This window comes from Pongo abelii, chromosome 21, assembly GCF_028885655.2.
Source record: "Pongo abelii isolate AG06213 chromosome 21, NHGRI_mPonAbe1-v2.0_pri, whole genome shotgun sequence".
In the NCBI taxonomy this organism is placed as follows: domain Eukaryota; kingdom Metazoa; phylum Chordata; class Mammalia; order Primates; family Hominidae; genus Pongo; species Pongo abelii.
In genome coordinates this window covers 42,978,519-43,266,876 of record NC_072006.2, presented here as the reverse complement: position 1 = coordinate 43,266,876, position 288,358 = coordinate 42,978,519, and the positions used below count along the sequence as shown (strand labels likewise).

Below are 288,358 nucleotides of genomic sequence, written 5' to 3'. Positions count from 1 at the left end.
CAGTTTGGTGGCTCCAAGACTCTCCTGCATTTTAAAGAGGCACACTCTTAGGGATAAGTCAATTCAAAGTAGATAAATGGCTGGGTGGACATTAACCTTTAACCACCCTGGGCTACCTTAACTCTCAAGTTGGTTGCAGGAAGGATTCTGGGAAATGGGCAAGTTAGGCCCCCAAGCTGTCCCCAGAAGAAGCCATCCAGGAGAGCGGACAGAGAAGCTACTCACAGTACTGGACTGGAGGCAGGACCCTGAAAGCTGGCATCCCTGCAGGGAGGGTGAGCTCCAGCTCCAAGTTCCAGGGTTGGGTGTGCAGGGACCTCAGCCTCATGTATGGGGAGCAGAGGGTGAGACCACCAGGTGTTTTTGAATAGGCGTCATGGTAAAGAGACCCAGAAAAGCTGGCTAGGAGAGACAGGGCCCATACCTCCCATCTCATTCTTCCCAGTAGACTCAATGGCCTGCTGTGGGCTGCCCCTTTCTGATCTTTCTCCCCAGCAGGAGCCCAGGGACCCTGTTCTAAGGTGAGAAAGGTTCTCCCTGTCCCCACGGCATTCTAGCCAATACTGCTTAGAAGTCCTCTTATGACATAGGATGCAAAATGCATGTCCCTACAGGGCACCTAAACAGTCTATTCTCATAGACTACAGTGTGAATGGTGTCATCTAGAGCTGTGCAGTCCACAACCTGGGCAACTGTTCACAGTGGACTTGTCAGATACTGTCTTGGAACTGAAACATTCAAGGGGTCTCCCAGAAGTTCTCTTCTCCGTCCCCTCCTGTCTTCCCCTAAAGGTAAGAGGAACTTCTCAAAAGAGGCTGAGGACAGCGACACCAGGGTCTTGTCTCTGGACTCTTACCGTCTCTAGCCAGCCTCTGGACTTCTCTCCTTTGTCCTCACCCCATGCCCCATCTTCCCAACTCTGATTCAGGCATGTTATTACAGAACACCCTCAGAATGGCAACAGGTATCCAGGTTTGAATTCAAACACAGCCACCAACTGTGTGGCTGTGGCACTTCAATCAACCTCTTTGTTTCTACATTTTCTTCTCTGTAAAATGAGAATTATAATATTGTCAGGGCTGCTGTGAGATTCAAAGAGTTATGAGAGTAAAGTGCCCTGGTATAGCATCATGCTTAATGGATGGTTATTACTACTCTGAATGATAGTAAATGAGGGGTCCCTGGGAGCCTTCCCCATGCTCTGGTTTAGCAAGGAAGATTTAATCAAAAAAAAAAAAATCCTACAAAGAATTGAAGGAATTCCCCACCAAGATACAGGACAGGCCAGGTGCAGTGGCTCATGCCTGTAATCCCAACACTTTCAGAGGTTGAGGGGGGTGGATCATTTGAGCTCAGGAGTTTGAGACCAGCCTGGGCAACATGGCAAAACCATGTCTCTATAAAAAAATACCATGATTAGCCGAGCATGATGGCACACACCTGTAGTACCAGCTACTGGGGAGCTGAGGTGGGAGGATCACTTGAGCCCAGGAGACAGAGATTGCAGTGAGCTGAAATGGCACCACTGCACTCCAGCCTGAGCAACAGAGTGGGACCTAGTCTTAAGAAAAAGAAGGAAGGAAAAAGGAGGGGGGAAAAGGAGGGGGGAAGAGGAGGGGGGGAGGAGGGGGAGGGGGGAGTGAGGGGGAGGGGGGAGTGAGGGGGAGGGGGGAGTAACGGGGAGGGGCGAGTAAGGGGGAGGGGAGAGTAAGGGGGAGGGGAGGGGAGGAGAGGGAGGGGAGGGGAGGAGAGGGAGGGGGAGGAGAGAGGGAGGAGGAGAGGGGGAGGGGAGGCGAAGGGAGGGGGGAGGGGGAGGAGACAGGAGGGGGAGGGAGGAGAGGAGACAGGGGGAGGGAGGGGGAGGAGAGGGGAGGGGGAGGAGAGGGGAGGGGGAGGAGAGGGGAGGGGGAGGAGAGGGGAGGGGGAGGAGAGGGGAGGGGGAGGAGAGGGGAGGGGAGGGGGAGGAGAGGGGAGGGGAGGGGGAGGAGAGGGGAGGGGAGGGGGAGGAGAGGAGAGGGGAGGGGGAGGAGAGGGGAGGGGAGGGGGAGGAGAGGGGAGGGGAGGGGGAGGAGAGGGGAGGGGAGGGGGAAGAGAGGGGAGGGGAGGGGGAGGAGAGGGGAGGGGAGGGGGAGGAGACGGGAGGGGAGGGGGAGGAGAGGGGGAGGAGAGAGGAGGAGAGGGGGAGGAGAGAGGAGGGGAGGGGGAGGAGAGAGGAGGGGAGGGGGAGGAGGGGGAGGGAGGAGGGGGAGAGAGGAGGGGAGGGGGGAGGGAGGAGGGAGGGGGGGAGGGAGGGGGGAGGGAGGAGGGGAGGGAGGAGGGGGAAGGGGGAGGGGAGGAGGGGGAAGGGGAGGGGGGAAGGGGGAGGGGGAAGGGGGAGGGGGAGGGAGGGGGAGGGAGGGGGGAGGGAGAGGGAGGGAGAGGGAGGGAGGGGGAGGGAGGGAGGGGAGGGAGAGGGAGGGAGAGGGAGGGAGGGGGAGGGAGGGGGAGGGAGGGGGAGGAGGGGGAAGGGGGGAAGAGGGGGAGGAGGGGGAAGGGGGGAAGAGGGGGAAGAGGGGGAAGAGGGGGAGGAGGGGGGAGGAAGGAGGGGGAGGAGGGGGGAGGAAGGAGGGGGAGGAGGGGGAGGAGGGGGAGGAGGGGGAGGAGGGGGAGGAGGGGGAGGGAGGAGGAGGAGGGAGGAGGGGGGAAGGAGGAGGGGGAGGGAGGAGGGGGGAAGGGGGAGAGAGGAGGAGGGAAGGGGGAGGGGGAGAGAGGAGGGGGAGGGGGGAGGGGGAGAGAGGAGGGGGAGGGGGGAGGGGGAGAGGGGAGGGGAGGGGGGAGGGGGAAGGGGGAGGGGGAGAGGGGAGGGGGAGAGGGGAGGGGGAGAGGGGAGGGGGAGAGGGGAGGGGGAGAGGGGAGGGGGAAGGGGAAGGGGGAGAGAAGGGGGAGAGAAGGGGGAGGGGAGAGAGGGGGAGGGGGGAGGGGAGGGGAGAGAGGGGAGGGGGGGAGGGGAGAGGGGGAGGGGAGAGGGGGGAGGGGGAAAGAGGGGGGAAGGGGAAGGGGAGGGGGAGGGGGAGATGGGAAGGGGAGGGGGAGGGGGAGGGGAGCGAAGAGGGGAGGGGGAGGGGAGAGGAAAACAGGACAGCCCAAGGCAAAGGATAATGAAAGTTTGAGATGAAGCTTCGGCATCTTGGCTGCTCAGATAGCAGCAGTGCTCTGGCCTTTGGGACAGTCTACGTCTTCTGAGAAATCACACAGGACAATATAGAAGATGCCAGAGCATTGCTGAGCTGAGCCCCACAGGCAGGGTGGTGGAAGTGAGCTCTCTACTGGGGCTCCAGTAGTGGTTTCATGCAGCCTAGTTGTGGCTGGGACTGCAGTAGGTGATGGGTGGCTGCCTTCCTGAAGCACCTACTGGGTGCAAGATATTTTATTGCTTCAACTCCAAGCTCATGACAATTATCGATACAGTCATTTGTTTTATTTCTCTTTCTCACTAGGTAATCATCAACATCAAATCACAGACTTCATCAGTCTCATCTGTCACTATATCCCTAATGCTTAGCACGATGCCCAGCCCATATTAGGTCCTTGATAAATATTTGCTCAATGAATGAATGAACATTGTGCGGGAGATGTCATTATCAACATTTGACAGGTATGGCTCAGAAAGGTTAAGTGACTTGCCCAAAGCCACACAGCTATGAAGGGATTTACAGCCACACTGAAATTAGGGGCAGAAAGGGAAAATCCTTTTGCAAGCACCCGCAGCGCGCCTGTCATTGCATGGGGCACTTTACCTGCATTATCACATTTGCTCCCTAGGAGCAAGACACTCCTGTCCCCATTTCATAAAAAGCAAGATTTTCTGGCGAGTATTAAGTGGCTGGCCTGAGGTTGCACAACTAGCTGTAGGGCCATAAAAAGGGCCAATCCTATTATTCTGTTCCCCTCTGCATTGCACTGGCTCCTCACAAGAACGGCTCAGGACAAGACAATGTGACATTTTAGTGACACAATGGCAAGAAGCTCCTAAGGAATGCAGGCCTAGGCTGCTGCTGAAGTCCTGCCAATGACGGAGAGCAGGGACGCACACGTGCCACAGCTTGGGAGCACCTGTGCCTTCTGGATCAACAAGAATGATCTTCCAGCTGCAGAGGGAGAAGGGACAGTAAGGAGAGGGAACTGGCAGCCATGGTGGCAGGAAGGACCAATGACAGCACCCAGGGCCATAAAGGAATCACTCTAGACTCAAGGGAAGCACCCTCAGAGGAGAAGCAGCTGTGGTTTCCACTAACCAAGGGCCAGGGAGAATAATGTCAACCCCAGGCCAGATTCTGGAAGCGGTTATTGAGTAGAACTTATTATTTTATTCTAATGATCTTACACACACACAAGTGTATGTGTGCACACACAAACACAAAAACACACACACTCACTATGTACAGGAAAATACAGGCAGCCTTCCATATCTTTGGGCTCCACACCCATGGATTCGACCAGCCACTGACTGAATAAATTCAGAAAAAATACAAAATAACAATGCAAAAATAAAATATAAATAGTATAAATATAAATAATAAAAATTATAAATAATGTAAATAGTATAACAATTATTTATATAGCATTTACATTGTATTAGGTATTATAAGTAACCTAGAAATTATTACAAGTATACAAAAGGGCTGGGCACGGTAGCTCATGCCTGTAATCCCAGCACCTTGGGAGGCCAAGGCAGGCAGATCACCTGAGGTCAGGAGTCCAAGACCAGCCTGGGCAACATGGTGAAACCCTGGTCTCTAGTAAAAATACAAAAATTAGCCAGGCATGACGGCGCACATCTGTAATCCCAGCTACTCAGGAGGCTGAGGCAGGAGAATCACTTGAATCCGGGAGGCAGAAGATGCAGTGAGCCAAGATGGCACCACTGCACTCCAGCCTGGGCAACAGAGCAAGACTCTGTCTCAAAAAAAAAAAGTATACAAAAGGCTGTTCATATGTTGTATGCAAATACTATGCCATTTTGTATCAGAGACTTTTGATTTTAGAATCCAAGGGGTATCCTGGAGCCAATCCCCTGTGGATACCAAGGGACAACTATATATGGTATCTTTTCATGAACTTATATTTTAACATAAATGGTATCTTACTTCAAGTTATCATTCAGCAACTTGTTTTCATAACTTGACCATATGTCTTGGAGATACTACCATCTTGACAGAAATAGATCCACTTCATTGTTTTTAATGCTCTGAGGCACTGTTATAGTGCTGAGGCATTCCAGATATAGATGCACCATTGTTTATTTAGCCAGCCCCCTGATGATGGCCATTTGGGTTGTTTTTAACATTTTGCCACACTCTAGAGCTTACTGATATCATTTCCACCACATTCTGCATGTCAATGCAGATCATGAGGCAGCTTAGGAAAGTAGACTATTTTTTAATGGAAGGGACTAAAAAATATTGCAGCCATGATTTTAAGCTTATTTTCGTCCACTCCCTGCTACAATTACTTTCATTTCTTCCACATTCAAAATATGCTCATTCTCTCCTCCCACAAAATGTCTCATGCCATTATAGCTTCATGTTCAGAACCTTGAGTTCTTGTCTTAGCTCAGGCTGCCATAACAAAATACCATAGACTAGGGGGCTTAAACAACAGAAATTTATTTTCTCACAGTTCTGGAGCTTGCAGTCCAAGATCCAGGTGCCAGCATGGTCAGGTTCTGGTGAGGGCTCACTTCCTGGCTTGCAGACAGCCACCTTCTTACTGTGTCCTCACAGGGCCCTCCTTGGTTCATGTGCATGAAGCAAGGGAGAGATTTCTCTCTTCCTCTTCTTATAAGGCCACCAATACTATTAGATTAAGACCCCACTATTATGACCTTATTAACCTCAACTACCTCCTAAAAAGCCTAACTCCAAATACGGTCACATTGAGGGTTACAGCTTCAACCTATGACTTTGGAAGGAGACACAATTCAGTTGATAGCACTTCTGAATCAGGGACAGAGGCAGATGGGCTTCATAAGGTGCAGCTCCTACTACTCACCCCCATACTCAACATATAAAGATGAAAAAGAGGGCCGGATGCAGTGTGGCTCATGCCTGTAATCCCAGCACTTTGGAAGGCCAAGGGAGGTGGATTGCTTGAGGCCAGGAGTTCAAGACCAGTCTGGCCAACATGGAGAAAACTCTACTGAAAACACAAAAATTAGCTGGACATGGTGGTGCCTGCCTGTAATCCCAGCTACTGAGGAGGCTGAGGCACAAGAACCACTGTAACCCAGGAGGCAGAGGTTAGAGTGAACTGAGATTGCACTACTGCACTCCAGCCTTGGCAACAGAGCGAAACTCTGTCTCAAACATAAATAAAGATGAAAAAGGGACAGGATATTCGCAATAGGCATTCCCAGACAAAAAGGAGAGGAACCAGAGGTACTTAGTGGTCCCTGGTTCATAGAAATATCAAAATCCAGCGAAGCACAGGTTGTCAATTCCCTCTGCTTCCAGGGGCAGGGAACAGCCCTAGATTCGGGTCCAATTCTGCTTCCTTGGAGTGACTCCCTACTCCATTGTTCTCTATGGCTCTTAACTTTACTCTCTGGACTCTTGGTTCTCCTCTCCTAATCATCCTTCTGTTTGTGTAAGAAATGGCTGATATTTATAGCTAAATAGTTTTTTCAGCCTGCTTCCTGCTCTTAGAAAATTGGAGACTCAGAGGCCTGTTTTTATTTTGAAAAGCTGCAGTCTTTTTGTACACACTTACAGTGTTTTCACTGATACAGATATCTCGAAAATGTTATGGGTTTTCTTTTTTTTTTTTTTTTTTTTTTTGCTGGTTCTTTTTTTTTTTCTTCTTCTTTTTTTTTTTTATTATGCTTTAAGTTCTATGCATCTGATTGAGGTTCATTTCAATTGAAACAGGCTTCTCTTTCTCTTCTTCCCTCCTGTTGGACCCTTAAGATTTTTAGAAACCATGTCTAGCTAAAGGGTCTGCTAGTACCACCTTAAGTCTTTCAGAGGGTTTAACAAGGGGTCTTACAGCAACATCCTTAATTTTATCCTTAGATCCAGGTCTCTTATCTTACTTTGAGAATTTGTTACTGGCTGGGTGACTGGAGATATGAGGCAGTTTTCTTTTCCAACCTCAACAAGTCCCAGGCCTTCTAGACTTCTCTAAAATATGGGCATTGGCTGATGCACATTGTCTTGCATAATCCTCACAGGGGCTCTGGGAAGAAGGACAGTCCCCCTCCTTTTGCAAATGAGGCTTAAGAGATGGTTCAAACTCACAAAGCCAGGAAGCATCAAAACTGGAGTTACAACCCTTACATTCATGCATGCAACAAGTATTTGTTGAGCCCATCTGGGTGCTATTCTAAGCTCCAGAAATAGAGCAGCAAAGAGAAGAGACAACGCCCTGTCCTCATGGAATCTACAATCTAGTGGAAGAGACAGACCTTAGACAGTAAACAAATAAACGACAATTCAGATACTGGCTGGTACAAAATAAATTTTAAAATAACAAGGCAGAGGTGGAGTGATAGTGTATACCAGATGGAGACACGGTCATGGGGCAGGGAGACATTGCTGTTTATAAGGAGTGCCCAAGGAAGGAGGCTGCCCTGACACCTGACCTTCAAGACATAAGAATACAGTGCAGATATCCTCCCAAGCGTGGTGGCTCACAACTGTAATCCCAGCACTTTGGGAGGCCGAGGTGGGTGGATCACTTGAGGCCAGGAGTTCAAGACCAGCCTGGCCAGCATGGTGAAACCCCATCTCTACTAAAAATACAAAAATTAGCCAGGTGTGATGGCCCATGCCTGTAATCCCAGCTACTCAGGAGGCTGAGGCATGAGAATCGCTTGAACCCCGGAGGTAGATGTTGCAGTGAGCCAAGATTGCTCCACTGCACTCCAGCCTGGGTGACACAGTGAGATTCTGTCTCAAAAAATACTGTGCAGATATCCGGGGAAAGAGCATTCCAGGTAGAGGGGACCGCTGGGGCAAAGGCCTAGAGACCTTTAAGAACAAGAAAGTAAATTGTCTTGAGAGGCATGAGCAAGGAGGGTAATGGGAGGTGAGGTCAGGGAGGAAAAGGAGAAGGTGAGGAAGACTGTGGAGGGTCTTAAAGCAGAATCATGCAAGGATAGGACTTCGCCCTGAATGAGACCCAGGTGAGAGCATGATCTGGTTTCCATTTTTACAGGATGCCCCTGGATCTTCCACTCAACATGTCAGGACCCTCTTGGCTAGGACTGAAGAGCTCTAGTTAAAGGTAGGTAGGAAAAACCTTTCTCCCAATCCCATCCCATCCCATCCCATCCAGGGCACCCTCAGGCCCCATCTCCCCAGCCCTGCTGGGCTCTGGCTCCGGTTGCTTTCTCTCCACCCTGGAGCCCGACAGCCACCCTCCCTTCTCCTCCTCCCTGGAGTCACTCACTTCCAAGACAAATGGCAGCTTCTTCCTGCCCATCCGTCACTGCTCTCAGGCCCATCCATTAGTGGCCGCTCCCCATCCTGCCCCCAGCCCCACTGTCCTTGCTTGGGGACGGGGTCCATTGATCAGAGGCCCATCTGCCGCTTGTCACATTCTGGTGGCCCTGACAGCAGGAGACAGAGCTGTTGCTGGCCAGGCCAGCCAGGGGCCAAGGGAAAGACAAAACTACCCACCCCTGGGGTTGGGGCTGGGGCAAAAGCCCTGACTGGGAGAAGGGGGCAGCTGGTGGTTGGGGTCAGGGTAAGCCTTTTCCAGCCAGAGGCTGCTCCTCCAGGGCAAAATGGAAAGTGAGTTTCACAGAACAGACTTGCAAAGGCTCCCAAGCCCCCCTCCACATCTGGGTCTGCTCCAATCTGGGTGTGCAAGGCTGGTGGGGACCCGACCAAAATGCTGAAGGCCCTCCCATCCTGACTCCAGCTCTTCCCAGACTTCTCCATGCACCTCAAATCACCAGGCCAGGCCTAAACTGGGCACATCCCCCCAACCTAACTCTCTTCTGAATTTTCCACCCCCACCAGTAGCCCCCTGGCCCCTCCATGTCCACTCAAGAGCCTCCTCCCACTGCTAGGTGGCCGGAGAGGATGACCTATGGACCGCCTGCCCTCTGGCTCCTGGTTGAACTAAACAGCACTGGCAGGAGACCCGAAGGAGGGAGGATGAGGCTGAGGACTCATCCTCTGGCTCCTGCTCTGCAGGGTCCCTGTGGGTGACCATGGGTTGGCTGTGTCCCTCTACCCAAGGAGCTCTCTCCATACAACTCCCGCTCTGAGTGCTGGTAACCACCAGCCCCTTGCCTCTTTGCCTGGAGATGGTAAAGGCTCCCTACAGCTGCTAGCTCGGGACACCGCCTCATCCCTTGTGACTCCCTCCCTCTGCCTACATGAGTATAAATGGCCCCTTCATTAAACTGCTCTCAATTACCCAGTTTTAAAGTGTGCATCATTCAGTCAATAGAAAAAAAAGTATGCATCAGAACAGGACCAAGTGGCAGAGGGTGAGGGTGTGGGTGCCTGCCCTGGGGAGGCAATGAGAGGCAGAGGTACACACCCTCCACTGTAACACAAATTCAAGTATTAAATCACGAAGAATTTCAAGACAGCAAGCATGAAGCACAGGGCCCTTCCAAGCCTGTGGGACTGCCCTGGCAGCACGCCCATGCAGCTGGCCCCATCTACCACCCTTCTCTCCTTGTCTCTCCCAGCCTCTGACCTCCTGGCCACATCCCCACACACACTGAAGACTTTGGCCACTGCTCAGGCTCCTGTTCACCCAAGGGCCAGCATCATCCTAAGGGAGTCGCCTTGCACCTAGACAACCCATCCATCAACCTGGCTGTCAGGCATCCCCTACCTCCCCATCTCCAGGGACCTCCATCTTCATCCATCTCAGCTACTCCCTCCCATGGTCAAATCCCTACACAACCCAGCCTAGCCCTGGGCAAGGATGCTTTTTAGAAATCTCTTCTCAGTATCAGCTAATATCTGCCTCCTGTAAGATCCTCGAATTCTTCTCAGCAAGGCTCTCCAGGGCTCCAAGAAGGGGCTGCCTCCCTCAGACACGCAGCCCACATAGGTCTGAAGACATGACTGCAGAAGCAGAGGTTGGAATGATGTGCTTTGAAGATGGATGGAGGGGCATGGGTAAAGGAAGGCTCTAGACACTAAAATAGAGAAGGAAACAGATTCTTCTCTAGAGACTCCAGAAGGAACATAGCCCTATGATACCGTGATTTTAGCCCATAAGACCCACTTTGGAATTCTGACCTCCAGAACTGTAAGATAAAACATTGGTGTTGTTCTAAGCTACTAAGTTTACTGTGATTTTTTTACAACGTTAGGAAACTAATATAGATTTTGGTCTCCAGACACCCTCTACTCCAGACTAAGCTCAATCAATTTCTCTAAGCATGAGAATGTGATCCCAGGAAAGTGTGACCTCTCCAGACTTCAGTTTTTTGTTTGTTTTTTGAGACAGAATGTCACTCTGCCACCAAGGCTGGAGTGCAATGGCACAATCTGGTCTCACTGCAACCTCCACCTCATGGGCTCAAGCGATTCTCCTGCCTCAGCCTCCCGAGTAGCTGGGATTCCAGACATGCACCACCACACCCAGCTAATTTTTGTATTTTTAGTGGAGACGAGGTTTCACCATGTTGGCCAGGCTCTCAAACTCCTGACCTCAGGTGATCCACCCACCTCGGCCTCCCAGAGTGCTGGGATTACAGGCATGAGCCACCATGCCCGGCCAGCTTTCTCAAATTGGGGACGGGGAGATGTTGTGAGGATCAAAGAAATCAATAGATGTAAAGTGGTTAGCATGTTAGGCAAAGCACTAGAAATATTAAGCACTCAAAAACTGCTAGAAGATATTATTATTGTTGTTATTGTTGTTGTTTGATGTTTTCTATAGCACCCTGGTTTTCAACCAGGAGGAATTCTGCCCCTGGGAAGGGATATTTGGCAACATCTGGGAACATTTTTGGTTGTCACAGCTGCAGGGGAGGGGTGCGGCTAGTGGGAAAAAGCTATGGATGCGGCTAAATATCCTACCATGCACAAAACACCCCCCAACAAAGAATTATTTTGCCCAAAATGTCAATAGTGCAGACGGTGAGAAACCCTGCTAGGCTTGGTACGATTTAAGTCTACTCATTTTAAGCCTCTGGCTCCCAGTCCTGCAACTCAAGTTTCCACCACAAGGTGGCGATTCAGCCAGTGCCTCTCTTTACTGTACTGGTGGATACTTCCCACCCTAGATTCACAAATTATTCTCCATTATCTCTTTCTATCAAAAGCTGTGCCCTGTAAAGTAGCAAACCACGTTCAAAGAGCTATATGGAGCTGCCTCTCCATACAGCACATAACAAAGCAAATCTATCCACATCTTCTCTGTTCCTCAAAACATTTTAGTCACAGGTGTTATTATTCCCATTTAACAGAGAAGGAAACAGGCTTAATGAAGCCGTTCTCTCAAACCAAGTGCCTCTTTAGCAGTTGTTGGCTGGGACACTCCTGGCTTGGAGTTCTGGCTCCACTTGAATTCGAATCCTGATTTCATAAGCTCAGAGTCCAGAACATTCTCTGCATTTGGGGAATTCCTGCAATGCCTCACACTGGCTTCTCTCTGCCTTTGCACCCTGCATTCATCTGCCTGGGCTGCAGGAGGCTCATCATCTGAACCCAGGGGTTCCAAAACATGCCTGAATGTTGGAATCTGCAGGTGAGCTTCAGAAAGTTCTGGGGCCTGTGTCCTACCCTGAGATTTTGAGCCAATTTGGAATTTTTGTAAGAACTTAAAAGCAATTAGAATCTGCAAGTATGCCTGGGAACCACTACTGCTTTCACTGGCATCCTTTAAAATAAATTCCATTATTTTCAAGCATTTCACTATTTAACTTTCTGAAGATTTAAGGGGAAGGAGCAGGAGGCCTTCCTCCATTTCTGTTACCCACCAGCTTGTGGCTGTTTCCACCTTCCCTCTTCTCCCTAAGGCAGGCAGAGCCCTATCACTGCCTTGTCTTTGCAGAAGAGTTCTTCCCACTTTCAGGCCCTGCTGTGACTCAGGCAAGCTTGTCAAGGAAATTTCCTTTGGCATAAAAATGCAATGCTCTTCATGAAAAGAATTCTGGCAAGTCAAATGTCTTTATTTGATCACAATTATGTATATAGTAAAACACTGTCCAGAGCAGGGGTCCTCAAACTTGGCTGCACTTATGTGCACTTTAAAAAAAAAAATGACCAGCCCATACCCTAGACCAATTACATCAGAATTTCGAGGTAAAGGTCCCAGGTAATTCCAACATGCAGCCAAATTTGCGAACCAGGCCCTTGCTTCCTTACATGTGACCCCCTAAAGCAGCCAACACTATCAGCACTACCTGAGTGCTGGTTAGAAATGCCAAATCTAAGCCATACTCCAGACCTACCGCATCAGAATCTGCATTTTAACAAGATCCCAAGTGATTGCCTGTGCATGTTAGAGTTCGCAAAGCATCAATCTAGAACCAAAAATAAGCCAATGTTAGCCAGGTGCAGTGGTTCACACCTGTAATCTCAGCACTTTGGGAGGCCGAGGCAGTTGGATCACCTGAGGTCAGGAGTTTGAGACCAGCCTGTCTCAGTGAAACACAGTGAAACCCGATCTCTACTAAAAGTACAAAACTTAGCCGGGCGTGGTGGCTCACACCTGTAGTCCCGGCTACTCGGGAGGCTGAGGCACTAGAATCGCTTGAGCTGGGAGGCAGAGGTTGCAGTGAGCCAAGATCATGCCACTACACTCAAGCCTGGGCAACAGAGTGAGACTCAGTCTCAATAAATAAATAAATAAGCGAATGTAAACAAGCTGCCCCCTTCTTCACAAATCTACAGCTGCTACCAGTCTCAGCCAGATAAGTTCCCACTTGTTATCCTTCCACCTCTCTGGGAAACAGTGCTGTTTGTTCAGTGGGACAGAGGGGAGAATTTGGTGGATAGTTCTCCATTCTAAGTGTCTTCTATGTCTCAAGCGTTGTGCTTGCGGCTGGGCACCCCACAACACTCAGGGCAGGGAGCTCCTGTCCTCATGGAGCTTAGCTTCTAATGGACAAGAGCCAAAGCAAGCAGACAAATCAACTTTTAAACATTGCAAGTTGGTCAGGCATGGTGACTCACGCCTGTAATTCCAGCACTTTGGGAGGCCAAGGTGGGTGCATCATTTGAGGCCAGGAGTTCAAGACCAGCCTGGCTAACATAGTGAAACCAGATCTCTACTACAAATACAAAAATGAGCCAAAGTGATGGCTCATGCCTGTAACCCCAGCTACTTGGGAATCTGAGGCAGAATTGCTTGAACCTGGGAGATGGAGTTTACAATGAGCTGAAGTCATGCCACTGCACTCCAGCCTGGGTGACAGAGGGAGACTCTGTCTCAGAATAAAATAAAATAAATAAAATAAGAAAACTGCAAGCTATGAAAAGCGCTGAAAAGGAAACCAACAAAAGACTGGTGTATTAGTCCGTTCGCACACTGCTATGAAGAAACACCCGAGACTGGGTAATTTATAAAGGAAAGAGGTCTAATTGACTCACAGTTCTGCACTGCTGAGGAGGCCTCAGGAAACTTACAATAATGGCGGAAGGCAAAGAAGAAGCAGGCACCTTCCTCAAAAGGCGGCAGAATGAAGCGCGTACAACAGGGGAAAGGTCGGACATTTATAAAACCAACAGATCTCGTGAGACTCACTCACTATCGCGAGAACAGCATGGGGGAAACTGCCCCCGTGATTCAATTACCTCCACCTGGTTCCGCCCTTGACACGTGAGGATTGTGGGGATTATAATTCAAGATGAGATTTTGGATAGGGACACAGCCAGACCATATCAACTGGGATAATAAAAGGGGCTCTCACTGGCTCCTTAAACTGTGGCCAGGGGTGGCCTCTCTGATGAGGTGGGGGTTAATCTGAAGCCTAACCAGGAGAAGAAACAGCAGGAACCAGCCACAGGAAACCCAGCAGGGAGGAGCTGACAGGGCAGAAGGCACGACTCAGTCGAAGGTCCTGACATGAGCAAGTGCTGAGTGTTCTAGAAACATAAATGAGGCCGGGCGCGGTGGCTCACGCCTGTAATCCCAGCACTTTGGGAGGCCCAGGCAGGCGGATCACAAGGTCAGGCGATCGAGACCATCCTGGCTAACACGGTGAAAGCCCATCTCTACTAAAAATACAAAAAAAAAAAAATTAGCCAGGCGTGGTAGCCGGCGCCTGTGGTCCCAGCTACTCAGGAGGCTGAGGCAGGAGAATGGCGTGAACCCAGGAGGCCGTGCTTGGAGTGAGCCGAGATCGCGCCACTGCACTCCAGCCTGGACGACAGAGCGAGACTCCGTCTCAAAAAAAGAAACATAAATGAGGTCACTGTGGTTAAACCAAAGTGATCCAAGGAACAGGTGGGAAAGAAAGGCTAGAGAGACAGGCGGGGGCCAGGAAAGACTTTTATTGTATATGCAAATAGAAGCCTTTGAAGACTTCTATTATACTAGGAGAGTAATGGAATTTTAGTCTTAGAATGTTCTCTTTGGCTGCTGGGGGGAGAACAGGCTAGAGGCAACCAGCATCCAGGACATAAATGACAAATTGTGAAGCCAGGACACCTGGGTTCAAATGACAGGTCCTATACCTTTTCCTATGTGCCAGATGCTATGATTTGCACATTAACAATATGGCGAATTCACTTTAGGAGACCGAGGCAAGAGGATCGTTTGAAGCTAGGCATTCAAGACCAGCCTGAGCAAACATAGTGAGACCCCATCTCTACAAAAAATAAGAAAAATTAGCCGGGCATGAAGGCACATGTCTGTAGTCCTAGCTACTCAGGAGGCTGAGGCAGGAGGACGATTTGAGCCCAGGAGTTTGAAGCTGCAGTGAGCTGTGATAGCATCACTGCACTCCATCCTGGGCAACAGAGCGAGACCCCATCACAAAAAAAAATAATAATAAGACAAGCTAAGGTGGGTGGGTAGAAAGAACTAGTAAGACTTGTTCAGATTTTCAGGGTTAATGGAGTATCTGTTACATTTTTAAACACAAAGTTAAATAAAAGTGAAAAGGATGACTCTCCGGAGCTTGTTTTTCCTACCTGAGATAGCAAGGAAATAGCATGTACTCATTTACTTCCAAAGAGTGGGGCAGAAATGCGGGTTAAAAACTCCGTGGAAGGCTCTCTTCTCTTCTCCTCCCATAAACCTCACCTCTACCAGCCTCAGGTCAAATGTACCTGAAAGTTCTGATAAGGAAAGGGCTGCAAGCTCCCAGGGATCTGCAGCAGGGCAGCTATACTGCACAGCAGGGCATCACCCCCATCAAAATCCTGCAAATGGCGCCCCTGGAGTGGTGGACAGGCAGACCCTGATGAGGACCCAGACATGAAGTTCCGCGGGAGAGACAGTTGGGAAGCCACGTTGAAGGGTTTGACAACTGGATGGCAAGAGAGGAAGAGGCAGGTCTTGAGAGCAGTTTAAAGAAAGTGGGCTGTGAGAGGGACAAGAGGAGCTAATGATTCGACACAGCTGTGGGAATAAAGAGAGATCATTTTTTAAGTTGGGAGACACCTAAGAATGTCCAGATCAGGGATAGCCAATCTTTTGGCTTTCCTGGGCCACATTGGCACATTGGAAGAGTAAGAACCGTCTTGAGGCTGAGCAGTGACTCACGGCTGTAATCCCAGCACTTTGGGAGACTGAGGCGGGCAGATCACCCGAGGTCAGGAGTTCAAGACCAGCCTGGCCAACATGGTGAAACCCTGTCTCTACTAAAAAAAGAAAAAACTACAAAAATTAGCCAGGCATGATGGTGCGCGCCTGTAATCCCAGCTACTCGGGAGGCTGAGGCAAGAGAATCGCTTGAACCTGGGAGGCGGAGGTTGCAGTAAACTGAGATTGAGCCATTGCATTCTGGCCTGGGTGACAGAGTGAGACTCCATCTCAAAAAAAAAAGAACTGTCTTGAGCCACACATAAATACACTAATACTAACAATAGCTGATGAACTAATATATATATATAGCAAAAAAATCTCATGTTTTAAGAAAGTTTATGAATTTTCATTGAGCCGCATTTAAAGCTGTCTTGGGCTGCACATTGGATAAGCTTTGTCTAGATTCTGATCAGAAGAATCCCAGAGAATTCTCAAAAAATCAAGAGGCATGAGAAAAACTAGCATATCAGTGGGATTTTAATTTGTATATCCTTGATGCCCAGCGCATTAGTCACAGTTCTCCAAAGAAACAGAACCAAGAGGAGAGATGGATAAATAGAGATGATATTGATATGCAAAGAGATTCAGTAGAGGGAACTGGCACGTGCGATTGTAGAAGCTAAGTTCCAAAATCTGCAGTTGGGCAAGCTAGATACTCGGGAGAGCCAATGGTGTTGTTCTAGTCCAAATGCCAGCAGGCTTGAGACCCAGGAAAAGCCAATGTTTCCATTTGAGTCCAAACCCAGGGGAAAAAAAAACCTGATGTCCCAGCTTGAAGATAGTCAGGCAGGAGGAGCTCCTCTACTCGCAGGAGGGCCAGCCTTTTTGTTCTATTCAAGCCTTCAACTGATTGGATGAGACCCACTCTCATGAGGAAGGGGAATCTGCTTTACTTGGTCTACCAAAATTCAAATGTCAATCTCATCCAGAAGTAGACACACCCAGAATAATGTTTGGCCACATGTCTGGGCACCAGTTGACATATAAAATGAACCATCACAGTTAGTATGGTGGGAAATGTTTTCCTACGCTTAGGAGATATTTGTTTTTTCTTCAATGAATTGTAAGGTTGTATCCTCTGCCCATTCCATTAAGTCCTAGTGATTTTCTTTATCAAGAGATTTACCTTTTGCTGTCATGTATGTCAAAAAGATTTGGTCAGCTTATCTTTCAGCATTTTTTTTTTTTTTTTTTTTGGTGACAGAGTCTCGCTCTGTTACCCAGGATGGAGTGCAGTGGTGCAAACATGGCCCACTGCAGCCTCAACCTCCTAGGTTCAAGCGATCCTCCTACCTTACCCTCCCAGCTAGAACCACAAGCTTATGCCACCATGTCCAGTTAATTTTTTCTTATTATTTTTTGTAGAGACAGAGTCTTGCCACGTTGCCCAGGCTGATATTAGACTCCTGGACTCAAGCAATCCCCCTGCCTTGGCCTCCCAAAATGCCGAGATTACAGGCATGAGCCACCATGCCCAGCCTCTTTTGGCCTCTAGGTGGGGGATATGTCTTGAAATGCAGGCGTGTAAACATATTGTAAGCTAAATCTGTTGGTCTTTTTTCTTAGCGGTTCTACCCAAAGTCATGGATAAAGGCCTCCTCATCTGGAAATCAAATACTTTTTTAATACTTTCTTTCAGCATTTTATTGTTTAATTTTTTAGTTTCAAATGTTTCACCCGTCTAGTTTTTATTTTTTGGACTCTTGAATGAGATAAATATCTAAATTGACCGTTTTCCAAATAACCAGATTTACAGATAGCATTTACTGAATAATCCATCCCTCTTCTATTGATATGTGATCTTTCATTTCTCATGGACTGAGTTTTATTTAGGACTATCTATTTCATTCCATTGATTTGTCTATCCAGTCGTATGCCAGTAACATGCTGCTTTTATTATTGTAGCTTTATAATGCATTTTAATACCTGGTAAGGCAAACCTTCTTTCACATCAATTTAGCTCTTCTCCTCTTGTTGGACTGGATTGTTGTTTTTTCTTTTCCCATGTGCTTTAGAGTCAGTTTTATCCCTTTTTCCACTGACATCAGAGATGTGACCTTGACATTCATAGAGGGTTGTGTTTTGTGCCAACATCACAGGGATTCTCGGCTTCCCTGAGATGGTCCCTAACCTGGTTACCCTCCTGGCTGTGAGCTGCTGGAGTTAGGCTCATGCTGACCCACAGGGAAATACAGGCTCTTGTGGCTAAGAAAGAGGAGACAGGACCATGTGTTCCTTCCCCCCAACTACTTTAGTGTTTCTGCTAAATAAAAGTCCATTTTTATTCTTATAGGAGCTGAGCGGGGAGATGTTTTACACCCCAGTTTTCACCCACCATGATCTATGTCCCTTTTACAAACTTATCTCTGGGTTTTTGCTCAGTTTATAAGCTAGGGGCGATCTTTCTTCCCTAAAGCCTCCTTCCACCACAGTCTGGAGGAACCTTGAGATTTCCTGCCGATGATTTAAAGGGCTATAACACTCGCAGGCTAGATTTGTTTTAGTGTCCATAAAACTCAAAAATTTCATAAAACAATTGGTGAAAATAAAATTACCAAAAAATGGTATAGTGCCAGCAGACTGTATAATAGTTACGGGAGAAATGGAGACTATGATTCACTGGGGGATAAAAATGACAATGTATTTATTGCAGTGCACTGACAAGAAACTAATTTGTCCCTTTTACTTTTGAGACAGGGAAAAAATTCCAATTTTTCTCCTCTTGCGCTGACTCTGACAGGAGAGCAGGAGGTGATGGCAAATGATTCTCAGCTTTGGGGCTTGTGTGCATGTGTGTTCATGTGTGCACTATCATGAGGGGTTTCAGTAAAAACACAACTGTGTTCTGTCTCACCATGGCCTAGATCTTTTTGAGCCTTGAAAAAGTTTCCTTAACCTATAATATATTCGTATGCATATATGTAAGTTTGTGTAATGCACGTACGTGTGTAAGTGTGAATGTGCATATGTGAGAGGGTTGTGTGTGTACATAGGTACACATATGTGCACGCATCTGTGTTTGTGTTCATGTATTTTATCTGGCCATTATTGGCAATGGTTGAAGAAGACAGGTTATAGGAAAATGAATATTGTTTTACCAAGGAGACGTGTGCTCTCCTTGTGTAAAATACGGCTGGGTGTGGTGGCTCACACCTATAATCCCAGCACTTTGGGAGACTGAGGTGGGAGGCTCACTTGAGCCCAGGCCTGGGCAACATAGCAAGACCCCATCTTTACAAAAAATTTAGAAATTAGCCAGTAGCGGTGCACACCCGTAGTCCCTGTTACTCTGGAGGCTGACGTGGGAGGATTGCTTGAGTCTGGGAGGTCAAGGCTGCAGTGAGCTGTGATCACACCACGGCACTCCAGCCTGGGCAACAGAGCAATACCCCATGTCAAAAAAAGAAAAAAAGAAAGGAAAGGGAAAGGGCACAACAGGCAAAATGAAAGCAAATGAAAATTTCAACTGAGAGATAGTGATGGAAACTGGATCAGAGGTGGCTTGATGGTGACGGGGGTGGGTGGGAGGTGACTGCAACAAAACTCCAGGGAACTTTCCAGACTCATGGAAATGGTCTATGTCTTGGTTGGGGTGCAGATTACACAGGTGTATACATTTGTCAAAGGTGGTTGATCTATAAACCTGAAATATACAAATTTTATGTAAGTTATACCTCAATAAAGTCAATTTTTTTAAAAAGACCTTTATGAAGGAGGAAGGGAGAGAAGGGAGAGAAGTTGCTTCTGACCTGAAGGGTAAGGGTCAAACCCAGCCTCTAGCATGCTGTGAAGTCCAGGGGGCAGTCCCTGAATGTATGACCAAATGAATGAATGAAATTGGGGCCAAACTTAATTCTCCCCACAGACAAAGTCCACTGTGCAGGATGAAATAAGCCATGGAGAGTGGCCTTGGGGGAGGTCTTAGTATACCCATTTTACAGATGAGGCAATTGAGGCTTAGAAAGCTCACCTGACTTGACTTTCTATGGGTCACACAACGAATGAGAGGCGATGAAAGAAAGTGACCCAGGCTCAGTTAACTGCCCAAATTAATCATACCAATGATGGAGGGTAGGATTCGCTTAGGATAACCCTGTTGGCTGCTCTGAGCCTTCTCTGGACACAAAGCCTTAGATAGACTTGGTAGTGTCCACAGGGGAGGACGGTCCCCCAACACAGCCTCTCAGGGCCGGGCTGGCCCCCGCTCTCCCTGGGTGGCTCCCACAGGAGCACTGCTCTCAACACAGCCTGCTGGGATTCTGCAGAGATAAAATGAGGGGACTGTCAGAGGTGTGGGCAGGGTCAAGGGCCCCAACAGGGGAGGGGAGCCCCCTGGAACCAGGACCAGCAGGCACAGCCACGTCCCTGTACCTGAGGGTGAGAGGAGGAAGGGCAGTGTCATTGAGCCTGTGCCAGGGGAGCCACAGGGAGGGCCGCCTCCAGTAAAGAGGGACACAGCTGTGGCAGGGCAGGGGAACCGACCCCTGGCAGCTCTCCCCCATTTCTCCGATCCCAAGGGGCTCCTAGGACCCACCCCGCCTGGAGCCCAGAAGCCCCGGCCCCCAGAAGTCAGCCTTCCCGGGGCACAGGACAGAGTGGAGATAATAGAGTGGACCCCGCCCTGACCGAGTTGGAGCCTATGGAGGGAACTTGGCAACAGACCTCGCCTGGGTCCCCCGCCCTGATGGTAACCAAGAAAGATAGTATTTTGGAATGAGGTACAGGCAGATGAAATACACAACCTGCTCCAAGGTAGGCAAAAAGGTCATTCGGGGCACAGAGAGGATGCCCTGTCAGAGTTCCAACTCAGCCCAGTCCTCTGATCAGCTCTCTGACCCGGCCTTAGACAGGGTCAGAGATGATCTGCTTGGCACCTGTGATGGTTAATTTTATGTGCCAATTTGAGTGGGCCATGGAGTGCCCAGATATTTGTTCAAACATTATTCTGGGTGTGTCTGTGAGGGTGTTTGGGGATGAGATTAACATTTAAATGGACAGAGTAAAGTAGACTGTCCCCCATCACATATAATATGGGTGGGCCTCACTAATCAGTAGAAGGGCTGAATAGAAGAAAAAAGGCTGACCTTCCCTGCTGTAAAATTGAATCTTTCCTCCTACCTAACCTCTTTCCAACTGAGACATTGACTTATTTTCCTGCCCTCTTCCTAGAATGGAAACATCAGCTCTTCCTGGGTCTCTCCCAGCACTCAGGCAGGAGCTCCAGCACCAGCTCTCTGGGATCTCCACTTGCCAACTCACCCTGCAGACCTTGAGACTTGTCAGCCTCCATCATCGCAGGAGTCACGCCCCTAGAATCAATCTGTTTCCACGTGTGTACATCCTATTGGTCCTGCTTCTTTGGAGGACCCTTATACACTGCTTCTTCTTCAGTGGTTAGGAAAAGAACAAGGTTTGGTGAGGCCAGAGCAAACTTTCCTACCCCAGGTGACCAAAGCAAAGTGTCAGAGCCAAACCTGGGGCTGGATAAGTGAGTGAGTTCCCAATACTGGAAGTCAAAGATGCCAGGAAGGAGACAGAGACAAGGTAGGGTCTAAGGTCAGTCTCCATGGGTCCTCTCTGCCTGGCCTCCATTCCTCTTTGCTTTGCTTTTAGTACCCCAATTTCATTCTGAGGACCACCCCTCTCCCACGTTTAGGCTGTGTGGTTTGAGCTGGGCTGGGCCAACCCTCAGGGTGAGCACACATACATGCCCAGCCAGGCAAATTGCCACAAGCTGCTGGGCCAGTGACTGGTTCATACCAGCGAGTCAGTCCTGAGGCTTTTGCTGGAACTGTCCTGAAAATAAAGGTCTTATTTGCTCTGAGGTTGTTCAGCATGAAAGTGAAAGTCTAGGGTTGCAGCAGCTGTGTAGACTGAGACTCAAGAACACAGAGCCAGGAGCAGTGGCTCAGTCTGTAATCCCAGAGACTTGGTAGGCTGAGGTGGAGAGGATCCCTTAAACTCAGGAGTTGGAGGCCTCAGTGAGCTATGATCGCATGACTGCACTCCAGCATGGGTGACAGAGTGAGACCTCATGTCAAAAAAAAAAAAAATTCACAAAAAACTTTTCAAAGAACTCGAAAAGGAAAGGAGCATTGAAAGATAAAGCACAGCCGACTCCTGACACCACTGGCCAATCTCCTGGATCCAGTGCTTCCTGAAGGCAGATGTATCTCTAAGTGTCTCATTACACAGTCAATAAAGTCCTGACAAATACAGAGTCCAGAGCTCAGAGAACAAAAACAGAAACAGGGCTGGATTGAAGCAAAGGGTAGGGGTAAGGAGAAAAGGCAGGGAGGAACCAGTCCTGAGGAATGACCTTGAGTGGGTAGGGGCTTGGAGGGGAGGGGTGGGACATGGACTGTCCTCGCAGAGTCTCAGGATGCCCAACATCCAACTTCCTAAGGAAACACAGCCTTCAGAGAACACACTCTGCCTCTTTTCCCAGAAAGCAACCTCTCGTAGCTGAGTTTCTACCTGCCCTTTTGGAAGTTCTGCATGCAGGTATCATTAGGTATCATTAGTGCCTCAGGGCCAACCCCGGACAGGAGACTAAAGCTGCTGTATTTGTTACTCAAATGCCAGAGGCACTCATTATCCCCAGTGAACTTTACAGAAAACATGCTGTGTGTCATTCTTCCTCGTCCCCCTCCCTCCTGCACCATCTCCTCACCCAGCCGCCATATCTACATCCTCTGAGCTTCGTCAGCCCAACTGCTTAAATGTCTCTTAAATCCACCCACACTTCTCTCCATCCCCACCACCTCCCCCCATTCCAAACTCCATCATCCCTCTGTGGACCATGTCAAGACCCTCACGTACAAGTTTATTCAAAGCAGAGGGACTGGGACCCTACACAAGGGGCTCAAAAACTCTCCAGTTCAAGAGCTCTGAGCTGGGAAATGTGACTTCACCCTTAGCCCAAGTTTGTCCTGGGGGTGGACAGTCTGGCCCCCTGGGCAGTGCAGTGAGCAGCTCTAAGCAGGGAGAAGGGTGAATACCTGCAGGGCAGTGGCTCCCAGCAGGAGGAGGGAGTCATACTGCTTTTGGCTGGAGCCCCACACAGACTCTGGGAGGACACATTGCCCTCCACTCTCCTAACAGAAGGTTTCAACATGAGGCTGGTTCACAGGGCAGGACATCTGCCCTTTTTTTTTTTTTTTTTTTAACAAAAATGGGATCTTGCTGTGTTGCACAGGCAGGTCTCGAACTACTGGGCTCAAGTGATCTTCCTGCCTGTGCCTCCCTAAATGCTGGGATTACAGGCGTGAGCCACTCCTGACTTCATCTGCCTATTTTGATCTGCAGCAGGCTTCATATGGGGACTGAAACCCATTCCCCCCACCTCAGTCCCACCACCCTCACACACACACACACGTGCACACATGCACACAGCTGCACATTGCCCAGTGCTGCTGCAGTGTACAGGGTCCCAGGTCATCAACGTCTAGCTCTGGGTGTGGGGAGGGGAAAAAAGGACCTGAAATTGCAGGTTGGGAAGGGAGTGGAAAGGGCAGGTGAGCTCTAAGGAGTAAGAGGTTGGGCTTGCCCATCTCAGGGATGTGTAGGCTGGGTCTGCGATGTTCATAGACAGCCCAGCCCTGAGACCACAGAGGAGAAAGGGCTTGGAAGGAAAATCAGATCCCATAGGGAGACCACATTACTCCAGGTCAGATGCCCGAAAAGGAGAAAGCTCTCAGCATCTGCACCTCTAGAGGGTCTCAGGCATCTCCACCTCCAGCCACACCCTAAGTAAAGGCTCCTCCTCTCTGAGAACCTGAGGATTCCTGTCCCTCCTCAAGCTTCAGGATGTGAATGTCTGGAATCCTGGTTGGAAGGTCTGGAGTGAACTGTTCCTCCCCCATCCCACAGCAGAGAGAGCTTCCTTTCTAGACAAAATAGCCTTAGCTCCAATGACAGGACCAAGAGAATAGAACACCTGGGTCTTTAGAACCTGCAAAACCCACTTTCTCTGACACTCAATTTCTTTGGTTGAGCAAAAGCCATGAAGAAAAGGCCGATCTTGTACAGCTAGTCCAGCTGAATGTGAGCCTATTTATGTGTACACCCTTGTGTAGTAGGCAACCTCTGAGATGGTCCCCAGTGATCCCCCCACTCCTTTCACACTTCATGTAATCCCCTCTCCTTTCTCTTTGAGTGTGGGCTGGATCTCGTGACTTTTTCTAACAAATATGGCAAAAATAATGGGATGTCACTTCTGCAATAAGGTTACAAAAAGACCATTGCTTCTCTCTCTCTCTCTCTCTCTCTCTCTCTCTCACTCTGTCTCACTCTGCAATGTTGTAAGCTTGCCATGTGGAAAACCCCACATGGCAAGGAATTGAGGGAGACCCCCCCCCAACCAATCACCATCAAGGAACAGAATCCTGACAACAACCTGTGAGTGAAAATGGAAGTGGATACTCCCTCAGTTGAGTCTTCAGATGAGACTGCAGCCCCAATAATATGACAGTAACCTCATGAAAGACCTTGAGCCAAAGACATTCAGCTAAGCCATGCCCTGATTCCCGAGCCACAGAAACTATGAGATAATAAATGTTTGTGTGTTAAGCTTCTAAATTTTGGAGTAATTTGTAACAGCAACAGATAACTAACTAATACTTTTAGTACACAGAGCCACCAATCCTATGTGTATGTCTGTGGTATATGCTTTTGCTGTGTCTGTACATCATCTGTGTGTATGCTGAGTATTTAGTTAGTAATGAGTTATGCACTGCAACAATAATGCTGCATAACAAATCACCCCAATACTCACGAGACTTAAAAACAACTGTAATTGCTCACAGGTCTGTGAGTCAGCAGGGCTCACACATGTGTCTGTGGTCAGCTAAAGGTTAGGAAGGGCAGCTCTGCTGGTCTTGGCCGGACTCTCTCATGTATTTGCAAGTCAGTTGGCTGTAAGATGGTGTAGGATGGCTGCAGCCAGGATAACTGTGCTGTTCTCCCCCTAGTCTCTAATGGTCCCTCATCCTCCAGCAGCCTAGCTGAGCCTTGTTCATGTGCAGCTGGGCACAGTTCTAAGAGAGCTAGTGGAAGCTGCCAGCTGTCTTGAGGCCTAGGCTCAGAACTGACTCATTGTCCCTTCCACTTCATTCTATTCCCCAAAGCAAGTTTCAAGTCCAGTCCAGGTCAAGACGGTAGGCGAATAGACTTTATCTTCTATTAGGAGGAACTGCAAAGTCACATTGAAAGGGCAAGGATTCAGGCAGGGACAAATGAGTGGGGATGTTTTTGCAATCTACCCCAGCTACTAAAATGTGCAGTGTGCATATCTTCCATACTATCCAAACCCTATGCCTTCATCTCAGGTGTCTCTGGCTTAGGTCAGCACCCTGATTTTACGGTCTATTTTTTGGTTCTCATAACAATGTGTACAATGTTCACATGCAGGCATGCTCAGAAGTTGGCTACACATGTGCTCAGGCCCTACACACAGAGCCCCATGAAGACTAACACATTTGATAGCTACATATTCAATGTGTACCCACCCAGCTTTTCCTTGCTTTGTCTACAATGTGCACACACAGCCACATGTTATCACATGAGTGCATGCAAGCAGGCACACCTAGGTTGCCTAGTCTAGTCAAAGTGTGCACACACATTCAGACACATGCAGACGTGTGCACATACCATTTTAGGAGCTGTACACAGTGAGCACACAATAACCACAGACACACTCACAGGATTGTGGCTCTGAACAGAGCCACTCTGAGAGGTCTGCTTGCTACGCGCACACATTCCCACACCCCAAACCCACATGCACATGCAATTCCAGGTCGGTAACTCTGGATCAGTGTGTGAATCCACAAACAGAACCACTCAGGAACTGCTGAATTCGTCTCCATTGGGCGGTTTTCTGCTTCCAGAAAGATAAATGTCCTCCTCTCAAAGATAAGCTGCCAGCCCCACAAATCACTGCTCCTCTGCTCCTGCACCCTCCCACCCCCCGACCCTCCCCCATCACTCATCCAAAAGGAAAATGCAAAGAGTAATAATAATTAGACAAGGACAAATCACTGGGCTGAGTTGGGGATGGCTCTACTCAATAAAGGGCCGTTTCCCTGGCAACCAGGGCAGGTGCTGGGAGGCGGGTGGTCCTGGGAGGCCCACTAGAGGTGGGTGCAGAGAATGCAGCCCAAGGCTCAGCCCCTCCTCCGTGTCCAGCAGGAGAAGTTTAACGAACCCCCAATCTAGGGAATTAGGCAAGTCCAACCCCAATCCCAGGAACACCCACAAATTTTGCTCTGGAAGCTCACATGCAGTGAAAGGGAGACTGATGACGATCTGTCATGTCTTATATTCCACACTAAATGGTGCAAAGCTTATCATATTTTTGCAAAAACTTGTATTTTACTTTAAAAAGTTAAAATTTCTGAGGCTGGGCGCAGTGGCCCACACCTGTAATCCCAGCACTTTGGGAGGCCGAGATGGGCAGATCACCTGAGGTCAGGAGTTCAAGACCAGCCTGACCAACATAGTGAAACCCCGTCACTACCAAAAATACAAAAATCAGCCAGCTGTGGTGGCAGGTGCCTGTAATCCCAGCTACTTGGGAGGCTGAGGCAGGAGAATCGCTTGAACCCAGGAGGCGGAGGCTGCAGTAAGCGGAAATCTCGCCACTGCACTCCAGCCTGAGAAACAGAGTGAGACTCCATCTCAAAAAAAAAAAAAAAAAAAAAAGTTAAAATTTCTAGAGCAAATACGTTATTCCTAAATACTATTACAAGTGGTTGTTTTAAAAATTTTAAATAAGGCCAGACACTGTGGCTCATGACTGTAATCCCAGAGCTTTGGGAGGCCAAGGTGGGAGGATCACTTGAGACCAAGAGTTCAAGACCAGCCTGGGAAACATAGCAAGACCCTGTCTCTACCAAAAATAAATCAATAAAAATTAGCTTGGTGTGGTGGGGTGGCTCATGTCTATAGGTGGCTCATATCTATAGTCCCAGCTATGTGGGAGGCTGAGGCAGGAGGACTGCTTGAGCCTAGGCGTTTGAAGTTGCAGTGAGCTATGATTCCCCCACTACACTCCAGTCTGAGACTGCACTCCAACAGAGCAAGGCCCTGTCTCAAAAAAATTTTTTTTCCATAATATAAAGTAAGATTTTTAAAAAGTGAAAGTTTTTCTCCTGTAGGCCCAGCTCTACTCCCATGAGGTGGCACCATTAGCCATCTCTAGAACTTTCTTTTTTTTTTTTTTTTCCCTGATACGGAGTTCCGCTCTTGGCACTCCAGGCTGGAGTGCAATGGCGTGATCTTGGCTCACTGCAACCTCCACCTCCCAAGTCCAGGTGATTCTCCTGCCTCAGCCTCCCGAGTGGCTGGAACTATAGGCACACACGACCACGCCCGGCTAATTTTTTCTATTTTTAGTAGAGATAGTGTTTTACCATGTTGGCCAGGCTGGTCTCGAACTCCTGACTTCAGGTGATCCACCTGCCTCGGCCTCCCAAAGTGCTGGGATTACAGGCATCAGCCACCATGCCTGGCCAGCCAACTCTAGAACTTTCTATGGCACATTCAAAATAGAGACACACCTAGCAAAGTAATAATAGATCTAACTCTTACATAGCACTTACTATATGCCAGGCACTGTTCTAAGCACTTTCTATCCATTAGCTCATTTAATGCTCAGAATAACTCTGTAAGATAGATATTGTCATATCCCCACTTTTCAGATAGAGAGCTGAGGAACAGAGAGGTTAGGTAACTTACACAGGGTTCCATAGCCAGTGAGTAGCAAATCCAGGATCCAAACCCAGGCAACCTGGCCCAGAACCCAAACTCATCTCCCACACTCTGCTGTCTGTGATCATCCCTAAAATGCTGATGTTCATCTTGTTTTATGCTTTTCTTTATAGAAACGTGAATTCCCTGAGGCAATAGACCTGAAGAGTCTGGGAGGGGAAGGGTTCCAAGGCTTGTTAAAGAGGAGGGGGTGGGGGGGCCAGGTGGGGAGGTGGGGGAGCTGCAAGCCAGGGATGCTGAACTGCACTCCTCCATGAAACCCGGGAGGGCCGTGGGGTGCTGGGGGAGGCCTGTATTGACTGCCACAACATCAGAGCCTCGTGAAGAGCCCCTCATCCTGGCTGGGCACAGAGGAAGTGCAGCTGCCCAGCTTCAGATAGGTCATGTGGTTCAGGATCACCCAGAGAGGCCATCTGGCTAGAAAATCAGCCTCTCCTCCCATTTTGCTGGGCCATGTTGGCCTTGGGGAGGTCTCCTAATTTTCTAGCAGAGGACGGACAGCCCCCAGAAGGACTGGCAGATGCTGGGAGCAGCTGGGGCTGTGTACTGAGTTGTTCTTCATGGGCGCCCCAACCTGCACCCATTCTCTGCCCCTCTTAGGGATGATCTCAGAAGGCAGCACCCCTGAACCCCCTTAGCCTTGGCTCCTGGCTGAGTCCAGCCAGCGGGAGGCCACCCAGGGGTGGGTGGAAAGACAGGGAAGGGGGTCTGTTCTCTGGTCCCTTCTCTGCCTCCCCTCAGTTTGGCTCTTCCCTCTGGCTCCTGCAGCCTCAACTAGAGCAATCACACCCCCAAGAGGGTGACCACTGGTTCCTGGGGAGTCATAACCTTACATATTGCAATAATTTGTGACCCTCCAAAGAGCCACAGCACAGGGCCAGGCGTGGTGGCTCATGCCTGTAATCCTAGCACTTTGGGAAGCCGAGGCGAGAGGATCACTTGAGGTCAGGAGTTCGAGACCAGTCTATGATACTTTGCTCTAGCAGCCTGAGCTAAGACAGATCTCATCTTAACTTGATTACATCTGCAAAGACCCTATTTCCAAATAAGGTCCCATTCACAGATATTGGACTTGAACATATGTTGGATGGTGACACAATTCAACCCGCAACAGGGTGTCATGATGAAAAACAGGTTGAAGCCGGGCATGGTGGCTCACACCTGTAATCCCAGCACTTTGGGAGGCTGAGGTGAGTGGATCACTAGAGGTTAGGAGTTCAAGACCAGCCTAGCCAACATGGTGAAACCCCATCTGTACTAAAAATACAAAAATTAGCCAGATGTGGTGGCAGGTGCCTGTAATCCCAGCTACTCTGGAGCTGAGGTACAAGAATCGCTTGAACCTGGGTGGCAGAGGCTGCAGTGAGCCAAGATCACGCCACTTCACTGCAGAGTGAGACTCCGTGTCAAAAAAGAAAGAAGAAAGAAAGAAAGAAAGAAAGAAAGAAAGAAAGAGAGAGAGAGAGAGAGAGAGAGAGAGAGAGAGAGAGAAAGAAAGAAAGAAAGAAAGAAAGAAAGAAAGAAAGAAAGAAAGAAAGAAAGAAAGAAAGAAAGAAAGAAAGAAGAAAGAGAGAAAGAAAGAAAGAAAAAAGAAAGAGAGAAAGAAAGAAAGAAAGAGAAAGACAGACAGGTTGAGAAACACTGATGTGTGCTTACAGCCCAGGCAGGGACCTCTGCTTTCCCCTCTTCTCCCTCCTGTCCCTTCAGCCCCAGAGGTAGCAACAGCTTCCTGCTGCCCTAGGGCCGTGTCTCAGCCTTTCTTATTGGTTCCTTTCATCCTGGCCACCCTTGTAGAAATAATCTCTTCATTAAATTCTCTTAAATAGAACCCTAGCATTGTTATAAGCATTTTGTGTACATCTCTTTCCTGCCAGAATCTTGACTGATTCATTTTGATTTCAAAAAATAATGATGTCTGTTACTGAGGACTAGGGAAAAAAATAATGATAGGGCACACTAAGAACCTGACGCTGCAGGTGGGGCTGTAAATTGGTAAAACCACTTTGGAAGAAAGTCTGGCAGTATCTAGTCCAGCTGAAGACATGGAAATTCTTCAGCCAAAGTTTCCTCTCCTGGATATTTATCTCCTGGTTTCCTCTCCCGGAGAAATGTGGGCCCAAGTATTTCAGGAGATATGTAGTAAGAATGCTTCAGCCATCGGCCGGGCGCAGTGGTGCATGCCTATAATCTCAGCACTTTGGGAGGCCAAGGCAGGCGGATCACTTGAGGTCAGGAGTTTGAGACCAGCCTGGCCAACATGGTGAAACCCCATCTCTACTAAAAACAAAACAAAACAAAACAAAAAAATTAGCCAGGCATGTTGACACCCACCTGTAGTCTCAGCTACTCATGAGGCTGAACTAGGAGAATCACTTGAACCCGGGAGGCAGGGATTACAGTGAGCCAAGATGGGGCCACTGCACTCCAGCCTGGGTGACAAGAGTGAGACCCTGTCTCAAAAAAAAAGAATGCTTAGGACAAATACCTAATGCATGCGGGGCTTAAAACCTAGATGTCAGTTTGATGGGTGCAGCAAACCACCATGGCACATGTATACCTATGTAACAAACCTGCACGTTCAGCACATGTATCCTAGAACTTAAAGTAAAATAAAAAGAAAGAATGCTTCAGCCAGCATTGTTTGCAATAGCCAAAACCTAGAAACAATCCAGAATTATAGCCATTGCATTATTATTATTATAGCCATACAACGGAATAATATTCAGCAAGAATAATGAACTTCAGCTGTACACAAAAACATGAATGGCTCCCCCAAAAACATAATGTTAAATGAAAAAGGTAAGACACAAAAGAATATGCGTGTATTAGTTCACTTAGATAAAATTCAAAACAGGCCAAACCTAACTGTGTTGTTCAGTTAGGAGAGGAAAATTACAAAGAAAAACAAGGATTCTACCTGGCTTTTCTTACTTTTCTACTTAAATTTCTGACAAGCACTCTTTATAAGTGCCAAAGTCATGAAAACACAAGAAGAGACTAAGAAACAGTCGTGGATGGAAGAAACTAAGGAGAAATGATAACTAAATCCAATATGGGATCCTGGAGTGGATCCTGGAACAGGAAGAGAACACTCATGGGAAACTGGCGACATCCATGAAGTCCGTAGTTCGGTAAATAGTGTCGGACCAGTGTCAATCTCTGAGTTTTGATAAACATGCTGTGGTTATGTAAGATGTTTCCATTAGGGGAAGGCGAGTGAAGGGTATGTGAGTATACAAAGGGCATACAGGAATTCTCTGGTTTATTTTTGCAACTCTTCTATGAATCTAAAATTATGCAAAATGAAATGTTTTTTTTTTTTTTTTTTTTTTTGAGACAGAGTCTCGTTCTGTCACCCAGGCTGAAATGCAGTGGCGCGATCTCAGCTCACTGCAAGCTCCGCCTCCCGGGTTCACGCCATTCTCTCACCTCAGCCTCTGGAGTAGCTGGGACTACAGGCGCCTGCCACCACGCCTGGCTAATTTTTGTATTTTTTAGTGGAGATGGGGTTTCACCGTGTTAGTAAGGATGGTCTTGATCTCCTGACCTCATGATCCGCCCACCTCGGCCTCCCAAAGTGCTGGAATTACAGGCGTAATAAAATGAGTTTTTAAAAGCAATGATGGTTACTATAAATGAAGAACAGTTACCTCTTGAGGGAGTTAATTGGGGAGGGCACATGGAGGGGCTTAGCAATGTCTAGGCCTGGGTGGTAGATACGTGGGTGTTTACTTTATAAGTTTAAACTAGACATCTGTTTTATGCACTTTTCTGTATATTAGTTATCTCTCAAAATTTTTTACATGTTAAAAATAGATGAAGGCTGGGTGCAGTGGCTCATGCCTGTAATCCCAGGGCTTTGGGAGGCCGAGTTTTCTCCTAGAACTCACTCCAATTTAGGCACCCGCCTGGCAGAAGGAACGATGTGGAGCAGCATAGAGGAGGACAGTGGGGATGTTCCTGGCTTTGAGGTTCAAGAGGTAAGATGCAGAAGAGTGCTTGTTGAGTGAGCTTTTCTTCCCGCAAAAAGGGAATCAAAACAAGGGAAACATTCTAAGCTGGAGGGAGGAGGTCGAGAACAGAGTGGGGAGAAGGAGCTGATGAAGGTCTCCAGAGAAAGGCTGTGTGGGTTGCTTTGCTGCTCAGGTAGGTGCTGAGTATGGGATGGGGGAGATGGTGCCTTGAATGAGTTTGGAGATCTGAAAGTAGAGGTGACCTGGGCCCCAGCTCCCATCTGCAATCTTCAGCCATGCTAGCAGAGATGGTGGGGGAGATACGCAGCTGCAGGCCACTCCCCTATATGTTCACAGCTCCAAAGTAGCACAGAGGAAGAGCTGAATGAGTGTGTGCACCTGAGAAGATCAGAAAAGTGAGCTGGGACCCACACCGGAAAGGCTCTCAGTGCTGCACAGTAAGGAGCAAATGGCGCAGATAACTCAGCGCTGGTCCACAGACACCTTCACCAGCACCACTGTTGCAGTGAGGGGTCACAGCCTAGCAAGGACTCACTACATAAGCACCCCCAAATACAGTGCCCCACACCCCAGGAAGGAAGGAAAGGTTCTTTACTAAGGTAAAGCAAAGATCCCCCAGGAAGGAACGTAAGAGAAGAGGTCTTAATTGGCTGAAGACCCCCTCAAATGGCGAGTTTATCTTGAATTAACTAGAATTAATTTTCTACCTTCTGATGGAAAGGTATGTATATTAGGGAGGGAGAGGGAGGTATTGAGACAAAAACCAAATTCAATCACAGAGTAACTAAAACTGACATATCTTGCCCACCTGAATTTCACTTTTTTTTTTTTGAGACAGAGTCTTGCTCTGTCACCCAGCCTGTAGTGCAGTGGCGTCATCTTGGCTCACTGCAACCTCCGACTCTCAAGTTCAAGCGATTCTCCTGCCTCAGCCTCCTGAGCAGCTGGAACTACAACCTGTGTCACCATATCCAGCTAATTTTTTTTTTTTTTTTTTTTAGTAGAGACAGGGTTTCACCATATTGGCCAGGCTGGTCTCGAACTCCTGACCTCAGGTGATCCACCCACCTCGGCCTCCCAAAGTGCTGGGATTACAGGCGTGAGCCATCGTGCCCGGCCGCCCACCTGAATTTTAGAGACTAAAAAACTCAAAACCACCATGCACATTTTGCATCTTACGTCATTTCCAAGTTGATATCCATTGAGGTTGGACCAATTTGTGCTCCCTTAATAAGCACATCAGTGTGCCATTTCCCCACGCCCACACCTGCATTTGTTGCCAACCTGAAAGGTATGCTTTTATTAAAAATAAAATGAAATAAGTTCACTTCTTTGTGACTGCACCATCAGTTGCATCCGCCACTCCATGGTATTATGAATTCTGTCCATAAGTTCACTTCTTTGTGACTGCACCATCAGTTACATCCGCCACTCCATGGTATTATGAATTCTGTCCATAAGTTCACTTCTTTGTGACTGCACCATCAGTTGCATCCGCCACTCCGTGGTATTATGAATTCTGTCCATAAGTTCACTTCTTTGTGACTGCACCATCAGTTGCATCCGCCACTCCGTGGTATTATGAATTCTGTCCATAAGTTCACTTCTTTGTGACTGCACCATCAGTTGCATCCGCCACTCCGTGGTATTATGAATTCTGTCCATAAGTTCACTTCTTTGTGACTGCACCATCAGTTGCATCCGCCACTCCATGGTATTATGAATTCTGTCCACAACGGCTCTCGGCACAGAAATGGGAAGAGAATATCACAGCAATTTTAATGAATTTGGAACAGCAAGTTCTTGGCCGGGAAAATCGTGTGGCTTATTGAGGGATGTTCTTCCCTTTGGGGATTGTGAACATCATGTTCAAGGCAATATCCAAATGGAAACGACTCTATCAGAAGAAAGCAGGGAGGGGGTGTGGTAGGGTGGCCTGCAAAGCTCACTGAGGGCAGAATCCAGAGGCTGGGGCCCCCAGAGCCCCAAAGATACCCCTGCCTGCCTGGCAGTCAGGCTCTCTTCTTCTTCCTCCTCCTCTCCAACAGACCATATCCCCACCAACCACTGTCACCAACTCTCAGGCCCCTGGACAGCATCCTGGACATTAGCTCTAGGTCCTCTGTCACCTCTCTAAACATTTACCTCTTTCTTTGCACCAGTGCATAGATTCTCAGGGCTGGAGGGGGCCTCACAAATGGTCAAGTTCTACTACATAACAGATGCCAGTTGAAACTCGCTGGTGGCATATCAGTAATGGGATGCTCACACCTCCCCAGCGCAGCCCACTCCATCCCTGAACCCCCTGACTGTACGGAGCCCTTTTCCTAAGGACCTAGAAGCTCAGAGGAAAGCTCACATTCCTCCAGGGACACAGAGTGAGTAGGGTCCCTCTTCCACATGACAACCCTCGTTTCTTCGAGGACAGCATCCTAACCCCCAGTATGAGTTCCCCAGGGCTGCTGTACCAGATGGCCACAAGCTTGGTGGTGTCAAACAACAGATATTTCTCCTTCTCACACAGTTCTGAGAAGGAGAGCAGTCCAAAATAGAGGTGTTGGCAGGGTTGGTTCCTCCTGGAGAGTCCGAGAGAGAACCTGTCCCATGCCTGTCTCTGAGCTCCTGCAGCCGCCCACAGTCTTTGGCATTCCCAGCTTGCAGCTGCACCTCTCCAGTTTCTGCCTCTGTCTCCACAGCAGCTACTCCTCTATGTCTTTTCCTCTTCTGCATTTAGGGCTCACCCAGAAAATCCCAAATTATCTCTCATCTTAAGATCCTTAGTTTAATTGCATCTGCAAGAACTCTTTTTATCTTTTTTTCTTTTTGTTTTTTTTTTTTTTTTTTTTTTTTTTGAGACGGAGTTTCACCCTGCCGCCCAGGCTGGAGTGCAGTGGCACAATCTCAGCTCACTGCAACCTCCACCTCCCAGGTTCAAGCAATTCTCCTGCCTCAGCCTCCCAAGTAGCTGGGATTACAAGCGTGTACCACTAAGCCTGGCTAATTTTTGTATTTTTAGTAGAGACGGAGTTTCACCATGTTGGCCAGGTTGGTCTCAAACTCCTGACCTCAGGATATCCGCCTGCCTTGGCCTCCCAAAGTGCTGGGATTACAGGTTTGAGCCACTGTGCTTGGCCAATCCTTTTTCAAAAAAAAAAAGGCTACATTCACAAGTTCTCAGTGGACATATATTTTGGGGCAAATCATTCAACTCAAAGCACCCCCTAAGTTTTTTATTCTTCCAACAGAATGGTCTCGGTCCTCCTGCCATTCCTCAGATGGTAAAATGTCAAGGCTGCTCTATTCCCATTAGTACTGATGTGATGTACCTAATTGTCCCAAACACCAGCAGACATATCTCCATCTCTCCCACCAAAATGTCACACAAACACTTGTCAAGAGCCAGCTGAAGTTTCAAAACACTCTTCATCAAATTTCCTTGAGCTACAAGGGGCAGCATTAAGAAAAGAAAGCACTCAGGCCCACTTAGTTCTGCCGTTGACTGTGGTGAGGTTTTCCGCTACTCTGAGCCTTGGTTTCCTTGTCTGAAACATGGGGACAATCATACCCAACTCATGTATCAATGCTCCAAGCTCTCAAATAATCTCTTGTCTCACCCTAGGCTTCAGATTCTTCTTAGCAAGGCCCTTCCCAGTTCAGACACCCTGTATCGTCCCCACCCCACTACCTCTGCCCTTTCAAGACCCTTGGCCCCTTCCTGGGCTATATCTGCTGTAGTGTCCTGGTTACGGTGCTACTGATTGAAGAAACAGAGGCCCAGACAAGCTCGTACTCACAGAGGCTAGTCCAAGACCAGCAAACAAAGCACAGATGGCCTCTTGGCCCAACATAACTGCCTTCACCCCTGCACCTACACCAATGCTTCCCAATCTTCTTCACATTATGGCACACAGAGAATGTGATAAAATCCTTAAGGTTCACTGGGTATGCAAATGAAGCTGTTCCGGTCCAAAGGTCCCAGCCTGGGGGCTCCACCAGGGCCAGACCTCTCCAGCCTCTTACCAAGGGCAGAGGGGATCTGTACCCCAGCATCTTTGGAGCCGATCTGCTGTCCACCTTCAGGGCAAACACAGTGACCTGAGTGTCTGTGTCACCCAGTCCTCCAGAAGAGGAACTCAATTGGTCCTTTGCCAGCCTTGGACCTGAGAGTTCCCCTCCCAGGGAGATTTCCCCAAAATTGACTGAGAACCAGTGCAACAGAAAGAGTTAAGGAGTCGACTTATGATGTGAAATTAGCATGTCTACTAGTACCTATAGTTTCTGAGTTTTTTTTGTTTTTTGTTGAGACAGGGTCTCGCTCTGTCATCCAGGCTGGAGCAAAGCAACGCTATCATAGCTCACTGCAGCTTCAAACTTCTGAGCTCAAGTGATCCTCCCGCCTCAGATTCCCAAAGTGCGGGGATGACAGGCATGAGCCACTGTGCCTGGCCAGTCGCTCGGATTATCATTGCTGATATTCCTTAAGGAAGAAGGCAAGGGAAGTAAATGGGGGAGACGCTGAAGATAATGTGCTGGATGCAGAATTCAGACATTGAAGAGGACAAGAGAAGACGTTTCTTCTTGGTCACTCTCATAACAGTTTCATTGCTCCTTAGGGTGGAGGGGTAGGGAATTACTACCAGAACAGGGAAGCTTACAGCTTTTTGTTTTCATAGTATACACCATGCTTAGGATACAGTCATTATGTTGAGCACCCACTAAGCCTTGGGCACTTTGCATGCATTATCCCCTCCCCCATATCAACCTCTCCTAGACCCAATACAGTTCACTGAGGGTGCAACCCTGAGCAAGGCAGGCCAGCCCTGCCCTCCGAGAGCTTCGCCTCTCAGGGAGCAGACCAAAAGGTGCAAATAAGCACATTGATAAGGCTGATATGGATTAAATGGCTTTATCACGTATTGTTATCTATATTGTACACTATATATTATTTATTTATATATAGTTAGCATCCATGCAGCTAAAAATAATAACATAATAAAGCAGAGCAAGAGTATTGAGAATGCAAGGGGTATTATTTTAGGTAAGATAGCAGGAAAGACCCCTCTGAGGAAAGGATATTTGAACAGAGATCTAAAGGAGTGAAAGTGGGAGCCAAAGAGAGATCTATAGGGAGAGCATGCCAGGTGGAGGGAACAGCAAATACAAAGGATCAGATTAGAATGTGCAGAAGAATTACTCAAGACATTTTTTTAAATGCAGATCCCTTGGCCCCTAGACTCAGAGATTCTGGTTCAGTAGATCTGGGAGGGACCCAGGAATCTCCATTTTTATATATCTCCAGTGATTCCAATGCAGGTGGTTCAATGACCACATTTTAAGAAAATATAGTTTTATATTTCTCCCATGGTTTCGATCCTTGATCATTCTCAATGACTCTGTTCTGTGCTTTTATAAAACCAAAAAGGCTTTGGGGGTCTAAGGTCTACACATTGTAAAGTCAGAGCCCGGTATATCCTCCCAGCCCCTTCCAATGCATCCATGCACCCTTCAGCAATCAAGAGAGAAGATGATCCCCAGCCCGGGGATCTTGGGGGAGGGACCTTGGGGCTAGATGGGCTGTAACTGCTGGTGGGTGAAGGGTGTGAATGGTGTGCAAGCCAAATGCTCTGCCCCTCTCCTCAGGGCTCTACTCACCTATCTTGGGGCAAGATACAGGGATGGCAAATGTTCCTCCATTGGTCTACCTGTCTGACCCCCCAGCTTCCCCACTGTACTCTGGAATAATGGCCAAGGCAGCCCGGGCTCTGGAGTCAGAGGGCTGGGTTCAAATTCCAGTTCCACCTCCTATAAGCCACCTGACTTAAGCAAGTGATTAAGCCTCTGAGCTCCAATGAATTCATCCAAAAAACGGAAATAAAAGTAGTATCCATACCTTCGAGTTAGTATATGACACATGGAAAAGCTCTTAATAAAACCTCTCATCTGCAAAAGCATTCCAATAAAATTTCATTCTCAATGTGAGTGATGTAATTATTAAATCAAAATAAATTCAGTGTATGCACAAGCCCAGTCTAATGTGGTAGCACATTTAACAAAACACAGTCCAACAATCAGGAAGTGACCAGGAGAGATTCTGCTCTTTACTGGGATTCCTGAAAGAATGTCAAAGGATGTCATTACCCAACACAGTTCTTAAAATTCTATTTGCAGCCGGGCATGATGGCTCATGCCTGTAATTCCAGCACTTTGGGAGGCCGAGGTGGGGGATCATCTGAGCTCAGGAGTTCGAGACCAGCCTGAGCAATATGGTGAAACCCTGTCTCTACTAAAAATATAAAAATTAGCTGGGCGTGGCGGCATGAGACTGTAGTCCCAGCTACCCTGGAGGCTGAGACAGGAGAACTGCTTGAACTCAGGAGATGGAGGTTGCAGTGAGCTGAGATCACACCACTGCACTCCAGCCTGGGGAACAGAATGAGACTCCGTCTTAAAAAAATATATATCAATAAAAATAAAAATTATATTTGCATATCCTTTATTCTTTAATTTTCTCCCCCAACAGCTACCCAGCCACCCCCGAATCCTGCCATTTTCTCTCCCTCAACTCCCAGTCCAAATGCTCTTTAGCCCTTACCATGCTGGCCCTTCACTTTTCCTCCCCGTCCTTCTTCCTGTTCACACCTGCCTCTCTCTGTTGTACAGCTTAGCCTTTTAGATACAGTTTTCCAGTCCCTACTTTTCTGTCCATCTCCCCACCCCATAATAATCATGACTGTCATTACAAATGTGGCACCTTTGGGACTATAGGCAGAGAAAGTGGTCATATCAGTGCAACAATGGAGAGTTTAACCCCCAAGCACACACGCTCACCCCTCAAAGGCCGATTCTGTGTGCTACGGCACATGCACGTATATGCACACATGCAAGGCACATTTGTGCCCACATATGTGCCGTAGCATATGCATGTGTAAATGCCATGTGATGCGGTGCACGCATGTATATGCACACATGCAAGGCATATTTGTACACATGTGTGCTGTAGCACATGCATATGTGTGCACACATGCCATAAGCAAATGTAGGTTGTAGCATGTGCACAGGCATGCAAAGACATGTGCAGGCACATTTGAATGTGTGCGACAGTGTGCACATATGTGTGTGCACGTGCCCTGTGTAAATGGCATGTGCTGTAGTGCAAGCACACATGCCATACAAGCACCAGGGTTCTGTGGTCCAGACCTGGGGCAAACCATGAGTCCCAGACCAAACAGCAGCCGAGCCAGGCCTCCCCAGAGTCTGTCCTCCCTCCCACTTGCCTCAAGAAACAAAGACAGTTTATCAAGAACTCCCCAGTAAGCGGTTTTTTTAAGACCTTCAGCAGCAGCCGCCGGGCTGAGCTGAACGTCTCACTTTATTAGTGAGTTTGGCCTTGGGTGTCTGGCTGTTTGATCAATCCTGCTGGGGGTCAGTGATATTTCCTCCTGGCCCCCCCGCCCCTGCCCCTGCCCCTCTGCCGCACCTGATGAACAGCTTGCCCCTGGACTGCTGATCACCTATTGATTTTCCAGCCCGAGGCTACATCCACCGCCAGCTGCCATCTCCAGCCCTGTCACCGGGACCACTTGGTGACTAACTGATCCCCCGGGCCCCTCCCACCCCTGCCCCTCACTGCACACCCGGCTCCCCCACTCGTGGCCCAACCTGCCCTTCCGGCTTTGTCTGTGCCCAGTTCCCACCCTCTCTTTCAGGGCTCAGTGCTGGGACCCAGGACACCAAAATCAAGGTCTTTTCCCAGTGACTCCCCAGCTGGCTTTGATGCCCGGCTGCATGACCTTGGACAAGTCACTTTATCTCCTTGTGCCTCAGTTTCCTCATATGTAAAACTGGGGCAATATTGGAAGCTACCCATCATGTATATCAGGCAGCAGTTTCCACAGTGTATTATGGGCACCTCTGGGGTCTCTGAGACCCTTTCAGATGGTCCATAAAAATCAGAATAATGTTGACAATAATACTAAGATGTTATTTGTGGGGGTTTTTTGCTCTCAGTGAAAGCTTTTTAAAACTCCCAGTGGAATATCACAGGGGATACATGACATGTGGCATCTCAAAAACTTGCAGAAGCAGATATAAAAATCGAACTGTCTTCTATTAAGGCTGACATTATAGAGATCTGCAAAAATATAAAACAAAGCCACACTTCCTTCTCCTTAAATTTTGTGTGTTGTGAAATAGTTATTTTTCATAGGAATATATTATTTATGCTCACATGTAGTGTGTTTATTATTGCTATTTTAAATAAATTATAAAGAAATATTATTAAAATTTGTTTTGACTCCTAAAATGATAATTCGTGATAGATACAACCCACATGAACAAGAGCTTTGAGAGCCTTGATCATTCTTAGGGTGTAAAGGGTTCCTGAAGCCAAAAAGTTTGAGAACTGCTGGTACAAGATGCTGGCACCATGCCTGGCTCACTGTAAGCACTCAGTAAATTATTATTGCTATGATTTGGAGCTACTATCATTGGGAGTTGAGTGATTTCTCCAGTCAAGCTGGGGAGGGGATTTGGGGGTGCAGATTTGGGGAGGCTGCCCCTGATTAGGGACATAGGTGGCACAAAGGTGAGATCCCCCCTGCCGGCTCCTAGCAGCCCCCTCACCTGGCACTCACTGTCAGCTTGGAGGGTTCAAAGCCATGGCCAAGGGAAAGGAGCACCTGGCTGATCTTGGCCCTAGCAGCTGGGATTGGCTGCACCTCGAGAAACACCTCCCTCAAAATTGCTCAGAGGGAGGCAGTTGGTGCAAAGTAGGAAGAGGCTGGAGAAGGAGATGTAATAGCTACTCCTCGATTAGCCTTACCATGTGTCAGGCATCATTGTAAGCACTCAAAGTTAAGTCATTTGAGCCCTGCAACAATCTTAGACAGTTGTTTAAAAATGTACACGGGATGATTTTGTTGTAATCAGGTATGGGAGGACGACAGACACAGAGTCAACTGCCTGAAAGGAAGATTGTATTACTTACAGTTCCCAAGAGGAGGGGACAACCTTCAGGGCCACCTGAACAAAATGAACAAAAATGCAGAAATGGGGTGACCTGGGACAGTCTGGGCATCCCAATGGCCCCTCAGATTCACCATGGCCCATCCGCTCCTCCTGGCAGGCCCTCGGGTCTGCAAGAGCCCTGATGGTGGAGAGGGGGCTGCGCGGGTGGCCCCCTCCTGCGGGCTGGCTTTTGACCCCTCTCCCGCACCCACCCCAACTCCACTCTGAAGGACCCTGGCAGGTCAGGTCAATAATTAGAACTCCATAAAGGTTTGCTGGTGTTATTTGATTTTTGTCGTTGCTTTTTGAACTGGGCCTGTAAAATGGAGAGGTTCCTGCCTTCCTTGGTGAAGTGGTCAAGATTTAAAGACTTGGTGAGTATAGTACAGCTTCTTGCAACGTGGACAGAGAAGGGGACACCGTCACGAGAGGTGCGGGGGCTCTTTTCACTCCGAGGCGCTCAGACCGGGAATGAGCTGCTGTGGGCGTGCCCGGTGGGCAGGCGGTGAGCTCGCACCGGGCAAGACACGGGTCTGACCCCTCCCCGCACTCACCTACTCCCTGGGCGTTCGCAGGACCCGGAGCAGCGCAAGGGCGTCCTGGCTGCGCAAACTCGGGGCTCCAGCGCCGCCTGCCGGCCGCCGTGTGCAACGCCGACCCGGAGGTCTCGCCGCCTCGGCCTGCGCTGGGGACGCGCGGGACACCCGGTTCCGGGAATCCTGGTGGGGGTCCGACCTTGCTGGGCGTAGGGAACGCGGCTCTGCAGGACGGGCCGCCGCCGAGGGCATCGGCAAGCTTCGGGGTGTGGACCCTGCCTGCGACCGCTGCATCCGTTTTGGGCAAGGCTGTGGCTTTTTGAGCCTCAGTCACTCTTTGCGGAGGACGAACAGGGTGGGAATTCGACTTCTCCCACCGCAGCGTCCCTGCAATCTCGTTCTCGAAGACGTCCCAACCTCCCTTCTAGTCCAGTCCCACCCCCAACATTCCTCCTACCCTACTCGCTGGACACTTCCTGCAATTGCAAATCCCGGTGTGTGGCTCATCCACGTGAAAACCCTTCAGAGCTCCTGGTTGTCGCATAAAACGTTGCTTTCATATTAAAACGAACATGGATTCTGGGAGGCAGAGGCTGGACGATCCCTTGGGCCCAGGAGTTGAAGGTTACAGTGAGCCATGATCCCCACTGCACCCCAGCCTGGGCAACAGATCGAGATTCTATGTCAGAAAAATAAAAAATACATAAAAAGTAAATAAAACGAACACGGATCAGACAGAATGAAATTGAGAGAATGTGGAGCTGCCCAGCTCAGAGCCACCAAGCCCCTAGCAGTCACAGGGGAAGGAGGCTCCCAGAGCTCCTGCAAGCCAGCCAAGAGGGGGCCCATTCTCCCAGGGAAACAGCATTGTCAAGCTGGGCTCCGTCTCCAAACCAAGCTCCAGAAGCCAGGTCAGGAATTGGGACAGGGCACAGGAGGGACAGCTTGTCTATGCTCCTGCACGTCTGGGCCTCAGCCGACAGTGATCCAGAAGGCTGGGCCCTGGAAGAGCTGGGCCAGAGGACCCACTTCTGAGATGGCATCGTGAACCAGAGCCCATGAGTGGCCTCTCCAGCATCCTGGTATCAGGTAGCTGGCTTGCTCAGGTGGCAGTGTCCCAGCAAGCCAGGCAGGAGCTGCATGGCCTTTTGTGACTCAGCCTCAGAAGTCACACCACATCACTTCACACAACCCTGGGTCAAAACCACCACCAACCTGGCCAGATTCATGAGAGGGACATAGACCCCACCTCTGCATGGCAGGCATGTCAAAGAATCTGTGGCGGGGGGTGGGGAAGGCACAGCACCAGTCCTTCTATTTTTTTTTTTTTTTTAAAGACAAGGTCTCGCTGTGTTGACCAGGCTGACATGCAGTGGTACAACTGATCACAGCTCACTGCAGCCTCAAACTCCTGGGCTCAAGTGACCTTCCCACCTCAACCTCATGAGTAGCTAGGGCTGGAGGCACACATACCACACTCAGCTAATTTTTTACATTATTATTTTTTTGTATAGACAGGAACTATGTTGCCCAGGCTGGTCTCAAACTCCTGGCCTCAAGCCATCCTCTAGCCTCAGCCTTTCAAAATGCTAGGATTATAGGCATGAGCCACCATGCCCAGCTCCATCTAGAAACTATGGTTTTGTGGCCCAGGGAAGGTGTCACCTGGATAGGGTATCGCCTATGTTTCACCTCCAAACTCGGTGCTCCCTCCAGAAATGGCACTAGTCTCTCCATCCCTACTGGATGAAAGATGGCCAAGAGAGACCTCCCTGAACCAGTTGCAATAGCTCGGAGCCATGACAGGATGAGGCCATGGAAAGGGGACACCGCAGGAGATGGTCGAAAAAGCAACATGATTTGCCTCAACCGTCATTTCTTAAATCCAGACACTTACAGGGAAGGGAGGGGAAGTGGGGGACACACAAGGAATAATGGGGAGATCAAGGCACTGGGAGAAGAGTTCTTATAGTGCCTCTGCCCTTCCATATCTGCTCTGGTCAGGTTGTCAGAAACAAGGTACCAGAAACACGGTCCACTTCCCCTGAGCCCATTGCCAGGAGTGGACAGCAGTGTGGGGACTCACTGCCTCCATGTGGCCAGCACAGGGCAGCATAGCGCTGCTCTGCTGCATCAGATGCCTGGCAACTTGGCAGTGCCAGTCTGGAGGACTCAGGACTCAACAGGACCAGACTCAGGACCGTCCACATCCCTGGCTAAGGACGGGCTGCAGCCTGGATGTGGGTCATGTTTTAGCACGTGAGCTCCAGGGAAGCAGGGACTGTGCTGTGTGTGCAGTGGTCTCTGATCTGCAAGTGCTTCTGGGTGTCCAGTGTCAGTGAGTTGTGTTGTGAAGGGCACAAAGGTGTCCATCAGATTCCTGGGTGGTTCTGAGCAGTGTGTGTGTCCTGATGCCAACACTCACCTGGTGTCCAGCAGCTCCACGGGCCTTCCACTCACTGCTCCCCCTGAAAACTCCAGTGTCCCGAGCCCCAGGGCCAGGCGGGCCCCTCTCCGGGCCTCTGTGCACCCCGACCCCCTGACATGGTCCTCCCCTCTGCTTAGGTCCTGGTCACCTCTGGCCTCTGCCCATCTTGAGGGCAGGGCCCTCATCACCGCATCTGGTTCTTTCCAGGGGTGACTTCCTATCTCCCTTATTTAAATAAAAGGAGTCCACCTTGAAGGAGATGCGGGGACCCGCACACCACGGCACCAGGGAGGCTGGGATGGACATGGAGGGAGGGGCAGCGGGTGCCCTCTGTGACACACGTGGAGGGAGCAGAGGCTCCTGTTTCCTAAGCAACCCCTGACCCAGCTCCTTTCTGGAATTTTACAATGGAGCTCACTGTGGCACCTATGCACATGGAAGGACAGGAGGGAGGGAGGGAGGGAGAGGGAAGGAAGGAAGGAAGGCTTGCTGGTTTTAAGTTATTATTACCCCATTGCATTGGTAAGGAAACTGAGTTGAAGACAAAATTATGTCTTGCCAAGGGTCACAAAGTTATCTAATTTTGGGTGTGGGGCTTAAACCAGGTCTCCTCCAGACCCAAAAGAGTATATCCTAAATGATCCCATGTGTATGAAATTCTAGAAAAGGCAAAGTTAGCCCATAGTGACAGAAAGCAGAATAGTGATGCCTGAGGCTGGGGGCAAAGTCGGGGTGGTCATTGACTACAAAAGATCATGAGAAACTTTTTGGGTGAAAATGTTCTATATTTGATTTTCGTGGTCACGGTGGTGTATTAATTTGTCAAAACATATTGACTATCCAATTAAATGAGTGCATTTATTACATGTGAATTATACCTCATTAAAGGTGGTCGTTTTTTAATTAGGGTCTTCTGACTTGGAGCTCAGTGCTCCTGTCCTCCCTACTCAGATGATGCCCAGTTGTGGTGTCACTAATCTGGGTCCTGTGCCCTGTAAGAGTTATTCGCATACCCAAAGGGTGTCCGAATTCCATCTGTGCACGAACAAGGAGATCAATCAAGAGAGGCTGTGGGGATGCAAAGCCCTTTTGTCCTAATCCTGGCTGGGGCAACAGACTAATCAATTGGCAAAAATCCCATGTGAAAATTTAACTCTCACGCCTATAATCCCAGCACTTTGGGAGGCTGAGACGGGAAGATCGCTTGAGTCCAGGAGTTCGAGATCAGCCTGGGTAACATAGTGAGACCCCGCCTCTTAAAAAAAAAAAAAAATTTAACTCCATCTATGCCCACTAAGAACAGGGCCAGACATCATCACAGTTCAGGAGAAGTGACCTTGGTTTATTAATCTGGGGACAGGAAACCTACCCTGTCTCCCTAGAAGCTGAGTTCCCACGAACCCATCACCACTGGGTCAGGAAATTGCCCCAGAATCTGCCCTCCTTCTGAGTCTGCAACTGAAGTCGGGAAGACCGAGGGTGATTTAGAACACCCTTCTCCAAGCAATGGAAAGCTTGGAGTAAGGCTTACATTGAACAAGTTCCCTGGTGGTTTCTTTCAGTTTGCATGCTGCCTCACTAACCTGGCCCAGATTTCTGCCTCCTACCAAGCAATCTTTGGAAAACCAGACACCAGTGCTAATTAAACTGGTTCTAAATGATCAGTAAGCCCAAGAGAGAGGAGGGAGCCACATCTGGGTGTAGCAAACACAGCTAAAGTCTACATGCTCCTCGGATGGCAAAAACTCATCAGGATCTTCAAAGTCTTGGCGTATCCAGTTCTCTTTCACCTCCTGAAGGCCAAAGGCTTAGAAGCACAGTGCCAAGTGCCGAAGTGGAGGGAACAAGAGTCCCTATGGGCTGAGAGCATAAATTCCAACCTAAGGATACTGATCAGCAGGAAGGACTTAAATGACACTGTCTGTCCTACTGGTTCCTGCCTTGGAAGTATGAAGGCACTCTGCCCAGATAAATTCCATAAGCTACCCTCCATTTTAGTAGTGTATTTAATCATAAACTGGGGAGGGCTTTTCCAGTGAGTTCCTTTGCCTCTACTGAAAGGGGCCAAGGGGCTGTATGCCTTTGACTCCTCGGTGATTAGACAAGCTCTGCAGCTGTTGCTGGCTTTCAGATTGCCGACGAAGATTAACTGTACCATGGGGCATGTAGAATAAACATGAGTTAAAAGGGTGTCCCAAGGAGATCATGTATCTGAGTAAAAATGCGCTGTGATAGGGAAAAAAAAGCATCAAAATGTCTCATGTTGTTGGCCGACTCACTCCATCCAGGGTAGAAGTGGTTCCTGCCAGGATACGAGCTTAGAGGTGGGAGGCAGGCTCCTGAAGCCAACTCCACAACCTCCTGCCTCCCCGGGCCACTGGTGAGCAGGTCTAAAACCTTAGACAAGAAGGGCTACATGTCCTAAAATCCACATCTCTTCCAGATGAACACTTGAGGCTCCTTCTCCCCATCTTATTTCATTTTACATTTTCTTTTATTGCCAATCCTTGTGTCCTACCCCCACCCCCACAGGCAACACTTCCACACTTCCAATGTACATCTTGTTTGTACATATTTTTGCAATCGTATTGGTTTTGTGTGCATGTAGTTTTAGTCTCCGTGAACAGGACTATCACAACAGTTTCTTTTTTTTTTTTTTTTGAGACGGACTCTCGCTCTGTTGCCAGGCTGGAGTGCAGTGGCACAATCTCAGCTCACTGCAACCACAGCCTCCCAGGTTCAAGTGATTCTCCTGCCTCAGCCTCCCAAGAGCTGTGACTACAGGTGCGCACCACCACGGCCAGCTAATTTTTGTATTTTTAGTAGAGATGGGGTTTCACCATGTTGGCCAGGATGGTCTCAATCTCTTGACCTTGTGATCTGCCCGCCTCGGCCTCCCAAAGTGCTGGGATTACAGCAGTTTCTTAATTCTTCCACTCAGCTATTTCTCAGGTCTGTGTTCTATGAACCTGCTCTGTACTGATCCACAGTGTCATCCAATACACTGTCCCTGCACACCTCCCAGGGATGGACATTAGTCCCCACCCCATCCATCACACCAGTAAGCATCCTTACATGTGTCTCCTAAGGACCTGGGTGAGAATTTTGCTGGGAACACACCCCCAGAAGCAGAGTTTCTGGGCTGTAGGGCAGGAACACACTTTATTGGATGAGTAGTCCTAGGTGGCTCTCCAGGACTGCTGTACCAGCTGTGCAGAGGCTGCCGCATCTCCATCCGCCACCTTTCCAGTGTGTTGCTAATCTCATGGGTGCAGAGTGATGTCTAATTGTTGCTTTAGCTTGTTTTTCTGATGACTAACTTTGAATATCTCTTCGGTGGTTTGGTGGAGTTTTGGGTCTGCCCTATACACTGTCTTCCATTCCCTTTGCCCATTTTTTTCTGCTGGGGTTGTCTTTTCACTGGTGATTTATAGGAGCTCCTTGTACATTCTTGATATTTAATCCTTTGTTTGAAATAGCTTCCCCCAGCTCCCACACCTACAGGTAGGCCTTTTGCCAACCACTAAAGCAAATTAAGCGTAGTAAGAAATGAAGAGGCTGGGCTCAGTGGCTCACGCCTGTAATCCTAGCACTTTGGGAGGCCAAGGCAGGCGGATCACGAGGTCAAGAGATAGTGACCACAGTGAAACCCCATCTCTATTAAAAAATACAAAAAATTAGCCAGGCACGGTGGCGGGTGCCTGTAGTCCCAGCTACTCAGGAGGCTGAGGCAGGAGAATGGCGTGAACTCAGGAGGCAGAGCTTGCAGTGAGCCGAGATCGTGCCACTGCACTCCAGCCTGGGCAACAGAGCGAGACTCTGTCTCAAAAAAAAAAAAAAAAGAAATGAAGAGAAGGGGGGCAAAGGAAGTAAAATAAAATGGGAAGTCAACTGTTGAGTTTTAAACTAATACACTAAAGTAGAATATGAAAATCACAGAAAAGACCAGACATAGTGGCTCATACCTGTAATCCCAGCACTTTGGGAGGCCGAGGTGGGTGGATCACTAGGGCTCAGTAGTTTGAGACCAGCCTGTGCAACATCAAGAAACCCCGTCTTTACAAAAATACAAAAATTAGCCAGGCGTGGTGGCGCACGCCTGTGGTCCCAGCTACCACGGAGGCTGAGATGGGAGGATCACTTGAGCCCAGGAGGCCGAGGCGGCAGTGAGCCCATATCGCACCACTACACTCCAGCCTGGGTGACAAAGTGAGACTTTGTATCAAAACAAAACAAAAAGAAACAAAAGAAGATCACAGAAGAAAATATTTATCGAACCACAACAACAAAACTAAGTGAGACTTTTTGTACCTAAATGTCCAAAATAAAAGTTAAACAAACAAACAGAGTACAAAAAAGACCAAGACGTTAACATAAATGTCGAGGAAAAAATACTTTTGAAGAGCATTAACAACTGCTTTCTTTTTAAAACTTCACGGTAAAAAGGAAAATCATGCAGAGGTCAAAGAGGTGGAGATTAAAGGGGCGAGGCATACCCATGAGGAAAAACAAAAAAACAAAAAACAGCAAAGGGAAAACACAGGGACAGCAGACACCAATCAAACTGAAGACTGCACTTGAAAACAGAACAAGCCTAAAATGCGGGGAAGAAAAGCAACCAAGAGAACGGGGCTAAAATAAACAGCCTGACGGTGAGCTGGTAAGGCCTTATCAGCCAGCTCTGCTCTCCTGGGGTCCGAGGCGATGTAGAGGCTGATGGCAGTGGTGGGGACGCAGGAAGGAACTCAGGCGACCTTTGGGTCCTATATGGGTCCGCCCATCAGGCTGAGGCCAGCAAAGAGCCTGGCTAGGACGTTCATACTTGGAGCCACTGATGAGGCCATGGTCAAGAAGCCATGGGCAGTAGCCTGTGCTGGTCGTTCACCTGGCTACGGAGATCCTGGGGTATTAAATCCTGTACCTGTGCCACCCTTCCCTTGTGAACCTCCCAGCCTCCCTAGCCTGCTCATTGCCTTCAGGAGAACCCACAAGTGGGAGCCATGTGTGCCAGAGGGCCTGGGGGAATGCTGCGCTGGGAATCTCTTTGGCCGCGCTTAAGCAGGCAAGGAGACGCCCTGTTCCAGCAAGTCCAATGCCACCCAAGAGTGCAAAAGGGAACACCACCAGGATTCACCAGAGACGTCAGCGTGTCATCCTTGCTTGCTGGAGGGAGCAATGACTGTGAGGACCCAGGGACAAGCCCTCTCCAGACCGCCTGCCATGCAAATTCCACCTGGTCATCCACAGTAGCCAGCTGTTGGTGCAATTATTTGATTGGCTATTTCCAGTTCCAATGACTCAGAAAAAAAGAAAAAAAAAAACAGATTAAACTGACAAGAAATCCAGAGTTCCATCATCCTGTTTCATCACAAATTAGAAGGCTGAGGAGAAAATTCAGATGAATCATTGGAGAGCGGAAAATATCTGATCTTATCTTGAGGTGAAGAAGGGATATGGGGCTGAGACTTGCCAACTCGAATTCTTCCAGGGGATAGAAATGTCCCCCAATGGCGCCAAAGTTCACTTGAAACCCAGGTGGGTGCTTGGCAGTTCAGATCCACTTCCCAGACGATGATCTTGGTGCTGATGCTGCCAGATGCCCTGCCTGGCCCACTCAGCCACAACCCAGTAGTTCCCAGACTTGAGGATTACATCAGTTTTTGTTTCATCATTTTGAATTGGTTTTTAATTGGGTGACAGATGAACGACTGTTGACATTTTATTTTTCCAAAGAAAACATTAAAAAATAAAACCACCATCTACTATCACCATTGTTTCCTAAAAGCATCTTAGCACCAAGAAAAGACTAAAGGATGGCTGGGCAAGGTGGCTCATGCCTATAATCCCAGCACTTTGGGAGGCCAAGGCGAGCAGATCACTTGAGGTCAGGAGTTTGAAACCAGCCTGGCCAACACAATGAAACCCCGTCTCCACTAAAAATACAAAAATTAGCTGGGTGTGGTGGCAGGTGCCTGTAATCCCAGATACTAAGGAGACTGAGGCAGGAGAATCACTTGAACCCAGGAGGTGGAGGTTGCAGTGAGCCGAGATCATGCTATTGCACTCTAGCCTGGGTGACAGAGCAAGACTCTGACTCAAAAAATAAAAATAAAAAATAAAAAACACTAAAGGATGGTCTTTTATAGAGAATAAACTTAAGCTTTATAAAATGCTCATTACTACACATTCCTCATTTTTGCAGGACTCAGGAAAATTTATAGTGGGCTGACATTGATGCCTGCTGCCACAATCCACCTAGGGTCGAATCCCAACCCCGCAGATCTGTGTTCTGGGGAAACACGTAAGGGGGATTGGGCTGGGGTCTAAGCACACTTGTGAAGAAACAATTTATCAGCTTTCACTCAGACCTGACGCTCTGATCTTCCCGCTGGGGGCTATCTGTCCACTGGGCTGCATGTCTTCACATCTTCAACTCCTGTCCCCAGGATTCCCAAGCCCACCACTTCATCAGAATCACCCGAGATGGGGCTTTTACAGCTTACAGCTTCCCAGGCCTCACTGCCAGACATCCAGTCTTGTGGCTCCAGGACGGAGTCTCATGGTTTTCCAGATTTAGGCCCCTTGGCCTGCGCCTCCCTCCCCCAGCCACCCAACCCTCCATCTGGTCAGGAGCAGACGTCCTTGCTCAGGCTAGGAGACGTGTCAGCCACACTGTCAGCACCAGGCCCTGGAAAACAGAGCTGAGGGCAGGGCTGGGGTGCTGGGGACAACCCAGGACTGAATGGCAGGGCCCGGCCCATGAAGCTAGAGCAGCACTGATAGCAGGCTGTGCTGACACCAGGACAAAACAGTGGAGATGGGAGCATGGAGCTGGGGCACTAGGCAGCTCTCCAAGTTCATGGCCCATGTGAAATGCTCAGCAGTGCGGGGATGGCCAGGGAAGAACATGAGAGTGGTCAGTCCTTTCACCAGGAAAGCATCTTGTCGTGGAGATGTCTCTGTGGATACAGCCCTGGCCTTAACAACCCCTACTGGACCTCTGCCATCTCCTGCCACCCTGTCCTTCTTGCGCGCCCAGCTCCATCCTGGTCCACTCATCTGGTTACTTGTTGTCAAGTGTCTCCACCTCATCCCTGTGCCATGCACATGGCCTGAGGGCTCAACATTTGCTGGCTGGACTGAGCGGTGCACTGGCTGAACCAAGGGCTCCCTGTGATGACAATGTCCAAGCCCCGGGGAAACCAGCTATGGCAGAGAACTGGCAGGGTCTCTGCAAGCCACCAACACAGAAAGCTGCCATCTCTGGGCCTACAGGGCACCACCGCCTTCATGCTTTCCAGTGCTAGCTTCTCTCTGCCCTCTCACTTGCTCCAAAGGGAAGACACAGCAATGCTGTGGGGAATTTCACTAGCAGTATCTGAAGACCTGTGTGGAGCCCAAGGGGACTAATTCTGTGGAAGTACTAGGGGACAGTCTGTGAGGTACTAGGCCCTGCTGTCACATCTGTGAGCTGATAATGGGAACGGTGACACAGACCTGCAACAGACAAAGTCAAAAGCTCTCATCTCTCTCACCCAGGCCAGGCCCTACTCCCTGGTGAGTTGTGTGGTCCCAGCCTTAACCATTCCTACTGTAAAGGGGCCTCCCCACGGGCCCAGGATTTTGCAGTTGCTTCGGACAGCAAGGACCTGTCCCACCCATCACAGACTGTGACATAACACAGGACACAACACTGGGAGGTGTCTCCTGGGGAAGGCTGCCTTCTGAAAGGTGGAGAGACAGAGGGGAGGCATGTGCTCAGGATCAGGCGCCCAGGGGTACAGGCAGCAGCGTGCAGGGACAGGCTTGCCTCTGGGTGCTCCCTCCAGATTGTCCAGGCTTCCAGTGGACTCTGGTCTCCAATCTGAGGATGTGAAACCTGTACCCTTCCCCTTCCACAGCCACATAAGCTTTTTAGGATCAGCCCCATTCCTAAAGCCAAACTTGAAAAATAATGTTTCTGACCTCTCTACAGGAAGATCCCAATTGGAAACTGGCAAGAATTAGCACCTCTTTGGGACTTCTTTTAAACGTCCCACAGTTTAATCAGGTCTTGAGGTCATTCAGTCACATCATCTTGCTTTAGGGGGCTTCCTGTGTCCCTGAGGTCCCAAAGCTGCTGTATGCCACAGCATTAAGTTTCTTAGCTAATGTCAGGCCCTCACTCCGAACAATTCATTAGAACATCTCAACATACAGACCATGAGAACCAGGTGTGGGAGGGAAGACATTTACTTTAGGTAGAAAGGTTTACTATTATTAACAAGTTATCACTATTATTTACATGTTTATAAAATGGAAATAAAAATGACATACATGTTTGGTGCCAAAAGTGGCACATCCAAACTAATATCAGTATAAAAATAAATGTTCAAGCTATGTGTTTTTAAAATAAAGGTCATTGAAACAGTAAGGGAAAAAATCTGCATCTGGCATGTGTTGAAATGTAATCATCATCACAGCAAAGCAGCCCCGGGGCAACAAAACCAGTGCCTGCTGGAAGAACCGCCCCCGCGCGCTCTTGCAAGAACCCAAACAAACAAAAAAACAAATACACCAGTGATGTTCCTGAGCTACAGAAGTTTAGGGCATCCAAACTGTTGTGAATTCCTGCTAAAGAGGAGGCCCTGTGGGATCTGAGCTGATGAACTCTCCTGAGTGCTCAGCTAGCGTGGCACCAGGACCTGGCACTGCACTCTGAGAGGACGCTAAGCCCACTTGTGAAACACAAATCCTCGGCTAACACAAAACAGCGCATGAGTCCTCTCTGTCAATCACCAATCCCTTGCAAGTCTCCTGGCTGCAGAAAAACAGGGACATGGGCTGAGGACAGACAGAAGCCAGTGGGTTTGGGAGCCCCTGTGCCCATCAGACATGCCCCTTGGTGGTTTCGGCAGAGATCCCCAATGTTTTGTTCCTTCATAGCGACACGCTTGTTCACACCTGGCAGCGGACCTCATTGGTTAACACAGCCGTGGCCCCAGGAGGGAAAGCAAAGCCAGCCCAGCAAACGCTCTGTCCACCCCACATGGTGTTTCGACCTTCAGTGGCTAACTTTCCTGCTTGTTACCCATAGAGCTGGGCCAGGGCTGCGTGCCTGCTGGAAGTGGCATGCTGGGTTAGTGAGAGTGCTGAGTGAGCCAACTCCCACTCTGCCCGCTGCAGCACAGAAGGATGCCTGCCCATGCACAAAGTCCTCCAGGATCCCAGCAAGGACGCAAATGCTGTGGGCAGCGGGAAGAAAGGACTAATGAACAGGCCGCAGCCCCCTTCAGAGCAACCAAACATTCCACAGGAGCTTGTGCCAGCTCACCCCACCTGGGGCCAGGGGCAGCAGCATGGAGGAGAGGACACCAGCAGTCCCTGCAGCCACGGCTGTGGGCTCCTCTCACTGGTCCTGGACCTTGGCCCTTTTGGCTTTCAGAGACAGGTGCTGCAACAGAAGAGAAGACACTACAGTTGGGGTTTATTAGACAAAGAAACCAGACTGCAACATAATCCCCATACGAATGACCACATCAAATCTTCCATCTGGTCCACATCTTCCCAGTAAATGCTGAGCTGTTCATGAAATAGCCTGGAAGGAAAAAGCCCAAGTGGCCAATGAAGAAGCTGACCTTAATTCAGCCACCAGCAACCCGAGGCCCAAGCCACAGCGGCTGAAGCTGGTTATACAGGGCTCTGCGAAAGCTGTCAAGGAAAGGTTTTCTTTTTGAGACACGGCTCTCCCTCTGCCCCAGCCTAGAGGACAGCACCGCAGCCAGACAACTGTGCTCAGGAGACTGGGCTCAGTCTGGAAATGACCTCAAATCTCCAGGAAGTTCCTGACAATAGTCAAGAAAAATTATTCTCTCTTTAGGAACAAGGAAGTCAATTTACCAAGCATCTCGACACGCCAGGTACCCATGCTCAAGGATGGAGATAAAGACACGGCCTCTGCCCACATGGAGGGTACAAGCTTGCTGGGAAGACAGAAAGGACACCTCCTAGTGACACTTTTTTTCCCCCAGAAATGTCACTTTCTACCATTATGAATAACATGAAGCACAATATTATAATCATAGGCATCAGATAATAGGATTGGAAAATGAAGTATTTTTTACATTCTAAAGCAAAGCCAAAAGTGGCAGAAATCCTTAAATACGCCTTTGAGGCAGAGTGTGTAAATATAAGCTTTTAATGAAAGACCTCCCTCCACTCATCAACTGGGATACACCCGACAGCCCATTACTACTCATCAATAACCAAGAGATCCCTGAGCCGTGCCAACTAACACACAGTGAGAGCCTCACATGAGAATGCCAACCCCAACTGCTCCGGAGCTGGTGTGCCCACTTCTTAGCACGGCCACATGGCCTCATAACATCAGGCCGCATTGCCCCCAGAGAGAACTGCAGGCCCTGAAAAAATGGAGGGCGTGCACAAAGACACAGCGCACCACCAGGTATGACGTGAGAGACAACAGAGTGAACAGGACCCGGATCTAAATGAGCTACAAGAACTCAGACTTTCCATCTGCTTACATCTGAGGGAGGACCACTACAGGCTCTTGCAAAGGCCACGTTAAAAGGGTTTTCCCTAATAATGAAGATATCTTTGAGAATAAGGAAAAATAATTTAAAAGCCAGAAGGCAAATCTCTGAATAGGTCACCCCGTTCTTCCCCTGTCTAGCTGTAGGTCTTGCTGAATTTCTCTGAATTCTCTCCTCTCTACACATCACCTGATATAACCCCTACAGCTAATGTTAGATATCCATGGCCTTAGCTTGGGGATGGGAGATGACGCCATTGTGCCTGTGGGGCCATTTTTGGTGCTTTTTTCTGGGAAGAATGTTGAATATAAACAAAGCTGACTCTGAACCATTTCAGGCCTCCACACAGGGTGAGAGCAACATTCTGAAAAACAGCGGTGATGGAAAGTCTCCAAAGGTGCCAGGAACAGAGCCGTGAATGATCTGTGGGCTGTGGACGGTTGCGAGGTGCTGCACTGTGTTCAATAAAGGAACATCTACCATACATGGGCAACCCCTGCAGATCTGGAGGTTCTTTGAGAAATCAATCTGCTTTGGACAAGTTAATAGTAGAAGTGCCCTTGGACTATACAGTTAAGAAACAACACAAGTTTCTCTGTGGTTTGGGGACCATCGTTATACAATGAGGTTGTTGTATTAGGTGATTTCTTTTTTTTTTTTTTTTTTTGGGACAGTCTTGCTCTGTCGCCTAGGCTGGAGTGCAGTGGCGTGATCTCGGCTCACTGCAGCCTCCACCTCCTGGGTTCAAGTGATTCTCCTGCCTCAGCCTCCCAAGTAGCTGGGATTACAGGCACATGCCACCATGCCCAGCTAATTTTTGTATTTTTAGTAGAGACGGGGTTTCACCACGTTGGCCAGGCTGGTCTCGAACTCCTGTCCTCATGTGATCCAACCACCTCAGCCTCCCAAAGTGCTGGGATTACAGGCGTGAGCCACTGTGCTCGGCCGCACTAGGTGATTTCTAAAGGTCTGTCCCAGCCTCTCTAAAAATACTCCAATGACAGTGGAGGTGATGGGCTTAAAAATAAAAAAGCCATTTGGAGAGAAGAGACAAATGAAGAAATTTGGGCTTGTCATTTTCTTCAAACTTCTGAAGCTATTTGCTCTTTAACTTTGTGGGTTTGACCTAAAGAAACTGGAATTTTGAGCTGAGAAGGGAAAATGACTCAGCTTCTGGGCTAATTCTGTTTCCAAGAGTCTAAATGAATCCAAGACAATTTCAGGCTTATCCTTCTCTGGCTGTCTGCATCTTCTTGCTTTAACAGGCATTTTGACCACTGCAACATTCCTCTTTCAACCTCTAGTTTACCTTTCTGATCCCTTCTCTTGACTCCTGAAGTCTGCTGCTTTCCACCTGAGAGGTTTTGAAGGAAAAGCCTTTCTTTCACCAGGTTTATTCTTATCAACCTAATTCAGCAAAGACAACACACTCTGCATTTTTATCAGTCCTGCAGGCTGATCTGCTGTCTAGCTGAAATATCTGAATTGGGATGTGTGAAGAACTATAAAGGTGTGAAATGGTTTTTGTTTGATTAGATAAAAATTAAATATTATAAAATTTTGAGAGAGCAATTTCCCTTGACTTTGCTGGAGCGGGAGAGATGAGGAGATTCTTCCATTTACAGGGTCACAAATTCAAATGTCTCCTAGAGTGGAGCAGGCAAGTAAGCAAGTGACATGGGACTACGGCACCTGGCGATGTCACTGACAGCAGGCAGCCACCGCTAAGCCCCTGTGATGCCACCACGTAGGAACTCAAGCCTAGTGTTGCCAGACTAAACATGTCTTTCAAGAGAAACCAGAAATTCATGTTTAATATGAAATCTCCCAATTTTTAAATGTGGCAATCATTCAAATATCGCTTTGGAAACACTGTGTAGTCCAATTCTGGCCCTAATGGAGAAAAAGGTTTCGGACTTTCCCTTCTGCTGTAAACAACAGTAAACTTGGGCAAAATATGTAAAGCAAGTATTTTCAGGCAACAAACAGCACAGGGCTGTAACCCTTTTAAAAAAGGAGCTGGGCGTGGTGGCTCACACCTGTAATCCCAACACTTTGGGAGACCAAGGCGGGCGGATCACCAGAGGTCAGGAGTTCAAGACCAGCCTGGCCAATATGGCAAAACTCTGTCTCTACTAAAAATACAAAAATTAGCCGGGCATGGTGGCGCACACCTGTAATCCCAGCTATTAGAGAGGCTGAGGCAGGAGAATCACTTGAACCTGGGAAGCAGAGGTTGCAGTGAGCTGAGATTGTGCCACTGCATTCCAGCCAGGATGAGAGAGCAAGACTCTGTCTCAAAAATAAATAAATAAAAATAAAAAACGAACTGGTGGGCATGGTGGCTCACACCTGTAATCCCAGCAATTTGGGAGACCAAGGCAGGAGGACCATTTGAGCCCAGGTATTTGAGACTAGCCTGGGCAAAATAGTGAAACCCCATCCCTAAAAAAATTTTTTTTAATTAGCTCAGGCCAGGCCTGCTGGCTCATACCTGTAATCCCAGCACTTTGGGAGGCTGAGGTGGGGGGATCACTTGAGGCCAGGAGTTTGAAACCAGCCTGGCCAACACAGTGAAACCGTTGTGTCTATTAAAAATACAAAAAAAAAAAGAAAAAGAAAAAAATGAGCCAGACATGGTGGCACACACCTGTAATCCCAGCTACATGGGGGCTAAGGCAGGAGAATTGCTTGAACCCGGGAAACGGAGCTTGCAGTGAGCCATGATCGCGCCATTGCACTCCAGCCAGGGCAACAAAGCGAGACTCTGTCTCAAAAAAAAAAAAAAAAATAGTTTGGAAGAGCAAAAGGAGAAACAAAGCAATACCTTTTTTCTTTTTTTTTCTTATGAGGTTAGGGGGATTTATTTTTAACTGCACTTCACTATGAATTAAACGCTAGAGTGCTTTCCCAGAATGTTTTGGGGATATGGTAATGGCCTTTCCACCCTATGCACCACTAGCGGGAACACACATAGGGCATTAAATTGGAAAAAAAAAGTACATTTAAAAACATGGAGATGCTGCGAACAGGTGGCTGGGGCACAGACTCAGTTCATTCCTACCGTTCCTTGTTGATAAAAGTGTGGAGCCAGCTCCAACAGCCAGGCCGATTCAATGGCAGTCACATCTCTCATGTAATACTTGGAGGTTTGTATAACTTCGTTATAGATAACCCTGAAATGAGAAAGAAACATGAGCTAATTTCCCCCTCTTGTGATGACAGTCAGGAACCACAGTTAGACATGCTGTTTCCTTTAACCTTTAACAGGTTCTACTCTATGTGCCAGACACTGTGCTAAACACATGCATTTATGTTGCTCACCACAGCCTCAAGACCTAAGTGCTGGGTAATGGTGTGTCCATTTTTCAGATGATACTCTAAATCCTAAATGACTTCTGGGGCATCTCAGTTATCCGCGAAGGACCTTTCTGGATCCTTCATCTGCATTTACAGAACTCTGAACTGAGCCTAATGACTTTATTAGAAAATGCAGAAATAGAGGCAAAGACTTGCCTGATTCTGAAAGAGGCTGGGAACTGACTATAAAGAGACACAAAGGAATTTTCTAAAATGATAACAATATTGTATAACTTATGTGGGTCCAGGTTACATGGGTATACACATTTGTCAAAACTCATCTTGCACTGTAAATAAATTATACCTTTATTTAAGGGAAAAAATGTTTCTGAGGCTCAGGTAATAGACAACCAAAGAGCCAAGAGCATAACATCCAGTCCCCTGATTTTAGGTGTGCATATGAGTAGATATTAATTTCTGAAACATCCGAAGTGCTGATTCAGGGCTTCCCGCGTAACTATAAACATACCAGCCACACTACAGTTCCCCACCCCTCAAAAACCAGTAAGTGAATCTCAGCTGATGAAAGGAAAAAGGAGGGTCCCCCTGCAAAGAGGCCGTGATGGGGGGGCACTTTCTTTGCCACCTGAATGGTATGGCACGGCTTCAGGCTGGCTCTATTTCCCCAACCTTTCTTTGCCCTTCAGAGCTCCTTAGGAATGAAGCAAGAAAAAGAAAAGCCTTTCTCTTTTAAGCAACTCCCAAATTTAGCCACCCAAAAGTCAGCAAAAAAAGGATCTAAAACTGAGGTTTTGCATCTCTCTTGATTTAAAAAACATTTTTTTTTTAAAGGCAGGGTCTCCCTCTGTCACCCAGGCTGGAGTGCAGTGGTGCAATCATGGCTCACTGAAGCCTCAATCTCCTGGGCTCAAGCGATCCTCCTGTCTCAGTCTCCTGAGTAGCTAGTACTACAGCCATGTGCCACCATGCCTGGCTAATTTTTTTTTTTGAGAGTTGAGGTCTGGCTATGGTACCCAGGCTGGTATTGAACTCCTGACCTCAAGCAATCCTCTGGCCTCAGCCTCTCAAAAGTGCTGAGATGACAGGCGTGGGCACTCTTCAAATTATCCTGCACACATGAGTGTGCATATCCTGACCACATTAGTGTGGTCACTGGGTAACATTTCTAAACCCAGAACTGACCAAGGTGCTTTCAACCTAAGAAACTTCTAGGTCTGCACTGGCTACAGGATAAATCTGATTCCTTGGTCTAGGGAAACAGAACTCTAATTTTACTGCCCAACAGAAACATCTGGAGGGCTTGTTAAAATGGAGTCCTAGGCCCTAGTCCAGTTTCTGATTGAATGGGACTTGGCACAGCCTGAGAAGCTGCATTTTGTACAAGTTTCCAGGTGATACTGATGCTGGGCTGGAGACCACGCTTTGAAAGCCGCAATTCTAGGGTACAAAGTGTTTGACCAGAGACCTTCTTGCCTTCAAATCTACCACTATCTTCTCTCCCTCTCTCCACACACACCCCACCCTTTTTCCCAGGGCTTCTCCATCTTCCAACTAGAGAAGGACAAGTTGTTGTTGTCTTTAAAATTTCCAATCTGGGCCAGGCACGGTGGCTCACGCCTGTAATCCCAGCACTTTGGGAGGCTGAGGTGGGCGGATCACCTGAGGTCAGGAGTTTGAGACCAGCCTGGCCAACATGGCGAAACCCCGTCTCTACTAAAAATACAAAAATTAGCTGGGCGTGGTGGCATGCACCTGCAATCCCAGCTACTTGGGAGGCTGAGGCAGGAGAATCACTTGAACCTCGGAGGCGGAGGTTGAAGTGAGCCAAGATCACACCACTGGGCAACAGATTGAGACACTGTCTCAAAAAAACAGAGTGAGACACTGTCTCAAAAAAACAAAATCCAATGGTTGATCAGTACTTTTAATCAGTACTTTTTATTGGTAAAATACAATATAAATGAATTCTAGAAAAATGAAATTGTAAACAAGAAAAAAATAAGCCCCCAATTTTTATTATTAAATTGGACAAACATAAACTTAACCATTGAAATGCTACAAAGATGTCTAAAGGCCTACTCTAGACTTCTGTGCTTACCTCTTTCTTCCCAGGCAGTGTTACAGAGCAGCACCATTGCATTGGCCACCCATACCAATGATTCCCCATTTCCCAAATGCATGAGGTTCCTTTATGTTCCATGGCTCTACCCCTGCTACTTCTCTACCTGGAATGCCCTCCGGGTCCTTTCTGCCTGAACACTCTCGTTTCCAGGTTCAGAATGAATGTTATCTCCTCCATGAAGCCTGCCCTGACTCTCACTGGCACATGATGTGCTGAGCCCAGCACTTCATCCATGCCGCTAGTAAAGCCCTTCCCCTAAGGTAGTTGACTCTGTGTCTGTCTCTATGTCAAAACTGTGGGCTGGGGCCGGGCACGGTGGCTCATGCCTGTAATCCCAGAGCTTTGGGAGGCCGAGGTGGGTGGATCACCTGAGGTCAGGAGTTGGAGACCAGCCTGGCCAACACAGTGAAACCCCATCTCTACTAAAAATACAAAAATTAGCCAGGCGTGATTGCACACGTCTATAGTCTCAGCTACTCAGGTGGCTGAGGCAGGAGAATCACTTGGACCTGGGAGGCAGAGGTTGCAGTGAGCCAAGATAGCGCCGCCACTGTACTCCAGAGTACAGAGCGACAGAGCGAAACTCTGTCTCAAAAAAAAAAAGAATGGTGAGCTGGGATCCCAATTCATTTCTGCATAGCTGTGCCTCATGCAGGGCTAAGCATCCAGTCAGTGGGTGAAAATGAACGTTTGCTGAGTGGATGAATGAGTAGACAAAAATCACTGTTTGCTTAAGAAGCTCTTTGCCAGAGCAGAAATTCTCTCTTTTTTTTTTTTTGACACGGAATCTCACTCTGTCACCCAGGCTAGAGTGCAGTGGTGTGATCTCAGCTCACTGCAACCTCTGCCTCCCAGGTTCAAGCGATTCTCCTGCCTCAGCCTCCCGAGTAGCTCAGATTACAGACGCGCCCATCACGCCTGGCTAATTTTTGTATTTTTAGTAGAGATGAGGTTTCACCATGTTGGCCAGGCTGGTCTTGAACTCCTGACCTCAGGTGACCTGCCTACATTGGCCTCCCAAAGTGCTGGGATTACAGGCGTGAGCCACCACGCCCAGCCCAGAGCAGCAATTCTAGAGGCAATGTCAAGAAACACGTACAGGAGAAAAACAAGAACATGGCCCTGTTCAAAGCAGGCACAGGCTAAGCAGCAGGATGTGCTTACCAGCGAGGCGGCTTCTCTGCATAGAGGACTGACGCAGGGTGTATGTGCAGCTCATGGTCATCACGGATGGTCCTTGGAACATAGAAGAATTCTGTCTGAAGCACATTTTAAATACTTATAGCAAGACTTTCCCACAGATATTTTTAATATTACCAAAAAAGCATGCAGACTGAACTTCTCACAAGCAAAATAATTATCTCCATCTTCTCTTGCAACCTTTCTTGATCCCTCTCCTGGCTGCCACCCCAGAAGTCAAGAATAAATCATGTGGAAAAAGCAAAGAGGAGAAAAGCAACATGTGGGCACTTAGCAAAAACATTTAGGAATAAAATGCTCTGCCTATGTTTATGTGTATCTTCTGCAGGTGCTCTTTCAAAACAATTTCCTTTGGAATGGAAATAATACATGTGATTTCTTCTATAATCTAAAAAGCAAAGTTAAATACTAAAGATAATGACTATAGGGGGACGCAATGATAATGAAAAAGGAAAGCTCACGGCCAGGCGTGGTGGCTCATGCCTATAATCCCAGCACTTTGGGAGGCCAAGCGGGCAGATCACTTGAGGTCAGGAGTTCAAGACCAGCCTGGCCAACATGGAGAAACCCTGTGTCTACTAAAAATACAAAATTAGTTGGGTGTGGTGTCACATGCCTGTAATCCCAGCTACTCCGGAGGCTGAGGCAGGAGAATCACTTGAAACTGGGAGGCAAAGGTTGCGATGAGCCAAGATCACCCCATCGCACTCTAGCATGGGCAACAAGAGCGAAACTCCATCTCAAAAAAAAAAAAAAAAAAAAAGCTCAATACTGGACTATTAATTTCTCTGAAATAGTACTTCCAATTCCAACTCAGTAGAATGATGTTTCTTGGGGGAAGTGCTTCAAGTGCTGTGACGGAGTGCCTCATTGGCACTGTAATAAAGCCAGTGTCCTGGGGTCCTGGGCAGTCCTACCAGGTGGTAGTGAGCAGATCAACACTAAATGTTGTCTCAAAGGAATGACTAGCCTGGAACCTCTTAGGTAGCCCACATTGTTGCTGAGGACACTGATAAAAGAATTTTCCAAACACTAGTCAAAATTGCTGACTCTCCAGGAGAGTGGGAGCAATCAAGATGACAAGCTGGCAGCACTCCTTAGGGAAGATCTTGGGCCACTGCGGGGGTCGCCTCCACATGGACGAGTTGCCTCAAATACAGACAACTCAGGGTGGGGAGATGAGCTCATACAATGGGCAAATGAATCACAATACTGACAGGCTACAACATGCCTCGAGTAACAAACAGAACATACTAGAGATCAATGTAAAGTGCCATCCTGCAGTTCCAACAGTCGGCTACTAGGATACTAGATGGAGCAGATCTGGCTGTCAAAATTAAAAAAGGCTCAGTGCAACTCTGGACTCATTAACAGGAGCCCAGGACAAGGGATATCTTGGCTGACCTCAAGATAACAGGGCAGTAATATTTTCTCAGGGAAAAAAAATTAATGACAAAATAATACATAGAAGAGCTGGGGAGAAATTCTTCGGAGTGTTCTCTTATTAAAGAACAGAAAATGATGATAGCTACACTTTTAAGAGGCTACAGTGAGGTTATGAAACTAAAATGAGCCAAAGACAGAAAAGACAGAATAAAAGTAACAATTCAAAGCACTGGAGTGATCAGTTTGGAGAATCATGATACTGACAGGCTACAATATGCCTAAGCTACGCTTAGTTTTCACTGCATTTGAATATACTAAAGACCATTAGGAAGGCATCAATGAATGATTTCCTATGTCTAGAAAATGGAACTGGAAGAATCAGGTTATGTAGCAGGAGGCACATCCAGCACATGAGAAACACCTGGCTACCTCCAAAGACACCAGGTGTGGCCGGCCACACTATACCAGGGTGGGAGGTGACTTCAGTCGTGCAGATCTCTAAAGACATAATAAACTAGTCAATTGTAAAATAACTTCTCTGAGAAACATTATTTTTAATGGTTTCTTCAGATCATATTATTCTATCATTACAATTGAAATATTACCAGTCTCAAGATGTATAATTGTCATCCTTCTAAAACATACAACATATAGATGAGCTGAATATGTGAGAATCATTTTTAGAAAGTCAAGATATTTTGCTTAAAGCTATGTCGCTAACCTCAACTCAGTTTTGGAAGGAGACATGGTAGAAATTACAAATAATTATGCAATTACTATCTCTGCACAGCTTTCTGTGGGGTTTGGGTCATTTATAAGATTGTTCCTTTAACAAATGACTTCACCAAGTATCATGTTACCTATAAGCTCCAGTAGAATGAAACCTCGCTGCATTGGCGAAGAAGCCAGAGACAATGCACCTCAGAACCGGATCCGGGTCACCTACATAGGCAGCCAACAGAGAGGCGGGTGAAACCCTTGCCTGCCCTATGCTCCGTGTGCGCTAACGCACAGGATCCGCTCCCAGCACCACCCCAGGCTGCTTCAAGACATCTGGAAACCCTCTCCTGAAGTGGCTCCAGCCCTACCCTTCCCAATGCTGGATGCCTGCCCCAGCACCATCTAAGGAGGTCCCACTCCCCACAACTGCTGCTGAGAACAATGCTAGTCTGCTCCTTGAACCTAGGACCTCTCCAACCTCCCCTAAGCCACAGATGACTGGACCATGGCTGGGCACCAGAACCTAAAAGTGCTGCTCTGCAGGCTAGTCAGTGACCTCAGAACTCCTTTGTAAAAGAGTGCCATATGGCAACTGGATGCTCTTTCTATAAAACACAAACTGGAAATACTATACAACGTTACTTCTGTGGTTATGAGCTAGTGTTTAAAAATTGAAGTAATTCTTCAAATTTTTCAAATGTTCCATTTTAACTGGTGTTTCTATTGCTACAGCTAACATCTTCCATGAATAAAGCTTCCCCACTATTAGATAATGTCCATAGGATACATTCCAAATTGTTGTGCAAAAAGCTAATGTTATTTTTATGGTTAATGACATATCACATCTCATCAATTTTAAGACTCGCCCTTTTTCTAACTTTAATTCACTGAAATTAGGATACCATTTTACAATGATAACTGGCAGCATTTTTTTTTCCTTGGTGATACATAAAATAACAATGTTTCTTACACATGATGATATCTTTGATCCAATGGAATATAGCATGTTGGTAAGTAAGTTCCCTAAAGGTGGTACTATTTCCAAAGCCATCAACAATATATAAAAATGGCAGTTTCACTGCATTCTTACTAGCAATGTTTTGGCAAAAAGGGTTACCTTCTTTTACATTACATTTATTTGATTACTATCGGCATATTTCTTCTTTTGTGAATTTTTTGTTCTAATCCCTTAGCCCATTTATCAACCTGAAAACTGTTTTTTCCTAACTATATTAAATAAAATCATTCTATAATAAAGTTTTTAATCTTTTTTATCTCATGACTGCTGAACGCATCTTTCACTAATTGCTTTCTATTTTTTAACACTTAAGATGTTTTAAATTTGCATGTAATTTATTTAGTCTCCATGATTTTCTGTATTTTCCTAAGCACTGAGCTGATAAATCTCAAATCTACATGTCTAAATATGATCTAATCCGATATCCAGTCTCTTCTCTCCTATTGTCCATAAGAAATTTCCATGTAAAATATGCACTCTAAACAGGGGTGATATAAATTCCAAAGGGGTGGAAACTGGTTCTTGGAGGCAGGGATGGGGAGTATCTTAAGACACTACAATGGCCTGTGGCCCTCCAAAGCTCAATCCTACCCTACAAAATCTTATTCCTTAGTATTTAATTTCTTAGGCTGGGTAGAATTTAAATTTAACTTTTCTCCTGGGCAGGGGTCTGATAATAAAACACAGGTGAAGAACACCAATTGCTGAAGTAAGGCTGTCATCTACCTGTTGGGTGACAGGTGCTTAACCAGCTGCTCTCCAACTGGGTGCCCCTTGTAAGCATCCTGTTTCTATCAATGACTCCAACATGGCTCAATGGCCCAGGTTTCAACTCTTCCCTCTCTCGTGGATATATTCACCCATCAAATATTCTCTGAGCATCTCATATACTCCTCACTCCAAGCACTTGTCTCCAGTCCTCCTTCCCTAGAGTGCTCTTTGCCACCTTTTTCTAATTCAACCAGACCCCGAAGCTTGACCGGACTCCCACCACACCTCAAGGAAGCTGCAGGACTTCCCAAGCCAGCCCTCTCCGGATTCCTTCTTCCCGGCATTCCTTCCACATTTGCCAGCACGTCTTCTATGATTACTAAAGTATCTACTACTTTAACTAAGAGGACTGACAATCTTAGTACTTTGTGTATCCATATGAATATCTCCCTTCATTACACTGTTCCCTTAGAGTAAAAGCCAAGACTCCGTCATTGTTTAATCACTTGCTCTTAGTATAAAGACAAAAGAAGACTGAAATGGAACCGCCTGGGCTCAAGTTCTGACTCCATCACACCCTCACTGTGTAACTTCAGCAAGTTACATTTTACCTTTTAGCCACGCTTTTCTCACCTATAAGATGTGGAAAAGAGCACACATTTCACAGCGTTGTTGTGAGCATTAAATTAATAAACACATGGAACACTCAGAGCACTGTCTAGCCACTTATAAGCACTCAGGAAATGTTACCAAGTACTAATGGTGCTGAGGATGTGGCTGAGTACCTGGCACACAGTAGGCTTTCAGGCTGACTGCTGAGGCGGGTGTGTCACTTCCTTAAAAGCGTAGACTTCTGAGCCACATACAGATCTGGCTCTCCTCCTTACCAGTTGTGTTGTCCTGAATTTAATCTAACTTCTCCCTAGGATCTTATGACTAATTGTAAAATGAGGATAATATTACCAACACCTCATAGAGTGCGAGATTGAGCAAGAGAATATTTGGAGAACCCCTGCCACAGCGTAACCTACTTACTGTGTCCCTCATTAATAGTAGTCACTGTCACTGCTAGAGGCCAGAGACTATGTCTTACATAGTACTTTTCTGTCTTATCCTTAGTAGCTGCCTAGGCTAAATACCCAGCACTTGCTTTAATAATACTTGTCTTTGAAAATAAAATTTAATTTTTATGTAATAGCTACTAATATCACTGACCAAAAAGTAATTTTTCTTGCAAAGCCTACATGGGAAAATCAATAACATGATGTGCACTGATGTGACTGTTAGTGATTCTTAAGTATTGTCATGGGCTATGAAATTCCTTTAGTAAGAATGCCCATCAGAAAGAAAAATGGACCTCCTTGGAAAAAATACGCAACCTGACCTTCAGCTTTTCACAGATGCAGGCAACTCAAAATATAAAACCCAGTGTTGGTACAGAGCACCCCACGCTGCCTCGCACCAGCCCAGCATGAGAACTTTAGGAAAACAACTCAACAGAATGAAGCAAGAGAAGTCACAAGCTGGGACAGTTTCTTCTCACCTTCACTAGACTTCTTGGGCACTTGAAACTTGACAAGAAGCTTTTTCAATTGTTCTCTTACAGTCGCAGCTCTGACAAGACCCTTGTAATTCAGAAAATGTTCCTGACACCATTGAGAGTTCTTATTGTGCTACAGAACAACCCAGAGAGAGGGAGTTAGAAAACAGACACGTTCTCGACTAAGGCTATGTTGTAAAGATCATTCTTCTCTCTTCCCCCATGCGCTGTTGCTATTCAGTGACATAAGATCTAAACATAGGAACTGGCCCTTTTTTGCCCCATCTCTCAAAACAGATGTTAACAACCTTGCATACATCTGACTGTTCTGCAACCTCACTCTTTACACTAAAGGGCAAGTGAGAACTTAATGACACGCAGAGACGGTTTCAATCTTAAATATCTTCATGAGATGTGAACTATCAGAAAGAACCACTTCTCCATGTGGTTCTTTGTAAATCAACTTTTCTTCTTTGGCTTGCTTGAATGTATCACTTTATTATACTAGAAGCCAACAATATGACACTTGCCAATGTAGAAATAATTTACAAATTACTATTATTTGTCCCCAAAGCATGATTTTTCTATCAACAGCATTTAATTTTTTCTGCATTCATAAGTATGATCATTATGTCTTAGAGTAAATTATTGCTGTGGAAAATGTACCTCTGAAATTCTATTGTAAGTAAAAGTGCTTTAAAAAAGAAAATGTAATTAATAGAAGATATTCCAAGAAGGCAACCATAGAATAATACAACGTAGACCTATACCCACTTTCTACTGGCAGAGAAAGCTTCAGACTGCAAATGATACATTGTGCCTGTACAAATGAATTTTAACTGATTTAAGCCATAAGTCTCAAAAAGAGATGAATTTCTTTTTTCTGAAAACTTTTCACCAACTGAATAATCTTCCTCAAATCACTGGTAAACAAAAATTTGGTATTTCTTCATTTCTAAAAGAGTATTTAAGAAATGAATATTAAAAATCTGAAATATTATACCCTTTCTTTTATGTAAGGTTTCTTTTTTCATCATTTTCATCACCTTTATTAACAATTTTTCATGAGAACTTTAAGCTGCATTATTTGCTTAGTTTTAAAGAATATTAACAATAAAAAATTAACATCACTTATAGCTAAATATGGGTGGGATATGTGAATATGCACAGATCTCAACTAAATGTCTTTTCATGGCAGCTGGGACAGCTTTGAAGATTCAACCCAGGACTACGAGTTGCTCTCAGCCTCATTCACCTGGCAGAAAATGTAACAGAACTTTCTATTCAAATGTTGCCTTTCTGTCTACTACACAGTGGATGTGAGATGACGTGAGGCTGGGCCACTGGCCTGCCACTAGTGTACCATATCTCCAAGCAAGGGAAAGCAATGAATGATTCCCGTATTCTTCTCAGCAATACCTCACCACAAACTCAGGCAGAAAGCCCGACCCACCAGTTAGAAGTACTGGCAATAAATCTAATAGGAAAATCAAGGGCTCTCTTGGCCATTCCTTTACGAACTGAACTTCTGGGATCCTCCCTCCTAGATCACCTCCAGAGGGTGGTGTGTTGAGGCGGCACTTCGAGCAGTAGTTGTGCTTACTTTGATAAATGCTTCATATACGTTGAGCATAGTGAGGTGGTCGCCCTCCTCCACAGCAAATTTACGGTGCACTCGAATCTGGAAAGAATAAAGCAACATTCAGAATCTGACTCTTGGCTGGGTGTGGTGGCTCACCCCTGTAATCCCAGCATTTGGGGAGGTTAAAGTGGGAGGATTGCTTGAGCCCAGAAGTTTGAGACCAGCCTGGGCAACATAGGTAAACCCCATGTCTACAAAAACTAAAAAAAAAAATCAGCAGGGCATGGTGGTGTGTGCCTCCAAGTTCCAGCTACTAGGCTGAAGTGGGAGGATCGCTTGAGCCCAGGAGCCATGTTTGCACCACTGCACTCCAACCAAGGCAACAGGGGGAGACCCTGTTTCAAAAAAAAAAAAAGAAAAGAAAAAAAGAAATTGACTCCTGTGAGCCTTTTGAACTGGGAAGTAATATTGCATGGCGAATAGCGTGTGGGTTATGGATTCAGAAAGACCTGGTTTGCAGCATTCTAGCTCTGCCATATCTTGAAAGAACTCAGCTTGGTTACTTAACGTCTCTCAGCCTTGATTTCCTCATCTGTAAAATCAGGAAACTAAACCTATCAAGATTGCTGTGGATTAAGATAATTTACTATAAGGTATCTGGCAAAGAAATGTGACAAAATGTTAGTGTTCTTGTCTCTCTCCTCCTTCAGGTTAATTAAAAACAAAACTAAACAAAAACAGATATAAGCATCCGGGCACAGAGGCAGAAAAACTTTGTAATCTATAGTTATACAGCTGACAAGGAGGATCCCAACAATCTAAGAAAGTCTCTCTCCTCCTCATTACACATACAAATTCAGCCCCTCCATGCATAAGGCTGCTAATTCTCTGACTTTCAAACAGGAACTGACTTCGAACTCATCTCTGACCTACCTCTATCAGCACACCTTACTTCTGAGTATCTATCTCTTCAGTATCAAAACTTTTCCTTCTATCTTTCCAGTGTTCACTCAATTAGTCATTGCTGATGCCTGCACCTTAGGTGGGGATTGGATCTCTCTAGCTTATAATGCCCCACCTGCAACACCACCATGATGCCGTGTGGTGCCCAGAATCAGCCTGCTATACCCTGGCACCTGACTTCTTATGTCACTAATGTGCCCACCAAGGTTTCTAGCAGAGCAGTCTGAACGACAATTTCCCTGACAGAAACTAGAAGTTGGTAGTTCAGTGGTTAAGGTGTGGGGCTCTGGACTGTGAATCCAGAGCCAACAATTCTGGCTGTGCAACTGTGAGTGAGTTATCTAACCTCTCTGTGCCTCCATCTTTAAAACATGATAATAGGCCGGGCACGGTGGCTCACGCTTGTAATACCAGCACTTTGGGAGGTCAAGGCGGGCGGATCACCTGAGGTCAGGAGTTCGAGACCGGCCTGGCCAATATGGTGAAACCCCATCTCTACCAAAAATACAAAAATTAGCCGGGCGTGGTGGAGCACACCTGTAATCCTAGCTACCTGGGAGGCAGGAGGATTGCTTGAACCCGGGAGGCAGAGTGCAGTTGCAGTGAGCTGCGATCACACCACTGCACCCCAGCCTGAGCAATAGAGTGAGACTCCCTCTCAATAAATAAATAAGTAAATAAAATATGATAATAATATCTACTTCCCAGGCTTATGATGAAGATAAAGTGGAATGATGTCTGCAAAACACCTGACACAACATCAAGGACACAATAAACACTCAAAACATGAGCAGATCACATTTGTACAGCTCTGTCTTCAGCAGTTCCTGAGTACAGTTTTGACAAGGAAAGCTCAAAGCAAAAGAGACTGCTACAGACAGCCTGGGGACAGAGCTGACTTACTGCCTGAGACTTCTGGTTTGGGGGGACCACAAAGATATTCTGGATCTGCATCATGGCAGCGATGCTTAGAATTTCCTGAGAACAGCCGAAGTTTCCTGTAAAACAAAAAGCATGTTTGGTTTCAACCATATAATGTGTCAACAAGAAGTGAAAGACATTTTCTGATACTTTCCTTGCACCACATTGAAGACTAAGATCTTATTTTTTCTATAGCTTAATTTTTAAAGTTTATAGTATATAAGCCTGGGCAACATGGCAAACCCCATCTCTACAAAAAATTAAACAATTAGCCAGGCATGGTGGTATGTGCTGTGGCCCACCTACTCAGTAGGATTGCTTAAAGCTGGGAGGTCAAGGCTGCCGTGAGCCAAGTTCACGCCACTGCACTCCAGCCAGGGTGACAGAGCAAGACCCTCTCTCAGAAAAATTACAAAATAAAGTTTATAATATATAAATATTTCACTCAGCCAAATGTGAAGTCCCATATGTAACCCAGATGAATAGTAGCCTTGAAAGACTCCAAAAAAGGAGGTGTTACTGCCCTCTGCAGCTGAAATACGAGGGACTCTGACTATAAGCCAAGGTCAAGACTGGCCCCAACACTAAGGGCAGGTCAGCTCCACACGTGCTCCCTACCCTCCTGTGGGACATCTGGAATCCTGGCAGGAAGTCAGAGAAGGGAAGGGGACAGGGAATGAGCGGCTTGTGCCCCTTCTGCTGTTTCTCTGTTCCTGACCCCTTCTATGAAGTGGCTTCCTTTCTCAAAACAGTTCATCTCAGCTGGGAAGCTCAAGGCACAACTAGACCAGCAAAGCACACTGGGGGCTGCTGGAGCACCTGGAAACAGAGTCGCCAGCAATCACCACTCCAGGGCACAAGGCAGAGCACACTGCACTGCTCGTCCCATCTCCCCACTGCCTCCCACCTCATGAATGATGCACTTCCCCAGTCCACACTTAGAATCCTGTTTCTCGGCTGGGTGCAATAGCTCACACACATATATGGTAATCCCAGCACTTTGGGAGGCCGAGGCGGGCAGATGACCTGAGGTCAGCAGTTCAAAACCAGCCTGGCCAACATGGTGAAACCCCATCTCTACTAAAAATACAAAATTAGCTGGGCATGGTGGCACATGCCTGTAATCCCAGATACTCAGGAGGCTGAGGCACGAGAATCGCTTGAACTGACCCACGAGTCAGAGGTTGTAGTGAGCTGAGATTGCACCACTGCACTCCAGCCTGGGCGACAGCGACACTCCGTCTCAAAAAAAAAAAAAAAAAAAGAATCCTGTTTCTAAATGGAAGGCTGAGAACAAGTGGTTGTTTCAAAACATAATTAGTTAGCTTTCCCCATACTGGGTCTAAAGTACATCTTCATAAATTGCCAGTTGACATAAAAGTTAGACAAAAGCAAGAAAAAATTAAACTATCTTTCCCAGAGGTAAAAAAACAAATTATACTTTCTAGATGACTTTGCTTTCTAATTATGAGAAGACTTCCAGATCTTTTAACCTAGAACCCATGTCCTCACAAAAATCTGAAGAAGTCAAAGAAATTGGAACCCTCATGTACTGCTGGCAGAAATGCAAAATGGTACACCCATTAATCGAAAATGGTAGGGCACTACCTCAAAAAACTAAAAATGAACTTATATGCTCTAACAATCACACTTCTAGGTATATATCCAAAGGAACTGAAACTGATATTTCAAGGAGATATCTGCATTCCCATATTCATTTCAGCATTATTTACAACAGCCAAAATTTGGAAGCAATCCAAGTGTCCATTCATTGGATGAACGAATAAAGAAAACGTGGTATATATAAATATGTACACACACAATGAAATAACATGCAGCCTTAAAAAAGAAGAGAACACTGTCATTCACGACAGCATAAATGGAACTGGAGGACATTATGTCAAGTGAAATAAGGCAGGCACAGAAAGACAAACACTGTATGATCTCACTCATATATGGAATCTAAAAAAGTCAATCTCATAGAAACAGAGAGTAGAAAGGTGATTACCAGAGGTTGAGAGATCCCCTGGGTCAGGGGGTGAATGGAGAAAGGGGAGGTGTTGATCAAAGGGCACAAAGTTTCAGTTAGACTGGAGGAATAGGTTTTAGTGATCTATTGCACTGCATGGTGACCACAGTTAATAATAATGTATTGTATATTTCAAAATTGCTAAAAGAATAGAATTTTAACATTCTTAGCACAAATTCTTAGCACAAAAAAATGATAAGTTGGTAAGTTGGTGAGTATATTAATTTGCCTGACTGAATCTACAATGTGTACATAGATTAAAACATCACACTGTATCTCAAAAATATATACAATTATTATTTGTCAATTAAAAATAAAATTTTAAAAATTAAAGAATTATCATGATTTAGTAATTCCACTTCTGGCTATAAACCCAAAAAACATAAAAGCAGGGACTCAAAATGATATCTGTGTATCCATGTTCATAGCAGCATTATTCACAATAGCCAAAAGTTAGAAGCAACTAAAGTGTCTGTCAACAGAAAAATAAACAAAACATGGTATAGATATACAATAAAGTACTATTCTGCCTTAAAAATGAAGAAAATTTTAACACATACTACAACATGGATGAACCTGGAAGACATTATGCTAACAGAAACAAGAGAGTCACGAAGGACAAATACTGTGTGATTGCACTTCTGAGGGTTCTTAGAGCAGTCAAATTCATAGAGACAGAAAGTAGTGGTGGTTGCCAGGGGCTGGGCAGAGGAGAGAATAGGGAATTTGTGTTTACCAAGTATGGAGTTTCAATGGAGAAGATGGAAAAAGTTCTAGAAATGGATGGTGCTGATGGTTGCACAACAATGTGAACGTACTCTGTATCACAGAACTACACACTTAAAATGGTTAAAACAATAAACGTTATGTTATAGATATATATATACTTTTTTACCATATTGTACCCTCTTCCCCAGGGTGCTCAGAATTCAGGCAAACAACACCTCTGACAGTCAAAATAAAATCAATTCAAGCTATCAGGCTCTACCCACCTGATTCAAGCAGCATTTTGGCAAACATGGGATTCAAAGGAAACTCTGCAATTCTCATGCCAAGCGGTTCAGTCAGGCGACAGTCTTTGTCCAGACCTGCCGTAAGAATAACAAAAGAAATCAGAAGGCAGGTACCATTGTGTTGGAAGGCATACAGTTGTTGAGAGAATAAAAGATAATGTATGCTAAAAAGAAGAAAGTATCCAAAAGATGATTCACGCACTACCAAACTCCATTTGACACTACAGTGTCATTACATTAAAAGAAGAAAAGATCTCCACTGGGCTCTTGAATACCCAATGTTTAAAAACTGATACTGCTAAAGACTTCTATTCAAGGACTTAATTATAAGGAAATCCCCCTGCAGCCTTCTGCTGCTTGTACCCTCTCCTCAATCCACAAGAGCCTCACCTGTTCCCAACTACTCCGAAGAGACCACTCTTCCCAAGAACCTAACAATCGGGTAGCACCAAACACAAGGCATCCTCCTGATGGCCTCAGCAGCACTCGGCTCTGCTGGCCGCTGCTTCTTGGAACTACTCTTCACCAGCTCCTGGCCCCCAACTCTCCTGGTTCTCTGCCATCTCCATTGCCCCCTCACTGTCTGGACTTTCTTCCACCTCCAGGACCGGACAGGCCACAGATGTGCCAGGATGGTATTGATGGCATCCCGCGTCCTGTGCCCTTCTCATACTAAATGAGTGATATGGTTTGGCTGTGTCCCCACCCAAATCTCACCTGGAACTGTAAACATGTCAAGGGCGGGGCCAGGTGGAGATAACTGAATCACAGGGGCAGTCTCCCCCATACTGTTCTCGTGATAATAAGTTTCACAAGATCTGATGGCTTTATAAATGGGAGTTCCCCTGCACAAGTTCTCTTGCCTGCTGCCATGTAAGATATGCCTTTGCTCTTCCACAACTGTGAGGCCTCCCCAGCCATGTGGAACTGTGAGTCCATTAAACCTTTCCTTTATAAATTACCCAGTCTTGAGTATCTCTTTATTAGCAGCAATGAGAACAACAATGAGGAACTACAAGGCCAGCAACTTGGAATCTAAACACTAACCCAGATCCCTCTGGTGCCAACACCAGCCCTGTTCATGCAACTGCCTCCTGAGCATTTTGCTGAACTGAGCTGACTCTTTCAACTCCCCACCTCCCCTTCTTGCCCTCTACCACTTGCCAATATCCAGGTATTGGATTCCCAAGATACAGACTACTGTTTTACTACTTAAATGCTGCAAGATCTCAGAGTAAGGCAGAGCTCAGTAAGACATCTCTTTAAAGGTGGTAATTCAGCTTGAAATCAAATGAAGCTGCGGGGCGGGGGGGGGGGGCTGGGGGGGTGGGGGGGGTGGGGAGGGTCCCTCTATCTTTTCCAGCTTATTTAGGGTATTGAAGAAATAGGAAATATTTTAAATTTCTGTTTGACTGGAGAAAAACCAGCCCAAATAAAAACTCCTATGCTGTCAACATTCTCTCATCCTCACTACAGATCAGTCCAGGAAACGTGCTTTCAAGTTCCTATTACATGCTTGAGAAGAGGGGGTGGAAACCTTCTCCAACACACATTCACTCCAGGCTGATCTTATGTAAATCCAGCTGAAGGTCTTTTAAATCACTGGAGAGCTTTTAAATCAGTAACTGGCTATTCACAGAGAAGTAAAATCAACATAATGAATGAAGATGGACCCCTACCTCACTCCACACCAAAAAAGTAACTTAAAATGAATCAGACCTAATGTAAGGGCCAAAACTATAAAACCTAGGAGAATATCTTAATGACTACAGGTTAGGCAAGTTTCTTAGACATGACACCAAGGGCACACGTAACAAAAGAAAAATATAGATAAATGGAACCACAAAAAAACTTAAAATTTTTGTACTGCAAACAATACTAATAAGTAAAAAGTAAGTACATGTAAGTAAAAAGCCAAAACACAAAAATGGGAGAAATATTTACAAACCACATATCTGGTAAGAATATGTGCCCAGAATGTATGAAGAACTTCAACTCAATTTAAAAAAAAAAAAAAGACAACAGCACAAATAAAAATGGGCAAAGGATTTGAACAGACTTTTCTCCAAAGATTTACAAATGGGCAGCAAGCACACGAAAAGGTGCAACATCATGACTCATCAGGGAAACGCAAATCAAAACCAAGAGATACCATTTCACACCCACTAGGATGGCTGTAACACAAAAGACAGACAATTACAAGCATTGGCAACAATGTGGAAAAACTGGAACTCTCATACATTGCTGGTGGGAATGTCCACCAAAACCATATTTATATGCTAATATTTATAGCAGCATTATTTATATCAGCCAAAAAGTGGAAACAACCCAAATGTCCATCAACTAATGAATGGATAAAAAATATGTGGTATATTCATACAACAGAATATTATTCAGCGATAAAAAGGGATAAGGTATGAATATATGTTACAACATGAAGGAAACTGTGAAACATCATACTAAATGAAAGAAGCTGCTATGGTTTGGATGTAGTTTGTCCCCACCAAAGCTCATGTTGCAATTTGATCCCCAACGTGACAGTGTTGGGAGATGGGGCCTAGTGGGAGGTGTATGGGTCATGAGGGTGATCCCTCATGAACAGATTAATGCCCTTACCCATGGTGAGTAATGGATTAGTTCCCATGACAGCAGGTTCTTAAAAGAGCCTGGCTTCCTCTGTTTCTCTTTCTGGCTTCCTCTCTTGCCATGTGATCTCTGCACCCGCCCACTCTCCTTTTGCTTTCCACCTTGAGTGGAAGCAGGCTGAGGCCCTCCTCAAATACAGCTGCCTAACCTTGGAGCTTTCAGCCACCTGAATCGTGAGCCAAATAAACCTCTTTAGAAATTACCCAGCCTCCGGCATTCTGTTATAGCAACAGCAGACAGACTGAGACAGAAGCCAGTCACAAAAGACCACATATTATATAATTCTATTTACATGAAATGTCCAGAAAAGGCACACCTATAGAGATAAGTCTCTATAGAGATTGAACCAGAGAGTGGTTGCCTTGGGCTGGGGGACTAGGGGGCAAGAGAATGAGAAGTTCGGTGCTAATGGGTAAAGATTTCTTTTTTGGGTGATGAATATGCTCTACAATTAGACTGTGGTGATGGTTGCACAACCCTGAAAATATGCTAAGAGCCTCTGAATTTGTACACTGTAAATGATTGAATTGTATAGTACATAAACTATACTTCAATACAGCTATTTTAAAAAAAAAAGTAACACTCAAAATAAATCTCAAAAAGCAAAATCTCCATTAAAACTTAATTCAAAATTGGAAATTATATTCATTTGTGGTACCAGTCACAGAAGAGACAGTACTCCCCGAAGAGGTGAATTCAGACTACGATTTTCTCTATGTCAAGATAAATGCTATTAAGCTTGGGACAAAAGCAATTGCGGGTTTTGCCATTACTTTCAATGGCAAAACCACAATTATTTTTGCACCAACCTAATAACATCTTCAATCGACAACTAAATAGAAGTTCCCCCATAACATGGTGTTAGAAGCTGATAATGTCCCCAATTCTCCACAAGCAACTCCAGGAATGAAATGAAGAGGATTTAGGGAGAGAATACTGAGCCACAATTTTTAAGGATGTGGTTGTTGGGTGGAGAAAAAAGGTCTGGGGAGGTAAGATCTGACATCCTGGTAGGGAACTGCTGATCTCTAGACGTCTCTTAGGAGTGTAGCCCTGGTGAGTCTTACTAATAGCTTCTGATGAACTGGCATGTTTTATATACTGGCTGTCATAATTAGCTTTCATGTGTCTAATTATGGTCCCAACTTCCTATTTCAATAAAGTATCATTAAGGGGATTATACATATGGGGAGAACCAATCCCATTCCCGAAGATACTAAGAGCCCTAAAGTGAATACGACCTCACTAATATCGCAAAAGAGAACACATAATAATAAGAGAGAATGATGAGAGAAACTGGCATACCTCCCAGAGCATACAGTAACTCCAAGGCTTGAACCATCGACTGTGCTGGAGGGGGCTGGAAAAAAACATAAAAATCTTCCTAAATCGATTTATTTGGGCAACAAACATTAAAATGTGGCTGTTTCCTTTTCAAATCCATTCTCCCCTCTAACATGCCCCATTCTTCCCAGCCTCCATGTTCTGTTCTTGCTGTTGGCACCTCTTGAAATGTCCTTCCTGTCCTTCTAGGCACCCTTGTACTGCTTGGCCTTTAAGGCTCAGCTTGATGAAACATTTCCCTTTGAAGCGCTCCCTCATCCTCCCCTCCATCAGACATGATACGTCCCTATCTTAAACTACCTCTTCATTTTCCTTAAACCCTCCTGAGACATTTCTAATTTTTACTTCACAGACTCAACCTTCTACCACACTGGGGCCCCAGGACACTGCAGCACTCAGGGCTCAGGGATGATTTATCTTTGCATCCCCCATAGACCCACTCCAGGCCCCGTGGTGGGTAAATAACATATGCTGAATTTGTTTTTTCTTAATCCCTGTCTGGAAACTGCAACATATGTTGAATCTGAATTTCAAAAAATAATAGTTTCTAGAGAACCTAAAGTTCATAAGCAGAGCTGATGTACTGAGCCAGCCTCAGTCTGATTTTCCAGATCTTTACCTCCTTTCCTTCTACAAATCTTGACTGAGCACCTAAGTGCCAGGCATCATATTTTTTTCTCTCTAAACTATGTGGTTTCTAATAACTCAGGTAATAAAATTATAGTACATCTTTAAACTGCATAGCATGCTTTCTAAATGTATTTTTTCTAAATTCACATAGCATTTTTTTCTAAATGCATTCACATAACAAATGTATTTTAATCATCACATTGTTTTAGCTCAGTTTTACAGATGAGGAAACTGAACTGCAATAAGGAAAAGACAGCTGAAAAAGGTCATATAGGCAGTTGGTGGCAAAGCTGAACTCAGGCCTCGTTTTTCCCAGTCTACCTTCCCTACTTGGTTCACCAAAGACCAAAGTTAAACTTTTTTAAACGCTGTAGTGACTGTACACACAGGTGAACACACTTACGAGGGCAGGAACTAAACCTATTGGATTCATTACACAGACAGGATTCAACAAATCACCATTGAGCAAATCATGTAAATGATCCACTAGCCCTTCCTTGGTGCTTACATCTTTCTCTACAAAGAGGCAAAATGGGCAACACCTAAATGAAGGAGCTTAAACTCTCTGAGATCTTTTATACTGAGAGTGGATGAGGTAACAGGAATAGCAATCTCTGAACTAGGCTTTTAACAATTACAGAAAAAACTAACAAGGTCATCTCTGACTCAATTCCTGGCCCGATTTCCAGTGAATTAACAAAAAAAACTTATCCCCCTCCACAAAAATCTTATCCATAGTATTTTCATCTAATCACACTCACTAGTATTTCTCTATGACCCCAACTGATTTGGGATAATACAGAAACACTGTTTTAACATATCTGGAATTACTGTTTATGTATAGTTTTAGTGTGGTCTTCTCACTACATGTTTTTCTGTTTTCATTGTTTCTTGTACCCATACAAACTTCACAGTAACTACTTGGGATGACTGCATAATACTCTATGACAATCATACTCCATAAAAAAGTCAATTTTCTTATTGCTGGGCAATTAAATTGTTTCCAGTTTTTCACCATTGTAAATAACATTGCTAAATATACAAAATTATATGTATTCTGTAATTTCAATCATAAAAACCACAACTTCAGGGGACAATAACCAGAAGGAAATATGTGAAGATAAATTTGTATGTATTTTTTTTTATTTTTCAACTGTCCAAAAGTTTTACGATAATTTTCATTATTTATATTTTTAAATGTAATATAAATGCTATAAGCATTATCACATATGTAAGCTTTTTTTCTTCTTCTGAATTATTTTTTCAGGAGAAATTTTTATGAGAAGAAATAGCAGGCATTTCTACGGCTCATTAAATGTTGTCAGAAAGTCCTCCATGGGGACAGAAACGGTATAACATGGGAGGAATTTACTTTCCCAAATTGTGGCAGTTTTGGATTTCACCATTTTTCTTTATACTTGATCATTTAATTAGTGTAAAGTCAACTGCACACAGTGGTTCACACCTGTAATCCCAGCACTTTGGGAGGCCAAGGTGGGCAGATCACCTGAAGTCAGGCGTTCAAGACCATCCTGGCCAACACGGCAAAACCCCGTCTCTACTAAAAATACAAAAAATTAACCAAGCATGATGGCTCTTTCCTGTAGTCCCAGCTACTTGGGAGGCTGAGACACGAGAATCGCTTGAACCCAAGAGGCGGAGGTTGCAGTGAGCTGAGATTGCACAACTGCACTCCAGCCTGGGTGAGAGTGAGACTGTCTCAGAAAATAAAGAAAGAAAAAAAGAATAGCCAAAGAAATCATAAAGGCAAAAATAGATTACTGTGAATATGTTTAGAATGTCCACACATTAAAAAAAAAAAGTAAAATATAAATAGAAAATATTTGTAAGAAATATTATAAAAATTAATGTCTTTAATATTCAAAGGACTCTTGAAAATCACTAACAGACACAATTCTAACAGATAAATAGCTTAACAATTCAGAAGAAATACAAACTGACTAATAAATGTTTTTATAAAAATCTACCTTATGAGAAATTTAAAAATAATTATAATAAAGGTGATTTCCTCTCTCTCTCTCTCTCTCTCTCTCTCTGGCCAATCAAATCAGCAAAACTAAAGAAGATAACATGGCACAATGGAAGTACCACAAGGTGGGCATTCATGCACTGCTAGAGTTGACATTGGTAAAGCAATCTGGCCATGTAACAGGACCCTAAACAGGACTATGGCCCTTTAACCCAGTCATTCCACTCCTAGAAATCATCTCAGGAAGCAATCAGGCACAAGGGTCTTCCTGCAGCTCTATCTAAACCCTCCAGGATCCCCCAATCATGGTACTCCTGCATCTAGGCCTGTACAAAGACTAGCTGTCCTGGAACTCTCCACCCCTCCTAACCTGGTGAGATCCTATTTGGGTTTCAGGTTTCACCTGGGAGGCCCTTCCTTTGTCTCTCAGAGCCCTGGACACACGGCTCTGTAATTACCCACTTACTTGTCTCTATTCCCCAGCAGACAAGAACAGGAACTATGTAAGAATAGGAATTGAGGCTACCTTGTCTGGCTGTTTTCCCCTACATCCTGCACACGGCCTGGTTGCAAAGCAGACACACAACACATGACCTGAGTAGGGAAAAAAAAGAAACATGGCATGCCCTACGACAATGTCCTGACATCCCCCTGTGAGCTCCCTAGCCTCCCTATGGCCCCAGACAGCAGGCAGGACTTACCGACATGAAGTGGAACCTGAGGACATTGTCAATTCCAAGTGCTTTCAGCTGCAGGATGACAGGTGCCAAATTACTACGCTGCATCTCAGGAACCGTAGACTGAGGCAACTTGTCAAAGGCTTCCTCTGAGGATAGGAAATCAGAACTGTTTGGGACCAAATGTCACGATCAAACGCAATCACTATGCCAAGGGACAAATTTTCTTCTCTACCTTGAACAAGGGGCTCTAGGATTCTAGAAGCAGATGCACATGATACCATGATATAAAGTTATTTTTATACTTAGGAAAGACCATTCTATTTTTAAAATGCCTTAAATATATTTGAAAACACCTTTATAAAACTTTATCTAAAATTCTGTTTTTTAATGTTTTTTGTCAGCAAAACATTAAATCAAACCAACAAGTACTTGCTGAATCACTATCAGTTCCCAGTTGCCACCATCTCTGTTTGGAATAAGTCAAGGAAGCAAGAGCTTCACATACAAGCAAAGAACAATTTCAAGATAAATCACCAAAATACAACAAATGACCAAATCTTATAAAGAGCAAAAATTGTCCAAATCAAAGTTTTTAAATCAACAAGCCAGGTACACAATATCATTCCCAGAATCCAGTGCTGCCCCAAACCAAGAAATGAATGTTTCATGCCCTACCAGGAAGAACAGGTGACCTTACACAGGAAAAAGCATCCTAAGACACAGAGATTCCAAGACAGGAAGGGCAGAAAGGGAGGGGGAAGGAGAAAAGACTTTGGAAGAAGGCCTTTTTATAAAAGCTAGGCAGAAAGGGTGGGGAAAAAAGAGGAAGAGATTAACTCATTTTCATGTATATTCAGAAAGCTTAAGGATTATATAGAGAATGCTCCACCCACCAAAACCTCCCACATCAGTCAACATTTTAACTGATGTACACCCTTCTTAAACAATACAAGGGTGACCCAACTTCCATTTAGATCATAAAGCTTTAGTTAACTAGAGGAAAAAAAAAAAAAAAAAGTGCCAAGAAGAAATACCACTATCCCCGAAGAACTTCAAAAAGGTTTTCTTTGAGAAAATAGAAAACCAATATTCCGTGGACTAACTGATAAAAATTGGGTCTAACTGGAAGGTTCTGGATGACGGCCAACAGCAGGAAGTTCCAAATGAGATACTTCCTTTAGTTTCAAGAGCATTTGGGGTACAGCTTCTTGATAGGATAACCCCATTTTCCAAGCACACTACTAACCAAAGGAGAAACAAAGTTACCACATAAGAGGACCACCCTGCTGAAAAGCTCACAAGAAGTGGGTGTTTCCTAAAAGTTCAATGACACGCAAGCTCTCCTGAGGACTCAAGTGTGTGAGGCATGGGGCCAGAGGCTGTAGGAGTCACAGGCAATCCCCTTGAAAAGCTTCAGTGATATGCAGGGGCCTGGGACCTGGACCAGAAACAGTTGACCCTCAAGGAGAAATAGGAAAAGTCTCAAGGAGTGGTCCTCCCAAAGAGAAATGGAGGCTCAGGGAAGGAGGAAGCAGGGTGGCTGGAAGAAGGCCTCTAGGGAAGCTGAATGTTGCCATTTGAGGGAGGATTTGAAGGACAAGGAGGATCTGTTGGGCAAAGAGGAAACAGCTCAAGGAAAAGGTATCTAAGCGTTTCTCATGCAGAGAGCATGTCGTGTAGTAGTTCAGCTGAGAAGCAATGTGTAGTGGTTAGTAGGAGAAGATAAGCTGAGGAAAAATCCTGGATGGTCTGAGAAACTGTGGAGGGTCTGAGCAGGTGGCACCCTGTTCAAAGCAACACTTTCTGGAGGCTCCTGTGGAAGCCTAGAGGCTGGACACCAATGCACTCATTACAGTCAGGGGCCCTCCCCAACCCCACTTCCACTAAACTGCTCATGCAAAGGCATTCAGTGACTTTTCACCCAAATCCACCTGCCTATCTTTAGTCCATGATTTCTTGGTGCATGAGATAATGCTGGCCTCTTTTAAAAGTAACTTGAGCTCCTTAAAAGTTAAACAAAATTACATATAACCCTGTAATAGCCAAACGAATTAAAAACACCTACTCAAGTACATGTACATGCAGGTTCATACCAGCACTATTCACAATAGCCAAAAGACAAAAACAGCCCAAATGTCCACAACTAATAAATGAATAAACAAAGTGTGGTTTATCTATACAACAGAATATTAGTCAGTAATAAAAAGGAATGAAGTACATGCTACAATGTAGATAAACCTCAAAACCATTATGCTAAAAGAAGCCAGACACAAAAGGTCACATATTGTGTAACTCTTTATATGAAATATCCAAAAGAGAGAAATCCATTGAGAAGAACACAGGTTGGTGATTTCCAGGGACTGGCAGCCAGAAAGAATGGGGAGAAGCTGCTTAATGCATAGGGGATTTTATTCTGGAGTAGCTGAAATGTTCTGAAACTAGATGGAGGCGGTGGTCACATAACATTGTGAATATAATAAATTGTTCACTTTAATGTGGTTAATGTTGTGTTATGTAAATTTCACCTTGATAAATAATTTTTGAAGAGAAAAATGTCTTGAAACCTTCTCTGCATGTCAGAATCCCTTTCAGTCCTGGCTCTCCCTTTTCCACTCTAGTCATTCCTTCTTAGCATCTTCAGTGGTTGCCCTTGGTCCTCGGGCCCTGGGTTCTGCCTATTCCCTCCCTTCTGTGAATGTTCCAAACCCACTTCCTTCCCTGCAAGTACTTGTACATTCCATTCCCTCTGCCTGGTGCACTGAAATTGAATCTCCCCAATCACCTCTTCGCCTAGATAAGGACTGTACTGCCAATAAGATCAGGCTCAAACAACACCCTGGTTGTGAAGCGCTCCCCAAATCCCCAGAAGGATAACACCAGCTTCTAGGAGAAGGCATCTAAGGTAGCTTCATGAAGGAAATGCCATCTGAGAGAGGATTTGAAAGATAAGGAAGATCTGCTGGGCAGGGAAAACAGCCCAAGGAAAAGCCTCTGCTCTCTGCTTCCAAGGCTCCCGATTCTTTATGGCTCCCTATCATACCATAATATGCTGATGTGTTTTGAGGTCTACCTCCACCACCAGACTGTCAGCCACTGTGGCCACAGACCATGGTTACTAGCCCCAGATCTCAAAGCTCTAGCACCATGGCCAGCATACAGCAGGTGCTCTGCAAACATCTGCTAAAAGAAAGATCAACATCAAAGACTGAACAAGGACAATAATAACCAGAAAGGAAAAGAAGAGACAAATGGCAGAGCTAAAACCCCTGGACCTTCTTCAGGGGTAGCCACACCAGAAGAAACAAAACAAAACAAAAACCCTGGGCCTGGTTAAGTGAATGCAGATGGATACTGGATAGAGAAGAGAATTAACAATGACTTGGAAATTGAGTCTGGACAACTGGGGAAAATCTCAGCAGCATTCCCCACAAAAGAGAAGTGCAGAGAGAGAAAGAGCAGCTCTGGATCCATCACTCTCTGTAGGTAAGGCTGTCTTCAAGCTGGACAGAAAGCTCCAGAAAGGCTGAGACAGTATTAAAATTGCCTTCTGTTCCCTCAGAGCCTAGCATGATGCACAGCACAGAGCAGTAGTTCACCAACTATTTGTTTTCTATGAATGAGTCTCAGGATAGACCTTCCATTTTCACTTGGCAAAGATGCTCTGAACCAGAAGTAAAAGGGGAACCCAATGTGAGGCTCCGCAAGACTCAGGGATCTTGGAATACAAAAACAGCACATTAAGTCAAGAAAGAAAGGCAAGAAAGACACGCTCCAGGACACACAGCCCATGCCCTAGGGGCAAATGGCTACACAGGCCTGTGCCCAGATGTTAGGTTAGAACAGGATAGCAAATAAGCAGTCACTCACAGGCCAGCTTTGGCCAATGGGGACTAGTAACAAAGAAACACCCTATTTAGAGTGAGCAAGGCAGCGGGGATCAGATTACACAGGGCCTTGTGAGGAAGGCCTGTATTTTATGTTAAGTTCTACCATTAGGAGTAAACATTTGCTATACTCTGATGCCGAGGCTGACTATAAGAAAGTCGAAAACCCTTAGGGAAAGCCACACTAACCTGTATAAAGGCGATAACATTTTCCCGAGCGACTACGACCACCACGTCCTGCTCGCTGGTTAGCTGATGCCTGGGAGACTGGCACCACCACCAAGCATTCAATAGCTGTCCTGGGATTGTAGGCTCGGAGTTTCACAAAGCCACAGTCGATCACATACACAATGCCACTGATTGTGATAGAGGTTTCTGCCACATTGGTGGCCACTATCACCTAAGTTCCCCACAGAAAGAAGAATAAAAGTCATTTTATTCTTTTTGCTTTTAATAAACTTGTAAAAATCCTAAAAGATTTAACATTTAAAACATTGCAGAATCCGTGAGAGGCAGTTTAATATACTAGAAAGAGTGTGAGTTTCCAAGTCAGGGGGTGCCCTGGGTTTGAATTCTCCCTAATCATGTGACCCTGGATAAGTTACTCAACCTCCTGAAACTGTTTCCTCATCTACATAATAAGATTTACCACCTCCCCTAGGGTTACTGAAGGGACTATATACAATTCATATATAAAGTGATCAGAGCCTAGTATTTGTTAGTTTTTCCTTTTGGCATAACTAAAGTAAATCACCACCATCTTGCGCAGGTATAGTCATTTATTCATTCATATCATGATTACTTTCTGAGGGTGTGCACTTTGCCAAGCACTGTTCAAGGTGCTGGGATGTAGGATAAACAAGACAGACAAGGCCCCTGCTCTGCCAGAGTTTACATTCTAGTTTGAGTGTTCAGGGTGAAGACATGCTGAACATAAACAAGAAGATAATTTCAGAGTACAACAAATACTATAAAGAAAATATTAATACAATGAGGCAATATGATATGATGTAGTATATAACACGTATATTATATATTATTATAATAATAGGGCATGCTACTTTACATTTGTTGGCCAGGAAGAGCCTCTGTGAAAGATTTTGAGCAGAGACCTGAGTAACAAGCAGCAGCCAATCCTATAGAGATCCAAGAAGAAACAGTTCAAAGGAAGGAGAAATAGCCAGTGCAGCCAAAATACAAAGTACAAGATGAGGTTGCAGAACGAGGCAGAGATGCAATCATATGTGGTCTCTGGGCCACTATGAGGTATTTGAATTTTATTCCCAGTACATCGGGAGCTGCCCCTGGAGGGTTTAAGCAGCAGGCGACACATACATATAGCAGTTAGAACTTTTTTCAGGCACTTTACATTTTATAAATCATTTTATAAAAATTATTTTATAAATGATCATTTTATAAAATAATCTTCCTAATATTTTTATGTAGTTGGGATTAAGATATTGTGCTATAAAACCACCTATCTGAAAGTTATTATTATTTATGTTTTACAGCTGTAAAAACTCAGATTCGAGGTTAAGTCAGTTGTCTCAAGGCACATAGTAGCTCAGGGGCAGAATACAGGTCTCCTGATTGGCTGGCTGCAATTAATGTTTGATGGGGCAGACTCAAGTTGCTCCATCCCAATGGTCAAGAGGCTGAGCACCCTCTTACAGGTGGTCTGAAATTGGGAGTGGATCCTCAGACCATCCCTCACCTGCTCTATTCTCTGCCATCTGTTGATAAATAGCTACCACAGTAAAAGCTGTCCTCGGGCTGGTTCTGTGCAGTCCTCATCTAATGAAAGGAAAAGGCAGAGTCAGGCCCAGGGGGACCGTGAACAGCAGGCGGACTGGCTGCCTGCCAGCTCCTTCAAACCAATGCTTTCTACCACACCCTTCCCCACTCTCACTTCAAGGCTAAACATTTTTAAGCCACACCTTGAATTAATTGATTTAAACTTGGCCCTTTAAAATAGGCAAGCTGATACTTAAAACAAATTATTCAGAAACCATGTGTACTGACTTTTCTATTGTTCCTGACTAACCTCAATCCCCCCAATCCCTTAAGCCAAAGTAAGCATGTGTCGTGGGAAATATTAGGAAGGCAGAAGAGAAGAAAAGAGAAGTCATCTGATCTGATAACTACTGTCAGAGTGACCCCTTCAGTGGGACAGGTTTAGAATCTTCACAATGGGCCAGGAGCGGTGGCTCATGCCTGTAATCCCAGCACTTTGGGAGGCCAAGGTGGGCGGATCACAAGGTCAGGAGATCGAGACCATCCTGACTAACATAGTGAAACCCCATCTCTATTAAAAATACAAAAAAAATAAGCTGGGCGTGGTGGTGGGCGCCTTGTAGTCCCAGCTACTCAGCAGGCTGAGGCAGGAGAACGGCGTGAACCCAGGAGGCGGAGCTTGCAGTCAGCTGAGATCACGCCACTGCACCCAGCCTGGGTGGCAGAGCGAGACTCCGTCTCCAAAAAATAATAATAATAAATCTTCACAATGTATTATTTATTGTGTGCTTTTAGATCTACTACACAGAAATATGGACCGAGAAGTCTGCCTTGTGTTTAGCAAGTTTCAAAACAAATAAAGGAGCATCATTATGATTACAGACGGCTGCCAACACCCTTGGTCATAAGGATAGTCTCACCTTTCTGACACTGCGCGACACCCTTTCAAACACTTTCATTTGCTCAAAGGAAGGCAGTCCTGCATACATGGGGAGAACTCGGAGGTGTCTCTTCATCCCAGTGCGAGCTAGTGCTCGAGCCTGCTCAATGAGCATTGACACAACAGTTTCTACCTCTTCCTAAAGACATTGAACCAGGAACCAAAGAAACCGAGATCAATTTAAAGCATGCTATTTTATCATACTGAAAGAAAATAAAAGTTGGGATCTGGACTTTAATTTTGGTCAGATTCAAGAATTTCAGTGCCATCATGTTCCACTCTGGGATGGAATTTAATTAAATGCTAATAAACAATGATGACAATGGGTGAAATTTTGCAACTACACTATTAGTTACTAAAAAATCGATATGATCTGCAATGAATGGAAGAGTTCCCAGTAAGTAAAAACAATGACTATTTTACCCAGCACACATATACGGTGTCAAACAAGCATCTCGTGCATATGGACAAGTTGTAGCATATAAAATCACTATAAGCTTTCTCCAAAAAAGATTACTGAACCATGGAAAGTGTTTGGCAGTGGAAAAGATTACAGTTGGAGGGCAGGTCTGAATAGTGCTGCCACTGTCAGCGAGCACTTGGGCCTGTTCAGTTGTTTTACCAGTAATATGGCCACTTATCACCTCCAGGATGAGCTGTAAAGGTGTCACTGGAAAAAGAGGTACACAGCAGCAACATGTGTGCAGGACCATGGACCTAATGTAGTATCCAATTCTGGCAAACAAAATAGCCCTCACTCAGCTACCTAGTTTATTTTGGAATCAGCTAATACATTTAAAAAACACTTAACCCTCTGCAGACAGAACAGGCAGGGGCTAACGACTCCCCAACAATCTAGATGGTAGATGAATTACATCAAATCAATTTTTTACACAATTATGGAACCACAAAATACAACAAAACATGAAATAAATGGCTGAGTAAAGTAACAAGGCTCTGTATTAATTTTGGTGCTGTCTTAACATGTCTGTTCATCAGAGAAGTACAATGGCATTACCTGGCCAGTAAGAAATGCTAAAATGTCTCCGTCTCCCTCTGTCTGGTGAATTTTCACCACAGTTTCCACAGTTGATTTGATATAATCTGGAACAGGACTGAAAAGACAAATGGGATGAATTCATCACTAGAATATGCTCGTTAATTACAGATCAATTACCCTAATAATCTGGCAGCAAAGCTCATCAAAGTGAGTTTGGGCCTGCCCAGTAAGTAATTAGTGCATGGATAAATAAAATAAATATTCATTTTTTTCAAATCTAATATTCAAGAATAATCCATAATTATATGTCAACTATGATTTTTAGCTTTATTTGCAAAGAAATAAAATACCATACAAATAGACGTGCTATCTTTAGTATGCAAAGACATCAGACCAATGAAAATCAGGAGCTGTGGTCCCAGTGCTGAAGCCCACACTCTTCCCAGCCCATTTTCCCTCCTAACCAATAGCAGCATCTATGAGACGGCTGGATGGCCCTGATGGATGAGCTCTCCAACAAAACGATTCAGAAATCAAGTCCACGACTCTGGATTTATCAGCCACTGGAACAGGCTCCTGGTCTTTGTCCAGTGACTAGTACAGGAATTAGGATGGCCCATTCCTTGTCCAAGTAGGCTACTCCTAAAAGTGCCAACTGGGCCTTCTCGCTAGAGATGTAGAGAACTGACAGCCAAATGATTCAAATCACCAATACTGCCCCTGCTGACAGGCAGCCTCGTAAACCCCAGTTCTGAAAACTATCAAGCTTCCCTCCCCAAAACCTTTCACCACTTTTGCTTTCTCTGGCTGAGCTACTGGCCACAGATTTACGGAAACTTGCATGTCAGTATGAAGTGTTTAAACTAAATTCAGCAGTGATCCGGAGCAGGGTAAGAACATTCTAGACCAATGACAAGGGACACAAAACATGCTCCTCCCCATCCTTTAGAGTTGTGAGCAAATGCAGTTCTGACATTCTACATCAGAGGCCAAGTTTTCTAAACACCATCATCAAGAATTCAAGCATCATCAAACCTTTGTAGATAAAAGATATCCACCGGAAATGTTCGCCCTCCCACTGTAAGGATCACACATGTATCCCTTGCTGGATCACTGGTTTCATTTTGATTAAAGAAATCCCGGAATTTCTAAAAAGAAAAAAATTAATTCTTCATTTCTCAAAAAAAAAAGGTTCATAGTGATTCATGGAAAGAAAAAATAATATAAAACTTGCCAAAGACAGGTGAGTAGCAAGATTATATATGTGCAATACAGATTATGGGTTGCAAAATACATTTTTTAAATTCACATTTTTCTAACTGTAATTGTGGGGAATCACATTTCAATGACAGAGTCTTTACTAAAGTTTTAATAAAAATAATAAAGATTAGATTTCAAAACTGCATTCAGTATAGCATCTGAGTTAACATGTAGCTGTAGTATTATTTATATTATTCCTATCCTCTGTATTTCATTTAAGCAAAAATTAGGTCAAAGGTGTCATTCAAGTTCAGTATAGGTTAGATCAGGTTGGTGGGTAACTCTATCTGGAAAACACAGATAAGATCATTTGATAGGAAACTTTTCCTTCTGTGAACAGTAGGTGTGTTTCCGGCCCCTTTGTTACTGATTTTAGGCCACTTGATGGCAGGGATAGTGTCTTCTCCATCTTTACACACCCTACAGTAGTGACTGCGAGGCTTTGTATGGGGTAGGCCATCAATCATGTACTTCCCCGACACTCGTGCAGTACCCTGTTGGGAGAAATGTCTCTTGGCAGTTTCTCCCAAACAGGTGGCCACATCCTATTTAATGATACTTGACCACCACTTGCAGCCCACAAAGAAACCTGTCTTGAGGGCTCTGGCCAATGATGGGGGAAGGAAACGCCACCAAAGATCCTCTCTTGGGGAATGTGACCCTAAGGTACAAAGAGAAGCTGAGACTGAGAAGAGCTAGGTGACCATGCAGGCAGGCAAGTGAGCACCAGATGGGAAGCAGCTGGTGCCCACTGCAGAGGGGGCATGGATATCCCGTCGGGTGGAGTGCTCCATTATTTGAATCTGGGTGTCCTTTCCATTCCCCACCTCTACTCATTTGCCCGAGGCCTGGCTACATAACTACAAAGCTTGTCTTTATTTCCCTATGTACCTTTACAAAACATGCCCATCCTGCTCCAGGAAACCCAGGAGCCCAGGAGCTGTGCTAATGAACGGCATCAAACAAACGCTAAGTGAAGGGGCTCCGAGGGGTACTTTTAAAAGAGTAAACTGGATTTAACTACAAAATACAGGGATGTTATACATTAACCTCAATATTGAGAAGAATAAGCACAGATATAAAAGTGCCTCATGCCAACAAAACTAGGTTTTGCTATGCAGAATTCCACACAGTACCCCTGTTCACTTTCTTTTGGGTAAATACCCTTCAAGTCGCTTCAGCCTTCCTGCATCCCTATGATATGCACAGCACAGGTACACTAGAAGTAACACACAAACAAGTGGGAACAGACACCCCATGCCCCAAAAGAGTAAACAGTCCAAAGAAGGCAGACGTGCAAAGAGCTGATCATAAAATAAACCCTGAGGCAGACTGACCCTGTGACCAGGAAAGAGCTGCAGATTACAATCTGATAGAATGAAAAGTTAAGAACTACCAGTTTTCAGGGAGAGCTTCATGGAGGCGGCAGTATCCCTTGCCTGCACTGTAAAGGCTAAGGAGGATTATTACTGGCTGGGAAGGACAATAGCACAGTGTGGACTAAAATGTAAAGGGGTCCCTAAGGGAGGACAGAGGCAAGGTCTAGGGCAGGCCTCCCTCGTCTCTGAGTCAGCCCTCTCATCTGCAAAATGGACAAACTGCTATCCACCCTGCAAGGTTGCTGTGAGGTTCAAATAAAGTATGTGGGATAGCCGTGGCACACGTCTAGCCTAGAATGGCACTCAATAAGTGATGTCAGCCATAACTCTGAAGCGACCCAAGTGCTCAGCTGCACTGGCACTTTATTCGATGGGCAAGACAAGGGCAGTGAGGATGGGTGTGATATTATCAGACCTGTGAGCTGGATCCCAGACTCCCGTGGCCATTTTGGAGGAGGGCAGAGGAAATAAGAGATTCGAGGCAAACAAACTAATTAATGAAGCTATCATAATAGTGCAGGGGAGACAAAGTGTGAACCTGGGCAAAGCATTCCAGAGATACAGCTGGTGGGAACTGGCAATCAGTGAGTGAACGTGCACACACGTGCACACTGGAAAGAAGGCTGGAGTGACTCTTACTCGACCGGGGATAAAAACTTCTTAAAGCAATGGAGGTCTTGGCCTAAACGACTATGATCACGATAAAGAGACTGAGATGGAGAATCCGAGAGTCACAAGTTTATGAGTTTAGGATATCTGTGGCTAGCCAGCTGCCAGACAGCTAAGGCTGGTGTGCAGGCACACAGTCAAGACTGCTACAAGCACGAAGGCTCAGCTGAACCAGGGACCACAGGGGTGTGCAGCCTTGAGGAGGAAGAGCAGACAGAGAAGGAGCCCAAGAGGAAGCCAACAAGGAGATAGGAGAGGGGAGTCGGCAGGGCTCCAGGAGCTATGGAAGGAGGAGGAGGAAGATTTTACCAAAGGGCTTGGACAGGGGTGAATGTTACCAAAAAAGCAAGCAGAACAAGGAAGAAGATGATGCCTTGACAATTTTATTAGAGTAGATCCCTAAACCTTACCGTTAAGGAATATGTGGTACTGAAAAGTAAAGATAGGGAGTTACTCTTTCAAGAATTAAGACTCGGCTGGATGCGGTGGCTCAGCGGTGGCACTTTGGGAGGCCAAGGTGGGTGGATTGCCTGAGGTCAGGAGTTCAAAACCAGCCTGGCCAACATAGTGAAACCCCATCTCTACTAAAAATAAAAAAAAATTGGCTGAGCATGGTGGTGGGCACCTGTAATCCCAGCTACTAGGAAGGCTGAGGCAGGAGAATTGTTTGAACCTGGGAGGCGGAGGTTGCAGTGAGCCGAGATCACACCATTGCACACCAGCCTGGGCAACGAGAGTGAAACTCCATCTCAAAACAAAAAGAATTAAGACTCAGCATTTACTGAGAAGGCACAAGACCTTTAAGATCTTTATCTTGTATCTTTATTTGGAAATACAAAATATATTAAAAAGTAAATAAATATAGTACCAACAATGCAAGAATCTTTAGGCAGAATCAAGGAACAAGAAGAGTAAAATGAGTTCAACACACCCAGAAAAGAAGAGTTTGAGTCAGGTTTGAAAGAGGTGGGGTCACATTGACATACAGACACGGTAAGAAGCATACATCATATAAAGGCAGGGGACAGTCTATGAAATGGAATGTAAATGACGTGGCCATCTGCAGGGTTGTCTTCTAGCTCACCATAGGCTCCTTCCCTGGTAGCTGCTCCTTCCTAACCCACTGGAGTGGCCGCCAAGCAGCCATGTCTACCCAACACGCCCATGATTGGCCAACAGCCCTTGGCCCATGTAGACTGGTCCAGGGTGGGGACCTGACCCCAGCTGATCCTAAGTTCCTTCTCTAAGAACCTGGAAAGATAAATTAGTCTCTCTTCAAGTAGCTGGACTTATGACAAAAAAACTATGGGAGCTACCAGCAACCATATTCTGCCATGTAGTTGGACGCAAATAAAAGAAAAGCAATATCATCATGCTATACAGGATCAATAAATACTTCATAATTATATCCAGTCATGTTATATAATTGTTCGTTTAATTGGGCTTACATTAAGAAAGCAGCTAAAGCAACCAAAGCAGCTATTTGATCAGCCCCATCATGCTCTGCAGGTCTCTGCCTCCTGGCTGCAGCCACTGCTGTCTTTGTCTGCAGGCTGGGCCACCCCAGTCCCTGAGAGAAACCACAGCAGGTGGCCTATCAGCAGCCCTAGCTCTAGGAGGTTTGAAATTAGTCTGTCACCCACAGACCCAGCCACTGGGGGGCAGGGGATGAGTTCTGGACTTCCCTGCGCCTCTAGATCAAAATGTTTCCTAAGCCACACCCAACCCCACTGCCACTCCCACATAGTCCTCCTCATTCTTGCCCTCTTTTGCCCACTTATATCCTCTTTCTTTCTTTCACTCACATACGAACTCACATCCCATACCTCACGTAGGCCTCTCACACACGGACCCACAACCCACACAGAGATGACTCACACACACAGATCCCCCATTCACAGACACTTAGAAACCACCGTTCCCCTTACACAGGAGGCACCAGCTGAGCAGCAAGGACAGGATAAGAAGGAATGGCCCAGTTCACCAAAGGTCCAGCATGTCCCGAATCACAGCAGAGCAAGGCATGACAAAGTTCCTACATGCTGCCTTCCCGCTTACAAAATTGCTCCAGAAAGTCATCTATATCAACTACCACAGACAGAACTGAAAGAAGCGATTTTTTTCATCTCTGTATTCCACCAAGACAATAAAAGGCAATTGTGAACAATTAGTAAGTATTAATTAACAATGAATCTGGCCAGGCGTGGCGGTTCATGCCTGCAAATCCAGCACTTTGGAAGTCCAAGGCGGGAGGATCACCTGAGGTCCGGAGTTTGAGACCAGCCTGGCCAACATGATGAAACCCCACCTCTACGAAAAACACAAAAATTAACCAGGCATGGTGGCTCATGCCTGTAGTCCCAGCTACTTGGGAGGCTGAGGCACGAGAATCACTTGAACCTGGGAGGCAGAGGTTGCAGTGAGCTGAGATCACACCACTGTACTCTAGCCAGGGCAAGAGAGCGAGACTTGGTCTCAAAAAATAAATAAATAAATAAATAAAATGAATCTAAGAAAAGACTTGGACATTATAGTTTTCAACATAATAAAAACTGGAATAATTTTTAATTTAATAATTTTTAAGGGGGGGGTGAAAAAGAGATAGAGATGTTCTGTGTAATGTGGCCACAGAGGAGCTAACTGGAGGTGAAGTCAGCCATAGTCCACAAAATAGCATGCCAGCAGATACCATGGGTGAGGGAGATGACAATTAAACAGGGCAACAGAGGAGCTTTAACCCAAAAGTTACCATGGGCAGACCTAAACAGCAGACTCCTACAGCCTGTGGAAAGGTCTGAGAAACCAGTCTCGGGACACACTGGACATTTACCTTCGCCATGGTGAGCTTTCTCTCTCTCCAAGTTGTTGTGTATCCCAGAAGCCACAGGGAGACTAGGAGCCAAGAGTCAGGGACCACATCTCACCTGGATTTCAGAACTGGCCTCCTTACTAGAGACTCCATATCTACTCTCGTCTCCTATACACAGCACTCAGAATGATCTTTATAGAGCCCAAACATGATGAAGTCACTGCCCTCTCTCACATGTTCCCATGGCTCCCAACCAGATACAGGATAGAGTTCATCCTCTCTGGCTGAGCCTATAAGGCTTTCCGTCATCTGACCCCAACCTCCCCATTTTAATCTTCCATTGCTTGCCATTCAGTCAAAATTCATTCAACCCAAGTGCCTACTCTGTGCTAGACATTGTTTTAGGTGGAAGAGATAAAATAAGACAAAGTCCTAATCTTCATGGAGCTTATATTTTAGTGACAGGAGACACACAATAAACAATGCATATAATGTTAAGTAGTGATAGACAAGTGAGAAACATAAAAAAAAAAAAATCAGAATAAGGGAATAAAGAGCAATTGGGGTGCTGTTTTAGAGAGTGTCTCTCTGAGGAGATAATAAATGCTCAAAACTGGAATGAAATTAGGAGAGAACCTTAGGCTGTCTGGGGAAGGAATGGTCTAAAAAGAGGGTTCCTCCAGAGCAGAAGCATGCCTGGGTTGTTTTGAGGAACAGCAAGACCAGTGAGGCTGAAATGTAGGGCACACTGGAGAAAGTGGAAGAAGATAAAGTCAGAGAGGGAGTTCGAGGGTAATTCACCCATGAGGGCCTGGCAGGTAAGATAAGACTCGAAGCTCCATAAACTCACGGTCACGTCCCTGTGATTTCACTTATATTTAGGGTGCCCTTCCCCACCTTCATCCATCTGGAAAACGGCTGTCCATCTTTCAAGCACAGCTGGTAGGTCACCACCTCTATGAAAGTTTCTGGGCACCCCCCAGCTGGCTGGAGTTAAGGGCTCCCTCCTTAGCTGCCTCAGTACTTTGAACACACTGAACTGCAAACATCTATTTCTGCATGTAAATATAGTAAGTGGTCAAAAGTATTGGTTGAGTTGAGCTGCTGTTTAAACTATCAGTCAACAAGAGAGAAAAATAATGTAAACCTAGCCATAGAAAACTTTAACATGGAAATTATTATATATACAGGAGAAACTTTTTTTTTTTTTTTTTGAGATGAAGTTTCGCTCTTGTTGCCCAAGCTGGAGTGCAATGGAGCGATCTCGGCTCACTGCAACCTCTGCCTCCCAGGTTCAAGCGATTCTCCTGCCTCAGCCTCCCAAGTAGCTGGGATTATAGGCATGAGCCACTACGCCCAGCTAATTTTGTATTTTTAGTAGAGACGGGGTTTCACCATGTTGGCCAGGCTGGCCTCAAACTCCTGACCTCAAGTGATCCACCCACCTCAGCCTCCCAAAGTGCTGGGATTACAGGTGTGAGCCACCGTGCCCAGCCTAGGAGAAACTTCAATTGCACAGAAAAATCTAAATATATACAATATAGTCATAAATAAACACATTCAAGAAATACAGGCTCATACTGAAAAAACAACAAAAAGAAGCTGCCTAAGTGGGGAGAAAGACAGTATGTAGATAAACAAGACAGGTAGGTAATTATGAGCTCAATTAATTACAGTCTAATTTCACAAGCTGAAAAGGAGCATCCTCTGATTATATGAAATCTAGGACATCAGATGGTCCCATAAAGAAGATAGGGCATTCTGCCAAAGATAAGCTCTTGCTAGAGGTAACTTCCCAAGGATATATAGGACAAAAGTGTTTGTGAAGAGAGGAGGAAAGGGGAGGCAAGGCTCTTACATCCGCATCCAGAGTGGCTGAAGCCACAATCAATCGAAGATCCCCTCGCTTTTTCTGAATCTAAAAAAGAAGACATTAGGAAATAATGATAATAATACAATACTTATGGATGAGATCATTTGATATCTGAAATGTATTTCAAAAATTCAGTGTCTTTTTTTTTCTTTTTTGCCTGAGAAGGAGGTAAGGGAGCTTACAGATGAAAGGACTGACTACAAATTAATAATTGTCAATAAGCGGGGGGGGGGGGAGTCATTACATTATTACTTCCAATTTTGTAAATGTATGCAATTTTCCGAAGTAAATTTTTTTAAATTATAAAAACTATAAAGAAACTTTAAGACCCAAATTTGAATTTACTGAGAATAAAACCATTTTTTCCTGACACCTGGGTCTCAAGATAGTTTGAATCTATGTATGAAAAAGTATATTAAAAGCAAACAAACAATAAATGATAACACCAAGACAGAAATATGGCCAAAAAAAAGAGATAAAAGATATTAACAGTTACTCAAAGAAACACATAATCAACAGGCATTGGAAAAGTGACCAAATGAGCTACAGCTAAGATATATAATAACAATGAGATTTTTTTCCCCATCTACCCCATTGGCAAGGATTTATTTTTTTAAGGTTAATACTCAGTGTTGGCAAAGATTCAGTGAAATCGGCTCTCTTATTATACTGTTCCTGAAAAAGGTAATAACAAGGTACAATAATTCCCTCAAAGTATCAAAAAGTCTAAATCTTTGGCAATGGAATAAAATAACAATGAAAAATAATAATAATAACAACTAATACAGACTAACTTATGTGCTAGCCCAGAGGCCCTGCATACAGGTACACAGTGTACCCACTGTGCAAAGATGCCTGGCTGAGGGGGCTAGGGGCTTCAGCAGTCCAGCCCACCTGCCTCCTACCTAGCTCTAGACATCCTCCCAGAGGGGACATCTTTTTCTAATTTGCACAAAAGAACCTCACAGTCTAGCTGTGACCCTATGCCAGGCACCAACCTAAAAGTTTTTTGCTATCTTACTTAAGCTTCATAACAAATCACAATATACAGCACCTATGTCTAACAGAACTCTCTGCAATGATGAAAACTTTCCTTATTTGTACTGTCCGATGCATAAGCCACTAGCCACCTGTGGCTATAGAGCCCTTGAAAAACAGCCAATGTGGAAAAAAAAAAAGAAAGAAAAGAAAAATAGCCAATGTGGCTGGGCACAGTGGCTCACGCCTGTAATCCCAAGAGTTTGGGAGGCCGAGGCAGGCGGATCACCTGAGGTTGGGAGTTCAAGACCAGCCTGACCAACATGGAGGAACCAAACCCCATCTCTACTAAAAATACAAAATTAGCCAGGCATGGTGGCAAATGCCTGTAATCCCAGCTACTCAGGAAGGCTGAGGCAGAAGAATCGCTTGAACCTGGGAGGCAGAGGTTGCGGTGAGCCAAGATCGCGCCATTGTACTCCCGCCTGGGCAACAAGGGCAAAACTCCGTCTCAAAAAAAGAAAAAAAAAAAAAGAGAGAAGGAAAGAAAAATAGCCAACGTGACTGAGAACCTGAATTTTTTTACTTTCTTCTATTTTAATTAACTTTTATCTCAATAGCTACAGGTGGCTAGTGGCTACCATAAGGGAAAGTATACCAGCACAGATATAGAGACTACTATTTTCCCCATTTTAGAGATGAGTAAACTCAGCAAAGCCAGAATTTGAACCCAGGTAGTCTGACTCAATGCCTATGCTCTTAATCACCCTGTTCTACCACTTCTTTCTAGACTCTAATTGGCAATCTGTCCAAAGAAAACAATCAGAAAATATGGGAAGGGAGGAGAGAGCGGAGGTTAAGATTGAAACAAGATTGGTTGTGAGTTGTAATTGTTGAAGCCAGATGAAAGGTACATGGGGGTCATTATACACCTTCTTTGGGATATGTTTGAAACCTTAATAATAAAAAGTTAAAGACAATAAACAGAAATGCAGCAGATTCAATTACAAGGGTGCTTGCTGCAACAGTATTTATAATATTTAAAATCTGCAAGCCATATAAATTGCTAACAGTAGGGGAAGTTAAATACTTTATGATAGAGATGTGATTAAATAGCCATTAAAAATAACATCTTCAGAGAATATTTAAATGACACAGAAAAATGATCCTAATGTAATGTTAAGGGAAATATGCAAGATACAAATTAGTATATATAATTCAATCAATCCCTAGTATGCCAAAACAGATCCAAGTACACACACACACACACACACACACACACACACACACACACACACAGAAAACAGAAGAAAATATGCCAACATTCTACCACTGATATTCTCTGAATGGGTAGGATTATGGATGATTTTAATTTTCTTCCTTGGTATTTTGTTGTATTTTCCAAGTTGCTACAATTGCTTTTGTAATCAGGCAATAAAATAAACACACACAATAAAAAGCTGGCAGTGAAGTCATACCTTTTTTAGCAAGCCAATGGCAATGTCAGTGTACAAGGTCCTCTCGTGGGCTTCATCCAGCATGATGACACTAAGAATCAAAGACAAGCTCTCAGTGAGCCTCTAAAAAAGCCACACATCATCTCATCTAGACCATCAAAGAGCTTCTGGGTATTCAGTCCTCATACAATCACTTTGCATCAAAAGTAAACCTAAGTCACTCTTCTTTGACAATGAGGCAATTCTTAGGTTAATAAAAACGGTGACATTAACATATCTGAATTTTAAAAAGTGTACTATTGTTATCTTTAAGCGTTTTGCCATCCACACTGAATTCCAATAGAATTTAATATCTGATTTTAAATGAAAACATAACCTATAACCCCACAGAACACATAAAAATCAGAACAAAGCCCAACCATCCGAAGACTGTTAAGCTATAACAACAGTCAAAGAGGTAGCTGACTACAGTTGTGACACACGTGGGCCAGGGAGTCAAATGTGACATCCTCCTGGAGAATACCAGAGCCTGGGTAGGACAGCTTTAATGCTGTGAGTGACAGACAGATATACAAGGAGGGGGAAAGTGATAAAAAATTATTTGGACTCTGTATATTACATTTAACACAGGCCAGTTAGTTCTCTGCAGTCACCATCAATACTGGAGTGTGACAAGGCAAAATAAAAAGGACAAGTCACTAGACTAAGTAATGACAGGAATTTTAATGTGCCCATTTCTGAGTGTCTGTAAAAGGCCATACTATTTAAATTCTAAGAAAAACACCAAGGGTCCCAACAGCCAAGGTAAAGAGAAAAGCTTTGGGGCAGCTGAACACAGACGTGAATCCCAGCTACTAACACACCTGCTTCTCCGTCTACCTGGGGACTTTGGAAACTAGGAAAGCTATCATAAGAAAAACACATTTACCTATATTTTGTTAACAACGGATCAACCATCATTTCCCTGACCAGCATTCCATCAGTAAGAAACTAAAAAATAAAAACACAAAGCTTTAGAAATAATTCACTTACACTATATATTAACGGTATTTTTTAAGTTCAAGTGCAACCTCTTTGCCAGCATGTGTACAAGTAAATTCCCACAAAGGACTGTGAGAAAATTCCCCCATATTTTCATTATCAAGCAATGTAATTGTTCACAAAAGGTTTAAACACAGGGTCCTCAGCTGGAGTTGCAAATATTTGAGCAGAATTTCACTTGCATTTATTATGGGAACATCAGCTAAGCCCCATTTCCTCTGGGCTTGCACCACCAGTACTATCGATAAAGAGGCAGTGAAGACCAACAGGTATCTGTCCAAAGAAACACCCTAAGTCTAAGATAACTGCTCTTCAAATGTCCCAAAGACTATAGATTGCAGTTCTTGAGGTTATTAACTTAAACTTCAATTAATATTATTTTACAGAATCTAGACAGGATCATGGTTAAGCACATGGGCTATGGTGTCAGACTGCTGGGAGTTCAGATCCTGGCTCTACCTCTTACCAAGCTGTGTTAACCTTGGACAAGTTACTTATCTTCTCTGTCCCTGATTGCTCATTTGTAAAACGAGGTAATCAAAGTATTTACCTCACCAAGTTAATGTGAAAAATAAATAAGATAGTATAGTAGTTCCTTGGTATCCTTGTGGGGTTGGTTCTAGAAACCCCCCAACCCACATCAAAATCTGCAGATGCTCAAGTCCATTATATAAAATGGCATAGTATTTGCATGTAACCTATGCATACCCTCCCATATACTTTAAATCATCTCTAGATTATTTAGAATGCCTAAAACAATGTAAATGTTATGTAAATAGTTGTTATACTGTATTTTTTTAATTTACATTATTTTTCATTTTTATTTTGTAATATTAGCAATTCAAGGTTGGTTGAATCCACGGATGCAGAACCCGCAGGATGCGGAGGACTGACTGTACATGTAAAGCATTTAGCATAGGACCTAGGACAGAGTAGTGTTTAAGAAAAGTCAGCTAATATTATTTCAGATTAATGAATCTTTATAAAATGCTTCAGACACATTCAGTAATAGCCTTCTTAACGTACTGAATTTGTTTTCAGGTTAAACCATCTCCCTTGCATGCTATATCTTAGTGTTTTTCACTTTTTTTGTTTTAAGAGCAGGATGCATTGCCATCATATTTTTCTTGGACCTGGTACTAGCTGCCACATACATACGTAAGAGTGAAAGTGAGAACCTGCCACCAATGACAAATCACCAGTTGAGAACTGAGCACCATGAAATTGTGACCAAATGGAATACAAAAGGTTTTTATGGACGGCTCAAAGGTTTTTATGGTTATGCAAACCACTGAAAATTAGCTAGTTCAAATATATTTGATGGTACAGAAAAATATTCCCTTCACCTAGCAAAATGAATATAACAAAATATGGCAATCTGGAAAATAAGGTCCATATTTTTACAAATCACTACATTGGTCATTCAGCTCACCTGATTTTCAATTTTCCTCTGTTGCAAATTAAGAGGTAACTGAGATTCTAATAATCAATTTTCATTTCATCAGATTATTTTCATTCACTGTTTTATTGCACTGTCTGATTAGACTTTGATTCTAGCACGGTGGTAGGTAGTACACACCCTGTTGAGTTGATTATACACTGATTACTATTGATACTAATTATTTTAATATTAGCAACAAGGCCAAAGAAACACATGTAAAATCCATTTTCATATGAAAATGGAAAAGTACTAATTAGTGAAACAACATTCATGAATTCTACACTTTATCAACTTCTACTACTCTATTTTTAAGTCTTTTACAGGCTTGTTTCTATATTTCGATAGCTATTTGAGTCAGTGAAAATACAATAAAATACACATAAGAAAAGACAGCTTTGAGTCTTGGTCCTATCACTGATTGGCATATAATATCAGGCAAGTCATTCAACCTTCTAAGCCCTTAACCTCTTCATCTTTGGAACCAGGGACTAAACCTTACTTCCAAGCTCCTTTCTGGGCTAAGATTGCAGGACTCTTTGAAAGAGCTCTGTGTCGGCCAGGCACAGTGGCTCACGCCTGTAATCCCAGCACTTTGGGAGGCCGAGGCAGGTGGATCACGAGGTCAGAAGATTGAGACCATCCTGGCTAACACAGTGAAACCCCGTCTCTACTAAAAATACAAAAAAAAAAAAAAAATTAGCCAGGTGTGGTGGCGGTCGCCTGTAGTCCCAGCTACGCGGGAGGCTGAAGAAGGAGAATGGCGTGAACCCAGGAGGCGGAGCTTGCAGTGAGCAGAGATCGTGCCACCGCATTCCAGCCTGGGTGACAGAGCGAGACTCCGTCTAAAAAATAAAAAAAATAAAAAAAAGAGCTCTGTGTCTCCCAGCTGACTAAAGTCTCTGAATGTTAGGATACTTTTCTTCACTTTCTGCCATGGTATCAATGTCCTATACAGCAGCAAGGACTACATGTTTTTAATTCTCCCAAAATAATCTTCTTCCTTATTTCCACCAGGAAAAGCAGCTTGAGCACTTTACCTTAATTCTCGTGGCCAGCTGGTCTGTGCAGTCATCAAAGCGGATGCAGTAGCCCACCTCGTGGCCCAGCACTGCACCCCTTTCTTCAGCTACTCTCCCTGCAACCTTTGGGAAGAAAGATCATGCTGAAAACAGAGACATAGAAATTACTGCACAGCGCACATACTATGGAAAATCTAAAGGTCATTTATATTTTAAATAGTATGTGAACAATGAAAAAAGACAAGTTATTAGAGAACAAGCATAATAATTTTTGCAATTTTTATTATTATTATTATTGAGACAGAGTCTCACTCTGTCACCCAGGCTGGAGGGCAGTGGCACAATCTCGGCTCACTGCAACCTCCACCTCCCAGGTTCAAGCAATCCTCCTGCCTCAACCTCCTAAGTAGCTGGGATTACAGGCAAGCGCCACCAGGCCCAGCTAATTTTTGTATTTTTAGTGGAGATGGGGTTTCGCCATTTTGGCCAGGCTGGTCTCGAACTCCTGACCTCAAGCAATTTGCCCGCCTCAGCCTCTCAAAGTACAGGGATTACAGGCGTGAGCCACCGCACCCAGCCAATTATTAACTTATATATCTCACTTCATTCTATAATGGTCTTGGGGCAACTTATAAGAACATACACAATGAAAAACAAAATCACATAAAAATGTCACGGATCAAGATCCAAAAAATTACAGAAAAAATTTCAAAAGATCAAAGCCAATGAGAAAATGTTAAACATAGATATGCCAAAATTATTCAAGTTGAGCCACAAATTCAGCTCTAAATTTGGTGGCCAAAGCAAAAAGGAAAGTAAAAGAAATGACAAGATTCACCCTGTTCCTAAACAAAGGGCACACCAACCAGGGACAACTTTTCATCTCCACGCTCGAAAAGAAAACCCATCCCCCTGGACCGTGAAGGCAGAACAGGAATTATCATATTCAATGCTGGGCCACTTTCATTTTCTCATTGAAGGCAAAAAGGTAAGTTTCAAGAATGAGATACCTGAAACAGTTCACAACTGTGTCCCAGCTGCCAAAGCCACTGAGAGGGGAAATAAAGACAAGAACTCAGGTTTAAAATAAAGCAGGCAGATGAGTGGATGAGAAGATTAATAAAAAATCCAAGGTAGCATAATAAAGTGAAAGACAAAATATGTAATACATTATGAAGATCATAAACTATAGACAAAATTTCACCCATCAAAACATAACAAATAAAAAGCGAATGCAGGAAAGAGAAAAATGAATCCAACAGCAAGATCTCTGCATTCCCCCAAGAAGGCTATTCAAAAGTTAACTTATTAATAGAAAATATTTAAAAGAATGAACAAGCATAAAAGTGGAAGAGCAATAATGAATATCATTTAGTTTAATTTAAAAGAAAATAGGACCGGACGTGGTGGTTCACACCTATAATCCCAGCACTTTGGGAGGCAAATCACCTGAGGTCAGGAGTTCAAGACCAGCCTGGCCAACATGGTGAAACCCCATCTCTACTAAAAATACAAAAAGTTAGCTGGGCATGGTGGCATGCGCCTGTAATCCCAGCTACTCGCATGAGGCTGAGGCAGGAGAATCGCTTGAACCTGGGGAGGTGGAGGTTGCAATGAGCCGAGGTCACGCCACTACACTCCAGCCTGGGTGACAAAGAGGCTGTGTCAAAAAAAAAAAAAAAGAAAGAAAGAAAAGAAAGTTTAGTATTCACCACCACATAAACTACCTAAATGAAAAGAACCAAAGGGAAGCAATATTAATAGAGATTTCCCAGGGCCCAGCACACCAATCCCCACAGAAGGAAGGAGTTCGGTCTCCCTCTTTCACAGGTGAGACAACCTTCCCAGCACCCACGCAGTTCCCAAGTGCTGACTTCAGAACATGGCTGGCACAGGAGGTGTCCTGAGACAGAGCTTACTGCTCCAGCCTTTCCACCCCAGCAGCCCCAGGCTCAGGAGGGCAGAGGCTCCCTGCACTCAGCTTCTGAGCTAGGCACACCCAGGCGTTTCCTGCCCATCAGTGTTTAAGACACTGAAGAGCAGATGAGGATCAGAAGCAGCTCTGTCTGGTGACTTGAAATTACAGAATGGGGAGGCCAAAACCAAATCAATCATCCGGCAGCTGGTCTATATCATGTAGGCTTTCAAAATGTCTTATGAAACCAGAAAGTTATCCTACACTGCTCTACCTCTGGTGGTTGTATTTCCCAATGACCAGCATTTCACCAGGACAGATTTGTTATTGTTACTGTTCCAATTTCAACCCTACATGTCGTTATATTATAAATCTCAGAATATGGTACAGGTAGAGAATGTGTGCATAGAGATACCAGGAACTTACGGAGAAAACAGGCTTATAAGAATGAGCGTACATAAATATACATACACCTACGATGTACCCACAAAAATTTTAAATTTAAAAAAATGAGCATAAATTAACAAATCTCTGTAAAAATATAATCATTTCTGCCTGGCCGCCACCCCGTCTGGGAGGAAGTGAGGAGCACCTCTGCCCAGCTGCCCCATCTGGGAAGTGAGGAGCGCCTCTGCCCGGCTGCCACCCCCTATGGGAAGTGAGGAGCGCCTCTGCCCGGCCGCCCACTCTGGGAAGTGAGGAGCGCCTCTGCCCGGCCGCCCACTCTGGGAAGTGAGGAGCGCCTCTGCCCGGCCGCCCACTCTGGGAGGTGAGGAGTGCCTCTGCCCGGCCGCCCCGTCTGGGAGGTGAGGAGCGCCTCTGCCTGGCCGCCACCCCGTCTGGGAGGAAGTGAGGAGCACCTCTGCCCGGCCGCCCACTCTGGGAGGTGAGGAGCGCCTCTGCCTGGCCACTCCGTCTGGGAAGGGAGGAGCGCCTCTGCCCGGCCACCCCGTCTGGGAGGTGAGGAGCGCCTCTGCCCGGCTGCCACCCCGTCTGGGAGGAAGTGAGGAGCACCTCTGCCCGGCTGCCCCATCTGGGAAGTGAGGAGCGCCTCTGCCCGGCCGCCACCCCATATGGGAAGCGAGGAGGGCCTCTGCCTGACCACTCCGTCTGGGAGGTGAGGAGCACCTCTGCCCGGCCGTCACCCCGTCTGGGAGGAAGTGAGGAGCACCTCTGCCCGGCTGCCCCGTCTGGGAGATGAGGAGCACCTCTGCCCGGCCGCCCCGTCTGGGAGATGAGGAGCACCTCTGCCCGGCCGCCCCGTCTGGGAGGTGAGGAGTGCCTCTGCCCGGCTGCCACCCCGTCTGGGAGGAAGTGAGGAGCACCTCTGCCCGGCCGCCCCCTCTGGGAAGTGAGGAGCGCCTCTGCCTGGCCGCCACCCCGTCTGGGAGGAAGTGAGGAGCGCCTCTGCCTGGCTGCCCCATCTGGGAAGGGAGGAGCACCTCTGCCCGGCCGCCACACCATCTGGGAAGTGAGGAGCGCCTCTGCCTGGCTGCCCCATCTGGGAAGGGAGGAGCACCTCTGCCCGGCCGCCACACCGTCTGGGAAGTGAGGAGCGCCTCTGCCTGGTCGCCCCGTCTAGGAGGTGAGGAGCGCCTCTGCCCGGCCGCCCAGTCTGGGAAGTGAGGAGCGCCTCTGCCCGGCCGCCCTGTCTGGGAGGTGAGGAGCGCCTCTGCCTGGCCGCCACCCCATCTGGGAGGAAGTGAGGAGCGCCTCTGCCCGGCCGCCCCGTCTGGGAACTGAGGAGCGCCTCTGCCCGGCCGCCCCCTCTGGGAAGTGAGGAGCGCCTCTGCTCGGCCGCCCCCTCTGGGAAGTGAGGAGCGCCTCTGCTCGGCCGCCCCGTCGGGGAAGCGAGGAGCGCCTCTGCCCGGCCGCCCCGTCTGGGAGGTGAGGAGCGCCTCTGCCCGGCTGCCACCCGGTCTGGGAGGAACTGAGGAGCGCCTCTGCCCGGGCGGCCCCGTCTGGGAAGCGAGGAGCGCCTCTGCCCGGGCGGCCCCGTCGGGGAAGTGAGGAGCGCCTCTGCCCGGCCGCCCCGTCTGGGAGGAGAGGAGCGCCTCTGCCCGGGCGGCCCCGTCTGGGAAGCGAGGGGCGCCTCTGCCCAGCCGCCCTGCGCCTCTGCCCGGCTGCCCTGTCTGGGAGGTGTACCCAACAGCTCCGAAGAGACAGCGACCATCGGGAGCGGGCCATGAGGACGATGGCGGTTTTGTTGAAGAGAAGGGGAGGAAGTGTGGGGAAAGGAAGGAGAGATCAGATTGTTGCTGTGTCTGTGTAGAAAGGGGTGGGCATAGGAGACTCCATTTTGTTCTGACTAGGAGAAATTCTTCTGCCTTGGGATGCTGTTGATCTATGGCCTTTCCCCCAGCCCCCTGCTCTCTGAAACATGTGCTGTGTCAACTCAGGGTTAAATGGATTAAGGGTGGTGCAAGATGTGCTTTGTTAAACAGATGCTTGAAGGCAGCATGCTCTTTAAGAGTCATCACCACTCCCTAATCTCAAGTACTCAGGGGCACAAACACTGCAGAAGGCCGCAGGGTCCTCTGCCTAGGAAAACCAGAGACCTTTGTTCATGTGTTTATCTCCTGACCTTCTCTCCACTATTATCCTATGACCCTGCCATATCCCCCTCTCCGAGAAACACCCAAGAATGATCAATAAATACTTCAGAAATTAAAAAAAAAAAAAAAAAAATGAAATTCACTGATTTTAACTGTACAATTCAATGAGTATTGACAAATGTATAGAGTCCTGTCACTGCCACCACATCATGACATAGCACACGTCCATCACTCCTGAAGTTCCCTTGTGCCCCTTTATGGCCAGGCCCTTCCCGCTACCTTCTGACCCCAGGCATCCGCTGATCTGCTTCCTGTTTTGCTTTTTCTAAAATTTCCTATAAATTAAATCATATGTAGTCTTCTGTCATGTAACATGGTGCTTCTGAGATTTCTTCTTGTGATGCATGTCAGAAGTCTGTGTCTTTCTCTTGGTAAGTAGTATTCTACTGATTCGATATACCACGATTTGTTTTATTAATTCACCAATTAATGGACATTTGAGTTCATTCTGGTTTTTAGCTATTGTGAATAAAGTTGATATAAATATTCAAAAAAAAAAAAAAAAAAATATAATCATTTTACGGGTCTATAAGGTAAAAGCCAAACCTGTTTATTCTTACTCCTTCACTATTTGAATACATCTGCTATAAAAAGTATTTATTTTTATTTTCAAACTCTTTTTAAATTTTTATTATTTATAATCACACAAGGTTATATTCTATTGGCTTTTTAATAGATTTTTATCTCTATCACTTTAGTTCTGCTCCCAATAACCTCATCAACTAGACTGGACAAATACTATCTTTTTGACAGACCAAAAGGAAAGTGAGGTAAAAGACCAAAAAAAAAAAAAAAATCACTGAGCACCTACTACTGGCCAGTGCTGTGCTCTAAGCTTTCACAATTTGTATCTCATTAAATAGACACACATCCCATGAGGTAGACAAGACACTGTTGTTTTCACAAATGAGGAAACTGAAATAAGACAGGTGTTAGAGCTGAATCTGAATCACAGGTCAGGGAGGACCTACCTGGTCTTGAAGTCAAACCCAGACCACATGAGTTCAACAAGCATACTCACTACTAATTGCCTCTCACAGAGATCAAGCAACAGCTTATGCAATCTGTTTTTAGGCTCTGAGATTGTTTGCAGATTTTAGTCTGCACATAAAGTACTTTCTGAGATGTAGCATTTCAAACTTGACAGCTCTATTAATATATTACATGCTCTTTGCTCTTTCAAGAGAAAGCTGTGGTTTCATGGAAGTTATCCATGGCTACAAATTTGGAACTAAAATGCAAACTGATTAAGAGCTGGGATTCCAAACCACAAACAGGAAAAATTGCTTTAATTTTAGGTAACTGAGTCATCTTTTAGTGACAAAAAAGATTAACTCCAGCAGCATTTGCAACTTGGTTTCCAAACTGTTAGCCCCATTTTCATACAAAAACACAACACACACACACAACTTGTAAAACTATATAACTTCTTAATTGAACACTATTAGAAAATGAACTTTGGGCAAAACGACAACACAATAATTAAAACTCAGTACACAACAAAAATAACTTGGGGAAATAGAATTAATTTTTTGTCCAGGTAAAGGCCGCAAACTAAAGGCCCTACTTCCTTTTCTTTAAGCTTTTTTTTTTTTTTTTTTTTTTGGAGATAGGGTAAAGGTTGGAGTACAATGACACAATCATAACTCACCACAACCTTAAAACTCCTGGGCTCAAGAGATCCTTCTGGCTCAGCCTCCCAAGTAGCTGGGACCACAGGCAGGTGCCAGCATGCCCAGCTAATTTTTTAAAAAATTGTTTTGTAGAGACAGGGTCTTGCTATGTTGCCCAGGCTGTTCTCAAACTCCTAGGCTCAAGCAATCCTCTTGCCTCGGCCTCCCAATGTGCTGGGAATACAGGCATTAGCCACCACACCCAATCTCTCAGAGCTAATTTAAAAACAACAAAAGAATTTAAACATGCTATCAACAAAAAACTTATGGTGGCTCAGACTTCTACACCGTGATCCTCAATGCCAAAAGGCAGTGAGCAAAGTCTGCAGTTCGCAGGGACAGTGTGAATCAAGAATTTTATATCAACAAAAACCACAACTGAATATTCTCAAGCATATTAAAAAAAAAAAAAGCTGAATGATAAAATTCAGCCAATACAAGAAATAAAAGCAAAACAAGCAATTCAAGGTTGGCAAAACCATAGAAAATAACTAATGATGAGAACTGAATCCATTCAAGCTAGAATTAAGGTTAAACACCTGTGAGAATTATGATTAAGAACATGTACATTATAAATCTTGAAATGAAAATGACAGGACTGTATCTACAACAAATGGAGAAAGGGAAGGTGGAAAGAAGAATACATGTGCTAATTTCCTCTTCTTTCATAACAGGAAACTATAAGGTGTAATTTGAAATATAGCTAACACCCTGAAGTTTTTTATACTCTTTTTTCTTACTTTTCAAGCTTTAATAAATTATCTTGTGGTGAACATTTATCCAAAGTACAGTCGCTACTCCTATTTCACTAAAGTTTCCTATTTTGTTAAATTCAATAAAAAATATAAATATTAAATATGATCTCATTTTTATAAAATAATTTCTATCCAGGCAGTCAACCATTCATCTTCATCTTTAGGAGAAGCTTGGAATGATGTTCACAAATGTTCACATTGTTTATGTTGGATGGTGAAATTTGGGGTTTAAAAAATATATTGTTTTTTTATTTCCTCAGCACTTTATTGTTTAAAATGCTCATAATGTGCAGGATCAATTTAACAAAAATATTCAAATCATAATTCTCTTAAAACAGAAGACCTGGCCAGGCACAGTGGCTCATGCCTGTAATCCCAGCATTTTGGGAGGCTGAGGCAGGCAGATCACAAGGTCAGGAGTTTGAGAACAGCCTGGCCAACATTGTGAAACCCCGTCTCTACTAAAAATATTAAAAAATTAGCCAGGTGTGGTGGCACATGCCTGTAATCCCAGCTACTCAGGAGGCTGAGGCAGGAGAATTGCTTGAACCCGGGAGGCAGAGGTTGCAGTGAGTTGAGATAGCTCCATTGCACTCCAGCCTGGGCAACAGAGTGAGACTCTGTCTCAGGAAAAAAATAAAAATAAAAAAAACATAAAAACTGAAGACCTAAACTCTTAAGGAGCAACTTCTATTCATTTAAAGCCTTTAGGAAATGTAAACAAATCACAAATGTAGACAACGCAGATAGAATCTTTCCAATACAAAAAGAAACTCACTGTAACAGCAGCCACTCTTCGAGGCTGGGTCACTCCTACCACTCTTCCTTCAGCTGTCCAGCCGGCTTCTGCAAGGTACTACAAACAAAATCACATCTAAGTATACATATGACACCACTTTTCCAGAACAATCTCCCCCAAGATGCTCCCGTATTGTCTTAAAATCACTAAGAAAGGAAAAAGTACAGTTCTTGTCCCAGCAGAACTTTGGGAATTATTTTACAGATGGAAGATCTGAGGCTTGGTAATGTTAGGTAATTTACTTAAGTTCACATCAAAGCTGATCAACAGAAGAACTAAGGCACAATTCCAGCATTCTGACACCCCAGTCCTGGAAAATCACCATGTACTACAGATGCCTCAGGGAACAAAAAATTATCCACAGGTCACTCAAAACAGTGCTAAATCTGTAGAACAAAGAATTTTTAAGCACACATAGAGATGGCTCAATATAAATATCAACCACACAACACATTTCAGCCATATTAAATAAAACAAGTGGATTTTATATATATGACTATACACCATTAGATTAGTACACATATATAAAATTTGATTGAACAGGTGTGGCGGCTCATGCCTGTAATCCCAGCACTTTGGGAGGCTGAGGCAGGCAGATCACTTGACGTCAAGACCAGCCTGGCCAACATGGTGAAACCCTGTCTCTACCAAAAATATAAAAACGTAGGTGGGTGTGGTGGCACATGCCTGTAATCGTGACTACTCGGGAGGCTGAAGCAGGATAATCGCTTGAACCTGGGAGGTGGAGGTTGCAGTGAGCCAAGATCGTGCCACTGCACTCCAGCCTGGGTGAGAGAGAGAGACTCTTTCTCAAAAAAAAAAAAAAATTTGATTTAAGTGTATTTATCTGAGTTATGTACTTATTTAATATCTATGTATTTATTTGATTATATGCCCTTAAAATTCAATATGGATAACAGTGGTTATCAGTTACATGTTTTTCTAACATCTAATAGTTTTACAATGAACATGTATTACTTCTACAATAGAAAAAAGATTTTAAAAGTTATTGCGTGTACCTGCTCATGTGTTCAAAAGAAATAAAGGAAGGATAATATAGATACTAAGAAATAGTTGTCTACAGGGAATGGGTGGGAAAGGTGTAGAAAGAAGGGGAAATGGAGGCAGGGGAACAGGGATAAAGAGGGGGTGTCAATGCTCTCAATAGATCTTTTTGTGTAGCTCTGACTCTAAGAATCATAGCCATGCATGTTTCACATACTTTTTAAATATCCAAAAGACAAATAAAACCAACCAGGATGTGGAGGGGAACCTAAAGGAAATATAAACACTAACAGATGACCCTTTCTATACTACAAATGAATAACATAACCACACTGCAGGGGGTGGAGAAGAAAAGAACTTACCTAAGTAATGATGGAAAAATATATCTTGACTGGATGTTGTAAGGCTAAAGACAGAAAGAACTGAACATAAATGCTGTAATCTAGTTAGTAAATATCCAAACAAGGTTACGAGTTAGCAATTCTGAAACTATTTTAATGAATACACAAATATACTGTAGATAATGAGGACTAACCTTCTCATTGTTGCAGAGAAGTTATAAATAAAGAAAGGCTCAGAAGAGCCCTATGGTATTAGATTGGAATCAGAAGCATTTGCATAAACTCATGGCGTTTAAGATATAGATGGATAGACAGATACAGATAGCTAGATGTTTTTATAATGTATGGCTTAATATTCATACATATATTTCCTAAGTCTGCTCACTGAGACTCAGCAACGACATCTCAGTAGCAATGAGCACTCTAGCATCCAGATCATGATTTCTCTTTTTTTTTGTTGAGACAGAGTCTCGCTCTGTTGCCTAGGCTGGAGTGCAATGCGCAATCTCGGCTCACTGCAACCTCCGCCTCCTGGGTTTAAGCAATTCTCCTGCCTCAGCCGCCCTAGTAGCTGGGATTACAGGTATGCAACACCATGCCCGGCTAATTTTTTGTATTTTTAGTAGAGACCAGGTTTTGCCATCTTGGCCAGGCTGGTCTCAAACTCCTGACCTCAGGTGATCCACCCACCTTGGCCTCCCGAAGTGCTGGGATTACGGGTGTAAGCCACCACGCCTGGCCCCAGATCATGATTTCTAAACATCGTTCTCCAATAAAAGGAACTAGGGCTTGTGTAGGAAAAATACAAGACAAGCCTGAAACATCTTGTAGTACTAGAAAGTAAGGAAGTGGTCAAAAAAATGAAAGCTTTTAGAAAGAAAACAGGAGCCAAAATGAAGGAGCTCCTAACGTTCAAAGATGAAACAATTTGAGCAACACAATAAATAATGACAGTATTGGGCTTTAACACATAGAAAAAAATAAGTATCTATGAATCCATATTGATATACGCAAATAATCTAAGAAATAAGTGAGGAAGAAAGCACAGTTCTTCCTTACAGAAAATTACATTTAATAAAGATAGAGGAAAAGAGGAGAAAAGAAAATCATCACTGCTACAGACAAGATCCACTGAGGGGGATGCTAAACTTAGTAGGTGAGGGTTGGAAGAAAAGCAGACTATTTGCAGTGTGAAAATATGTCCCCCAAGATACATTATCAACTAAAAAGGGAAAGACAGTAGCTTCACAGGCAAAAGCTGGAATCTTAACCAAGTGACCAAAGTTGCTATTACCAGTGGTAACACATATCAACATTATGAACCCATGATGCACTAAGGATACAGTAACATTTCTGTAGTATTCTTGCCAAAAATACATAAGCTCCTTCTAATCATGAGAAAACATGACATAAACCCAAACTGAGGAACATTCTGCAAAGTAAATCCTATTATTCTTTTAAAGTGTCAAGTTCATGAAAGATGAAGACATACTGAGGAATTCGCACAACCTAGAAAAGATTAGGGACCTACTGCAATGTAGGATCCTAGAACTAAAAAAGAATCTTAGTAAGAAAACTGATGAGATTTAAATAAGACCTATAGTCTAATTACTATTATTGTACCAATGTTAATGTCCTGCTTTTGATCTCTGCACTAGTAGTGAAGAGTATAAGGGAATTCTGTATTGTTTTTTGCAATTTTTCTATTAGTCTAAAAGTAGTTAAAAATAAAGTTTAGAAAATCACTGTAAGAAACAAAGGGTTGAAGATAATGTAGGGTTTTTGCTATAAAAACTATAAAGTTTATCTTGTATTAAATACATACACAAAATACTACCAACCACCCCAATCAACACAAATACAAAAAAAAAAAAAAAAAAAAAAAAAACAGAACTATAAGAATAATAGCTAAGAGTCAATGAGCACCTTACTAAGTGCCAGGAACTGTGCTGAGTGCCTTATATGCATTAACCCATTTAATCCTTAAAATAAATTCTATAAGGAAGGTAACATCATCATCAACAATACACAGATGAAGAAACAAAGAGGCCACATAATTTGTCCAAGGAAACAAATAAAAATCTGTGTCCTGGACTTCAAGCTCAGCAAACCAAAGTCATGACACATAAACAGAACACAACATATTACCCAACTTCAAACACACATAACCAATCTAATCTCTTAGTAGTAGTGTTAAGTGAAAGAAAAATAATTTCCATAAAAATAAGCCTGTCCATAAAGCTAGTCACCTCAATACCCTGTGTGATTCAGACTTCTACGGCATGCTTATGATTGCTGAGAGGTAGAAATGTAAAGCTACTGAAAAAGCAGGTGTAGTGCTGACGTCAAGAGGCAGTGGAGAGTCACGGAGGGAGATCACTAAAACGTAGCTGAAGTCCATCTGAGTTCTCCATTCTTTTTAAGGATCACCAAATCTGGGCTTCTGGCTAAAGGACAGAATTAGGAAGAACTCCACCAATAACAGTACTAATAAAAACTGTACTTAAGAAGAGCTTGTGTTCATAGCCCCCTTTTTTTTTTTTTACAGAACTCTAGTAAAAAAAATATCATCTAGGTTCTACATATAGTTTGTAGAATTTCAAAATTATTAAGTATCTAGTGTTTTGCATGTTGTTTTTTCCCAAGGAAAGGTACTATATAAATCTAACAAGAGAGAAAAACCTGCTCTGTACCTTGCTGTAACCTTTAGTTCCTCAGCCATTCCAATTTTCCTAGGTCATAGCCCAAATTTAACTTCACAATAAGTTGGAAACAGTGACTGTCTCAGGGACGGGGAACTGAGTGGCTAGGAGAAAAGGGAATACTCCATAGGAGGGGTAGCAGATATTTGGACCAATAATACAATCTATTACAATGATCTAGTCATTTTCAATAGCAAAGCTTAGGAGATTAACTTTTCACCATTTATTCCTTTGTTCTTTTTGAATTTTGTACCATGTAAATGTATTTCCTATTTTTAAAAAGTTTATAATAAAATGCAATTCCTTAAAATAATTCAATTCAAATGCACGTGTGTTTTGAGCCAGCAACCCCATAAGTATTTTATTTATTCTATAAAAATATCTATATGTGTGCAAAATGATTTATGTGCAAACTGACTCCACTGCATCACTGTGATAATACAAAACTGTAAACAACCTAAATGTCTATCAGTTGGGGATTGGTAAATTATGTTCACATACTAGCATCTATGGAACTGGAAAAAAAACCAATAATACATTATGTGAAAAAAAGACCAAGTGTGAAGGCATTACCTGACTTCAAAAAACGCTACAAGGCTATAAACAAAACAGCATGGTCCTCACATAAAAACAGACACACAGACCAATGGAACAGAACAGAAAATCCAGAAATAAATCCACACATTTAAAGTCAAGTGATTTTCAACAAAAGCACCAAGAACACATCTTAGGGAAAGGACAATCTATTTAATAAATGGTGCTGGGAAAACTGGATAATCACATGCAGAAAAATGAAACCAGTTCCCTAACTCTCACCACATATAAAAATCAAATCAAAATGGATAAAAGACTTAAATGAAAGGACCAAAGTTATGAAACTACCAGAACAAAAGAGAAGGGAAACACTTCATGACACTGGTCTGGGCAAGGATTTTTTGGATATGACCTCAAAAACACAGGCAACAAAAAGCAAAAATAGACAAACGGGATTGCATCAAACTAAAAAGCTTCTGTACAGCAAAGAAAACAATCAACAGAGTGAAGAGAAAACCTACAGAATGGGAGAAAATAAATGCAAACTGTTATCTGATAAAGAGTTAATATCTAGAATATATAAGGTGCTCAAACAATTCAATAGCAAAAAACTAAAAATCTAATTTAAAATGAGCAAAAGGATGTGATTCCGCCCTGCACGGCTGTTCTCTGGAGCAGGGGTCATTTATCTCCATCCGCCTTCTCTCCCACCTAAGTAAGTGCCACCACCCCATGGAAGATTCGATGGACATGGACATGAGCCCTCTGAGGCCCCAGAACTATCTTTTTGGTTGTGAACTAAAGGCCATCAAAGATCATCACTTTAAGGTGGATAATGATGAAAATGAGCACTAGTTATCTTTAAGAACGGTCAGGTCAGGGGCTGGTGCAAAGGATGAATTGCACATTGTTGAAGCAGAGGCAATGAATTACGAAGGCAGTCCAATTAAAGTAACACTGGCAACTTTGAAAATGTCTGTACAGCCAATGATTTCCATTAGGGGCTTTGAAATAATACCACCGGTGGTCTTACAGTTGAAGTGTGGCTCAGGGCCAGTGCATATTAGTGGACAGCACTTAGTAGCTGTAGAGGAAGATGCAGAGTCTGAAGATGAAGAGGAAGAAGATATGAAACTCTTAAGTATATCTGGAAGGCGATCTGCCCCTGGAGGTGGTAGCAACGTTCCAGAGAAAAAAGTAAAACTTGCTGCTGCTGCTGCTGATGATGATTTTGATGATGAGGAAACTGAAGAAAAAGCCCCAGTAAAGAAAGCTATACAAGACACTCCAGCCAAAAAACACACAAAAGTCAAATCAGAATGGAAAAGACTCAATACCACCAAGACCAAGATCAAAAGGACAAGAATCCTTCAAAACAAAGGAAAAAAATTCCTAAAATATCAAAAGTTCTGTAGAAAACACTAAAGCAAAAATGCAAGCAAGTATAGAAAAAGGTGGTTCTCTTCCCAAAGTGGAAGCCGAGTTCATCAATTATGTGGAGTTCATCAATTATGTGAAGAATTGCTTCCGGATGACTGACCAGGAGGCTATTCAAGATCTCTGGTAGTGGAGGAAGTCTCTTTAAGAAAATAGTTTAAACAATATGTTTAAAATTTTCCATCTTATTTCTTTTCTGCAACAGTTGATATCTGGCTGTTCTTTTTATAATGCAGAGTGAGAACTTTCCCTACCGTGTTTGATAAATGTTGTCCAGGTTCCATTGCCAAGACTGCGTTGTCCAAAATGCCTGTTTCATTTTTAAAGATGGAACTCCACCCTTTGCTTGGTTTTAGGTATGTATGGAATGTTATGATAGGACATAATAGTAGTGGTGGTCAGACATGGAAATGGTGGGGAGACAAAAATATGTGAAATAAATGTGAAATAAAACTCGGTATTTTAATAAAGTTAAAAAAAAAAAAAGATGGGCAAAAGACCTGAATAGACATTTCTCAAAAGAAGATGCACAAACAGTGTATTATTTCATATATACGAAATAATGCTCAACATCACTAATCATCAGGAAAATGCAAATCAAAACCACAATGAGATACCACCTCACCCCAGTTAGAATGGCTACTATCAAAAAGATGAATGACAGCAAACGTTGACAAGAATGTGGAGAAAAGGGAACTCTTGCACACTGCTGGTGACAATGTAAACTAGTACAGCCACTAGGGACAACAATATGGAGGTTTCTCGAAAAATTAAAAACAGAACTACCATATGATGCAGCAATCCCACTACTGGGTATTTATTCCCAGGAAAGGAAACCAGAACATCAAAGAGACATGTGCACTCCCATCACTATTCACAACAGCCGAGACATGGAATCAGCCTAGCTGTCCAACAACAGATGAACTGGTTTTTAAAATGTGATATATATACACAATAGAATACTATTCAGTCATAAAAAAGAATGAAATCCTGTCATTTGCGCCAACACAGATGAACCTAGAGGATATGATGTTAAGTGAAATAAGCTTAACATCTTATTTGAAGTTAAGTATTTGAAGGACAAATACTGCATGAGCTCACTCACGTGGAATCTAAAAAAGTTGATCTTACAAAAGTAGAGAATAGAACAGTGGATACTAGAGACTGCAGAGAGAAGAGGGTAACAGGGAGTAGGGAGAATAAAAGGTTGGTCAACAAGCACAGAGTTATAGTTATATAGGAGGAATAAGTTCTGGTGTTCTACTGCACAGCAGAGTGACTACAGTTAATAATAATGTGCCACAGACTTCAAAATAGCTAAGGGAGATTTTGAAGGTTCTCACCACAAAGAAATGATAAATGTTCGAGGTGATGGATATGCTAATGACCCTGATTTGATCATTATACAACATATACATATATCAAAACATTACACTAAATCCCATAAATATGCACAGTTATTGTGTCAATTCAAAACGGCTTTTTTTAAAAATGAAAGAATAAGTAAAAAAAAAAGTCAAAGCATACTAAAACATGTATAGATGTTTCATGTTTAAAATAGGGCATATATGTGCGTGCGCACACACACACACTTCTCTGTAAGTGCATGAAAAAATTTCTACAAGAAACTCATAATATTGATTATAACTGCACAAAGGAAATGAGTACCAGGAAGACAGGGCAGAAGGAAATCTTTTTATGTCCCTTTGTGCCTTTTGAATTTTAAATCATGTGAACCTATTAATGTTCAAAAATATTAAAAATATTCAAATCTTAAAATTAAAAGAAAAAAAAACTACCTTTGTTTATCCACATTACCCAGCCTAGATCCTCAGCCTCTGCTCTTTCTCCTTCCCACCAGCTTTCCCTGGACTTAGTAACACAGCAGGCCCTCTCTGTTCCCTGGCAGCTAAGCCTTGCAGGAGTAAATGGCCAAATCACTGTGATATATTTATCATTGTTCCAAATACCTGCCACCCATCCCTATAGGAGGATTATATACACTGTCACCCCGTTGCTATCAGGCCTGGCCATATAACTTGCTTTGACCAATGAAATGTGAGCAGAAGGCCACTTTTGGTCAGAAGTTTTAAGAGCTATCTCATGATTCTGCCATCTACCACAAGATCAACAAGTGCCTCATAAGAGCAGTACCATCAGCCTAAGGCCCAATGATGATGTGATAGAATCTCAAAGCCAACCCAAGATAAGCACATAGTATGAGCAAGAAATAAACCTTTGTGTTTTTAAGCCACTGAGATTTTCAGGTTCTTTGTTACCAGAACATAGTTTATCCTAAGCTGACTACATAATGTCACAGACTAATTCCCAAACAATTCTGGAACATCATGTGGCCTTTTACCTCTGTTCTATATTCCATAACCTCACTACTCTCTACAGTGTCCTCACCTATAAAATGAAGATAATAATGGTGTTTGCTTCATAGGGTCATTGAGGATTAAACAGATCAACATGTGTAAAATCACTTTATGTAGCACTTATTACTGTTATTACTTGTTATATTATTGTTATATTACTCTCTAAATGACAATCACACAGTAATTTAACCTTTCTCCTGTTTCTTCCTGTAAGAAATGAGTAACTTACTAGGCTCTCAATTCCATCTGCATATACGGTTATCTTTTTCCTCCAGGCCACCATTTCCTCTGCTGTATGCATTTCAAATTGTTCTTTACTAGGTCATCTACCTTTACTAGGTCTGTCTACCTTTCCCTAGCTGTCTATTGGGAAACTTTAAAAAAATACCTACATCTGGGTCCCAACCTATTAATAACCCCATTATTCAGAATGGAGTTGGGGAGCAGACAAAAAAAAAAAGACCTACACAGATCCTGGCATGACCACAAGTCTGGACCAAACAGTCAACAATACATCGTTAACATATTCAAAAATACAAAGGGATTTTTATCATCTTCCCCTTAGACACCCTTAACCCTAAAACCCTGCCACTGGACATGCTATCTCCAAGATGAACAACCCAGGACCGAACCAGTTCTCCTGCTCCCTGGCCGCTCTGTTGGCTGACACTGCCACCTACCCACCTCTCCAGAAACCTCACTCTGTCTTTGCTTTCTCTAACCATGAAGAGTCTCCTGGTTCCTCTGTCATTTCCCTGGCTGCCATTCTATCTCCTTTCTGCTCCTGACTCCTAAATGTTGATGCTCCATGGACTTTGTCCTTAATCCTCTTCTCAGTTATTTCTGTTCCATCTCCTTCCTGCATGTATCAGGATGTTCAATCCCTATGTCCACACCTTCTACGTCTGACCTCTGCCAAGCTTCAGATTCCCATTCCAAACTTCCTGCTAATAATGTCATCAAAGGCCATCAATAATATAGGAAAAAATCAATCTGTTTAAAAACAAACACATTAATTTCCCCTCAAAAAAACAATCTTTACTTTTCTATCACATTTAATACTAGCACTGTTCGCCAAGGCAGCAAGTCGTGATCAGTCAGTGTGCACCTTTGTCCCTTCCCCTTTGTCATCGCAAAAGCACCAATCTAAGTTTCTAATGTCTACAGACCCTAACGCTAAAATTGTAAATTGTTCTCCTTCCTATCCTCACCAGATTATCCCACTATCACCTCTTGGTCGAGGACCCCGTTACACCATCCTTCTCCAGACCACTGCAACAGCTTTCTATGGCCTGCCTCCTCCAGTTTCTAAGTCACCTTATATCTCAATATAATCATTTATCTAAAGCTCAGCTTGTCATGTTGTTCACTTGCTTGCAAACCCTACAAGGACACAACCACTTTGAATATCTTAGACATTATTTACTAAAGTTGAACACAGGATCCAGCAATGCTACTCTCAGGTAGAGCCCAGCAGGAGAATGTGCACATATGTTCACCAAAAACAAGCACATGAATGTTCACAGCAGCACTATCCATAACTAAAAACTGGGAATGACTCAAACGTCAGTAACAATAGGAAAAATAAACAAACCACAGAATACTCATAGAGTGGAATACTAACTAGCAGGGGTTAGCATTACATTTTACATTTCTGTAAAGGGCCAGATGGTACATTTTTAGGTTTTGAGGATCGTAGGGTCTCTGTCAAAACTGTTCAACCATATGTGGTAGCCTGAAAGGAGCCACCGGCAATATATCAACAAGTAGGAGTGGCTGTGTGCCAGCAAAGATTTCTCTACAAAACAGGCAGTGGGCTGCATCTGGCCCACTGGCCATGACTTGCTGAACCCTGCTATGCAGTAATGAAAATGAACAAACTGCAAATAATTCGACACCAAGGAAGACTCACACATAATGTTGGACAAAAGCAGCTATATTACTCCTTTATAAAATTCCAAATATACGCAAAACTAATTTATGAGGTTAGTAGCCAGAATAAGAGCTACCCTTGTGTTCATGATTGTAGGGGTAAGCAGACAGGGCAGTTAGAGATGAGAACAGAACACAGAAGAAGAGTTCTTGAGGTTTTGGTAATGTTCTGTTTCTTGATCTGGGTGCTGGTAACACAGATGTATTCCACTTGCAGAAATGTATCAAGGTGTACAAGTATGACATAGGTACTTTCCTATATATATGCCATACCTCAAGAAAATTAACATTAAAAAAGGAAATAAGAAACTGCAAGGTCTCTCAAGCTCAGTCAGTCTTCACTCTTCAAATTAAGGTTCTTAAGACACACTCTGAATTCACCCTACACTTCTCCACCCCAGTATCTCTAACCACAATATTCACTGGCTTGGAATATCTTCTCAGTCAGCTCCCACTGATAATTCAAGGTCAATTTCAAATGCCAATTCCTTTACAAGGCCTTTCTTGATCCTTCTTTCTACTCCTATCCACATCACATAGGATTTTTCCTAGTAAGAAAGGGTTCTTCCATAGCACTGCATAATTCTATAATAGCCAATTTTTATTTACAACTATAGCAAAATTCATTTTACCCCACCTCTTCAACTGTAACTATTTAAGGATAAAAACTCTGTATTTCACATCTTTGAATAAATCTCCATTGTAACTTTCAGAGGATGGCTATTCCATTACTATTTTGGAATTATAATAAATCGAAGACAAACTGTTACTTTAGTACTCACCAAAGAAATTATAAGCCCTAAAAGTTTAATAAAAAATATCTAGTTGAAGTGAACATTTCCTGAAAGGAGACCTTAAAAATGTAAATGATAATAAAGAGAGTTCTCAAGTTACAAAATTCGTCCAGCCAAATCGAAGTGTAAAGACACATACTAAATACGTACTCACCTGAGGAATCTGTGTGCTCTTCCCACATCCCGTTTCACCAACAATCACCACTGTCTGATAATTTTCTATCAAGTATAAAATATGATTCCTAAGCTGAAAAAGAATAACACACCTTGCAAATAGCCATACATTGTCTCAAAAGACCTAAACAATGATATTTAAACATTGTGAAATGAGCTGTTTTCAAAGGAAAGTAAATTTTAAATAGAACTATCAAAATGTATTTCTAACCCTCAGGTACTGTTCCTCTCAGTATGGGCAAATACAACTGCAATAAAGTGTAACACTTATCAAAATACATAATGCATACGCCCTTTACGATTTTCACTTAAAAGAAATTATAGGCCAGGCGGGGTGGCTCACGCCTGCAATCCCAGCACTTTGGGAGGCCAAGGCAGGGGTGGATCACGAGGTGAGGAGTTCAAGACCAGCCTGGCCAACATGGTGAAACCCCGTCTCTACTAAAAATACAAAAATTAGCTGGGCACAGTGGAAAGTGCCTGTAATACTAGCTACTCAGGAAGCTAAGGCAGCAGAATTGCTTGAACCCAGGGCCGGGGGAGGCTGCAGTGAGGCGAGACCATACCACTGCACTTCAGCCTGAGCAACAGGGTGAGACTCTGTCACATAAAAAAAAAAAAACAAGAAATTATAGACATACTACTACATACTATATGTGTACAAAGACATAAATACAAGCATACTCATTGCAGAGTTGTTTATAATAGCCAAAAATTCAAATAGCCTAAATGTGGATCAACAAAAGTTTGGTTAAATCAGTTATAAAATATTCCAATAATGGAATAATTTGTAGTTATTAAGAAGAGGAAATATCCATTTGTACTGATATGGAATGATCTATAAGATACGTTAAGAAAAGGAAGTAAGATGTAGAACAGTGTGAATAATACACTAGTAACTGCATTTTTTTAAGGGCAAATACGTATCTACTTGTTTATGTGCAGACTAATTTTGGGGAAAAACAAAACAAAACAAGAAGCTGTCAATAGTGCTGCTCCCAGAGAGGTTGACATGTTCTTACACTAAGGACAATATACAAAGCAGAAATCAGGAGGCATTTATAAGACTGGGTCTAATCAGAAGTGAACATGGCAGACTTGCATCCAAGAAGGAGTCACTTTTGTCTATACAGCAGCCTAAAGAAGGCAGACAAGGGAACAGGTGGCCTCATAACGGTGCTGTGGAAGAGGCAGTGATCTTTAACAATCTGTTGCTGTTTTAGTTCTAACATTGTTTTGTTTTGTTTTTTGAGATGGAGTCTCGCTCTGTTGCCCAGGCAGGAGTGCAGTGGCGCAATCTTGGCTCACTGCAACCTCCACCTCCCGGGTTCAAGAGTTCTCCTGCCTCAGCCTCCCAAGTAGCTGGGATTACAAACATGTGCCACCACGCCTGGCTAATTTTTTATATTTTTAGTAGAGATGGGGTTTCACCATGTTTGCCAGGTTGGTCTCGAACTCCTTGTCTCAAGTGATCTACCCGCCTCAGCCTCCCAAAGCCTATAGGATTACAGCCGTAAGCCACCACACCCGGCCTCCAATTTCTGTTTTTAAAGCTACTTTTACTTTTTGTTTGAAAGGGAAAAACGATGGTGTAGAGGTAACTTGTTTTCCTTTTTGTCTCGATTTATCTTTAACATCTTGTAAGATCTCAACTGTACTTAAACTCTGCTTTGCTTTATATCAGTAACTTACACCCTTCTTCTTACCATTTTAATTTCATAAACATTTCTCAACTTCTTGTTGCTTTTCTTTCTTTTTTTCATTTGCTGTTTCATTTATGTTATCTTATAAGCACAGTTGGGAGACAAAGAATAGTCAAGAAAAGGCCAAAATTTAAATACTTGAGTAAACAGTAATTTCCCTTGTACTTGAGCATTTACTACATGTCGGGTATCTTGCTAAATGCTCTGCATGAATGATCTCATCTGGTCCTCATAACAGTCCTATGAGGTAGGTGCTCCTGTAGTCCCACATCACAGATAAGGAAAAGAAGCTCAGAATGGAGAAGTGAGGTCACACAGCACACAAATGGTGAAGCTTGGGTTTGAACCCTGAAGTCTAGCTCCAGAGTCCGGACACTTCATCACAGCTCAAACTGTCCCTCAGTGGTGAGAAAGCAATAGTAAACCTACCATCTCATCTCCTGAGAGTCAAACTTGCTAACATTCATACATAGTGAATGTGTTAGTCACTTGAGGAAGAAATCCAGAGACAATCAGTTCACTTGTGACTAAAATATTGGGAGCCACATAAAACTCCAAGTAAGGCAATCTGGCTAAATTAAGAAGGCTGCTGTTGCCTATCTATTTGGAGAAAGAACACATTAATAGAAGAGGAATTATCAGGACAGTCTAGTCAAAAGAACTCCATGAGTATAAGAACTTGGCACCTTTTGGCTGCTCACACCTGTAATCCCAGCACTTTGGGAGGCCGAGGCAGGAGAACTGCTTGAGCCCAGGGGTTCGTGACCAGCCTGAACAACATAGGAAGACCCTGTCTGATAGATAGATAGATAGACAGACAGACAGATAGATAGGACATGGCAACTTTCACCCAGCACCATCCAGGAGAAAGAAAGAGACACAGGTGCTGGTGGCCACACCTACTCGGGTCACTCCAGGGGCATCCTGTGGAGCAGGGAGAATTCACCCCTCGTCAGGGGCTGTATGACATTTCTGTAACCTGTCTTGGCTCTGTACTTCCTGATTACAGCTTGGCTTCCCATGTGGATGTGCCAACAGGGAGAAAGTGTATATATCAACTGTGTCCATCTGTACTGGAGAATTATCGCTAGCCATAAATGAACAGTTCTGAATGAATTCTAGTTTGCACTTTGGTCTCTTGTAGCTGAGCACGTATCTATTTCGTGAGCGCTAATAAAACCTGGATGTGCACTTGGTAAGTAGTAACCATAGCAAAATCCTGTCACTGTCTCAGAGGAAGTCAGAGTATTAACTGATGTCTTCAGCAGAAACAACCTCATATTCCCAATTAAACTTGTCTAAAGGAGTGACTTTAAAAATAAAGCAAAAATTGGCCATATGTTGGTAATCTGTTATATAGAAATTAACTGCTATTTTCTCTACTTTTCTGTATATCTGAAATTGTCCATAACTGAAAGGAATAAAGGGGAAAACAAAAGTCATTCTAATTCTTCCAGTTTTCCAGTATGTATGATGCAACTGAAAAACTCTTAAGGACTTTCAAGATTTATAACGTTAACTAAAAAATACACAGTATGAAAAGTCATCCCTTATGATAAGGGTTTCTCTGAGCTCACTGTGTTCTAGAAAGAGGACAACATTCCCTTCAGTGCTGAGCATAAAGCTAACGCAGACACACGATTCAAGCCCACAGGTTGAACATGATTATTTGACGTACCTTGAATACCGGCAGCTTCTGCCTCTGCTGCTCTATGGAAAGGGCAGCATAAGGGTTGTAAACAACCGTTGTCCCAGAGTTTTCAGCCAGACTTTGTCTCTCTTCAGAGATGCTTACACCTGGCCCCTCTGTACCTGCAGCAGAAATGTTTTTTTCAGATTCTCTGATACAATGAACAGAAAAAGGTGTTAAGGTTACAAACTTTCAAAGATGAAGATATACAAGAGAAGCAATACTTTTCATCTCAAACTACTCAAAGGTATTCAACTTTAACTTTAGGAAAGAATCCAGAAAAGTGCCTACGAGGAACTAAAAATCTTCCCTAAAAGCTTCACCACAGTGTCAAAAACAAACAAGATAGGGTTAGGTGCAGTGGCTCACGCCTGTAATCCCAGCACTTTGGGAGGCTGGGGCGGGTGGATTGCCTGAGCTCAGGGGTTCCAGACCAGTCTGGGCAATAAGGTGAAACCCCACCTGTACTAAAATACAAAAAATTAGCCGGGCATGCATGGCGGTGTGTGCCTGTAGTCCCAGCTACTCGGGAGGCTGAGGCAGGAGAATTGCTTGAATCCAGGAGGCAGGGGTTGCAGTGAGCCAAGATCGCGCCCCTGCACTCCAGCCTGGGCGACAAAGAAAGACTCTGTCTCCAAAAAAAAAAGAAAAAAGAAACGAGATGGCAGTCCCACTGGGCTCCAAATTGGCCACTCAGAACTGTGTATTACAGAGCACAGTGTCTTTACTTCCGGCCTCCATGTCCATGTTATTACTGAATTCTTAACAGAAGTGAAAGAAACCCAGTGGGAATTAGCTGAGGTAAAAGGATGAATCCTGTTGCTGTAGGATGGCAATAAGGCTCAGAGATGACAGAAACTGGGCACTCAAAGCAGCCATGGCTTTCTCCTTCTCTCTTCTTGGCACCTCTTGCAGGTTCCTTCCAGCCCCTTAGGTTGGCTACTGTACAGGAGCTGGAAACATGGCTGCCGGCAGTGCCAGGGTTCACACTGACAACTCCTCCACCAATCATTCATCATTCACCCAGCAAGGACCAGCAAGGATGGACCGAGGGCCCACTCCATGCCACACACTGCTCTAAGCACTAGAAACACTGCAGTGAACAATACAGATGCCAGCCCTACCCTCACGGAGCTCATTTGCTTTTTTAATTCTTCCTCTCAGTGGAAAGTAACTTGGTGCACTAAGTGGTCATAAGTGCTATGGAGAGAAATAAAGACACCGTAAGGGGGCCTGGGAGTCCCAGGTATGTGTTGCAATGGGGGGTGGGGGAGGCTCTTTTATACTGGACAGACAGGGACTGACTTCACCCAGCTTAGGTCCAATCCCCACCCCAATACAATCAACCACGGCCAGTGGTTGATTCCATTGGAACCATGGAATCGGGAGTGGATAGATGGGAAATGCTATTCTCAGAAACCACCATGCTGGGCAGATTAAACAAGAGATCTTCACCCCGGCTTCTTGCTAAGAACAATGACAAACTGGTGCTCCTGATGGTGAAGAATAGGGAAAACATATTCCATCATGAAAACCTGCTGAAGGTTCCATACAGTTTTAGCTCAAACAGAAAAAAAACTCAGGAGAAACATAACTTTAAATTCTGTGATTGGCTTCCATAACTTTTCATGCTGACTTGCTGCTGTAACCCTAGGACAGAACTAGGAGTAATAAGTAAATGACACAGGGTTCAGAATTCAACTCAATGTAAGGAAGATATTTCCAAAAGGTCACACCGTTCAGCACTGGAGTATGCTGCCTTGTAAATGAATAAAAATCCTCCCTAGATCTAACACATGCTATACAGCCTCCTGCTGGGGCACTACAGTGATAATAACCAATAACCATCATCTCCTAGGTCTTCTGAACTCAGAATCTGTGATGCTATGTGAAAGCACAGGAGCTTTGTAACAAGAATATTCAGCTCAGTGACTTACTTTTACACTTTTTAGGGTTCTCAGATTGCTTCAACAATCTGATAAAGGCTATGAACTCCCTCTCCTAAAAAACACACCAGCATTTACCAGAATATAAAATTCTGGGGGTCCATAGACCGCCTAGAGCTAAGTTTAGAATCACTGCTTTAGATCTCTGACCCTTTTCCATTTACTTCCAGGAATACAGTTGTGTTTCAGAAGTTCAAGATGGCCAAAAATCAGGTTAAGTGGGGCACTGTTATGTTGCTTTTGCCAAAATGTTGACCTTCCTTTCAACAAGATAAAAGATGGAACAGGACCTGGAACAACGCCTGTCCTCAAAGAGACAGGCTTTCTTTCTTTTCTTCCCTTCTTGTCACTACATCTTAATAATTCCTTGTAATTGTTACCCAAGAAAACAATTACAAAGAATACCTTATCCTCTTCTGCTGTGTTTTTGTCCTGAATTCCTGCCTTTTCAAACCATGTTTTAAACCTTCATATCCCCTCTGGAATATTTTAACGTGTCTTTTGTACTACCGCATTCCTCCCTTGTCTCTAACCTACAGCCCCAATCTATCTCTTCTGTTATGAGTTTTTTTTTTTTTTGGAGATGGAGTCTCTGTCGCTCAGGCTGGAGTGCAGTGGCGAGATGCTGGCTCACTGCAACCTCCGCCTTCCGGGTTCAAGCGATTCTCCTGCCTGGGCATCCCAAGTAGCTGGGATTACAGGCACGCACCACCGCGCCCAGCTGATTTTGTATTTTTAGTAGAGACAGGGTCACACCATGTTAGCCAGGCTGGTCTCAAACTCCTGACCTCAGGTGATCCACCCACCTCGGCCTCCCAAAGTGCTAGGATTACAGGCGTGAGCCACCACGCCCAGCTGAGCTCTTTTATAAGAACAGCTATGTCAGTTGATAAACAGTATACCTTCTCCTCATAAAAGACTTCCTTCAACCAAACCAGAACATCAGGGCTGCTTTCCCTCTATAAACACCCCTCTGTGGCTGCCTATGATTGATTTTTCCTTGAGAGTATGCTCTATGCTTAAGGGAGTAACAACTTTATAGCTTTTGCAAACTATGAACATCTTCATTTCCCTATCTTAACCAGGCTGATATCCCTAATTCCTCATTCCCTTTAACTTGGTTTTTAAAAATTTGACTGGTGACCCATTAGTGGGTTATGAAATCAATGTAGTATGTCATACCAGCACTTTTTAAATAATGAAATAGAATAGAAAGCACCAGAGCACATTCCAGAAAGCAATACTGTTTATGAACAACTTTTTTTTCGGTTGTGTATGTGTGCTATATCTTACTGTGGGTCAAGTCAAAAAAGCTTAAAAGCTATTGTAAAGTTTTCGTCATGCACATGGTCAACAATCATGAAATATTTATCAAATGAGCAAACGAAGATGGGCAGGCCCTTCTGATCCACGTGTACCTGCAAATTAAGTAGAAGATTTTTGTAGAAAACTCTCAGGCAGGTCATACAAGCCCCTTAAGTCACACTCCTAAGGTAGACACCACAAATGGATATCTTAAGATACCCAGACATGCTACTGTTAAAATGTTTTAAATCGTTCATTTAAAACAACACATAAAATTTTCCCATTCAGAGCTAGATATTAGGTTTCTCAAAAAAAAAAAAAAATTGGGCAACTCTGAACCCATATGATAACAATTAGGTGGACCTGAGTACAGCTCCCTATTTTAGAAAGCATATGTAAGCTCTACTGTAGATCTCCACTGTACATATCTATCCAGTGTATGCACACTCTGCCACAGTCCCCACCACTCCCTATTACCTCCAGTAAGCAACTTCACTCAGACTGTCTGAAAGACCTCTGTAGTCACAGGCTCAAGCCTACAGGATATGTTCATGATTTGAATGTCTAGCCTTATATCAGCTTCCCTGACTTTCACCTTGCATTTCCCACAACCTACTTCGTATCTTGAATTTCCTCACTAAAATAAGAGTATTATTGTCATCACAGAGATACTGTGACTGTTTAATAAGATGTGTAAATGAAAGTGACTAACACAAAGCAAGGGCCCAATAACTGTGTACTAAAGCTATTCCCATGTCAACTAATGACAACAAAATTTACCTAGACCAGTGGTTCCTAAATTTTGATGCATGCTGGAATTCCTTAGAGACTTTAAAAAATACTGACGCCTGGCTCCTAGGCCTCCAAAGTTCTAATTTATTGGTGTGGGGTGCAACCAGACATCAGGACTTTTCAGAGCTTCCCAAGTGATTCAACTATAAAGCAAAATTAGAGAATCACTAACCTAGACAGTCACCCAGCCCAGAAATCTGAGTTATTACTGACTTCATCTTCTCCCACATCTTCCCCTAAAATGTCTCTCCAACAGGCCCCTCCTCTAAGCTCCCAGGTCAGAATTAAGGTTTTTAACATCCCTCCTGGATTTCAGTAGTACCTTCTCTAATTTCCTCCTCCATCCACTCTCTACTCCACTGCCAGTGTTATCTTTCTATAGTAAACCTGATTTGTCCCTGCTTAAAAACAGTGAAGTCAGGCCAGACCCGGTGGCTCATGCCTGTAATCCCAACACTTTGGGAGGCCGAGGTGGGCGGATCACGGGATCAAGAGATCGAGATCATCCTGGCCAACATGGTGAAACTCCATCTCTACTAAAAATACAAAAATTAGCTAGGTGTGGTGGCACACACCTGCAGTCCCAGCTACTCAGGAGGCTGAGGCAGGAGAATCGCTTGAACCCGGGAGGTGGAGGTTCCAGTGAGCCGAGATTGTGCCACTGCACTCAAGCCTGGGTGGCTGAGCCAGACTCCGTCTCAAAAAAAAAAAAAACAGTGAAGTCTAAATTTTTTAACTTGTCATGAAGATCTTTCACAATGAGGCCCTTATCTACTTTTCTAGCTTCATTTCCTGTCATACCCCAAAATATACCCTAGCACTTAACACCATCACACTGCTCTGTTATTTTGGCTTTCTGGACATTCTAAAGGCACAAATCCCATTCTGCCTTTGTTCATGCTGCACCCTTTGCTTCGAGTTCCATTTCTCTATGAAACAAAACCTTATTCATCCTTTAATGTCCACTCCAAAAATACCAGCTTAATGAAGTATTTCTTATTCATACATTCAACTTTCCCTCCTTCTTCCACACTTCCATATAATTATAATAGTAACCTATCTAGTGCCAAGATCCTGTTGTGTGTTATTCTCATTTAATCCTCACAACAATACTTTGGGTAGGTATTATACCCAATTTACAGATGGAATAACTGAGACTTTGAGAATTTAAGTGACTATCAAGTCATCAACTTAGTAAGTGGTAGACATGATGGGCACTGCAGTCTGACTCTAGAGCTCATCTTCTTTACCACCACCTTACACTGCCTCATTGTAAAATCTCTTCTAGAGGACATCTAACTTTATATTCAATTAAGAGAGAGACGGTAACTTGAGAGCAGAGCCCTGAGCATCTATATTTGTCTCCTGAACACAGGATTAGGTTTTCAATAAGTGGACCCTCAACGGATGAACTAAATAATGAAATAGAACTCTTAGAGTAATTCCACGTTCTTTAACCAAAATAGTACCCTGGTCTGATTTCAAACAATTCATTCAGCTCTTTATTATACCTAACACTTTCACCTGTTACTAAAAGCGTGAATAAATTTATTTATTACTTAGTAAGTTCCTAGTTTTGGATGCAAATAAAACTCAGGATGGATAATTGGCTGATGACTTGAAATGCTGAACCATAAAACTGTCAAGTGACAAACTACAAATTTTTAAAAAGCATTAAACACATCTCTTGCTTGGGTTTATCTCTCACATCATTTATATGCATGGTCAGAATTTCAGGGAACCACCAAAAAATTAAAAGCTTTGCTTATATTACATTCTTGGTGTCATTTCATTTTTGCTGCAATATACTTTGCACATCCAGACCTGCGGGGGTGCAGGTGGTGGAAAAAAATCAAGCTGGTAGCTGTAATTTTAAAACTTTTGTTTTTTACAAGAAACTGTTTGCAGAGAGGAAGTAATGCATCTAGTACGGTCTGGCATATACACATTCAGTAAAAACCTGATTAATGAGTAAATATCAAGACAAAACAAGTAAAGCATTTTGTGATTGTTATTCGTATTAGTCTGTAAGAGAGGAAGTGGCTGGCAGCCAGTATGAAGGACTGTTCCCTTTTCTAGTAGACATTCGGAGTGGACAACAATTATCCTAAAAGAAAATAACACACTTTCCCTTTTTTTGAGCATTTATTCTAAGTCTGACAACGCGTTGTGCTTGTCATTTAAGCCCACAGGATAGAAGTTATTGTTCTGCCCACTTTACAGGTAAAGAGGTCATGGCTCAGAGGCATTAAATGACTCGCCCAAGGTCACCCTACTACAAGGCAGAGACGAAAATTCGAACCCGGACAGTCTGACTCCGTAACTTGGGCTTGCAAGCCTCCAGCAGCGAGCAGCATTGACTCCAGGGCGGTAACGAGACACGAGGCGGAGCTTTAGGATTCCCCATCTAACGAGGTGGGCAGGACAAGCATCAGTAACGAGGAAGACGAGGCCCGAGGAGGCTGGACCACTTTAACAAGGTCACACAGAGTTTCTGCTTACGCTAGGGGAGCACCCCCAAATCCCTCGGGACCACTGGGGAGCCTGAGCCAGAGTCCCCCCGCACAGAGGCGGCAGCGCCCAGCTCCCCGAGGTCAGGCCTGCGAGCACGTCTGCTGGCCCCAGGGCGCCGGCCGCGGCGCCAAGACCGAAGTCAGGCCGCCGCGTCTGCCCAGCGTTCCACCAAGGGCCTTACCGGGTCGCCAGAACTTCACCAGTCCCACGGGCGCAGCCATGCTGGGGTAAAAGGTCACGAGGCTAGCTCCACCCCACCGTCGCGCGCGAGGCCCCCAGGGCCCGGAGGGCGTGGCCCCCGAAGAGCCGCTGCCCAGACGGATCGCGCCGTGTGACGGCCACGCCCCCATAGCTGCCGCCCCCGTCTGAACCACGTGACCCACTGCCTGGCTCCGGCGAGCGCACCGGCCCCGCCCCCGAGCCCACGTGACCCTGCTCAGCCATTTTGGAGAAAAGGGCGCGCTGGTCCGCCTGCCTCTTGAGCGTGGATGGTTGATGCTCCAGGTGACCTTTTAGGAGGGTGGCGTGTCCTGGATGGCGGCCGCACACTTAGGAAGAACGGGCTTTGGGAGAGGACCGCTGGCCCGAGAGTGGAACGTTGCACGCAGTGGGCGTTGAAGCAGTGCTTTCTGGATTAAACACGAAATACTGATGTTACAAGCTACCCCAACTTGGCGACTTCTGTCTTATTCTCGATTTCAAATTGAAGGGTAATAATAGGAACTACCTCGTGCGTTGTATTTGTCAGTAAATATTGCGCGCCTGCTGTGGGCCCAGGTACTGCGGCACAGTGCCCCAAATAAAACAATGTGAAATGATACAGAAGTCTTCAGGGACCTTGAGGGCAAAACGGAAAAACGGACTGGGGGTGGGGTGGAGCGAATGGGTTGGCAGAAGAGACTGAAAATGGGTAGATCAATTAAGGTAGTCCACCAATTCACTGCTTCCTCCAATTTGATACCCGTGAGTCAAATGCTTATTAAAAACACAGATTCTAGGCCTTGATCCAATTCTGAATCGATGTCCTGGAGCATGGCCTGGGAACCTGCATTTTGAGAAGCTCCTGAATTCTTAGAATTAACAAATTTGGGAAAGATTACACTACTCCATCAGAGGAAAGGTGAGGTCAAAGAAAAAGAAATTACAGTAATCCAAAGGAGCGCTAAGAAGGGGTGATGAGCTCAAGTGGAGGAAATAACTTTCTAGGTAGGCAACTAATTGGAAGGAAGTGAGAGGCTTCAGAATCTATGCATTTTTAAAGCTGTGAAGAAAATTCTGAATTCTTTGAAAGAAGTGGCATTATGGCAAGAGCAGGGGCTTTTGTGGACAACCAGTCCAGACTTGGAATCGTAACTTTGCCATTTCCTAGCTCCTAGCTGTCATTTAATTTTAGTTGTAAAATGAGGTTTGAAGAGGTATTAAATGAGATAACATGTAAAGTACTTAACAGTGCAAAACAGCAGGCACTGAATCAGTGTTAGCTCTCATTACCTCAACTCAAACAGAGCAAATCCACCAGGGGGAAAAAATCTGAATTTACCTGCGTAGGTTCATGTAACAAATAATCTCCTTTGATTTATTTTTATAGTAATTAACGTAGGGACTCAATACCTGTTAATCCCTCGGCCTAGAATTCTCCATCCATCCTTTAAATTATCTTTATCCCTTAAAGGGCCAGCTCTAAATTATCTATCCAACTTAAACATTCCCCCTTGTAGTCTAGGAACCTGTATTCTTTCTTTTGTGAGAAAAGTGACCTGTAGTTTAGTTGCCTGTAGTTTACCTGCTGCCACTATTACACAGGGAACTTACTGAGGACGAGGACCATGTCACATTCACATTCGTAGCCCAGTAACAAGTGCCTATTGAGTGTAGATAAACATCATGCTTTAGGCTTAGTTTTAGTTGATCTGTAGTTTACCTGCCGCCACTATTACACAGGGTACTTACTGAGGACAAGGACCATGTCACATTCACATTCGTAGCCCAGTAACAAGTGCCTATTGAGTGTAGATAAACATCATGCTTTAGGCTTAGTTTTAGTTGATCTGTAGTTTACCTGCCGCCACTATTACACAGGGAACTTACTGAGGACAAGGACGATGTCAACATTCACATTCACATTCGTAGCCCAATAACAGTGCCTATTGAGTAATGTATAGATAAACATCACGCTTTAGGCTTAGTTTTAGTTGATCTGTAGTTTGCCTACTGCCACTATTACACAGGGAACTTACTGAGGACGAGGACCATGTCACATTCACATTTGTAGCCCAGTAACAGTGCCTGTTGAGTAATGTATAGATAAACATCATGCTTTAGGCTTAGTTTTAGTTCTTCATGACATTGATTTTTCCTTGTTTTATTTTTGTCTTATTTTACCAACAGCTCAAATATGGAAACCAAGGTTTATACATGAATATAAGGCAAAATGAAATAAATGCCACTTTTAAGATTATTTCATGGCCTGGCACGGTGGCTTACACCTGTAATCCCAGCACTCTGGGAGACCAAGGCAGGCAGATCAACTGAGGTAAGAGTTCGAGACCAGCCTGGCCAACATGGTGAAATTCTGTCTCTACTAAAAATACAAAAAAATTAGCCGGGTGTGGTGGTAGTCACCTGTAATCCCAGCCACTTGGGAAGGTGAGGCAGGAGAATCCCTTGAACCCGGAAGGCAGAGGTTGCAATGAGCAGAGATCCACCACTGCACTCCAGCCTGGGCGAAAGAGTGAAACTCCATCTCAAAAAATAGAAAAAATAAATAAAATAACCTCTATTTCATCTATTACTCATATAATGAAACCTTCCTGTTTATGTAGAGACAGTAAATCGGCCATGCCTGTATTATTGGATCATAATCTTTTTTCTTTTTTAGATGGAGTCTTGCTCTGTCACCCAGGCTGGCATGCAGTGGTGAGATCTTATCTCACTGCAACCTCCACCCACTGGGCTCAAGCGATTCTCCAGCCTCAGCCTCCCGAGTAGCTGGGACTACAGGCGCACACCACCACACCTGGCTAATTTTTGTATTTTTAGTAGAGACAGAGTTTCCCCATGTTGGCCAGGCTGGTCTCGTGATCGTAGTCTTAAAGCTGGAGGAGACCATGCTTAACATCTAGCCTGAATTTCTTGTCTTATAGGAAACTGAGGTACATAGAAGTTAAAAGGACTTGGTCAGAATCAATGAGTTAGTTTAGTATCAGAACTAAAACTAGAACTCGGGCTTTCTAATTCCCAGGCCAGTGTTTGCTCAACTACATGGGCCATTTAAAATCATTAGAGCTACACTCTCCTGGAAGAAAATTAGTTCATCTGCCTTAGAAAGTTCTCAAAGTCCAACTTTCCCCAAGGGGTTATTTTGCCTACACAGACTTCTGTTAGAGAAAACACCTAAGTAATAACCTACATGTTGATGTTGTGGTTTTATTTCCACAAACTAGGAATAGTCTCAACAGATTCTTAGTCTTCCTAATTAACTATTTTCAGAAAGAATGGGCTAAAATAACTGCTCTGAAATTAAAACTGATATTTCTTGAGATGGCATCCAGAATTTATTTAATTCATTGCCAACAATTCCATAAAAGTATAATCATTTTGTTACATAAAGGTGTATTTTGCAACTTCCAAATGATAAGCTTTCCAGAAAGATAATGTTCCTCAAAATCGTGTTACAATATGGAAGTTTTTCTGTGCCTATGATAAAGGGTATTTTTTGCTTTGAATTTCCAGACTAAACCTATTGACCATGTTCAGGAGGGCATAGAATTTAGGATTTTCATTTTTGTACCAGTTAAGACTTTTATGGATATAAGTGATAGAAAACCCAACCCAACCTCTCTTAAGCAGAAATGGCTCATATAAACTAAAAAGTCTGACCGGGCACAGTGGCTCACACCTATAAAATCCCAGCACTTTGGGAGGCTGAGGCAGGTGGATCACCTGAGGTCAGGAGTTTGAGACCATCCTGGCCAACATGGTGAAAGCCCGTCTCTACTAATAATACCAAAAAAATTTGCCAGGCGTGGTGGTGCACACCTGTAATCCCAGCTACTCGGGAGGCTGAGGCTGGAGAATCGCTTGAACCTGGGAGTCAGAAGTTGCAATAAGCTGAGATCACACCATTGCTGTCCAGCCTGGGTGACACGAGTGAAACTCTGTCTCCAAAAAAAAAAAATTAAATAAATAAAAATAAAAAGTCCAAGAGTAGTTCTGACGAGACACAGCTGCATCAGGATACATATCACATAACCAGGATTATTTCTGATCATATTGATCCACCTTCTTCTGCTGATTCCATTGTAACATGGTAACGAAGTGGCCATGCCAGTTTCAGCCGCCACATCCTCTTAAGCATTAAACCTCTTTCCAAAATTCCTTGGCAAAGTATTCCTGACAGGCCATGTTTTCATCCCTAAATCAATCACTAAGCCAGGGAATCTAATGTACTAATGGACTTAGGCCTTGGTCCCACGTTCCACATCCAGGGTCAGGTTAGGTCAGCTTCAGCAGAAACACATGGACTGAGAGCTGGGAACAGAACGGTTCCTCAGAGGGAAATCTGAGGGTGAGATTACCAGAGAATGAATGATTGAATGAATGAAGCAAAAATAATAGATGTCCATTACAACCATCCATATATCAACCTGCTACAACTGTTAGTTTCCTAAGAGAAACGCTGACTGCCCTTTGGTAGCCACCATCAAGCTAGACGACAGGCAGCCATCCCCAGACTGAAAAGTGGTGGTCCTTTGCAGAATTGCTGTACTGAATTGCATTATATCAGGATTTTCCTGAGAGTCTAAGGTGCAGTCTTCCACAACTTCTTGTAACATGTAAACCTGTCTGGTTTGTTGGTTTGCACACAAATGATCACGTTCACACAGTTATTAGCATAAGCAAAAGTGCTGACGCAGCTTCAAAGATTTGGGTACAGAGTTGTGGAAAGATCCACTGGAAAGGATTTGGCAGCCAGAGGAGCCTCTGTTTCTTTGGCCTGAGGGACACACAATTTAATGAAGTTGGGTGAATTGGGGACGGCCTCCTTAGGTCTGCGAGGTGCTTTCTTTATAGGATGACCATATAGTTTATAGTTCAAACTGGGACACTTTTGAGAATAAAAGGAGGTGTTAACCAGATGGGACTTGGGGATAAGAGGCATCAACTGGAACTCTGCCAGGCAAACTGGGGCATACATCTAGGTGTGTGTGTAAACTTAGCCTAACAATGTAGATCTAAACATATTCAACATAAGGTATGTATTCCATGCTCACAGAATACACCTGAATACATTCACCTCATTTACTGTTTCAGACAACTGCCCCTGCAGAGTTCAGGGTCCGGGCATGCCCCAGAGTATCTGTCATTGTTTATTATCGGAATGTGATTACCAGAATGTCATTTTTGTAAGTATCATTTTTATAAAAAGATCCTTGAAAGAAATTATCTTAGTGCCTGGAATAATTTTGTTGTTTTTGAGATAGGGTCTCACTCTGTCACCCAGGCTGGGGGGCAGTGGTGCAATCACAGCTTACTACAGCCTCGTCCTTCCTGGCTCAAGCCACCCTCCCGCCTCAGCCCTCAAAATACCTAGGACTATGGGCACATGCCACCGTGGGGAATAATTGTCCTTTCTGTATCTGGATTTACTTTAATCTTAAGGACATTGCGAATGGTATATCTGACCAGGTTTCTCTGTATTCACTATTGGAAAGCTTAAACGTGTGGCCTCATGAAGTAGGTGTGTATGTCATGGCGTGCTCTTCAAGTCTCATTCCAGACTCCACTTTTTATCCCTCACCCTTGGGTTTCCTTCATGTAACTTTTCATTTACACCACCTTGTACCCTAGCTTTTCTTGTTAGTCACTTTAAGTCCCATAAGTAAACGACAGATACTCCCCAGCCCAACTGCCTACAGAGGTGGGGTGGCCGGCCACCTCTTCAGTTGATTCCTTTAATAGGAGAATGTCAACCCTGCATAGATCAACCTCTAATTCAAACAAACCATCAGGGGGAAAAAAAATTAGACAACTGAATTTAAACACTGAATATTTATTTGATAAGTTTTTATCAAAGTTGTTTAGGTGTGACAGTGATAAAGTGGTTTTCTTTTTTGTTGTTGTTTTGAAACAGTCTCGCTCTGTCACCCAGGATGGAGTGCAGTGGTGCAATCTTGGCTCACCACAACCTCCACCTCCCGGGTTCACGCCATTCTCCTGCCTCAGCCTCCCGAGTAGCTGGGACTACAGGCGCACACCACCATGCCCGGCTAATTTTTGTATTTTTGGTAGAGACGGGGGTTTCACTATGTTGGCCAGGAACTCCTGACCTCATGATCCACCCACCTTGGCCTCCCAAAGTGCTGGGATTACAGGCGTGAGCCACTGGGCCTGGCCATGATTATGTTTTCTAAAACAGTTATCTTTTAGATACATATGCTGAAATATTTACAGCTAAGTCTGCGATGGCCAAATCTGACAGTAGACAGAGGAATATAATTTTCTCCCAGGGAGGGAAAACAAATATTTTTGAACTACATAGGCTGCCACACTCATTCCCCCCTCCCCTGGGAGTGGAACCAGTAATCAGCATTTTAAACGGAAGCACCCAAGCACCTCAAGACTGATGCAGGTGGTCCTCAGATCTCACTTTGAAAAACTCTGCCCTATAAATGATACTTTCTGGACTCAACTCCAGAAAGACTTTGCTTACTTTGAGAGACTGGGTCATTTTCTTAGGACTCCATGTATCTCTTGCTCTTATTTCTAATTGTTGGCCACACTTTCAGAGAATAATGGTTTTGAGTCCTGCTCCACAAAAAGAGCACTCTGTGGTAGGTAGTTGGTGGTAAGCCATATACCTGCCCTGCTCTGAGAAATTCACTGTGATCATTACTTCAGAGCTCTGAGTAGTCCTGCATTAAAGAACCTTGTTTACATTTCTTTGGCCCACTTTCTCACACTAAACACAGAACCTTTGTTATGTCATCCTATTAACAGTTCCATTGAACATTGAGTTAAAATTTCAAACTACTTTAAAATACATTATCACAGGCTGAATGCAGTAGCTCATGCCTGTAATCCCAGCACTTTGAGGGGCTGAGGCAAGAGGATCACTTGAGTGCAGGAGTTTAAGAGCAGCCTAGGCACCATAGTGAGACCCTGCCTTTACAAAAAAATATGCGCTGTGATTGTGCCACTGCACTCCAGCCTGAGCAACAGAACGAGACTGTTTCAAAAACAAACAAAAAGAATTATCACAGATTAGGACTTTGTACTTACTTTTTTGTGTGTTGTACTTTGTTTTTTTTTTTTGGTTTTTTTTTTTTTTTGAGACAGAGTTTGGCTCTTGTTGCCCAGGCTGGAGTGCAATAACATGATCTCGGCTCACCGCAACCTCCGCCTTCCAGGTTCAAGCAATTCTCCTGTCTCAGCCTCCCAAGTAGCTAGGATTACAGGCATGCACCATCACACCCGGCTAATTTTGTATTTTTAGTATAGACAGGGTTTCTCCATGTTGAGGCTGGTCTCGAACTCCTGACCTCAGGTGATCCACCCGCCTCGGCCTCCCAAAGTGCTGGGATTACAGGTGTGAGCCACCACGCCCAGCCTGTACTTAACGTTTGTTAATGAGGCTGTTTTAGTTTTCCATTCACCATTGCAGTAACTGCCATTTCTCAAGGTACACTCTCTCCTGCCTCCATACTCCATGTAGAGAAATAGTCGTATAACAGAGTACTGCACTTAGAATCTAGAAACCTGTGTTTAAATTCTTGCATCACCATTTACAAACCATGTCATCTTGAATATGCTACTTAATCAGTGCCTCAGTTTCATCTGAAAATTGGAAATAACAGCTATCTAACCTGCATAGCTCTCTGCTACATTGCTGCAAAGATCAAAGATGGCACATATGAAGTGACTTAAGTCTGTAAGATGATTTCAAATAACAATATGTTTACTCGAGGCTTAGCTCAGAGTTGTTTCTAAGCAGACATGGATCAATGTCCTTACATTTTCTTTATAGCCACGGATTACAGCACTAACCCAACAAATAACCTGACCATCATAAGGAAGTCCTGGCACACGCCTGAGTGTAGGGACACTCATGATACAAGTGCATCAGCATTTTATGTGGCAGACACCTTCCCCTGTTATAGATCTTTTTTGCTGTAGCTAAGTCAGGAGAGGGAGGAAGGCATCATTTAACTCTCTTCCCTTTTGTCTGTCCATGAGAATGAGACAAAAACAGGATTCCACAGCCATACCAATCCTGATTAGAAGGGTGTAGAAACTGTTACATTGCCTGCCACTGGACCAGGAAAATGGGATAATTGTCAGTGTCCTCTTTTGCCCCTACTCTAGGATATTAGATGGCTAAATCACTGTCAATACACCCAGCTGATGAAATGAGGCCCATGGGGCCACCAGAGTTAATATTGGGAATGAATATAGGAACATACACTAACGCCTCCTTTGGTAGACAAGCAGAGTACCAGAGTACCAAGGACCTACTGAAATAGTTCAGGCTGCTTCTTCGAAAAGAGAAAAGGCAGAGCATGTGCAAAGGCCTGCTATTTCTGGCCAGTTTCCTCACTCAAACTATAGAGTAACATCAATATTCATGACGCTGAGGAAAGTTAAGTGGATCTATTTTCCCTTCTATAGTTTGGATCATCTACTTCTTCCTCACCCTGACGCTATTTTAAAAACCTTCAGATATAGATATCTATATACCTATATCTATTAGGTGCATTTATTTGTGACATACTCCAGATTTAAAGAGAAAACTGTCAGAGAGGGGGGAAAAAGTACAGAAGCACAAGTTTATATTTATTTAATGCTAAGAACACAGATATTCTAAAGAGATAAACAGAAAGTAGTTTTATTTTTTCTAAATAGGATTTTGATCACAAAAATGCTGGTGATTCAAACCTTTAAAACAGAAGAGCATACAACCTAAGAAAAATGCAAAACATATTTCATCTCTCACCTGAATTAGACTTAGAACACCTAAGTATTCTCCTTAAGAGGAGATTAATACAGTCACGTGTTGCCTAATGATAGGGATACATTCTGTGAAATGTGTTGTTAGGCGACTTCCTCCTTGTGCAAACAGCACAGAGTGTACTTACAGAACCCTAGATGGTATAACTTACTACACACCTAGACGATATGGTATAGCCTGTTGCTCCTGGGCTACAAACCTGTACATCATGTTACTGCACTGAATACTGTAGGCAACTGTAACATAATGGTATTTGTATCTAAACATAGAAAAGGTATAGTAAAAATACAGTATTATAATCTTATAGGACTGCCATCATATACGTGGTCTGTCATTAACCAAAACATCATTATGTAGTGCATGACTATTAAAATTGTGCAAAAAAAAAACCCCTGTATCCATAGTGTTTAAACCATAAAACCAATACCTGGTATATACATGACAAAACAAAGCATGTAAAATAATATGTAGCCTATAGAATTCAAAGACAACAAAGGTGACAAAGTCAGGTAAAAGAAAGGCAATTAGGGACAGAAGATATTTTTTAAAGCAGGAAGCTGATGATGTCCACTGTAAGCCTGGAAGAAACCAGGAGTCTGAACACGGAGCAGTTACTGATAGGAAGGATAAAGTGCTACATCTCTAATAGCAAGCAAATTAACTCTGCTGAAACTGCCAGAATGAAGGCCAAGGTGGTTTTCAGTAAAGAGTGTTCTCCTTGACAGCACAGCCAGCATGTGGTTGAGCCGGGACCTGATACCAGCGAAGTGGAATTGCCGCTCTTTGTTCAAGTTTCTAAGTGAGTCACTCAAGTACAGTTCCAGGTGGGGGGTGCCCAGGTACTTGGGATAGCCAGGACTGTGGAAGTCAGTGGTTCTGATGGAAGCGGGAGAACCAGTGGAGCTTGCCACAGAGCCTTGGGAAGACACAGAGGAGGAAGACTTCAAACTGGAAGATCTCGATACAGACATTTTTGAGACTGGTGACCCTTCTGCAGATTGAGTTCCTCGAGGAAAGAGAATGTTCTCATCCATGTCAGTCTGAGTAGTGGTCGACCTGGACCAAATCATGGTTTGAGAGCTTGCTATCCTGGTGATGACTGCAGTCTGGGTCCCAGCACATGCTGTGGTGATGCTGGTTTGTGTTCCCACCTCACTCACACTCAGCCCTGGCATGTCCTCTCCTGGCTCTGTTTGAGTAGCAGCGTCAATGGCCTTTCTGCTCTGGAGCTCGTCCCTGCAGCTGCTGAAGTAGTCTTCCTCACTAACAGTGGAGGACTCACAGTCATGGGGCTTGCACTCTGCCTTGCCCTCTGCGGGCATCTCTGGGTCCAGGTCCGCCTTCCTGGGAGTACTTGACAGCCTAGCCAGCCGCATCCGCAGCAGGTTGCCCAGGGTGAGCTCCTTGGACTGTGGTTTTCGGTTGGTGAGGTGATCAAACTTGTTGCTGCTCTGGAAGTGAGACAGGAGTTTGGGGCTGATGGGCTTGGACTGGGCATACAGGATTCGGAACTCCAGATCAAAGTGTTCAACCACTTGGCCAGACAGAATTACCAAGTTACTGCTGTTTAATTTGCCATCCGTCCATGTAAAACTTAAGGATTAAAAAGAAACAAACAGCAGCTGGTAAGGATGAGCAATTTTGGTTTACTCACTGTCCATCTGAATATAGCACAGGTATCTTACCACATAAGGGTCACAACTTTGGTGGTATCATACCTACCATCTGCATGTATTTAACTAGCCTTAACACATATATAACATACATGTGTGTTACCATAAAAGTAAAAAGGCCAACTGTTTAACAAACACAGTAAATGCTCAGCCTCAGAGGGTTTTTTTGTTTATTTGTTTGTTTTGAGACGGGGTCTTGCTATGTTGCTCAGGCTGGTCTTGAACTCCTGGGCTCAAGCAGTCCTCCTACCTCAGCCTTCCAAAGTGCTAGGATTACAGGCATAAGCCACCTCACCTGGTCCTTGCCTCAGAGTTTTGAAAAACTGGAAAGGGGGTCGGGCGCGGTGGCTCACGACTGTAATCCCAGCACTTTGAGAGGACGAAGTGGGCAGATCCTTTGAGGTCAGGAGTTCGAGACCAACCTGGCCAACATGGTGAAACCCTGTCTCCAGTAAAAACACATAAAAAATTAGCCAGGCGTGGTGGTGCATGCCTGTAATCCTAGCTACTCGGGAGGCTGAGGTGGGAGGATTGTTTGAACGCGGGAGGCAGAGGTTGCGGTGAGCCGAGGTCGCACCACTGCACATTCCATGACTGGGCGAGACTCCATCTCAAAAAATTAATTAAAAATAAAAAACAGGGCTTCTAAGTATTTAGGCCAGCATCCCCATTTTAAAGGTAAGAAAACTGTTTAGGCCAGCACCCCCATTTTAAAGGTAAGGAAACCAGATAAAGGGATTATCACAGTGGGGAGCTACTGCTGGACTCCAGATCAGACCCTAGGCCCTATGAATTGCTAATGCCCTGCTCCTTGCTACTGTTGGAGTGGCAACATCAGTGGCCTTCCTGCCCTCAAGCTTGTCCTTGTGGCTGTTGAAGTAGTCTTCCTCACTAACAGCGGAGGACCCAGTCATGGGGCTGTGCTGCCATTTTCACAAAACACTATGGCTCAAAACATGTTAGAGCTGATTAGTGGCCATATGCCCTTGCCTGTCCAGTGTCCCTTCCCCGCCTCCCTCCTCTGCTAGCAGAACTCACACCCACCTGTACCCCAGAAAGCTTTCATTATCATACTCTCTCCAACCACAATAGGGGCAGGCATGTGGTCCACACTGGCCAGAGTATCCTATTCCCTTGGATGCAGGGATTCATTCAGGGTGGGCATGTGATCCCACCAGAGCCAAGTAATTTTTCAGAGGTTTCTTTTTTCTTTGTCAAATGGATTCTGACAGAAGGGATTGATAGTAATTCTGAGTGAAAGAGTTTCACCCTTTGGGAGACAGCTACTAAAGGCCATATAAGAAAGCCAGGATCTGGCTGGGCACGGTGGCTCACGCCTATCATCCCAGCACTTTGGGAGGCCAAGGCGGCCGGATCACAAGGTCAGGAGATCGAGGCCATCCTGGCTAACACAGTGAAACCCCATCTCTACTAAAAATACAAAAAAAAATTAGGCGGGCCTGGTGGCGGGCACCTGTAGTCCCAGCTACTTGGGAGGCTGAGGCAGGAGAATGGCGTGAACCCAGGAGGCAGAACTTGCAGTGAGCCGAGGTCGTCCACTGCACTCCAGCCTGGGCGAGACTCCATCTCAAAAACAAAAAATAAAGAAAGCCAGGATCGTTGACTTCAAAGGGAGAGCCTGCCTAAGAACAAAAGTCAACTCGAAAACATCAGAACCAGGAGAGTGTTGTGATCAGTGTGTGGCTCCTACGTCAAGATGAACTGAAAACCAACTGTACCTTTCTATGCTTCCTTCCGGGTTCTTCGAGTCAGTATGTTTGAGAGTTAGCTGACACTTGCCATCACCCCACTAATGGTGGTATTTGTACCAGAAGTAGGTTTCAAATAGAGATCACAGAACACAGTCAACTCTGTCTCCTGTAACCAAGATATGGCTAATGCAAAGTCCCCCTGAAAACTGCCTTCAAAGCCTGAGAAGGAAGACTCTTTTGAAAGCCTTCAATGAGGCCGGGCCGGGCGCAGTGGCTCACACCTGTAACCCCAGCACTTTGGGAGGCTGAGGCCAGCAGATGACCTGAGGTCAGGAGTCTGAGACCATCCTGGCCCACATGGTGAAACACCGTCTCTACTAAAAATACAAAAATTAGCCAGTCATGGTGGCATGCCTGTAGTCCCAGCTACTCGGGAGGCTGAGGCACAGGAATCGCTTGAACCTGTGCCTCAGAGGTTGAGAGAGGCAGAGGTTGCAATGAGCTAAGATGGCGCCACTGCACTCCAGCCTGAGCAACAGAGCAAGACTCCATCTCAAAAAAAAAAAAAAAGACAGCCTTCAATGAGATAATGTAAATAAAGCACCTATCCAACACCAAGATTATAAAACGTCCTCAACAAATGGAAGCTATCATCGTCATCAATTTCATTTGGAGAGGGTAGTTTTTATATTTCAGAACAGCAAAAGTCCATTTGTAGCTAAGTTTGGTTAATATAGATAAATCCTACTTGGGTTAAAAACAAATTTTTTTAATGAACTTCTTACAAAAGGAAATTCCAAGAAAAAGAGTTCAATTTGTTTTTTCCCACAGCCTCTTTGGTGAAGAAAGTTCAAATTTTGTTCTGAGCAATGAGGGTATTGTTTAAAAAGAAAGGTGTCAAGATTTTCTTGATCTTACTGCCTCATCTTCCACAAGCCTTCACATTTCTACCTTTACCCAGGGCTGACATGTAATTATCACTCAGGGTTGTGTGTTTCTTCAAAAATGGGGTTTTCTTTTTAAAATTCTACAGACACACCTCATGCAAACCATTAGACAATCTACTGCAGAGATGGCAAAACATACAACCATTGGAGCCACATACGTAAAAATGGCACAAATTCTAGAGATTCATGTAAACCACTCATTATCCCCACCCTCTCTTCAACCTCCCTGCTCTCTACCTTAAGATGCCATTGCCAATGTGAGACTTCAAAGGTAGGTCAGAAACATAATCAGCATTTTCTAGACTAAAGCGCTAAATTACAAGGCTTGAAGCAACGTGGAGGATTTGAGTCTAAAGCTGACAGTTCTGGCTCTGCCTTCAACACTAATGGAGATGCCTGCAACTACTCCTACCTTCAAGTGAGCAGGGCAAGCTGGGTCCAGATCCCTAAGGAACCAGGATTCCAGATTGTGTGTTGCTGTTAACCCCCAATTCGTCCCCTGCAGACCTGGGCCAAGGCTTGAAACCTAGGACTTGCTGACTGTGTTGTCTCAATACAAGTTCAACTTCTGCATTTTAATCTATGGACTACAGGACAGGGGAAGTGACCCACACCCAAACTGCCTCTAACAGGAGGCTTTGATAACCAGCTCCTATACACAGATGCACACATATCAGAATGCATGGCCATACAGGCTCCCATTGAGAGGAAAGGGCTTTTACCTTTATATGACATGCTGCTTCTGAAGAGTTTAGATTAATAAGCCTTGGACGGGTTAGAAACTTACCTGTAGGAGCCTGTTGCCACACGGATGCCATCAATCAACGTGAACTTTTCGTGAACCTTCCCAATAATCTTAGTTCCTGACCTTGCATAGTAGATATTTCCTGTGATAGTCCGAACTGTCATCAACTGTTGGCAGGGAGTGGGAGAAATATAAACGAACAATTCAGCAATACTCATCCAGTGAGCAAATGGTTAGGATAAAAAGGCTTAGTTTACAATTCCCAGATACAATTATTGGCAGATGCGTGGCTTAGGGTTACCATTTAGTGACAGTACACATGGTACACTAGCCAGACAGTTCTCAAGCCTCAAGTGATGTTACTTCTACATTCGGTCCATCTTCTCATCTGTTCTTTTCTTATATTTACTTTTGAGACCCTTAGTTCATGTGTGTATGTGTTCTAAAAGAACACTCAACCTTTTTGGGATACTAACAACAGAATCCAAGAAATGATTCTGAAGCAAAATGTGTGGGATAAAATCATCAAAGAAAACACGCTAGTAATAAAGAACATTTTAACAAAGTCTGAAAGAAGCTAAGCTTATCTTCCTCCAACTTGTTTGTTTAATGGCATCACATTAGAGTAACAGTCCATCCTCACTCACCCTCAACACCATAATGGGTATGGAGAATAGGAACACAGGACAGGCCTTCTCTAGTACAGGCCTGCTGAGGCAGAAACACTCCTATCACATGTGGCTTAACAAGCAATGTCACATCTCCTACAAATACATAATTACCAAAAACGTACACTGGTGGTGGTATGCTGGGGCAATATACTGCACATATATGCATAATTATTCCTGTAAAATGACACACATAAATGTATAAACAATGGCATACAAAATACTACAACAATCTGCATTCTCTGGAGCAGACCAGTGGCTCTATATCATTAGAAATCTTACACATTTAAATTAAACATGTAAGATTTTTGTTTGACTCTTTGATTCCATAAACATAGAGAGCCCCTACTATGTGCCAAGCCCTGAGACAACAGAGATGTAAGGCATGCTCCTTACCTTCAAGGAATAGAATAAGAGAGAGAAAACTAATTGAATGATTTAGAAACTACAGTAACACATAACAGCATCCAGAGAAATGAAAACCTATATCCACACAAAACCTCTACACATGTTCACGGCAACTTTATTCATAATAGACAAAAACTGGAAATATCCAAATGTCCTTCAGTGGCTGAATGGTATAAGATACCATACAATACTCAGCAATGAAAAGGAACAAACTGTTGATACATGCACAACTTGGATGGATTTCAAAAACACTGTGATGAGGGAAAAAAAGCCAATCTTGAAAGGTCACATACTCTATAATTCCATTTACAAAATAGACTGTAAATGACAAAATTATAGAAATAGAGAACAAATTAGTGGTTGCTAGGGGTTAAAGAGAGGGTAGTGATGTGACTATATAAAGGAGCAGGAGGAGGGAGATCTCTGTGGTGATGGAAACTTCTGTCTGGATATGCATGCATGATGACAACATGGCACAAAGCTGTATACACACATTGTACCAATGTCAATTTCCAGGTTTGACATTGTACCATAAGTTACATAAGATGTAACATTTGGGGAAACTGGGTGAAGGGTACATGAAACTTTTCTGTACAATCTTTGCAACTTCTGTTAATCTATCAATATTCAAAATAAGCTAAAAATAAAACACAAAACAAAACTATGGCAAGACATAATGCCACTTCTGTGGTCTTTTTACCAAATGTGTAATCTGAATTCAACTTTGATAAAACATCAGACAAACCCAAATTCTACAAAAAATTGGCTAGTTTTTTTTTTTGTTTTTTTTTTTTTTTGAGGTGGAGTCTCACTCTGTTGCCCAGGCTGGAGTGCAATAGCACGATCTCGGCTCACTGCAACCTCCATCTCCCAGGTTCAAGCAATTCTCCTGCCTCAGCCTCCCGAGTAGCTGGGACTACAGGCACCTGCCATCATGCCCAGTTAATTGTTTTGTATTTTTAGTAGAGATGGGGTTTCATCATGTTGGCCAAGCTGGTCTCGAACTCCTGACCTCAGGTGATCCGCCCACCTCAGCCTCCCAAAGTGCTGGGATTACAGGCGTGAGCCACTGCACCCAGCTGGCTAGTATTCTTTAAAGGTGTCAAGATCCAGCCAGGCGCAGTGGCAAATGTCTGTCGTTCCAGCTACTTGGGAGGCTGGTGATGCAAGAGGATCAATTGAGTCCAGGAGTTCAAGACCAGCCTAGGCAACATAGCAAGACCTCATCTCTTTAAAAAAGGAAAGGGGGGGTGGGGGCGGGTCAAGACCCTAAAAGACAAAGAAAGATGGAGAAACTGTTCCAGATTAAATGACGTAAAGGAGACTTGATAACTAAATGTAAGGTGTGATCCTGGACTGGATTGGATCCTGGACCATAAAAAGGGCATTAGTGGAACAACTGGGAAGTGTATAAGTCTGTAAATTAGATAGTATTGATATCAAGTTTATTTCCTGATTTTGTTATTTGTACTGAGGTTTGTAAGGTGTTAACATGTGGAGAACTTGGGCGAAGAGTATTCAGGAATTTCTTATATTATTTTTGTAACTTCTTTATGAATCTTAAATTATTTCAAAATAAAAATTGGAAAAAAAAAAACGACTAGGGAATGTCATAGAGGTACACCTGGACTTGGTGGGAGGCGAGCTTTCTGGAGGAGGTGATGACCCCTGAGCCAAGTCTTAAAGGATCAACATATAATAAGCATAAAAATACCATATGGGCAGATTAGGTGTGGTTTTGTGTATCTTTCCCTTTGACACACATCTGAATGTTGTACATGCCTCTGTGATCGTGGCCAAAGCACTTGTGAGTGCCTGCACATCAATGTGTGACCAAATTCCTACAGACAGCACAACCCAACATTCTGAACCAGCTACAGAGGCAGAGCATGGGGAAATCAGCCCCCATACGGCAAGGGCACAAATTCACTAGCACAGAGAGGCACAGGAGACACAAGCAACCAGGGAAGACAGTGCTTCTCCAGGAAGGAGGTAAAACTACAAAAACTGGGGAGGCCAGATAAATAGGCCTTCTTAGACCTCTCTACAGAGGATCTGGACACCTATGAAGGCAACAACCAACAGTAGGCAACTGAACCAGTGCCTGCTCATAGATTTCTGTCTAGTAGATAAATCAGAGAAAATCACTTGATCAAAGTTGTGGCCAGAACAATTCTGTGATTTCTCTGCTAATGCACAGCCTTAATTATAGAAAGAGTGCCTTGAAATTAAACAGTGATACCTTCAATTTCTTCACCTGGCTAGCTGATAATGCTCTTTTCCATGCCAAAGTGTATCTTCCTTGGGTCCACCTGGCCTCATTTTCTAACCACGTGTTGGGTTACATGGCTGTCTCATCTCACTTGATCTAGAAACCCCAATCCTGTCTTTATCATGAGGCAACCAACAAGAACTCTGTGGGAGAATCTGAATTCTGTAACCCAAATTGCTTGGTAATAATAAGGTGGTAAGTTAGAGTCTCTTAGGCAGTAACTTACAGTACCAAAGACTAAATTCGTTTCGCTGACTGCAAAAACCTGGTGCATAATAGATACTCAGATAGGTGATGAACAAATACTCAGATAGGTGATGAACAAATAAAGTTCTGAAGCTCACAGGTTAAGTTGCTTAATTTTTACACTTGATCTTAGCCAAAAGGCTGAGAAGCTATGGGTTGTTTAATTTTTAAAAAACAAATTCTGGGCCAGATATGGTGGCTCATGCCTGTAATTCCAGCAATTTGGGAGGCCGAGGTGGGTGGATCACTTGAGGTCTGGAGTTTGAGACCAGCCTGACCAACATGGTGAAACCCTGTCTCTATTAAAAATACAAAAAATTAGTTGGGTGTGGTGGCGGGCACCTGTAATCCCAGCTACTCAGGAGGCTGAGGCAGAAGAATCACTTGAATCCGGGAGGCAGAGATTGCAGTGAGCTGAGATCATGCCACTGCACTCCAGCCTGGGCAACAAGAGCAAAATTCCATCTCAAAAAAACAAAACAGAACAAAAAAAAAAAAAAAAAAAATTCTATAATAAATATGACAATTTTTCTTGCTTCTTTCCATGAAAGTGACCAAGCTAGCTATGTTGTATAGGCTTCCACTGAAACACTTAGATTATTTTCAGAATCAGAGAAATAGACATAAAATCTAATTTTACAATAATGAGAAATGAACAGCAGCAGCACGTGATAGTGATTACAGACACTGGGGTTGGAGGCAGACATACGAGGAGGCAGACCCTAGGCCCACTACTTTGCAGTGATGGACACTTGGGTTCTCTGTGTCACTATTTCCTGGTCTAAAACACAGGTGCCACTTACCTGATAGGGGCTGCTGTGAGGATTCAGTTACATAACATTTGTTAAAAGCACAGAGCAGGCTGGGCGTGGGGCCTCATGCGTGTAATCCCAGCACTTTGGGAGGCCGAGGCAGGCAGATCACCTGAGGTAGGAGTTCAAGACCAGCCTGGACAACATGGCAAAACCCCATCTCTACTAAAAATACAAAAATTAGCCAGGTGTGGTGGTGCGCACCTGTAATCCCAGCTAACTGGGAGGCTGTGGCAGGATAATCACTTGAACCTGGAAGAGGGATGTTGCAGTGAGCCTAGATTGGGCCACTGCACTCCAGCCTGGGCAACAGAGTGAGACTCTTTCTCAGGAAAAAAAAAAAAAAAGCATGGAGCAGTGCCAAAGACAGAGTAGGGGCTCAACAAATACTGGTTGCCATGATTAAAAGGGCAGCTTCCTGGAGCTACTGTCAAAAGCAGCAACTTCCAGGGTGGCCTTCAGGCCTTCAACAAGGGAGCTGGTCCAGGCGCTATTAAGAGGCAGGACAGTACAGGGGAGAGGCCAAGGTCTTGAATCCTAACATTTCTTTTAAAGAGCTTAATTGAGATCTAATTCACAGATCATACAATTAACACAAATTCTGTAGTTTTTAGTATATCCATAGATATATGCAACCATCATCACCGTTAGTCAATTTTAGGACATTCTCATCAGTTCAAAAAGAAAGTGCTAAAATAAAGTACCCTTTAGCAATAATCCCGTCCTTCCCCCAACTCCCCAGCCCGAGGCAACCACTAATCAGTGTCTCTATAGATTTCCCTATTCTGACTTAATGGAATCATATCATATGTGGTCTTTTGCAACTGGTTTCCTTCACTTAGGACATTTGCAGGTTCATCCATGCTGTAGCATCTATCAGCACTTCATTCCTTTTTATGGTTGAATACTACGCTATTGTATGAATAGACAACATATCATTTATCCACTTATCAGTTGATGGGCATTGGATTGTTTCCACTCTTTGGCTTTATGAATAATGCTTCTATAAAACTCATACACAAATTTTTGTGGGGGCCTATATTTTCATTTCTCTTGGGTAGACACCTAGGAGAAGTGCCAGGTCACAGGTACTGTTCATTTTCTGTAAGACCAGGCAAATGACTTTGCTCACAGCCTCAGTCCCTTCCTTGTAAACAGGGATACCACCACCAGCACCTTGTAGATCATGGATGCTTGGTCATATTTGTTGACTATGGTGAAACTGGATATAGTGTACCACAAACCTTTTCCTGTTCAGGATGAACTTTCAGATCCACGCACATATCTAAAAATTGTGAGAGGAGAGCCTGGTCCAGAAGGATATACACAGCAACTCCCTGTTTCCTGCATATTTCTTGCAGGTCTCTGAAGATGTCGATGTCTGTGAACACGTCCATTACCACTGCAATCACCTACAGGTGAAACAGGGAAGAGCACATGATCAGCTTATAGGACACCACCTTACAGCACGCTGTCTGGACTCTGGACTCCACTCAGAACTGGGAAAAAATCCCTATCCAACAGTTATCCTTCCCTCCTGCTTCTGCAGTATTGGTGCCCCCCTCACCATGGACTCTTTTGCATCTCTAAAGACACTTGGGCCCCGTATCCTAGAAATCTTGACTTGGCCTAGCTAACAATCCCAACTCCATGCTGGCAGGTTTCTCAAAAATACAGATCAATCCACTGCCTTGCTCTCTTATGAAGCTGCTCCATTCACCTTCTATTCCTCCACTACTGTCTTACAGGCTTAGTTCAGATCAGCAAGCTGTCTGGTTCTGTGGGTAACACACTGTCATCTTTGGCTTGTTGCTTTCCCCACCAGGCTTCAGTTTGCTGTCCGTTAAACAAGTAAGTAAAACCTTAGATTCTCTCTGAGGGCCCTTCTGGAGGGTAGCATTCTCGAAATCTATTTTTTAAATTACTGTCTGGTTTTGAATCATAATCTCTGACTTTTTTAAGCCCTGTCCCATTCACCAACAACTCATGACTTGAAAGCAGTCGAAGCAGGCCCATGGATTCTCCCTTCTTCTGCCTCCCTAACACTGCATACCACATTTGTTAACATTCTGTTCTTTCCACCAGCCAGGCCTGATCAGCTGTCTGTTGGGCAGGTTCTAACCAAATGGCTTCCACTGCACTGGCCTCTCCTCAGTAAAAGGTTCTCTCTGCAGTTCTTTGGTATCTGTCCACAGTGCAAGCCCACAGCAAAGAACAGGGAAATATTTCCTAAGGATTCTGCCCTTAAGCTCAGAACAGGCCTTTCTTCTCCCCAACAACGTGGCTCCATTCACGCCTCCCAAGTGATTTTCCACACCTAGCATCAGACTACAATTAAGAGCTGCCTTTTAGCCACGCAATCTTGGGCAAATTACAGCTGTTTCAAATGTCTGTTTCCTTAGCTGCAAAATAGGGTTGTATCGAGAACTAAATGACTATGTTACATAAAATGCAAGGTACAAAGGATCCCTTAGTATCTGCTCATTTATTCACTTTACCAGTCCAGAGCTGGAGCCATCCAGACAGTTCAACACAGGGAGACACCTCCTAGCTTTCCTCGCTGTTTTAAAGACAGGCTGCTCCGGCCACAATGCCTCTAATCACACCCTTTGCAGGCTTAAAACCAAGGTCCTCAGCAAACTCCTGGCAGGGCAGTGGGGTGTCCAAACATCCAGGCTTAGAAACAGGTCCTGACAAACTGAGTCAGAAGTCGGGGGTGTTAACTAAGGAAGCCGAGGCTTGGGGGCTCTTCTGTAGTCTGGAGCTATAAGGGTTTCTCCTTCCTCCCCATTTCAACAGTAAAAGCCTGTCTCTCAGAATCATATTAACTCTTTTTCTGAAAGTTAGGATTATTCATTTATGGGTTTCACTCCTTCTACTGCAGCAAAGGCTCTTGAATGGGACTGATTCATTTCTGTGGTCCCAGAGGACTCAGGACAGTATATGACAGTCATTACTCCTTAAGGATTTGGGGGATTAAGGAAGGAATGAAGAGACAAAAAGGCAATTTGGCTGTCTTTCTCCAACACTCCAGGGCCTGGTCTACTAGGATATGAGACCCTGAAACACCAGTTCCTGGGAAGTCATTGCTGTGAGGGGGTCGAGAAGACCAGTTACTATCCTGCTGCCTTTCCCTCCCCACCCCTTTTAATGATGCTCTAAGCTGTGGCCTATTCTTGGTAAAGGGCATGGCTTCAGCCATGAACACAGTGATTTAAAAAATGAGAAACGTTCTTTCTGAATTTGTGGCATCCTCTGAAGTTTACATCCTCCACTGGCTTTGCACATCCTATTCTGACAGTCCTATTCATCCCACTCATTCGGGTCATACAGCAGGAATTAAAGGCAAAAGGTCTGGGCATAGAACCCAGCTCTACCACCTACCAGCTGTGTGACTCTGGGCAAGTGGCTTAATCTCTCTGAGCCTCAGTTTCCTCCTCAGGAAGATACAATTAATAGCATCTGGGTCAAAGGGCTGCTGTGAGGATTAAGTGAAACAAAGCATGGAAAGGGCTTAGCACAGGGAGGGCAAGGCAGGAAACAGGTGCTATTATGCAGCCAGCACCTCCTCAGAGCCCGCTGTGGGCTGCACACTGCACTAGGCAGAAAGACGGCTATGAGAAATTTGACATAGACCCAACTTACCTCAAGGACAGGACACAGGATGCAGAGAGGCAAAATGATATATACAGCCTAAGCAATTAAACTAAGGGGGCTGGGCATGGTGGCTCATGCCTGTAATCCCAGTGCTTTGGGAGGCCAAGGCGGGTGGATTACCTGAGGTCAGGAGTTTGAGAGCAGCCCAGCCAACATGGTAAAACCCCGTCTCTACTAAAAATACAAAAAATTAGATGAGCATGGTGGCATGCACCTGTCATCCCAGCTACTAGGAAGGCTGAGGTACAAGAATCACTTGAACTCGGGAGGTGAAGGTTGCAGTGAACCGAGATCACACCACTGCACTTCAGCCTGGGCAACAGAGCAAGACTCCATCTCAAAAAACAAAACAAAACAAAACAAAAACAAGGTGTCTCCTCCAGTGGTGGACTATGGGCACTATAGGTACTCAAATGCTTACCAGATAAAAGCAGGGAAGGCTTCCTGGAGGAGATGGCATTTGAGCTGAATCACAAGGACAAAATTTGGACAAGGGCATGGGAGAAGTGAAGGGAGGAGAAGGCATTCCCGCAGGAAGCCACATGATGACAGAGCAAGTGGTAGGGAATGACAGGGTATGTACCAGTCTGGCTGCAACGTACAGCATGCATGAAAGGGAGCCACGGGACATGACTGGAAAAGATGGATGAATGAGCAAGATCACAGAAGGCCCTGAATGCCAACCAAGGAATCAGTTTCAAACTTCCCCACATTGCCTGTATAAGAGTAATGGGTTCAAAGTGAAGAATCCAACAGGATGGAAGAAACTGATGCCAGAAGAGATTGGTATAGGTCAGAGATCTGGCCCCACCTCCTCCAACACAGGACCTGCAACATGGCAGTCACGTGGATATTCTTTAGGTTAAGCAACTTCAGTAAATGTTTAGGAGGACTAGAGACCAAATGAAGAAAAATCAGTAACACGGCAGAAGCAATGAGGGTTGCAGACGAGGGAAGGAGGTCATGGGAGAGCCAAGTAGTGGGCGACACGGGCTGAGGATGACAGGGAGAGGGATATTCAGATACAAGGAAACAGGAAACACAAGACAAGAAGCAAGAGTGAGGGGTGAGCTTCGAAACGGATTTTGAGGTGGCAGTAAAACCTTCAGAAAGAAGTTTGGAATATGCAGGTGTACAAATGAGAGTAGAGCTCACAGGAGAAAGCTAAAGAGGAAAACGCACACACCTGCTTGCCTCTCTGATTTCCCACTCTTCTTTCAAATCTTCATTGTGGACCCAATCGAGGCAGGCAGGTGTTGAGCACTGAGGATCTAGTGTCAATCCCTGTCCTCGAGAACGCAGTCTAATGAGACAGGAGACAAGCCAGGGGTAACAGAGTGTGATTGGCCAACGGACACGTTGCCTCAGTGCTACTGGAACAGAGACCAGAAAAACCCAGCCCAGCTGCTGGATTAGAGACCTGCTGGAGGCAGAGGCATGGGCCTGGGGGCCCACAGCACAAGGCACGGCCAAGCTGAATTTTGATTCACCACTTAACAAAACAATTGTGCAACACCTTTGTTATATGGTGAGTAAATACCTAATTTGCTATTTGTTCCATTGTTTGGTTTTAAAGCCTCACCCTTTCCTGCGCGTTGGATTTGAACACTAGTCCTTAACACCATCAGGGTGCGTAGAGTTGATGGAGGTTTTTTTCTTCCCCCGACTTCCCCCACACCCAGCAACCCCTCCTTTCTTACTAAAGCAGGACTCTTAAAAATATTCATCTATTTTTTTGTTTCTGGAGATGAAGTTTCACCCTGTCACCCAGGCTGGAGTGCAGTGCTGTGATCTCGGCTCACCGCAACCTCCACCTCTGAAGCACAAGCAATCCTCCCACCTCAGCCTTCCAAGTAGCTGGGACTACAGGCACATACCACCACACCTGGCTAATTTTTGTAGACATAGAATCTCACCATGTTGCCCAGGATGGTCTCTAACTTCTGAGCTTAAGTGATCCACCCACCTTGGCCTCCCAAAGTGCAGAGATTACAGGCATGAGCCACCATGCCCAGCCAAAAGTACTTGTCTTTTACAGAGGAAAAGTCCACAGTCCTACTGTAGAAGCCATCAGCAGGGAAGTCTTCCTTCAAATCCCCATCCCCATCCCCCTATTCCTCTGTGTCCCAGCCCTCATGCAACCAATCCCTGCGTAGCTGAAGTAGACCTGGGGCTAGACTGAAGGGACACTCTCTTCACTGAGCTGAGCAATGACCTGGACTCATCCACTAACCGGCCGAGTCCTGCTTTCCAAGCCAGGATGCATCTCCTAGGTGTCCGGTGCTCATGCTGCAGCCTGTGGGTCCAGAAATACACCTGATGTGTATTTGGCCACTGCTCCCACTCCTGGAGGCAATAATGTGTGAAGGACAAAGGCATGTCTGGAAGGCAGGCAGCCCTTGCACATCAAGTGCCCACAGTCATGGCACTCTCCCAGTCTGTGCTGCATGGAGCCCACCCACTCTCTAAGGACTAGAAAGTCATGAGAGTGACTTTCAAGAGTCCCTTCCAGGGCCAACACTCATTTGTAATTTGCAACTCAGTGCAAGTCAGTTACAACAGGAGACGTGAGGAGGACGCATCCAGCTGGTCAGGGGCATAATGGCCGGCCTGCTGACCAGGACCCCACTGTTCCCATACTTCTCCAGCCGTATCTGGAGCAGCTGCACCTGTGTCCACTCCCACATCATCATCTCAGGTGACAAGTCACAAGCCTACCTCTCTCAGTCCTTCTACCTGTCCCCTCCTGATTTGTACCAAGGGACTTGGGAACCTATGTAGTTGAACAGCAGACGTCACGATGGCCTTCTTGGTCTCTGGGAAGGTCACAGACCCTGTTTATGTTACTTGCCACATAGAACTGAACTCTTTTCTGCTTGCCTTCTTGCACAAAAGCTCAAAAGTGCTATCTATAGATTTCAAAACCCCATGACCTGTCACCCCCAATTTACAGATGAGAAAGTCAAAGCTTGGAGAGGTTAGGTAACTTGTTCAAGGTGACAAACTTAAGCAAGTACAAGAGCTGGAATTTCAACCCAGGTCTGTGTGACTCCGGAGCCATCTTAAAAAAAGTACTATGCTCAGTATTTTATATAATTCCAAACAGATTAATGGGCAGTTTTTCACATAACTGGAAGCTTAGAACGAACACTAAAGGATCAGTGGCGTAGCCCATGAAGTGCATGGGCTCAAGCTCACCACGGATGATTGACACTACCTATCTCATAGTGTTTGCTGGCAGTTCCTGGCATATGGAAAGCCCTTAAATGGCAGCTACTCATATTCTTAGTCCCGATTCTGTCACTATCCCTGGACAAGCCATTCCATCTGAGAGTCGGTGTCCTTGAAACAAGGAACCCTTCCAACTCTGCGAAGTCAGTGATTCATACACACTCAATGGGCAGGTCTGGGCTCTGACCAGGCACATGTGCAGCCCCAAGAGGCCCCTCAGGGCCAGTCATTCCAGTTCTCATTCCAGCTCTTCTTCCTCTGTGTGAAGCAGGAAGTTCGTACCGATCACCCCTTCTCACTACACCTCAGTTTCCCTCCCTTCCCTCCCAGAGTCATAAAGTGAGGTCAGGTGTGCAACATGCTTGGAATTCCACTAAAGATCTGCACACATTCAATGTCAGCCTGTGCTGCGGTCAATAACATCCTGGCTGCTGCATTCCCCCAGCTGACCACATGGCCTCCATTGATCCTTCACTTCCTCTCCTGACTCTCTCGGGACCCTCTTGCTAAAAAAGCAAAAGATATATTTTCTCTCCATGTATTACATGTTTTAATAGAACAGAAATAATCTCCTTGGAATTTTGTTAAAAACCTTTAAGTAACTATCTTGACATCTTTGGGGTTTAAAAACAAAAAACAATGTAAATTCCCACAGCGAAATCTAAACTTCCTTGTGTACACTGTTTTCCCTCCGTTTCAGAGGCTATTATCAAATTAACAATTTAGGCCAGGCACGGTGGCTCACATCTGTAATCCCAACACTTTAGGAGGCTGCGGTGGGAGGATCACTTGAGGCCAGGAGTTTGAGACCACTCTGGGCAACACAGTTGAGATCCTGTCTCCACAAAAAATTCTTTTAATTATCTGGGCGTGGTGGCATGTGCCTTTAAGTCCCAGTTACTTGGGAGTCTGAGGCAGGAGGATTACTTGAGCCTGGGAGGTCGAGGCTGCAGTGAGTCATGATTGCACCACTGCACTCTAGCCTGGGCAACAGAATGACAACTTGTCTCAAACAAACAAACAAACAAAACAATTTAAGTATCAGATAATGTGCTGGCAGGGCCACCAGAGGGTGGCGGGAGCAAAGTTTTCACTCACCTCTGGAGGGAACCGACCACTATTCAGTACTCTGTACTAGTCCAGCATGAAGCACACAAGCAGGCGGGCTTTTCAAAGGGGAAGGAAAAGCACCAAGAAGTTAGGGGTTAGGGGGAGGAGGGCTTATCATTTTGAATTGTTTTTATTTTATAAGTATGTAAAACATTTGCCTAGCTCCAAAATCCAATTTACAAAACAAGGTACTTTCAAAGATACTTAGCTTCCATCCTTGTCCCTCCCTCCCCATTGAGATAATATTTCCAATAGTTTTTGTTTATTCTTCCATTTTTTTCAATATAAACAAGTATACATAGGTGTATATAAACATATTTGTTTTATATAAACAAGTGTATTATGTATATATCTATGTATATGTGTTTATATCCCCCTATAGATAAAAGGTAGCATGGAATACTACACATTGTTCTAGACTAGCGTGGCCCAACAGAACCTTCCAAGATGACAGAACTGAATCTTTATTTAATTTTAATCCATATAAATTTTAATAGCCTCATATGGCTACCACATTGGTCAGTACCATTCTAGATACCGCATATCAGAGCTAGTCCTCATTCCTTCTTAGAGCTACAGGATATTCCACTGCAGAGACGAATCGGTTTATTCACAATGATGAACTCATCCTCTACTGATGAACACCTGAACTCTTTCCTGTGTTTTGCTATTATAATTAGTGTGGCAACGCATGGCCTATTGTCTACAACTATTCATATTTTTGCCAATGTATCAAGATACAGAGAAGTGGAAGTGCTAGATCAATGGGTAAATATAACTGGAATTTTGCTAGATATTGCCAAATTCCCTTCCAGAGGTTATATCATTTGCATCAAGAATTTTTTTTTTTTTTTTTTTTTTTTTTTTGAGACAGAGTCTCACTCTTGTTGCCCAGGCCGGAGTGCAATGGCACGATCTCGGCTCATCGCAACCTCCGCCTCCCAGGTTCAAGCTATTCTCCTGCCTCGGCCTCCCATGTAGCCGGGATTACAGGCATGTGCCACCACACCCAGCTAATTTTGTATTTTTAGTAGAGACGGGGTTCAAGATTTGTTTAAGCCAATATACCCACTATATTTTTGGTTTTTGCTTTCTTTTTTCCTGAAATAACGTACCCTCTATCCATAAAGAAGTCAGAGAAGAATCCTGCAGCTTCATTACTGTCTGCTAGACGCTAAGGGAAAAGAATAAAGAAATGGCAGACAGAGGCCAGGCACGGTAGCTCACGCCTGTAATCTCAGCACTTTGGGAGGCCGAGGAGGGCAGATCACGAGGTCAGGAGCTCGAGACCATGCTGGCCGACACGGTGAAACCCTGTTTCTACTAAAATACAAAAAATTAGCCAGGCGTGGTAGCGGTCACCTGTAGTCCCAGCTACTCGGGAGACTGAGGCAGGGGAATTGCTTGAACCCGGGAGGCAGAAGATGCAGCGAGCCGAGATTGTGCCACTGCACTCCAGCCTGGCGACAGAGCGAGACTCTCAAAAAAAAAAAAAAAAAAAGAAAGAAAGAAAGAAAGAAAGAAATGGCAGACAGAAAGTAGCATGGTGGTTGCCGGGGCCAGGAAAGGAGGGTATGAGGAGCTAGTGTTTAATGGGTACAGAGTTTCACTTTGGGAAGCTGAAACAGCTTTGGAGATTCGGTTAGTGACAGCTGCACAACAGTGTGAACATATTTAATGTCACTGAACTGTACACTTACAAATGGTTAAAATGGTAAATTTTGCTATGTATTTTTTACCACAATATTTTTAAAAAGAAATGGCTAAATTCTAAAATCCTTAACCTGACACATGAAATCAAAAGGAAGGGATAAATAGTAGCAACACTTCAGTCCAGTGGGTAACGTCCCATAATGATTGATGCACTAGTGAGAACTTCTAGGCCAGTGGTTCACAACTGGGGGCGATTTTTCCCCCAGAGGGCATTTAGCAATGTCTGGAGACATTTTTTTATTGTGGTAAAATAGATAAGTTTGCCATCTTAATAATTTTTAAGTGTACAATTCAGTGGCAATAATTACATTCACAACCATCACTACCATCTGTTTCTAAAACTTTTTCATAGCCCCAAACAGAAACTCTGTGCCCATTCATCAGTAACTCACTATTTCCCCCTCTGGAGACACTGAATATCGTGACTACCTGGGGTGAGGGATGCTATTGGCATCTAGTGAATGGGGGCCATGGATGCTACTCAACATCCTACAATGCACCAGACAGCCCCTCAGGACAAAGAATTATCCAACCCAAAAGGTCAACAGTGCTGAGAGTGAGAAGCCCTGCTTGGGGCTGACATGAGCATTTGGAACAGAAACTGATCACACCACACAGGCTCTACTGTAATGCAGAGGAAAGTTGTGCAAGAACAGGAAAGCTTAATTCAGATACATCCAAGTAAATGCCAGGGGCCCCCAACAGATTCCTTAGCTGCTACTCCTCCTGGCAGGGCTCTCTGGGAACGCAATGATCCCCACTAACTAACGCTCAGGTTATCAAGAGGATGCCTGAGGGTGAGGTCATAGCAAAAGTGGCCTCTTAGGAACAAAAGAGCATAGGGAATAGGCACTGGTAAGAAAGGTGACTCTGAGGAATTGGAACCTCCTGGTGGTACCAGCTTTGCCTCTGAACTCTCACTCAACAAACCAGGAATAGCCGGACAGCCAATTCATAAGCACATTGCCAAAATGAGGCTATGTAGCCCTTCCAGGCAGGGGGCCACAGCCCAGCCAAATCCCAATTCACACAGCAACAGAGGCAAAAAGCTGAATGAGTCATCAACAGATACAGTGGTGGAGGGGTGGATCTAGAGCAAGTATGTAGGGAAAATATCCTGTATAGTTCAAGATTATCCAAAAACTTCCTTAGGAAGCAAACATACGGGTTCTCTAAAGGTTCAAAACAGCATTTCCTCCAATTTTGGTGAAGCTCGCCTGAGCACCTGGTAAGCAGCCAGCTTGTATTCAAGCCATGCTATATGTAATTGTGTTTTTATTTATTTTTTAGAAACAGGGTCTTGCCCTGTGACCCAAGCTAGAGTGCACTGGCATGATCATAGCTTACTACAGCCTCCAACTCCTGGGCTCAAGTAATCCACCTGCCTCAGCTTCCTGAGTAGCTGGAACTACAGGCACATGCCACCATACCTGGCTAATTTTTTTACTTTTTGTAGAGACGGGATCTCGCTATGTTGCCCAGGCTGGTCTCAAACTCCTGGCCTCAAGGAATCCTCCAGCCTTGACCTCCCAAAACACTGGGATTACAGGCATGAGCCACCGCGCATGGCCAAACCATTTGTTTTTAAACACTGTACCTCATTCAGTGTGGCAGAATGCCCACACTTTGAAAGGTATATAGAAACAGAGTCAAGGAAGGGGTTGGCAGAGTCACAACCCCCAGGCACAGCCACCCAGGGACAAATACTTGCTGAGTGGAAAGGCAGACAGAATCACTTGAACTACTTTTCTTCCTATCTACCACTCCCTTCCCCCTGCCCTTTATTTCTCATCAAAGCATGTAGCTGAATGAGCAGAGGTGCACATAATAGGTCCCTACAATATTTACTGAGCATCTTTTATGTATCAGACACACTGAGTGATTCTGTGTGGTCAGAGAGCTGCTGGATAAAACCTATCCCAGAACCAGCCCTTCAGTCTGCAAAGCCAGCATTAGGCCCTGCCATTTACCAAGTAACCCTGGCTTCCTGTGCCTATACTCTGGTCAAGGAGCCTCGTATCCTGGCTCCTTCCAGAGACATTCCTGAAGATGCAGGATGGTCCTCAGACCACCTCAGTGAAGGCAAATAAAGCTGCATGGAGCAAACACTGAGGTCCGACCCTGCTCTACTGCAGCCTGGCCCCAACCTCTGGGGTTAAGTGGGAACCTTCATGTGGCATTCAAAGTTCCTTCATTTACCCACCAAAAGATTCTTACAGATCCCTCTGCTCCAGGTACCAGAAACATCTATCTGGCTCTATCTTTCCCAGGGAGAGGAAAACACACTCTAGTTTACAAAACCTAAACCCAGAGACCTATGTTCTCCTGGCATCATGAACCACCTTCCCCACTTGATGGGTTGAGGAGGTTCTCTGCCAGCCTTAATGCCTCCTCCTCTAAAAACAGACCACCTCGTTTTCTTCCTGAAAAGGACAGGTCTAGTCATTGTCATTTTCCTGTTTATAGAATACGCAACATGGAAATTAAAAAGTCCCAATCTTCAACTGTTACAAACCTTCAGCCTGTTGAAAACTACCAAAGCTCCAATCCTTCCTCATGGCAGGGAGGCTGTATGCAGCAGGGATTAGGAGTGTGGGCTTCAGTGGCTGGGCACAGTGGCTCATGCCTGTAATCCCAGCACTTTGGGAGGCCAAGGCAGGTGAATCACTTGAGCCCAGGAGTTCAATACCAGCCTGGGCAACATGGCAAAACCCCATCTCTACTAAAAACACAAAAATTGGCTGGGCGCAGTGGCTCACACCTGTAATCCCAGCACTTTGGGAGGCTGAGGCAGGCAGATCACGAGGTCAGGAGATCAAGACCAGCCTGGCCAACATGGCGAAACCCCGTCTCTACTAAAAATACAAAAATTAGTGGAGGGTGCCTGTAATCCCAGCTACTTGGGAGGCTGAGGTAGGAGAATCGCTTGAACCTGGGAGGCAGAGGTTACTGAGAGCTGAGACTGTGCCACTGCATTCCAGCCTGGGCAACAAGAGCAACTCTGTCTCAAAAAAAAAAAAAAAAACAAAAAACAAAAAACACCCTACAAAAATCAGCTGGGCATGGTGGTGTGCTCCTGTAATCCCAGCTACTCAGGAGGCTGAGTCAGGAGAATCACTTGAATCCAGGAGGTGGAGGTTGCAGTGAGCTGAGATCATGCCACTGCACTCCAGCATGGGTGACAGAGCAAGACTCTGTCCTAAAAAAAATAATAACAACAACAACAACAAAAAAACATGTGAGCTTCACAGCTGGAACTAGACAGACTTGGGCTTGAGCCCAGCTCTGTCCCATGCTAACTGTGTGATCTCGGGCAAGTTACTTAACTTCTCTGTGCCTGGTCTTTTCTTAACTGTAGCCTCCTCCCAGTGTTGGGAGGGTTAAATGAGGTAATTCAGGTCAAGGGTTTAGCACAGAAACTGACCCATTCAAAGTGCTCAATCATATCACCATTAGGTACCTTTGCATCAGAACACAGATGCAGAACAGCTTCTCATTTCATCCCGAAAGCAGTCTGAGAACTACACCTTCATGGTCTAGATTTCAAAGGATGTGGTCAAGGTAACACAGCCACTCCCTTGTCCACAATGCACGCCCTTAAACAGTGGTAGCACTTAGCCAGCCACCAGATCTGCTGTCACCTCTCCCCACCCGAGCACAGGCTCCTGAACCCTCCACAGGGAGTGTGGTGGTTAACAGTGGTTCAGACATTCTGTGCCTCAATTTGAGTACAGGCTCCTTCATTCTCTAGCTGCATGACTTCGGGGCCACTTAACTTCTCTATGCCTCAGTTCTATCAGCTGTAAAATGAAGATGATAATCGCACCTTCCTTGGGATTACTTAGAACAGTGCCTGGCAAATAGAAAGCATTACTTTTTTTTTTTTTTTAAAGAGACAGGGTCTCCCCATGTTGCCCAGGCTGGAGTGCAGTAGCCATTCACAGCATGGTCATAGTGCACTACAGCCTCGAACTCCTGGGCTCAACCGATCCTCCTGCCTCAGCCTCCTGAGTAGCTGGGACTACAGGCACATGACACCATGGCCTGACTTTTTTTTTTTTTTTTTTAAACAAAAGAGACAGCCTCTGGGACCTCAAATTCAGCACTGTCTCAAACCCAACTCATTTAAGCATCCCTTACCCCAGCTTCCTCTCCTACCACTAATCCGCTGTGGGGAATTTGGCTGCCCCAAACATTCCAGGTCCTTAAACACTTGTGGGCCAGCCCCCATACCCTAGGTCTGGCAAGCCCCACCCAGCTTTGAGGTCACTGCCACTCCGGAGACTTTCTTTCTTTAGCCCTTTCGGCAGTACCTGCAGCAAACTCCTCACTGCTTCCCATCAGCACACTGTCCACTCTCAAGTGTTGGCAAGGATGATGCCTTCCCCTGTGGCCCCAGTCATGGTAGTGTCTGATACACAGCAAGGAATGAGTAAGCAAATAATTTGGCATCTATCAGACACACTGAAAATACTCATTGGATTTTTTTTTTTCCGAGACGGAGTCTTGCTCTGTCACCGAGCTGGAGTCCAGTGGTGTGATCTCGGCTCACTACAACCTCCACCTCCCAGGTTTGAGCAATTCTCCTGCCTCAGCCTCAGCTGGGATTACAGGCGCGCACCACCACGTCCAGCTAATTTTTGTATTTTTAGTAGAGACAGGGTTTCACCATGTTGGCCAGGCTGGTCTTGATCTCCTGACCTCGTGATCTGCCTGCCTCAGCCTCCCAAAGTGCTGGGATTACAGGCTTGAACCACTGCGCCCAGCCAATACTCATTGGATTTAAAGGTAATGTACCACCTTTCTCAGTTAAAACTGCCCAGGTTCCAAATATAGCATCTCGGAGGGAACTGTGGGTAGCTAGACTAGGGCAGCAGGTTCTATCTGGAAATGTCAGTATTACAAAATGCCCGTGGGATGAGGGAGAGTCTGAGCTCCCGGCTCCATCCCCTCCTCATGCCAGCAAGTGAGTTTAATAGTTTCCCTCTGGCCTCTAGCTCCAGTGCCCTTTTGCTATCACTAAAATTTGGGGCAGGGCAAAAGACTAGAACAATCCACGGCTCTCACTATACAGACCAGTTCTTTACATTTTTCAGGTTCCAAGTGCTCAAGTTCTACTGGAGATGAGCTTTGGGAATGCATACCTACACGAGTCTGCCTTTTCCATCTTTTTAATCTTCTCACTGAACCCGCAAGGAAAATGTCTGCTGCATCAAAAAACCCTCAGCCCACCCAAAGCACCTCAGGGCTGGTAAGAGCCTAGCTGCAGCCCACAACCACTCCCTCAAAGGCAAGGCACTAGGTCACTGTATCCACTACCACTGCAACCCCATCAGTCAGGGAAAGAACATTAAGAACATTGGTGAGAGTCGGGGCTTGGACATGTCAACCTGACAATGCGCTGGTATCTTCACCCACAGTCAGACACACTCAGGTACAAGCCCTAACAAGTCTTAACATGGCTGGGGCTTTATCTGCCATGTCCCTGGCACAGGCAGATAGCCAGGGAGCTGGGCACTGCCAGTCAGCAAGCAACCTGACCATGGCTCCAGACCAAGGTGTCTGCCACAACACTCTATGTGCCACATCCACCTGCAGGCTGCCTTCTTCCTCCTTGATCCCCAGCACCCTGCTGCAGCTTTATCGAGGCTGGCAAGCAGACAAGACCTCCACTGCATCCACGACCATGCCATACTAAGAGTCAGACAGTAGGACCAAAACCCACTATGAATACAGAGGCCGATCTAATGCAAATGTATCTGCATTTTAGGAGACCACTGCAATCTGGCACAGACCCAGCCTATGGAAAACAAACCCCTTGCCCCAGTTTCCCCTCCAGTCTCTGGCAGTAGAAAAAGCTGCAGGGGGCCGGGCGCGGTGGCTCATGCCTGTAATCCTAGCACTTTGGGAGGCCGAGGCGGGTGGATCACCTGAGGTCAGGAGGTCGAGATCAGCTTGGCCAACATGGAGAAACCCCGTCTCTACTAAAAATACAAAAATTAGCCGGGCGTGGTGGCGGGCACCGGTAATCCCAGCTACTTGGGAGGCTGAGGCAGGAGAGTCACTTGAACCCGGGGGACGGAGGTTGCAGTGAACTGAGATCCCGCCATTTCACTCCAGCCTGGGCAAAAGAGAATCTGTCTCAAAAGAAAAAAAAAAAAGACAAGAAAGAAAAAGCGGCAGGGCTCTCACTTTGCAACTCTTGTGTTTATCTGCTTTTTACAACATAAGATGCATGAAAGTAATTAGCAATAATAATTGATTCCTAATGCCCCGTAGTTGTCTCTGGAGACCATTTTTCTGGAACTTTCCCTACGTAAGTTGTTTGGTAATGAGTCTCCTAAGAAGCTCCTGAAAGTGGGATCTAGCGTTGGCTGACAGCCAGGGAAATCGGCAATTTTCCAAGTTTGATTTTAACTGAAATTTGGAACTCAGAGTACTTCTGATCCCTCCTTCAGGGATATGAACGTTAGGAGATGGAACCCGGGCACAATTCGCATCCTTGGGAACCGAGGCTTTCCCACTATCCCCTGCCACGAGGAGCGGCCCGGGGGATCCGGGGGAGACACACAGAGTGGGGTGTGAGTCGGGGACCCTGGGACCACCTAGCCCGCGCTTCCGGTAGGGCGCAGAGGAGATAGTGGCCCCAGCCCGTACTCCCAGCAGGCCTCAATTTCCCATTCTTGAAGGGGGTCTCTCGTGCGACCCAGGGCCCTGGAGGGCCGCTCACCTCTCGCGCGGAGCGGAGCTGCTGGCGCAGAGCGTCCTTGCAGCCGTAGGGGCCGCCTTCGCCCGCGCCGCGGGGCTGGAAGTGCGTCTCGACGCGCGTGGCGCCGCGGTAGGCGCCCTGGTAGAAGGCGGGCCAGCCAAGCTCCAGCAGCGGTGGCTCCAGGTCCGACTGCTCGGGGAAGTAGGTGCCCGACGAGCAGTCGTGCGAAGAGCCGAACGAGTCCTCGGCCGCCGCCGCCGCGCCCTCCTCTCCCGGCCTCTCCGCCGCGCGCAGGATGGCGTGCACCTCATCGGGGTTCAGGAAACGAGCCAGGCGCTCGCGTCGCAGGAAGGCCGCGAAGGCTTCGGGGCCACCTGCCACCAGCTCCTCCACAGCCAGGCGCCGTGACTCGCTGAACAGCTCGGTCGGGTTGGGCGGCCCGCACGGCGACAGGCAGACGGCGGGCAGCTCGTCCAGGCCTTCAGACAGCAGAGCCATGGCGGCGTTCAGACTCGACAGCCCTCGGACAAGAGCCGGCGTGCAGGCCCACTTTATAGGCAACCTTTGAATCAAACAGGCCCGCGCCATTGGCCGCACCTCCCCGCCTCGGCTCTCCCATTGGCTGCTTTCCTTCCAATAGCGGAGCGAGGCGGGGCGCAAGCCGCTACGGCTCCGCCCTCTGATGCGTTATTGGCTGCGATGCTGGGCTTGCTAAGCGGAATTTAAATTTGCAGGGGCGAGGCGGGCAGCAGAGCAGGGACAGAGCTGGGAGAGCCGAGCTCCTGGCCATCCCAGCGCGCCCCCTGCCGGCCGCCCCACTGCGCGGCCCTGCAAGGTCAGGGACAGACAGGCCTCGACAACGAGGAGAGGCAGGTGCCGACTCCCGGAGACTCTGGCCACGCTGCTCCTAGGCTCTCAGTGCTTTGGCATGGCCAACCATATCGCCTTAATCACCTGCCTTTAACCATGTATTCATTCATTCAAAGAATACCGTCTCATCATATTAGGACTGCTCCTTTGATTACACCCTCGGGTAGTCTTCTCTCATTTCATCGGTTTTTGCCTTGTAAAACCCCAACCAACCCTGGTTATACCCTACTTTCCACCTGCACCCCGGCAGCCCTACAGGGCTGGGGAAAAAACAAAAACAGCGTAACCATGCTTACTGACTGGTCATGTTTTAAATTCATAATCCGTAAGACTGCCTGCTAGGAGGCTGGGCGCGGTGGGTCACGCCTGTAATCCCAGCACTTTAAGAGGCCGAGGAGGGCGGATCACCTGAGGTCAGGCGTTTGAGACTAGCCTGACCAACACGGTGAAACCCCGTCTCTACTAAAAATACAAAAATTAGCCGGGTGTCTGGGATTACGCCTGTAATCCCAGATACTTGGGAGGCTGAGGCAGGAGAATCGCTTGAACGCGGGGAGGCGGAGGTTGCAGTGAGTCGAGATAGCACCACTGCACTCCATCCTGGACGACAAGATCGAAACTCCATCTAAAAACAAAACAAAACAAAAACAAACAAACAAAAAAACTGCCTGGTAGGCCGCATTTCCCTCTTTCTCTCTACCTTTTCCTCTCTGACAGCTTGCCTCCTATGTCACCGAGAACACAGAAGCAGTAAGAAGGGAACGTCCACGTGCGGCCATCTAGTCTACCTTCCTGTCTGCATCTCTGCCCGTATACTGGGCATTGATGAACTGTGCCTGTGCCCATCCAACCCCAACCCCTCTGCCTGGGCATTTCCAGCCCCTCTACTACTCACCACCACTCCAGCAATCTTCTTCTTTCTCCTGGAACATCAGCTTCCCTCTTTACTGATTCATTTCTATCAGCCTACAAGCATGCTGAAATATTTTTCATCTTAAAACAACCCTCTCTTGACCCTACATTCCTCTAAAGCTCCCCATCTCTTTTCTTATTTTTGCAGCATAAAATCTCAGACGTGGCTGGCCATGGTGACTTGCACCTGTAACCCCAGCACTGTGGGAGGCCAAGGGAAGAGGATCACTTGAGCCCAGGAGTTTGAGACCAGCCTGGGCAGCATAGTGAGACCCTGTCTCTACAAAAAAACACAAAAGTTAGCTGGGCATGGTGGTGCGCCTAACTTTTAGTGCATGGCAGTGTTCATGATGGTCCCAGCCACTGGGAAGGCTGAGGCAAGAGGTCACTTAAGCCCAGGAGTTTGCGGCTGTAGTGAATTATGATCACACCACTGCACTCCAGCCTGGGTGACGGAGTAAGACCCTGTCTCAAAAAAAGAAAGAAAGAAAGAAAAGAAAAGAAACCCTCAAACCAGTTGTCTATACTTGCTGTCTCCAGTTCCCTTCCATCCCTGTTCAATCAGGTTAAAACCCCCACTGCTTTACCAAAACCTCTTGTCAGGTTCATCATGAGTTCCACAGAGCTAAATCCAACAGTCAATTTTCAGTCCTCATCTTTTTTATGTAAATGAAAAGTGGGTCATAAATGTGAGATGTTACCATTGTTATTTAGCAACCAATAACCTTTTTAAATGGATGAATGCCTGCCGCTGTTCAGACGCCTCTCCCTCTCTACCTCTCCTCTCCCCATCCCCATCCCTTTGTGAAGTTTCTTAAGAATAAGTGTGGGGCCTTCCATGTGTCCCTGCTCTGGTATCCAGGGTCCGGGAGGCTGCAAGAGAGCACCTTCTTTTTTTTTTTTTTTTTGAGACGGAGTCTTGCCGTCGCCCAGGCTGGAGTACAATGGTGTGATCTTGGCTCACTGCAACCTCCGCCTCCCTGGTTCAAACGATTATCCTGCCTCAGCCTCCTGAGTAGCTGGGATTACAGGCTCATGCCACCACGCCTGGCCAATTTTCTGCATCTTTAGTAGAGATAGGGTTTCACCACGTTGGCCAGGCTGGTTTCGAATTCCTGACCTTGTGATCCAACACTCTTTTCATCCTCTTTCAAGAAAAACACCAACAAAGTTCTGTGTGGGACAAGGACCAAGGACTGCGGTCTGAGGCTGTGCAACCACATAGCTTCTCTATGCCTCTAATGCTCGAGGTAAAAAATGAGAATGTCCGGGGCCTTAGCTGCTGTATTGCTGTCATAAGGTGAAGTACTTTATAGTATTGTACTTCCCCACAATAAGCACACGAGGGGAAAGAGTGAAATCGGGCAGGGGGAAGAGGACAGGACACGTCAGTTCACTCCAAGAATGGGACAGAGGAGAGGGGCACCCTTGTTACATATAAATGTCATGAGAGGCAGGGCGTGGTGGTTCACGCCTATAATCCCAGCACTTCGGGAGCTCAAGGCAGGAGGATCACTTGAGGTCAGGAATTGGAGACCAGCCTGGCCAACATGGTGAAACTCTGTCTTGACTAAAAATACAAAAAATTAGCTGGACATCATGGCAAGCGTCTGTAATCTCAGCTACTCAGGAAGCTGAGGCAGGAGAATCGCTGGAACCCGGGAGGCAGAGATTGCAGTGAGCTGAGATTGTGCCACTGCCCTCCAGCCTGGGTGAAAGAGTGAGGCTCCATCTTAAAAAAAATAATAAAAATAAATAAATAAATAAATAAATATCAGGAAAAACTTCGAAAATGTATGGAATAAATATATGCTACTATAGGGCCTCATGTTAATTTCAAAGAGATTATTTGACAGAATGAAGGTCATTCCCAACCACCCACCTTTTCTTGAATTCATCAGTTTTCACTGTCTCCTAGTCTGGGGAGACATCTGCTCCAGGTCTGAGCCCCCAGAGCTCCCTCTATTTCAGGGGCCTCATGGGAAAGCCCTCTGTGGGAAAGGGGTGGGGTAAGGGGGAAGAGACTAGGAGCCCTCACCCACCCTCTATTCCAGGAACCTCCTCTTTGTGAATTCAAGTCAGCACTGTTCAAGTGAGCACACAGCAATAATCACTCACACTAGCAGGTGTTATTAAAAGGAATTTAATAATTTTAATTAAAAACTCTTAACAGCGAATTCCGTCACAGGCCTTGGCAGCTGGAAGCAACTCCAGGGACATGTGCCCCCTTTGGGATGTGGCTGAGCCACGGTTTTGGACCCAAGGCCCACCGGTGCCGCGTGGCAAGGGGCTACCTGGAAGTTACCTCAATACGATATCAAAGATCCGCGAAGATTTTTTTAAAAAAGTTTTAAATATATTAGACTCTCTTGATTGCCATTTTTACACAAAGCTGCTGATACAGTATACAGAGTTTTAACTTTTTTTCACATAAAATACATTTTTTTAAGTGTTCTCTGTACATCAGTGGCTTCTGGTCTGGTGAATTATTGCGGAGGGCTGGGGGTCTGCAGACTTTTCCTGGGTGTGCAGAGCCAGGCCCCGCACGGTGGCACTTGCAATGCCCATGGGAAGCAGGCCCTCTGGCCAACAAGAGAGACCTGTCGGGGAGAGGGCTATAGCTTCTGGCACAGGGGGTCACTTTTGCAGAGTCATCCACTGACCATTGGAGCCTTTGCTCTTATGTGCCCTGGGGCAGGGGAGACCATCCCCAAGTTACAAATAGCAAGAGTTAAATACAGCCTTTCTGGGCATCTTAAAAGGAGCACCCTTCTTGAAAGTACCCCAGTATCCTGCTCTAGGAGAGAGAGCAGGTAGGTGAGAGAGCTCAGGTTGGGAAGGTATCTGACACCAACAACCACAATGGTCTTATGTTATTACAAAGCCAGCAAACCGGTGGGGCAGGACAGGGGACACACCCTTGTTAACTTTTCTAAGCCCCTTGGAAATGGATCAAACAGTGCAGAGCAGTTTTACTTATGCTGTATATTTGATGGAGAATTCTATCCTGAAGTCTTTAGTAGCCCTGGGCCTAGAGTTTATTCAGCTTCCCTAAGCTACTTGCCAGAAACTCACAGTCTGGTGATAACCACCAACTTTCAGTTGTTTGGGGCATATGATGGTGAACCACGCAGCACCTGCTTTGGAAGTGGTCTCCTTTAATCTAATGAGGAGCTGCCGTAGGACCTGGGTCTCAGCAGGAGCTAGGCACCTGGTTGACTTTGCCTGGTTACTCCCAGCTCCCGAATCCACCCCTACCGTGGAGGGAGGAAGATTCCCAAGGAAAGGCTTTGATGCTGAAGGAAGCAGCAACTTTTCCTCCCATTATCCATTAGTGGGGTGAGGGGACTATGTAATAAATCAGCCACCATGAGCAAGAAACTATGACTTGAAAAACCTGAGATGCATTTGGCAGCAAATTGCAGAACAGTCTTCTAGACACTGATCTCAAGCTGCTATTATAGAGTCCCCCAAAGATGCTGGCTGAAGGCAGCTATCACTGAAAGTTCCAGGTGAACCTGGATGATGTCTGCCTGGAACCCAAGACCCAGCATCTATACTTGTGGGCAAATGTTATCCGGGGTGGCCATGACAGCTGTTCCCAGCTAAAGGAATTCAGACTCTAAGGATTCTAGGAGCCGAAAAGCAAAGGGTCGCTGGACCAAGATGCAGACACTTTGCCTCAGGTGACTTGAATGGGACTGCTGATGCCTGTGGTCCCCAAGGGACGGAAACCACAAAGAACAGTTCTCCTGACTCTGTCTTATTCCTCCTTTATCCGCAGAACCTAACGTAGAGGCTGGCATGTTGCAGCTACTCAGTAAATTACATGAGTGAATTAATGAATGACCAAGGCTCATTCATTGGAGGTTGGTCTCCAACTTGTCTCTCAATACCCAGGAGACCTGCAGGGAAAGCTCCCCAGGGACTTAAAGCCCCAAGAGGGGATGGTTTATCCCTGGCTGAAAACATGAGCCAATGCTTGAGAGTCACCTGTGTGTGAAGTCGGCTCCTGTCAGGGAATCAGCTGGGATTCCCAGCCTTCTGGGTGGAGAGGAATAGCCCAGGAGGAAGGAGGCATGCGGAAAAGGAGGGAATGGCCTCAGGCGCTCAGTGGGTTGGGCAGTACGTGCCTTCAGTGTTTGGCCCCTGAGCAAAAAGATCGGAAAACCTAAACAGCTCTCTCCTGAGGAGCACGCGGCTTCCCTCAGAACTCCCTACCTTGTAGCTAAGGTCGGCTCACGAGGGATTTCAGCATCAGTCTGGGCTCATACTGTTTTACAGCCAACGGTACGTGTGTTTTAGATCATCCTGTCCTGTTCCAGCCACAGCCTGAGATGTCGAAGAGCCCATCTCAAATGGCATGGTCGTGGGAAGCATCTGTGCACCTGTCTTCAGCCTCCTGGGCCGCCTCCACCCCTACTCTAGAATACATCTATCCTGGCATTGGGGTGGAGGTGGCCTGATGCTGAGAACCTCTCCCCTTCCAGCAGCCACCAAGGGCGCAGTCACTCCCATGGGCCCTCTACTTTCTGGTCCAGCCAGCTGCCCTGCTCTTGGGAAAGCATCACTCAGGCTCCCTGAAGTCCAGCTCCCTCTCTGGGTTATGGGGCCATGGGGGGCCACAGTAGGGGGCTAAGAATGACAAAGAACGTTGTGGCACAAGGCGGGGATGGTCTTCCAGCCCCAAGCCCCTAGCCCGGGTGCCCCTCAGGGAAAGTTTCTCATAGACTGAGAAAGAAGAGGGTTAAAAAGAACCCAGATCTGTTCCCCAAATTAAAATCTGGAACTAGGAGACCCCTTCAGAGCTCTAAGGAGGTAGTTTAAGGACAAATAAAAGGCGCACAGAGCAAGGGACAACCTGCAGCTTGTCGGGTACACCAAAAGGTTCTGGCTGAGCCTGTGGGCAGTGCCCATGCCGTGGGCATCTCCAAAGGGGGTCCTGGGAGAATCAGCAGTGAGGGGAGAACAGCCATTCACAGTCCTCCCTCCCCAGCACCAGGAAGGCTGGGACTATGAAACTGCAGAGCTGGGCAAGACCAAACTCCAGCCCTACCATGGCTCTCCTGAATGCAGGACGGGATACTGACCACGTGCACCCTGGATTCACAGACTTGGGGCATCACCACTCCTGCAAGTGCAGGCTGGGAGCCCCTGGGTGAGGCAGGAACTCAAAAGGGCTGACTGGCAAATCTGTCTCACCAAGCATCCCCAAAAAGGCAAAAGCTGGGGCCGGGATCCCGAGCACTGACTCCGCACACATGACTGATGGGGGTGGATGGGGGTGAGAGGTGGAGGCAGGCTGGCCCCTAATTGCTTGCTCTGACAGCTCAGTCTGAGGAGGGTTGGCTGAGATGGGCTGGGCTGAAACAGTCTGGATATTCACAAAGACCCCAGGGTGCTGGGCTCTGTCACTGTTAACTAGCGACTGTTTTTTTTTTTAAATTAATTGGCCTCCTCTCCCTGGAAAAGCATTCCAATGGAAGCTCCTCACTTAGCTTCGTTTTCCCAGCACCAGCCAGTAAAACCCAGTGACCGTGATACGATCCACAAAAAGAAGTGAATTCAGTTACCTCCCTCCCTCTAGGAGTTTTAGAGACTAAAGGAATTTTTAAAATCAGATACACTTTTGTAAATACTGACCTTGTCCCCCTCCCACACCCTTCTGCCTTTGACACTTCCATCCAAGAGGAAAACATGATTTGGTTGATTCCAGGAATGAAATCGCCTGGTTTTCCCCCTCCACCCCTGGATGGTCACACAGCTGGCTCCTGGCATGGGCAGAAGTGTGGCTCTCAACAAGGCTGCGGGGAGCAGGTCTGTGTCTATCTCATCTACCCATGTAGATTCCTGGCTCCCTCTGAACACAGCGAGGACTTCTCGCCCCTGTCAGGTGTCGCTGGTGGCTCAGACCTTGGGATGACTCTGAGCAGGACTATGGGTCTCAGCTTAGCAGGTCCCCTCCCCTGCTGAAGCCACATTGGCAGTGGTAATGAGACTCTGAGTCTTAACTTCCATCCTTTTGGGAATACCCCACAAATTCTAAGCCCCCTTGCTTCCCCTGAGCCCAGGTATGTCATTCCTACACACACTGATCGAGCTTGTGTGTGCGTGTGTGTGTGTGTGTGTGTGTGTGTGTGTGTGTGTGTGTGTGTGTTAATGTGACATGCATGTACTGATCCGGAGAAGGCTTTATACCAAGAATAGAGCTGGGATCTCAAGCCCACCCTCCCAAGATCAGACAGCAGAGTGAGCCAGGAGGCCATGACAGGCCTTGTGTCAGATGGCAGACGATGCAGCAGGAAGCAGAACCACAGGACGTGGGACATGGGATGCTATGGGCAGCCAGGTGAGGGCTGGGGTCTGAGTTCCTCTGAAAAGCAGAGCCCACCTCTCCCCAGCTGCCCTCTGACACCTCCCCAGCCAGGGCTGTTGGGCTGGCCTGGATTCCAGGAGCCCCTCCCCAGGCATCTCCCTCCTCCATCACACGGAGACTAGGAGATACGGCAACAGCCATGCACCTTCTCCTCCATCTCCTCTATGGGGGCCTTGAACTTTAAGAGTGGGGGATCTCCGCTGGTGACCGTGTAATATACTGAGGTCCCATTGCTGCTGTACGGTGAAGTTCTGCCTCCGATCAAGGGGGCCTTGCCTTCACTGCTACTCTCGCCCGTCCTGGCCATGCTGCTGCCCAGGTGGGTGCTAAGGAAGGGGTGGCTGAGCAGCTTGGCTGCAGCCCGCTGCCGCTTCAGCTCCAGAAGCGTCTGAGGGCTCTGTTCCTTGTAGCTGCTCCAGGGCGGGGTGGCGTCGGCCACGCCAGGGTTGCCATAGGCCATGCTGTAGTCGGGCACCTCATGCACCTTCCAGACATCCCCGTTGGCCAGTGCATACTGGTAGGCACTGACCGGAGCCCGGAGGCCATTCTCAACAGGCATGTCCAGTTCACCTCGTGGGATCTTGGTAGGAAATTCAGAGAGTAGCACGGGCTTCTCCAGCCTGGGGTTCTGCAAGTGAGAAGGACAACATTACCAGCTGGCTGGAAGATCTGAACCTACTATCCACCTGTCTCTCTGCTGAGGGCATTATTCTTTGGACTTTTCCTCTATCTGTTTTCTCTCCCTGGGTATTGGGGCCAGGGTTTTCCTTTGGGGAACCCCCAATCTATGAATTTTCGTAGAGTTGACTGACACCTGGCCTTGCTCCAGGGCCTGGATCATGACCCAAGGCCTAGCCATTCAACATATTTCACTACAGGGATTGGCCCAGGGATGAGTTCTTAACTGAAATTGCTTCAGTGAAGCAACCCTGTGACTTTTGCTAGAACAATTGGGAAAGAGAAGTTTCTGTAGGAACTGTGGGTAGTAAGAATGATGTAAGCTGAGGGCTGGGGAGATACTATGTTGAAGGGTCTGCTTGCAAGTGAAGTTGGCATGAAGAAAGGCTAAGAGAGACTGCATCCCGATGACACATTTGAAGCCCAGGATCCTTCCAGGCCCAGACTTTTCAGTTGCACAAGCCAATAAATTCCTTGTGTGTAAGTCCATTTGAGTTGGGTTTTTCAGTCACTTGTAATCCTTGCTCTGTATATGAATCATATCTCACAAAGATTCTTACCCAGGGATCCCGTACACCCAATAATCCTTGGATAACAAGAGTTCGAAAAGTAGCTGCTTCCTAAAAACTATAAACTAAAAAATAGATACATGCGACAACATTTAAAGCACAGCAAAAATCACCATGAACAGGGAACAAGGTCAAAAGACACATGAAGAAACTAGGAAAATATTTTCAACATATATGACAGAAAAGAGACTAACTTTCTAAAAGTATAAAGAGCTCTTAAAAGTCCTTTTTTTTTTTTGGAGACAGAGTCTTGCTCTGTCTCTCAGGCTGGAGTGCAGTGGCGCAATCTCCGCTCACCGCAACCTCTGCCTCCTGGGTTCAAGCAATTCTTCTGCCTCAGCCTCCCGAGTAGCTGGGATTACAGGCACGCACCACCACACCCAGCTAATTTTTGTATTTTTATAGAGATGGGGTTTCACCATGCTGGCCAGGCTGATCTTGAACTCCTGGCCTCAAGTGATCCACACTCCTCAGCTTCCCAAAGTGCTGAGATTGCAGGCATGAGCCACCGCACCCAGCCAAAAGTCAATTTTTAAAAGCCTACCTGCTCAATAAAAATAGTAGGCAGAGGATACAAATATGTAGCCCACAGCAAAATATATAGATATACATGGCATTGGAATAATATTAATCCTCACTAATCGTTAATAATATAAAAATTAAAACAACAAAATATCACTTTTAGATATCACATTGACAAATATGTTTAAAGTGTGTTATTACTCAGTGTTGGCAGGGGTATGGGGAAATAAGTGAGAATGGAAATTGCTACAGTCTCTTTGGTGGACAGTTTTGCATCAACCTTCAGTGAAATTTTTTTTCTTTTTTTCCTTTCTTCTCTCCCCAGCTCTTCAGTAAAAAGTAAAAACAATAATAATGATAAAAATTTTTAGAAAAGATTGTATACTTTGCACCAGCAAGCCCATTTCACAGATTTTCTCTCTCATTAGTGTAAAGCCTGAAAGTCATCATTGGGCAAGCAGGACATTGTGGCCAGTACTTCTATTGGCATGCTCTGTAGCTGGTAAAAAGAATGAAGGAAGTCTCCACGAGCTGGCATGGAAAGATGTCCGAGATATATATATATATAAAATGTAGTTTATAATCTAGTTTTCTAACATATATATATATAACATACATATATATAACATATATATGTTATATATACATGGTAATATGTGATAAGGCAAAGAACACTTTCCATAGTAAGTCTCCATTTATGAGTGTGTATTTCTTCGCTTTCTCCTTTTAGAGTCAGGGCCTTACTATGTTGCACAGGCTGGTCTTGAACTCCTGGTATCAAATGATCCTCCCACCTCAGCCTCCCAAAGCACTGGGATTACAGGCATGAGCCACCGAGTCCAACCTTTTTTTTTTTTTATGGCTCCTTCTGAACTATGCAGGCAGACTGATGCCATGTCATGGAGAGACCATTTCTTGGTGGTCCTAGTCAGTGCTTCTCAAACTTTGATGTGTATGTGAGTTGCCTAGGGATATTGCTAAAGTCCCTATTCTGATTCAATAGGTCTGGGTTGGGGCCTGCAATTTGGCACTTCTAAGAATTTCCTGCTGATGTTTAGAATGGCAAAGATCTGAGACACTGATCCCATCTTGGATGCACACTGGCATCATCTAGGCAGTTAAAAAAACATGTACAGGCCAAGCGTGGTGGCTCATGCTTATAATCCCAGCACTTTGGGAGGCTAAGGTGGACGGATCACTTGAGGTCAGGAGTTCGAGACCTGCCTGGCCAACATGGTGAAACCTTGTGTCTACTAAAAGAAAAACACAAAAATTAGACAGGCGCAGTGACGCATGCCTCTAATCCCAGCTACTCAGGAGGCTGAGGCAGGATAATTGTTTGAACCAGGAGGCAGAGGTTGCAGTGAGCCGAGATTGCACAACTGCACTCCAGCCTGGGCAACAGAGTGAGACTCCGTCTCAAAAAAAACCATATAGAACACCAATCTGAAAGCATCACATATTATACAATTCCAAGTATATAACATTTTGGAAAAGCAAGACTATGAAAACAGTAGATCAGTGATTGCTAGAGTTTGGGGAGGAAGCATAAGTAGAATACCAGGGCTGTTTAGTGGGACAGCCTTGGTCTCTTTCACCAGTTGTTCACAATCTCAACCGTCTAATATAACCACCTAAACCAAGTGGCGAGAGCATTCTGTGTGACACTATCATGATGGACACATGACATTATGCATTTGTCAAAACCCACAGGAGTTACGACACAAAGAGCAAACCTGATGTAAACTATGGGCTTTAGTTCATAATAATGTATCAATATTGGCTCATCAGTGATAACATATGTACCACACTAATGCGAGTTGTTAATAACAGGGGAAACCAGGGTGGAGGGGGGTGTATATGGGAAATATCTGTAGTTTCCACTCATTTTTCTAGAGTTCTAAAACTGCTCAAAAAAAAAATCTATTAGTTTAAAAAGAAAAAAATCCCTGCTGGGTGCAGTGGCTCATGCCTGTAATCCCAGCACTTTGGGAGGCTGAGGTGGGAGGATGGCTTCAGCCTAAGAGTTGGAGACCAGCCTAGGCAACATAGTGAGACCTCATCGCTACAAAAAATTTAAAAATTAGCTGGGCATGGTGGTGCGTGCCTGTGGCTCAGCTACATGGGAGGCTGGGAAGGAGGATCACTTGAGCCCAGGAGGGTAAGGCTGCAGTGAGCCATGTTTGCACCACTGCAGTCTAACCTGAGTGACAGAATGAGACCCTGTCTCAACAAAACAAAACAAAACCCACCTATATCCATCTACGGTGTCAGAAATCAGAGCATTGAAGGAAGAGGAATTAACTCCAGCCTGAAGGATGTGGGTTAGACGAAAGAGGGTTTCTCATGATGCAGGGAACTTCTAAATATATTTATCTGCCTAATGCTTAATGAGGTACAAATTATGGGCTGAGTTCTATACAAATAAGAACACAATTGACCCTAGAACACCCTTTGTGGTAGGCACCATCATCCTGGCAATGTTGAACTGAGATACTGGAAAACAGGAAGGTTAAACAAAACCCCCACCTTTTGTGTTCTGGGGAATGGCTGACTGCACAGAATCACCCTTCCCCATAGGATTTCCAGAACGCTCAGATGACCCCTCCTTTTCCTAGGATAACCCAAACACAGTCCCTCAAGTTCTCTTTCTTTTTCTCTGCAATGATGAGCTAAACTGTCAATTTATCAACTGAAATTAATGCTTGCTAGATGATTTTTTTTTTTTTTTTTGAGATAGAGTCTCACTCTGTTGCCCGGGCTGGAGTGCAGTGGTACGATCTTGGCTCACTGCAACCTCTGCCTCCCAGGTTCAAGTGATTCTCCTGCCTCAGCCTCCCAAGTAGCTGGCATTACAGGCACCTGCCACCACGCCTGGCTATTTTTAGTAGAGACAGGGTTTCGCCATGTTGGCCAGGCTGGTCTCAAACTCCTGACCTCAGATGAGGTCAGGAGCCTGGGCCTCTCAAAGTGCTGGGATTACAGGTGTGAGCCACTGCGCCCAGCGGTAAATGATTTCACCAAATTTTAGTTAAGCTGCTCCCCTCCCCACAGGATCCTGGACTTTGACTCACCCTGAGGGTAAACAAGCACTGCAATGCAGAAAAACTCTCCTGAAGACCCTTCTGGAAATGGGCTGACCACGGGACACACATTCCTGGTCAACTGTCCAATTACACCACCTGCTCGTCCCACCCCCAACCCTCAGTACTTGCAGCCTCCGTCTTCCTCCCTAGGAAACAAACTCCTTTCTCCTTGACCTCCAAGATCTTGCCAATTCTGTGGTCGATGCATTCTACTTACTGCTGCAATCACTTCAAAAACAGTCTCTCTTTAGCTTTAAAAAACAACGACATGGCCAGACATGGTGGCTTATGCCTGTAATCCCAGCACTTTGGGAGGTCAAGGCGGGTGGATCACAAGGTCAAGGGATTGAGACCATCCTGACCAGCATGGTGAAACCATGTCTCTACTAAAAATACAAAAATTAGCTGGGCGTGGTGGTGTGCGCCTGTAATTCCAGCTACTCAGGAGGCTGAGGCAAGAGAATCGGTTGAACCCGGGAGGCAGAGGTTGCAGTGAGCCAAGATTGAGCCACTGCACTCCAGCCTGGCGACAGAGCAAGATTCCATCTAAAAATAAATTTAAAAAACCACCAACGACAAACATATACAATGCCGAGGTCCCAACTCCTGAGATTCTGATTTAGTTTGTCTGTACTGCTACTTAAACATCAGATTAAAAAACAAGCGGCACGGTGGCTCATGCCTGTAATCCCAGCACTCTGGGAGGCGAAGGCAGGCGGATCACTTAAGGTCAAGAGTTCGAGACCAGCCTGGCCAACATGGGGAAACCCCATCTCTACCAAAAAACACAAAAATTAGCCGGGCATGGTGGCGGGTGCCTGTAGTCCCAGCTAATCGGGAGGCTGAGGTGGGAGAATTGCTTGAATCTGGGAGGCAGAGGCTATAGTGAACCAAGATTGCACCACTGCACTCCAGTCTAGCCTTGGCAACAGAGTGAGACCTTGTCTCAGAGTTAAAAAACAAAAACAAAAACAAAAAACAGTGAACCAAAGTCAGCCTTGAAGGCTAACAGGGCACAGCCTTGGAAGAAATGTGATTTGGAGGTCAGGCTAAACAAGTTATCCTCAAATAAGTGGTTCTGAAATTCTTGTGTGCAGCAGTATCGCCACATCTGGGGTGGGTCCTGAGAATCTACATTTATTTACTTTTTTTTTTTTTTTAGAGACCAGGCCTCACTCTGTCACCCAGGCTGGAGTTCAGTGGTGCTATCATAGCTCACTGCAGCCTCGAATTCCTCGACTCAAGCAATCCTCCTGCCTCAGCCTCACAAGACCTCAGACTACAGGTACACACCACCACACCCAGCTAATTGTTTTTTTTTTTTTTTTTTTGGCGGGTGGTAGAGATAGGGTCTTGCCATGTTGTCCAGTAACTCCTAGGCTCAGGAGATCCTCCCACCTCAGCCTCCCTCAGTTTTGGGATTACAGGATTTGTGAGCCACTGTGCCCAGCCAAAGTCTGCATTTCTAACAAGTTCCTAGGTGATGCTGATGTTGCTGGTCCAGGGACCATGCTTTGAGAATTCCCACCTTAACATGGTGAAACCGCATCTCTACTAAAACACAAAAATTAGCTGGGCATGGTGGCAGGTGCCTGTAATCTCAGCTACTCGGGAGGCTGAGACAGGAGAATCACTTGAACCCGGGAGGTGAAGATTGCAGTGAGCCGAGATGGCGCCATTGCACTCCAGACTGGGCAACAAGAGCAGAACTCTGTATCAAAAAAAAAAAAACTGACTATACCAAGGGTTGGCAAGAAACACTCTGCCATGGGAAAGCAGACAGGTACAAGGCACCTTGGAAAACTGCTTGGTAGTATCCACTAAAGCTAAACATATGCCTACCCGTGACTCCCACTGCTTTCCTGGGTATATTCTCAACACAAAATAGTGCTTATGTCCACCAAAAGACATGTACAAAAATGTTTATAGCAGCTTTATTCACAGGAGCCAGAAACAAGAAACCCAAATGTCCACCAAAAGGAGAATGGAGGCCAGGAGCAGTGGCTCACCCCTGTAATACCAACACCTTGGGAGGCCGAGGAGGGTGGATCGTTTGAGGTCAGGAATTCAAGACCGGCCTGGCCAATACGGCAAAACCCCGTCTCTACTAAAAATGGAAAAATTAGCCGGGCGTGGTGGCACGCACCTGTAATCCCAGCTACTCAGGAGGCTGAGGCAGGAGAATCGCTTGAACCTGGGAGGCGGAGGTTGTAGTGAGCCAAGAGCATGCCACTGCACTCTAGCTTGGGTGACAAAGCGAAACTCTGTCTCAATTTAAAAAAAAAAAAAAAGGAGCATGGATATGTAAATTTTAATATTCAAACAATCAAATTCTAGAAAGCAATAAGAATGAGGCGGCTGGGCGTGGTGGCTCACGCCTGTAATCCCAGCACTTTGGGAGACTGAGGCCGGCGGATCACGAGGTCAGGAGATCGAGACCATCCTGGCTAACACGGTGAAACTGCGTCTCTACTGAAAATACAAAAAATTAGCTGGGTGTGATGGTGGGCACCTATAGTCCCAGCTACTAGGGAGGCTGAGGCAGGAGAATGTCGTGAACCCGGGAGGTGGAGGTTGCAGTGAGCCGAGATCGCGCCAATGCACTCCAGCCTGGGGGACAGAGCGACACTCCATCTCAAAAAAAAAAAAAAAGAAAAAAAAACAAGAGTGAGGCCAGGTGCAGTGGCTCGCGCCTATAATCCCAGCACTTTGGGAGACTGAGGCAAGAGAATCATTTGAGCCCAGGAGTTTGAGACCAGACTGGGCAACATAGCAAGATTCCATCTCTAAAAAATTTTGTTTTGTTTTGTTTTGAGACGGAGTCTCGCTCTGTCCCCAGGCTGGAGTGCAGTGGCTCGATCTTGGCTTACTGCAACCTCCACCTCCCGGGTTCGAGTGATTCTCCTGCCTCAGCCTCCTGAGTAGCTGGGACTACAGATGTGCGCCACCACGCCCAGCTAATTTTTGTACTTTTAGTAGAGATGGGGTTTCACCATGTGGCTAGGATGGTCTCGATCTCTTGACCTTGTGATCTACCCACCTCGGCCTCCCAAAGTGCTGGGATTACAGGCATGAGCCATGGCACCCGGCCAAAAATTTTTTTTTAATTAGCCAGGCATGGTGGTGCATGCCTATAGTCTCAGCTACCTAAGAGGCTGAGGTGGGAGGATCGCTTGATCCCAAGAGGTCAAGGCTGCAGTGAGCTAGGATCACACCACTGCACTCCAGCCCAGTCAACAGAGTGAACTCCTGTCTCAAAAAAAAAAAAAAGAACTACTGCTATATGCCACAACGTGGGTGACTCTCACAGATGTAAAAAAAGCCAGACACAAAAGAAACTACAGGGTCATTCATATGCATATACAAAATTAATCTTTAGAACTCAAAGTTAAATAGTGACTACATTTGGAGTGGGGGAAAGGACAGAGAGAGAACATGGATGATGAAAATGCTCTATGAATTCATCTGAGTGTGTACATTTGTAAAAGGTTGTTGAAAATCTCATTTAAGATTTGTCTACTTGGCCAGGCATGGTGGCTTACACCTGTAAGCCCAGCACTTTGGGAGGTCCAAGTGGGTAAGGATTGCTTGAGGTCAGAACTTCAACACCAGCCTGGCCAACACGGTGAAACCCTATCTCTACTAAAAATACAAAAATCCACCAGGCGTCGTGGCAGGCACTAGTAATCCCAACTACTCGGGAGGCTGAGGCAAGAGAATCGCTTGAACTCGGGAGCACAGGTTGCAGTGAGCTGAAATCACACCACTGCACTCCAGCCTGGGTAACAGAGTGAGGCTCCATATCATAAAAAAATAAAAAAATAAAAAAAGATTTGTCTGCTTTACCATACTTAAGTTACACCACAATCACAAAGGAAAAATAAATAAAGCACAGCTGGGAGACATCTGAAATGTGATTTGATATTGATCTACATCTCTTTTCTCACCAATCCTCAGACTAAGGGGCCAGGCAGAACAAAGCTTCCCTAAGTGCCCTCTCCATCACCAGCTGGTGGCTTTGATGTGGCCTCCCCTTGGGCAGGCACTTTCACACCTCCTGGTGAGACAGGTGACCCCACTGTTCATGCTGGGAAGCAGGGTCCCTCTGAGACACGTGGGCATGCTCGGTAGCTAATCAATTTCATTCCACCAAGGCTAAACTCTCTAGGCATGTTTTCATCTGTTCATGGTGTGGTGGAAGAACGAAAATGGCAGACCACCTCTGGTATAGTTAGCTTCTCCCTCGTCCTCAGCAATTCCACTCCAGCCCCAAGCCTGTTCACTCCACTCAGCAAGAAAGCAGCCACGCTGAGTGAGTGTGTTGGTTCTGGGTTAAGTAGTGTCCCTCAAAAATTCATGTCTACCTGGAATCTCTGAATGTGACTTTATCTGGAAATAGGTATTTGCAGGTGTAATAAATTAAATTAAGATTAGGTCATACTGGATTGGCATGGGCTCCAATCCAATGACTGGTGTCCTTACAAGAGGAAAAAACAGGCTAGATACAGTGGCTTGAACCTGTAATGTCAGTACTTTGGGAAACCAAGGTGGGAGGATTGCTTGAGGCTAAGTTTGAGGCCAGCCTGGGCAACACAGCAAGACCTCATCTCTACAATAAATTTGAAAATTAGCCAGTCGTGATGGCCCCCGCCTATAGTCCCAGCTACTTGGGAGGCTGAGGTGGGAGGATTGCTTAAGCCCATGAGTTGGAGTCTTCAGTGATCTATAATCATGCCACTGCACTCCAGCCTGAGTGACAGAGCAAGACCCTGTCTCAAAAAAAATCCAATAAAATAAAAATAAAAAAAGAAGAGAAAACAGACACACACACACACAAAGAAAAAGGTCATGTGGAGATAGACGCAGAGACTAGAATCGTTGTTAGCAAGAGCCAAAGAATGCCTGAGCCACCAGAAGCTCGCAGAGGCATGGAACAGAATCCCCTTGAGAGCCCCCAGAGGGAACCAACACTGGTGTCACCTCGATTTTAGACTTCTGGCCTTCAGAACTGAGAGAGAATAAATTTCCACCATGTTAAGCCATCCAGTTTGTCATAATTTCTTAAAGCAGCCATCAGAAATGAATGTGTGTCCCCTCAGGAAAGCAGCTTAAAGATTAAAGGACCATTGGCTGCTACAGGAGCAGGCTTCTCAGAGGTCCTACTAGGATCCTACTCCATTTTTCAAAAAACATGTTCTGATAAACACAATTCTCAATATCTTGTTATATTTCCTGAAAAAGAAGTTGTAGCACCCTCAGCTCCTGGGTGACTGCCCTACTGAAGCACTCTTCTGGGAAGTCCACTGCTAGGTGTGCTGGCGCACAGCTTGGCGCACAGCTAGGCGCACAGCGGACACCCAACCCCTGTCAATTAGGAGACCTACCTGTGTGCCAAAGCACCCAGCTCAGCCTCTAACACAATCCCCGATCACCTCCTTAACTACAGCAGCCACCACCATCAGACCAAATCTGCTGGTTTAACTACAGTAGCCATCACCATCAGACTGGATATGCTAGTTTAAGGGCAGTGCCTGGCTACTTCCCTCTGAAGGCTCTCAGTTGAAGAGGCAAGACCAGGCTGGGCCCTGTTCTCCTCCCATTGCAGTGGCTGACACTAGGGCAGGGCATGAGGCCACTCACAGGGTCCTTATTCTCTTGGTCTGTCCTGGTCTCCCTGATGTCCCCGTTGTAGGTGGAGGTCCGCTGATCCTCAGCTGCACTCCGCTGCTGCCACAGGATGGCCTCTCCTTCATACTCCTTCCTATACAGGTTGGTCCTGTCCGACAGGCTGGCTCGCCGCACCACCTTCCTGAGAGGACAAAGTGGGTGCTGGAGGCTGCACCCAGGTGCCACAGGAAGGAGCACGCACAGGGACCCCTGGCTGCCCTGCCCCGTACTCACCCACGGCTGCCTGCGCTGGAGGTCCTCCGGCTCAAGGATGACTTGTGCCTCAGCTGTGACTTCATGATCACATCATGCTTGTGTTTTAGCTCCAGCAGCAGGACCTTAAACTCTTCCTCCTCGCACAGGTCTGAAGGGGCAGAGGAGTCTGTTGTGGGGGACGGGGCCAGGACCTGTGGCGCAAGAGGGTGCTCCAGACCAGGGGAGCTGCCATCCCAACCCACTGAAAACTCCAAGCATCTTTCGGGGCATGCAGGGAGGGAAGAAAACTATGCCAGCCAAAGTTCCTGGGCTGCAACCCAAACCTTAGAGGATTATAAGAATGGGAAACCCAGGTTCTGGGCACAGTCACAATTCCTAAGCTTCCCAGCTATGACCGAGGGATTCATGTTCCTCTTTGATAGTTTCCAAGAAGAGTCCTCAAGTCTTCACTGATATGAGAAGTAGTGAGGGAAACAAGCAGGTACCCCACATAGCCCAAGCAATAAATTATGCAAAGATGCTAAGAAAGCTACATACTCCCATCTATTCTACCTAACCCCTTCATCCATCTATCTACCTATTGCTGACTGAGCCACCTATTCATAGATTCATCCTTTACCCACTCATCCACTTATTCTTCTATCTATCCATCCATCCATCCACCCACCCACCCATCCATTCAACCAGACCTCATAATATCTACCCAACTACCACCTCATCCATCCATTCATCCATTTATTCATCTATCCATTAATCTGTCCATCCGTCCATTCATCTACCATCCATTAATTAATCCATCTATCTATCTACACACCAATCCATCAATCTATACAAACATATATTTATCTATTTCTCCCTCTACCCATCAAAACATTGATAACTGCCTATTTGTGCACACCAGCTGTTGTGCTGGACTTACCTATTGGCATCTCATCCATGGATGTCCTTGCACTGAGACTAGCTCCATGGGACACCAATAGCTCTGCCATCTGCATCTGAAACACAGGAAGAAGCTCATGTGTCCCCCTGCCCAGAGCTCAGAAAGCCTGGGAGGTGAGGAGAGTGCCCAAGGCCTCTTAGGATGTGACCCAAAGAATGGTGGGACAAAGTTGATTTCCGGGGAAGGCCTGCACACTAGAGCCATGGGGAGAATCCAGACAGATGCAATGAGCTTAGCACCTCCTCCACATGCCTGGGCCACACCAAGAAGAAGGAGAAGAAAGAGTTGGCTGTAACTCTAGAGCTGGCAGGTATCTAAGGAGGGACTAGGTGTAAGTGACAATCAGAGTTTTGTATCTGGAAACAAATGGAGAAAGTACTGGGAGCAAAAATGCTGGTAATTTTCTTATTTGGCAAATTTGATTACCGTCCTATTAGAACACAACTTGTCAGCCGGGCATGGTGGCATCCCAGCACTTTGGGAGGCCGAGGCAGGCAGATCATCTGAGGTCAGGAGTTTGAGACCAGCCTGACCAACATGGTGAAACCCTGTCTCTACCAAAAATACAAAAAATTAGCTGGGCATGGTGGCACATGCCTGTAATCCCAGCTACGCAGGAGGCTGAGGCAGGAGAATTGCTTGAACCCAGGAGACGGAGGTTGCAGTGAGGTGAGATTGCACCACTGCACTCCAGCCTGGGTGACAGAGCAAGACTGTCTCAAAACAAAAACAAAAACAAAAAAACACAACTTGTTTTGTCCAACGTTTTTTGCAAACTCCCTAGGCCTTTTCATATCCCACATATGAGCTATAGTCAATACCTTAAGCCAACACCTTAAGCCTTAAAGTCTTATGTTCTTTGAAACCAACTGCCAGCCCAAAAAACTTGGTGTCAGCAGGTTAGCCCTGTGCCAGCCTCCCCCACAGCCCTGTGGGTGAGAACTACCTGTCCCCAGAAGGCAGCTGCATGCAGGGGCTCCCAGCCATCCCAGTCCTTCACATCCACACGCACTCCATGGTCCAGGAGGAGCTCAGCTGCCCGCAGGTATCCATTGGCTCCAGCTATGTGCAGCTGGAGGAGAGGAAAGAAGTGAGCATTCCCCAGGGGATCAGCCCCACATTGACGGTAGGCTAGCTCTCAACTTCACCCAAGTCCCACAGCATGCTTGGGGCCAGTAGAATGGAATAGAATGAAATGGAAATACCAGTCACATTGCAGAGGATTATTAAGTCTGAAATATGGACCTAGAAGGAAAGGTAGAGAGCTGAATTCTTCTCCCCTGTGGTTGGTCTTAGCATCCATGTGGTTAAAGCAACAGCATTTACTGAGCCCCTACTGTGCACTGAGCCCTGAAGAAGGGGTCTCTGAGGTTCAATATGGTGATTTTTAAATATGTCTACAAATTCTTTGACACATCTTCCTTTAAAAGATGGAGCCCGACTGTTCTCACCTTGAATGTGGGCCAGACTGAGTGACTCACTTCTAACAAATAGGATATTGTGAATATCCTATTTGTGATTTCTGAGGCTAGGGCATAAAAGGCATTGCTGCTTCTATTTTATGTTGTCTTGGATCAATTATTCTAGAAGAAGGCAGCCACTATGTTGTGAGGACCCTCAAGAAGCCTCAAGGAGAGGTCCTAAGGAGGTGAGAAACTGAGGTTTCCTGCCAACAGCCAGCACTAACTTGCCAGCCATGTGAGTGAACTGACTTGGAAGTGGATCCTCCAGTACCAGTCAAGCCTTCAGATGAGACTGTAGCCCCAGTAGTCTCAACAATATTGCAACATCTGGGTTGCAATATCATGAGAGCCACCAAGCCAGAGCCACCCAGTTAAGCTGTTCCTAACTCTCTGACCCAAAGAAACCATGTGAGACAATAAATATTTATTATTGTTTTAAGATGCTACATTGTGGGGTAGTTTGTTATGCAGCAATAGATAATACATCCAATAAGGGACTGTGATCCCATTCAAGGCCTTCAGTCATGGCCACTGCCTGGCAGACCTCAGTTGTCACGATTGTTCAATTTGCCCCCAAAATACATAAATAGCTTAGCCCATAATGAACACTCAGTAAGGGATTCACATTCTTAGAGAGTCCTAAATGATGACCATGAGAATGAATGAAGGAGAGAGAAGGAAATAAGAAAAAAGGCATCAACTGTCCAGCCAAGATGAGAGATAGAAGTTAGAGTCCAAGGCAGCCAGCAGAAGACTAGCTGGGAGGAAGCGAGAGAACCTCAGGGGGCCTGAGGTCTGGGGCTGGAGAGTCAGTGGGACAAAGAAGGCATGGCCTCAGGAAGTGATCCTTCTGAACACAGACCTGATGGTCAGATGCTACCTCATCCTGGGAGAAGGTTGCTTGAAGGTTTTTTTTTTTTTTTTTTCCCAACTTGAAAAAGCAAGGGTATGATGTGAAAATTAGTATAATTATCTGATTTATAAATGTCTGATGCTTGTCAGTTGTAGAGAATGACACCTGCTGGCCAGTCTGACATTACAAACCTCACTACTTGGCTGGAAATGAAAAGGTATGAGTGGAATAGTGGCATTGTTAGTAAAAATAATGGTCATTGCTAACATCTATTGAGAATTTACAGACTGTGCTAAGCACTTTCACACAGACTCTCATTTAATGCTCCCAGCAACACTGTGAGGAAGACACTGTGATCTCCAGTTTACTGGGAAGACCTAAGACCTAGTATATGCCCAGACCATGGGGGTGGGGCCACCCTGAGGCCAGCCCCAGCTCAGGAAGAGAAGATCCCTGTGTCTAGAGGACCCAATGACAGCCCCAGTGGAGCTGCAATGAGGGTGGCTAATGCCCTAGTGCAGCCTGGCCTTGACTTCAGACAGAAATAGTCAGTCTTCCTACCTGACCCCATTCTTGAGTGCTAGGCTGAGCAGGTGATCCAAGCAGGGACCCAAGTAATAGAAATGGGCACAAAACAGATGTGAGAGCTCAGGAAGCAGGTGGGAGAAGCCCACTTATCACAGGCCTGGCAGCCTGACCTGGGCGGCCAGGTCAGGCCTGAGGGGCGGTGAGGATACCTGGTACTGCTGAGCCCTATCTAGTGAGCTCGAGATCCCGAGACTGCTGAGTGCTTACGACCAGCATGGAACCTAAGCCTGGGACAGCGCACCCGCCCCCCAATCAGGGGGGTAGGCTGCCATAGCCATGCTCTGAATTTTGATTTACAAGTTGCAGAAGCAGACCTCCCCAATATTAGGCTGCAGTGTGCTCTGAGAGCCTATGAGGAGTGGCCAGGGAGGTTTTCCTAAGTCACTGACACTTGAGCTGCAAGGATGAGTGGAGTTAACCAGGCGGATTTGAGAGAGAAGAAGGTCCCATTGTTCTCTATCTCCAGGATCTAGTAAAGTATGTGGCACAGAGGAGGTGCTCATAACTGTGTGTTGACTGGATGGATGGATGGACGGACAGATGAATGGAATGATGGATGGATGGATGGATGGATGGATGGATGGTTGGATGGACCAATGGATGAATGGATGACTGGGAGTGGTGGGCAGACTCTGAAGTCAGGGAACCCAAAGGAGAGGCTGTTGCAGTAATATCAGGGGAGCTGATGAGGCAAGGCAGTGGGGTGCTAGGGTGGGAGAGGTGACACTAAGGCAGGGGAACGGACAGTGCAAAGCAAGAAAGCATGGGTGAGTGGGTGAATGGTGACACCAGTCCTTAATGGAGGACATCATTAGAGGAGAGGGAAATAAGGAGCTCAAGATGGACACATGAAGCCTGGGGTGAAGGAAGATCTTGGAGACAGAGCAGTTGGTGAACAGGTGGGAGCCAGGCCTCCCACCCAGGCTCCTAACTCCAAGCCCCACTTGAGAGTGGCTGGATTCTTTTTTGTTTGTTTATTAAAGACAAAGTCTTTCTGTCACCCAGGCTAGAGTGCATCGGTGCAATCACAACTCAAACTCAAACTCCCAGGCTCAAGTGATCCTCCCACCTCAGCCTCCCAAGTAGCTGGGACTACAGGCGTGAGCCACCAAGCCCAGCCCAGAGAGAGGCCAGGTTCTCAAGGAGGCTGAGCCCTGCTCTGCTGACCCTCCCTATCCAGGGGCAATCCTGGCCCAAAAGGATTCTTGAGGAGGTCCAAGGTCACAGACAGGCCCCAAGGGTACAGCGTTGGTCCCCACCAGGTGCTGGCCCACTTTGGACCTAGCTGGTCTTGGTTTTGGTACTGGCCCATCTCCTCACCAGTGTGGCACCCTGGGCATCTATCCAGTCCAGGTCCTGGCCTGCTGCGATCATGCAGTGGATGTCCGCAATCATCTGCTGCTCAGGAGCTGCCCGCATCTCGTTGATTTTCTCTTGGGTGATGCCTGCAGTGGGAAAGAGGGGATTTATTTAGCACCCTCAGGCCTACGACCCCAGAGGGCAAGGGAAGGCAGATGAGGGAGGCATGGCTCTTGTTACGCCAGTCAAGAGGGTACGCCAGTCAAGAGGGCATGCAGACATGCCCATAGATCATTGTCTTCAGGCCTGATGAGACACCATGCATTGGCCCACAGAGCAAGGGCATTCCTGCCTGGCACCCACTAGGCAATGGATTCATATTGGTCGCTTTGCATATGCTGTTCTTCTACCTGAAAGTCCCTACCATCCACCTACACACCTCCAACTGCTCAGATGGCTGCCTCTGTCTTGTTCTTTAGGTCCTGGACTGGATCGTCTCCCAAGGTGGCCTCCACTGACCGCCCTATCTGACCAGGGTCTCTGTTAGTTTCCTTCATCTTAACCATGGTTGTGTCTGTAGCACCTGGCACAATGCTCAATCAATTTTAGTTGCAGAAGGACTGAATGAATGAATACATTACTTTCAAGTGGAGAGCTGAGTCAATTGAGGTAGGGGGCCCAGAGAGACTGTATAGCCCGAATCCCATTCCTGTCTTAAAAGTGTGTTACTGACAGCTACAAATAGTATTTAAGGAGAGGATGACATGCTCTGTAAAAAGATCCATTAGACCAAGCACTCTTCGATCGAATTCAGGAGAGGTCTACAAAAGGAGGAAATAAAATCACACGTTTCTTTTGACTAAGCTTTAAATGAAATTGAGTATTCCCTGCCATTAGAATGTAAGCAAAACCCACAGTAGTGTTAACAGTGCCTGTAACTTTGTTACCAACAGATACTATAGCTATTTTCATATCCTGTTATCTTATTGTTTAATGAATTAATGAAGTTTCTATCAACACATTGAAAAATGTTTTGGTAGTTATGCTTTAATATAATTGGTTTCCTTTATAATCCTATAATTTTATAACTGCACTTAAAAACATTATTCTGGCTGGGCGCGGGGGCTCACGCCTGTAATCCCAGAAATTTGGGAGGCTGAGGCAGGCAGATCACCTGAGGTCAGGAGTTCAAGACCAGCCTGGCCAACACGTTGAAATCCTGTCTCTACTAAAAATACAAAAATTAGCTGGGCATGATGGTGCATGCCTGTAATCTCAGCTACTTGGGAGGCTGAGGCAGGAGAATCACTTGAACCTGGAGGCAGAGGTTGCAGTGAGCCAAGATTGTGCCATTGCACTCTAGCCTGGGGCACACAGCAAGACTCCATCTCAAAAAAATAAAAACATTATTCTGAGAAGGGGTCCATAGAGTCACCAGATTGGCACAAAAATGGTTAAGAACCTCTGCAGGAGATGAATAGGAAGAGCTGGGTGCAAGGAACAAGACATTCAATCACGGTTAATGCGGCTCTGTGGGGTACACAAGGGCAGGGCCAGGGCAGGACTGCAGCTGCAGCTGAGGATCTGGGGATGTGACATATTTCCAAGGAGGTGGCGCTTCAGAGGCCTATCTGTGGGGTGCTGGGGCACGCAGGTCTCTCATTCCTGCATTTGTTTCCTCTCTGAACCTCATTTGTGAGTTGAGGACAGCCCACATCTTGTTTATCTGGGCCCCTGGCAGCCAGCGTAGTGCCTGGCACAGAGCAGGCACCCTCCAGTGTTCTTGACTTTATTATTGTCCCACATAGGAATATATCTTTACAATTGAACCAAATTGTCACAGCTGATGAAGACGAGACAAGGCCAGCTGCGGCCACCCGCGTGTGTGGGTGACATGAATGAGATAACACCTCCCTTCTGCGCAGCATGTTTTCCAGGGTACTCTCATGTCCTGCTCTTGATAATCACACAGATAAGGATAAGAATGAGGACCCATCCTATTCACTGAGCGCGGCGCACGAGGCAGGCCGATGAGTAGCTAATCTGTTCGCCTGCATTGATTTAAGGGATGCTCTCTGCAACTCTGTGCTGTGCTCACTTCATAGCAGGCTGCCCTCCCTTACCCTGGTATGCCATGCAGGTCTCGATGACATCCAGGGTGGGTTCATCCTCGCAGAGGTCATATGGCATGTTCCCATCCGAGTTGACAGCAAGCAAGTCGGCCCCACTGCAGAGAAAGAGGCAGGGTGAGGGCCAAGTAGGTGTGGCTACAGTTGGTCTAGCTGCCTCTGCCCTCTGGCCTCTTGCCTGCAATCCTACTGTACAACCTGGCACTCAAAACCCCACCAAGGTGTACCCCAGCAAGATGATGCTTGGATCTGCCTGACACACAGCCCAAGAGCACGACGGCTTCAGGATCCCAGGGTCCTAGATGGGAAGAGACCAAAGTCCCAGGACAGCTATCCCAGGAGACCTCCCTAAGCCTTTCACTCTGTTGAACCAGCAGGCAGGGACTTAGGGACAGATATAAAAGTCCTCCTGGTGACAATAACAAAAATCACATTAATGGCAGCAGCACCACTTAACAGGCACTTGCTTAGAGCCAAACCTGATCTAAGCCCCTTTTGCAGGCATCCTTTTATTTAACCCTCATAATAGCTCAGGTTAATACTGTTGGCCCCATCTCACGCAAGGGGAAACAAAGACTCAGACATGACCGGGCACAGTGGCTCAAGCCTGTAATCCCAGCATTTTGGGAGGCCGAGGCAGGCGGATTACCTGAGGTCAGGAGTTCAAGACCAGCCTAGCCAACATAGAAACCCTGTCTCTACTAAAAATACAAAAATTAGCAGGGCGTGGTGTGGGAGCCTATAATCCCAGCTATTCGGGAGGCTGAGGCATGAGAATTGCTTGAAACCGGGAGGCGGAGATTGCAGTGAGCCAAGATCATGCCACTGCACTCCAGCCTGGGTGATAGAGCAAGACTAGAGCGAGTTTAAAAAAAAAAAAAGACTCAGACAGGTTCGGTCACTTGTCTAAGGTCACACAGCTTGGATACAGTAGAGTCCAGACTCAAACCCAGGTCTCTCATATTAGTTCTTTTTACTTCTCCATGATCTATTTCATTATTTGCCCATATGCAGAAACACCCTCAGTTATATTCCACCTCCTCCAAGTCCCTACTCAAAAGGCTGATAGGACAGAGGTAGAAGAACAGAGACTTGGGACTCCCTGGAAGAATTTGCCCTTTGGGCCAGTGGTTCCTAAGAATGGCCCTGGATGCCCTGTGGCAGAATTACCTGGGGACCATGGGAATAAAATGCAGCATCTTGGGTGGGCTTCACTCCAGCCCTCCTGAAAGAGTCCTTGGGGTAGGGCATGGGAATCTGTGTTTTAAACCCATGCCCCAGGTGATTGTAATACCGATCAGCTTTGGGACCCACTGACCCAGGCTGGCACCACTTTCCTTGTCCTCTTGGCACCATCACTGATCAGGCTGTGGCCACCTGATGCTCCTAGCAGAATTAGCCATACTCAGGTTCCCATCAGAGATGTAGGCACGGGCCACCATCCAGCCCTTTGGCCTAATAGCCCTCCACTGTGACTTCTCTGAGCTCTTGTACACCCCAGAGCAAGTTCATCCAGCTCTCTGAGCTGAGGCAGCAGTACTGTCATATCCATCCCCCCGGGAGCCAACGGTGGGCTCCTGCTGCTCTGCCAAGACCAGTGCAAAATGGTACCTGCCCTCGGCCACTCTATCTGACTCCCTGCCCTCAGATGATCAGCCCCCTGGTCTGGCTCTGTCTCAGCTCTGGTACTTAAACCCCCTGGCTTTCTTCCTGGCTCCCCAGGACTTCTGCATCCCTGTGTGCCCAGTGCCCAGCTCTGGGTGATACCAATTATTATTTAGGTTGGTGCAAAAGTAATTGTGGTTCTTGCCATTACTTTTAAGAATCACAATGATTTTTGTTGTTGTTGTTGTTGTTGTTTTGAGACAAGGCCTTGCTCCATCACCCAGGCTGGTGTGCAGTGGCTCGAACTCAGCTCACTGCAACCTCCGCCTCCCAGGTTCAAGCAATTCTCCTGCCTCAGCCTCTTGAGTAGCTGGGATTACAGGCATGCACCACCACGCCCAGCTAATTTTTGTGTTTTTAGTAGAGACAGGGTTTCACTATGTTGGCCAGGCTGGTCTCGAACTCCTGACCTCAAGTGGTCCACTCATCTCGGCCTCCCAAAGTGCTGGGATTACAGGTGTCAGCCACCTGTAATCTCCAGTGATGTTTTTTGCAGACTAGAATAGCTTATTCTAAAATTCATAGGGAATCTCAAGGAACCTGAATAGCCAACACAACCCTGAAAAAGAAGAACAAAGCTGGCGGATTCACACTTTCTGATTTCAAAACGAACTCCAAAACTCTAGCATCAAAACAGTGTGGGACTGGCATAAAGACAAATATATAGACCAATAAAATAGAATAGAGTCCAGAAACAAACCCTCACATATACAGTTAAATGATTTTCAACAGGGTACCAAAGCCATTCAATGGAGAAAAGACCAACCATCTTTCCAACAGATAGTGTAGGAAAATTGGATATCCGCATGCAAAAGAATGAAGTTAGATCCTTACCCAATACCATATATAAAATTTAATTCAAACTGGATCCATGACCTAAATGAAAGATCCAAGACTATAAAACTCTTTGGAGAAAACATAGAACAAAACCTCCATGACAGTGGATTTGGCAGTGGTTTCAAAGACAACCTATAGAATGGGAGAAAATAGTACATCTATCTGATAAGGGATCCATCTCCAGAATACATAGAGAAATCCTAAAATTCAATGACAAAAACCCAACCCAGTTCAAACATGGACAAAGGACTTGAATAGACATTTCTCCAAAGAAAATATACAGATGGACAACGGGCACATGAAAAGATGCTCAACATCACTCATTACTAGAAAAATGCAAATCAAAACCACAGTGAGAGACCACCTCACACCTACTAGTATGGATACTAACAAAAAAGAAAAAGCAGAAAACAACAAGTGTTGGTGAGGATGTGGAGAAACTAGAACCCTTGTGTACTGTTGGCGGGAATGTAAAACGTTGTGGAAAACAGTATAGCAGCTCCTTAAAAAATTTAAAATAGCATTACCATACAATCCAGCAATTCCACTTCTGGGTGTATAACCAGAGGAATTGGAAGCAGGATTTCAAGAGATATTTGTACACTCATATTCATTGCAGCATGATTCACAATAGCTAAAACATGGAGGCAACCCAAGTGTCCATCAACGAATGGATGCATAAGTGAAACGTGGTATAGACATACAATGGAGTACATTCAGCCTTAAAAAGGAAGGAAACTCTGACACATACTACAACATAGATGAACCTTGAGGACATTATGCTAAGTGAAATATGCCAGTCAAAAAAAGACAAATACTGTATGAATCCACTTCTTGTTTTTTTAAGATGATGTCTCGCTCCATCGCCCAGGCTGGATTGCAGTGGTACAATCTCGGCTCACTGCAACTTCAGTCTCCTGGGTTCAAGCGATTCCCCCGCCTCTACCTCCTGAGTAGCTGGGATTACAGGCGTGAGCCACCACACCCAGCTGAATCCACTTTTCATTTATTTATTTATTTATTTATTTATTTATTTATTTATTTGAGGTGGAGTTTTGCTCTTGTTGCCCAGGCTGGAGTGCAATGGCATGATCTCAGCTCATCACAAACTCCGCCTCCTGGGTTCAAGCGATTCTCCTGCCTCAGCCTCCCAAGTAGCTGGGATTACAGGCATGCACCACCATGCCCGGCTAATTTTGTATTTTTAGTAGAGATGGGACTTCACCATGTTGGTCAGGCTGGTCTCAAACTCCCGACCTCAGGTGATCCACCTGCCTCAGCCTCCCAAAATGCAGAGATTACAGGCGTGAGCCACCGCGCCTGGCCTTTCCGAATCCACTTCTATAAAGTGCTTACAGTAGTCAAATTCATAGAGACAGAAAGTAGAACGGTGGTCGCCAGGAGCCAGGGGTAGGCAGGGAATGGGAATTACTGTTTAATGGGTACAGAGTTTCAGTTGTGCGAGAGGAAAGTCATTCTGAAGATGGAGAGTGGTGATGGCTGCACAACAATATGAATGTACTTAATACCACTAACCTGCACACTTAAAATGGGTGAGATGATATTTTATGTTATATGTGTTTTATCACTATAAAAAATTGGTGGGAAAGGGAGAATGAAAGGAGAAGAGAGAAAATAAAAAGGGATTGGAAAATACAGAGAGAGACCAAGAGTGAAGGAGAGACAGAGATAGAAGAAGAAAAGAACAGGCACACAGGGAGAGTAAAGGGGAACTGAGGGGAGGAGAGGGTGAGAGGTAGAAGCAGAGAGAGAGAGAGAGATGAAGAGAGGATGTGGGGAGAAAGAAAGTGACAAGCACCAAGAGAGACTGAGAAAGAGTGACAGAGAGAGAGAAAAAAAGAGAAGAGAGAGGAAGGAAGAAAAGCAGAAAAGGAGGGAAGGAGGAAGGGAAGAAAGAAGAAAGGAAGGGAGGGAGAGAGGGAGGGAGGAAAGTAGGGAAAAGAAAGGGAGGGAGAGAGGGAGGGAAGAAAGAAGGAAAGGGGGAAGGGAGGGAAGAAAGAAGGAAGGGAGGGAAGAAAGGAGAAAGGAAGGGAGGGAGGAAGAAAGAAAGGAGGGAGGAAGGGAAGAAAGAAAGAAGGGAGGGAAGACAGAAGAAAGGGAGGAAGGGAGGGAAGAAAGAAGGAAGGGAGGAAGGGAGAGAAGAAAGAAGGAAGAGAGGAAAGAAAGAAGGAAGGGGGGAAGTGAGGGAAGAAAAAAGAAAGGGAGGGAGGGAAGGAAGAAAGAAGGAAGGGAGGGAAGAAAGAAGAAACGGAGGGAGGGAAGAAAGAAGGAAGGGAGGAAGGGAGGAAAGAAAGAAGAAAGAAGGGTGGGAGGGAAGAAAGAAGGAAGGAGGGAGGGAGGGAAGAGAGAAGAAAGGAGGGAGGGAAGAAAGGAAGAGAGGAAGGGAGGGAAGAAAGGAAGGAGGAAGGGAGAGAAGAAAGAAGGAAGGGAGGAAGGGAAGGGAGAAAGAAAGAAGGGAGGAAGGGAGCGGAGAAGGAAGGGAGGAAGGGAAGGGAGAAAGAAGGAAGGGAGGAAGGGAGGAAGGGAGGGGAGAGAGAAGGAAGTTGGAAAAAGACAAGAGGTGGAGGGAGGCTGCTCTGGGGCAGGGAGGAGCACGTACTACTGAACGAGGATCTTCACCAGGTTGATGTGGCCGCAGGTGGCTGCAGCATGGAGAGGCGTCCACAGCTCGTTGTCCTTGGCATTCACGTTGGCACCATGGGAGAGGAGCAGCTTCACAATTTCCTCAAAGTTGTCGATGCAGCACTGGGAGAGACACACAGGCAGAGTCAGCTCCAGGCAGGGCACTGGGCCCTGGGCCCTGGTCAGGACATGCCAGGTTCCCCGCAAGAGGCCATGAGGAAGACTGTGGAAGGCCTAAGTTTGAATCCAGCTCCATGATGTTCACACTGTAAGCACTGCCCTTGACCTTGAGCAAGCCACTTAACCTCTCTGGGCCTCAGTCTCCTTGTGAGTAAAAATGAAGTTAATAATATATAAGATAAAAATATACAGGTAAAAAACACTCTGTCAGCTATAAAGTGCTTTGCAAGTATCAGTGAAATGGGACAAAATTTTGAATGAGGTTTTAAAACTTATTTTTCAATCCCAGAAGGCTTTCTCCAAAGAAAATTGTATGGAGAACTCTCACTTAGATGACCAGTAAATTCAAGCAGGATTGCTTGGGTTGAGTCAGGGGTGTGTGTGTTGGGAGGGTGTCCCCTTTCCTGGCAGTGGCCTCCAAAGTGGTTTCAAGATCATAGCTTGAAACCTCTGACTTAGGAACCTCTGACCAGGTAGCTCAGATCTTGGGGAAGCCTTCAAGTAACCAAGACTCCCCCTGAAATAATCCAGCTCCACGTGAGCATTCTAGGGGTCCTGATAGTCCCTGAGAGGAGACAGCCATGTTTGTGTTCCTGCCTGTATGCTGCAGTGATTGCACATGGGGCAGCCCCAGTAAGGGGGAAGGGCCAGCAGCCTGCAGCCTCCTAGAGAGAACACAGGCTCCAACACAGGTGGCCCCCAGGCTCCAGGGACAGGGAGGAAAAGATCCCAAGGAGACAGAGGGGCGTCAAGCTAGGCACCAGGATGGGAGAGGCTGGGCGAGAGGAGAAAGACACGGAGCCACTTTACAGACTGCAGGATGAAACTCTTCCCTAGAGGTGACCTCTGCGAAAGCCAGCAGGAGACACAGCAGGGCTCACAGACTCAGCCCTGCCCATCCAGATAAGGGCTTGGGGCTTGGTCCTCAGTGCAATGGGAGACACTGAGTTACACTAAGAAGGGGAGCATGATCAGAGTTGCTTTTAAAAACAACTGCTCCTCTGATTGCACGTGGAGAACAGATGGTGTGTGTGCGCGTGCACGCCCACGCACATGTGTGCACGTTGGGAGGGGACAGTGAGGAGCTGTGTTGAAGCCACCCAGTTAAGAGATGTTGGTGGCCTGGCGTCCAGAAACGACCACAGGGATAGAGAGAAGAGTCCAGATGCCAACAGAAGGAGCAGGAGCAGCTGTGGAAGCCCACGGCCCCAGGTGGGTGTGGGCGTGGGTGTAGGCGTGGGATGGCGCGGCACCACAGCCCCACCCCTATCCCCAGGGAAGCCAGGGCTCAGCGCCAGGACATGTGGGAAAGGAGCAGCCGTTTGCACAGATGGCGCCAGAGACCCAGGTTCTTTCTGCGCCAGCCGGTCTTTGCGGGGCGGGGGTGCGGGGGGACGGTGGCTAGGTCTGAGGACATCTCTCCGGACAGGCAGGGAAAGATGTGACCCTGTAGCGGGTGGGTGCTGCCTCAGGTGGGCGGGAGAACCACGCAGCAGCACGGCGCGGCCGGCAGAGGGCGCCAAAGGCAACGAAGCGATGCTGCGGTGGAAGGTGAGCATCTCCAGGTCTTTACTGGGAGATGCCGCTGAGGAGCCCCTGGGGTCAGGGGCAAGAGGGCCAGAAATCCAACCCCTAGACACCGCAGGAAACATAGGGGGTGGAGTGGAAGCCTCTGGTTGAAGGGGGAGGGGACTGTGTGCCCAGATGGCAGAGTCTTCTGAGACAGATGTCCAGGGGCTGGATCAGTCTACACCTGGGACACCCGGCCTGGGTAAGGGCTGCGTTGGGGGCTGGGTGCAGGGGCGCACATGGAGTGGGTGGTAGCTGGTGGAGTGGGCGGGCCTCCTCCTCTGCGGTGGCCGAGGTGGGAAATGGCACCTGGCAGTCAGCCGCCTCCTCCCGCCTCCTCCCATTTCCTTCCTTCCCAGCTTCAATCTATCACCAGGTATGAATTGCACATCTAAATCGCTGTCCCCACCCTCTGCCCTGGATGAAGTTTCATCATCTTTCTCTACCTCCCTGTCATTCCCCTTCCTAACACCCTCGACTAGAGAGAGCGTTTTCATTAATCTAATCATGTTGCTCTCCGTTTACAAACCTCTGAGGGCTCCCTTTTGCCAAGAGAAGAAAATCCACACTCCTTTGCCAGGCATGGGAAGCTCTTCTTAATGTGCCCCCATCTCCTTTGTTGCACTGGAGCAACAGTGACAATAGCAGTGATAACAATAACAGCCCCGGCAACAACAGTAATAACATGTCACATTACATTGTCAATAACAATGTCTAATGCTTTTTGAGGGCTTACAAGAGTCAAGCAGCTTGCTAAGCTTTGGCCATGCATTGCCTCATTTAACCTTCAAAACAAGCCTATGAGGATTGCTCTTTTTACAGACGGGGAAATGGCCCCTTTTATAGATGAGGAAACTGGCTCAAGGAGGCCTGGTGGTACAAGGTCACATGGAGTAAGATGAATTGAAATCCAAGCAGTCTGACTCCAAAGGCCCTGTTTTCAACCCTCTCAGTCTCACCACCTGCACCTCTCCCTGAGGCTCCCTGCTCTCTAATTGTGCCACACGGAACCACGGAACTCTCCAGACTCCAAACTTGAAATGCTGAGCCCCTTTCTCAAGGCTTTGCACATGCTATTCCCTCGGCTTTGAATGTTCTGCCTTATTCTTTTCTAGCTAGCAAGCTCCTACTCATCCTTCAAGACCCAGCTCAGATATCCCTTCCTCTTAGAAGCCTTTCTCAGTTCCCCTTTGAGTAGAGTCATCGGTTCCCAGTTTTAAGCTGCCACTGAGCCCCTGCCTATCTCCATGCGAGGGCTGACCACACTGCATTACCTCTATTATTATTTATGTGCCTGTGGTCACAGCACACTCTGAACTCTGAGAGCAGGGACTCTGCCTAACTTACTTCTGGGACCGTGTCCCCAGAAGATAGCCAGCATGGAGTGGGTACACAATAGGTATTTGTTGAAAAAAATAAATGGAAGCCCACAGGCTGATGAGGGTGGATGTCTCCCTGAAAGGGAGACAACATGGGGCCCAAGGCACGTGCGGTGGTTGGGGTGGGGTGTGGGTTTCAGCTGGTCAGCCAGGAGCTTCATGCAGCTAAACTTGGAGCCTGGCGAGTTCCCGTCTCCCTGACCATGCATCCCCAGGGGCCCAGGAACCCACAGGAGAAACTGGTCCTGAGAAAGCAATGTGACCAACAAGGAAGAAGTTGAGGCACTATGTGAGGTGGTGGGAACCCCAAGCTAAAAAATGGGCGCCACTTGAGAGTTCATTGCAGCAGGGATGGCAACTCGATGGGGGACCTGGGGCTCAGAGAATTGCAGCTGTGGTGTCCACAGAGCAGTTAAGACTGCCTCGTTTCAAATCCTGACTTCAACACTCAATCACTGCTTGACCTTGGACAAGGAGATTTCACCTCCCCAAGCTGCACGGTATAATACGACAGCCACTGTTTCTTTAAATCCAGTAAAATTAAATAAAATTCAAAATCCACTTCCTCAGTCATATCAGCCACATTTCGAGTGCTGTAGATCTGCGTGTGGCTGGTGGCTATTGTACTGTGCACTGCAGAAACACAGAACATTTTCATCATTGTAGAAAGTTCTATTGAATAGGCTGCCTCAGTTTCCTGAGTCATAAAACGGGGATGATAATAATTTCTTTTTTTTTTTTTTTTTTGAGACAGAGTCTCACTCTGTCACCCAGGCTGGAGAGCAGTGGCATGATCTCGGCTCACTACAACCTCTGTCTCCCGGGTTCAAGCAAATCTCCCTACCTCAGCCTCCCTAGTAGCTGGGATTACAGACACTCACCACCAAATTCCAGCTAATTTTTGTATTTTTAGTAAAGACAGGGTTTTGCCATGTTGGCCAGGCTGGTCTTGAACTCCTGACTTCAGGTGATCCGCCTGCCTTGGCCTCCCAAAGTGCCGGGATTACAGGCGTGAGCCACCATGCCTGGCCTGGGGATGATAATATTTCTGAAGTTTGTTGTAAGGATAAAAATGAAATATATAACTGAAGTAATTTGCAGGGAAGTGGTCACATGATACATTTTAATAACTTTTAATAAATAATAATATTTATCCAGCATCGAGTGCTGCTTAAAGGAGTTTTACATGTGTTCATTTAATCCTCACAACCACCCAATGAGATGGGTACTTGTTATTCCTCTTTCAGATATGAGGAAACTGAGGCACAGAGAGCTTAAGTAACTTCTCCACAGTCACACAGCTAGTGGGTGACAGCTCCGGGCCACAAGTCTGACTCTCAGTCCTGACATCCTCACCTTTCTGGCACGCAGTAGGAGGTAGCCCACACATTTGATCCTCATACCCATGGCTGGTGGATGCTGCCCAGCCTTGGGAATTGGCATTTGGGTCTCCATTTCAGGGCAAGCTACAGCAGCCACCCGCTCTCCGCTCCCTAGTGGAGTCCCAGGCCCTCTAGGGTTCATGGAGCTGGGAGTCTGGGAGTTTCCAAGGGCAGATGGAGTGGGTATACTGAGGCAGCTGCCTGAGAGATGCCTGAGGCCCTGTGAGAGAGAAGCCAAGAGGACACACAGGGACCTGCCCCTGGGGCTTATGGGCAGGGCGTGGCCAGTCTCTGTCCGTCCCACCCCTGCCCTTGTATGGAGGTGGAGAGGCCCTCACCAGCCCAGGGTTCTCGTTGCCTGCCCTCTCACTCAAGTCCATCTGCTTAGAAACTCGGGCACAGGGAGGCTTTGGTGTATTCATGCATTAATTCAGCATGCACATATTGAGCACCTACTGTATGCCAGCATGGGGAAAGATGCTAGGACACACTCATAAGCAAGAGGCATGGGCTGTGCCCTCGGGCAGCTCAGCGTCTGAGTAGGGGAGAAGTCAACATCAAGTGATGACATCAATGGCTAAAATGACTAATTACAAAGGAAGAGGGCCTTCAGAAGACAAAGGGTATGTCTATCACGGCACAGCTCCCAGGCTCTTGCTGTGGACGGCAGCTAATGGGTGAAAGCACCAAGTGCTGTGGGAAGTATGGTGGGGAGGAGCCCATTGGGTACAAGGACCTGAGAAGTTGGGTGGCTGGAGCCCAGAGAGCCAGGAGGCTTAGAAGATTGGGCACGAGCCCAGCCTCGTGGGGCCTTGTGCACTGTGGCGGAGTTTGTTCTTTATCCCCCAGATTATGGGAAGACACCAGAGAACTTTGAGTAACACGAAGAGATTTTTGTCTTCAGCATCCCCATGGCTGCTGCATGGACAGAGAATTATGGCAGAGCCAGACTGAATGCTGGGGACCAGTTATGAGGCTGTAGCAGCATCCACGTGAAAGGTGACAGCCAGAGAAGCCATCCCCAGCAGGGAGGGCTGGACCCATCGCTCTGCCTTGGAAAGGACATGTCATGATAGCACATGGCTCAAGACCATAAATCAAGACCATGTGACCTTAGGCAGGTCACATAAGTCCCGCCAACTGCCTCTGTCGCCAGGGTGGATGGGATGTCCTGATAAGTGTGAATGTGCTTCGTACACTGTCAAGCTCCAAACACACTTGCTTTCATGGGCAGGAGGGATGCAGTGAACAAAGGCTCCCTGTCCTTAGAGCCTGCATGTGCAGGCGCGTCTGCGGGCGCACACAGGGCTCTGTGGGATGGCAGTAACAGACACGCGTGTCTCCAAAGTAGACAAGAGCCTTTCAGATGGGCCAGCTGCAGCTCATCCTCCCTCCCTCATTCCCTCCTCCCTGAGGGTTCTGAGCAGGAAAGTGCCAAGAAACAGGGTACCTGTCCAGGTGAGTGGCAGGGAGCCCGGGAGCCCCAACGAGCCCGGCCTTACCTGGTGTAGGGCTGTGAGTCCGTCCTCATTGCACAAATCAGGGCTGACCTTATTCTTCAGGAAGTAGCGTACTGCAATAGGAGGGTACAGGAGTGAGCTTCCCGTTGCACACTGGGTGTGCAGGCATGCAGGGGCCCGGGTAAGACCCGCTCTCCCCCAGGCCTATGAAGAATGTAGTAACACCTCCCCATTTTACAGATGAGACAACTGAGGCCCAGAATTTCCAAGAGGTGGATGCCACTGCCTATCTTATTATGGATAACAGTAACAAGAACTAACAATTATTCAGCACTTCCTGTATGCCAGGCACTGAGCTAAGCAATTTACATTTGTTGTCCAGAGGGTGCACATTCTAGTCATTGAAAGCATACACTCTGGAGGTTCAAATTTGGGCACCATTCTCATTGGCTGTGCAACCTTGGTCAAGTCACTTCCTTCTCTGTGCCTCAGTTTTCTCATCTGCAAAATGGGGATGATGTTCATCCTCCTCACGGTGGCAGTGTGAGTGGTCATCGAGGTGAGCCATGCCAGGGGCTCAGCACAGTGGCCAGCATGTGGTTTGAAGGTGAACTCCTGCTCTGGCAGCTGTGATGATTTTTACTAAAACTGTGGGTCCCCAAAGCAGGTGATGGCTCACCTATGGGTGTCAAATGCCCCTTCTTTGGCCCTACTGAGCCCTAGGGAAGGAGGAGGGTAGCAGAGGTTTTAACCATCCCCAATCCCTAGAATTTTGTCTAGGGGTGTGTGTGTGTGTGTGTGTGTGTGTGTGTGTGTGTTTGCAGGGATTCTGCGTGGGCAGGGAGGCCAGAGTGAACGGCATTGACAGCCTGGAATCCCTCTTGCTTAGGACAAGCCCCCTCCCCTTATCACTGTGACCCTCCTCCCTCCTCCTCTACCCACCACCATTCAGGCCCTAATTCTCCCCTGAACCCAAGTGCAAAGGGAGAGAAGAGAGGAGTTCACCCAGCAGCCCTGCAGGCCCCTTCCCAGGCTTGGCAACTGGGACCCCCAGCTCTGGCTTTAGCAGGGTGATCTCAGGCCCTCCAGCTTTGCCTCTCCCCGTGGATGAGGAGTCCAGGGGGCCAGTGGGACGAGTCCACCCAAGCCCCTGGCTCCCCTTCCAGGCCACACCTCTACTGTCCCTGTCCAAAGGGCTCCGAGCCTGCTTGCAGGGCCTCAATAGGATCTTCCCTGGATCCAGCTTCCCAAAGGTAGACTGTGCAGTTACTGGGCAAGCGGACCTCTAGGCCGGAGTGGTGAACAGAGGGTGGCTGTTTGTGGGGCAAGTGAACGAACTTGAATGCACAAGCTGACTTGTGTGGGTGGCCCTCGTGCCATCGTGCTGATGAAGCCAGGCGTGCAGGCCCAGGCACTGCAGATAGGACACATAGGCTGGCCCTGAGCCCTCTGAGCCTCCTCCCACCCCCAGCCAAGTCTGGCTCCCTGTGAAACAGAAGCCAAAGTCCACACCCCCTAATCCCCACCGTGGACACTATCTCCACACTACGGTTCATGTCATAGGGCAGGGCTGAGGTGGTTTCCTCGTTGATTTCTGCTGTGGGGAAACAAATTAGAAGTGAGCTGAGCAGGGTGAAGAGAAGGCTATCCCTTCTGCAGGACAAAAAAACCCAGTCAGCAACTCCAGGGGGTGCCAGGGGAAAAAGAAGCTGGTAGGCAAGGGAGGAGTCCTCAAGGGCTCAGGAGCAGTGGATGGGGTGGGGGTACAGCCCCTCAGCTCCATCCTCATGAGGCCCAGCTCCCAAACCGCAGTCCCAGTTGCACCCTAGGCCTCAGTGTGAACCGAGGCCCTGCGTGAAGGGGAGGTTGAGGTCACCACCCAGCAAGAGGTGGCATCTCCAGTAGACCTGCCCAGTATGCATAGCCAGTACGGGTTAAGCATGACAGGACCTTGTCCAGTAAGGTCAGATCCTTTGGCGCTGTCCTGACCAACATGGTGCCACTAGCTACATCTGGCTATTATGGCTGCCTAAACGAATTAACATTCAAAATTTAGTTTCTCAGGCATGCTGTGCTCAGTTTCAAGTGGTTGGTGGCTACCATATTGGAAAGTGTAGAAACGGACCATTTTCATCTTCCTGGAAAGTTCTATTGGATGGTGCTGCTTTGGGGCATTATAAATGAAAATTAGCTCTGTCACAAATTGTTAAAATCTTTCCATGGCTCCCCATTGCTCCAGGAATAAAGTCCAAAACTCTTCCTATGGCATACAAGTTCTTGCATGATGTGAGCCCTGTCTGCAGGCCTCCAGCTTGCACAATTCTAGGGGGCACCATCCACATCATGGTTTATAAGACTGGCATCTTCTGGAGCTGTCCAGTACACAACTTGCTCAGCTGTGCACAATAATCCTACCTGCTAACCTCTCCACTCTCATTTCTTAAACTCCAAACACTTTCCACAATAGTCTTTTGTCAGTTACAGACTCACACCATTTCTCGTGGCCTCTGAGATTTTGCAAAGTCTGTTCCCATTGCCTGGAAGACTCAATCATTCATCCATCCATCCACCAGCATCCATTCATCCATCCAACCACCATCATCCATGCATCTGCCTCTAACACTAACACACACACACACACACACACACACACCTTTGCCCCACTCCTCATCCTTTAGGTCTCAGCTCAAACTCCCCAGGCTCCTGTTATATATACCCATAGCTCCTATACATCTCATTTACAGCCTTGTCACAACTACAATTATATAACTAATTATGGGCTTTAAGTGTATCTTCCCATTGGACACTAAGCCCCACGAGGGCAGAACCATGACCTGGTACTTATGGCTCTATCCCTAAAGCCTGGTACACAGTGAGTCCTCAAGAACTCCTCTAGGACCTTGACCCAATTGGCAGCCCTCTAGTTCAGTCCAAGGACAAAGCCTCTCCATCTCTGAGCAAAGCAGATCACCCTTAAGGGATGACTCCAGAAGACTCATGTCTGTAGCAGGCAGTTCTCTGCTCGCAGGCGTCTCCTACAGACCCAGTGCCTGGTGTTAGCCTCAGGACCATGTAGGAGATTATGGCAAAGCCACTGATCACCAAGGCCCAACCTGCCAACGGGTGAGTGGGGGTGCCCTGAGCATTATAGATGGCCTTTGGGAGATGAGCAGTGGCCACTATGTCCCTGACTAGGATGGGTTTCTGGATGGTTCTGCTCACATTAGCTAGGGGTTCAAATCCCATGGAGTGGGTAGCAGAATAAGCTTCCTGTCCAGGAGATACTATTTGAGGCAGAAAATAAGCATCAGCTGCCAAAAGCAGTGTTTGTGCACAGTAATTATTGGCGTGTTCTCCGTGCGGTGCAGGAATCCAAGTCATGTAATTACCCTGATGTTGGGCAGTTATTTTCAGCCCAAGAGGTGGGGCAAATCATTCCCATCTCTAGGAAGCCCTTAGTACTCATGAGCCAAGGCTGCCTCAGCAGTGCTACTTCCAATGTACCTAGGAGCCCAAGGCCTGGCTCTGCACCTACTCACAGGAGCAAAGTCCTCGGCGCCCAGTGCACAACCAGGCTCCCTGTCTCTAGAGTTCAGTAAGAAAATGATTATTATATTAATAATGTTTTCTGGCCAGGCACGGTGGCTCCTGTCTGTAATTCCAGCATTTTGGGATGCCAAGGCATGTGGATCACTTGGGGTCAGGAGTTCAAGACCAGCCTGGCCAACATGGCGAAACCCTGTCTCTACTAAAAATACAAAAATTAGCTGGGCGTGGTGGCGCACACCTGTAATCCTAGCTACTCAGGAGGCTGAGGCAGGAGAATCACTTGAATTTAGGAGGCAGAGGTTGCAGTGAGCCGAGATTGCACCATTGCACTCCAGCCTGGGCGACGGAGCAAGACTCTGTCTCAAAAAACATATATAAATAAATAAAAATAATGTTTTCTTACTAAGCCTTTCATTTGCACCTCGGTCAATTCAGAACCACTTTATTTTATGAGTTCACATCTATAATTATTCCTCTTATGCAGAAGAAGAGACAGAGGGCCAGGAAGGTGTAGCTTAGTCACACGTGGCCAAATTAAGGAGCAGGCATTTGGCACCAGGCCTCTCTGATTTCAAAGCCCAGGCTGGTGGCCAGTGGACCATTCTACTCTGCCCTAAGGCCAGGAATGGGAACCAGCATTTCTGGATTTCTGCCATGTCGAGACCTGTGCTGACAGCTGATGTGGGGATGAGGGTAATGGCAAATGGACAGCAGTGACCTTTGCTTCTGGAACTCTCTATGTATCAGAGGCCCTGCAATCCCAGGCCAAGCCTCTTCTTGAAGACAGAAGAGTTCAAGGATCCACAAATGGGACAGAAGAAATGGTGTTGCCCTGCTGAGTGAGGGATTAGCTCTTTCAGGGCCATTTAAAATGTAAGCCTGCCTCCCCTGACTCCCTGCTTAAAACCTTCTCATGGCTCCATTTTGCTCTTTTCTTCTTCTTCCTCTTTTATTATTATTATTTTTTTAATATAGAGATGGGGGTCTCACTATGTTGACCAGGCTGGTCTCAAACTCCTGGCCTCAAGCAATCCTCCCATCTCAGCCTCTCAAACTGCTGGGATTTAAGGCATGAGCCACCACGCCCAGCCTTCTTCTTCTTTTTTTTTTTTTTGAGACAGAGTCTTGCTCTGTTGCCCAGGCTGTAGTGCAGTGGTGCGATCTCAGCTCTCCTGCCTCAGCCTCCCGAGTACCTGGGACTACAGGCACATGCCACCATGCTCAGCTAATTTTTTGTATTTTTAGTAGAGATGGGGTTTCACCGTGTTAGCCAGGATGGTCTCAATCTCCTGACCTCGTGATCTGCCCGCCTCGGCCTCCCAAAGTCCTGGGATTACAGGTGTGAGCCACTGTGCCTGGCCGCTGCCTTCTTTTTTTAAGAGACAGGGCCTCACTATGTTGCCCAGGCTGGCCTCAAACTCTTGCGCTCAAGCAATCCTCCCACCTCAGCCTTCTGAGTAGCTGAGACTCCAGGCACATGCACAACCACGTCCAGCCCCCACAGTGCCCTTGGGATGAAGTTCAAAATCTTTCTATGACCTTCACTGGGATTGGCAAACTATGGCCTGTGGGCCAAATCTGGCAGGCAGCCTGTTTCTGTAAATAAAGTTTTATTGGAACACATCCACACTCATTCATTTACATATCACCTATGACTGCTTTCACCCTACAACAGCAGATTTGAGTAGGTACAACAGAGACTGTATGGCTCACGTGGCCTACGATATTTACTATCTGGCCCTTTGCAGAAAAGGTTTGCAGACCCCTGGTCTTCAAAGTCCTGTATGGTGTGGTTCCGCCTACAGAGCTACTGCCTTGCATAATTCCAAGGCAATATGCAAATACGCTTGCATAACAGTACCTTGCACTGTTCTCATCATAGTCTGTGTGAATAGAGTGCCCTGGAATTATGCAGTATGCAGCCTGCTCAGCCATGCCCAAGGGTCCTGTCTCCCTACCTCTCCGGGCTCATCTCTTGCTCTCTGGAGCACCTGGAACAATGGAGGAAGCTGGCTTGGGTCTAAGGTGTTGCCTGGAGCTCAGGGAGCACAAAGACGAGAAAGGCACGCTTCTTGCCTTTGGCCAATAGTGTCCACGCCTTCTCTCAGTTGCCCACACTCAGGGCAGCTTCCTGCCCACAAAGCCCCAAGTCCCAGGCTCTGCCATCAGTTTGTCAGAGTGACCCATTTATTCTCATGCATTTGCTTAGCTGCGGCTCTAGGCAAGTTATTATTCCCCTTCTCTGCTTCCATGTCCTCATCTGCAAAATGGGGATCACAACAGTGCTCCCTCATGGCATTGCTGTGGGGTTAAGGAAGACAAGGCCCTGGCTACTGTTAGCATTTATTTTAAAAATAAAAACAAAAATCAACCAGTGAGCTCTTGCTTGTGTCCCATCCTGTGCTGGGTGCTGGGAATACAACCATCAACATCTTGCACCTCTCAAGAGTTTTAGAGCTGATGGTAAAAGACAGAGGCAGTCTCCCTCCAGGGAGCTCTGAGCATATGCTGGTTCACGGACCACTGTAAGGCCACAGTCGGTGCCCCACCACCCCCTACACAGGCAGGACCCTACTGAGATGGCAAAGAGGTGGCTCCTGCCCTCCTCACTCACGTATCCCTGCTCCTGGCACCGACCCCGCCGCTCCGCCCACACCTCCCTGGCAATCTGGCTGGAATCTGGGCCAAACAGGGCCATCTGGTCCTCTCCATCTCCAGCTGTAGCAAGTGAGGCTGAGCCGGCCCATCTCGGCAGGAAGCTGGTGGCGGCTGCCTTTGCAGGGAGACATCACCGCTGACAAGCTTGTGTTTTCTTTGGCATCTGACCCACTCCGTCTCACAGAGCATCTTCCTGACCTCGAGATGGTTAGCGACGTGAGACCATAGGCGTGGCTCCTGCTTCTCCTCTGGGGAAACAGGGACAGCCAGGCAGAGGTGTCTGCCCAGTGGAGGTGGACCTTGGGCAATCTGCATCTCCCCGGGGGGTGCCCTGGGGCTGAGCTGCTGCCACCTGGCCACGTGACTTGCAGTGTCAGGTTCACTCGCAGGGCCTGCCCTCCTATCTCTCTTCCTTCCTTTCCTGCCCAGTGCCCAGCAATGAGGCCTCATCCTCCCACTGCCTCCAAGGCATTGCATGATCTAGTCCCTGCCTGCTCCACACCCGCCTCATCTGGAAATCCCTCCATGAATCCCTCACTGGTTCAGCCACACTGGCCTCTCATTTCCTAAAACCTAAAACAAAACAAAAACCGAGCTCCGATCCTCCAGGCCTTTACACACACTGTTTCCTATGCCCGGAGCCCTCTTTCTTCCCACTCTTGGGCCAGCAAACTCTTCTTCATCCTTCAGATTTTAGCCAAAATGACACCTCCTCTGGGAGCCTTCCCTGATTACCACAATCTCCATTGAGCTTCCCCATCTATTCTCTCCACACTACCCTGCATTTCTGCTTTTGTCCTTTACAGCAGCACTTACTTTGTTGCCCATGGAGCTACCTGTTCCTGAGGCCATGAAACTATTTGTCAGTGTAGTCCCACAGACATGGGACACAGGAGGAGTATGACTCAGGAACAAAAAGCAATGATTGTGACTTTTGTACAAACTCGAGCGAGGCCAGATGTAGTGGCTCACACCTGTAATCCCAATGCTTTGGTAGGCTGAGGCCATAGGATCACTTAAGGCCAGGAGTTCAAGGCTGCAGTGAGCTGTGATTGTACCACTGCACTCCAGCCTGGATGACAGAGCAGGATACTGTCTCTTAAAACAACAACAACAACAACAACAAACTTAAAAAAAAAAAATGAGTGAGCAGACACCCTTCCTTGAGCCTCCCTCATCAACACCACCAGACCTGGAGGCTGACCACAGCAGTCCTTCAGCCCCACCCAACACTGTCCCCTCTGCAGGCTGGATACAGGGGACTCAGCATGTCCCTCTGTCCAGGACCCCACTCCTCATTCTCTCTGCCCTGTGCCCTTGCTCTTTCTACAGCCCAGCACTAACTGTGTGCCAGGCATTGTGTTATGCCCTTCATATCCATCAGGTCAATTAGTCCTCATAATCCAGTTACGAGGATAAGTAACCTGCTGTTATTAAATAACTCCCTGCGATTATTGCTCCAGTTTACAGATGGGAAAACTGAGGCTCAGGTTTGAATACATGAAATGATTTGCCCAAAGACACCTGGCTGGGAATGGTAGAGCTGGGATTTTCACCCAGGCCCAGCCAGCTCCAAAGAGTGAACCCTCAACCACTTTGCTAAAATGGTAGCAAACAAGGACCCAGGGAAGGAAACATATACAGCAGAGAGACGAACAGGATGGACACAGATGTTATCATGAAGAGAGCCCACAGGGATGGCAAAAAGCTAACAGAAAGGTCAAGAACATTGCCAATAAAGGTCAGTGTTCCAGAACATCATGTGATAGAGAAGACAGTTGCCAACAGGCATTGCTTCAGCCTTTGTGGTTACTATATTTGCAAATGAAGTCACTGAGGCACGGAAGTGAACACTGAGCCTGAGGTCCAGCGCCACCTCTGTCGGTCTTCCTGCTGCATCTCCATTGTAGGTAGACCCCAGCCTGCCCCTGCTTCCAGCACCCTGGTGGCCTGCCTCATGTCGCCACGTCCCGCCCACTGGGTTGCACCTCCTGCATGAACAGCCCAGTCCGCACTGACTTATTTCCCCCTCTTCAAGGTGCTGTCAGGACTGCTGTGAGCCCAGCTCTCTGCTCTGATAACGCCAAAGGGCCAGCACTCTCAGAGCAGCCCCTCTGCTCTCCTCCCAAGTCAAAGCTGTCCTGTGCCCCCAAGGCACTGCACTTCCAAAAATCACCCCACTGAGCAGTTGAAAACTTTCCACCCACCACTGCTCCTCCCTGGAGCAGAAATAGCCAGAAATAGCTGCTCCCCGGGAAGCCCGGCTGCTTGGAGCTGAGGGTGGAGACTCAGTCAAGTCGCTTGGTGGTTTCTGCAGTGGCTGGTGCAGCCCGCCCCTCTGCCAGGCAGCTCCCCCGGGATCCTGGGTGATGACTCACCCTGGTGGACCAGAAAGACACGGGCTTCCCTCAAAGTCACATCCCCAGGACCAAGCCTCAGGCTCCAGGAGCCAGCCCCTTGCTCTTCCCCAGATAGAAAGTGTCACTCTTGGCCTGTTCAAGAAGAGGAGGGGTTGGACAACCGTGTGAAGACGCGCGGAAGTCAGAGCCCTCGGGCCCTGCTGGTGGGAATGTAAGATGGCACAGCACTGTGGAAAACAGACTGACAGGTCCTTAAAAAGTTAAACAGCATTACCACCTGACCCAGCAATTCTACTCCTAGGTATATATTTAAGAGGAATGAACATATATGTCCACACAGAACTTTGCATATGAATGTTTTTATAGCATTAGTCGCGATATCTCTAAAGTAATACCCAAATTTCCATCAACTAATGAATAAACAAAATTCCATACAATGGAATAGTTTTTTTTTGTTTTTTTTTTTTTTTGAGACAAGGTCCCTCTCTCACCCAGGCTGGAGTACAGTGGTGTGATCAAACTCACTGCAGCCTCAACCTCCAGGGCTCAAGCAATCCTCCCACCTCAGCCTCCTAAGTAGCTGGGAGTACAGGTGCACACCACCATGCCCAGCTAATTTTTTTTGTATTTTTGTAGAGATGGCGTTTTGCCATGTTGTCCAGGCTGGTCTCGAACTCCTGAGCTCAAGTGATCCTCCTGCCTCAGCCTCCCAAAGGGCTGGGATTACAGGCGTGAGCCACCACACCCAGCCCTGCCTGTCTTTCTCCGTCTTCACTTCACCTGGTTAATTCTTACTTAGATTCCAAGTCCCAGCTTCAATCTCATTTCCTCTGCAAAGCCTCTTGCAGGTCTCCCAGGCTGGGCCAAGCACACTTCTCATATGACTGTTGTGCCTCCCAAACTCCAAAAAGACTTAACACTATTTTATAGTTATGAATGGATTTGTCTGTGTCTTTACGACACTAAAGTTCTGGACGGATAGGGTGAGTAGGACCATCTTTTGGCTACCGTGCTGCTCCTGTGATGTAGTTCAAGCCCCCAGTGAATTGCTGATGACCGCAGAAGTGAATGGAGCTTACCTGGCCTCTACCCAAGCCTCAGAACCAGCCAGAACATCTGTTCTTGAGCTACTCTATGCTTCTTCCTTTGGACAAGAGCATTCCCAGGCTGGGCCACAGACTTTTCCTTGTCAGAGAGAATCTTCACCCTTTGGCTTGAACAAAGAGGCCAGTTCCTCTCCTAGCATCTCTGATACCCTTAGCATCACCAGGACAAGATGGCCAAGGGGACCCCAGACACGTAGCTATAAACCTTCTCCCTTCTAGAACCTCTGTGCCCAGGACATATGTCTCTGCTAGACAGAAGGGGATGACAGAGATTCACATCAGCTACCCAGATGCCTCTGCACATGTAACTTACATCTGGCATTGGGTGTATGCAGGAAAAGTGACAGCACACCCTTTAGGATATAAGCGCTATGCGGGCAACTCGTGTCTGTCTTCTTGTGTGGGGCATGCAGCTCCTAGAGAAAGCACTCAACAAATATTTGTTGACTGAATGAACAAATTAAAAATATTTTTTTTAAATTCTAAGAATAAGAAACTAAAGATACCCAGAAAACTGATGTACAAAGTAGGCCTGCAGTTAATCTTTTTCAATATGTATAGTCTTTCTGAGACATGGAGGTTGGGGTGAGGTGGGGAATCACTTCCTAATGTGTGAGGGGACATTTGTGTATTAGATTTCCTCAAAGGGAGGGAGAACTGCATTTAACTCAGCTACCATGAAGATGATATGGGCCTGTAAGGCTTCTCCACCAAAGCTGCAAAGACTGTGTGCCTTGGACCCTTCCCTCTCTCTTCTTCTCCCTTCCTTCCCCTTCTCTTACCCCTCACAGTGCTTAATCTCAGAGACTGAAGGCAAGGGTCCCCCTTATCCAGAAACACGACCTTGGAACTTCCTCATTCTATTCATAAATACATCAGACCCCCGCTGCACCAGGCCCCTGTTCTTTACTGATTCTACCTCCAGAATTCTCCCGGCACCTCTCCTTACAGCTTCACTGCAGACCTAGGGACCTGATCTCCCTTCCGCTCCGCAGAGCCTGGCCTGCCTAAACACTCACTGGCCGCCTGGGAGCTCTCCAAGGTATCTGCTCTTATCCCAATTCCCCTCTCCCCAGATGCCCTGAATGCCTCTTTCTGACTCGCTCTTGCTCTCCAAAACTCATCTCTCTCACCTCACTTCTCCTTCCAGCTATCAATCCTGAATTTTTTTAAATAGTCCAATTACTTTATATCTCCAGGCAAGTAATAGATAAAAATATTTCCAGCCCTGCAGGTAGGAGATACATGCATATAAACACTGTAATAGCTTCACAGCCATCATAATAGCATCTAACATTCATTGACTATTTTCCGAGAATAAGGCACCGTATCAGGATGTTACATGCATTATCCCAGATCCCTGGGATGCCTCAATCCCCACAACAACCACATGACTTAGGTGCTATTATTAAACCATTTGACAGAGAACTTATATGACTTGCCCAAGGTTATTTAGCTAGTAAGCGCTGAGACTCAAATTCTAGTCTGGTTGATTCCATACATAACTGGTATTTCAGGCATGACTAATTACAAGGGACCCTCACTCAAATATAGCCAAGAATAAAATCCATTCCTATCAATGTTTAGGAAAAGGCAACAAGCTGTGTATGAAGGGGGAAGTTCCTACAGCTCACACCTGTCCATTTTGAAGCTTCCCTCTGATTTCCCTGGTCCTGTTCTGCTGTCCCAAAACTACTTCCCCTGTTTCTGCCTTGGCTTTCAATTTTGGTCTTTCCTAAAGATGCTACTCTGCCTCAGCCCTGTATTATACAGGACATGAACAAGTGTCTGCCTGGGGAAATAAAACAAGATTTCTGAAAATTTTAAAGGTAACCTCATAAGAAATTGAAGTCACTACTTGTATCTTCCATACTATTGATGGAAAAAATAAATGCAAATCAACATAGTATTCATTAAAGTCACAAAATGAAATAAATAATAAAGAAATAAATGCCACAAATCACAAAGCAAGATGACCGACATCCAAACATGTACCAGATGAATAAATTGAATCATTTATCCTTCCCATAAAGCAGCAATGATTTGGTTGCCCAAAAAAAAAAAAAAAAAAATCAACTGTGTGCTGCTTACAAGAGATATATTCCGAACAAAATAACAGGGAGACTAAAAATAAAGGAATGTTCAAATATAAAACAGGCAAACACAAACACAAAGAAAGTGGAGGTGGCAGCGTTACTATTATGAAGAATGGAATTCTGAGCAAATAAGGAGGTAATCAACTTTAGGCTGATCAAAAATGAGATACTTCAAAATGAAATTATAAACAGAAAGCAGATCAGTGGTTGCCTGGGGCTAGCGGTGCAGGAGGGGAGAATGAAGTCATTATCAGTGAGGAAACCTTATGAATTGCATAATCAGCAAAGTCAAATTCAGTAAAGCAAAAATGGTTAGTATAGGCTGGGTGCGGTGGTTTACGCCTATAATCCCAGCACTTTGGGAGCCTGAGGCAGATGGATCACCTGAGGTCAGGATTTCGAGACCAGCCGGGCCAACATGGTGAAACATACAAAATACAAAAAAATTAGCCAGGCGTGGTGGTGGGCGCCTGTAATCCCAGCTACTCAGGAGGCTGAGGCAGAGAATTGCTTGAACCTGGGAGGTGGAGGTTGCAGTGAGCCGAGGTCGCACCATTGCACTCCAGCGTGGGCAACAAGAGCAAGACTCCAACTCAAAAAAAAAAAAAAAAAAAGTTAGTATATAAGTCAGAAGCACAGTTTTCCTAGGAATTTTCAGCACACATACTCCCTAAAGAAAAGATCAGAGGGCAGACAAAGATTTACGAACAAGGATGTTCACAGCAGCATTGTTTATATGCATATTGTTTATAAGTGAGAAATCCTGGAAGCAACCCAAATGCTTAAACAATTGGAGGTTGATTTGGTAAATGATGAAACATCCATATAATCGAATATTCTGCAGCTGGTATCTTTGAGGAATTTCTAATGACATGGGAAAATGCTTGACATGTAACATAGAATGGAAAAACAAGGAGTCAAAACTTTACATTCAATGGAATCTCAACTGGAAAGGAAAAAAATGCATTCCATACATCCACACACCTCATTGGAAAAAAATATACAGTAGCTATGATTTATCAGGGATTTTTATTTTATGTTTGCCAGTATTTCCCAAGCATTTTAAAATCCATATGTACTACCTTTATAATCAGAACTTCTCAATTTCACTAAAAAACAAAAACCTTCCACAGAGTGATAGCCAAGTGGTAAGAACTCTATTTCTGCTCAAAGTAGCTAGCGCAGAAACAAAGTCTCAACCTGGCTGACCCCATGAAGGAAGTGCTAAAGCTGGGATTCCTGCATTGAGCAGGAAGTTAAATAGCAACAATAATACAAACCATTTTGTTTGGAGAGTGCAGGGGTTGGCATACTGTGGTCTACAAACCAAATCTGGCTTGCAAGCTAAGAATGGCTTCTATTTTTTTTTTTAATGGTTGAAAAAAATCAAAGAAGAGTAATATTTGGCAATACATGAACACTATATGAAAGTGGCATATCAGTGTCCAAAAACTAATTGGAACACACGCTCCCTTGTTATGCATTGCCTATGGCTGTTTTGAGGCTCCAGCAGCACAGCTGAGGAGTTAGACAGAGACCATATGGCCACACAGCCGAAAATATTTCTTATCTAGCCCTTTGCAGAAAAACTTTGCTGATCCTCAGGGTAGTGCTTTTCAGCTAACAAAATATGTTCAATGGCTGAGAGCGGTAGCTCATGCCTGTAATCCCAGCACTTTGGGAGGCCAAGGAGGGCAGATCACCTGATGTCAGGAGTTCGAGACCAGCCTGGCCAACATGGTGAAACCTGTCTCTACTAAAACTACAAAAAATTAGCCAGGCATGGTGGTAGGCACCTGTAATCCCAGCTACTCGGGAGGCTGAAGAAGGAGAATAGCCCAAACCCAGAGGCGGAGTTACAGTGAGTTAAGATTGCACCATTGCACTCCAGCCTGGGCAGCAAGAGCGAAACTCCACCTCAAAAAAAAAAAAAAAAAAAAAAAAAAAAGTTCAAAACCACAGTCTCATTTCACCCTCACAATAAAAGTCTCCTGGTCCCTGGTAGGAGAGGAAGAAACAAATACAAGTCCAAGGTGAACCCTGGGATCATGGCCAGGAAGGGAACAGACAGATCGGGCCCAGTTCCTTCACCTGTCAAGAAGTGAAGGGTGCACAAACCTCCCCCGAGAGCCTGCTGTTGCTTCTGGCTGTCCCCACTGTCTCTACCCCCGGCCCCAACTCAGCCACCTCTCCCCTCTGAAAGCAGCCACATTTCCTGTCAAGAGTGTGACCTTCTGAAACCTGCATGGTGGAGGCTGCAGCTGCAAAAAGTATGGTATTTTTATCCAGACCCTGCTTCCTGTTTGCTTGGCTGGGGGGTTTTGTTTGTGGGTGTTTGATTTTGTCATTTCTGATACAGACTGGGTTCCCATGTCATAACAGAACAGAGAAGTCTGGCTCCTGCAAGGTATGCTGACTGCCTTGCAGCCCCACCTGCCTGGGGGGCCCTGTCCTGCTACCCTCCCTGCATGCTGCACAATCTCCTGTGACTTCCAGATACCCATCTTCTGCCCGTGCAGCAGCAGAAACCAGGGCAGCTGGGTGGGCAGAGAGGAAACAGGAGCATTTCTGCTGCAGGAAATGGAAAAATCCACTCTCTTATCAGACAGGAACAGCTAGAGAGGAGCTGGCTGGGCCCGGAGGGGAGCAAGCTGCAAGTTTTCCAGGGCTTCTGGAACCCTCTGTTCCTGGCTCAGAGAGGACCAGGACAGGATGTAGGTAGAGTGATGTATGGGACTTGGGAGCCATTTGCTGAAAATGTCCTGAGCTCTGGGACCTGCGGGATGGATCGTTTGCTGATGCTCCCAGCAATAGACAAAAATGCCACGGTCTTCAACCCTCGTATCCTCACAGTTCAGCCAAATGTGGGAACAGACAGCAGATGCATATCAGTATCTAACAAGCCGGTGATAAGAAGAGCTCACGTTTACTGAGCACTTGCTGTGTGCCCAGCCCTGAGTCTAGCACGTGTAGGAAATGATCTCATTTAATGCTTACAACAGCCCAAGGCAAATGTGAGGCAGGCTCTAATGAGCTCCTATTTTACAATTGGGGATACTGAGGCACAGTGAGTTTAATTAACTTGCCCCAATCTACTCAGCTGGTAAGAGGCTCCAATACCCCCACACTTGACCCATGCTTGCTCCACCATGAGAATGTATGAGAGAGCCAAACTTGACCCCAGGTTTTAAGAGTTGGGGATCTGCATGCAGCCCAAAGCCTTCCTGTTTCCTCTTCTGCCAGCATGCCTAGTGCCAGGCTCTGAGCCCAAGGGATGAAAGGGCCAGTCTGACCTTTGCTCCAACCACTTCCACCCTGGAGAGAAGCCATCAAAGCACACTGTTGGGGAACATGCAGTCTACCTAAGCATTGCACCTGGTATGAAAACACAGGTGCACTGGTTCAGAATTCAGACCCCACCATTTCCCAGTGGTTTGATCTCAGATGTGTCATCTCCTCTATCTGAGCCTCAGTTTCCTCATCTGTAGAATGGGGACCATAATCTCATAAGGTTGTCGGAGAATTAGATTATAAAGTGCTGACCACAGTGTCTGGAACGAGTAAGGTGTTTAGCTACTAGCTGGCTCTCCCCTACCCCACCTCCTGGCCCCAGCAGGCACCCCTTAGGAATGTAGGGCCCAGTCTTCAAGCTCCAAGACAACAAATAGCAGCACCAGATAGAATTATCTTTGGAGATCTGTGGACTGACTACAAGATAAGGCCAAAGGACAGTTTGGGCATTGTGGTCAGTCTCCAAGATGCCACCCAAGTACCCCAGCCTCCTAGGATTCACGTTCTTGTCCAGTTCCCTCCCCCAGTGAACAGGGCTAACATGTCACCAATAGGATGGAGTGTGCCTTGTGAGTCTGGGTCATAAAAGATGTTTCAGCTGGCCGGGCATGGTGGCTCACGCCTGTAATCCCAGCACTTTGGGAGGCCGAGGCGGGCAGATCACCTGAGGTCAGGAGTTCGAGACCATCCTGGCCAACATGGTGAAACCCTGTGTCTACTAAAAATACAAAAATTAGCCGAGTGTGGTGGCACATGCCTGTAATCCCAGCTACCCGGGAGGCTGAGGTAGGAGAATCGCTTGAACCCAGGAGGCAGAGGTTGCAGTGAGCTGAGATCATGCCAGCCTGGGCAACAGAGTGAGACTCCATCTCAAAAAAAAAAAAAAAAAAGATGCTTCAGCTTCTGTCTTGCCCCTTGGATCACCTGTTCTGGGAAAGCCAGCTGTCATAGTGTGAAGACTTAGCAGTCCTGTGAAAAGACCACCAGTGAGGGAGTGAGGCCTCCTGCCAACAGCGTGTGGGCGCCATCTTAGCATCAGATCCCCTAACCCAGTCAGGCCTTGGCCCACATATTGACAACAGCCTCCTGAGAGACCCTGAGCCCAAACCACCCAGCAACCCCGGGTTCCTGACTCACAGAAACTGTGAGAACACAGACACCTGTTGTTACTTTCACTTACCACCTTTTGGGGTGATTTGTTACGCAGCATACATAATGAGTGCCCCCAGAGAAGAGGCTCAACAGGAGGAAGTGGTCTCAAACCTGAAGGCATCACGCTGAGCTGGGCACCACGAGGACCGAAGAGCCCAGGCCTCCCAGACGTCTCAGAACCCAACCTCCCCCTCTCCCACAGCCAGTCAAGTTTCCATTAACCAGGGAAATTCTTCGCTGAACCCCACAGCTGACTAAGGGTTTCTATTTCCGCCCACAGTGCAGAGAACTGTCCACATTTGTCACTCATCACCCGGGTCTGTTTCCTGTTCTGGGAGCACAGCCCAGGCTTCCCCACCGTGTGAGGATGGAACTGGGTCCTGACGCACCCTCCTGAGATAAGGGTGCCACTGCCCTGGCAGGAGAGGTGGGACGGAGGTGGAAACCCCTGTCCTCAGCAGCCAGGCACAGTTTTCTGATCAGCAGGGGAGTTTTGACCTGCTCTGTTTCCGACCTGGGCCACTTCACCCCTTCTTAGGCACCCTGGTGGTCCTCCGCTCCCGGGAGGTCACCATATTCATGCCAAACTTAGTGCTAACACCCGATCGGCATAGCGCACTACAGCCCAGATCTCCCAGACCCAAGTGATCCTCCTGCTTCAGCTTACCGAGTAGCTGGGACTACAGGCATGCGCCACCACGCCCCGCACCCACAGTTTTCTAAATTACAAACCTAAGTGCGCCCCTCTCTCCTGCTCAGAAACCTCTCCTGGCTCCTCTCTGCCTTCACAGGGTTCATGGTCTAGCCCAGGGGTTCTCAGTGACCCCTGGACCGGCAGCAGCAGTAGCAGCACCTGGCAATCTGCTGGCAATGCAAATCCTGTGGCCCTACCCCAGCCCTACTGGATCAGGAACTCTGTGGGAGGGGGGCATCTAACAATCTATGTTTTAACAAACCCTGCCAGTGATTCCAGTGCACCGTCAAGTTTGAGAACGGTGTCTCCAGCTTCCTCTCTACCAGTCTTCTCTGCCTCCTGCGCTCTAGAAATGCCCAACTCCTCTCTCCCTCCTTTCCCGCTCCGCAAATATTCGCCAGGCACCAACTCTGCACCAGGTGCAGGGCTACAGCAGTGAACCAGACAGACACCAGTCTGCTCTCTCAGAGCTTGCAATCTGCTTCCCTAGTCTGGAATGCCCTTCCCTCCTTCCTCCAAGCAGAGTCTCTGCCCAGCCGTCACACCCAGTGCAGGAGGCATTCAATAAACATTAGTTGAACAGTAAATGAGCAAATGATTAAATGACTGAAGGCACCACCCGGTGAAGTGAAGTCTTCCTTGACCCTGAGTTAAGTGCCCTCAGCAGGCTCTGTGCACCTCAGTCAGAGTGCCTGCCACCCTCCACGGCGTCCAGGGCTGGGGAGCACTTGAAATGTGCATAATCCAGATTGAGACGTGCTGGGGGTGACTTTGAAGATTTAGTGTGAAAAAGATATGTAACATACCCATTAATATTTTTACACTAAATACATATTGAAATGATGTTGAGTTAAATAATTATTCAAATTAATTTCACCTGTTTCTTGCCTGCTTTACTGGAACTATTAGAACATTTAAAATTACATATGTGGCTTACATTATTTTTCCATTGATCAGAGCTGAGCTAGATTGTAAATACTTAGTTACATTACCATGGGCACAGCTGCACCCACAGTCACAAGACGATGAGCTCTGTGAAGGTATTTCTGCCCATTTATCTTCCCTCCCTCCCTCCCTCCCTTCCCGTTTCTTTCCCTCCCTCCCTTCCACTTTCTTTCCCTCCCTCCTTCCTTCGCTCCCTCCCTCTTTCCCTTCCTTCTTTCCTTCCTTCCTTCCTTCCTTCCTTCCTCTCTTCCTTACTCTCTACCTTTCTACACTCTTCCTTCTCAATCCTTCCCTTTCATCCCCCTCCTCTCTCCTTCTTCCCACAGACATTGATTGAACATCTGTTCTTGTATCCCCCCATGAAGCTTGGCACAGAGCAGGTGTCCACAATGTTTGCTGAATGAATAAACCAATCCTCAGAATGCACACTGGCCCAGAGGTGACCCTGAGGGCATTTGCCTCCCATTGAATTCCCCATACCTGCTTGTTTGAGTGCAGGTTTCCCATTTCATTTCAAAAGGAGCCAAATTCCAAAGATGTTCTTATGTAACATGGGGCTGGGGTCAGTTTTCTTCTTGCATACAGGGTTCATGTGTGCTCAGGTACCAGGGCCAGGACTCCGTGTACAGGACACCTTGTTCTCAAAGCTCCAGGAGGCTGGCCAGGGCGTGGGCTTGAGCTTGCGGCTTTAGGGTCAAGCTCTCCAGTGAGAGGAGGGCACCAGGCTGAGCTATGTGCTGCCCCACCCACACCCCTGAGGTCCTGGGATGATGAGGGTACACACGGGTCAGGGAGATGCAGGCATCCGAGCCCTGTTTAAGGGTGCAGCTGCGGTAAACTGGGGCCCAGGTGTGAATCACTGCAGGACTGCGGTAAACTGGGGACTGGGTGTGAATCACTGCAGGAATTACATGCCTGTTTCCTGGTGGTCTCTGTCACAGCTGCCACTAACCACGCCCCAACCCTCCAGCCCTCCAGTATGAGAGGCTGCAAGACACTAGAATGAGCCACAATATCCCAGCTGAGCTGCCTCTTGGAGCTGAGAACGCAGCAAGGAAATTGGCCCAGACCCTGGCCCTTCATGTCTCCGGTCCTGCTTGCAGCTAACACAAAGTCGTGGCCCCTACACTATGGGCCATCAGCCAGCAGGAGCATCCCTGTCCCTTCCCTTCCCACCGTTTCACACCCTCCTAACTTTGCACTGAACCACCAGAGGCTTTCCCTGCACCAGGGCCCTTGCTCGTGCTATTTTGTTCTCCTAGAACACTCTCCTCTAGCCCAGCCTCCCCTATCCTTCTGCATGGCTGGCTCAGTTCTCATCCTTCAGGTCTCCCAAGTGTCACCTCCTCAGAGGTACCCACCTGACTGGCCTTCCTATACACACACTGTCCCTCTGTTCCCTATCAAAGCACCTTGCTTATTCCTTAATAGCATTTAGTCAGACTTTTAAATGATAAGTTATGTGTTTGTGGACTTGTAGTTTCCCCCTATAGATTATAAACCCTACAAGGACAGGGACCTTTTCTGTTTACTTATAAATGAGTCCTGGCACACCACAGGTGCTCAATAAATTTTTGCTCTGCAGGCCGGGCACGGTTGCTCATGCCTGTAATCCCAGCACTTTGGGAGGCCAAGGCGGGTGGATCACTTGAGGTCAGGAATTCAAGACCAGCCTGGCCAACATGGTAAGACCCCGTCTCTACTAAAAATACAAAAATTAGCCAGGCATGTTGGTGGGTGCCTGTAATCCCAGCTACTCAGGAGGCTGAGGAAGGAGAATTGCTTGAACCCAGGAGGTGGAGGTTGCAGTGAGCTGGGATCGCATCACTGTGCTCCAGCCTGGGCGACAAAGAGAGACCCTGTCTTAAAAAATAAATAAATAAATAAAATTTTTGCTCTGCAGTGAAGGCAGGCAGACAGGTCCATCTCTATGTGGCAGCGGGATGGGGGTGGGGTAGGGTTTTGCAGGGGAGGGGGTTAGTGAACTGCCACTTTTGCCTTAAGGAATCCTATCTTCCCCTTTAATATATTCCATAGACCAGGACATGACTTTCCAGGCCCTCAAACCACACATCTAAAAAATCTTCACATATAAGTTGAGCAAATGAAGGCTCACACAGGGTCCATAATATGTGATTCCACTTGCGTGACTTTCCAGAAAAAGCAAACTAACAATATACTTCACTCCCACTAAGATGACTATAATTTCTTTAAAAACAGACAACAACAAGTGTTGATAAGGATGTGGAGAAACTGGAACCCTTGTACACTGCTGGTGAGGATAGAAAATGGTGCGTAGCTACTGTGGAAAACAGTTTGGCAGTTCTCCAAAAAGTTAAAAATAGGCCAGGCGCGGTGGCTCACGCCTGTAATCCCAACACTTTGGGAGGCTGAGGTGGGTGGATCACCTGAGGTCAGGAGTTCGAGACCAGTTTGGCCAACATGGTGAAATTCCATCTCTACTAAAAATACAAAAATTAGCTGGGCATGGCGGTGCACACTTGTGATTCCAGCTACTCGGGAGGCTGAGGCACCAGAATCACTTGAACCCAGGAGGTGGAGGTTGCAGTGAGCCAAGATCGTGCCACCGCATTCAGCCTGGGTGACATGTCAAGACTGTCTAAAAAATAAATAAATAAATAAAAATAAAATGGCTAATTTTTTATGTGCATATCACCTCAAAAAAAAGACAAAAAGAAAAAAAATAGCCTTTAGTGGGGAAAAAAACCATCAGAACAATAGCTGCCTGGAAGAGTGTAGGGGATTGACTGGGAAGGGACACAAGGGAACTTTTTGGACTGATGGCACTGTCCTACAGAAATATAATATAGGCCACATATGTGATTTGAAATGTTTTGTTAGCAACATTTAAAAAATAAAAACAGGTAATATTTTAATGATATATTTTACCTAATCCATATGTCCAAAATATTATAATTTTATCATGTAACCAGTATTTCATAATTCTGCCTCTTGACTGCAGTGCTGGTCACACAAATCTGCTCCTGCCATCAAAGATTTTACAGAGCCAAACACACACATACATACACAAATGAATGCATATAAAATTGGCAAAATCTGGATCGAATTGGTGAACCGTATCAATGTCAATTTACTGGTTGTGATAGCATATATTAGTTTTGCAAAATGTTACCATTTGGGAGGCCGAGGTGGGAGGACCACTTGAGGCCAGGAGTTCAAGACCAGCCTGACCAACATAGTGAAACCCCATCTCTACTAAAAACAAAAACTAGCCAGGCGAGGCAGCATGTGCCTGTAATGCCAGCTACTCAGGAGGCTGAGGCAGAAGAATCACTTGAACCCAGGAGACAGAGGTTGCAGTGAGCTGAGATCACGCCACTGCACTCCAGCCTGGGTGACAGAGTGAGACCCTGTCTCCAAAAAAAAAAAAAAAGTTACCATTTGGGTAAACTGGGTGTAGAATAGAAGGGATCTCTCTGTATTTTTTTTAACTGCATGTAAATCTATAATTATCTCAAAGTAAAAAGGCATGAGCTTAGCTCACTGGGGTGGGCCATGGGGTCCTGAGATGAAATGCAGGAGTGGTGTGGGCATGCAGTTGTTCAGATGGACTGTGCCCGGTGTGTACACTGTGCTGAGCAAACCAGAGAGAGCCTTTGCTCTGTGGAGCTCACAGTGATGCCCTGAAATAGATGGAAAACAGCCCAGGGGAGGAGCAGTAAGAAAAGGCAACCCATGCTATGAGGGTGCGTAGTGCCCAGGCAGGGCCTCAGCACACATACAGGACTGCAATTTTAGGGGGAAACACCAACTGATAGAATCAAAGAATCACGGCCAGGTTTGGTGGCTCACACCTGTAATCCCGGCACTTTGGGAGGCCGAGATGGGCGGATCACCTGAGGTCAGGAGTTCGAGGCCAGCCTGGCCAACATGGTGAAACCCTGTCTCTACTAAAAATACAAAAATTAGCCGGGAGTGGTGGCAGTAATCCCAGCTACTCGGGAGGCTGAGGTAGGATAATTGCTTGAACCCAGGAGGCGGAGGTTGCAGTGAGCCAAGTTCATGCCATGGCACTCCAGCCTGGGCAACAGAGCAAGACTCCATCTCGGGGGGACAAAAAAAAAGAACCAGAAAATCACAAGAGCTGACAGCTAACACATTTTGGAAATGCTAACACATTTTGGACAACTAACATATTTTGGAAACATTCCTCTGTGCCAGGCGCTGTGCTAAAGCAAGGCTTCATTTAGCTCTGGTACAACCCTTTTAAGTAGGTAGTGTATTATTATTCTATTTAACCAAAAGAAAAACTGAGGCACAGGGAGATTGAATGGTTTGCCCAAGTTCACCCAATAGGCAACAGAGCTAGGATTTGAGCCCAGATGGTCTCGCTCCAGATCCCAGCATCTGAACCATGGACCCTGGTGACTCCTGAGTTGGACCACACAGGAAGCTCATCTGTCCCTGGTGGATCTTTAACTATCCCCATCCCCCAGAGTCACTCCCCACCTCGTCCCCATCAGCACCAGGCTGATGTCTGAACATGAATGGCTGGTGAGATCAACGAGCCAAGATCACAGTGCCCTTTGGGGACATCGCTTTAACCATCACTGCAGAGGTGGACCTTAGGGTGACTCCAGCCTGGGTGTGTGTGGTTGGCGGGGGGCGGGGGGGGGGTCTAACCACACAATGTAATATGATCCAGACATAAAAGGAATAATGTATTGACACATGCTACAACGTGGATGAACCCAAAAAACATTATGCCAAGTGAAAGAAGCCAGACACAAAAAGTCACATAGTATATGAAATATCCAGAACAGATAAATCCATAGAGACAGAAAGTAGATTAGCGGTTGCCAGGGGCTAGGGGGAAGAGGAAACCAGGGAGTGACTGCTAATGAGTCCAGGGTTTCCTTTTGGGACAATGAAAATGTTCTGGAACTAAGCGGAGGTGATGACTGTACAGCTTTGTGAAGGTACTTAACTGCCACTAAATTGTACACTTTTAAATGGTTAATTTTGTGTTTTGTGAGTTTTACCTCAATTTAAAAGAAAACACCAGTACTTTGCACACTGCAGGGTGCCTCTGCTCCACAGTGCAGATTCCTGACATCACCAGACAGAGGCTGAGCTCCAAGCCCAGGAGGCCCACCCTCCAGCCCAGGCCATCTCGTGTATGGTGGGCTGTATCCCCTCCATGGGAAAAAGACGTGTCTGGCCTCACACCCCAGACATCCAAGGTGTGAGAAAAAGCAAGCAGGCCTTCTTTGGGTTCGTTTCTGAAGGGCTAACAACAAGAGTGCTGGCGAGATAACAGGCAGCTGCTACGGGACGCTGACCACGTGTCAACGCACCTTCCAGGGCATTCTATGTCATCCACATTGCAAATGAGGCTGTTACTGCGCCCCATTCTACAGATGAGGGAAAGAGACTCAGAGAAATCAAATCAGTTGCTGAAGGTCATGCAGCAAGTCTGGGGTAGGACCCAGAGGTGCCCCTTCTTTCCGCTGCACAGACACTCAGCCCACAGAGGACAGCACACTCAGGATTTAGGAGCTATTCTGTTCCCCGGGGGCCCATTGCCTAAGTGATTATCCTCCCTCTGAAACCAGAAGCAGAAATCAAACCTCTCGAATTTTTATTATTTATTTATTTATTTAAAAAAAATTTTTTTTTCTCTGAGACAGAGTCTCACTCTGTCGCCCAGGCTGCAGTGCAGTGGCACGATCTCACCTTACTGCACCTCTCCCTCCGGGGTTCAAGCAATTCTCCTGCCCCAGCCTCCTGAGTAGCTGGGATTACTGGCACACGCCACCACCACGCCTGGCTAATTTTTGTAGCTGGGATTATTGGCACACGCCACCACCACGCCTGGCTAATTTTTGTATTTTTAGTAGAGAGGGGGTTTCACCATGTTGGCCAGGCTAGTCTCGAACTCCTGACCTCGTGATCCACCCAACTCGGCCTCCCAAAGTGCTGGGATTACAGGCATGAGGCATCGCCCCTGGCCACTTTTCGAGTTTTTAAAGCCCAGGTGATGAGTGGTGCCCACAAAACAGAGGCAGGCTCTGCAGGGGTGGCTGGGATTACACCAGAAGCAGGAGACCCAGAGGTAGGAATCCGGCCCTGCCACCTACTGCCGTGGGAACATTCAGTAAGTGACAACCCCTCTGCACCTCAGTCTCCTCGTGTGTGAAGTGGAGCCCACCTGTGCAGGACGTGAGCGAAAGGTGTACCAGGCGATACATCTAAAGAATGCAGCAGGCCGGGCGCGGTGGCTCATGCCTGTAATCCCAGCACTTTGGGAGGCCGAGGCAGGCGGATCACAAGGTCAGGAGATCGAGACCATCCTGGCTAACACGGTGAAACCCCATTTCTACTAAAAATACAAAAAAATTAGCCAGGCGTGGTGGTGGGCACCTGTAGTCCCAGCTACTTGGGAGGCTGAGGCAGGAGAATGGCGTGAACCTGGGAGGCAGAGCTTGCAGTGAGCCGAGATTGAGCCATTGCACTCCAGCCTGGGTGACAGAGTGAGACTCCGTCTCAAAAAAAAAGAAAAAAAAGAATGCAGCAGTGTACATGGCACAGGGTAGATGCCCTGTGCAAGTCAGAGGTCTGTGTGCCAGGACACAGACCAAGGGGCCCAAGGAGGCAGAGTATGAAGAGTGAAGCCTCTACTTCTCCTTCCAGTTCCCTCAACCTGGGCCCCAGGATCATCTAACACTTGGGCTTGGACATGGATAGAATTTGCCTCATACTCCAAACCAGAAACTCGGGCCATTCTGAATTCCAGCCTGGCTAAGGGGACAGAGCCCAAGAGACAGATAGCCCCAGAGAACCAGGGCCGAGGCCACCGGCATGATTCCAGGCCAACCCAGCCCATTTAATGGTATTTTCCCAGCCAGAAGGAGGCCATGCTAATTAAGTGGAAACTGGCACTCTGCAAATCGATTTCTGCAGCTCCAGCTCCAGGAGGGGCCAGGCACTCTCAAACTGGGTCAGAGACATGTTAGTCCCATAGTGTCACCCAGAAACACCCACTTCTTGTCTGCCTCTCAGAGCCTGGCTCTCTGCTGGTACCTATGCCCCACACCCTCTTCACCCAAGTCCTGGCAGATCCCTTTGTGAGAGGTGGGGGACTCCGGTGGTCTTTCTGGGTGAATGAGGTCCTGTGACTCCCTCTGTTATACACGCAGTCTGACCTCTGGTTGCAGTGGGGGGCAGCTTACGGTGGTGGTTCAGTCCTAAACCACCACTGCTTGAGTTCAAATTCCAGGTCTGCTAACTAGCTGTGTGACTGGCCATGTTACTTCACCTTTTCTGTGCTTCTGTTTCCACAACTGCAAAAATGGGGTGATAAAAGGACCTCCCAAAAGGTTGTTGTGAGAATGAAATGGGTGAATATTTGGGAAGCAATTTAAGTCAGTGGCACTAGCAAGTGCTAGTAAGTTTCTCTTCCTCTCCCTGACTTTTCATTTTTAAATAGCTTTATTGAGACATAATTCACATGCCATACAATTTGCCTGTTAAAAATGTACATTTCAGTTTTTTTAAATTATATTCAAAGTTGTACAATCATCACCACAATCAGTTTTAGAATATCTGAACACCCCAAAAAGAAACCCCATACCCATTAGCAGTCACTCCTCATTCCCTACCACACCCCGAGCCCTAGGTAACTCCTAATCTACTTTCTGTCTCTATAGATTTGTCTATTCTGGACATTTCATACCAGTGGAGTTCTAGAACACGTGGCCTTTTGTGTCTGGCTTCTTTCACTTAACATAGTGTTTTCAAAGTTCATCCATGGTATAGCACGTGTCAGTCCTTCATTTCTTTTTACGGCAGAATGATATTCCATTGTATGGCAAGACCGCATTCCATGTATCCCCTCATCAGTTGATGGACATTTGGGTTGTTTCCACTTTGGGGTGATTGTGAGAAATGTGGCGATGAACAGTTGTAGACAAGTGTTTATGTAAACTCATGCCATTTCTCTTGGGGGAATATATCTAGGAATAGCGCTGCTGGGCTTTTTTGCATGTTTTCATTAAACAGAAATCTTTCATCTCATCTGGGTCCCCCAGCAGAAAAGATGGGAATTAACCTCTATTGAGCACCTACTATATACCAGTCACTGTTCTAGGATGACATCCACAGGTTCATTTAATTCTCACAATTCCCTTGAGGTGGCTATTACTGTGACCCTCACTGTCCAGATGAAAAACCTGGGGTGCAGATAGGCAAAGTTACTGGCCCAGGGTCACACAGCTGCTGTACAGAGGAGCCAGAACAGGAACCTGGAAAGGGCCTGGTCCTTCCCATCATCCATGCCAGAGTAAAAGGAGGCAGATGGTGTGGGCTCAGGCTATGGGGAGACAGACGTGGAAACATGGAAAGTTTTCATTTCCATTAGCCCTCACTTCGGCCTCGTGGAGCGGTCCTGGGCTCTGCAGGAGCTCAGTCATGCAGGGAGTTAAACCTGTCAGCAGGGATCTTTGAGCCTCAGCAGCATGAAACCAGCCAAGTTCATGCTTCACAGACGGGAGGGGAAGTACGAGGTGCATCAGGTCTCTGCGGTCAGACCAGGGTTATCTGAGCCCCAGGAAGTTGCCTTCTGGGAACGTCCCCATTTCCACATTTTTTTGTGTTTTGTGCTGTGGTTTGTAAGCACCAGAGGCAACCTGCATCCAGGGAGGCAGGCTGACTCCTGGGTGGTGGGCTTCCTAGAGTCACCATGGTTCAGAAGCTTCGGTTCTGGGCTGAGAGAACCCACAAATGTTCTCTCTGCTTCATGACCCAGCACCACGACGGTCTCCAAGCACCAGGGAACTAAGTAGGGGGACCACTGTATCTACTGACCCTGAAGCCCACTCCTTCCTATAGACCAGGATGTTCTCGTCCACCATCCACACACCCTCTTTCGAACATCAGAACACCCAGGAAGCTGAACTGGTGACAAGCTGTGGCTGGGTGAGCCAGGAAGCAGGGCAGAAATCAGACAGCCTCCAAAGGCCATAACTCATGGAATCTGGGGTGGGCAGGAGAGCAGGGAAGGAATCCCCAAGAGCTCCAAGATCTTGCTTTTTCACTCCCCACCCTAGGGCAGGCCACAGTCACCCTTGTGGCCATGCTCTCCCTCCTGAACATTCTTCTTCAACCCATTCCTCATTTCCTCAAGGACCTGCTTATTCCTGACTCTGACTCTGGGTTTCTCGGGATGATGAGACCCATCCATTATGTCAGGAATTTTCTGGACAAAGGGTCAGACAGTGATTTTATTTCGGAGTCTTTGGGACTCTTCACTTTACCTCTAGCTACTAGCTATATTCTCTCTACATTTGCTTTCATATCTTCCTTTTAGTTTTTAGGTGGTAGGGTTGTGTCAGGGGCATTCATTTGACATCGAGTCAAAATTCAACTGAGCACTTGGAGCTGTGAGACCTGAGCAAGTCTCTGAACCTCTCTGCACCTCAGTTTCCTCTTCCATAAAATGCGTGTATAATAGTATCCTCCGCCTTATAGTTTCTGCCTTATATCATTTTCACGGCACCCAGCCCAGTTCAAACATTCACTATACTAACATTGCCTTTGTCTCTTCTGAACATAGCAATGAGGACTGGCTCAGGGTCACTGGTCACCTGGCATTAACTGTCCCCTCCTCATAACTTTTCTGGGTGCTTCAGGAAGCCAGCCCAGCATGCCCTGCCCCTAGAGAGAGGGCAAGAAGCCAGGCATGGGAGGCAACAAGGCTGGGGGGCCCTACACAGTTGTGGGCTAGACTTGGGCCCCTCCTCCAAGGAGACTGGGCTTGGTCAGGGTTGGTGTCAGCCGCCCAAGAGTCCAGTAAGAGACGAGAAGCAAAAGAAGAACTGTAGGCCAGGCACGGTGGCTCACGCCTGTAATCCCAGCACTTTGGGAGGCCGAGGTGGGTGGATCACAATGTGAGGAGTTCGAGACGAAATGGTGAAACCCTGTCTCTACTAAAAATACAAAAATTAGCCGGGCACGGTGGCAGGCTCCTGTAATCCCAGCTACTTGGGAGGCTGAGGCAAGAGAATCGGTGGCAGGCTCCTGTAATCCCAGCTACTTGGGAGGCTGAGGCAAGAGAATCGCTTGAACCCGGGAGGCAGAGGTTGCAGTGAGCCAAGATTGCACCACTGCACTCTAGTCTGGGCGATAGACCAAGACTCCATCTCAAAAAAAAAAGGAAGAAGAACTGCAGCAGGCCAGGGGCCACCATCTAGATTCTCAAGTGGCAACAGCAGATTGATGCAGGCTGGCTGAAGGGTGGGGGGAAGAAGATGTCCCATCCCAGGGTGAAAACTGACAGGTCAGGGTCCTATTGTAACCATGCTGAGATTCTTCTAGACAAAGGTTTTAAAAGTTGGATGGTGACCCTGAGGCAGAGCCTAGCCCCCCAGGTGGAGCTATCACTTTGGAGGGACACAGGAGTCTTGGCTCTCCCAGGCAACTCATAGACAAGGACATCTCATTGCAAGATCAAATCTACCTCCCTCAGTGGGAAGGGGTCTCATCCTCTTCTAGGGCCTGCCCAGGTCAGAACCAGCTCAAATACCAAGTTGGGCTTTGGCCTGCAGCTGTGCAGCACTGGGACAGGCAGAGGCCAACATCCCACCAGGTAGCTCTGGTTATTTCTGTTTTTACAGATGGGACAGATGAGACTCAGAGAGGTTGAGTGACTTTCCTCAGGGTCACACAGCAGGTGTGTCATAGAACTGGGGCTGGAATCCAGGCCCAGCTGCTTCTGAACTGCATGTTTCTCCACTTATGCTGCCTGTATGTCTGTACATGGTGCAGGGCATAAAAGGGGAGCGTAAGAGACTGAAGAGGACCCAGGGAACGGGGAGAATCAGGGAAGATGGGCACAGGACTGGAGGAGAACACGGATACTCCCAGTGGGAGGAAGCGCATAAGTAACAGTGTGCAAATGGGACCTGCAGGGGGCCCCTGGGAGCACTGGGAAGCAAGTTAGCATGGAAGACCCTGGAAGCCACTTTAAGGAGTATGAACTATGAGCTAAAGGAAACCAGTAAATAAAGCAAAACTTCTTCCACCTTACTCAAAACCTAGGTACAGCCTGCCAACCAGGCTGACTAGCTCATAGTAGATGCACAGAAAATTGCTGGTTGCTGGGAGAGACTCTGCTGAGTGTTCGCTAGACCTTGCTTCCTTATCCTGCTGGGCACAAAGCTAGAGGCTGTTCCAGCCTCCCTTGCAAAGGTGCGACCACAGTCTGGGTTCTGGTCAGTGGAATGCCGGCAGAACTTGCCACTTCCAGATCTGGCCTGCAGATTCCTCCCCTGCAATCCCCACCTCCAACCTGAATGAGGGGACCCTGAGGATCCAGGGCTATATTGCCCCGTATGGTGACTACGAGACACGTGTGGCCACGACACTTGAAATATGGCTAATCTGAATCAACATATGATGCATCAATTTCAGATTTCAAAAACATACACAAAGGCCAGGCGCAGTGGCTCACACCTGTAATCCCAGCACTACGGGAGGCTGAGGTGGGAGGATCACCTGAGGTCAGAAGTTTGAGAGCAGCCTGACCAACATGGTGAAACCCCATCTCTACTAAAAATACAATATTAGCCAGGCATGGTGGCGCATGCCTGTAATCCCAGCACTATGGGAGGCCGAGGCGGGAGGATCACCTGAGGTCAGAAGTTTGAGACCAGCCTGACCAACATGGTGAAATCCCATCTCTACTAAAAATACAAAATTAGCCGGGCATGGTGGCACATGCCTATATTCACAGCTACGTGGGAGACTGAGGCAGGAGAGTCACTTGAACCCGGAGGGTGGAGGTTGCAGTGAGCTGAGATCACATCATTGCACTCAAGCCTGGGTGACAGGAGTGAAACTCCGTCTCTAAATAAATAAATAAATAAATGCAAAAAATATGAAAAAATCAGAATGTAAAATCTCTCATTAATAAGTTTTATATTGATTGCATGTTGAAATGATATTTTGGATATATTGGATTAAATAAAATATATTATTAAAATTAATTTCACCTGTTTATCTTTTTACCTTTTAAAAATGTAGCTACTAGTGCGTTTAAGAATTACTAGCCAGGCACAGTGGCTCACGCCTATAATCCCAACACCTTGGGAGGCTGAGGTGGTAGGACTGCTTGAGGCCAGGAGTTCAAACCAGCCTGGGCAACATATCAAGACCCTGTCTCTACAAAAAATTTAAAAATCAGCCAGGTGTGGTGGCATGTGCCTGTAGTCCTAGCTACTTGGGAGGCTGAGGTGGGAAGACAGCTTGAAGCCAGGAGTCTGAGGCTGCAATGAGCCATGATTTTGCCACTGTACCCCAGCCTGGGCAACAGAGCAAGAACCTGGCTCTAAATAAATAAATAAAGTTACATTATGTGGCTTGAATTCTTTTTCTATTGGACAGCTCTGATCTAGCGGGCAGAGTCATAGGATGGAAGGAGCCGGGGTATGGGGTCACTGTGTTGAAGAGAGCTGCCTAAGAGGGATGGTTGCACAGAGTTGCAACCATCAGCACAATCAATTTCAGAACATTTCATACATGCCCCCCCCGCCACACACACCAAAAAAAAAGGAACCCGCACTAGCAGTCACTCCCCGTTCCCCACCCACAGGCTGAAGTAAGCTTGAATACCCGTGATGGGCTGTCACATGAGCAAGAGATAAACTTCAAAATGCTGTAGCAGGTAGACTCCTGTGGCAGTTTAAAGACAGCCCCAGTTGTGACCATCAAACTCCTGCCATCAGAAGGTGGGGTCTTCGTCCCTTCCACTTAAGTCGGGGTCGGCTTGGTAGCTGTTCTGAGGTCTCAAGAAACTGGCAGCTTCCTGGATCCTGGAACATTTGCTCTTGGAGCTCTGAGCCATCGTCTAAGAAGTCTGACTCTGCCAAGGCCACCATGGTAGAGATGCTACATGGGGAGGCCCTGGGACTACAGGATGACTGTTTCAGTCATCCTAGCTGAGGCTCTGGACATTGTGGAGCAGAGACAAATTTTCCCCTCTGTGCTCCATCTGAACCCCTGACCCCGTGAGATAATTTAAGCAGCTAAATTTTAGAATAGTTTTTCTATGTGACAATAGAGAACCAGGACACCTCCCTAATAATACATGTTCCTTCTACATCCCTATTTGCTTCAAGTTCCTGGGCACCTCTCTGGGTAGCATCAGGGATTTGGTAAACAAGCCCACTGCTCTGTCAGTTTTATGGGTCTGAATCATATCCCCTTCCTCCAGTCTCATCGCCAGAAGAGCATGGCAGCTACTAGGTACATTCATTTATTAATATTTACCCAATAAATCAGGTTTGGTCCTTTCCTCTGCCTCCTTTCTTTTCCTTTCCACCAGGAAGTTTTCAAAGACTAGGGCTCTCCCCTACAAAATGATATGTCCTGTCTTCTGGCAGGATCTGAAGACCCCATAGCTCTTCCAATCAGTAGTAAACTATCCTTCAATGCAGCCAGGCCTTGGGAATGGGCTTCTAGCATTTTGAGGCCTTAGTGTCCACCCCAAGCCTTCCAGAGAATCCTCCCTCAGTTTCTCCAGCATCACAGAGAACCCCAGGGACATCAGATAAGCCAGCTCTCTTGCCCAGCCACAGAAAGTGCCTGCTATAGACTACACTGTGTTCCCCGCAAATTCATACATTGAAGCCCTATCCCCAGTGCGATGGAATTTGGAGATGGGACTTTTGGGAGATAGTTTTAGATGAGGTCATGATGGTGGGGCCCCCATGATGGGATTAGTGTCCTTAAAAGAGACACCAGAGAGTCTCTTTTCCCCCAAACCACCACCAGGTGAGGAAACAGTGAGAAGGTGGAAAGCCAGGAAGAGAGCCCTCATGAGAAACCAGCCATTCTGGCACCTTGATCTTGGATTTCTGGCTTCCAGAACTGTAAGGAAATACGTTTCTATCATTTACGCCACCCAGTCTATAATTTTTTTTCTGGCCGCCTGAGATAAGATAGTGCCCTAGTGCCCAACTGAGGTTCTCAAGCCATGTCCACCAAGAAAGACTGGTGGGCTCAAACCACCTGGGGAATTTTGACCACATCAGTTGTGTCCTGAGAGATACTTGGGTCAATGCGACCATCAGTCACTGAGTGCCCTGAGTCAGAAGCTGCTTATTAACCAGAGCACACCAAGACTGGAATATACCTGCCAAAAATGGAGCTTTAAGAAGTCTACGGAGTTGTGTGGGCTTTAAATATATATTTTCAGCTGCAGAGACAAAGATGGTGTATTTGACATGTCCCCAAACCTACCTACTGATCTATCTATATAAAATCCAACCCCCTTCCATTAATTAGTGCTTAACCTTAAGCTCCTTTTAGTGCAAAACAATTTTACCAATCAAGAACCTCCTGGAATGGATGGCTTATCTTGGAGCCAGCAGCTTATTAAATGAGGGACCATGTCACCAGTGACAATGCGATTGCATTGCTTTCATTAAATAAGGAATACAGTTAGGCTCTTCAGGATCCAAACATAATTTTTTTAATTAAAAAATTATAAAGCCCGGAATTATACAATATTTTCCAAGTACCTAGATGATCCTTGACACGGCATCTGTCCCAAGACATGCCGGAAAGGATGGCTGTCAGACAGAAGAGAGAAGAAGAAACTTCCTAAAGCCAGGAGCCTTCTGTTTCTTTGTCTCATTCTATATAGATAATGGAAATTCACCATGGACTATAAATATCTCAGGCCAAATGAGGTCTGATTGCCAGTGGTGGGTGCACCCTGGGGAAGACTGATTCTAAACTGTGACTTTATCCAACAGACCTCATGGGTAATGGGTTTGGAAAAGGGCAGCCGGGTGGCCGTGCCCACCGTAGGTGGGGACCATGAGCATTTGAATTGTTTCTCAGGCTCCTTACCCAACCAGGACACCCTACCTGAGCTTTCACTCCCAAACCAGACCTTGTTAAGTGCTGTTAAATAGTGAATGGGTAGGGATGAGCTTTTGAAGGAGAAATGCTCCATGTAGAAGTAACCATGACTGTGGCATAAGGCTTAGAGGACAGGTTCTGATGTCAGACAGTCCTGGCTACGCCTCTTACGTGGGCAAGTTGTTAGACTTTTTAAGCCTCAGTTTATCCACCTGTAAGATGGGGTTACTAATGGTTCCTATTTTATAGAGTTGTTGAGAGGATGCAATGAGTTGATGCATAGAAAGATTTTTAGCACAATGCCTGGTGCTTAAGTTATCCAATAAAAATCTGGTTGAGAGAAGGATGAAGGTGATGATGGCAAAACTGGGGGCTAAGGTGTGAGTTGTGCCAGGACCTCTGGCAGGCAACCTCACCCATCCTTTGAGGGGCTGAGAGAAGAGAGAGCCCCTCCCTCAAGGAAATAAATTCACCACACCTATCTGCTACTGCTACAACCTCAGCCTCACTCCCAGGGAGCTTCACCACAACAGTTTACAACAGCCCAGATTCCAGCTAACTGGTACAGACTTAGGCTGAGTTTACTTCTCAGTAGCAAGACCTAAGGAAGTGGCAAAATGAAGGCAACTGGAACAGGTCAGAGTAGCCTCTACCCCAGGTCTGGGGCTGTCTTCTGTTGCCCCACTGCAATAACTCCCACTTTGTGCCTGGCCTTCATCATCAAGTTACTCTCCCATTCTCCGGCTACTTTGCCTTATTGCCTGGCTACTCCCTCTCGCCCCAGCTACTTCCCATCACCTTACCTGCTTCTTCATTATCCAATTCTCTGTCACCTACTCAGATGCTCCCTGATTACCCAGCTACTTTGCCACCCCCAGCTGGTTATAGTATCTGGAGTTTTCCTCTAATTTAACATCAGTTTGGAACTATCAAGGGAATCCTGGTTTCAGCCAGGGCAAGTCTGTCCTGGTCTCTATCCTCCTCCTCCTCCTCCTCCTCCTCCCTCTCTCTCTCTCTCTCTCTCTCTCTCTCTCTCTCTATATATATATATATATATATATATGAAACTGTCTCTTCTTGGACAAGCAGCTGGTATTTACAGGTGGGATGTCCTGCCTATTATCTTTGAGGCCTTTAGTCTGGGCTGCAGGGAGCGGGAAGGCACAGCTCACATGGTACACACCTTGGAGCACTGCCAGGAGACTCAGCCACAATGGGGGCACCCCACTGGGTGGGTGGCATGGCCCTGTTGCAGCTCTCCTGGCTCCAAGTGTGCTGCTCAGGCAGGGGGCTCCTCCTCTTCACCAGGGCCCTGCCCTTAACCAGCCCTGCAGTTCAGGATGTTTTCTCCTGAAAGCTGGGAGAGCTTCATTATGGATCTGATTAAATCATAAGGAATCTCATCCCAAGCCTGCCAGAAAACAAGTTATTTTCAGCGTCCGTGGGCAGCAAATGGAGAAGAAAGTCATGAGCCGGAAGGAATGACTATATAGAAACCGATCCCATTCAGGGGAAGGTTGGCCACCATGTCTCCTTGACAAAATGTTAGCTGCCAAGTAACTTGGGGGAAGTTTTGCGAAGTATCCTAGTGTTTTTTTTTTTTTTTTTCAATAACAAGGGAAGAGATTGCATTAATTCCAAAAGGTTAGAGAAAGCAATTTAAAGAAGTTAATTAGGGTCCCTCCAAAGAGCTTTTGTTATTAAGATGGGTTTTAGACATTCAAATGGCTCAAGTCAACCAAAACAGATATTCATGGCCGTCTTTAGAGATGACACATGGGAACCAGGAAAAGCTGGGCACCATGGGTCTATGGTCTCAGAAGTTCTTCAGGGGGCAGGTCGTTTTCTTTTAGAGACTCTGCAAGGGCTCTCTATTGCAAGCAGGCTTTAAGTCATATATTATGAGGGGTGGCCAAAGCCTTTCACTTCCCACTGGCTTCCAATGAAAATTGCTGCAAAAAAGTGCTGACTCATTCATACTAAAGTGTAAATGACTGCAATAAGAATACTCTTATGTGACTGACTGATAGAAGGCCTCCATTGAGTAAACCGAGATAGAGAAAATGGGAGTAGTTATGGCAATGTGGGGAGCAGAAGAATTAGGAAGAAAAAGGAAGAGATGTTAATCTTGCCTCCGGCTTATTGTAACTGAGGCTACTGGCAGATGATAGTAACAGCTACACTGACTGTGTCCACTGTCCATCGTTTATTTCTATGAATCTTCACGGTGACCCACTCCCCTCCCTTCCCTGCATCATTCTCTCCACTTTACAGATGAGGAATCTGAGTCCAAAAGAGGTTAAGTAACTTGCCCAAGGTCACAAAATAGAGATTAAAATTTAGTTTTGTCTGACTCCATATTCTTAACCGTCAAGGTCCACTGCATCTCTGCAGAGCTTCCCAAGCTTTCCACTGAAGGCCTCTTTATATTCTATTGCACCTATGTCATCCATATTTTGAAAGATTTTATTACTGAGCACACTGCATTTGTGAACTAATAATTTCTTCCATCTGGCTGATGATTATTTTTCTACTCCTGTTTCTGTTACAACATCAATCCAGACTTTAACCCCAATTATTGAAGGTTCAACATAATATTATAAAATCACATAAATCACTGTTGTGTCTATGCAGCTAATAGGCTAATAAAATTAAATCAGCATATGCGCCATTGCCCAGTGCTGAATTCTGAATGCCACATGGTTTTAGAGTCAATGCCACCTAAACACTAGGCATTCTCAACCCAAAGTCCGGGGTTCCCAGAAAGAGGCAGTGTTTGGTCCACCCCATACATCTCAGATATTCCAGGGACATCAATAGCCAATTACAGTGTTCGAGCAACATGACGTGCCCAGGGTTATCACATCGAGTTGCTAGAATTCGTATCTAAAGCAAAGCGAAGTCTAGAATGTGTGGTAGATTATAACAACGGCCCCCAATGAATCACGCCTTTCAGTACCCAAGCGCTTGTATAGACTCTTCCCACACTGACTCTGAGCTTGGCCACGTGATCCATTTTAGCCAATGAGACATGAGCAAGCACGATGCAGGCAAAGGCTGGATAAATACTTGTGCATTGGAGCTTACCTGCTTGGAACTCTGAGACCATTATGCTGGATAAAGAACCAATGCAGAGAGAGGCAAGGTCATCCCAGCTGAGCCCCAGACACTGGCTGACCCAGCAGCTACCTGTAGCCTCATGAGTGAGCCCAGGCAGAACCAGCAGAAGAACTGCCCAGGGAAGACCAGCAGAAAGAGTGCCCAGTCAAGCCAAAGAATCATTGAGAAATAAGAAGTTGTTCTTTCAATCCACTAAGTGTTTCAAGAGTGGTTTGTAATGCAACAAAAGGCAAGTGATTACAGTCTAGCCCTTGACACTGATTCACCCAGAGGACTGCCACTACTACTTTTGTGGTGCCCAGGAAATTTGGGGTCCTTAAGCCAAAAAGCCTGTGTCCTGAGCTTCTCTTGAAAGACTGAAAACCCTAACACCTCCATCAAGATTTGGGTTTTATTTAGCTTTTCCAGCATAACTGGCAGAGGTACCATTTCCCTCTCCCCTACTCAGCAGGTTTCTTGTATGTTCTTTCTTAGTCTTCACCTCTGCTCTGCATGCAACTTCCTCAGCCTAACATGGTAAACAAAGGATGAGGGCAGTGGGACCAGCTCTGTTTTTTGGTACAAATATGGGATGGACATGTTGGAAAATGTAATACTCTGAGAAGATTCTGGAACATTCCTGTTTTTCAAATCCCAGTGTTCCTCCACGTGATGCTCCAGCTTTGGCGATTGTTGAGAGAACGGCCTGAAGTCCGTGTGTACAAAGAGCCTCATGAGTTTTGTTGACAAAAATACTGATCATTTTCTCACTCCATTAGAAAGGAAACAGTGGGGCCGGGCGCGATGGCTCATACCTGTAATTCCAGCACTTTGGGAGACTGAGGGGAATGGATCACCTGAGGTCAGGAGTTTGAGACCAGCCTGGCCAACATGGTGAAACCCTGTCTCTACTAAAACCACAAAAATTAGCTGGGCGTGGTGGTTGGCACCTGCAATCCCAGCTACTCAGGAGACTGAGACAGGAAAATCACTTGAACCTGGGAGGCAGAGGTTGCAGTGAGTCGAGATCATGCCACTGCACTCCAGCCTGGGCAACAGAGCGAGACTCTATCCCCCCATGCTACCCCCGACCCCTGCAAAAAAAAAAAAAAAAAAAAAAGGAAACAGTGGTCCCTAGAAGCCAAGCAAGAATCAATCATGCCAGCAATGCCTCATCTATCTTCTCAATGGGTTCACTACACTGAGAAATTTCAAAGATAGAAAATGTCTAGACTCCATTGAGCACTTGACAAGCCTCTCATATATCTCCTTATTAACACCCTGGGGAAATGCTGGTTGTGTGTCATTGTGGTTTGATTTGGCGGAGGTTCCAAGGGAGTTCCAATTGGTTAAATATCCCTAAGATCCCTAGGATGGTATCACCTTGGTGACCGACCATGGTTGACCAGCCTACCAACAGCAGTTTCTTCTCCCAAGAGCAGTCTCATATTATCCAAGTTTATGAGGCTGCTGCATTAAAACACAATGCCAGGATCACAGGAGAATAATTGCCTTGCATGTCTGAAATTCAGTTAAGCACGGTCAACTCGTTCTGTGCTTGTAGGCAGACCTGGCTGGGATGCCAAATTATAATCAGAAGGTTGTAAGGAAGTACATAATCATCACGTTTAACGATTACGCCAAGATCACCAAGATGGGTTGAAGTCCCCTTTTTCCATAATCGGATTGTCCTTAGCAATGGGATGGTAATCATCAAAGTTGTTGCTCACAGTGTCCTCTCCCCTGAACGGTATTTAAATAGAATTGTTCATAAATGATCTCCTAGCCCCCTTTTTCTGGCATCTGTTTTTGACAAGGCCTTTTCCGCCAACGCTCCCACCTCCCGCCCCGAGATACAGGGCCTTGCTCTGTCACCCAGGCTGGAGTGCAGTGGCACAATGGTGACTTACTGCAGCCTTGCCCACATGGACTTAAGCAATTCTCTAGCCTCAGCCTCCCAAGCAGCTAGGACTACAGGCCCACATCACCATGCCTGGCTTTTGTTTTTGTTTTTGTTTTTGGTAGAGATACAGTCTCACTATGTTACCCAGGCTGGTCTCGAACTCTTGGCCTCAAGTGATCCTCTTGTCTTGGCCTCCCAAAGTGCTGGGATTACAGGTGTGAGCCACCATACCCGGCAAGGCCTTCTTTATAATAACACCATCCATTGTTAAGCATGTTAATACTATGCTCTCTTCACAATGATTTTGCTAGACTCTGAGCTCCAAGGTGGCCTGGCCCATTTTGTTTTGTTCACTACTGAACCACCAGTGCCAGCCTGATTATGTCCAGATTATGTTCCATAAATATCTGTGCATGAATCGCTACTCTGATCCATCACATTTTGTTGTAATTTAACCCTCAGAGAGAAATCATCTTCCACGTTTTGTAGGAAAAGATTTTTTTTTTTTTTTTTTTTTTTGAGACAGAGTCTCACTCTGTCACCCAGGCTGGAGTGCAGTGGTGTAATCTCAACTCACTGCAACCTCTGCCTCCTGTATTCAAGCAATTCTCCTGCCTCAGCCTCCTGAGTAGCTGGGATTACAGGCATGCGCCACCATGCCCAGCTAATTTTTGTATTTTTAGTAGAGGCTAGATTTCGCCATGTTGGCCAGGCTGGTCTCGAACTCCTGACCTCTGGTGATCTGCCCACCTTGGCCTCCCAAAGTGCTGGGATTACAGGCGTGAGCCACTATGCCCAGCCAGCTCTTTTTTTTTTTTAATTGTAGAGACTCCTGCTACTGTTCCCACATACCAACTGCAAATAACAATGTAGTTAAGTTCATTTCAATTGCACAATTATTCCCAATGGGTAATAGTTGACTTTGACACATTACTCTGGAAAAGGTCTCCAGGGGTGTGGCCCCAGGCAGCATCTCTGCCCATGACCTATTCAACAATTTTTTTTTTTTTTTTTGAGATGGAGTCTTGTTCTGTTGCCCGGGATGGAGTGTAGTGGCATGATCTCGGCTCACTGCAACCGCCACCTCCCATGTTGAAGCAATTCTCCTGCCTCAGCCTCCCGAGTACCTGGGACTACAGGTGCCCACCACCACACCTGGTTGTTTTTTGTATTTTTTAGTAGAGACAGGGTTTCACCATGTTGGCCAGGCTGGTCTCGAACTCCTGATCTCAGGTGATCCGCCCACCTCAGCCTCCCAAAGTGCTGGGATTAACAGGCGTGAGCACCACGCTGGGCCCTATTTAACATTTTTATCAGGGATTTGGATAATGGCCTATGACTGTGTTTCTAAGTCAGCAGCCTCTAGCTTAGCCACAGTTGACTAATTACATTATTTCTAATGAAATACAATCAAAAATTTAGCAGCTATTGTATTGGACGGCACATTTCCATCATCAGAAAAAAATTCTATTGCACAGTTCTGGTCTAGAAGGCAAATCCTTATTGCAATTATGAATGATATAGAGTAGAAACTGCCGGTGAATATTTCATTTGAGGTGAATATATTTAATTATGGCCTGACCAGCATCCATTCTCCCTCCTTCTGGAAATAGCATCCCAATATTTTTGGGGGAAGTGGGGTACAACACAATACCAAGTGTCAGTCCATGTGTTTGGGAGAAGCAGACTCCAGGAGTGGGCATATGGCTCCAATCAGACCAATCATAGCATTGCTTCCCTTATCTACCCATTACAATTGACTCAGGAATTGACCTCATAGCCAATGAGGTTCCATTCTGGGACTTGTTGAGCCTGGGACACTTCTGGGAAAAGAAATTATTCTTATTGAGGTTGCCAAAAGGATTTAGGATATATATTTCAAGCTGCTGATAGTTGTCTTCTCAGAGACATTTCTTGGTAGTCTCATGCATCCACATGTGCCTGAAGTTGTGCTATCTTTGAATTCCCCACTACATGAACACTGTTTTGTTAACCTTGTTAGCTTGAGTTTTTGTCACTGGTGACACAAAAGTCCTAACGTATCATTCAAGAATCCAAAATTATCTGAACAGGTAGATAATTGGGCTCAAAGCTCAACAAGATAAATGTAGAGCTTGACCTCAATGTTAAAAACCAACTGTGTGTCCAGGAAGACTTTTGGGGTGCTGGTAATGTTCTGTTTCATGATCTGAGTGCTGATTAGTTACATGGGTATGCTCAGCACATGAAAATACAACCAGTTTTACCCTTTTCTGTCTGACGATTATGCTTCAACAAAGTTTTTTGGTTTTTTTTTTTTTTTTTAATCAGAATGGGAAAAATATAGCTTCGTTAATGGGAAACTGACTTGGGGGTTTTGTTTTCTTATAAATTCAATATGAGTCAACAGCAGCTACCCAAAAACCTAATGGAAACTTAAGTCGTACTAACAGGCAAAACCAACCAGAACGAGGAAAGTGACAGTTCCATTCACTCTAGAGTGAGCCAGATCAGACTTTGGGAAGAACGTAGACAGAGTAGAGCATGTTCACAAATCTCAAAGCCACATGTCATAAAAGAATATGAAAAGGAACAGAAGTAGTTAGCCTGGAGAGAAGGGAAGAGAGGATAGAATCTGGATAGGACTCAGATCTCCAGGGTCACTGAAACACTGGAATGATCACACAATCTTATCATCTGCAAATAATGTTCTTTTCTAAATAGAAACCCCCAAGATAACTCACTGAAAAACCAAGACTAAGGTGAATTCAGTAAATTCACTTGGTATAACATTAATGAACAAAACCCAAAGCCCTCCTTTTAAGACATTAAACAGGACTTATATGAAAACAACAACAAAAACAAACAAACAAACAAACAAAAAAAAACAACCCTACAGCTTTCCTAAAGGACAAGAAAAAATACATGCTTAACAGAGACATGTGCCATTTGCCTGCTTAGAAAAACTCAGTATGATAAACATATCACTTTTGTCCAAATTAATTAATTATTTTAATTTCTAAAAAACTTTTAAGTTCAGGGGTACAAGTGTAGGTGTGTTACATAGGTAAACTTGTGTCATGGGAGTTTGTTGTACCGATTATTTCATCCCCCAGGTATTAAGCCCAGTACCCATCAGTTATTTTTCCTGATGTCCTCCCTCCTCCCACAATCCACCCTCCAGTAGGGACCCAGTGTGTGTTGTTGTTCCCCTCTATGTGTCCATGTGTTTTCATTTAGCTCCCACTTATAAGTGAGAACATGTTGTATTTGGCTTTCTGTCCCTGTGTTAGTTTGCTAAGGACAATGGCCTCCAGCTCCATCCATGTCCCTGCAAAGCTTTGGAGAAATCTATTTTTGAGGTTTGGAGGGAAAACTTGACCAAACAGTCCTAAATATTATGTGAACAGCTGAAAATAACCAGGAACATTTTGAAAAAGAAGAGTAATCTGAGGAAAAACTTGTTTTATCACATATTAAGCCACAATATAAACCTACAAGGATGAAAGCGGTATGTAACTGGCACCAAAATAGGTTGCTGGAACAGAATAGACAGGTTGGAGAGTTACCCTTCATTACAGATGAGGCTTTAGAGTACGAGGGTGGCCTCACAAACTCGTAGGGAAGGAAGGGATGTCGGGACAATTGATGATGCTTTGGAAACAAAATATAGACAGATTTTCATTTAGTACTCTATACTAAAATGAAGTCCAGAAATACTACCTATTTATTTAAATAAGGCCAAAAAACCCTAGAAGAAAACATAGGTTTAATATACATCACTAGATGAGGAAACATTTTAGTGCAAGAGCCCATAAAGTATTTCCGTAAAGGGCCAGATAGTAAATATTTTAATCTTTGCAGGCTACATGGTCGCTGTTACAACTCAACTCTGCCATCGTAATGTGAAAGCAGCCATAGATAATAGGTAAATGAGTGGGCATGGCTGTGTTCCAATAAAACTTTATTTACAAAAACAAACAGTGGGAATATTTGGACTTCAGGCCATAGTTTTCTGGTCCCTGCTTTAAAGGGATAAAAACAAAAAATAAAATGATTTTAAAAAAAGAAATCAAGTATCATTAGGTTTGACAATATAAAAAATAAGAACTCCAAGGCATAAAAAATTACTATAAACAAAATGTTAAAGCAAACACATACACACACTGCAGAAAATGTACGAACCATATATGACAACAAAGAGTTGGCATCTCTCCCTCCAATGTCATTCTCCCCCTTTCTCTCCTTCTCCCTGTCTCCTCTCACACACACAAACAGAAACGTACACAATCATTGAAACCAATAAGAAGCACACTAGTAGAAAAAATGGACAAATAGTCCGGGTGCAGTGGCTCATGCCTGTAATCCCAGCACTTTGGGAGGCCGAGGCAGGCAGATCACCTGAGGTCAGGAGTTTGAGACCAGCCTGACCAACATGGTGAAACCCCATCTCTACTAAAAATACAAAAATTACCCGGGTGTGGTGGTGGGTGCCTGTAATCTTAGCTACTCAGGAGGCTGAGACAGGAGAATTGCTTGAATCCGGGAGGCGGAGGTTGCAGTGAGCCAAGATTGTGCCACTGCACTCCAGCCTGGGGACAGCGTGAGACTCCATCTCAAAACAACAACAAAAAAGACAAACAAACTAGACAACTCAAAGAAGGAGAGAGATGACCAGTAAGCTTATGAATAAGTATTCAACCTTAACTGTCTCGATTTTATGCAAATTAAGACAACAGGACTATTTTCCATATATCAAATATATCAGCAAAGGTGTGTTTTCAATGTCATCATCCAGCATTGATGTGACAGGTAGTGATGAGGTGGGGAGACAGCAGGGATGGATACACACAGCTGATACAACCTCTCTGGTAGTCAAATGAGTGGTTTATATTGAGACCTCAAAGCCAATGAACATCTAGGAATCTACCTAGTAAATAATCAAAGCTATGGCCAAATGCTTTTTATTTTTATTTTATTTATTTCGTTTTTTGGAGACAGGGTCTCACTCTGTTACCTGGGCTGGAGTGCAGTGGCACAATCACAGCTTACTGCAACCTTGACCTCCTGGGCTCAAGAGTTCCTCCCACCTCCACCCCTCAAGTTGCTAAGACCACAGGTACACGTCACCAGACCTGGATAATTTTTTAAATTTTGTGTAGATATGGGGGTCTCACTATGTTGCCTAGGCTGGTCTTGGACTCCCGGGCTCAAGTGATCCTCCTGCCTTGGCCTCTCAAAGTGCTAGGATATACAGGCATGAGCCACTGCGCCCAGCCAACCAAATACTTTTATACATTGATATTCACCACGGCATAATTTATAGTAGCAAAAATTGGGAATGGCCTCAAAATGCAACAATAAGGGAGTAGCTGCATAAATTATGGAACATCCATGACAGGATGTATGATGTCATCTTTAGAAATCTCTTTTTCCAAAGAGTATATAAAGATAAGACAAAATATTCAACCCCTCAACAGCATTTGACTGAGCTGACAGTCCTTTCTTCCAGACTTCTGAGAAGCCACACTATTCCTGGTTTTCTTTCTACCTTCTGAGTAGATGATTCTGGTCTCCTTTGTTCTCTTCTTCTTGGGTCAACATGCAGCTATTGAGGTGTCCCAGAGCTTTCTCTAGTGATCCCTTCTCTGCGATCCCTTCTCTGCTCCAACTACCATTGCTTCCTAGATGACCTCCTACAGTCCTGCATTTTTGAAAATACTGCACTTGTATCATGCTGATGACTTCCCAAGTATTACAACCATCCCTGATACCTCCCTGAGCTCCAGACTCACATATTCATCTGCCTCTTCAAGATCTCCATGTGGATGTTAAAAGGACATGTCAACTTGGACAGTCCTGTAGAACTCAATTCTCTCCAAATCCCCTCCTCCCTCCTACTCCGATCTTCCCAGTCTCAAAATGTGGCACTGTCATCCACCTAGGTGTTCAAGCCAAAAACCCAAAAGTCGTCACTGAGTCTCTCCTCCGTCACTTGACACAGAAGCCCTGTGGGCTCCACCTCCTGATTTCTGCATCGCCCAGTGACCACCACAGGCTCTCACCAACGCTATGAGGGCTTCTCATGAGCCTCCCTGCTCCCCTTATGGTCCTGTGAAAATAGATTCCTACAGTCCATTGTGCACTCAGCAACCAGGAAAAACCATCCCTGATTCAAAATCTGTGTCTCATCATATGGTTCCCCTTTCAAAACCACCAGTGGCTTTTCATCGAAATCAAATGTACAGTTCCTACTCTAGTCTTCTAAGGTCAGTATGCTTTCCCCCAACCACCTCCTCCCCCTACTCTTCCACCTCCCATCTTTCTCCTGTCTTCAAACATGCCAACCCTTTTCCCATCACACATCCTTTGTACATTTCCTCCAGACTCCTCCACATTCAGGTCTGAGCCCAAATCACCTCCTCAGACAGGCTCTCCCTGATACCACAGCTCTAGCAGATGACTAATTTTGCTGAATTCACAAGTGAATGTTAGGGTAAAAGTTGTTTTCACTTTTACATTTTTATTTATTTGTTTATTTATTTTTTAGGGACAGAGTCTTCCTCTGTCACTTAGGCTGGAGTGTAGTGGCACCATCACAGCTCATTGCAGTCTTGAACTCCAGGGCTCAAGCCATCCTCCCACCTCAGCCTCCTAAAGCTCTGGGATTACAGGCATGAGCCACCACATTTGGCCCTAAAAGTTGTTTTTTAAATGTACACAAACTCACTCCTTGTTTGTGTGTAGACCCGAAGGGTTGAAGACAGCTGGGCTCACTCTCTGCCCCATCTGTCCCTCTAGATCTTCCCCTCTCCATGCCTGAGGAAGCCAGTTGACTTGCACTACATCAAAGGTTTCCTTGCATTCTGCTTTCTGGTTAGGTTTGTCACCGAAAGCACCAGAATGGCAGGGGCATGGAGTGGCAGCCACCGCTCCTTTAGGCAGCCCTCTCCATACGGTGCCTTCCTTAGGTTCCAGTAGGTTCATTTCCTTGTCTCCTTCAGGCCCGAGGGGTGGGGTGGGGTGGGTAAGATCTCCCAAATTTTGCTATCCCAGGGTATTGCCCCATTCCTTGTTGATCCCCATAAACCAGTGGTTCTCAAAGTGGTCTCTAGACTCTTTCAGGGTATTAAAACATCAAAACAATTTTCACAGTAACACTAAGAAATTACTTGCATTTTTCACTGTGTTGACATTTGCACTGATGGTGTAAAAGCAATGGTGGGTAAAACTACTGTTGTTTTAACAGAATTAACTTAGTGGCACCAAGCTGTACTAGCAATCACCATCTTCATTGTTTTGTATGTGCAATCAAAAGAAAAAAATTAATACCAGTTTCCCTTAAAAATGTCCTTGATAAAGCAGTAAAATGTATTAATTTTATGAAACCTTAATCCTTGAATACATGTCCTTTTAATATTCCATGTGACAAAATGGGAAGTTCAAAAAAAGAATAATCATTGTCTCCAACTGCATTACTTGAGCTATTTTTTAAGCTGTGTGCTAAGCTAGCCTCTTCTCTCATGAAGCACTAGTTTTACTTAAAGGATGTCTAGCAAACAATGGTTATTCAGACTTGAGTATTTAACAGGCAGTGTTTTTTTTTCCTAAAAAGGGCAAATGGATCTTCTCACAACTGACAGCATTTGTTACCAATGATAGAATTTGAACTTTTAAGCAAAAATCCAAATTTTAGGAAACTTTTATAGCTACCACGAACTTACAGTTTCCCAGTACTTGAATAATTGTATGGCAAGATTGGTATTGAAACTATACATTTTCTTATATTGTATAAAGCAATGTGTCAACATTTGGAAGATCTGTATAATTCAGTGAACCAATATTTTCTAACAGATCCAATATATTACATTAAAAAAAAAAGTACACATGGGTAAAAGAACCATTCAAAATGCAAGACAGACCAATGGATTTTGATGTAAATTGATATGGCTTCAGATTCCACACTGCAACTAACCTTTAAGAAACTACTACTTGTTGAGTTTAGATGTAGTATCAAAGAATATCCACAATATCTGAAAAAGCAATTAAAATATTTCCTCCCTTTTCCAACTACATAATATTTTCTTTATTTACTTCAACCAAAATAACATATCACAACAGATTGAAGGCAGAAGCAGATAAGATACTCCAACTGTCTTCCATTAAGCCAGATCTTAAAAAGATTTGCAAAAGTATAAAACAAGGCTACTCTCCTCATTGCTTTTTTTTGTTTTGAAAAATATAATTTTTCATAAAAATATTTATGTTAACATGTGGTGGTTTTAAAACATGTTCACAAATTCTCTCTTCAAAAGATGAAGCTTAATTCCCCACCCCTTGAGTGTGGGCTGGACCTAGTGAGTCATTTCTCATGAATAGAAGATGGTAGAAGTGATGGTACATGATTTCCAGCACAAGGTCATAAAGGCATTGCGGATTCCTCTATCTCTTGGATCACTCACTCTGAAAAAAGCCACCTGCCATGCTGAGAGAACACTCGAGCTGTCCTGTAGAGAGGGTCACATGGCAGGGAACTGAGGCCTCCTGCCAAGAGCCATGCCAGTGAGCCATCTTGGAAATGGATTCTCCAGCCCCAGGTAAATCCTGAAGTGACTGCAACCTTATGAGATATCCTGAACTAGAACCACCCAGCTGAGCTGCTCTGGATCCGTGAGCCATAGGAATTGTGTGAGGCAGTATATGTTTATTGTTTTAAGCTGCTAAATTTTGAGTTCATCTGCTACGCAGAAGCAGATCATCAACAGACAATGTGTTTATCATTCTGACTTAATGAATGAATAAATATTTAATGCCTCTGTTTAAATTTCAAATACAGTAAATATGGGTAGACAGAACCCAGTTAAACCAAAGCTTTTAGGAGTTCTCAGGTTTTAAGAATATAAAGGGCCTCTGAGACCAAAAAGTTTGAGGACCACTTCCCTAAACCCTTTACAAACTGCCCCTTTATCAAACTTTCCACAAATCACCCCATATAAAATCACCACTTGTTTCCTCCCAGGACGCTGCCTGACACAGCAATACCAAAATATTATCAATGGTTGTTGCTGTTCAGGGGGAATACGGGTGATTTTATCTTCTTCTTAATGCTTCTTTTTTTCTGTACTTCTAAAAGTTTCTGTAACAATAACAGGTTTTTTTTTTTAATAATTAGAAGAAAAGAAACTTCCCTTTTCAAAAGCACCAAAAGTGAAAGTCTGAGCTAGTTCCTGTAGATGAGCTGATGGTTTAAGATGGGGGTGGCAGGGCCCAGGTGTCCAGCACTGTGCCTGGGGGTGGGGGAGGGGGTTGCAGGTGGCAGGGATGACTGAGCACCCCACCCACCTGACCCCAGTCAGAACAGCTCCTTCCTTTGTTTTACATATTGGGTTTCTGCATAATATCTCATTTAAAGAAAAGTTTCCACTGCTTAAAAAAGAGTTTGAAAACTTTTACAGTGAGAAAAATCATTAAATTTAATAAGAGTTAAATTTAGAGTACAGAAGAATCACTCAAACATTTTTTGAATGAGAATTTCCATAAAGAAAACCCTACACATTCTGAGAGAAAAACAGAAGTCTCTAACAACTTAACATACATTTGATGGTTTCAAGGAAGGCTGGGCTATTGTGGCCCTAGAAAGAAGTTATATCTGGGGCTAAAGAGTTTATCTTGGGCCCCCAAATCAAAGGGCCCAAGATGCCAGCAGAAACACCAGGATGCCTAAGGCCAAAACAAACACAGATCAGTACCGCAAGTTAGGGTTCTCTAGTTTTCTAGTGAAAACAAAAGCAGGAAGTACAGGACTGCCTGGTGGTTAAATACATGGGCTTCAGAGAAACTGATCTGGGTTTGAATCCTGGGATTGAGTCTGACACTTAAAACCTGTGAGACCTTGGCAGGTGACTTAGTCTCTCTGAGCTTCAAATTTCTCATCTGTAAAATGGGGGATGAGAATTCACACAGTGAAGCCATTTTCCAAGACAGTACAGCAGTTTCTTAAAAAGTTAAACATAATTTATCATAGGATCCAACAATTCTATTCCTAGGTAATGACCCAAGAGAAATGAAAACATATATCCACACAAAGACTTGTACCCAAATTTGCTTACCAGCATTCTTCATCCTACCCCAAAATAGAAATAATCCAACTGTTCACCTACTGGTGAATGGATAAACAAAATGTGGCATATCTATACAATGGAATACTACAGGGCAATGAAAAGGAATGAAGCCCTGATATATGATGTCACACCAAGGATGAACCTTGAAAGCAGTATTCTGAATGAAAGAAGCCAATCACAAAGATCATATAATGTATGATTCCATGTAAATAATATGTCCAGAAAAGGCAAATCTATACAGACAGAAAGTAGATTGTAGTTGCCTGGGTCTGGGAACCAGGAGTCACTGCAAATGGGCATGAGGCTTCTTTTTGGGATGATGAAAATGCTTTCTGTTTGTTTTTGAGATGCGGTCTTGCTCTGTCACCCAGGCTAGAGTGCAGTGGTTCAATCATGGCTCACTACAGATTTAACCTCCCGGATTCAAGTGATCCTCCTGCCTAAGCCTTCCAAGTAGCTGGGACCACAGGCAAGTGCCACCATGGCTGGCTTTTTTTTTTTTTTTCAGTACAGACAGGCTCTCCAGGCTGGTCTAGAACTCCTGGGCTTAAGCGACCCTCTACCTTGGCCTCCGAAAGTGCTGAGATAACAGGTGTGAGCCACACCACCCAGCGATGGCAATGTTACAACTGGATTGTGGCTGATGGATGCACAATTCTGTAAATTTACTGAAAATCATTGAATAGTACATTTAAAGTGGGCAAATTTTATAATATGTAAACTGAACCCCAAGCTATTTTTTAAAAATGGGGTTTGACTCTCTAACCTCAGAGAGTGGCTGTGAAGATTAACCGAGATAACATATGTAAGGCAAGCTGCCTGGTACAAAGTACCTGATAAATAATAACAATGATGACAATCAGAACATGTTGTAATAATAGATTACGTAAATGTAGAATAATAGTGTAGAATAACAACAATTTATATCACTTACATAGCTCTTACCATACCACTTCAACATTTATCAACTTAATTTAACCCCCCCAACAACGTTATGAAGCACGTACATCATCATCCTCATTTTTACCGATGGGGAGATGGAGGCACTGAGAAGTAAAGTAACTTTCCCAAGGATGCACAGCTAGTAAATGGTAGAGCTAGGATTTGAATCCTGGAGGACAAACTGCAGGGTCTGTGCTCCTAGCCATGACACTACACTGTCTCTCAGTAAACATCAGCTACGTATTGAGTTGCTACTTTAACCAGTGATGGGGCAGGAGTGCAGAAAAGGCTCACAGATGGCTCCCCAGAGGTCACGCCGGACTCAAAGCTGAGGGTTACAGGAGTTAGTCACAGGAAGAGTGTCCCAGACAGAGGGAATTGCATATACAAAGGTGTGGAGGTAAGATAACGCAGGGAATATGGGAGGATCTTGGTGGAACTGGCGTTGCCTGGGGCAGAGGGTGATGGCAGTGAGAGCAGTGAGCATGTGGCTCAGGCAGGTCCAAGGGCAAGGACACTAGTCTAAAGGCAATGTGGGACCACAGGATGAAACTCAGTGAGTTCCCAGCCTGCCTTTCTCTGGAGACAACTCACATTCCCCAGGCAGGTCCAAGGGCAAGGACACTAGTCTAAAGGCAATGTGGGACCACAGGATGAAACTCAGTGAGTTCTCAGCCTGCCTTTCTCTGGAAACAACTCACATTCCCCAGGCAGGTGGGGGAGGTTGACTCAGAGGCTGCTGTGAGCTCAGGGGAGTGGGGGAGCTGCCACCCCACGCTCCCACGCCACTGTGAGCTAACACCCCGGCAGCCTCCCAAACACCAGCTCCACCAGCAAGAAGCAGCCGTTCCCAGCCTGCTGAAAGCAGCAGGCTCTGTAGTGCTAACAGGAAGCTGAGCATAGCCCAGTGAGGTCAAGGGCTGACTGATGGCAGCCTCACATCCCTCATCCAAACCCAGACACTTGTGGACCCTAAAACCAACCCAAGAGCCTGCCACAGAGCACAGTGTTCTGGCCCCTTCCCCTCACTTGGCTGCCCCATAGAGAGAGGGGGACCAGCCCATGGGGTCTAGCACTTTTCTCATTCAAATTTAATACCTTCAGATCCATCTCTTTAATTTCATCACATCTGTCCTCGATAAACATTTGCACATGGAAATAAAACATTCACTGTGGCAAAAGCAAAGCTACTGGAAAAATCTGCATCAATAAGGAGCTAGTTCGAAAATTTTGGTAATCCATACTATGGAATACTACACAGCAGATAAAAATAATGGCACAGATCTGTACTGTACATGTTCTGGCATGAAAACGACTCCAAGATATACCGTTGGATGGGAAAAAAAGAAAATTGCAGAATAATGTATCCAGGATACCATCACTTACTTAAAAACTTTTTTAAAAAGAAACCTGGCTCTATATTTCTCTTAAGTCCACAAATGCATAGGCAAATGAAAAAAAAAACCTGGAAAAGAAACATCAAACTAACAACAGTAGTGATGGATGGACAAAAAGAAGCAAAGAAGTGGGGGAAGGAGAGAGGGAGGAAGGGAGGGACAGAAAGGACTTTTTACTTTGTACACTTCTATGTTGATTGATTTTTACAAGAAGAATGTATTTGTGCATGTTTAGGTTCTGAAAAACATTAAGGTCTGTAAAAAACAAAACAAAATAAAGCGTATTATCACCATGCTGGTACAGGTCTCAGGGTAACCTTTCAAAGAATTGTCACATCCAGGACCTTGTCTAAGTCTTGCCATACCCTCTTGAGGGCAAGCTTTCAAAACCTGATTTTACAGATTAAAAAACTGAACGCAGTGGCTCACACCTGTAATCCCAGCACTTTGGGAGGCCGAGGTGGGCGGATCACTTTGAGGTCAGGAGTTTGAGACCAGCCTGGCCAGCATGGTGAAACCGCAACTCTACTAAAAATACAAAAATTAGCTGGGTGTGGTGGTGCGTGCCTGTAGTCTCAGCTACTTGAGAGGCTGAGGCAGGAGAATCGCTTGAACCCAGGAGGCAGAGGTTGCCGTGAGCCGAGATTGTGCCACTGCACTCCAGCCTGGGCGACAGAGTAAGACTTCATCTCAAAAACAAAACAAAACAAAAAAACTGGACCTGGAGAGGTGAAACAAGCTGCTCAAAGTCACAGGCAGGGCTGCGGGGCACTGATCCCTCCACTCCCAGCCCAGTGCTCCTTCTAACCAGGAAACAAGACATCAGCAAGGGGTAGGGGCTGGGCAGGGGGCTGGGAGGATGGTCTGAAGCCCACAGCCCATGCACAGAGCCCCTCAGGGAGGGACAATGAGGCTTTGTCAAGGAAGAAGGCAGTCAATAACGAGGGGTGAGAGAAGAGCTGATGAACTTCCGCCCCCAACAAAAATTAGACATCATGACAAGCCACCCACTGCGTGGGGATGGGGCTGCCGCGTCACTCGGCAAACTGCACGTGGGAAGGAGCCTCGGGGCCATGTCCCCAAGCCCGAGATTCCCCCTCTCTTCTCACCTGGGCTGCTCACCCCGGGCTCTCAGCAGAGCAGCTCCCAGCAGAGTGGTTCCAGGGATGCCTCTCGGCTCATTTCCTAGAGCCCTCTGCAGCCAGATGGAAGTGGAATTACACTTCTCAGAGGGTTCTAGAATCTGAAGAGCAAGGTGACTAAAACCCAGCACCCTCTTGGGCCAGAAGTGCCACACCTCTCTGCTCTTTCATTGACTGGAAGGTGTGTGCAGGGACCCAGGAAGCATGGCTAGGCCTCTCCAGGGACAGCCAGGAAGGCTTATTATACAGGGATGGGCCAGAGGTGCCAAGGGGAACAGGGGGGTGCACAGACCTTGGCTCACAATGAGTAGGCGAGACTGCCTCCGAACAAGCCCAGGGAAGGGGGCTGTGGCTACATCATGGATCCTCCATTCATTCCTACAACAGGAAGCAAACCTATAAGGCCATGAGGGCAGTGACAAGAGTCGGATGCCGGTGGTTCTGATCCTGCTCTGCCATCTTGGTCAAGGTTCTGAACCTCTCTGAGTTTCAGTTCCCCCATCTGTAAAATGGATGTTATCATACATGGCTCTTAAAGCACTGTACGCAGTACGGATCATGATATCTAGCTCATGAGACACAAAAATAATATAATTAAATTAAATATGACAAGTATAAGGTATCCATAAAATCTGGAAACATAGGCCAGGTGCAGTTACTCATGCCTGTAATCCCAGCATTTTGGGAGGCCAAGGCAGGTGGATCACCTGAGGTCAAGAGTTCAAGACCAGGTTGGCCAACATGGCGAAATCCCATCTCTACTAAAAATTTAAAAAAATAGCCAGGGCGTAGAGGTGTATGCCTATAATCCCAGCTACTCAGGAGGCTAAGGCAGAAGAATTGCTGGAACCTGGGAAGCAGAGGTTGCAGTGAGCCGAGATCACACCGCTGCACTCTGCCCAGCCTGGGCAACAGAGTGAGACTCCGTCTCAAAAAAAAAAAAAAAAAGAAAAAAATCTGGAAACATAGATTATATGAACGTGTATACATGTTTGTTTATATTTATTTACTCATTCACTTTACAGAATGAAAATGTCCTAGACAGCATTGTCTATATCTGTTTTCAGACTTTATGGACATCCTCTGATAATGTAAATAAAATATACTAATATAATAAAATAAAACAGTAATAATCACTTCCTCAGCATAAGGGACCATGTTTAGGAACTTCCCAGGGATTTTCTAACTTAATGTTCACAGCAAGCCCTTAAAGTGGATTTTCTTATTAGCCCCATTTTACAGAGGTGTAAACAAAGTATAGAGAGTGGAAGAGACTTGTCTACTTGTCAAGCTCACGTAGGGAACTGAGAAAGCCAGTTTTAGATTCAGGTAGTCTCACTTCAGAGTCCATCCCTCTACACCATTTATGACTGCAGCAAAGGCTACATACACAGAATACACGGAACAGCATTCAGAGGGTGCCAGGCATGGGGTCTGGCACAGAGGAGAGCTTTATGAAATGCAAGATCCTGTGAGTATTGAGCTTTTGGTGGGGAGAAATGAGATCCAACTTGTTCACCACTATATCTAGGAAAGTAATGCAAAAGAAGTTGTCTGTAAATATTGGTGGTTGTCTGTAAATATTTGTGGGAGGGAAAGAAAGTTATTATGGTATTCCTTGGCCAAAGGTTGGAATCCCTGTTCCCAAAAAAAATACAGCCGGGCAAGGTGGCCTGCCTATAATCCTAGCTACTTGGGAGGCTGAGGCATGAGGATCCCTTTAAGCTGGGAGTTTGAGACCAGCCTGGGCAACACAGTAAGACCCTAAGTCTAAATAAATAAATAAATAAAAACAAATGAATGAAGATGTTTAAACAAAAAGTCTAGGCCTGGCACTGCGGCTCATGCCTGTAATCCCAGCATTTTGGGAGACCAATGGTGGGCAGATCACTTGAGCTCAGGAATTCGAGACCAGCCAGGGCAACAAAATGAGACCCCCATCTCTATAATTTTTTTTTTTTTAATCTGCTGGGTATGGTGGCAGTACACCTGTGATCCCGCTACTAGGGAAGCTGAGGTGGAAGGATCACTTGAGCCTGGGTGGCAGAGGTTGCAGCGAGCTGAGATCGCGCCACTATACTCCAGCCTGGGAGACAGAGCGAGACCCTGTCTTAGAAAAAAAAAAAAAGAAGTCTAAGATAAATTCGAAGTTCCTAGGAACGTCCACTTCCTAAGAGGAATGGGGCTGCTGGAACTTGGAAGTGGGTCTGCAGACCTGCCTTGCCCACACGTCTACTGCACAGAACCTGGATTCCAAACCCTGATCAGAGGCCAAGGCAGCTGCGTGGCCGCCAAGGCACAGAGGGGCCTACCTTCCTCGGCGTCGTTCCTCAGCGAGGCCTCCAGCAGGGCCACGCTGGCTTCGAAGGACACTTTCTTGCGGCGGCCGCCCGTGCTGCGCTTCCGCTCATGCTTTCGCTTGCGGTGCTGCAAGTCCTGCTCGTACTGTGCCCATTTCTTCAGCTGCTGGGCCCGGCGCTTCTGGGCGGCCCGCAGCCGCTCCAGCGTGGGCACTTTCTCCAGCAGCTGCAGCTCCGTCAGCAGGTCCACGTGGCTGGCCATGGCCACCGCCCTCCCCAACGCCCTGGCTGGGGGCTAGCACGGTGCACCGGGGGCCAGGGCAGCGCGGGGCCTCTGGTGGGGCTGGGGCCTCATGGTGTGGCCTGTGGCAGGGAGGGAGACACAGATTAACACATGTGTCAGACTCCACAACTCAGATCTGATCGTCCCCCAACGCCCCGTGTTCCAAACGCTTTTAAGGTTTTCCTTCCATTGCTCCTCAAGAGAAGTGCAAATCCTTACAGTGGCCCTGTAAGTAGCAGCAAGGTCTGGCTGTGCTGTCTAATGCAGCAGCCAGTAGCCACTGTGGCTATTTAAATTTAAATTAATTAGAATAAAGTAAAATAATTTAATTCCTTGGTTGCACTATCCACATTTCAAGTGCACAATCGCCACATGCTTCATATTGGACAATGCAGATAAAGAATATTTCCATCACTGCAGAAAGCTCTATTGGATAGCTTGGTTGTCTGCCTCTCTAGCCACAGCTATTTAACAAGAACCATGCCATTTTAGTTTTCTCGTACAGAGTCACCCTACTTTAAGGATTTGGGTATCTGAGTGCTGGAATCAGAAGGGGTGCAGGGAGGGTCAGGACATGATGGGGGCTGCAGATCCCCAAAAATCTGGAGACTATACAAACATCCAAGGCCCCAGAATTATGAATATCTGACGCTTCTGCTCAAGCCTCTTTTCTTCTGATCACTATGGGATGCAAGTTGTTCTGGAGATGGGACGGACAAGACCAGAAAGAGACCAGAAGAAACAATATACTATTGCAGTGCTTCTCAAAGTGTGGTCTGGGAACCCCATAGGGAATCCCTGAAACCGTTTCAAGAAGTCCATAGGTCAAAACTATTTTCATAACTATACTAAGATATTACTAACCTTTTCTACTCATTATCTTATGAGTATACAGTGGTTCCCGAAGCTATATGAAAAGTGACATTGCAACAGACTAAATGCAGAAGTAGATACAAGAATCCAGCTGCTAAGCTCAACATAAAGAATTTTGCAAAATTTTTAAACATCACTTTTCTCACTAAATTTTTTTGTTTTGAAAAATAGCTATTTTTCATCAAAATGTTATATATGTTATGCTTTTATAACAGTCTAATAAAAATATGTTATAGATTATTATATTGTTATAATATATCATGGGTTTATGGTTTTATTTTAAAGGAATTAATGCTATTCTTAAAAATTTCTCAATATTCATTTATATTATGATAAATATTGACAGATATAATCCACATAAACAAAAGCTCTTTGGGATGCTCAATTTAAGGAACTAAAGAAATCCTAAGACAAAAAAGTTTGAAAACTGCTGAACTGCTGGGACATAGAAAATCTTAGTTAAAGTTTCTCTCTTTGGATGACCTTTAAAAAAAATTACATCTCTTGCTCTCATGAGTCTCAAATAACATGAGGTCAACAAAATTTCAGAGTCTAAAGCCAGCTGGTCTTCAGCACGGACTCCATGAACTTTCAGACACAGAGGGAAAGGGTCTTAGGACAATCACTTGATCCTCTCTAAGCTCGTTCCTCCACCTGCAAAGTGTCCTGTCCACCTCCCAGAAGTTACAGGTGCAAGGAATAAAAAGAGCTGGGGCTGGATGCACTGGCTCAATGCCTGCAATCTCAACATTTTGGGATTCCAGGGTGGGAAGATAGCTTGAGGCCAGGAGTTCCAGACCAGCCTGGGGAACATAGCGCGACCCTATCTCTACAAAAAAATAAAAATACTTTTTTTAAAAAGAGCTGGCCCAAAATGTTAAGACACCTAAGCAATGAGACACAAGCTTGGAGGAGGAATGGCAGGGAGACGTAAATGCAGCATGTCTGTGAACCAGCAGGCAAGGCCGGTTTGGGGTTGTTGGGTAACAGGAAAGAATGGCAGGAGTCTACATCTGTGTGATGTGGCCCACGGTCTCAAAGAGTATTGGGTTAGCCCCTGGTTGGTTTCAGGAAGCGTTGTTAATCTCCTGGGTCGCCTGCGTCACCCGCCCCTCCAAAAGCCCTTTCTACAGAAGCTGAAGAGCAGGGCTCAGGCTAAATCCTCGGGTGCTCAGGTTGGGTCAGATCCAGATAGTTCTTCATGTCTCTCCCAGTTCGGAGACTGGAGAGTAAACAGGCAGAATGGGGAAGGGGTTGGCTTGGCAATGCCCAAAGGGCAAAAGTTCCAGGGTCTGAGTGGGTGTGACCTCCAGCATAAATAAGCCAATGGCAAGGCTCAACGGGAGACAAGCTAGCTGGCTTTGGTTGCCTTTTGTTTGTTTTGTTTTGATTTCTGTTTTGAATACACTTGCAATGCACTTTCAACTAATTAAACTTTTTATTTTATATCATTGTAGATTCACAGGGAGTGTAACAAATAGTACAGAGAGAACCTGTGTACATTTCACCCAGTTTATCCCAGTGGTAGCATCTTGAAAACTACTATACAATATCACAGCCAGAAACCTGACAGTGATACAACCCACCAATCTTATGCCGATTTCCCTAGTTTTACATGTACTTATTTGGATGTGTTTTGTTTTATGCAATTGTATCAATGTATCTACCACCTCAGTTCATAACCACATCCATCTCCTTCTCTAAGCTCCCCCTCCAACCCACTCCTGTCCCTGCCTTGGCAATTACTAAGCTGTTCCCCATCTCTAGAATTTTGTCACTTCAAAAGATGTTATATAAATAGAATCAGATAGCAGGTAACCTTTGAGGATTGGCTTTTTTCACCCAGCATCATTCCTTTGAGATTCATCCACATTGCTGCATGCATCGATAGTGCATTTCTTCTTATTGCTGGGTAGTATTCCATTTTATGGATGGCACCAATTTGTTTAACCATTTACCTATTGAGGAACATCTGCATTGTTTCCAGTTTAAAGCTGTTCCATTCATCTACAGATTGTGTAAACATAAGCTTTTGTTTCTCAGGAGCAAATACCCAAGCGTACAAGTGATAAGGCATATGGTAATTGCACATTTACTTTTTTTTTTTTTTTTTTTTGAGATCTCGCTCTGTCGCCCAGGCTGGAGTGCAATGGCGTGATCTCAGCTCACTGCAACCTCCGCCTCCCAGGTTCAAGCGATTCTCCCACCTCAGCCTCCCGAGTAGCTGAGATTACAGGCACCCACCAACATGCCTGGCTAATTTTTGTATTTTTGTAATAGAGACGGGGTTTCACCACGTTGGCCAGGCTGGTCTCAAACTCCTGACCTCAGGTAATCTGCCCACCTCGGCCTCCCAAAGTGCTGGGATTACAGGCGTGAGCCCCCGTGCCTGGCGCATGTTTACTTTTAAAAGAAAACTGCCCAACTCTTCTCCAGGATGGCTGTGCTGGTTTCATACCCTCCAGCAATGTATGAGTGATCCAGTTTCCCACCAGCATTTGGGATTGACACTGCTTTCTATTTTAGCCACTTAGATAGATGTTTTGGTTGCTTTTTTAGAGGTAAGGAGTTCAAAAGAGTTCAATTCACAACCACACAATATCATTATTATAGTCAGACCTCTCTGGGAGCTAGCAGACCACGAGTTTATTTCACTCCACTTCCTCGAGTGAGTAAACATTTAATGAAGTCCTGCTTTATGACGAGCCCTTATTCAGAGATGGATGCAGACCAACTCTGCCTTCTGTCTGTCCATTTATCTTATAAATCCACTTAATTATCCCAGTAACCTAATAAAATAGCAGTACTAGGTACTATCATGCCCATTTTCCAGATGAGGAAGCTAAGGCACAGAGTGATTAAGTCATTTACCCAACATACCACAGCTAGATAACGGAAGAGCCAGTCTGCGCGGGGTTCTCAAGGAAGGTTCTCCAGAATACAGGACAACGGATTTGAATCTCAGTGCAGAAGTAGGATTTCACCAGTTGAAAGGAGCAGACACGAGCTGAGAGGGAGTTAGGCAGCGTTCAAAGGTGTACAGAGTTGCTGACCACAATGGAGGGAACTCTGGAAACCAACATGCACGAGCATGGCCCAAAGAGGACATGGCTGCCCAGCCCAAAAGGAGCAGAGAAGTCTTGTTGGCAGTGACGAGCCACTTGTGGCTGTGGGCCAGGCCTAACCAGAAAGCCTCTTGTGATCCACATCATGTTTGTTGGTTTGTTTGGTCGAAGTCCACACCGTGTTTTACAATATTTTAATTCATTGCTGACATTTACAACTTGGAGATTTTATATCCAACATCGGGGGTTCAGCTTTTCTTAGAACATCTTGGTGTGGGGCCACAGTGGGCTCACACGGCATCACCGTCAACTGGTGTAGAGTCGGGCTGTCCCCTTTAGATAGGGCACATACCCTCTCCATTACCATAGTCCCCAATGCTCCCCATTACACCCACCTAACTGCCCTCACTAACTGACATCATTTGCCAGCTCCAATGTCATTTGAGTTTGCAAGCTCTGTCTTAGGCAGAATGAAAGAGCAGTTTCCAAATAACCAGAGCTCCAATCTGCACAAGAAAGGATAGAGAGCCTGTGAGTCTCCCCAGCACAGAACAGGGTGAACACAGCAGCTGGGCGGCCCCAAGACAGGGCACTGGCCTGTGTGCTGGGGCAGCCCACGGCAGCCAGGCTCCATTGGGCTGCAGACTGGCCTCCTCGTGAGGCCGGGGCTCACCAGTCCACACTTCCAGAGAAAGCCCCACAGGGTGATGGGAACACAGCCCAAATGCCAGGACCTGGGAGAGCAATGGTTATCATCAACACTTAAAGGGGATCCCCAAGGAAGACCTCATTTGGAGGAACAAGGAAGTACAAGGAAGCAGTTGTGTGCACCCCAAGAACAGACGCTGGCCTCCAGAGCTGTCCATCAAGCAGTTCAACAAAGGTGCTTGTGGTCAATGGCTGCCTCAGGAGATGGCAAGTTCCTCATCACTCACTGGAGGATAAAATTTCCACCCGTGTCAGATTGGCCTAAGTATTCTGTGAGATGTCTTTCAGCCCTAAGATCCTGTACACAGTTACTCATTTCTTCATTATTATGATTGATCACCTCTGAGTGGAAGGTACCAAAAACATGCTAAAAGTAAAGATAAGAGTAATGGTACCAATCACTTATGCTGTTACAGCACTTTATCCCTTTCAAAGAACTTCCCCAGCCATCATCTCAGCCAAGTGCTTCCCTAAGTGTGGAAGGAGAATCCATTCCAAGGAAATTTTCAAAAGTACAGGAACAAGTCTTGACGTAACATGGACCCACACAGAGAGCAGGGTATATATGCTTTTCACTTCTCTTTTAATCTTTCAGACTTTCTCCAGAGAAAAGTGTCAGTCTGATGCTAACAGACCCTTAACATCTTTATAACTACGCCAATCCTCCTTGTAAACAAAGAGAAAGCAGGCCTCAGCTCCTGGCCTGGGCAAGCCACTGTATCTAGGATAGAATGTAATAACATTGTTTTGTTTCCTGTGGATTTGTTTTCACAGTTACTGTTTGTTTATGGTTGTGATATAAAATTTCCTTTTTAAACAAATCTATTTCAGTTGGAAATAGCAAGTTGATAGTAAAGAAAAATTTAATGACAATGGCGTTTAGTGTTGGCAAAAGTTATAAGTGACTGACATTTGGGAAACCCATCTTGCCATTGATCTTCGTGGCAATAATCTTACAAGAGAAGCACTCATATAAACTCATTATTTTGTTTGACAAATATTTAGGGGGCATCTACCACATGCCAGGCCTGTGCTCAGGGCTAGAGAGGCCGCAGGGTAAAGGCAGACACAGTCCCTGTGCAGTGGACGGATGGCACAGACACATGGGAGTGGGTGACGTGCTCCAAGGATACAGAGGCTGAGCAGTAACTAAACCTGGGGCCTGACTCACAGCACAGTGCTCCCTCCATGGGCCCCAGGGTGGCAGACCCCAGGCAGACAGAAGGCACCACTGCAGTGTCCTCCCTACTCCCAGCAAAGGAATTAAGGGCAGTTGCCCAGCCCCCTGGAGAAAGATGAGAACAATGTCTCCCAAGGGCCAATAAAAGGGGCCAGAGGCACATTTTCTGTGACTTGGCCCTCCCCGCCAGCCCCTCCCACCTCGCCCCTCTGGGTTCCTTAGAGCTGAGGCTCGAGGACAGCTCCCTCTTGATTACTGGTTTTCAGGTGACCTAGTTTCCCCCAATAGACCCACACACCTCCTCCCACCCCCGTCTGAGAAATCCCTGCTTGGTCTAATTAAAGAACTGCCATGGTGCTGCAAACACAGCAGCGGGGTGGCCCCAAGACAGGGCACCGGCCTGGGTGCTGGGGCAGCCCACGGCAGCCATGGCTCCAATGGGCTGCAGACTGGCCTCCTTGTAAGACCTGGGCTCACCTATCCACACTTTCAGAGAAAGCCCCAGAGGGTGATGGGAACACAGCACAAACTGCCGGGATCTGGGAGAGCAATGGTTATCATCAAGACTTAAAAGGGATCCCCAAGGAAGACCTCATTTGGAGGAAAACCAGCTCCATGGAGACACAGCAAGCCCAGCATTGGAAAATCCAGACGGAACATCCTGCAGAGAATGGGATACATGGGCCCACAAGTCAACAGAGTGTCCAGGACTGGCAAGATATCTGTGGGAGGGATCTATGGAGGCCAGGTCGGGTGAGGTCATCCAGGAAGTATGTGTGATATGAGAAGAGAAATCAGAAGCAAGGGGAAATAGGGCAGGGTACTTAATTTTTCTAACATCTGGGTGGATGAACCAAAATAGTTTGATTGTGGCCAGCAGGAAGTCTGAGGCCAAGGCACTTGACCCTTGGGGAAGCAGGAACAGGCCACTGAGGTGTGTTCACCTCTTCCCCCAGAGCCTTAACTCAGCCCCTGTTGTCTGACAAAGTCCGAACTTCATTCCTGTTGTTGACCCCAAAGGGAGAGACAGAGTCAGTGCATATCTGGGGAAGCAGAGACCCAGCTCCAGAGGGCTGACCCTTTAAAGGAAAGGCAAGAAAGTATGGCAGGGTACACCCCCGCCTTCCCACAACACACTTCTTTGAATAATAGCATCACCCAAAGTATGGCAGGGGAGTGGGCAGGATGTACTACAGAACTCCTCACACTCCCCACCCTCAAAAAAGAAAGAAGACTATTACAAGAGTGTTATTTGGGGGAATAAATATACCTCTGGGAAAACTACAGAGGCACTGGTTTGGTGGTGATCTGTGTATTGCCACATTATTACTCAGTGCTGGGTCCTGATGGGCCAGAACCTGTCAGCAGCGGCCTGAGCCCAGCCGCAGTGAGTGGTTGGGGCTAGGCACGTGTCCTGAGTTGGCCCAATCAGAAGCTCTCTCTTCTGACAAGCTGTGAACTGGAAGCATAACACCCAGTTGCTCCTGGAAGCCATCTTGCCACCATCCCTGCAGGAAGCCGGCTTTTAGATGAAGCCAGTGCTTGGCAGTCACCAGAGGGAAACAGGGTCCTTTAACTAAGGGGTCTCAGGACTTCAGTTATCCAAGCCAACAAAAGCCCCTTTATTATTTGAGCCAGTTGAATTGGATGTTGCTACCTGTGGCCAAAAGCACCTTAAGAGACAGCAATGATGTTTTTAGGGGTGCAGAAATAGGGACCCCAGAGGCAACTGTTGCTTGTAGCAAAATGAATGGCCTCTTGCTGAGGCATAATACCAAATACCTCCTCTTCCCCTTACAATGGTTATTTCTTGGCTCTTCAGGCCTGAGGTGAGGCCCAGCTTTGAGGAAGGGTAGGAAGGTCAAAGCCAGGTTTCCCTGCCTACTCAGCTGGGAGAAGGGGGCCCAGGCTTTGTGACTCCTTGATTCTGGGGGAGCAGTCGGTTGACACATTTTTGGACTCGAGCCTAGTGCCTCGAGAAAAACAACATGAAGAAAGGTGAATTCAAATTTAAGAGATTTTAAAATATGAGTCAGAAAGTGTTTCAAAGTTCACACTGTTAAAAGGAAATGTGAAGATTTGTTTTCATGTTCTTCAGCTATTCTTCTCTACACAATATTGGCAGCAGCCTGGAGGAAGGCGATGGGTCCTTTTCTCCTTGTGTTTCCTGTACCACTGAGCACGAGGGAAAGAAGAAAACAAAACAAACAGTGCTGGCTTTCCTACTCCTGGGATCTCACTCGGGACCTACTTTCTCTCCTAAAGGATGTACACCCCCGCCCTCCCACAACACACTTCTTTGAATAATAGCGTCATTTTTTTTTCCAGCATAAAGATGCTTTAACTCATGAGCAAAGAGACTTCTGGGGCCCTTGGTGCTCCAAATACCTGAATTAGAAATCACTGTTGTCTCCCCTAATCTCATTCCCATGGGATTTTTGTGGACTGACTGTCCTACTCCTGCTAGGATGAACCTTCTAGACTTTGGGCATTGTCATCATAGACAGATCTCCTGGTTTTAAATCAGTCGTGAAACTCAGATCCCCACAGGTCGGCTCCGTAACTCCAATTCTCCCAGCCGTGCTCCTTCATTCAGATCTCTGACTTGTCACTGTCCCCTGAAGCCCATTGACTATAACCCCATTTAGCAGGACTTTGTGTGTATTGTGGAGGCTGCAGGTAGAGGAGGCAGGATTCAAAAACCACACATTCAACAAGAACAAAGACTGATGAAACAACTCATGCATCTTGAGCTTTCCCAGGAAAAGAATCATGTCATCATGTCCAGCAGTGGAACAATAACAGACCTGCTGACCTCTGTCTGAACTGGCTGGGCCATACTGGGAGCAGAGGACCAGGTGTTAACAAAAGGCAACAAAAAAGGATCGGCTTTGTTCCAGGCCTCTGGAGGGCAGAGTGAGGCTCAGGCATGGTAATATGAAGAAGTGGGATCCACAGCCTGGGCAACATAGCAAGACCCCGTCTCTACAAAAATAAATTAAAATTAGCCAGGAGTGGTGGCGTGTGCCTCTAGTCCCAGCTACTTGGGAGGCTGAGGTGGGAGGATCACTTGAGCCCAGGGGTTCGAGGCTGCAGTGAGCTATGATGACACCACTCCATTCCAGCCTGGGTGACAGAACAAGACCCTGTCTCTAAAAAATAAAAATAAATCATTTAAAAAATAAATACATGAATAACTTTTTAAAAAGAACAACTAGGATCAGCCCGGCATGAGGATAAACTGTCTAACAGTGATAATTCAACAAAGTCCAGCCATGGCATGATGCTGGAGTCCCCACTACCAGGAACTCCATGGCCTTTAGAGGTCTATGGTGGGTGGTAGATGGGACTGGCCCCGTGAAGGCCCATGAGCCCCAATCCTGGCCTGCAGGGGATGGCATCGTATTGGGACTAAGCACTCTATCATGCATATCTGCACCCAGCATTTGGTAACCACCAAGCTACACAACTTGCAGGGCCCATTTTAAGCAGATACTGATTGATGATTTGGATAGGTTCTGCCTGTCAGGGTGAAGCCGCTCTCTCAGGCTCAGCTCCAAGAAAACTTCAAAGGAGGCCACAGCTCAAACAGGTAAAGGAATGCCTATGAACACACCCGTCTTCCATGCTGAGCTTCCCCCGCAAGAACTTGAACCCAGGGAAGCCCACACACTTGTGGGTAAGTACAGCAGTGTGGAGAAGGCCGTAGGGGACAGGAACAAGGGTGCCAAGGACAGGGGCACACACAAAGCTAACATGATGTCTACAAACGCATTAGTCAGTCACAGTCACGGTGCTAAACCAAACAGCCTGTCTTCTAAAGAAGCTTATGTAATAGCTAAGCTTGGGGAAATGGGAGTCAAATTACAAACAGTTTCTCCAGGCTTGAGGGAGTGTGGTCCACCCCCTCCCTTCACAGGGAGATAAAAACTCCCTTTGCAGCTGGAGGGATCATTTTCCAAAGAAGGCCACCTGTGGCTACGGAACGCACTCCTGGGTTACACAGTTATTAAATTGGGGATGGCCCTTCACATCGGGTAGGCTGGGGGTGGCCTCTAATCCCTGCCTTTCTCTCCCAGTACGACACTCATGACCAAACTTTCCTCTCTTGTGCCACCACTTAGGTTGGTGGTGGCTACTTGGTGCATGTGAGGAGAGGGATTACGAAGCCATGCGTGATAACAGGGAGAATGTGTGTTGTGATCAATTAGCAAAGCCTGCCATGGCTGAAGAGGTGGGAAGTGGCTGCATGCACACTGAGTACGCAATTCTGTTCTACATCATCCAATAGTTGCCTTTGTATCCACTGATTAAAATCCTTGGCTGGGCATGGTAGTTTATGCCTGTAATCCCAGCACTTTGGGAGGCCAAGGATCTAGAAAGTTATCAGATATGAGTGGAAAGGCCCCTCAAATCCCAGAATATCATCCAAACAACAGCAACAACTCACCGTGGCATCCATGGTAGATAAGCATCAAGGAAATCTCAGGTTCACGTAGGAATTTTTCCAATAACCCACCCTAGGGGGCAAAGGAAGAACTGTACTCCACCCTGTTAAGGTGACTAGATCCAGACTCTAGGAACTCAAGCAGAGGAGGGCAGCCCCTGTTTTACTCCCTATGGACGTTAGCAAGTACTTGTTCTATTACAAATTGGTCTATCTGGTTTGTTAACCAAAATGTCCCCTTATCTCCCTGATCACTAACACAATGGATTTTCTGATATCTTCTTGCATTTTACCAGGAAGATCTTCTAAAGCACTTGCGGCTCTTTTACAGTTTTTTTCTAGTTCCTACTTCCCCGTCCGAAGGCTGGCCCTGGAATGTGCGGAGACAGCATGCTGTTGGTAATTGGATAGGGTCCATTCAGGAATGGAAAAGGACCAAGGCACTGTCGCCACTGACACCCTTCCTCATCCAGGTCTGGGGATCACTGTCTTGTCCATTCCAAGCATCTTGGGCTCCACACCATTACCAGCATAAGAGGAAGGGGAACATAATTTGCTGCCTTATAAGACCACTCTCTCCATTTCAGAAACCTCAAATATCCCTAACAAGCTATCTCCTCCCCTTTAGCCAGGGATATTCTTAGCCAGTTAGGAAGTAGTTGGGATAGAATTTTTTTTTTTTTTTGATACAGAGTCTCGCTCTGTTGCCCAGGCTGGAGTGTGTTAGTATGATCTTGGCTCACTGCAACCTCCGCCTTCTGGGTTCAAGTGATTCTCCTGCTTCAGCCTCCCAGCTAATTTTTGTATTTGTAGCAGAGACAGGGTTTCACCATGTTGGCCAGGCTGGTCTTGAACTCCTGATTTCCAGTAATTCCATCCATCTTTGCCTCCCAAAGTGCTGGGATTACAGGCGTGAGCCACCATGCCCAGCCTGGGATGGAAATTTTTAAAAACTTTTCATATAGTTTGTTCACTGAAGCTCAGAGAATAATTCCAAGGAAATAGGGATGATTAAAAGCATAGAATTGAACTTGAAGGAAAAAGTCCTGCCCTGGGGGACAAAAGAATGAGAAGAGGAAGACAGAGGGCAACACAGAGAGCAGATTCCAATTAAGTGCATAGCCAGTGCGGGATGGAACTGACATTTGAACCCAGGTCTGCCTAACTCCAAAGGCTACACCCATAAAAAGCAGAAGGAGAAGAAGGAACTGGGAAAATCTCTAAAGGAAACATAAGTGCTTTAACAGATCTTTCTCATGAATTTCAAGAAGATTTCAGAAAATCCACAGTATTCATGACCAGGGAGATGGGGACATTTTGGCCAAAAAACCAGAGAGACCAACTGGTAATAGAACAAATACTTGCTGAAGTCAGTATAGAGTAAAACATATGCTTAATGAAACTAAAGGCTAACATTGCAGAACCTATAAACTAGATACATGAAATGAACCTAGAAACAAAGAATGCCAGGTAATCATGGCAGCTTCTGTGTCCAGCATACCTTCCACCTGCCAAGTTCTTTGCCTGTAACCTTTCTGGGAATCACTGCACCAACTCTGCCATGTAAATATTGTTCGCATTTCAGAGAGGAGAAAACTGGGACTCAGAGAGGTTAGGGAACTTGTAACTAGGGCTGATGTTCCAGTTGTGTGTGTTTGGCATCTCTTCTGATTAGTCTGGCATCTGTTTTGATTGGTCAGTCTCTATGCCATTAGTTAAGTATTTTTAATATCCCCTCTCCTTAAAAATAAAAAAAAAAATGTCAGACAGGAAAGATGAGCCACGGAGGCATGACTGTAAGAGGAGTCCTTGAAGGAAAATAAATGAAATCTATGCAGAGTAAGGATATCTGATTAAAGTCATAACTTCCCTTACTGTTGGAGCTGTCATCACTTTTGGAGGCTTGGGCAGGAAATATATCTCATCCTAAATTTCATAAAATCTGCCTTCCAAACCCCTATAGGCTCAACCCCCTATGGGTGCTCCTTTTTTCAGTGAGCATTTTCGTGTGTTTTTTTGGTTTGTTTTGTTCTTTTTTTTTTGAGACAAAGTCTCTGTCGCCCAGGCTGGAGTGCAGTGGCACTCTCTCGGCTCACTGCAACCTCAACCTCCCAGGTTCAAGCGATTCTCCTGCCTCAGCCTCCTGAGTGGCTGGGACTACAGGCAAGTGCCACCCTGCCCGGCTAATTTTTGTATTTTTAGCAGAGACAGGGTTTCACCATGTTGGCCAGGCTGATCTCGAACTCCTGTACTCAAGTGATCCGCCGGCCTCAGCCTCCCAAAGTGCTGGGATTACAGGCGTGAGCCACTGTGCCTGGCTTCAGTGAGCACTTTCACTTCACCCGGTAACTCCCAAACCAGATTCATAACAGCAACTGGCCTCTCTCCTCTCCTGTCTGAGAGACGAAACTGTTAGTACAATAAATCAGAAAGTTTCCAGATGCTCTACATTTTGGTAAGTGAAGTTTCCATCCAATAGGCAGGTTTTGAAGTCTCAGCACTGGATCTATGACCTTCCAGGTCACCATGCAGAGGAGCAGGCTGTAGTATTTTCTGCCTTTAGAGCATTACTTCTGTTTCTCCCCTCTTTGATCTCCAGCCAAAGTTCCTCCACTTTGATTCCCTCCTCTTGGGTATACAGAACTCCAAGCATACCTCCGCTTCCCTCTCACCGGTTGTATTTCCTTTGAACATGATAACTTCTCTATAAGCCATAATTTCACCCCACGAAAGAAGTGTTGCTAACACAATTGAATTTATCTCCTCATGTTAAAATCTCAGGTTCACTTTGTTAACTGCTTTGGTCTACACTCAAATGTCTGGAGCTCTGCTACCACACCCATCCTTCTACTCAGCAAATTCCTGAACACTCTGTTTCATACTTGATGCCAACAATGAGTAACTACTAGTTTTAGGGTTTTCTTCTGGCAATGTTCTCTGAAAATTCACTTCCATTTTTAATTTAAATCCTATTTATATAGCCAATAAACAAATATTTATTGCCATCAATATGAGGTAGGCAATAGAGTAGCGTGGCTCTAAGGATCCCTAAATGAACAAAGCTATTGATCAGAGAGGTCCTGCTTCTAGTACGGGCAAAGTAGCTCTTTCTGGACCAAACTTCCCACACAAAACTATTATGAACTCTAGACAGAAAAAAAAAAAAAAAAAGATTGGAAGGCACTAAATGTGTTCAACTATAAGCAAGTAGAAACTGGAGAGGAGGCAACACCTGAAAGAAAGAAATGGCACTAGATGACTTTCGTGTTTTTATGGCTTTTTATTTGCGGGAAGTGCCCAGTCAATGCTGTACTTACTAGCTAAAACTTGGATAGAAAACCATTCTCTATTTGAGGAGTTTAAAGACAGAGTTCAGGTAACCACAGCTGGAAAATAAGGAGAAATATCCCAGAAAAGAATCACAGAACAGTAGCCCCAAATTCTGCGTATAAACAGTGCCCAAATCTCACTGAATGATGCACATACAGGGCAGACTTCAAGTAGTTCAACTAAAGCTAAATGAATTGAGCAAAGATTTCAGATGTTGTCCACCCAAGAAAGACTGAATTTGGAGTTTGAGTTTGGTCAAGTTAATTGCCTGATTAAAAAATATATATATATAATATTTATATTATATATTATATATAATATATATAATATTTATAATATATTATATAATATTTATATTATATATTATATATTATATTTATATTATATGTTATATGTTATATATATTTATATTATAAATATATATAATATATAATATATAATATAAAATATATAAATCTTATATAAATATAAATTATTTTTATTATATTATATATTATGTTATTATATATTACATTATATAAATATAAATAATATAAAATATAATATAATATAAATATTATATTATAATATTTATATTATATAATATAAATATAATATATAATACATATTATATATTAAAATATATAATATGTATTATATACTAAAATATATATAATACGTATTATATATTAAAATATATAATACGTATTATATATATTAAAATATATATAATACGTATTATATATATTAAAATATATATAATACGTATTATATATATTAAAATATATATAATACGTATTATATATATTAAAATATATATATTACGTATTATATATATTAAAATATATATATTTCTGAGGAATAGAATTCAGAGTCTCTTCAGGTCTCATTCACAACATTTAGGATGTAATCCAAAATTACTAGGCAAATTAAAAACAAACAAACAGGAAAATGTGACTCAAACTAAAGAGAAAAGGCAATCAATGGAGACCAGTCTCAAGGTGACTCAGGTGTTGGAAATAATAAATATTGTTAAAGCAGTTATAACTTTGCTCAGGAATGTAAAGGAAATAATGTTTGTAATAAAAGAACAGATAGGAAATCTCAGCAGCGACATAGAAATTACAAAGAAAAGAACCCAAAGCATCAATTCCACTAAATTCTCACCAGTACTTTCCTCTGCACCTCTTTGGGTGGTGTCTCTCACTAGGGACAGTTACAAAGTTCTAATATATTTATTTCAATGACCATTTTTGAGCACCTTCCAAGTGCCAGGGTCTAGGCAGCCTTTGGGGCACAAAAATATGTCACAAAGACCAGATCTTCTTCTCTGACAATGTCTATATAGCCCACTAGTCACTTCTCATATCTTCCCTTCTCATTCAGGTCTTAAATTATAAAAAGAGATTAAAGTCCTGCTGTGGCATCTTTCCAGAGCTTCACAGTGCTTCCCCGTTAGCTTCCAGATCACTCCTGGTGGAGCCATTTGCTCCAAACAAAGCACATAGGAATGAGAGGCAGGCTGTCAGGTTTGACACATGTGAACATTCTCCCTCCACTGGCTGATAGCCCGGTCAGTTCTACCAAAAACTCTGGGACATCACAGGGAGTCCATGGGGAGGCACTCACCATTACAACATCTCTTTCCCCAGTTCTACTTTGCTTTTGGAAAATCTGTTAGGAAAGATGTTCTCAAACTTGGCATTGGAATCACTTGGAGATGCTGGGAATATACAGGGAGATCACAGAGAAAGACCACTACAAATCTATCAGAATGGCCAAATTTTTTTTTTTTTTTTTTTTTTTTGAGATGGAGTCTTGCTCTGTCACCCAGGCTGGAGTGCAGTGGTGCGATCTCAGCTCACTGCAAGCTCCGCCTCCCAGGTTCACACCATTCTCCTGCCTCAGCCTCCTGAGTAGCTGGGACTACAGGCGCCTGCCACCACACCTAGCTAATATATATATATATATTTTTTTAGTAGAGATGGGGTTTCACTGTGTTAGCCAGGATGGTCTCGATCTCCTGACCTCATGATCCGCCCGCCTCGGCCTCCCAAAGTGCTGGGATTACAGGCGTGAGCCACCGCGCCTGGCTCAAATTTTTTTTTAAGACAGAAAATGCCAAGTGTTGGCAAAAATTCTTACACACTGAGTGGGAATATAAATTGGTACAACCACTTTTTAAAACTGTTCAGCAATGTCTTGTAAAATTAAACACGGGCATGTCCTATAATCCTGCAGTTGAATTCCTAGGAATACACCCAACAGAAATTTTTTTTTTTCGAGACGAAGTTTCGTTCTTGTTGCCCAGGCTGGAGTGCAATGGCACAATCTCGGCTCACTGCAACCTTCGCCTCCCGGGTTCAAGCAATTCTCCTGCCTCAGCCTCCTGAGTAGCTGGGATTACAGGCATGTGCCACCACGCCCAGCTAATTTTGTATTTTTAGTAGAGAAGGGGTTTCTCCATGTTGGTCAGGCTGGTCTCGAACTCCTGACCTGAGGTGATCCGCTCGCTTCGGCCTCCCAAAGTGCTGGGATTACAGGCATGAGCCACTGTGCCCGGCCAGCAATTTCTGTATACATTCGCTAAAAGGCATTCACAAGAATGTTAATTGCACTATTTCTAATAGACGCAAAGTATAAACAACGAAAAATGCCCCCAACAGTAGTTTGGAGAAAAAATATGGTTTGTTCACACAATGGAACATTGTACAGCAATGAGAATGAACAATATACAATTACACTCAACAATATGGATGACTCTCACAAACAATGTTAACCAAAATAACCCAAACACACAAAAATGCATACTATATGATTGCATTTATGTAAAATTCAACAACAGGCAAAACTAATGCAGTTTCAGGGTGTAGGGAGTGACTGGAAAGGGACACACGGGGTTGGAGAGGAGGCTTCTGGAGTGCTGGTAGCACTCCAAGCAGGATATGGGTTAAATAGACAGGTTCAGTTTGTGAAAAATTGATTCATTTAAGATTTGTGTACTTTTGTGTATTTGTTTTTCCTTAAGAAATCATCACAATTTTTTTTTTTTTTTAATACTGCTGTCTGGGTCCCACCTCGACAGATTCTAGTTTAATTGGTCTGGAATGCAGCCAGAAATTGACATTTTTAAAAGCTCCCCAGGTGGGTCTCATGTGCACCCAAGAACCACTATGTCAGAACCTGGCAACTCTCCTTACTATTTCTTGGAGCAGAAAGTGTTGCTGCTTCTCCAAGAAGTCTAAAAGCAGAATGTTTTTGGTAGAACACTAGTAGCGCCAGAGGATGTTAATAGGAGTTACGTGAAAAAAGTCTTCTGTAGTCATATACGTAATATATTTATTTTTATTTTAGTTTATCTTTTTTGAGATAGAGTCTCAGTATGCTGCCCAGGCTGGTCTCAAACTCCTGGGTTCAAACAATCCCCCTGCCTCAGCCTCCTAAGCAGCTGGGATTATAGCTACCACCAAGCCCAGCTAGTAATGTTTCATTACAATTATCAACTTTTATTGAACACTCACTGCATTCCTAGAGCTAAGCTATGTGTTTTAGCTACTCATACTATTTCATGTAATCTTCACAGCAAGCCTATGAGAAAGGTACTATTAATCCCTATTTTATAGAAGGGCAAACTAAGCTCGGTGGGGTTAAGTAATTGCCCAATGTCCAGTAAGCAATAGGGGTGGGATTCAAATCTAGATTGGCTTTGACACTGAAGCCCATGCTCTTTTTTATTTTTTCCTTTTTCTTTCAAGAATTACAAGGGGTCAGGTACAGTGGTTCATGCCTGAATCCCAGCACTTTGGGAGGCCAAGATGGAAGGATGGCTTGAGCCCAGGAGTTTGAGAGTAGCCTGGACAACACAGTGAGACTTCATCTCAAAACATTAAAAAATTAGCTGGGTGTGGTGGCTCCCACCTGTAGTCCCAGCAACTCAGGAGGCTGAGGTGGGAGGATCGCCTAAGCCCAGGAGGTTGAGGCTGCAGTGAACTGTGATTGCACCACTGCACGATCACAGATCACTGCACTCTAGCGTGGGCAACAGAGTGAGATCTTGTCTCAAGAAAAAAAAAAAGAGGACAATCAGTGAAGCCTACACACTCGACCACTGCCCTAAACTGCCTGTCCAGCCAGCACTTGACTGCAGTAGTTAACTGAGGCTTTGCTATGCTAATCTGAGGTGTGAGTTGACAAGACAAGAATATTGAACGCAGCAGTTCCCAAAGTGGTTTCCTTGCCTCCACCGCTTATCTTCCAACCCGCCATCCACAACGCTGGTGGAGTTTTCACTCTTAAACCAAGTTTGATCCTGTATTTCCGTTGGAGGGAAGCATCTGATGGCTCCCACTGCCTATGCTGTCCAGTTTCAAGCTCTCAGCCTAAACCGTCCAGTATCTGGACCTTGACATTTTAGCTTTCTCTCTGGCCAGCCTAACTTCCCTCCCCACCCCCAACTCACTAAATACCCAATTTTCCAGCTGCACCGAACAGGACTGATGATTCACTCCTCCCCAGTGGTACTCACCATTTGCTGAGACTCTACTGTGTGCCAGGTAGTATGCATCAATTGACTTTAATCCCCGCAATGAGTCTTAGAAACAGGCATCATTACCCCCACTGGATATATTAGTAAAAGGAGGCCCCTCTTGACATGCCCAAAGTCACAACTAGGAAGTGGCAGGGCTAAGATTTGAACCAACATGTATCTGCTACAAAGCCCATGCAATTTTCACTACACCACACTCACCTCCTCACTTTCACACACGCTGTTTTTGTTTTGTTTTGTTTTGTTTTGTTTTTGAGATGGAGTCTCGCTCTGTCGCCCAGGCTGGAGTGCAGTGGCACAATCTCGGCTCACTGCAGGCTCCGCCTCCCAGGTTCACGCCTTTCTCCTGCCTCAGCCTCCCGAGCAGCTGGGACTACAGGTGCCCGCCACCACGCCCGGCTCATTTTTTGTATTTTTAGTGGAGACGGGGTTTCACCGTGTTAGCCAGGATGGTCTCGATCTCCTGACCTCGTAATCCACCCGCCTCGGCCTCCCAAAGTGCTAGGATTACAGGCATGAGCCACTACGCCCGACCCACACATGCTGTTTTATGAGTGGTAGTACCCTTCTTTCTCTCCACCTGGCAAACTCCTATTGTTCTTTGAGAGGTAGCTCAAGTGCTAAAATGACAATAGCTATCATTCTTAAGGGCTTTCCAGGCACTGTGCTCAGCACTTGCCCTGTCTCATTTAGGCAATATTGTCTCAATGTCTTTTTTTTTTTTTTTTTTTGAGATGGAGTTTCGATCTTGTCGCCCAGGCTGGAGTGCAGTGGTGAGATCTCGGCTCACTACAGCTTCCGGCTCCCAGGTTCAAGTGATTCTCTTGCCTCAGCCTCCTGAGTAACTGGGATTACAGGCACACACAACCATGCCTGGCTAATTTTTTTGTATTTTTAGTAGAGACAGGGTTTCACCATGTTGGCTAGGCTGGTCTTAAACTCCTGACCTAAGGTGATCCGCCCGCCTTGGCCTCCCAAAGTGCTGGGATTATAGCCATGAGCCACCGCACCCAGCCTCAATGTCTTAATATTGCCTCTGAATTGTTCTTTATCTCTCCTGTGCCAAATGGGCTTCGTTCCCCTCTCTAGTCCCCAGGCATTTGACCGCATCTCTTCTGTGGCACTCAGCACTCTGGTAATTGCTGGTTTCAGACCTGACTCTTCCATTGGACTGGATGCTCTCAGAAGACAAGGGATATGTATTGTTCACCTTTACATCCCATGATAGCGCCACCCAGCACATGGTAGGTATTTGATACCTGGGAGAGGGTGGACAGGAGGCTGGCCAAGAGACTGAAAATTCACGAAGAATTTCTGTTCTGCCATGAGAGAGTGGTCCTTTGACTTAGAACAAGAGCTGTAACATCAAACTGGGCAAAACAGACTTGGCTAATGGTGGAGGAGGGTGGGCCCTGGGACCAGAACCAGGACATACCTCGCCTGGCCCCTGCCCTTTGCCTCCTGTAAGAGGGTGGACTAAGATTCTCTGGTCTTCACAGTCTCTTTTCCACTCTGCATGCTTTGCAATTGGCTCTATATATCCCTGCTGAGGGGATTTGTTGCAAAACAATGGTTAGGTTCATTCCACAGCACTGATTCAGTTGATTTTCTCAACTGCTCCTTGTGTTGTGTTGCTTTTAAGATGCCTCAAGTGAATGAAGCTCTATCTAGGACAGGTGGGCCCAAAGAAAATGTATATAGCTAAGGCTTGGTTCCCCCCAGGTGGGTTGACCAGATGATCATACCCCTTTCTACATGGACCTATTCTTTTTGAGAAGGAGGCCCCTTCACAAGACATAGACGGATGTTTGATGTTCATTCATTGATTGAAAACCATTCTATGGATCCACTCTACCACAGGCCTGTTCAGAGCACACCTGCTTGTAATCCCTGCGGTAAACAGCCTATTTATGCCACCCACATCCAACCTCTATGAGCTTCAAGGTGCTGATTTTTAAAGCCAGCCTTCTGTTTCCTTGCTCCCACTCTATCTGGACCAACGTACAGATCTGCCCGGGTTTGAGTGATCGGTAATCAGTGCCAGCTGCAAACTCAGCTGGGTTTCCCCACAGGCTCCCTCAAACAAACCCTATTTGTAAACATGGAAACTACCAAAGAGACTATTTTAAAATCACTCACCCCTTCCTAACTTCCCACTTCTTCTGCTGCCCCCACTAAGGATAAGCTCCATTATTGTTTTTTTTTCTTTTTGCTTCTAATCAAGTTGTTTTCTTTTGAGAATTTCAAGCCTCCTCACACCCTGGGACATAGGGCATACGGTATTTTATGAATTCATTTGTGATATTAATGAATATAGAGTTTATCAAACGAAAGTTAGCTAAGCTTATGCATTTCTCTAGCACAATGTGAACCATACCGTTTTGCTCTCATTTATTTGTTCATGTGTCTGCCAACTCCAGGAGATGGGATCAACCTGAGGGCAAAAGCTGGTTTCATTTAATTTTGTATCCAATTCCAAGCATAAGGCCAGGTACAATGTAGTTTCTGAATATTTGATCATCATTATGTAGGCATAATCTAAAGGGTCATAAAATCTAAAAATTACTGTGGAACCTGATGCAGAAACGTTCTGTTTTATATCTATCAGACGGACAAAAATGAAAGTTACTTAATCCTCAGTGCTGGAGAATAGATGGGGGAAACAGTCATACACTATTGAGGAAACAGAAACTGGTTCAGCCTCTTTGGAGAACAGGTTAGCAATGTCTATCATAGTTGAAACTGCCAGGGATTTTCCTTATGAATAAAATCATCAGTATGTAGAGTATACAAAGATATATACACGGTTCAAATAAGGATGTTGCAACATTATACATTTGTAGGAGGAAAAAAACTGAAAACTATCTTAGCCGTCATCAAGAAACTAGAAAATAAATGATGGTACATTTTTATCACTGGACTATCAGATAGCCTTAAACATCCAGGTATATCTGTGTGTGTGTTGGCATGTGCTCAGATAAATTAGCTGAAAAAGAAGATCTCAGAAGAGTTTTGTATAGTTGTGTTAAAAAGAAAAATGGATAAACATGTAAATGAATATGGGTTTATATATGCATATGAAATTTATGGAAAAATACATAAAACATTCATAGATTTATTCCGGAGAGAAGGGATGAGTGGCTGGGAAGATGGGGAAAGTTTACTTATGATAGACTTATATACTTTGTACAATTAAAATGCATGACATAGAGCCATAGGAAAACAAAAGCTTAAATTTATACATAAAAGAAAAAGAATGATATTTTGGTGAAAATCTTCCCTATATTTTTATAAGGTAATAGGCAACGTTTATAAGGCAACATTTCCTCTCTATCCAGTCCATGGGATAGCCAACGACAGCAATAGTTCCAGAAAGAAAACAGGAGACAGAGAAAGTCACCAAAAAGAGTCGAGAGCCCTAAAGAGAAAAAGTGTCAAAATTTGTATCTTTTACTTGTTCTTGGATGTGAGGAAATAAAGCCAGTTCTGACTGAGAGTCTGAACTAAGACATTCTGAGAACTCTCCAGGCTGGCACAGACTCTGGGGCCAAGAAGCAGAGACTAGGGATGCCCAGGTAAGTAATGGCCATAAGTAACCTAGTGAACAAAACGAATGACCCAGCTCCTGGGGACATAATGACACAGTGCTCTGCTCACCTATTCCCTAGCCCCTGAATACTCCTAGGGACTAACTCTAATGATAATAATGCCATAAGAATAGTTGGCATGTATCAGGTACCTCCTACCTGCCAAGCAGAGGCTAAATGCCTAATCATATCAATTTATATTATACTATTATATTTATATTATATTATTTATTTATATCATATCAATTTATATTATATTATTATTCCTGTTTTACATATGGGGAAATTGTGGCTCAGCAAATATACACATGTAACTTACTCAAGGTTGCAGTAATTGCTGGAGGTAGGAATCAAACTCGTACCTGACTCTAAAGCCAGCCAAGGTCATTGCTAGCCCTCCCCCGTCTGAAGGAAGGACAAGAAAAAAGGCACTCCCTCAGAGTAGGGACAGCCCCATAAAGAGAAGACAGCATTTTTATGCAAAGAAAGGGCCAGAGAGTGTAATGATTCAGTGCAAGGACTTTGAAGCCGGATGTCCTGAATTGGAATCCTGACTTTTCCATTTACTGGCTGTGTGACCTTGAGTAAGTCATTGAACCTCTCTGCCTCACTTTCCTGAACAGTAAAATCAGAGTAGCAATAAAGTCACCCCTGGCCAGACACAGTGGCTCATGCCTGTAATCCCAACACCTTGGGAGGCCGAGCCAGGTGGGTCACCTGAGGTCAGGAGTTCGAGACCAGCCTGGCCAACATGGTGAAACCCCTTCTCTACTAAAAATACAAAATGTAGCCAGGAGTGGTGGCAGGCGCCTGTAATCTCAGCTACTCAGGAGGCTGAGGCAGGAGAATCGCTTGAACCTGGGAAGCAGAAGTTGCAGTGAGCCGAGATGGCACCACTGCCCTCCAGCCTGGGCGACAGAGTGAGACTCTGTCTCAAAATAATGATAATAATAATAATAATAATAATAATAATGTCACCCGTTAGAGTTGTTAGGAGGACTAAAAGAGTTAAGTAGACAGCACCTGGCTCAAAATAAGTACCAAGTGATTATGATGAATATTAAGAAAAAGGTGCCCTTCCCTCTAAGCAGATGCAACCCTGCAGGGTGCAGAGCTTGGCAAGTGGATCACAGGCTAGATTTCAGCCTCTCCTTTAGCTGAGTGCCACTGTGCCCATCAGCAATACACAACTCTACAACCTTACATAGGTCCTGCTGAGCAATTAACCTGCATGTACTGGCAGTTCTTCCTCCCACCTTCCCTTCCATCAGTCTGGCTGTGAATCAGAATCACCTGGCACACTTTGAAAAAATACAGACTTTCAGGACCCTATCTTGGCCAATTCTAACACGGGTGGACTGGGCTAGGGCCCAGGCATCTGCACTTCTCACAAATCCCAGATGACCAGATGACCCAGGGACAGCATGTACCTGGATACATGTTTTTGAAAGTACTCAAAGCTCATCATTCTAGCTGACATTCTGGCTGTCTGAGTTGCTCCTTGAGACCAAGCATCCTCTTTGTCAAGTCTGGTCCCAGGCCTGGGCACACAGAGAAGGGGCACAGTGAACATCTGTGACTCCGCAAGCCAGACAGCACAGCAGATGGCTGTGCGAACAGACACAACAGGCTGCATTTGCTTTTGTGCTTAAGCGGTTTGCACCAGGGAACCCTCACCTGTAGACTTGGGGTCTCCCATACCCTTGCTTCTCAAAGTGCAGTTCACAGACTAGCAGCTTGGCATCCCCTGGGAGCTTGGTAGAAATGCAGAAAACTCCATACCCAGCCCTACTGAGTCAGTTTCTGCATCTTAGCAGGAAACCAAAGGGGATCCATATGCAAGTTTGTGGATACGCCCTAGACCCCTTCTCCCTATCCAAGTAAATTCTAACCAATGGGCACATCTAACCTGTTCAAACACCCTTTGGGGCCAGTCTTCTCCCTCAAACTCCTACAGAGACCCAGAAAAACAGCACAGTCCCTTCAACAGCCCAGACTCACACTTAGCAGCCAGCCTAATTCTCCAGGTGAACCTTCACTTTAGTAAGTCATTTATTTCTAAGTCCACATTAAAATAAACCTTCCCAATAAATTGAAAAAGAGACACCTCTGGCCTCTATAATTCCAGGATATAAAACACCCTCCTCTTTTGTACAGAATTGAGACCCCTGCTTTCCTGCCTAAAGCCATCCAGGGACATCAAACAGTCCAAAGAAAACAAGCAATGTCTTCCTGTTGGCCAAGCTTCAAGTTATCAGGCAGATTTCACACTGCAGCTTGACCTCATTAATCCAAGGCCTATCACATTGCTGTAAATGTCAGTGGAAAATAGCCATTCAGTGGGTTTCCTTCATTCCACTAGAAAGGGACAAAACAGGAAGCTGACAAGCAGCTGTGCCCCAGCTTGGCAAATCCCAAGGGCCCAGCTGACAGCACCTATGCTCCTCTGCCCCAGCCTACTTTCCAGATAAAGACGGGTCCTGTATCTACATGAGTAAAATGCGGTGGTGATGGCAGGAACAATTCAGATAATCTGGGCCCCCAAGCACCTGCTTGGGAAGGAAAACAGAGAGCTCGGTCTGAATGTCTTTGGCCTGAGTTACTAATTGGCTGTTCATCATTCAAGTTCATCTAAATCTCTTCTGCCTATTCAAAATGTTCCACAAGCTAAACCCCTGGGACTCCAGGGGACATAAGGCCTTCCAAGTCCTCATTCATTCCTTTAATGCATATTGATTGTCTCCTGTGTGCTGGACATCATGCTGATCACGCTGGCCAACTGGAGACACACAGCTGAATGAATTGGACACAGTCACTGACCTTATGGGGCTCATCGTCCAGTGTAGTCTTTCTTAACCTCAGCACTATTGATATTTGGGATCAGATAATTTTTTGTTGTGGGGGTGCTCTTCTGTGCACCATAGGATATTTAGCAGCATCCCTGGTATCTACTCACTGGATGTCAGTAGCTCCTCTCCCCCACTATCTCCCACAAAGTTGTAACAACCAAAAATGTCTTTAGACATTGCCAAATATCCCCTGGAGAGGGTCAAACTGCCCCAAGTTGAGAACTGCAGGTCTAATGGATGAAACAGAAGACTAAAAGAGTAATGCTCACATATAACCATATAATCACAATTATGATAAGTACTGCAGAGAAAAATCTGCTGGATATTATATCAATATTATCCACAGCTTGGAAGCCAAGCATTTTACATATGATTACAAATCCTTATGACAATTCAGAATTGTGTTTGTTAGTTACTATTTAGCAACTTATTGAAGATGCTAAAAATAGCAACTTATTTCTTCATCTTTATTTCCAGATGAAGAAATTAAGGCTCAAGGAAGTGAAAAAATTTATCTAGGCCCCAAAGCCAGTGGAAGGCAGAGCCAGGATTTGAACCCTGGCCCCAAACTTTGCCCCTATGTAAAAGGAAATGTAAGCCTGTGTTTGGATGTCCTCTGAAACAGGGAGGGTCTGTGGTCATGTGATGCTCTGACCAGCCATCCTAAAAGATTCATTCCTTCCTGGGGCCACCGTGGGGCTCAGCCACCATCTGTCACATCAATCAAGCTGCACATTGCCTGCATCAAGGCACATCTGTGGGCAAAGGAATGCCATTCTAGATTCTGAGACATCCAAGAACACCTCCCCACAAAGCGCCTGCACCCAGGAATTTCCCCAAAGTCAGGTTACATACCCAGAGCACACCCCACTGTGACCCATCTCCAGAATGCCTACTGCCCTGCGCCCAAAGGTACACAAAGCAAAAGAGGCCAGATACTCTGCAGTCAGCCTTAGATTTACAAAGTGTGTGAAGAAGGTGGTGAAGGATAGCACATGGCAACTTTGAGATGCCCCCAAGACGTGAGTTCCTATCACTTACAAGCTGCATGCCCTTTAGCAAATTGCCTCACTCTCTGTGCCTCAGTTTCTCCCTCTGTGCAGTGGGGTATAAGTGCATTCATTTCAATGGATTTGTATGAGAATTCAATGGCAATGCAAGTAAAGACCTTTGACAGTGACCAGCATCCAGCAATGCACTTGGTGCTGTATCATGATCAATAAGTGAGTCAGGTCATGATGCTTCCTCCACCTCTACCCTCTTCTCTCAGGTGAGAAAGTGAGTCCCAGGAAGAGAGAAACAAGTGCAGAGGTGGGAAAAGCATCTCAGGAAGAGGGAGTGGACCTCTTCTTCTTCATGCTTCCTGGGTGGAACGAAGAGGGAAGATGGTGAATGTATGGACAGTTGAGCAGAGACCAGCCCTTCCTCCCATGCAAAAGTTAATCCTGAAGTTTCTTGGACAACCCTCACTAGAGAACCACCCTCCAAGGAAGGTGCAGAGGGACTGCCTCGGGTCAGTGAGTGTTTTAATCCTTCGGGACTCCCGGGAGGATGGCCTCTGCTACCTCCCGGCCTTGCTTCTGCCTCCATCAAACTTTCTGATGACTCTGCTCCACCAGCAACTCCTCCCACTACTCTCCAAAAACATCCAGCACTTTTAAGCCTCGGTGCCTCTGCACATGCTGTTCTCCTGGCTAGGGCTGCCCTACCACCTGGAAAACTGTCACTGAAGGGCTCAACATGCTCCCACAGCAACTTTTGCCCACCTGTTATTGGCAATAATAGACTAATAATAGCAATGAACATCTGTGAGCACTTATTAATATCTAGAAAGCCCAAGCTAGGTTTTTAAGTTTTTTGGTTTTGGTTTTTTTGGGGTTTTTTTTTTTTTTTTTTTTTCGAGACAAGGTCTTGCTCTGTTACCCAGGCTAGAGTGCAGAGGCGCACGCAATCATGGCTCACAGCAGCCTCCGCTTCGCCGGTTCAGGTGATTCTCCCACCTCAGCCTCCCAAGTAGCTGGGACTACAGGTGCACACCACCATTCCTGGCTAATTTTGTATTTTTTGTAGAGATGGGGTTTTGCCATATTGCCCAGGCTAGTCTCGAACTCCTGGAGTCAATCAGTTTGCCCACCTCTGCCTCCCAAAGTGCTGGATTACAGGCATGAGCCACCGCACCTGGTCCAAGCTAGGTTTTTTACCCACAATGTCTCATTTCTCTCCTCACATCACCATCTTAGGGAGGTGGCTTAGCTGCTTGAGAGGTAAGGCCTCTGTCCATCCTCACCCAGCTACAAGGTGGCAGCTTCAGGATTCAGACCTGGGTCAGCCTGAGCCATGTGGATCTGCTCTTCACTCTCTCTTCTTGCTGTTGTAGCCTTTATCCCACAGTGTCCTCATTATCTGTCTCCAGGCCTGCCTCTCCCCATAGAGGGAGAACTCTGAGAGCTGCCTCATTCATCTTGAAATCCCTTGCTAAGCACAAGGGCTGGGATGGAATAAACGTCTTTTGAATGAATCAATGAATCCTGGAAAATGGCAGTCAGCTGAGAAAGGCTAAGTGGCTGCTCACAGACTCCCCGGGGAAAAGCTGGTGCTAGACTCAAGTTCCCAGGAGTGAGCCCCCACCCCCCACCCCAGGAGACAGGCTGAGAGGCTTTCCCTGTCCTGATGGCTACAGGCAGAAGAGACAGCGTCTAACTCACTCCCCACCCTGGCACTGGAAGAGGTGGGACCTTTGAGAGTCCAACACAAAGGAGGAAATAGTAGTGATGGTGACAGTGATCATTTCCTGCATTCCTACCCACACTAGATGCTGTACTGAGCACTTTCTTTTTTTTTTGAGATGGAGTCTCGCTCTGTCACCCAGGCTGGAGTGCAGTCGTGTGATCTCGGCTCATTGCAACCTCCTCCTCCCGGGTTCAAGCAATTCTCGTGCCTCAGCCTCCCAAGTAGCTAGGACTACAGGCATGCGCCACCATGCTGCACTAATTTTTGTATTTTTAGTAGAGACAGGGTTTCACCATGTTGGCCAGCTGGTCTCGAACTCCTGACGTCTAGTGATCCTCCCACCTTGGCCTCCCAAAATGCTGGGATTACAGGTGTGAGCCACTACGCCCCACCCTAGTACTGAGCACTTTCTATGTGTTAATGGTCTCATGGAATCCTTACAATCCCACAAAGTAGGCATTACTGTGATACCTATTTTACAAATGAGAAAACCAGACTCAGAGAGATTAAGTCATGTATACAGGGTCACAGAGCTTTTAGGTATAGATCCCTAATTAAAATTAGACCTCTCTGGCTCCCTCACTCTTCATACTCGTAGCTTTCTGTAAGAGGCAGGCTTGTCCAAGCCCTTCTTGAAGCCCAATTGCTAAGATGCACTCAGGACAGTGAAGGTTTTCCTGGTCTCTGCTGGAAGAGTGCCAGTTGGGACCTCCTGGTCAACAAATGTGACAAGTGTCCTGGGTGCAGGAGGGGTTGTGGCTAGGTTGGGAGAGGGGAGGGAAAGGTTGGGGGGATGGGGTCCCAAGAGTCCAAGCACAGCACCTGAATTCAGGTATGTGCCTTCTGCCTTCTCCTAAACCAGGCTGGCTGCAGCCTCTGTTGCTCCACTTGGGGCATGGAGCTGGTTTTGAGAGGAGCTGAGCCCCAGTTTTCCCATCTGCAAAATGGGAATCAGTAATGCCTACTTCACGGGGTTGTGAGCATTCTGTGAGGCCATCACACATAGGCCCAGTTTCCAAAGGGCTCAAATGGGCTCTGCAGAAAGGAGAATGGTTCTGGCTTTAAGGAAAAACCACCTGCCTACATCAGTATCCTCTTAGCCCTGCGGCTCAAGCTCCTGAAATGACTTAACAGCTAGATTAGAATTTAACCTCCGCTCCACCGTCAATTACCAGAGAGAGCAAAGTCTGAGTGGGCACAGGGCCTTGCCTACCACCTCTTTCTAGACCATGGATGATCTGGAGAGCACAGATGGCACGGCGCCCTTGACACATGACCCACAGAGCCACTAATGAGTGTCGTGGTAGGAGACCAAAAGAGGGGAAAGAAGACATTCCAGAGGCTGGGAAGAGCTGGAGCCAGGAAGGTTCCAGGAGAGGGGGACGCTGTTAGGTAGACCCCAGTAGACAAGTAGGTACAGAGTTGACGGTCCAGGGTGGCCTGGTTGACACCTTGCCCCCAGCATCCTGGGGACTCAGCCAGGAAGATGGGATTTGGGTGACAGGTGGGAGAGAAGGGCATAGGAGATTTGTGTGGGAAGGGCAGTGTGAGCAGGCGGCCGGCTGGAAAGATTTGCTGGCCCCCACCGGCCTCCTGCAAGCTGGCTTTTTATGACAGAGCTGGGGGAGGAAGATGTGGAAACTCCCCCAGCCCCTGCAGAACCACCCACCAGGGCTCCACTTCTGCACCTGTCTAAGAGAGACACGCCCCGCTCAAAGCCAATCCCGAGGGCGGCCAGTATTGGCCAAGGAGTGTTCATCCTCCCGCTCGCTGCACCCAGCGTCTCCCTCATCTCTCCACAGCCTGGCGGCTGTTAGCCCCGTTTCTTAGAGGCAGTTGAGACTCCAGAAGCCAAGTACCTTGCCCACGAGTAGACAGCTAGTCGCTGGCTGAGCTAAGAAGCTTTATTACCAGCCTTAGAGGAGGCCTCCTAGATGGAGGGTTTTTCTCCGGTGCTTCACCAGCCGCAGGAAATGGCAGGGTACACAGGGAAGTACCCCTGCGGACTGAGGCCGCCATCGGCAGGCCCTTTCCAGGGAGAGCCCTGCGGGAAAGGGCGCCTGGTACCTCCGGGCCCCGGGTCCTCCACAGAGGGTGATTCAGAGGCGGCACCTGGTGTCCAGAGCCGCGGAGAGCTGGGGGGCGCTTCTGACAGTGAGAACAGGGGCCCTTTATGTGAAATGCAATCACATGGGCGCGCAGGGAGCTCGGTTTTCGGTTCCTAGAAGCGCTGATGAAGCCACATCCCTCTCCCTCCGCTCCTGAGGTGCCCGGGAGCACCGGGACCCAGGCCTGGCTCGCGGCAGCGGCGCAGCCCTGGGGTCTCGGGAGGGCCAGATTCAAAGCTCTCCCAGGCTTAATTATCCGCCAAGGGCTGGGAGCTGCATCATCAGCATCTCCAGTGAAGCTGGAGGCCGGGCTGGGGTGGGGGAGCGGAGGAAGGGAGTCTGCATGGGGGAAGGAGGAAGGGAGCGAGCGCCTGCCTCTCCCAGCTCTCCACCCGGGGCGGTCTGGGCAGCTCAGCCTGGGCACTCCGGGTGACCTTGGGCAGACCCCTCTGGGCGACCTCTCTGGGGCGGCTGCACGTCTCCGCCCATCCTCGGCGCCCGGGGGCGCTCCTCCCGGCCGGAATCGATGAGCAGGAGTCGCCCAGAGGGGAGCGCTCCTGGCGCGGGGGACCCAGCCGCCGGCGCACGGGGCCCTGGGAGAGGCCGGGCGCGCCCCTCCCGGGGAACTACCACGCGCGGGGTCTTCCCAGGCTGGCTGGTGCTGTCAGCCGGATCCTGAGGCGGGGCGGGTCTGCAGGTGGAGGCGCCTGCCTTGGGGACCTTTCCCGCCCGGGCAGGAGCGCTCTCTGCGCCCTGCCGCTGCCCGGGGGGACCAAGCCCCGCCACGCGAGGGGGCGGCACCCCCATGCCCGACCGGGAGAGTGGGCGCGGGGGGGTTGTTTGGTGTCCGCTGTGGCTCCCGCCGCCCGGCATTGCACCCCCGGCAGACGGCGGCCCATGAGTCCAGAACCGACCGAGGACCCCACCTCCCCTGCCCAAGATCTGGCCACGACGGCTGCAGCCAACAACCTGCCAATGCGCCCCCTCCCCTGGCCTCGTCAAGGAATTGCGAGGCCGGGGAGAACGCCCCCATTCCAGCCCGACTCCCGGACCTAGCGTTCTCGATACCCGCCTTTCCAGAGTCCCCACACTCCCATTTATCTCAAGCAATCGTCCCTTGGCCAAAGCGCCCCGGCCCCCAGCTAGGTGATCGCAAGCTGGGACCACCTCCCCGCCCCATCCTCATCCCCCGCCCCGCGAAGCCGCAGAGCGCAAGGAGGGTGGTGGCGCCGCCGGGGAACTCACCCGCTCTCCCGAGCCCTGCCCCGGGCGGCTCCCGACCCCGGCTGTGTCTGTGGGTCCCCGAGCCGCAGCTGCTCCAGCGGCGACAGAGCTGGCTCTGCTCGGCCGCGAGCCTCCGCGCCGCCTCTCGGCTCCTCCCCCAAGGCGGGGCCTGAGCTCCTGGGACTGGGGTGGGCGCGCTCAACCCCATCCGGCTTGGGAGGCAGCGCGGGACAGGTTCCCGGCGCTCTCGGGTGGGGACCCCTCTTCTGAGCTGCAGGAAGTTGAAACCGGTTGGGACGCGGCCAGGCTTCGGAATAGTTTTCCTAACGCTGCCCCCTCCTCCAAAATAGTTTTCCTAACCCCCACCCCGACCATGGAAAGAGGGAAGCCAAGGACGGTATCCCTGCTCCCATTTGACGGACGGGAATCCTGAAGCCCAGAGAGGAGTGGTAACCTGCTCAAGGTCACACAGAATGAATGCCAGGGCCAGGAACTCAGGGTTCCTAGCTTGAAGGCCTGCGCGGCCTGAGTCTGAAGGCTTCCCAGGAGGTCCAGGGACCGGCCCTGGCCTTGCGCTGGGGACAGATCTGTGGGGCCAGGTCCCCCAGCTGCCGGGGCTGAGATATGGGGGCTGTGGCCTGCGGCGTGGACTCGCATCATTTCCTCTTTCTGGAAAGAAGGGAGGTGAAGCGCTGGAGGAAGGAAGTGGTCGTACCTCTGCTGACATCTGACGCCCTTTGAGGTGTGCAGGATGAAGATAGGGGCTGCTTCCCTGAGATTTAACGCTAAAAATAAAAAGCAAAACATACCCGGTGGCTACTGTCACCTCATTCAAGCCTCTTTCTGGGGCTGAAGGCCTCTGCATTCTGTGCACGAGCCTTTCTTTACAATACAATGGGTTTAACTATTTAAGTTGCTGAGAGTCACCCCCACCATCACCACCCCAGGAAGAGAAGAGAAAGTTCATAAACAAAGTGGAGAAAACCTCCCCAAACATTCTCTGGAATCCACATTTGCTGAACCCTGGCCTTAGAACAATAGGTTTCTCTTCTCCACAAAGGCCTTGTTTCCTGAGCTTTCCCGGCCTACAGATGAGAGCCCTAGGCACCCCAGGGCCAGCCAGCTGGGGAAATTCAGAGTTTAAGTTTGGAGAGTTTGGGGATGGTACCCAGTTAATTTAATTCTCAGCTGTCATGTTTGAGGAACTCTCTCGAATCCTTTTATTTTCACTAGCAATATTCTTTTGAGGCCACCAGCATCACCTGAGTTTAGTGATTTTCTGTTTGCTCAGTCACCTTTCTTGGGGGAGAGAAAATCTGTGGGTTGAACTTGTTCCAGGACCCCAGGCCCTCTCC

The 288,358-nt window shown here is 46.0% G+C and overlaps 3 protein-coding genes and 1 pseudogene across 7 annotated transcripts; 1 reads left to right on the top strand and 3 right to left on the bottom strand.

The window, feature by feature from the left end:
* Positions 1-51,639: 51,639 nt before the first annotated feature.
* Positions 51,640-130,597, bottom strand: DHX35 (DEAH-box helicase 35). 5 transcript variants are annotated; one of them, NM_001132058.1, is given in 23 exon segments: positions 51,640-52,857; positions 53,304-53,386; positions 57,021-57,132; positions 60,564-60,635; positions 62,846-62,927; positions 65,978-66,107; positions 67,578-67,655; positions 69,423-69,517; positions 72,462-72,557; positions 76,434-76,488; positions 79,794-79,918; positions 83,846-84,056; positions 86,311-86,469; positions 87,349-87,445; positions 88,366-88,478; positions 95,306-95,365; positions 97,777-97,846; positions 98,684-98,745; positions 101,275-101,379; positions 108,993-109,070; positions 120,291-120,383; positions 123,692-123,825; positions 130,442-130,489. In NM_001132058.1, coding segments are annotated over 23 exon segments (2,163 nt in total). In that variant the 5' UTR covers positions 130,482-130,489; the 3' UTR covers positions 51,640-52,844.
* Positions 112,910-115,208, top strand: LOC103888797 (nucleophosmin-like; annotated as a pseudogene).
* An 8,520-nt stretch (positions 130,598-139,117) lies between the features above and the next one.
* Positions 139,118-165,748, bottom strand: FAM83D (family with sequence similarity 83 member D). Its single transcript, XM_002830303.5, has 4 exons — positions 165,192-165,748; positions 149,995-150,162; positions 144,387-144,511; positions 139,118-140,860 (listed from the first exon to the last, which is right to left on the bottom strand). Exons 1-4 carry the CDS (start codon positions 165,666-165,668, stop codon positions 139,879-139,881), a joined length of 1,752 nt encoding a protein of 583 aa, XP_002830349.3. The 5' UTR covers positions 165,669-165,748; the 3' UTR covers positions 139,118-139,878.
* A 3,331-nt stretch (positions 165,749-169,079) lies between these two features.
* On the bottom strand, positions 169,080-287,120 carry PPP1R16B (protein phosphatase 1 regulatory subunit 16B). The gene is made up of 11 exons (XM_024239086.2): positions 287,025-287,120; positions 256,107-256,457; positions 202,496-202,566; positions 196,461-196,606; positions 191,333-191,436; positions 189,231-189,355; positions 185,953-186,078; positions 184,986-185,061; positions 184,085-184,214; positions 183,824-183,992; positions 169,080-173,956 (listed from the first exon to the last, which is right to left on the bottom strand). The coding sequence occupies exons 2-11, from the start codon at positions 256,354-256,356 to the stop codon at positions 173,447-173,449; spliced, it is 1,707 nt and encodes a 568-aa protein (XP_024094854.1). The 5' UTR covers positions 256,357-256,457; positions 287,025-287,120; the 3' UTR covers positions 169,080-173,446.
* Positions 287,121-288,358: the final 1,238 nt, after the last annotated feature.

What these genes read in the sequence shown, in the direction of transcription:
- DHX35 (XM_054541444.2), bottom strand. Translation starts at nt 130,481, where the DNA reads ATGGCTGCGCCCGTGGGACTGGTGAAGTTCTGGCGACCCG. An exon ending in AGCTGGCCACGAGAATTAAG is followed by an intron (nt 98,746 to 101,274) that starts GTAAAGTGCTCA and finishes TTTATTTTTTAG; the next exon opens with TTTCTTACTGATGGAATGCT. An exon ending in CAGCCACTCTGGATGCGGAT is followed by an intron (nt 88,479 to 95,305) that starts GTAAGAGCCTTG and finishes TTTTCTTTTTAG; the next exon opens with AAATTCCGGGATTTCTTTAA.
- PPP1R16B (XM_024239086.2), bottom strand. Translation starts at nt 256,356, where the DNA reads ATGGCCAGCCACGTGGACCTGCTGACGGAGCTGCAGCTGCTGGAGAAA. An exon ending in GTGAAGATCCTCGTTCAGTA is followed by an intron (nt 191,437 to 196,460) that starts GTACGTGCTCCT and finishes CTTTCTCTGCAG; the next exon opens with TGGGGCCGACTTGCTTGCTG. An exon ending in ACCAAGAGAATAAGGACCCT is followed by an intron (nt 173,957 to 183,823) that starts GTGAGTGGCCTC and finishes TCTCACTTGCAG; the next exon opens with AACCCCAGGCTGGAGAAGCC.
- FAM83D (XM_002830303.5), bottom strand. Translation starts at nt 165,668, where the DNA reads ATGGCTCTGCTGTCTGAAGGCCTGGACGAGCTGCCCGCCGTCTGCCTG. An exon ending in TTCATCCTGAACAGGAAAAG is followed by an intron (nt 144,512 to 149,994) that starts GTTTGTGGTACA and finishes CCCTGCCAACAG; the next exon opens with TTGATGACAGTTCGGACTAT. An exon ending in GTGGCAACAGGCTCCTACAG is followed by an intron (nt 140,861 to 144,386) that starts GTAAGTTTCTAA and finishes TTAATCCTTAAG; the next exon opens with TTTTACATGGACGGATGGCA.